Below are 288,358 nucleotides of genomic sequence, written 5' to 3'. Positions count from 1 at the left end.
TAGTCCTTTATATTGACCCTGTGAATGGATAATGAATGTGAAACATTAAATATGAAACCAGTTTTGTATCCTTGGACATTTTTAAAGTAATTCTACAGGATCCTTACAGTTAAGGAGAAAATTACCATTCTTAAACATGTAGATGCAGAGGTAATAATGCATTAAATCATACCAGAATTATCACATGCCTTGATTCAATCCACTGACAGCACGTCAACCCCTGTATACCACATCGCTCCAATTCACTCTATTCCTTGCCCTCCTTTCACCCTCCTGCATGTTCAGGCCCCGATCACACAAAATCCTTTTCACTCCATCTTTCCACCTCCAATTTGGTCTCCCTCTTCTCCTCGTTCCCTCCACCTCCGACACATATATCCTCTTGGTCAATCTTTCCTCACTCATTCTCTCCATGTGCCCAAACCATTTCAAAACACCCTCTTCTGCTCTCTCAACCACGCTCTTTTTATTTCCACACATCTCTCTTACCCTTACGTTACTTACTCGATCAAACCACCTCACACCACACATTGTCCTCAAACATCTCATTTCCAGCACATCCATCCTCCTGCGCACAACTCTATCCATAGCCCACGCCTCGCAACCATACAACATTGTTGGAACTACTATTCCTTCAAACATACCCATTTTTGCTTTCCGGGATAATGTTCTCGACTTCCACACACTTTATATATGTAGTGAAAATTGCAAATGTAGTACTTCAAGAACATCAGAAGGAAGACATAATCACTTACAGGCTAACAGACAGAAACACACTTCCTATAATCGTAGTAATGGATGAATGAAATTAACTAGATGTTGAAATTGTAAGTACTGACAATATACACTTAAAATGATTGGTGTTAGGGGAAATTCAGGAGATGGGGTCTCATAAGTATAGGAATTCCTCCCAGTAGTGTACTACTTAATTGGGTAATTACACCAAATTACACCCAAGTATTTTCCTCCAATGATTTGACTTTCTAACAGACTTAGCAGCCCTTTCCCCTCCTTTATGCTGAATTTGTTAGGGTTTACTGTGTTTACTTAGTCCTGTTATGGTTTTCTAGTACATGAGGTAATATGGCATCTTTCACATGGTCAGTCTCACTGCACAGTTTAAGTAGTATAGAGGAATTATTCCTTGTAAAGTAGGTCTTGCACTCTTGTGTTATTCCCTTCACTTGTATGTGGAGAAATAACCATTGCTTTCTTATAGTTACCTGATTGGTACATCTTCGCTCTCGTTCATGTGGATGCCTTGCCATCCTCATTGCATTTGCCTTCGGAATATAGTATACTTTTTTTTCAAAGTCCTGGACCTGTTGTATATATAATCATTCATTGTCTACCCATTTTGAGAACTTACAGTCTCCTACCATCATGGCATCCATCCTTAATTAGATACTCAATTTCCACTAAGAATATTTTTTTACATTTGTGAATCTGAGCATGAACATGTTTTTCCCCTTCATTTTTTTTTTTTTTTTTTTTTTTGATATTTCTGCCATTTATAATGTTATTTGATGAGAGACAGAGTTCAGTTTTTTATGTATACCATTAACTTGAACAATGAGTCCCTTACCCAATTAGAATATACTCAGGCTGGACTCTTTTCATTTTTATTGTGGAGTAGATCACTGACAGTGCCCTCCTTTTACTATATGTGAGGATAATGTGTTTTTGATTCAGGTTTTTATGTACTTATTCCACTATTTGTATCCCTCTTTCTACATGGTCAGTTACAGATATATCACAGGGTTTTGTAAAACATTTGTAACTTCCCTTATGCCAGAAGGAAAACTATTTTGGTACTGTAGTGCACACTAACCAACAGTTGCAGTAGGGAAGTGAGGGGTGATCTAAATAAACACCACTACCCATCCTTACTTGGTATATTGAGAAGAAAATGGGTAATCCAGAATGTACTTTGGGAGATAATACCAATGTACAAAGAACTTGTACATGTATACCTGATTCTCATATATGTAACACCTTTCGAGGTTAGGGATATTGTTGTTGCAGACACATGCTGTTGAAGAAGGAAACTTATATATTTATTACCCAAAAACAGAATGATCACATTCAAAATACTCTCACAAAGCATTTTAGAATGATGTAGAGACAATGATATTAGGAATATTGATGTTTGATTATATCTTGGTTTAGATCAGCATATTACCCAACACACTTAGATTTTATGGAAGTATACATCCCTGATAAAGTAGATTAACCTTATACTGTATTAATTCAGTAGGGATCGTCTCTATCTGTGAGTGAATCAGCTAAATTTCAATACAAGTTATATTTTCAAAATTACCGTCTTTATTACTGAAAGTGCGGAAAAGGTAAGGTATCATTTTTTCCTAAAGATTATTCAGTATTTACAAAACAACCTCTAGCAGTTTGATATCATATCATTTATGTTAGTTTCATTTCATTATCAGTACAGCTATGTATATGATAATATTTGCAAAGCATGTAAGCCAGATAATCTACACTGGCTTTGGGGAGTTTAAGAGCTACTTGGTTTTCCTAATAAGGATACAGTTAATCTTGATAGGAGAGAAATATTTCTGGTGATCTTCAAGAAATTCCTTATATTTCCCTAATGGGTATTTTGTTTTTTCAGGGAAGAGATATATTCAATTCACCTGTAGGAAATTATTTTCCTGTATGATGTTAAAGATACATCATGAAATTGAGTATTTCTTTCCCTCTTCCTCTACCTGTAAACTCTCCAATACCATTTATTAATTCTTTTTTACATTCTCATGATTTATTTAAACTGAATGCATTATGTAGTATTATCACTTTTTTCCCCTTTAGGTTCAAACGGTTCAACAATAAATACCTGACACCATTCCTGGTTCGTGATAACAATGTCATAGAGCCAAAACTCTTAGAAACCTACAGCCAGATCAAGATGCAAGAGGCTCTCGATTTCATGGCAACTAATGGCAACTCACCCAGCAACATTGAGTCATTTACCAATTTACTGCGCAATGCAGCCACTCATCCTATGTAAGTTCCATATTATATCCTAGGACTGTTGCTTTTATTTCTTGTAGTGTTGGGAAGTAGCTGTTTTTTTTTTTCGTGCTTAAAAGCCTTAATCAAGCCTGGCCAAAAGTGATGTTTCACTCTGCTAGAGCCCTGCCAAAGGTGACCTTTCACTTGTGGTGTAACATCAAGCAGGCATAGTCCATTAGCATCTTTCAGATAGATATTTACTTATATTTACATACTTAAGTACAATACATACTGTGTGTGTGTGTAGAGATTCATTTTATTAGGCTTGGCACAAGTTCTTGTCAATGGGTGTTCCATTACTGGCATAACTCTAAGTTTTTATGTTCAGGGTACCATTAGCCCTATGCACATGTGTCATGTAGAACTAATGAGTACCTTATGTTGTTGTAGTCTATCAAACACCCAAGGGGAGTGGAACTTAGATGTTGGAGAGCTGGACTACAATCCAACTATGAGGGACATTGATGATGCCAAGTTCCACCACCTCCTTTCCAGCGATTACAAACCTATTAAGCGGGTGAGTGAAAACAGTTAACAAGCAATGTATGTTTAAAGAAGACTTTCTTCTCAGTATGCTTCATTATTTATATTTCATGCAGAACCATCTGAGAGAAAGCTTATAATCGTAATTATTCAGTATCTTTTCAGAAATTGAACACTAAATTTCAAGTGCCAGAACATAACTTTGTTTTCATTTTTCATAATGATTAGATACTGATCATAAACTGCCTTTAACAGCACCGTGGATCAACATATAAACGACATGCGGTTAAGGATGATGATGTGCTGACACAGACGGATGTTAATCACCACAACATGTATCTTCACACACGTCAGTTTGTCAGCAATATCAGGAAGCAAAACAAAAAAGACAAAAAGCCTGTGAGTTCAGTCTGACAAATTCTTGTATTTATAAGTACCAGTCATAATTATGTTTGAAATATAGTTTATGATGGTTCAGGTGATTAAAGTATTCCTTAATTTAGATATGAACAAGGTCACTGGAATGAATGGTATTGCAGATGAATTTCCCAAAAAAGAGGATGACTGTGATGTTGATTGGTTAGTTGGGATTTTCAGTGTATGTTTAGATTACAGTGGGGCACCTTAAGTGTGGCAGTGTGTGCATAATGCTGTTGAATAAAGGCAAATGGGACAAAGGTGAATGTTCAAATTGCAAAGGTATGAGCTTGTCGAGTGTAACTAGTAAGTTGCATGGAAGAGTGGTGATTAAGAGGGTGGTGGTATGCTCAGAACATCAGACTGGGAAGGACAGTATGGTTTCATGATCTGTAGAATATGTGTGGATCAGGTGTTTGCTTTGAAGAATGTATGTGAGAAATACTTATAGAAACAGCAGGATTTGTCCGTTACGTTTATAGATCTGGAGAAAGCATATGATAGCATTGATAGAGATGCTTTGTGGAAGGTGTTACAAATATATTGAGTGGAAGGGAAAGGAATTTTTAAGAGTAAGGCACATGTGCAAGTAAACAGAGAAGATAAGTGGTACCAGATGAAGATGGGTCTGCAGTATGATATCACCATAGCCCTTTGATTTCCTTGAGGATGAGGTGGTGAGGGAGGTAAATGCAAGGGTTTTGAATGCAGTCTGTAGGGGAGGACAGGGCCTGGAAAAGGAATAGATTGTTTGTTGATGACATGGCACTGAAGTTGTTGTCTAAGTTTGGGAGTGTGTGAATGGAGACATTTAAGTGTAAAAGAGAACAAAGTAAAGTTATTAGGTTTAGCAGTGCAAAGAGACAAGGTATTTGGGGTTTGAGATTGAATGGAGAAAATTTGAATTTTCAGTTCCTGGGACTGAACATTGCAGTGAATGGAACCATGGAAACAGAGGCAAGTCATATGGTTGGTGAGGGGAAGTTTGTGGGAGCATTGAGGAATGTTTGGAAAGAGAGGTCACTGTCTGGGAGGGTCAAAATGGATGTGTTTAAAGGCATAGTAGTCCCAACAATGTTGTTTGTGTGCAAGGCATGGGCTACATATGAGAATATATGGAAGAGGATGAATGTTTTGGAAATGAAATGTCTGAGGACAGTATGTGGTGTGAGGAGAGTTGATACAGTAAAAATGATAGGGTAAGAGAACTGAAGAGGGTGTGCTGAAATGGTTTAGACAAACAAATAGAATGAAGGAGGAGATCTAAGAGGATATATGTGTTACAAGTGGAGAGGACAAGGATAAGGGGGAGACCAAATTAGATATGTACTTGGGGCTGGAACATGCAGGAGAGTGGATGTTATGCATGGGATAGAGTGATGTTACATACAGGGTTAACATATTGTCCTTTGGACTGAACCAAAGCTCGTGAAGCAGTGAGGGAAACCACAAGAAGTGTGTGGGCCCTGGCTATAAGTAGGGGGCTGTGGTTTCTGTGTATTACACATGACTGATAGAAGATAGATGTGATGAATTAGTCCTGTTCATCATCTGTTCCTGCCACTACCTCTAATGCAGGAAATAGTGAGTAAGTATGAAGTATGGAAAATCACTACCTCACTAATGCAGGAAATAGTGAGTAATTATGAAGTATGAAAAATCATGTCATTGCTGAATATATGAATAGAGTAGCATAGTACAATTGCTTTGAGGAAAATCATACCAGGAACCAAGTATTATTACTCTCAATAGGATATTTTAATCAAAAGCATATCCATTGATGGACTCTTTATTGATTTAATTGAAATCTAATGACCAATGATGATTTAGGAATATGCCGGAGGTCCAATCAGCCCCGAGCATCTACCAGCTGTTCGATTCTCTCAAATCGTACAGATTGTTGACAATGTGGCACAGGAAACCCTTGTCCAGGTAACCTTTGTGGGAACAGTGTGGACAAGGATGCTGCCTCTTGAAATAGTTATCAGTATTATCATGTTGCATAGATTAAAAATATGCAACTGTAAGCATCCATTGTTTTGCAAAACTAATAAGAATACTGGCATCCTTATCCACTGACCCTTATTGTGCTGTGCATTAAGTCTGTGTGATGATTCTGTATCACCAGAATCTCTGCTTACAGAAACACAATGTGTTTTTATTTTTTGCTTTATTAATTGACTTATAACAGTGCAGTATGGCAATATTTACATCAGTTTCTGCAGCAGGATACAAATCATAGACTGAAAACATCTGCATGATAGCCCATGAATGTGTGTTACATGTGTTTTCTTCATCCATATGTGAAAAGAATGCAGTATTCCTAAAAAGTTATGAAACATGCAGATTAGGAAAGAAGTTTTAGAAAATGCTTTGACATGAAACTTACTGTGATTTAGAGAGTATCTCTCATTTTTGGAAGAAGGATGTCACTTTGTTGCTGATTTTGTCATATTTTTGATAGACATCTGAGCTGATATATTGAGCATGGTTGGACATTCCTTCAGAATAATATTTACTACATATGAATATTTACTACATATGATTGCATAAATATGCATGATGTTATGGATATATAGAATAGAATTTGAATATTAAAAGTCACATCAGCCAGCCTAATACTCTTGGAGCATGCAAGTTTTTTTCCTGGTTTCATGAGTATCATAATATGATGGTGCATGGTACAATTAGTTTATCTAGTGGAAACTGGCAGCAGTAGCTGGTGGTTAATTGATTCTTCTCAATAACTTCACAGATAGTGTTATTATTGTGGCATAACATGATATATGTATTATTATTATTCTGCTGTTATTCTTCATAGTTTCAAGATTTTCAAAGTAACCCTCCTAGCTTCTCATCTGTCTTAGAAACCCCTTACCCTCATTTCATCTGGCACTTTTAGTGGCCTATGACATTTTCATATTATTGTAGATTACCATAGTTCATTCACAAATATTTTAACAGAAATTTCTTTGAATTCTTAAAGAATTCTTATAATGTTTTTTTTTTTTTTTTTTTTTTTTTTTTTTGTCGCTGTCTCCCGCGTTTGTGAGGTAGCGCAAGGAAACAGACGAAAGAAATGGCCCAACCCACCCCCATACACATGTATATACATACGTCCACACACGCAAATATACATACCTACACAGCTTTCCATGGTTTACCCCAGACGCTTCACGTGCCCTGATTCAATCCACTGACAGCACGTCAACCCCGGTATACCACATCGCTCCAATTCACTCTATTCCTTGCCCTCCTTTCACCCTCCTGCATGTTCAGGCCCCTGATCACACAAAATCTTTTTCACTCCATCTTATAATGTATTTGTTGTATTTATGATCTTATAAGGGAAAAAAGAACATTCTGCAAGTCCAGGTAAAAGTCATCTGTACTTTTATGTTTTACTGCTTATTCGTATAACTCTGTAAAGATAGATATAATTAACATATACTGCTCTTCTAAAGTGTTGAAGACATACACTGATGGTGGGGTACAGACATATTCTAAAACTCAGAGATGGAAATATCAAGTCATGTCTTTGGAATGTAATTTGTCCAATGCCTCTACTTGTAGTATTTCTAGTGTTTTGAAAAAGAAAATCTTATTAACAGTGGAAAGCTTCATCTCATTACCAAGCAGTAATTTTTGTCTTTCAGAGTCATCTTTTCTTTCAATAAAGGTTGAAAGTAGCATGAAGAGGGAAGTAGACTGTACATAATCCAACCTCGTCTAAGGTGGATGTCTTAAGTATTAAGTAATTTCTGAGAGTTGAATACGATTCTAAACAGATGATTCCAGTGAAGTTTAGAAAATGCAGAATTTTTACTTTAGTATTACATTCAACAGACAGAGAATGGTATGGTGATGCAGGACAAGGATCTAGATGACTCCCATTCATCTTTCCAAAAGAATGGATCAGCCATTACCCTTAAGAGTGGTAAGTTTTAATACAGGCACTTCATAAAAATGTCACTTGCTTCAAGCTACACCATGCATGCCAAATACTTTCTCACAGTTTGATAAATCCATAATCTTATAGCTGCTTAGGGCAAATGAAAAAGCATCTTGTTAACTATAAAAACACCAGTAGTTTTTACATGTACACAGTAATGCCAGCTTAAGGTTCAGAACCATAGTAATGGCTGTGAGAGGTAAATTCAGCATATATTTGATATTTTTGTAATCATAGTGATTAATAGGTGGTCATATCTCATAAAGAACTTTGAGACTTGCAGTCTTTACACAGCCACAGCCTTTTAGTTTTGCAGGTAATTCATATGACTTTCACTCATTAGCAAGCTAATGATGATTACAGTGCACAGCGCTGCCTTTGCAGCTGACTGTTATTTTTGTTATAATGAATCCATTTACCCATCAAGTACAGTTATTCATGTACATGATAGATTTACCCTAACAGTGCTGTCTTTTTATGTTGAAACTTTTCATATAACCTCTACTATCTGACATCTGTACTACAGTGTCTCTGTAATGTCTTTTAGATATATTCTTCAGTGACATTTGCTCTATGTAAAAATTATATTACATTTTCATTGTACATAATACCTCTTTCATATCCATAACAAAAAGTCACTGAATGATTGATGTGTCTGCATGAATGCACACTCTTTATGTTTTTTGGCCTCACTTTTGCCTTTGTTTTATGTAATGAAGGAAAGGATGTTATTTTTGCATGCTTGTACATGTGAATGTGTTACTTCTGGCAGACTACATGGCACATGTTCTGCGAGACAACCCTGCCTATGAAGATGATGAGAATGTCATGTTCAGCACACCTAATACAGGTAAGATACAACCATTTTATTCCAGAATTCCATCATAGAAATCGGACCTGTGGTAATTATGAATGACTGAATATATATATTATCCCTAGGGATAGGGGAGAAAGAATGGATGAAGGCAAGCATGTATTGATATGTACATGTGTATGTATGTAATGTCTGCATAAGTGCGTGTATATGTATGAGTATGTTGATATGTATACGTGCTAATGTGGGTGTTTATGTATATATGTGTGTATATGAGTGGATGGGTCATCCTTCATTTGTTTCATAGTGTAAGGCTAGAAAACAAATGGGAACATCAGTGAAGGGGGCTAATGGGGAGGTAATAGCGAGTAGTGAAGTGAGAAAGAGATGGAGTGAGTATTTTGAAGGTTTGTTGAATATGTTTGATGATGCAGTGGGAGATATAGGGTTTTTGGTCGAGGTGGTGTGTGAAGTGAGAGGGTCAGGGAGAATGGTTTGGTTAACAGAGAAGAGGTATTGAAAGCTTTGCGGAAGATGAAAGCTGACAAGGTGGCGGCTTTGGATGGTATTGCAGTGGAATTTATAAGAAAAGGGGGTGACTTGTGTTGTTGATTGGTTGATGAGGATATTCATTGTATATATGGTTCATGGTGAAGTGCCTGAGGATTGGCGGAATGCATACATAGTGCCATTGTATGAAGGCAAAGGAGATAAAGATGAGTGTTCAAGTTACAGAGGTATAAGTTTGCTGAGTATTCCTGGAAAATTATATGGAAGGGTATTAATTGAGAGGGTGAAGGCATGTACAGAGTATCAGATTGGGGAAGAGCAGAGTGGTTTCAGAAGTGGTAGAGGATGTGTGGATCAGGTGTTTGCTTTAAAGAGTGTATGTGAGAAGTACTTAGAAAAACAAATGGATTTGTATGTAGCATTTATGGATCTGGAGAAGGCATATGATAGGGTTGATAGAGATGCTCTGTGGAAGGTATTAAGAGTATATTGTGTAGGAGGTAAGTTGCTAGAAGTAGTGAAAAGTTTTTTGAGGATATAAGGCATGTGTACGAGTAGGAAGAGAGGAAAGTGATTGGTTCCCAGTTAATGTCGATTTTCAGCAGGATTGCGTGATGTCTCCATGGTTGTTTAATTTGTTTATGGATGGGGTTGTTAGGGAGGTGAATGCAAGAGTTTTAGAGAGAGGGGCAAGTATGCAGTCTGTTGTGGATGAGGGGCTTGGGAAATGAGCCAATTGTTGTTCGCTGAGTATTCGTTGAGTGTTCGTTGAGTATTCCTGGGAAATCATATGGGAGGGTATTGGTTGAGAGGGTGAAGGTATGTACAGAGCATCTGATTGGGGAAGAGCAGTGTGGTTTCAGAAGTGGCAGAAGATGTGTGGATCAAGCGTACGCTTTGAAGAATTATTTATATTTATTTATTTTGCTTTGTCGCTGTCTCCCGCGTTAGCGAGGTAGCACAAGGAAACAGACGAAAGAATGGCCCAACCCACCCACATACACATGTATATACATACACGTCCACACACGCAAATATACATACCTATACATCTCAATGTATTTTATTTTTTTATTATTTTGCTTTGTCGCTTTCTCCCGCGTATGCGAGGTAGCGCAAGGAAACAGACGAAAGAAATGGCCCAACCCACCCCCATACACATGTATATACACACACTTCCACACATGCAAATATACATGCCTATACATCTTAATATACACATATATATTACACACACAGACACATACATATATACCCATGCACACAATTCACACTGTCTGCCTTTATTCATTCCCACCGCCACCTCGCCACACATGGAATACCATCCCCCTCCCCCCTCATGTGTGCGGGGTAGCGCTAGGAAAAGACAACAAAGGCCTCATTCGTTCACACTCAGTCCCTAGCTGTCATGCAATAATGCCCGAAACCACAGCTCCCTTTCCACATCCAGGCCCCACACAGCTTGTGTATACATATATATATACACTCACAGACATATACATATATACACATATACATAATTCATACTGTCTGCCTTTGTTTATTCCCATCGCCACTTTGCCACACATGGAATAACAACCCTCTCCCCCCTCATGTGTGCGAGGTAGTGCTAGGAAAAGACAACAAAGGCCCCATTTGTTCACACTCAGTCTCTAGCTGTCATGTAATAATGCACCGAAACCACAGCTCCCTTTCCATATCCAGGCCCCACAGAACTTTCCATGTTTTACCCCAGACGCTTCACATGCCCTGGTTCAATTCATTGACAGCACATCAACCCCAGGTATACCACATCGTTCCAATTTACTCTATTCCTTGCACGCCTTTCACCCTCCTGCATGTTCAGGCCCCGATCACTCAAAATCTTTTTCACTCCATCTTTCCACCTCCAATTTGGTCTCCCACTTCTCCTCGTTCCCTCCACCTCTGACACATATATCCTCCTCTTGGTCAATCTTTCCTCACTCATTCTCTCCATGTGACCAAACCATTTCAAAACACCCTCTTCTGCTCTCTCAACCACACTCTTTTTATTTCCACACATCTCTCTTACCCTTACATTACTTACTCGATCAAACCACCTCACACCACATATTGTCCTCAAACATCTCATTTCCAGCACATCCACCCTCCTGCACTCAACTCTATCCATAGCCCACGCCTCACAACCATACAACATTGTTGGAACCACTATTCCTTCAAGCATACCCATTTTTGCTTTCCGAGATAATGTTCTCGACTTCCAACCATTCTTCAAGGCTCCCAGAATTTTTGCCCCCTCCCCCACCCTATGACTCACTTCCGCTTCCATGGTTCCATCTGCTGCCAAATCCACTCCCAGATATCTAAAACACTTTACTTCCTCCAGTTTTTCTCCCTATATTTATGTGTGTGTGTGTTTGTGTATGTGAGTGGATGGACTTTTCTTTGTTTGTTTCCTGGTACTACCTCGCTAATGCAGGAAACAACGATTATGTTTGTTAGATAATGTATATTATGTATGAATAAACCAGGATCCCTTTCTTGAAAAGTTCTAGTGGTGTTTACTCCAAGACCCTTTTTCCAGGAACTCCTGCAGCTCCAAGGTTACACTGCTACAAGCATCAGGGAATTGATGAACTCTCTTGAAGTGAAAAGTTCTTTGACAAGAATGTACTCCCTTTCATCAACAGAATGTGATACACATATAACATAGTACAAGCTTGTAGAACTTCTTACTTATAAGGAGGCACAAGCTTGTAGAACTTCTTACTTATAAGGAGGCTATCCTTTCCTTGCTACTGACTGTATTGCTGCTGCAGGAGCCCCTGGAGAAGGAGTCTGTGGAATTATACAATAGTAGAATATGCAGTTTATCATACTTTACCTTCTTGTCTTAAGAATTCCTTCAATAGGGCCCCTGCAGCACTCAGTGAGTGACCATTTTAGGTTATGAGTTTGTCAGGTGATATTGTGTAAGCCTTTTTTTGTGTGAGGGTGGACATACAAGTAGAAATACTATTCTTTCATAGCAGCTGGAGGAAGTGTATAAAGAGATTGATCTAAAAGCATTCTAATGCAGTATTGTGGAAGACTATAAAATGTAGCACACTAAATGAAAAGTAAGGATAGTTTTGAATGAGCAGAAAGACTGATTGCATTTCATCCACCTCATGTAATAAAAGTGAAAGTAAAGATTATAGATAGATATTAGAATTAAGAGAAAGTCTTAATCATCATTTTAGTCTCTTACTCTCTGCATTCATCCCCCACTTACAGGGGATACACTGATCACCACGAAGCGCATGTCAACTCGAGGCCCCACAATGGCAGAGACAGCACTGCCTTGGAAGAGATACTCAGATGGTAGGTTGACATGGTATTTTTTTTTTTAGCCTGCATGATATACTTTAATTAGAGAGGTGATGGGAAGGCTATTTTGTAAGTATATCTGTGTCAGATTGTTGAGGCAGACTAGTGCAGTGGCTGATTAGTGGGGATTCGCAAATACCTTGAACCCATTGTGTAAATTTTAACCTCCTCAAACAACATTAAATCCATCACATTGAATCTTAATCAGTGCTGTCTTGTGTTAAGGAACCAAACATATATGACCAGTCAGTGTAGAGGATGTACCTTGTCATGCAAAATTGTAATTTGTTTAAACATAAAGACTGATAGAAATTTGAATGTGATTGTGATTCCTTTCTTCTTTCCTGTGGATTTAACCAGTCTGTTTAGAGGATATATCTTGTAATGCAAAATTGCATTTTGTGTGTACAGAGTGACTAATAGAAGTTTGAATGCGATTTTGTTTTTTTTTTCCTGTGGATTGCTCTGTATATGAAAAATCAACTTGTTCAGCAGTTCTTCAGAAGTCATGTGTACATGATTAGAATGCTTTACCTCTGAAATTTTCCTAGATATAGTTGAGTGAGACCATCCTTTGCCAGTGTTATTATTGAGTGTTATTATTGGCCGTTGGATGATATTGTGTGTGTGTTTGCTTTTGACAGCAAAAATGGTAACTGCACCCTTTTCCATGCACCCCCAACAAGTCTTTGTAAGGCAGTTAACATAGCTACTATAGAAGCATCCAAATAAGACTTGGTTAAAGTTTGGTCACATCCTCGCTGATATTAAAGAAATTATGTGTACCGCACTTCTCTCCCAATCATTTCTATCACCCTGCTCTTTTGTGCTATACTTTTCCTCAGTATCAGTCATAAGTTTTTAATCACTCTTCTCTTTTTCACTTTCGTTTTTAAAAAGTCTAGTCATTTTTAAATCCTTGCATAGAATACCCTGGGACCCTGGGTTTTGCCTATGCCTAGAGTCTTCATTTATAAAATTTGTCCATATCTTTTTGTGGGGTGGAGATACATGGCAGCTGCCACTGATATTAAGTCCATTGATAATTGTTGATAGGTGTTGTTCACTTTCAGCTCAATAGTTGTAATGTCTGAGGGTCTTATACTGTGAGACCTAATGTGAGCAACTAGTCAATGAAGTTTTTGTTGAAGCTGTTGCACCATGTTCTTTGTGCCTCCCCACCCCTTACAATTATGTTTGTGTGTGATGCAAATAGTCCAAAAAAATAAGCCATGCTTGGTTGGGGACAAGCTTATTGATGATTTTTGTTGAGTTTATTCAACACCTCTCTAGGAAGGGTGTGTTTTTGTCTCCACATAAAAACATCACTGGAAAGGGACACAAGGAGACATAGGTAGAAGAGGCTGCACACTGATTGGCACAAAATATCAACTGCCTTGTTATTAGAATTTCTTCATGTTTACAGATGATGTTCCTACTTCAGCTCGGAAGATACAACGGTCTCTGAGCATTGCCCCTGATGATGGTAAGTAAAATAAATAATTTAGTACTCTGTTGTCTTCAAGCAATGTTTCATACTAATGTAGTATTTGAGGCAACACTGGTTCTTCCTATGTGCTTAGCATAAAACTCTTTAAGGAAACAGTCAAAACAGCTGAGACTTTACTTGCAAATAAAATGGAAACAAGAATACTAGTCATTCAGTAATGACCCACAGTTAGATTAGTAAAGTTCAAGATATCTTTTTCTGTTGTTTTAGTATAAGTATAATAATAACTTTTTTTTCATACATATGCCATTTCCCGTATTAGTGAGGTAGCATTAAGAACAGAGGACTGAGCCTTTGAGGGAATCTCCTCACTTGGCCCCCTCCTCTGTTCCTTCATTAGGAAAACTAAAAACGAGAGGGAAGGATTTCCAGCCCCCCCCAGCTCCCTTCTCTTTTAGTCACCTTCTATAACACGCAGGGAATACGTGGGAAGTATTCTTTCTCCCCTATCGCCAGGGAAAATATATATATATATATATATATATATTTTTTTTTTTTTTTTTTTTCAAACTATTTGCCATTTCCCGCATTAGCGAGGTAGCATTAAGAACAGAGGACTGGGCCTTTTTCGGAATATCCTCACCTGGCCCCCTCTGTTCCTTCTTTTGGAAAATTAAAAAAAAACGAGAGGGGAGGATTTCCAGCCCCCCGCTCCCTCCCCTTTTAGTCGCCTTCTACGACACGCAGGGAATACGTGGGAAGTATTCTTAATCCCCTATCCCCAGGGATAATATATATATATATATATATATATATATATATATATATATATATATATATACAGCGCTGGTGGCTGATTCATGTGAGAAACTGCAGAAGCTGGTGACTGAGTTTGGTAAAGTGTGTGGAAGAAGAAAGTTGAGAGTAAATGTGAATAAGAGCAAGGTTATTAGGTACAGTAGGGGTGAGGGTCAAGTCAATTGGGAGGTGAGTTTGAATGGAGAAAAACTGGAGGAAGTGAAGTGTTTTAGATATCTGGGAGTGGATCTGTCAGCGGATGGAACCATGGAAGCGGAAGTGGATCATAGGGTGGGGGAGGGGGCGAAAATTTTGGGAGCCTTGAAAAATGTGTGGAAGTCGAGAACATTATCTCGGAAAGCAAAAATGGGTATGTTTGAGGGAATAGTGGTTCCAACAATGCTGTATGGTTGCGAGGCGTGGGCTATGGATAGAGATGTGCGCAGGAGGATGGATGTGCTGGAAATGAGATGTTTGAGGACAATGTGTGGTGTGAGGTGGTTTGATCGAGTAAGTAACGTAAGGGTAAGAGAGATGTGTGGAAATAAAAAGAGCGTGGTCGAGAGAGCAGAAGAGGGTGTTTTGAAATGGTTTGGGCACATGGAGAGAATGAGTGAGGAGAGATTGACCAAGAGGATATATGTGTCGGAGGTGGAGGGAACGAGGAGAAGAGGGAGACCAAATTGGAGGTGGAAAGATGGAGTGAAAAAGATTTTGTGTGATCGGGGCCTGAACATGCAGGAGGGTGAAAGGAGGGCAAGAAATAGAGTGAATTGGAGTCATGTGGTATACAGGGGTTGACGTGCTGTCAGTGGATTGAAGCAAGGCATGTGAAGCGTCTGGGGTAAACCATGGAAAGCTGTGTAGGTATGTATATTTGCGTGTGTGGACGTGTGTATGTACATGTGTATGGGGGGGGGGCCATTTCTTTCGTCTGTTTCCTTGCGCTACCTCGCAAACGCGGGAGACAGCGACAAAGTATAAAAAAAAAAAAAAAAAAAAATATATATATATATATATATATATATATATATATATATATATATATATTTTTTTTTTTTTTGCCGGTCTCCATAATATATATATATATATATATATATATATATATATATATATATTTTTTTTTTTTTTTTTTTTTTTTTTTTTTTTTTTCCGGTCTCCCGCATCTGCGAGGTAGCGCAAGGAAACAGACGAAAGAAATGGCCCAACCCACCCCCATACACATGTATATACACACGTCCACACACGCAAATATACATACCTACACAGCTTTCCATGGTTTACCCCAGACGCCTCACATGCCCCGATTCAATCCACTGACAGCACGTCAACCCCGGTATACCACATCGCTCCAATTCACTCTATTCCTTTGCCCTCCTTTCACCCTCCTGCATGTTCAGGCCCCGATCTCACAAAATCTTTTTCACTCCATCTTTCCACCTCCAATTTGGTCTCCCTCTTCTCCTCGTTCCCTCCACCTCCGACACATATATCCTCTTGGTCAATCTTTCCTCACTCATTCTCTCCATGTGCCCAAACCATTTCAAAACACCCTCTTCTGCTCTCTCAACCACGCTCTTTTTATTTCCACACATCTCTCTTACCCTTACGTTACTTACTCGATCAAACCACCTCACACCACACATTGTCCTCAAACATCTCATTACCAGCACATCCATCCTCCTGCGCACAACTCTATCCATAGCCCACGCCTCGCAACCATACAACATTGTTGGAACCACTATTCCTTCAAACATACCCATTTTTGCTTTCCGAGATAATGTTCTCGACTTCCACACATTCTTCAAGGCTCCCAGAATTTTCGCCCCCTCCCCCACCCTATGATCCACTTCCGCTTCCATGGTTCCATCCGCTGCCAGATCCACTCCCAGATATCTAAAACACTTCACTTCCTCCAGTTTTTCTCCATTCAAACTCACCTCCCAATTGACTTGACCCTCAACCCTACTGTACCTAATAACCTTGCTCTTATTCACATTTACACTTAACTTTCTTCTTTCACACACTTTACCAAACTCAGTCACCAGCTTCTGCAGTTTCTCACATGAATCAGCCACCAGCGCTGTATCATATATATATATATATTTTTCATTCAATTCATTCAAACTATTCGCCATTTCCCGCGTTAGCGAGGTAGCATTAAGAACAGAGTCCTCTGTTTTTAACGCTACCTCGCCAACGAAGGATATGGCAAATAGTATGAGAGAAAAAGAAAGAAGAAAGATATATATATCCCTCAGTACATGATCACTGTTTCATGCATTGGTGAGGTACTGCCAGAAGCAAACAAATAAATGGCCTCCTTTGCTCACCTCCACCCCCTGGCTGTCATGTACCCTGTTTGGTAACCAGTCTTTAGGGGAGAATGAATGGTTGGGTTGATTGCAAACCAGCTGCCATGGCCAAGTTTTGAATTTATGCAGTCTTAAACCCCAGCTGACCTGTGAATGAAATACATTCAGTAATGATACCTGCTACACCAAGTAGGTCCATTTTTTATTCCTTTTTCTTTCATTTCATTGTTGTAATCCTCATGTTGTTCTTACTTATATCAAGGTTTTGTTGCAGCTGAGAACGCCACACCTACAATGGCTGAGGTCACATTGCCCTGGAAGCGACCAGAGGATGAGGAGATCTGTGACCGGCCACTTCGACAATCAGAATTCCCTGCTTGGGCTTCTAATAAAGAATATGTTTGTTACTACTCTCCTTCTAATACTTTCCTTGGTAAGTATTGATAAGTGTATACAACATATCTGTCTGTCTTTTATTGCATTTATTTGCTTCTCATGCTTTAGCAAGGTAGCATCGGCATCATTCAAACAATTGCCTCATTTGCACACATCCATTTTTCACCACTCATTATAATGTACCAAAACCAGCACCTACCATCCACATTGAAGCCCCACAAACTCCTCTGTGGTTTACCGTAACTGTTCCATATTCCCTGGTTCGACCCATTGACAGTACTTTACTTCCCATATACCACATTGATTCATTTCATTCTGTCCTGTGCATGACTCACTCAGCTGAAAAGTCAGGATTTAATACCACAAAGCGTCTTTTACTCTATCCTTCCATCTTTTGAGTTCCCCCTCTTATTTGCTCCATCCACTTCTTACATGGAGATACACTTAGTATTCCTTCACTCTTCCTCTCCACATGCTAGACCATTTCATCACACCCTGGCCCTCCCTCTGAGTCAGACTGCACTTACTATAACCCCTCTGTCTTACACTGTCATTCCTTACATGATTAACTTACCTCACCCTACATACCTTCATCCTCAGACATTGATTTGCAACATGTTCACCTTCTTTTCATCTTCTGCATTTATGGCCCAAAAAGTGCTGATTACCTTCAATTTTACCTCTTAGTATCAGGGAACCAGCCTGGAAAAATGAGAGGGCACTCATCATACTAAAGCATAGAAGCAAGAAGGGGATCTTTTTCTTTTGTGTCAGAGTAATAGATTCTTGGAATGTTGTGAGAGCATTGCCATCAAAAGCAAATATTTTAGATACGGAATTAGTGAGCTAGAATAGGTAGCTCTTGTGAGTCCTAAACTCCCCAACCTTGTGCTAACTCATAAGGTTACCCCTAATGTCCTCACATTTTCTGTCTTCCTTATGTCCAGTTTTTTCTTTTTTTCTGACCTCGGTTTCAGGTCCTTACGTCAGAGTTGGGACATGTAATAGTGCACACTCTATTCCCTGATTCATTTTGATCTCCAGAGATTTGTGTGATCTTCAATTTCTCTCCCTTGTCAGACTTAATGCTTTTCCTATGTTTTTTTCTGCTACCTTCCATGCAGAACTTCACTATCTAGCCCATAAATTCATCCCCAGCTTTCAGTTCTTCACTGTTCACCCATATATTGTGCTATGTCATCCCATCTCTTTCCAGAATCAGAATCTTTCTTTTATTAACTATACTTAATTGTCATCCTCCATCACACATAGCCGAGGCAACCATACCTTTCTCTGCAATGCCACTGATTCAGTTAGCTGAATCATCTGCACACAAGAATTGTGGAAACTTCCATTTTGTTGTGCCATAAATCAGCAGTGTGCCACTGTCCGTATGCTCCATTGATAAAAACATTTAGCAACCGTGGTGACATTTCAGAACCTTGGGACATATTCTCCTTATTTCAAACCACTCACTCTTACCAAAGTTTGCACTTACATGTTATCATGATTATAAAAGCTCAAAACATCATTCAGAACTACTCCATGCACACAATATAAAGTCAGAAAATCCAAGAAAACTAACACATTAACTTCATATTCCTTTTATAGAAGTATGAATTTTAATTACAGTTTGCTCAGTTTCATCTAGAACTACATCTGCTGAAATGCAAAGATGTGGTTTACACACCCTTTTCTCTTCCTAAATCTGCCTTTTTATTTATTTACATGTTTTTACACAATTTACACTGTTACAGTCCTACCATACACTGTACTTATTTTTGCCAAGTGGACCTATCCTTCTGTAATTCTCACAGTCTATTTTCAACCATTTACTTTATACAGTGGAACAGTTACTGCCTGCTTTCATTCATCAGGCACAGAACAACTTTTCTGCACCTCTATACACACTTTCAAAATCCAGTCACCAGCATTCAACTGTCCATTCTTCACCATCTCTTTATCTACTCCATCTGTATCCCTAGATATTCCATTTACCTGTTTTGTAAAGTCTTCTTCTTGCCAATGACTATTGTACAAAGATGATAAGTGAAATTTGTCTTTGAATATTAAATGAAACTATGACTTTTTTCTTTATTAGGTGGTTTAGGGAATCACCAGACATATCCCAACATCCGTGAAATATTTGGAAGACGCAGTAGTAGCAGTGCATCCTTAACTTCCCGTCGTGAATCTTTGAAGGACAATCCAAAGTTCCTCAAAGACAGGTCTCCTTCACATAGTTCTCTAATGGAGTCTCCGTCTCACACTTCACCCATACATCAGCAAGATGTATCCATACATATGCGTCGAAGATCTTCCACAGGTGACAGCTCCCTTCTAAACACCACTATTGCAGAAGAGGAAGGACGGCGTTGTGACACAGTTGTTGAGATGAACCCTGAAGAAGAAGAAAAAGAGCAGACACGCATGTAGCCCTCACAGTTTGATAGTAATAGAAATACTGTATTTTAATATCGCATAAACTCAGAATTCGAAATAGGGTGTTATGTAATGCATTAATTGGTTATATGATAACTGTTGAGTGAAAGTTTATTTGGTTTGTTTGATGACATGAAATGAAAACATTGTCATTCCGTGGAAGGTACCTACTCCTATTGCAAATATTCAGTGCATCAACGGAGTTTATGGTTATCATTTGTATAACCTGAAAAGTGATTCTGATGAGAGATTATGTAGATATTGTTGAAACCTGAACATGTATAAAAACCTTATTTTAAACTGTAAACCTTTGCTGTACTAGCTACAACTAGTACCTGTGGTTCAGGGACATTTATCAAATATTTCCTTGAACAGTGTGGTTGATCAACATTGTAAGGTATGTTGCTGTATACTTTACATAGCTACATAGACCCTACCTTTTAATGTGCATGTATATAGCAGGAACATCACACAAATTAATGATTTCCTGATTACATTTGTTATAGTGCGATTGAAGTATGTCTGAAAATGTTGCTGTGGTGCTGATGTATAGCGTTTCAAGTACATATAGCGTGACATAGAATGTTACTGGTTAGCAATAAAAATGCCATGCGTTGCATTTATAACTGTTACTCATGGTCTCTTATAAAATTAAGAATTGCTTTATATTCATATATATATATATATATATGTATATATTATATATATATATATATATATATATATATATATATATATATATATATATATATATATATATATATTATCCCTGGGGATAGGGGAGAAAGAATACTTCCCACGTATTCCCTGCGTGTTGTAGAAGGCGACTAAAAGGGGAGGGAGCGGGTGGCTGGAAATCCTCCCCTCTCGTTTTTTTTTTTTTTTTTAATTTTCCAAAAGAAGGAACAGAGAAGGGGGCCAGGTGAGGATTTTCCCTCTAAGGCCCAGTCCTCTGTTCTTGACGCTACCTCGCAAATGCGGGAAATGGCGAATCGTATGAAAAAAAAAAAAAATATATATATATATATATATATATATATATATAAAATTGTTTTCTGTTAACTAGTAAAACATTTTTTTATGCTGTTAAGTATTTTAGTGTTTTACTGCAGATATCTTGACATGTACAGAATATTTTTCATTCCATTGAATTTTATGATGGTTATTTCTAACGACAGATTCCACAGTTTGGCTGAGGCAGTTATGTAGACAGTATAAAGGAAACACATAACGAATAACTTTATTTTTTCATTTGGAAGTGACACTGGATTGCAATGTGTTAGATGAAATTATTTGCCGATTTACAGGTAAGACACCAAAAGCTTGGAATATGCTATTAATTACTTTATGGAGAATGATGTGAGAGAATTCAGTTTTGTGTGTAGAATGATAACCTTGTTAACATGCTGTGCTGTTTGACTTTTTAAGCAAAAGTTTGCCTGTCCTGTGGAGAAGTCATATATTTGTCTAGAAATCCTTCCACACTGTAATATTTACTTATTCATCATTACACATGCATTGAAGAGAAGGGAAGACAGTCAGTATGCTAGGAGGGGAAAGTGAGGGAATGCAGTGGGAAGATGACCCAAAAAGTATGAGAGAGATGGAGTGTGCTTGGGTAGTGTGTTTTTATAGGGCATAGACAATTCTGCCATAGACATCATCCCAGATGTGAGCTTCTGGGGGTGGGGGGAAGGCAGTGGTGGTATAAAATTATAGATAATTAGATACATATATTGATGAATAGATTCTAGAAACTCATCATATTATATCTCACAGACAATGATAGTCACTTGCAAGGATTTTTAAAGAAATTTAAGAAGTTTTTCTTATTACTTTATCTTGAAAACTTTAAGTCCATGTTGTTGATACTCGCAAACAAGGATACAGAAAGATATTTAGGTTTATCTTCACTGTTTTAGAGCTTATTGCTAGTTTTAAACAAAACTCAGGAGGGCAACATACATGCGTATTCCATTAGACCCAGGTAGATTAGAAATCTTGTAATCCTGTCATTAGTATTGTACACCAGCAGTATATATACAGTGTCTTAAGAGTCAGAGAATGTCTGGACTGCGGAGACATATACTTAAATTTGATTGGGCATTCTAAAGAAATTTAATTTCTCTTTCTTGTATTCTTTATGTACTGTACAATTTTATCAAGTGGTCCATGCAACATCCTTGTGCATTAATCTTTTAATGAGATTTCCAGCTTCTGGTATTGTAATATATCTGTGGTAATTATTCATACCTAGCAAGAGTGAAGTAGATGGCACCTCAATGCCTTACTCTGTTTAGATTCCCTGTGGTTCTGAGTTGCAGGGAAACTGACTTACATTGATAGTATTTTGTTATTCATATATTGCTGCATATCCCATATTTCCTGTGTCCTTATAGGCAACTTAAGAAGTGTGGGAGTGGGTGTCTGGAAATCCTCCCTTCTTGTATTACTTTCCAAAAGCAGTAACAGAGCAGGGAGTCTAGTGAGGATTTTCCCCTCTAAGGCGTAATCGTCTGTTCTTGATGCTACCTTGCTCACGAGGGAAATGATGAGCATGTATGGCAGGGTAGCGACAGGAATGGATGAAGGAAAGCAATTATGAGTATGTACAGGTGTATATATGTATATGTCTGTTTATGTATATGTATATATATGTTGATATGTATATGTATGTATATGGGCGTTTATGTATATATATATATATATATATGTGTGTGTGTGTATATGAGTGGATGGGCCATTCTTCATCTCTTTCCTGGTGCTACCTCGCTGACACAGGAAACAGCGATCTCATGAAACTTTAGGTAAGCTCCATTGTCTTAGGAGGTTTGTAACATGAGAGGCTATCATTTATCATCTGTTTCAAAGACCATTATTAATCAATACTTTTTCTTTTTTCCTAACACGGTGTGATAACATCACAACAGTTATTGGAGACAGAAAATAACAGTTCAGTATATCTTTCTTAACATTACATAAGCCTGTTTTTTTAATACAGTTACAGTTGATTGTTGAGGTTCATGTATGGAGCAATTTTTTATTTGTTTGGTAAATTAATTTTTTACACATTAATATTGTAAATCCAAAACACAATTTAGTAATGTGTGTTTGTAGAGTTGCTTAAAGAGAATGTCCAATGCAAACTGTTACAGTAATTTTGCATTTAATGAATCATAACTTAGGTTTCCTACTGTTTGTGTGTGGTAATTACTGTCTCAAATTCATGTTTTGTAGCTTTGTGTAAAGTAACAACTACCTTGGTAATTATGAATCAGCTAGTCGTGGGTAACTGAGATGCAATATACCGTGTTGATTGTTTAGTGATTTTATATTTAGGATGCATTAGTGAGTTTTCAGTGTCTTTATGTACTCTTATGATTGATACTAAGTGCCTAACAATTACTGATATGTGGGCTGCCTTTAGTTAGTCATTCCATAATTGAAGGTCCTTTGTCTCAGTGGCCATAATAATTTTAGACCTGTTATTTATATTCATTTTACTGGATATTGAATTAAATTTTTGTATATTATTGTTGAATATTTAAGATAGTATTGGAGTTTACTGGTTATGGACAGGCATCAGTGATATAGATATAATTGCTTTTATTAAGTAAGTGTACCTTTGATGAAGATATATGAACACTTTCATATGGATATCTTACTGTGCATCTTCCAAAATACTTCTGCTGGTGTACTTTGGATGCAGTGTGCATTGTATATGTCTCTAAATATCCATTTCAAGATCTATTAGGCACATGTTATAATTACCTGTTTGTACTGTATGGGAAGAGGTTTTACAATCATGGGGGCCCCATCTCTTACATATTCTCTCCTCTCATTCAGCCTCTTCAAGTTATAAATGCTGTCTGCAGTAACCCATTAAGGCAGGTGATGTTTTTTTATACATCCATGTAAGGCGGCATATTTTAGGAATGATAAAGTATCAAGGAATAAGCCAGTATATCCCTGGGGATAGGGGATTAAGAATACTTCCCACGTTTTCCCTGCGTGTCGTAGAAGGCGACTAAAAGGGGAGGGAGCGGGGGGCTGGAAATCCTCCCTTCTCTTTTTTTTTAAATTTTCCAAAAGAAGGAACAGAGGGGGCCAGGTGAGGATATTCCAAAAAAGGCCCAGTCCTCTGTTCCTAACGCTACCTCGCTACCGCGGGAAATGGCGAATAGTTTAAAAAAAAAAAAAAAAAATACATAGAAAGATAAAATTGGATGAGATATGAAGGTAAGAGGTGTTACTTATGCAATATTGCATCATAGCTGGCTGTGGAAGGAGGGGATAAGTAGTGGGGGTTGGGCAGCTTATCAGGCACACTGTCGTTAGGGGAATCTGCAATCACTTTTGTTTAACACTAGATTTATCAATTATGCATTTATTTACAACTACTGTGTACATTTATTTACATGTCAGAGATGCCACATCACCCAATTTCACCATACAATTACTAGATAAAAGGGCCCAACGTTATGTAGCGTTGCCTGCCTACTACTGCATGAACGTTAGATAAAAGCTAATACTGGTGTTGACCATGAATGGGTGAGCAAGGGTAGCTGTTTACAGGAATGGGTAGACAGAGTTCATGATAGTAGATGACAGTGATGCCACATTGCCAAAATTCAAAAAAACAATTATTACAAAATAGCCCAATGTTACATAATGTTGCTCAGCTTCTTCCATACAAACATTGGGTAACATTGCCTGCCTTTATTGGGTTAAACATGTCCTCAGTCATTATTTTCCATTCTTCCACCACTTTTATACTATAAAGATATTTCCATACATCCTTTTTATCAATAGATTTCATATGTCATCAGGTTATTCCATCCCATGTTTCACAAAGAATTGATCATCGTCCACATCTTTTAAAAACTTAATGGTTGTGATCAGGCCAACCTTCACTCTTCTCTCTTTCAGTATGGGTAAATATAAAGTTTCCAGCCTTTCCATATTACTTTGCTCTTCATTCTGGTACCATCTTTGTTGCCTTTGCTGGACCTTCTTTCTTAGCTCTTTGTGCCTCTTAAGGTGAAGTGACCAAACCTGAGAGGCATATTCTAGTTTTGGCCTTATTTTAGCTTTCTAATTATTTCTTCATCCATATACTCTAAAGATATTCTGATACTTGCCACCAGACAGTTTATTTCCTCACCTGGAAACCTGAAGCTTATACACTTCTAGGTGATAATTATATTGCAGCTGTCTTTCACTTTGTCCCATCTGCATCGCTCTGCATTTGATCAGGTTCAATTTCATCATCCATGTTTTAGACAAACTTTGGAGTCTGTTTAGGTCCCCTTGTAAGCTGATGAATCCTCGTGACTTTATACTTCCTTTATGACCTTTGTATAACCTGCAAACATATTCAAGTAGGATTCCATACCTTAAAGCAAGTCATTTGCATATTTATCTCCTGCTTCCCACCACATGAACATTTGCTACAATTTATTTTTGTTGCAATACAAATATTGCAAGAACCCTGTACCAACTGTATGTAAACACAGGACTATAACAGTCACATATATTTCAAATAACATAAAGAATAAGGTAAATGTCAGGATGTTGAGGAAGAGAAAGCTTAGAAAAGTTTTGTTTATTTCTACAAACTTTTCTCCTAAACTTTACACTGTTTAACCAAACGTTTTTTCCAAATTTTTCATAGTCAGAGGATAAGAAAAAAGTATAACAGAAGATAGCACTTACAAATCTGATTCTATTCTCAGATTGGTAATATGATATTACAAAACTTTATAATTTTCCAGTCTACAGTAAATTCCTGCACCTTTAAATTCATTGATTATTGGATAAATTCTTCAAAATAGTCTAATCTGTCAGGCATGGCTACATTTTGATTAATTCATGATGAATGTCAAAAATAGCCAGAACTGTTTGTTGCTCACAAGACACAATACTACTGAGGAAAGTACATTAGCTAACATGTTGTTATACCCTAGGTATTTGTGATGGATATCTTTTTGATGGACAGTATCATTATTGGGAATAATAGTGATTTAAGCCATTCAATACATGATCACCTCTTCATTGTCATATAAATGTAATGTTTCTCTATAAAAATTTCCTTTATGATGTTGTCGTTCATTTCTTGATCCTGATCCCCTTCGAATTATCTGTAACCAAATTGTAATGATTTTTTCTTTGTCATTTTGCCAATGAAACTTTAATCCAGCCACAGCCATTTCTGTGTGAGAATCAAAGATGGTTAGACATAATGCCAGCCATTTTGATTCATTATGTATCTGTGGGCTAAAAAAGTGGAGTGCTATTATTATGCCATCTTGGTTATGGATTGCAGTTTTGGGATCTGTGATTAAGAATATTATAATTTCTGCAAGTTTTAAGTTTAACTTTTTGACATGCATGATGACATAGGAATGGACTTAGTTAACTAACATATGACTTTTGTGTTGTCTTTGTCAGTTATCATTAACTTTATTCCCATTATATAGGATGTACCATTTGCTTGCAGGGGTTCAACCTTCTTGGAAATCAGTCAGTGGAGGGTAGTCTTTAGTCCCTGCCTCATAGGGCGCAAGTGAGCAAGGACTTCCAACTACTAGGGTAGCCTTGCATTTTATTTCACTCACAGTAACCAGCAATTACAAAAAGTATGTTGAATTTCTTCATGCTTTTAGTTCTCGGAGTTTACCTGTGGTTTTAGTTTTATATCACTGAAAAGGCTAACTTGCATATATAACTCAGTACCAGTAGTAAAATCATGGAACAAGGTATATTGCTCATAATATGGCTTGTACAGTTGTATTCATCCCAGGATCTTGAAATTGGCTAACTCTTCTTGGCAAGGAAGATGCTATACCATAATAGTTGAAAATGAAGTAAAGAAACTGGATTTTATTGCAAGTAAAAAACAAAATTGATGATATTCCTGCAAACAGGTACACACAGTTAAAGAGGAATCTTACCACTTGTCGTGCGAAAGTGTGACACTATGGATGAACAATTTTGAGAAATGCCCATTGTTTGGCCTTACATTGGTAATGATGATATTGACTACAAGGGACATTTCTTGTCATTTGTCATAATGAATGCTGTATTTTAATGGAAATAACTCTGAAGTTGGGCTGCCCATAATTATTTTGAAATTTGTTGTTCACTAACCCTACTGAGAGAATACAAGTCATATTGATCATTTTAAAATTTGTAGGACCTGTCTGGAAAGATACATTTTTACCATGTATGTAATACTGATACTGTTTCAAACATCACTAATGGCATCCATAGTAAAATATGTGATGTAAAGAACATTGATTGCTAGCATTTGTATGATCCTTGACATCTTAGCATTTTTCATTATCAACAAATAAACTGTACAAGTGTGTCTGGGTAATATGTTTAGTCCAATCAGATTTACTTTGGACTGTACTGACTCGGACAGAGATCCAATAAGCTATTAAGCTATTTCATTAATTTTCTTTAACTAGCTTAGAGATTTTTACTGTAGTACTATTCCAAAGCTTCATGCCAATGTGTAGAAGCTTCAGTGCCTTTCATAGTGAATCTCTGGAACATGTTTTACCCAGTGTGAATTTAGTGGCTGTAAAGTGGATTTTAGTCTGAGGATGATGAACATAGTTATGCAGATTAAGTGTACATTTGCCTTGAATACTAAAGCCCTCCAGTCAGTGTAATGTATATTTTATATATGGAATTATGTACATATGTGGAAAAAATATAAAGCTGTAATGAAACGTTCTTGAAACTTGATTCACATGCACACACTATATATATATTCAAGTAAGCAGGTAGAAAATTTTCTTTAAATACACTGTCTGTTAAAAACCATATATACACATGTACATATTCCTGCTTGCTGCCTTCATCCATTCCCGTAAACCACCCTGCCACACATGAAATAGCATCCCCTCCAGTGAGGTAGCACCAGGAAAAGAGAGAAAGGTGGGTGTTAATGAACTTTGACTGCAATTGGTTATGCAGTAAGCAAAAAAGTCACCTTTTGTAAGTCCGTATTATCATTAATGGACAGGTAGAAAAGCAGTTTTGATAAGGGCCTTCTTGTTCCCAGTGCAGTCGCTCATATCCCTGCTGCATCATTGAGTGCAACCTTGACACTACAGGAGCCCCAAAAAATGTGTCCTGAGGTACATGATAATGATGATTATAGTGAACTGATACATGTGTGTATGCAAAAAAAAAAAAAAAATCGTAATAATAAACTAAGTTTGCTTGACAGTATACAGAAACAGTTGCCATACTCCAACTCATTAATAGGTATGAATATTGTATACTTAGAGCAATAGAATTTTATTTGTAATATAAGAAAATTAAATATAGTTAGGGAGCCAAAGGCTGTTTTGTAAATAATCTGAAGGGGTAATATTTGTCTCAAGGCTTTATGTGTTAAATATTAACAGCAGTGGACATCAGTATTACAGTAATTTCTAAAGATTTTACCTTTCAGTTTAAGATATTTGAGATTCATACTAAAGTAGTCCTTACTGTTCAATTATATTGTTTTTTAGACTGACCAGAGTCTTTACTTGCTTACTGTACTGAACTCATGTGACCAGTAGAATAATTGTAATATGTGATGCTTTCTTGACTTAGTTTGATGATACCTTCCTATTAAGCTCATAACTATGCACATGAGTCATCAAAAGGAATTTGGCAAAACACCTTGGCAGTACGGGTTAATTAATCAAGAGGGCTGGGGTGCTGTCACCCTTCCCCTTCTTTCCCAGCATTAACCCAGCTTCCATTTTTTTATTCAATTTTTTTAGTATATATCCCAGCTCCTATTACTGTACCCAGATCTTGTTTTACCTCACCTTCACCCAGTTTTATTGCTTTCTCCCACCATTTTGCCTCACTCCTATATTATCCTAGTTTACTCATGCTACCCCAGCCCATACATAATTTATGTGATAATATTGCCACACTGCATTATGGGAGTCTATTTTTATATGACTGTAAATAGTAAATAAGTATTAAGGAACATGATCTTTTTTTACTATCCTCTCAGTGTGTAATTATTCAATATGAAATTCTGATGAACCTTTTCAAAACAATATCAGTAGTTACATAAAGTCCCTTCAGGGAATTTATAGGCTTCAGTCTCTGACCCTACTCTCCAATCCTCACACATCCAACTCAAACCCTTTAAAAAAAATTTTCTTCACTCAGTCATTATGAAATAAGGCTTAGTTTTGTCAGTTTTTTCTTTTCATATAGGAGGTATTTAAAACTGTTGTATCACTAAGGGTACTGTAAAAGGCAGGCCTAATATGCTTGTGTGTGGTATGCAGACAAGACTCAATCTTGAGGAATTACCATAGGGGAAGTAAAGGCATTAAAGGGTGAATGGTTAGACAGTGAACTAAAGTAAATCAGAGCTTTCTGTTGAAGATAAGGTTTTGATTCCTAGTCATACAAAACTTGTGGATACATAAGTACATAGATTGTAAAGACAAGTAGATTCAGTGCTTGTGTGCGTAAGTTAACAGAAGAGATGGGGTTAGCACCTAAACTTTAAACATTTATGCTTGACAGGTTAAATCTGTAGGGGAATTTATGCTGTTCTGGTGTAAATTCCTATATCTTCATTTTGATATAGTTAATCCATGTTTATCCACATCCAACCTTTCAACCAAACCAGATCATTCTTTAATCAGGTACTTAAAGTCACCATTTCAGTGTATCTGATCTGTGTAATAGGAACTGATAAGTAAAACAAAAATAATCATATTCAGACAATTAAAAATAGATCATAATTGCAGTCTTTAAGGAAACCAGACATATCTAACCATGTCATAAGGACAATAGTGATTCTGTCATTGTGAGGATTTGTCTTTACAAGTTGTTCCAAATCATTTGCAAAACTAGTGTTGTTTTGTAGGACAACAGTTTCTATTTCTTCAGTCTAAATCATGTCAAGTAGGCTTTTTAATTAGCATGTAAAATCAAAAACGACATAGTAAAACCAATATATGTTAGCAAAGAAAGCAGAATTATATTTCATAGCAAGATATCAGTTAGATATAGCGGTAAATAATTCAGGATATCTGGTGATTAAAAGTTGTACGTATATAGTTGATGTAAACGTCAAGATATCCGAGGCTCGTTCAGTACGTGCTTTCCTCTGAAATGATAACACTCATACATTCAAGGGATGAATGTACATTAAGCATCTGTTGTTTCTCCTTGTATTCAAAATTACCAAGCATGAGTAATACAACTAAGAAATGTGCACAATGAATCTACAGTACTATTTAATTTAATGCTTTCATCTGAAAGTGATAAACATCGACAAAATGTGGACCCATAATGACTATGATGAAATTCCTACATTATCAGCAGCATAATTGAAGATAAAGCATCATTGTAGCTACTAGTGTATATGGAAGTTGTGCAATTGGGATAACGTTTAACCACAATTAGGGTAAGGGGTACACCACCTAAAGTATGAGAGAACTCCAGTCTTTAACCATAAATCCAGCCATCATGCAGTCTCAGCTCAGCCTCTAGCAGTACATCCTCAAGTGGAAAAGCACCTATCCAAAGTTAGTCCTACATAAATGCATGTTAAGGAAACCAAAGAGAGAAAACTTCCCACAGAAGGATTTACATATGTATGAAATTAAAGACATGCTGCAGAAGTGTCAAGTTATTTCACTCATCTCTTACAGTTTACTGAAATTCAATTCTTTACTATCTCTATAATATCTTAGTTCTTCCTTACATTTTACAGGTGATAGATCATCCTCTAAGTATACATTCCTTTGAATGGGTAGAATGTAACTTGATCACCGAGCTTTTGTCAAATATGTCAAGGTTTTCAGTCCACCTCTACCCACTTCCTGTCATGTTTTTCTAAGCTATGCTACTCCAGGTTTAGTTAGTGGTACAAACATAACAATGTAACTCCACCTTAACCTAGGAAAACGTGTGTGTGTGTGGGGGGGGGGGGATTTTAAGATAGTCCCGCAAATGTAGGCAACGCATATTGAGCACTTGAAGCTGCATTCCGGATGAAATATATGAACCGGATCTTAGAAGAAATTATACACATAAATCTCAAGTGAGAACTTGTGTGCTAAGCAGCAATGCAGTCATATTCATCATCATGTCAGTGGTCATCACAAGCAGCATCACCTGACCATAATTCTACAGACGAGGTTGTATCGTTGTCTGTTGACTAAAGGCCGTATAATGATTTGGTCGATAAATTCAAGCCAAAAGAGTCCATCGTTACTCTGGCGCTGTAAGCAGCGCAGCTTTGAAGCTGCAACAGCCCCTTCGGTGAAAGTGGTCCTGAAATAATTTCACAAAATTTGAGACTGGTTGCTGCACTGTATATCTTAATATGAATACACATGATCTAAAATGCAGTCACCAACAGTAAAACAAAGTATACGGTTGGCCTACTCAGTTCTACATTCAAACTGTACATAAATTTTTGTAAATGGGGCCTGGGACATCTATGATTGAGAGAATAGATATATGCATAATACGTTCGCAACTGCTGTCTGATTTTATTTTCTACATAGTGTACTGCAAAGTCCTTCCTCAAAACAGGGGTTCTTAACATTTGTGGAGCTGTTCCCCCCCTGATCCCCGAGAACAAGAATTTTTCAACAGTTCCAGTTTAACAGTTTCTAATATCTTTCTGAATTGGATACATGAGAAACAAAGACGTAGAAAATTATAGATATGTATGACAATTCAAAAGTTTATACAAAAAAAAAAGTATTTGTAAATTACCTATTTATTTCGAAAGGGAGTGTATATATATATATATATATATATATATATATATATATATATATATATATATATATATGTGTGTGTGTTAGATACGTTAACCAATTTGTCCCCTCCCCCACTCGGGAAATCCACAATTCCTTCCTCCCCCACGGTAAAAAGAACCACTGCCTACTGCTGTAGCCCACTTTCTTGAGTGAAAAAATTGATTGAAATTATGATTTCTTATGGTCGCTAGTAATGTTTTTGTAAACGTTTCCATTACATTCCTTTCAGCAGGATTTGAATCATGTGATCTTAAGTATCTGTAGCTATCCAGTGAGCGCTCCACAAAGTGTCAGTCACTTTAATGAAGACGCCTTGACTTGGTGGCAGGCCACGGCGTGTGACTTCACATGATCAACTAATTCCTAAAGAAATGAGCTTAGAGTCCCAACCTAAGGGTGCACCACGACATATTCTCAAATGTATATGGTCTAAATTCTTCCTTCGTAATGTGAATGGTGTATACCGCTTCATCGTTTCGAACATCATCTCATTGTATTTAGCTTTAAAAAAATAATAAATGGATGATGATCAGTTGCTTGGGTTCTAGGCCTGTCAAATGCAAGATTCATTACAGGTTGTGCTACGCACTTTTTGTGTCAGTTTTCTTATTTGTCGCCGTTTTTCCATAAATTTGCATTAATTTCTTCGCAGCCGATCGAGCAGTTCGAAACGGTTCATCGTGTTCTTTTCTTAGTCAAATTACGATCTATAATTGTAAGTGCATATTTTTCCCTAAATAAAGTAAATATTAATAGAAAATAATGTATTTAATATTTGTACATGCTTCTTTTTACATGTTCTATAAAGTTTTGATAATTCAAATTTATTATTTTAATCGTAAAATTGTAAATACTTCTCATTTGTATGGTTTACATATATGATTGGTTTATCAACGGGTGTGTGGACAAGACGGTACAAAGTGATCATTTTTAATACATACGGTTTAGCCTGCTTATTTATGTCGACGAACACAAAATAACTGACTTATTGGTTCTAGTGTGACATAGAACGAGATTAAATGGTGGAAATCAGGAAAGTGATGTAAAAAGTGCTATTGTGACACCGCCTGAATAAGCAAGCTGTCAACATGCAGACATGTTTATCAAAGGTTCAAGCGGAATATTCATAATACATCAGGTAAGACCACTTACAGTTGATGCGTGTGGCCCTTTCTGTAATAGAGATGTCCCTTAGGTATATAAGCTGTTGTTAGCTGATGGTTGCAGTACCCATGTCAAGGGATTTGACGAAGCTAATGCAGAAAAGTCAAATTACTTAGATCTTTTTCCTGCCATCCTATGCTGGTTGTGTCTGTTGCTGGTTCTGAATTTTGAATTGTTCATAGTCTGAGAATGAGTACATGATTACACCATTGTACAAACATCAATTCTAAAGAAATATCGGTTCTTATGGATGCCATATCATCCGAATCTTTAACAAAAAATAAAGCCCTTTTTCGCAACTTTGGTTGGAAAACTACCGCCACATCAGAAAATAGCTCTTACCAAGAAAGGCATTCTGGGTGCAAAATTGTTTGGAATTACGAGTTTGTCAATACAAATCGTATGGGAATGTAGTATAAATTTATGTACATTTATGAGGAAGGGCTACATATAACGGGCGTTATTTAAAAAAAAGTTGTTTTATAAATGCTCAAAGGCACCAAATATAAGATTTCAACTCGACGTCTTTAAACCTGGAGCATAGGTGTCCAAAAAATTGACATTTTTCTTCATTTGGAATAATTTGAAACTTGCCCACTAAAGAACCGCCCTTCAGAATATGCTTAATAACGTAGTTCGTAAAAAAAAAAAAAAAAAAATCAGGACATCAAGGAGCTTATAAAGCAAAATGCATGTAGTGTATTATATAACGCTGAGTGATGACGATAGTTTTCATCTTAAGTACGAGATAGGATTAAATTGGATTCTGTCCCCCCACTTCCCCACACAGTGGGCTTGGCTTTACTACTGATTTTCTTTTGAACGATTATTCTTGTCAAAATGTGCATTATTCTTGTTTGCCTAAGAAAATAGAGGTTATTCAAAATGTGGAAAGGAAAATAAACTTTCCATTAATAAATGCCAGTTTGTATTGTTTCAATTGGAGGAGTCAACAGACTGCCTTTACATAAAAAAATGGTATAAAAACTAAAGATTGTCAGGTTGCTTGAAAACTATGTATCAGAAAAGCGAGAACATAGCTCTGGCCACAGTAATCGTGAATCCCGTCATTGCTATACATGTATAGATATCCCAAATGTGCCATATTCTGTATCATCCTGTAATTATGACGTTTGTTTCTCCCTCTTGTCGACGGCCTCCAGCACAGTGGTGCACCCTTTCCTTGCCCGTTGTAAAAGCTCGTCTGCCGCCGACAGGAATTTGGCTTTGGAAGACACGTCGTCGATGTTTTCCAGGTTGATAAGGACGTTGTAGTAAGCGCCCCATGCCCCGGCCTCCAGGCATCGTGCCCCAACCTGCAAAGAAAAGTAGTTGGTCAGAAAGTCATACCTCTTAAATTATTATTTTTACTTTAAGCAGTATCTCATTCAAATTTGAGGCAGGAAAGAGTTTCTCTTTAAAGATAAAGTGAACAAATGCAATACAACGTCTAGTACAAAAACTTCCTCGGTATGAAATAATAAGTATCTGAGGGTACTATACCTGAAGGTCGGATCTGCAGTTGATGTTGCCAATCTTTGCCATCTCAGCAAGCGCATCCCAAACGTCATTGACCTTCCTTATCAGCGTGAGCGGCACCTGAATGATTTCGTCCGTAGCCGTTTTCATCGCTGTCTCACGAATGATCCGCTCCTGTTGTGTCTTTTGCGGCATTTTCATGGCTGCCTAAGAAAATAGTGTACAGAACTTAGCAACTTTGATTATAATTCTCGATTTGCATGACACTTAAGTGTACTCTTGTAGCCGACAGGTTAACCTAGCTTAAACTCGCTTTTTCCATCTTAGAAAATTGGTATGTTAAGTTATAGAACCTTCTGAATGCTAAGGCATAAGGGCCCTTTGATATTTAAGGAAAATCTAATTTTCAGCACCCCACCCGTAATACACCATCGTATATGTGATTCTTACCATGTACTTATTGAAGGCAGCAGTGTCTGCATCAATAGCGGGTATGAGGGAAATAGCAGTGTGGTGGAGGGTTGGAATGAGGCGCCTCATATCAGCGTCCAGATGTTCCCACTGACGCTTCCCGTAGGTCATTTGTCCCACCATGGCTCCCAGAGCTGCTCCCTGTGAAAGGTCATAATTGTCAATTTTTCCTATGTATTTCATACTTACCAGACCATCAGCCAAATAAATTATCGTAAACTATCATTGCAAGGGTAAAATACTTTAAAAGAATGTCATAAATTTTGAATGAAACATGCGATCACAGGTTAAGAAGCGAATTTAATAACATTAGTGTTGGTCCAAGAAGTTCGATAAGTGGAACTTGTTTGCTTTGCTTATACCATAAGGACATTGGACTTACGGACAGTTTGTTTTCTTGTGGTTTTAAAGCAAAGCGATATTGGTTCAGAAATTATTCCAACGAATCAACTGTTTAGGGAACATCAAAGTATCCTTACGATGACTCAAACCACAGCGGGTATCGGACACCACCTGCCTAATCAGAACTTGTCGCATGTGGGGTAACATGCATGTATGTGGCTTGCCTTAAATCCATGACAAGAGTAATTTCTGTGAGAAACTGCTGTTTGTGACTTTGAAGGGTATGTACATCCTGAAAACTCGCCGCTGATGTAAAGATTCATTACAAAAATTGATAGAACTGAAAATTTGTCTTGAGATTCCTAGTTTAGGGTCGAGCTGATGTGTCGCTGCCCCAAGCCTTGTCTATCCTAAATCAAATTTACCCATAAATTTCTGCTCAAAATTTTACAACCCTGGTTAACAACACATTTTCTTATAGGTAATTCTTTATTTTAGTATCTAGTGTATGTTATTGTTTGTGCAGTTAGTGTTTCCTTGTCCTATTTGGAAAAATAAGAAGACTTGCTCCAACACCTTATAAAGGTGTATCATGCAGCACTTATTAATTTTGGGTTTAGAGGATAATGAATGTTTCGAACTTTAAAGTCTTACCATAGCGGCAACAGTAGCGGCGACCGATCCTCCGCCTGGCGCAGGGGTACGAGCGGCCACGTTCCTAATGAACTGGTCCACTCTGCTTTGTGCTAGCTTCTGTTCGCTGTCTTTCTCTAGGCAGTATTCAATAATTCTCTCCCTTACAGAGAAAAGTAATTAAAAAGAATGCAAGGGTACCATTTTAGTCAATATCAATAAAGTTGGGCAGTACCAGTAACTGGGAATGTTTTGATTTTCCACTTTATAATATATGAATGAAGTATATATACTTTTTTCATAAGATACTTGTTTACTTTTTCATGTGTATTTTGCTTTGGTACTGTGGGGACTTTATTGTGAATGTTAGGCTTTAAAAAAAAATTATAGTATCTAGAGTGACTGAAGGGAAACACAAGGCCCCATAGACATCTAATACGGATGTTATGCTGAACGTTAATATATAACAATACACTCACTTTGGATTGAAGGATGAGATGGTGTTGAGGCCAAGGCGGTTGATAGCGAGATGAACCTTCTGGCTTTCTTCCAGGATGAAGAGGTTCTCCTTCTGGATATAGTAGTCTGCTGCCTGCAGGATGGCCGCCAGCGGCACTAGACCCACAATCTCAGAACCCGTTACCGCCAAGCTCAGCTCTTCTGCGTCCTTCTTCGCCTGCAGATAGAGATTAGGTGAGTGTACTGGGTGCCTGGATTGCGCTTTATGTGGGCGTAAGTAACGATAGCTTTTTTTTTTTTTGAACAGATAAGAAATAGTTACTTAAGATGTTTCCAGTGTATGTTTTCTAATTCCTTCAACGATCCAAGGTTATCAGGGTTAAGGAACTTGCAATTATACTTCAGAAAATTATACTATGGTGACTGCCTTTGATTTGTGAAATTTGCGGTGCTAGTCAACTTGATTGTCATTCAGCCCTTTCAAATAAGAGTAAAAAAGATTAAAACTTTACATAGAATAATGTATTTTACTTTTTTTTTTAATATATCTTAAACTCCATGATTTTGGAACTATCGAAACCTACTAACCTCCTCGTAGGCCTTATGTATGGGGGTAACATCGAAGTCAGTGAGGTTGATGCTGATCTGGGCGATGTTCTGCTCCTCTAGGTACCAGCCAATGGCTTGGCAACACCGGAGGCGTCCGGGCTGCTCGGGGCTTCGTCCTTGCTCGCGCAGGTTCAGTGCAATCCTGTTGGACCCACCGTCACCATGGTTACTGACATACTTGGTAAGATCACTGGTTGCTTATAAGTTAAAAATCAAAATAACAATTAATTTCGAGAGTGATTCTTACGTTATGATATTTACTTGAATAATTATAGTGAATGGTTCTTGTACGAGAAGTGGTTTTACTTCTCTCAAAAAGCATGTCTGTAAATCAGTACCAGAATATCAAGGACAGGTTAGAAGTGTTGATGACAACCTTCATAATAGTCAGGTAACGGGTATCTGAATATCACCGGCTGATTGTTTTGTCGAATGGGCGATAGGTTTAACCAACTTCGTCGTGGGGGCAGAAATTTACATATTATATATTTGGTTCCTCTACTTATATTATTCTAGCAGTAAACAGTACTTTAGCATGTCAGGGATTAATTATATAGACTGGGTACTTTGTCTTAGAATGTTGCATTTAATGATTTACTCCTGAAGTCAGTTATTTATCAACTTATCAACACATATGCTGGTTATATGACTGGTATTGTCACCTGTGAGCCTGTTCCTTGGTGGCCAGCATGTTGACGTTGTAGGCGATGAGGAACTTGCGCACGCCCGTCACCGTAGCGCCCCACCGAGGAACAAACTCCCTTCTCCCGAAGTCCGGTTCCCATTCCGGCTTCTGAAGCTAAGGAGCCATGGGAGAATAATGGTTTATCATTTTCTTGATACATTGTTGGAAAAAAAAACTGATGATGGTGTAGGATTAAAGATGATGGCGTCATTAGAAAACGTTTACATTTAGATAATATATTAACTGAGATGGTGTTCAAATCAGATGAGTTAACGTCGTTTACACTAACAATATATATATATATATATATATATATATATATATATATATATATATATATATATATATATATATTACTAATAGTTATGATTTAATGCCAACATTTCTTAGTGAAATTGTTGTAAATTATTACAAAATCAGGTAAGACCAAAGCAAATTACCTTCTCCCTCATACCCTCGTACTCTCCAGCGCGGATCTGAGGCATGGTCTTTCGGTAGTCCCTAGTGGAGGCGGCGCCGTAGAGGAAGACGGGCACGCCCAGGTCCTCGGCCAGGCGCGCGCCGAAAGTCTTGGCCACGGCCACGCACTCTTCCACACTCACCCCCTGCACTGGGATGAACGGGCACACGTCCAGCGACCCCATGCGAGGGTGTTCCCCTGTGTGGTGGAGCAGAATGTTTTTCCTTGCTGAACGCTTTCAGGTGAGGCATTTATGTATTTATTATATTTCAAAAAGTAATTTATAGTTTACTATTCAAATGTATCAAGTAATTTGATAATACAGTTCAGTTCACTGAATTAGCTATTTCTCCTTTCAGTAAAAATGATAATCTATCTGTTATTACAGGTCTAGTCCATTTAGTTCATGGAAAAGAGAAATTAATATAAACTCAGTTTACTTAGATCTAAAGCCTATGTTCAATGTCCCAAATTTATCGCCAGTCGTATCACTCAGTATAATTCTGATATATTATAAACTTTAGTGTCACTGAATCATCATAGTTGGTTCGGTAACGAAGGTTATCTAAGGTACACGCACACTGTAACCTTATCCTAGAGCACTTCAGACCTCCAGGATCACTTTCGGCTGCCTACTGATCTTCCCACTTCACATCCTTCTTTTTATCTTCACCTTATTTGTTTACAGTCTTAATCATCATTATTCTTCACTGTGCATAAAGCATCTTAGGCTACGTTCTTTACATTTACAAGCAAGGTTTATTTCCTTTCCGTACTTTGTTAATATCCTCACCCCTCCTCTCTTACCTTTGCCACAACCCAGTCGTCATAAAATCTCTACAACTCGTACCACTTATTTTTGCAATGGAACCACGTTTGTAACCTGTACATTAAACTGCAAATTTTACAGCCAGTCATCATTGTCACCCGTTCTCATGACTGAGGGTATGGATCGATACACATGGGGAGAAAGGCTAGAGAGTTAAAAGGAATTTAATATGTGGGAGGAACATAACATAGCTGTGATAAGAACGTCAGCCGTACTTGAATTTATGACGTAATCGAAGGGAACATAATGTGAAATTCACAAGGGTTATATAGGTCCGTGGGACTAGACTGAAATAAGCACACGGAACACCGTTTGGGTTACGTAAACATTAAGCAAAGCTGTAGGAGGCTTGACCGCCAGGGTGAGAATGCTTGTCTGACACAGCTGACGGATGTTGATATACCTACCTCTCGTGATCAACGACATGCCTCCAAATAAAGGGTTTCATATTCATATAATTTCTCAACTCGTCTTTTAACAGGAACACGTTGATACGACCATTGGGTATGCTGGCCTGACCTGATCTTAATCTCAAGGGTCAGGTCAAAGGTCAGGCCAATTTATTATACTTAGGTGTGTATCGTCTTACCAAAAGGAGGTTTTAACTGGCAACTCGGCTATATCCCCCAAGACGTTATTCTAGTCTTTACGGCCCCGATTTAAATGAGTTTCTGATATTACTGTGACAAGATATGGTGCAACAACCATGTCTCGGATACATCTGAGAGTGTAGGGGACAGACCACTCCTGTTAAAAGTTCGAAGGCAACATGCTGAATGTCTTCGCCCTGAACCCACAACAGGAAGGTCATGTGGAGAGAGGTGTGAGGCGTTGGTGATACCCAAAAGTCTGCGAATGAGTGACGAGTATCTGAAACTTATGGATGTTGAACTGAATGTCATGATTGTTTTTGAATCGGACTAGTGAAAAATGCGGTCATTTAATTAGCACTAGGATCGAATTTATGCTAGCGACGAGTTTGGGCTAGACTAGAACTTGGGTACACACCAGTACGTGACGTAACGCATTGTTGCCCATTAGTAGGGCAGAACATTACTGACAACCGAACACTGGGTATTTAAAACGCGATCTTTGGATATACTGGAAATGAAAATTCTTTAATTAATTATTTTCGATATGGCTGTACTTGTTTTTACGTAACTGTCATTCGTGGAAAAAGATCATCAAGAAATCTAGAAATACTGTTTTAGGCTGTAATGATGGAGAGGGCGTTTCTGTGGATTATATAGACTATACCTGGTTACTAAGGCAGGGCGACAGGTCGGGACACCACTGGGTGGGAATGTGGAAGGGCAGGGCCGCGCGGGGGGTCGGTGGAGGGGGGGTGGGGATGGAGTAGGTTGCGCCGTACATGGGATTGGAGGTCGTGTAACTGATTATAAGGTGTATATTAATATGGACTATATATATTCGTCCACTAGAGCGCTCAATACGATGGAAGTTTCTGAAGAAGTTGAAAATCTTCCTAAAATTTTCAGCATAGATGTTTTTACGTGTGCTGAATAAGAATCTGTTGTCAAAACCTTAAAATTCGTGTAATTAGTATATCAATATAATTATAATTAATTTTCAGTACGTAATCAAGCGCTTAATTTTATGAAATGCAGTATTTTGAGTCGATATCCTTAATCATCATATAGAATACGACATATTCCCAGATTTTTATTAAAATCTAAAGAAGTTGAAAATCTGAGCAAAATATCCAAGGCTATAGCCTAGGATTTTTCTTGATTTTTTTAATATAGATTTTCCTAAAATTTTCATCATACATGTGCTAAATACGTGTGCTAAATAAGAATCTGCTGTCAAAACCTTAAAATTCGTATAATTACTCGAGTAATATCAATATAATTATGATTAATGTTCAGTACGTAATTAAGCGCTTAATTTTATGAAATGCAGTATTTTGACTCGATATCCTTAATCACCATAAAGAATACGACATATTCCCAAATTTTTATTAAAATATGAAGTTGAAAATCTGAGCAAAATGTTATCCAAGCCTTGGATTTTTCTTGATTTTTTTGAAAAAATAGATTTTTCTGAAATTGTCAGCATAGATGTTTTTACGTGTGCTGAATAAGAATCTGTGGTCAAAACCTTAAAATTCATGTAATTAGTCGAGTAATTAGCATATTAATGTAATCATAATTAAGTATGTAATTAAGCGTTTAATTTTACGGAATGCAGTTTTTTGACACGATATCCTTAATCACAAAAAGGAGTTCCACATATTCCCAGATTTTCATTAAAATCTGAAGAAGCTGAAAACCTGAGCAAAATATTATCCAAGGGTATAGCCTTGGATTTTTCTTGATTTTTTGATAAAATAGATTTTCCTAAAATTTTCAGCATAGATGTTTTTACGTGTGCTGAATAAGAATCTGTTGTCAAAATCTTAAAATTCGTGTAATTAGTCGAGTAATTAGTACATCAATATAATTATATTTAATTTTCAGTACGTATTAAAGCGCTTAATTTTATGAAATGCAGTATTTTGAGTCGATATCCTTAATCACCATATAGAATACGACATATTCCCAGATTTTTATTAAAATATGAAGAAGTTGAAAATCTGAGCAAAATATTATCCAAGGCTATAGCCTTGGATTTTTCTTGATTTTTTTGAAAAAATAGATTTTTCTGAAACTTTTAGCACACATATGTTTACATCTTCTGAATAATAATCTGTGGTAAAAACCTAAAAATTCGTGTAATTAGCCGAGTAATTAGCACATTAATATAATCATAATAAGTATGTAATTAAGCGTTTAATTTTACGAAATGCAGTTTTTTGACACGATATTCTTAATCACAATAAAGAATTCCACATATTCCCAGATTTTCATTAAAATCTGAAGAAGTTGAAAATCTGAGCAAAATATTATCCAAGTCGATTAATTAGCATATTAATATAATCATAATTAAGTATGTAATTAGGCGTTTCATTTTACAGAATGCAGTTTTTTGACACGATATCCTTAATCACCATAAAGAATTAAACATTCACAGATTTGTATCAAAATCTGAAGAAGTTGAAAATCTGAGCAAAATATTATCCTTGAATTTTTCTTGATTTTTTTGATAAAATAGATTTTCCTAAAATTTTCAGCATAGATATTTTTACGTGTGCTGAATAAGAATCTGTGGTCAAAACCTTAAAATTCATGTAATTAGTCGAGTAATTAGCATATTAATATAATCATAATAAATTTTAAGTATATAATTAAGCGCTTAATTTTCCGAAATGCAGTATTTTGACACGATATCCTTAATCACCATATAGAATACGACATATTCCCAAATCTTTATTAAAATATGAAGAAGTTGAAAATCTGAGCAAAATATTATCCAAGGGTATAGCCTTGGATTTTTCGTGATTTTTTTGAAAAAATAGATTTTTCTGAAATTTTCAGCATAGATGTTTTTACGTGTGCTGAATAAGAATCTGTGGTCAAAATCTAAAAATTCGTGTAATTAGTCGAGTAATTAGCATATTAATGTAATCATAATTAAGTATGTAATTAAGCGTTTAATTTTACGAAATGCAGTTTTTTGACACGATATCGTTAATCACCTTAAAGAATTAAACATATTCACAGATTTTTATTAAAATCTGAAGAAGTTGAAAATTTGAGCAAAATATTATCCAAGTCGATTAATTAGCATATTGATATAATCATAATTAAGTATGTAATTAAGCGTTTCATATTACAGAATGCAGTTTTTTGACACGATATCCTTAATCACCACAAAGAATTAAACATTCACAGATTTGTATCAAAATCTGAAGAAGTTGAAAATCTGAGCAAAATATTATCCTTGAATTTTTCTTGATTTTTTTGATAAAATAGATTTTCCTAAAATTTTCAGCATAGATATTTTTACGTGTGCTGAATAAGAATCTGTGGTCAAAACCTTAAAATTCATGTAATTAGTCGAGTAATTAGTATATCAATATAATTATATTTAATTTTCAGTACGTATTAAAGCGCTTAATTTTATGAAATGCAGTATTTTGAGTCGATATCCTTAATCACCATATAGAATACGACATATTCCCAGATTTTTATTAAAATATGAAGAAGTTGAAAATCTGAGCAAAATATTATCCAAGGCTATAGCCTTGGATTTTTCTTGATTTTTTTGAAAAAATAGATTTTTCTAAAATTTTAGCACACATATTTTTACATCTTCTGAATAATAATCTGTGGTAAAAACCTAAAAATTCGTGTAATTAGCCGAGTAATTAGCACATTAATATAATCATAATTAAGTATGTAATTAAGCGTTTAATTTTACGAAATGCAGTTTTTTGACACGATATCCTTAATCACAATAAAGAATTCCACATATTCCCAGATTTTCATTAAAATCTGAAGAAGTTGAAAATCTGAGCAAAATATTATCCAAGCCTTGGATTTTTTTTGGATTTTTTTGACAATAGATTTTTGTGAAATTTTCAGCATAGACATTTTTACGTCTTCTGAATAAGAATCTGTGGTCAAAACCTAAAAATTCGTGTAATTACTCGAGTAATTAGCATATTAATATACTCATAATTAAGTATGTAATTAAGCGTTTAATTTTACGAAATGCAGTTTTTTGACACGATATCCTTAATCACAATAAAGAATTCCACATATTCCCAGATTTTCATTAAAATCTGAAGAAGTTGAAAATCTGAGCAAAATATTATCCAAGTCGATTAATTAGCATATTAATATAATCATAAGTATGTAATTAAGCGTTTCATTTTACAGAATGCAGTTTTTTGACACGATATCCTTAATCACCATAAAGAATTAAACATTCACAGATTTGTATCAAAATCTGAAGAAGTTGAAAATCTGAGCAAAATATTATCCTTGAATTTTTCTTGATTTTTTTGATAAAATAGATTTTCCTAAAATTTTCATCATAGATATTTTTACGTGAGCTGAATAAGAATCTGTGGTCAAAACCTTAAAATTCATGTAATTAGTCGAGTAATTAGCATATTAATATAATCATAATAAATTTTAAGTATATAATTAAGCGCTTGATTTTCCGAAATGCAGTATTTTGACACGATATCCTTAATCACCATATAGAATACGACATATTCCCAAATCTTTATTAATATATGAAAAAGTTGAAAATCTGAGCAAAATATTATCCAAAATATTGGATTTTTCGTGATTTTTTTCAAAAAATAGATTTTTCTGAAATTTTCAGCATAGATGTTTTTACATGTGCTGAATAAGAATCTGTTGTCAAAACCTTAAAATTCGTGTAATTAGTATATCAATATAATTATAATTAATTTTCAGTACGTAATCAAGCGCTTAATTTTATGAAATGCAGTATTTTGAGTCGATATCCTTAATCATCATATAGAATACGACATATTCCCAGATTTTTATTAAAATCTAAAGAAGTTGAAAATCTGAGCAAAATATTATCCAAGCCTTGGATTTTTTTTGGATTTTTTTGACAATAGATTTTTGTGAAATTTTCAGCATAGACATTTTTACGTCTTCTGTATAAGAATCTGTGGTCAAAACCTAAAAATTCGTGTAATTACTCGAGTAATTAGCATATTAATATAATAATTAAGTATGTAATTAAGCGTTTAATTTTACGAAATGCAGTTTTTTGACACGATATCCTTAATCACAATAAAGAATTCCACATATTCCCAGATTTTCATTAAAATCTGAAGAAGTTGAAAATCTGAGCAAAATATTATCCAAGTCGATTAATTAGCATATTAATATAATCATAAGTATGTAATTAAGCGTTTCATTTTACAGAATGCAGTTTTTTGACACGATATCCTTAATCACCATAAAGAATTAAACATTCACAGATTTGTATCAAAATCTGAAGAAGTTGAAAATCTGAGCAAAATATTATCCTTGAATTTTTCTTGATTTTTTTGATAAAATAGATTTTCCTAAAATTTTCAGCATAGATATTTTTACGTGTGCTGAATAAGAATCTGTGGTCAAAACCTTAAAATTCATGTAATTAGTCGAGTAATTAGCATATTAATATAATCATAATAAATTTTAAGTATATAATTAAGCGCTTCATTTTCCGAAATGCAGTATTTTGACACGATATCCTTAATCACCATATAGAATACGACATATTCCCAAATCTTTATTAAAATATGAAGAAGTTGAAAATCTGAGCAAAATATTATCCAAGGGTATAGCCTTGGATTTTTCGTGATTTTTTTGAAAAAATAGATTTTTCTGAAATTTTCAGCATAGATGTTTTTACATGTGCTGAATAAGAATCTGTGGTCAAAATCTAAAAATTCGTGTAATTAGTCGAGTAATTAGCATATTAATGTAATCATAATTAAGTATGTAATTAAGCGTTTAATTTTACGAAATGCAGTTTTTTGACACGATATCGTTAATCACCATAAAGAATTAAACATATTCACAGATTTTTATTAAAATCTGAAGAAGTTGAAAATTTGAGCAAAATATTATCCAAGTCGATTAATTAGCATATTAATATAATCATAATTAAGTATGTAATTAAGCGTTTCATTTTACAGAATGCAGTTTTTTGACACGATATCCTTAATCACCACAAAGAATTAAACATTCACAGATTTGTATCAAAATCTGAAGAAGTTGAAAATCTGAGCAAAATATTATCCTTGAATTTTTCTTGATTTTTTTGATAAAATAGATTTTCCTAAAATTTTCAGCATAGATATTTTTACGTGTGCTGAATAAGAATCTGTGGTCAAAACCTTAAAATTCATGTAATTAGTCGAGTAATTAGTATATCAATATAATTATATTTAATTTTCAGTACGTATTAAAGCGCTTAATTTTATGAAATGCAGTATTTTGAGTCGATATCCTTAATCACCATATAGAATACGACATATTCCCAGATTTTTATTAAAATATGAAGAAGTTGAAAATCTGAGCAAAATATTATCCAAGGCTATAGCCTTGGATTTTTCTTGATTTTTTTGAAAAAATAGATTTTTCTGAAATTTTTAGCACACATATTTTTACATCTTCTGAATAATAATCTGTGGTAAAAACCTAAAAATTCGTGTAATTAGCCGAGTAATTAGCACATTAATATAATCATAATTAAGTATGTAATTAAGCGTTTAATTTTACGAAATGCAGTTTTTTGACACGATATCCTTAATCACAATAAAGAATTCCACATATTCCCAGATTTTCATTAAAATCTGAAGAAGTTGAAAATCTGAGCAAAATATTATCCAAGCCTTGGATTTTTTTGGATTTTTTTGACAATAGATTTTTGTGAAATTTTCAGCATAGACATTTTTACGTCTTCTGAATAAGAATCTGTGGTCAAAACCTAAAAATTCGTGTAATTACTCGAGTAATTAGCATATTAATATAATCATAATTAAGTATGTAATTAAGCGTTTAATTTTACGAAATGCAGTTTTTTGACACGATATCCTTAATCACAATAAAGAATTCCACATATTCCCAGATTTTCATTAAAATCTGAAGTTGAAAATCTGAGCAAAATATTATCCAAGTCGATTAATTAGCATATTAATATAATCATAATTAAGTATGTAATTAAGCGTTTCATTTTACAGAATGCAGTTTTTTGACACGATATCCTTAATCACCATAAAGAATTAAACATTCACAGATTTGTATCAAAATCTGAAGAAGTTGAAAATCTGAGCAAAATATTATCCTTGAATTTTTCTTGATTTTTTTGATAAAATAGATTTTCCTAAAATTTTCAGCATAGATATTTTTACGTGTGCTGAATAAGAATCTGTGGTCAAAACCTTAAAATTCATGTAATTAGTCGAGTAATTAGCATATTAATATAATCATAATAAATTTTAAGTATATAATTAAGCGCTTAATTTTCCGAAATGCAGTATTTTGACACGATATCCTTAATCACCATATAGAATACGACATATTCCCAAATCTTTATTAAAATATGAAGAAGTTGAAAATCTGAGCAAAATATTATCCAAGGGTATAGCCTTGGATTTTTCGTGATTTTTTGAAAAAATAGATTTTCCTGAAATTTTCAGCATAGATGTTTTCACATGTGCTGAATAAGAATCTGTGGTCAAAATATAAAAATTCGTGTAATTAGTCGAGTAATTAGCATATTAATGTAATCATAATTAAGTATGTGATTAAGCGTTTAATTTTACGAAATGCAGTTTTTTGACACGATATCGTTAATCACCATAAAGAATTAAACATATTCACAGATTTTTATTAAAATCTGAAGAAGTTGAAAATTTGAGCAAAATATTATCCAAGTCGATTAATTAGCATATTAATATAATCATAATTAAGTATGTAATTAAGCGTTTCATTTTACAGAATGCAGTTTTTTGACACGATATCCTTAATCACAAAGAATTAAACATTCACAGATTTGTATCAAAATCTGAAGAAGTTGAAAATCTGAGCAAAATATTATCCTTGAATTTTTCTTGATTTTTTTGATAAAATAGATTTTCCTAAAATTTTCAGCATAGATATTTTCACGTGTGCTGAATAAGAATCTGTGGTCAAAACCTTAAAATTCATGTAATTAGTCGAGTAATTAGTATATCAATATAATTATATTTAATTTTCAGTACGTATTAAAGCGCTTAATTTTATGAAATGCAGTATTTTGAGTCGATATCCTTAATCACCATATAGAATACGACATATTCCCAGATTTTTATTAAAATATGAAGAAGTTGAAAATCTGAGCAAAATATTATCCAAGGCTATAGCCTTGGATTTTTCTTGATTTTTTTGAAAAAATAGATTTTTCTGAAATTTTTAGCACACATATTTTTACATCTTCTGAATAATAATCTGTGGTAAAAACCTAAAAATTCTTGTAATTAGCCGAGTAATTAGCACATTAATATAATCATAATTAAGTATGTAATTAAGCGTTTAATTTTACGAAATGCAGTTTTTTGACACGATATCCTTAATCACCATATAGAATACGACATATTCACAGATTTTATTAAAATCTGAAGAAGTTGAAAATCTGAGCAAAATATTATCCAAGGCTTGGATTTTTCTTGATTTTTTGAAAAAATAGATTTCCTGAAATTTTCAGCATAGATTTTTTACGTGTGCTGAATAAGAATCTGTGGTCAAAACCTTAAAATTCGTGTAATTAGTCGAGTAATTAGCATACTAATATAATCATAATTAATGTTAAGTATGTAATCTAAGCGCTTAATTTTACGAAATGCAGTATTTTGACTCGATATCCTTAATCACCATAAAGAATTACACATATTCACAGAATTTTCATTAAAATATGAAGAAGTGGAAAATCTGAGCAAAATATTATCCAAGGCTTGGATTTTTCTTGATTTTTTGAAAAAATAGATTTTCCTAAAGTTTCAGCATACGATTTTTTACGTGCTGCTGAATAAGAATCTGTGGTCAAAACCTAAAAATTCGTGTAATTACTCGAGTAATTAGCACATTAATAAAATCATAATTATGTAATTAAGCGTTTAATTTTACGAAATGCAGTATTTTGACACGATATCCTTAATCACCATATAGAATACGACATATTCCCAAATTTTTATTAAAATATGAAGAAGTTGAAAATCTGACCTAGATATTATCCTTGGATTTTTCGTGATTTTTTTGCAAAAATAGATTTTTCTAAAGTTTTCAGCATAGATGTTTTTACGTGTGCTGAATAAGAATTTGTGGTCAAAACTTAAAAATTCGTGTAATTAGTCGAGTAATTAGCATATTAATATAATCATAATTAAGTATGTAATTAAGCGTTTAATTTTACGAAATGCAGTTTTCTGACACGATATCCTTAATCACAAAAAGGAGTTCCGCATATTTCCAGATTTTCATTAAAATCTGAATTAGTTGAAAATCTGAGCAAAATTTTTCTTGATGTCTTTGAAAAATACATTTTCCTAAAATTTTCATCATAAATGTTTCTACGTGTGCTGAATAAGAATCTGTGGTCAAAACCTTAAAATTCGTGTAATTTGTCGAGTAATTAGCATATTAATATAATAATAATAATAATAATAATAATAATAATAATAATATATTCGTCCACCAGAGCGCTCAATACGATGGAAGTTTCGAAGTTCGGTGCAGGGATGAAAGAGCTAACGCCGGTTATGCTTTCATTCATCACCTGTGTGACCGGTACAAGGAGGTGGGAAGAGGCAATGCGGGAATGTGGCCAGCGTAAACAGGTTATCAGCCGAGGAGATCTCTCCTCCACCTCACCGGTAACGCCCCAGTAACGATGTCTGTGTTCCCCTAGCTTACCTTTGTGCTTCGTCATATCAATTAACTTGTAGGCGACGCGGGAGGCGTTGAGGGCGGCTTCCACGACATCGCTGGGGTTGCCGACGAAGGTGTAGACGGTGCGGTTGGTGGAGTGTCCGGGGTCCACGTCCAGCAGCGTCACCCCGGGAGTCTCGCGGACCGCGTCAGCTATCGCCTCGATCACCTGCCGGGGGGGGGAGGGATAAGAGCAAAGGTTGGAAGGGAAGACGCTAGAGGTAGGAGGGATTTGAGCCCCAAGGGAACTAGTACGGGAGTCATGACTGCCTGCTGTAGTAGGTTACCATGTGACGGGGGTTGTGATGACGGGAGTTTGTCGGAGAGGAAACGTGGACTCAATATGCGTAGGAGGAGAGGTTATGAGAGTTTTGTTTGATGAGTGGTGGTGAGCATGAGAAAGAGGAGTGGTAATGGTGACAAGAGGGGTGGTGGTGAAATGAGAAAATGAGGAGAACGGGATAATGTAGACAGTCGCGAGACGAGGACTGTGTGTGAGGAGGTGGTGAGTTATTGCGTCCAGAGCATAGTAAGGGCGAGTGTTGTGATGCTCTTGAGAGGAGAGGCTATGCCGGGGCAGGTCGGGAGCCCTGAGGCAATGGGGGGGGGGGGGGGATGGCTTCAGTGTGTGCGTATGTGAAGTGTTTATTTATCTATTGTATTTATGTGCCTGTTTTTGTTTTCATGTTTGCCTATCCTCATGCGGATTTATACGGAGGGAAACACGCCATTGTTTGGACGCATGTGCACCCATCCTTCAACATTCATGGATGTGATCACGCTTATCCCAGTGTGTGTACACCGTGTTACAGCCGGTCCTGTTCCCTCATCACAACGCCCACTTCACAGAGTCTCCTATGACTCGGCTCGTACGCTGCCACTCCTTATATAATGGCACGCTCGGTGTGCTTTATATACGTCAAGGCTTCGCTTACTGATTAAAGTCCGTTGGGATCTCACCATAAACGAGAGAGAGAGAGAGAGAGAGAGAGAGAGAGAGAGAGAGAGAGAGAGAGAGAGAGAGAGACGGAGATGAAAAGGAAAAAAAAAAAACCCTGAAATTTGCTGTTTAAAATAGGCCAGATTGTAAATAACCCCATGGCTAAGCTGTGTAGGAAAACGTTACAGTGCCACACAGTTATGACATAGATCTCCAAGTACCACGTAATCCACACAGTGGCGTTGTCTCGCGAGTAACAAATTCTCTGGGGCAGAAACCGGAGTAACATCAGCAATACTAGAGAGAACAAACCAACATAATCAGCGGAAGGCAAGAGGGTTAAGTGCTAAGGTCAGACTTGGGGAGAGTTGTTAAGCCGGACTAATTTCGACTCGTCTCCGTCAAGTATAAACAACCAGAATCCTCTCCAGATGTAAAAGCTCTTAATTCACAAGGACGAATCAGTCCTTCGTATAATCGGAGGAACTGCTCAAAGAGAGAGAGAGAGAGAGAGAGAGAGAGAGAGAGAGAGAGAGAGAGAGAGAGAGAGAGAGAGAGAGAGAGAGAGAAACTTACCATCTGAACAACCCTGCAAGTTTCTTAGGTTAGATGTTCCGTTGATCTGTATATTGTGTTCAGCTGTCGGGAAAACAGAGCGGTCAGAAGAGGTGGGAAAGTGCTGAGGAGGAGTTTTAGAAAGGGAAATAATAAGAAAAGGGGGGTTTCAAGAAGCGTTACTATTGACTAAGTTAAACGTCTGGTCTGCAGGGAAATCCGTGTTTATAAAGTGACGAGACGCAGATCGAACAAAGGCAAGACAGAGCGGATCTTGAAGTGCACGAATGTAGCGTTGCGTCCTCAGTGTATGTGTGTATTCACTTATCTGCTGATGACAGGAAATCGCTGACAAAGATGAAAAGTGTATGAAGCCGGACAGAACCCTGACTAACACCGCTGTTGATGGGGAAAGTATGGGGAAGTTTGATACATGAACAAATATGGAGAAAGACACACGATTGTGGGTGACGGGAAAGCCAAAGGAGGGGTGTTACTGGGATGCTACACCATATAAAGCTTTCAGGATATCAAGGGGGTACAACCCCTGGATATAATCTTTCAGAGAGGACCAGACACTGATAATGTAGCAATGCATATATCACATACGGATCTCCCGTTGCGAAAGCCATTACTCGTGGTCAAATAGAAGTTTCTGAGATCCAAAATGGGGGCTAGAGATGCAGAGTGGTAGGAACAGTAGAAGTTGGAGCAATAGGGAGGTGGTTAGAGCGGTTATAAAGGTAATATCTATATTTTTTTTTAACAAGTAAAACAAATAAGTTAAAAAGCTAATTAAATCAAAGTTTTCAGGAAGTATGCCATCTGGAAGCTCTTTCTGGACCGGATGACAAGAGATTATAGGGAGGGTCAGAGGACTAGCAGAAAGGGGGCGAGGGGATGTTAGTTAAGGTGAAGAAAATGGAACAGTAAAGTCGATATAACGTCGTGGAAAAAGTCAAGCGAAGGACCGGGGAGTACGACATAATTTTTGCCTATGACCATAAGGAAGAGGTTGTCACGCTTCTTTTGTAAATGGGAACACCTCGTCTCATGAATTGATGAACCCTGAATACTAGTGGGGAGTAAGGGATATATATTTTTTCTTTCACTGTTTCGGGAGTAAGGGATATTTTTTTTCTTTCACTGTCATATATGTCGGTTCTCATGTCCGGATGCCGTCTTCAGCTACAGTTGTCTTCAATAAGAGAGATCAACTACAGTTGTCTTCAATAAGAGAGGATACGCGCATGTATTATATGGGCTCTAAGGACATACCCGCACCTGACACACCTCAGCCAGACATCAACTAGCACCCGTTCTGGAGACCATAGTGACACTTTTAAAGACCTCGTAACTTAGCCATAATTCCGAGGAGCAAGGCAGTATCGGGAGTGATACTCAAGCAAATAATATATATTTGGTAATGTAGCCTCTACGCATGGCTGAAGGGGGTCTGATCGCCACGGTAAAAATCCTAGCCAGACACGTTTGAAGGGCGCTTATACGCTTACCTACCTCCTGTCATCAACGACACATTTCTTAATGACGGCTTTCAGACTCACGGTATTCCAGTTTTAATAACTGTCACAGTTCTCAGTCTTTATAATTATTGAATTTGAAGATGATAAATCTATGAATATTCATAATCGAACATGAACTCTAAAACCTACTCACCGATTTATCCCGACCTTCCGAGAAGTTTGGTACACACTCAATAATCTTAGACATTCTCTTTTTTTGTGTGTGTTGGTTCTCCTGGACTGATGATTTTCGACACAGTCTCTTCTGCGTTTCCGCACCAGACGATGCTGCTGGGTACACTACACTGTTGCCAGCTGCTTGGAAATGTTCAGACACACATCCGCGCAGCCGGGGTCTGGAGTTGCTACCCACGTCCCGCTCCGTTGGTGCCCGGCCATCAGTCGTGATAACTTAGTGTAAATGTTTATCGAATCGCAATCGAAACATTTGAGCAAGACAGTCGTGAACGAGGAAGTAGAAAGTTTAAATTTCTTACGTGTTTTTTTTTTTTGTAATTAACCTTATGAGTTAGGTATGAGGATAGAAAAGCCAAGATCATAGCGTTCGAACGTAGCTCAAGGTCAAAACTTCCTTTAGTGGGCGTAATGTTCCGTTCGTTTTGATGCGTGTATTAACAAAAACACATTTTCAATTTCGTGTCGATACCGTTTTCAAGTTTGGTAGGTAACGTTCAATAAGATCTTTAGTTTCAAAGGGATTTCGTAATATTAATACAGCTAATAGTAAATTATCATTTTTTATTAATATAAACTACTTCATATACCAAGCTTTAAAACTACTTCAGAGGCCGTTAACAGACTTATTCTTGTTTGTCAGACTAAAGTTAAGACAGGATTTAGAAACGTTGCTTAAAGCTTAGGCTATCTGTCCTTAAAGAGCGCCTAAAATATGCAGTATATGATGGCGATGAAAAAAAAAAGTAACGGTATAAAACTGCGCAGAAGCAATCTTACCATACCATTTAAAGAAATATATCAGCAGATCTACACAAAGTCATTCATTGTAAAAGGATTCTTTACGTCACTGAACTTGCTTTTACTAGCAGTAAATTATTGGATCACCTAAGATTCGATCGACTTTTAGGCTAGGTCAACTTGGATTTGCACCGTAACTTAGCCTATCCTAGAAAATGTTAGGAGTGGGGGTTCAGGTAATCTAATTTTTGTAATGGAGTTTCCTTAGGATTCCCTAATCAAATACGTGTATGTCGATTCTCTATCTCGTGAGAAGTACACCGAAATCACACCCGTCCCACTCCATCTACAACTAGGTCTCACGAACCTTTTCATGGTGTTCCCGGCTGCTTCGTAGACCCTTGTTCGGTCCATAGACAGCATGTACCCCACTGTACAACACATTACAGCAGTTCACTCTCATCCTTGCACACCTTCCATCTTCTGCATGTTCAAACCACAAAACCTCTCACCCCCATGTCCAGTGTGGTCTTTTCCGTCCACTTCAAACATAAACTTGACATAAATAACTTTTAACAGCTCACTTAATCTCACATTATTTGCAGTGAACTCTTTTTGAAGATTCCTATTAGAAATAAAATTCTTCCTAAAGCATGCCCATTACTAGGCAATTTAGTATCACCGGAATAATCTCCACCGCAACGCTTTTCTAGGGTTAAATTGTTTGATTGGGTAACATTCTACGTACAAAGCTAAGGAAATGGTTGGATGGAGATCATTCAGGTGATTCGTAATTTAAAATAAGTTTGTAAAGCATATGTAGATTCCAAAACCTTTCTTTCCATTAAAGGAATGTGAGAGCACATCCCATATTAAATGTTTTCATAACAGTTTGACATCAACTCTTGTTTGTACTGTAACTTTTTGAGAGTAATGCAGTGTTCACAGTTATGCAATTCATTACACTACAGGAGTGATAATAAAACTTAACATCTATATTTAGTCAAAGCACCCATTGCAGCTGTAGGATGCAGTGCACAATGCTAGAACGGTTCAAAGTACATCTTAAATTTTTTGGCGGCACTAATTCGTTTACGGGAGTAATTTCAAAATTCAGCATCATACAGAATTTCCTTCTTATATTTACCCAGATGTCTACATTGTATCAAAATGATAATGCAATATAAATTTCACATTCATTGCACTTCATATATATATATATATATATATATATATATATATATATATATATATATATATATATTTTTTTTTTGTCGCTGTCTCCCGCGTTTGCGAGGTAGCGCATGGAAACAGACGAAAGAAATGGCCCAACCCACCCCCATACACATGTATATACGTACGTCCACACACGCAAATATACATACCTACACAGCTTTCCATGGTCTACCCCAGACGCTTCACATGCCTTGATTCAATCTACTGACAGCACGTCAACCCCGGTATACCACATCGCTCCAATTCACTCTATTCCTTGCACGCCTTTCACCCTCCTGCATGTTCAGGCCCCGATCACTCAAAATCTTTTTCACTCCATCTTTCCACCTCCAATTTGGTCTCCCACTTCTCCTCATTCCCTCCACCTCTGATACATATATCCTCTTGGTCAATCTTTCCCCACTCATTCTCTCCATGTGACCAAACCATTTCAAAACACCCTCTTCTGCTCTCTCAACCACATTCTTTTTATTTCCACACATCTCTTTCATCCTTACATTACTTACTCGATCAAACCACCTCACACCACATATTGTCCTCAAACATCTCATTTCCAGCACATCCACCCTCCTGCGCACAACTCTATCCATACCCTACGCCTCGCAACCATACAACATTGTTGGAACCACTATTCCTTCAAACATACCCATTTTTGCTTTCCGAGATAAAGTTCTCGACTTCCACACATTCTTCAAGGCTCCCAAAATTTTCGCCCCCTCCCCCACCCTATGATCCACTTCCGCTTCCATGGTTCCATCCGCTGCCAGATCCACTCCCAGATATCTAAAACACTTCACTTCCTCCAGCTTTTCTCCATTCAAACTTACCTCCCAACTGACTTGACCCTCAACCCTAATGTACCTAATAGCCTTGCTCTTATTCACATTTACTCTTAACTTTCTTCTTTAACACACTTTACCAAACTCAGTCACCAGCTTCTGCAGTTTCTTACATGAATCAGCCACCAGCGCTGTATCATCAGCAAACAACAACTGACTCACTTCCCAAGCTCTCTCATCCACAACAGACTGCATACTTGCCCCTCTTTCCAAAACTCTTGCATTCACCTCCCTAACAACCCCATCCATAAACAAATTAAACAACCATGGAGACATCACACACCCCTGCCGCAAACCTACATTCTCTGAGAACCAATCACTTTCCTCTCTTCCTACACATACACATGCCTTACATCCTCGATAAAAACTTTTCACTGCTTCTAACAACTTGCCTCCCATACCATATATTCTTAAAACCTTCGACAGAGCATCTCTATCAACTCTATCATATGCCTTCTCCAGATCCATAAATGCTACATACAAATCCATTTGTTTTTCTAAGTATTTCTCGCATACATTCTTCAAAGCAAACACCTGATCCACACATCCTCTACCACTTCTGAAACCACACTGCTCTTCCCCAATCTGATGCTCTGTACATGCCTTCACCCTCTCAATCAATACCCTCCCATATAATTTACCAGGAATACTCAACAAACTTATACCTCTGTAATTTGAGCACTCACTCTTATCCCCTTTGCCTTTGTACAATGGCACTATGCAAGCATTCCGCCAATCCTCAGGCACCTCACCATGAGTCATACATACATTAAATAACCTTACCAACCAGTCAACAATACAGTCACCCCTTTTTTAATAAATTCCACTGCAATACCATCCAAACCTGCTGCTTTGCCGGCTTTCATCTTCCGTAAAGCTTTTACTACCTCTTCTTTATTTACCAAATCATTTTCCCTAACCCTCTCACTTTGCACACCACCTCAACCAAGACACCCCACATCTGCCACTCTATCATCAAACACATTCAACAAACCTTCAAAAGACTCTCTCCCTCTCACATCACCACTACTTGTTATCACCTCCCCATTAGCCCCCTTCACTGAAGTTCCCATTTGCTCCCTTGTCTTATGCACTTTATTTACCTCCTTCCAAAACATCTTTTTATTTTCCCTGAAATTTAATGATACTCACTCATCCCAACTCTCATTTGCCCTCTTTTACACCTCTTGCACCTTTCTCTTGACCTCCTGCCTCTTTCTTTTATACCTCTCCCACTCATTTGCATTTTTTCCCTGCAAAAATTGTTCATATGCCTCTCTCTTCTCTTTCACTAATAATCTTACTTCTTCATTCCACCACTCACTACCTTTTCTAATCAACCCACCTCCCACGCTTCTCATGCCACAAGCATCTTTTGCGCAAGTCATCACTGCTTCCCTAAATACATCCCATTCCTCCCCCAACTTCCTTTGTTCTCACCTTTTTCCATTCTGTACTCAGTCTATCCTGGGACTTCCTCACACAAGTCTCCTTCCCAAGCTCACTTACTCTCATCACTCTCTTCACCCCAACATTCTCTCTTCTTTTCTGAAAACCCCCACAAATCTTCACCTTCGCTTCCACAAGATAATGATCAGACATCCCTCCAGTTGCACCTCTCAGCACATTAACATCCAAAAGTCTCTCTTTCGTGCGTCTGTCAATTAACATGTAATCCAATAACGCTCTCTGGCCATCTCTCCTACTTACATACGTATACTTATGTATATCTCGCTTTTTAAACCGGGTATTCCCAATCACCAGTCCTTTTTCAGCACATAAATCTACAAGCTCTTCACCATTTCCATTTACAACACTGAACACTCCATGTATACCAATTATTCCCTCAACTGCCACATTACTCACCTATGCATTCAAATCACCCATCACTATAACCCAGTCTTGTGCATCAAAACCACTAACACACTCATTCAGCTGCTCCCAAAACACTTGCCTCATGATCTTTCTTCTCATGCCCAGGTGCATATGCACCAATAATCACCCATCTCTCTCCATCAACTTTCAGTTTTACCCATATCAATCTAGAATTTACTTTCTTACACTCTATCACATACTCCCACAACTCCTGATTCAGGAGTAGTGCTACTCCTTCCCTCGCTCTTGTCCTCTCACTAACCCGACTTTACTCCCAAGACATTCCCAAACCACTCTTCCCCTTTACCCTTTAGCTTCGTTTCACTCAGAGCCAAAATATGCAGGTTCCTTTCCTCAAACATACTACCTATCTCTCCTTTTTTCTCATCTTGGTTACATCCACACACATTTAGACACCCCAGTCTGAGCCTTTGAGGAGAATGAGCACTCCTTGCGTAACTCCTTCTTCTGTTTCCCCTTTTACAAAGTTAAAATACAAGGAGGGGAGGGTTTCTGGCCCCCCGCTCCCGTCCCCTTTAGTCGCCTTCTACGACTGGATGTGGAAAGGGAGCTGTGGTTTTGGGCATTATTGCATGACAGCTAGAGACTGAGTGTGAACGAATGGGGCCTTTGTTGTCTTTTCCTAGCGCTACCTCGCACACATGAGGGGGGAGGGGGATGTTATTCCATGTGTGGCGAGGTGGCGATGGGAATGAATAAAGGCAGACAGTGTGAATTGTGTGCATGTGTATATATGTATGTGTCTGTGTGTGTATATATATGTGTACATTGAGATGTATGGGTATGTATATTTGCATGTGTGGACGTGTATGTATATACATGTGTATGGGGTGGGTTGGGCCATTTCTTTCGTCTGTTTCCCTGCGCTACCTCGCAAACGCGGGAGACAGCAACAAAGCAAAATAAATAAACAATAAATATATATATGGTGTGGGAGGAAAGTTGTTAGAAGCAGTGAAAAGTTTTTATCGAGGATGTAAGGCATGTGTACGTGTAGGAAGAGAGGAAAGTGATTGGTTCTCAGTGAATGTAGGTTTGCGGCAGGGGTGTGTGATGTCTCCATGGTTGTTTAATTTGTTTATGGATGGGGTTGTTAGGGAGGTAAATGCAAGAGTTTTGGAAAGAGGGGCAAGTATGAAGTCTGTTGGGGATGAGAGAGCTTGGGAAGTGAGTCAGTTGTTGTTCACTGATGATACAGCACTGGTGGCTGATTCATGTGAGAAACTGCAGAAGCTGGTGACTGAGTTTGGTAAAGTGTGTGGAAGAAAGTTAAGAGTAAATGTGAATAAGAGCAAGGTTATTAGGTATAGTAGGGTTGAGGGTCAAGTCAATTGGGAGGTGAGTTTGAATGGAGAAAAACTGGAGGAAGTGAAGTGTTTTAGATATCTGGGAGTGGATCTGGCAGCGGATGGAACCATGGAAGCGGAAGTGGATCATAGGGTGGGGGAGGGGGCGAAAATTCTGGGGGCCTTGAAGAATGTGTGGAAGTCGAGAACATTATCTCGGAAAGCAAAAATGGGTATGTTTGAAGGAATAGTGGTTCCAGCAATGTTGTATGGTTGCGAGGCGTGGGCTATGGATAGAGTTGTGAGCAGGAGGGTGGATGTGCTGGAAATGAGATGTTTGAGGACAATGTGTGGTGTGAGGTGGTTTGATCGAGTGAGTAATGTAAGGGTGAGAGAGATGTGTGGAAATAAAAAGAGCGTGGTTGAGAGAGCAGAAGAGGGTGTTTTGAAGTGGTTTGGGCACATGGAGAGAATGAGTGAGGAAAGATTGACCAAGAGGATATATGTGTCGGAGGTGGAGGGAACGAGGAGAAGAGGGAGACCAAATTGGAGGTGGAAAGATGGAGTGAAAAAGATTTTGTGTGATCGGGGCCTGAACATGCAGGAGGGTGAAAGGAGGGCAAGGAATAGAGTAAATTGGAGCGATGTGGTATACCATGGTTGACGTGCTGTCAGTGGATTGAATCAAGGCATGTGAAGCGTCTGGGGTAAACCATGGAAAGCTGTGTAGGTGTGTATATTTGCGTGTGTGGACGTATGTATATACATGTGTATGGGGGGGGGTTGGGCCATTTCTTTCGTCTGTTTCCTTGCGCTACCTCGCAAATGCGGGAGACAGCAACAAAGTATAATAATAATAATAATAATAATAATAATAATAATAATAATATATATATATATATATATATATATATATATATATATATATAGCTGTCATGTGTAATGCTCCGAAACCACAGCTCCCTATCCAAGCCCTATAGACTTTTCCATGGTTTATCCCCGATGTTTCACATACCGTGGTTCAGCCCATTGACAGCACGTCGACCCTTGTATACCACATCATTCCAATTCACTCTATTCCTTGCACGCCTCTCACACTCCTGTCTGTTTAGGCTCTGATCACTCAAACTCTTTTTCACTTCATCCACCCACCTCCAATTTGGTCCCTCACATCTCCTTGTTCCCTCCACTTCCAACACATGTATCCTCTTTGTCAGTCTTTCCTCACTCATTTTCTCCATATGTCCTAACCATTTCAACACACCCTCTTCTGCTCTCTCAACCATACTCTTTTTATTTCCACACATCTCTCACCATTTCATTAATTACTTGATCACAAAAAGTACATTTATAGTTTTCTTGCCTTTTACAGATGTGTTTGTCAGGATGTTGCTGAGCCGACTGGCAACCCAAGAACTGCATATCACATTTAATCTTCTGACTGACATCAAGTTTGAGAAGTGGTTGAAAAGGAAATGTATCATGTTGAATCACATTTTTTCATTTGTGTAGGACTCTAACATATGGCTAAACTGCATCTAAGTTTACATAAACTACTTTTAGATGATACATACATGATAATACCAAAGGATGCAGAAGGTGAAGACTGTCTGTTGCAGTTGAACACCATTTCATGTATGGGATAATTTAACTTTTATGTTATTAGTTATGTTATTAGTGCAGTATGTTAAACATGATGTGCACATTGATTAATTATCATCTTACTGTATTGCATTACACTGATATATCTTGTATATCCCTGGGAAGGGGAAAAAGAATTCTACCTCCATGATCCCTCCACATAATAAAAGGCGACTAAGAGGGGCGGGAACATGAGGCTGACCCCCCAACACACACACGCACCTTTTATTTCAATTACTAAAAAATGGAACAGAAGAAAGAGCCAAGCAAGAAGTACTTATCCTCTCTGAAGGCTCAGGTTTCAATGTAACCAAGATGAGAAGAAAGGAGTGATAGGTAATGTGTTAGAGGAAAGGATCGTGGATGCTCTGATTGTAACAGTTCAAGGGTAAAGAGGAAACATGGTTTGGTGTTTTATGATAAAAGTCAGGGGTTGGTGTGAGAGGCAAAAGCTTTGAAAGGGGTAGCACTACTATTGAAGAAAGTATTGTGGGAATGTGTGAAGGAGTATAAGGAAGTGAGCTCCAGACTGATTTCGGAAAAAATGGAAGTGGATTGTTTGTGCTTTTGCATTTTGCCACAAGAAGAAAGACGATAAGGCAAGTGTTCTGAGAGTAGATGTGTAAGAGATCGAGTATTAGTGATGACTGATTTAGATGGAGTGAGTAATGTAGCAGTTAAGGGTATAACTGGGGGATATTGGGTATCTAGTGAGGTGAATAAGAATGGTGAACAGCTTGTGAAGTTGTTTACTGAAAAAACAGCTGGTAATTGAGTTACCTGACATGGGAAATGGTGATGAAGTATAATAAATATAAATATATATATATTCTTTCATGCTATTCACCATTTCCCACATTGGCGGGGTAGCTTCAAGAACAGAGGACTGGGCCTTTGAGGGAATATCCTCACCTGGCCCCCTTCTCTGTTTCTTCTTCTGGAAAATTAAAAAAAACGAGAGGGGAGGATTTCCAGCCACCCACTCCCTCCCCTTTTAGTCGCCTCCTACAACACGCAGGGAATACGTGGGAAGTATTCTTTCTCCCCTATCCCCAGGGATAATATATATATATTTTTCCCATACATGTTCTGCATTTCCCGCATTAGTGAGGTAGTATTAAGAACAGAGGACTGAGCATTAGAGGGAATATCCTCACTTGGCCCCCTTCTCTGTTTCTTTTGGAAAAAGTAAAATGGGAGGGGAGGATTTCCAGCCCCCCACTCCCTCCCCTATTAGTCGTCTTCTACAACACGCAGGGAATACGTGGGAAGTATTCTTTCTCCCCTATCCCCAGGGATAGGGAAGAATATATATATATATATATATATATATATATATATATATATATATATATATATATATATTTTTTCCTTTGTCGCTGTCTCCTGCGTTAGCGAGGTAGCGCAAGGAAACAGACGAAAGAATGGCCCAACCCACCCACATAAACATGTATATACATACACGTCCACACAAGCACATATATATACCCATGTACTTAATTCATACTGTCTGCCTTTATTCATTCCCATCGCCACCCTGCCACACATGGAATAACAACCCCCTCCCCCCTCGTGTGCGAGGTAGCGCTAAGAAAAAACAAGGGCCCCATTCATTCACACTCAGTCTCTAGCTGTCATGTAATAATGCACTGAAACCACAGCTCCCTTTCCACATCCAGGCCCCACAGAACTTTCCATGGTTTACCCCAGACGCTTCACATGCCCTGGTTCAATCCATTGACAGCCAGCACGTCGACCCAAGTATACCACATCGTTCCAATTCACTCTATTCCTTGCACGCCTTTCAGCCTCCTGCATGTTCAGGCCCTGATCACTCAAAATCTTTTTCACTCCATCTTTCCACCTCCAATTTGGTCTCCCACTTCTCGTTCCCTCCACCTCTGACACATATGTCCTCTTGGTCAATCTTTCCTAACTCATTCTCTCCATGTGACCAAACCATTTCAAAACACCCTCTTCTGCTCTCTCAACCACACTCTTTTTATTACCACACATCTCTCTTACCCTTTCATTACTTAATCAAACCACCTCACACCACATATTGTCCTCAAACATCTCATTTCCAGCACATCCACCCTCCTCCGCACAACTCTAACCTATAGCCCATGCCTCGCAACCATATAACATTGTTGGAACCACTATTCCTTCAGACATACCCATTTTTGCTTTCTAAGATAATGTTCTCGACTTCCACACATTTTTCAATGCTCCCAGAAATTTCGCCCCCTCCCCCACCCTATATTCCTATGTCCACGGAGAAAATTAAACAGGATAAGTTCCCAAGTGCACTTTCGTGTAATAATCAGTCAGTTGATATACAACGAAGACGTAGCTAGGACGCCATTTGGTAAACGTGATTGTCAGTTCTTCATCTGTTTTCTGGCAATACCTTTCTGACGCTGGAAATGACGATCAAGTATAATAAATATATATATTCATTCTTTTTTTATTATACTTGATCGCTGTCTCCCGTGTCAGCGAAGTAGTGCCAGGAAACAGACAAAGAATGGCTCATCCACTCATATACACACACACATATATTTATATATATTATATTATACCTTGTCTATTTCCCGCGTTAGCGAGGTAGCCAAAGGAAACAGACGAAAGAATGGCCCAACCCACCCACACACACGTGTATACATAAATGCCCACACACACACACATATACATATCTCTAAATTTCAACGAATACATATATATATATACATACACAGACATATACCTATATACACATGTACATATTCATACATGCCGCCTTCATCCATTCCTGCCGTCACCCTGCCACACATGAAATGGTACCCCTCCTCCCCCTGTGTTGCGCGTGAGGTAATGCTAGGAAAAGACAATAAAGGCCACATTCGTTCACACTCAGTCTCTAGCTGTCATGTGTAATGCTCCGAAACCACAGCTCCCTTTCCACATCCAGGCCTCACAAAACTTTCTATGGTTTACCCCAGACACTTCACATGCCCTGGTTCAATCCATTGATAGCACGTCGACCCCTGGTATACCACATCGTTCCAATTCACTCTATTTCTTGCACACCTTTCACCCTTTTGTATGTTCAGGCCCATATCACTCGAAATCTTCTTTACTCCTTCCTTCCACCTCCAATTTGGTCTCCTACTTCTCCTCATTCCCTCCCCTCTGACACATATATCCTCTTTGTCAATCTTTTCTCTCATCCTCTCCATGTGACCAAACCACTTCAATACACCCTTTCTGCTCTCTCAACCACACTCTTTTTATTCCCACACATCTCTCTTACTCTTTCATTACTTACTCGATCAAACCACCGCACACCACATATTGTCTATCGTCCATGCTTCATTGTTGGAACCACTATTCCTTCAAACATTCCCATTTTTGCTCTCTGAGATAAAGTTCTTGCCTTCCACACATTCTTCAATGTTCCCAGAACCTTTGACCCCTCCCCCACCCTATGACTCACTTCTGCTGCTAAATCCACTCCCAGATATCTAAACACTTCACTTGCTCCATTCAAACTTACCTCCCAATAGACTTGTCCCACAATCCTACTGAACCGAATAACCTTGATCTTTCTTATTCATAATTACTCTCAGCTTTCTTCTTTCACACACTTTACCAAACTCAGTCACCAACCTCTGCAGTTTCTCACCCGAATCAGCCACCAACACTGTATCATCAGCGAACAACAATTGACTCACTTCCCAAGCCCTCTCATCTGTAACAGACTGCATACTTGCCCCTCTTTCCAAAACTCTTGCATTCACCTCATCCATAAACAAATTAAACAGCCATGGGGACATCACATACCCCTACCGCAAACCGACATTCGCTGGGAACCAGTCTCTCTTCCTACTCGTACACATGCCTTACATTCTCGATAAAAACTTTTCACTGCTTCTAGCAACTTTTTCCACACCATATACTCTTAATACCTTCCACAGAGCATCTCTATCATATGCCTTCTCCAGATCCATAAATGCTACATACAAATCCATTTGTTTTTCTAAGTATTTCTCACATACATTCTTCAAAACAAACACCTGATCCACACATCCTCTACCTCTTCTGAAACCATACTGGTCCTCCCCAATCTGATGCTTTGACCCTCTTGATCAATACCATCCCATCCCATATAATTTCCCAGTAATACTCAACAAATTTATGTGCTACTTTGCTAACACGGAAGACAATGTCAAAGTATAATAGAATAATAATAATAAAATATATTTATTAATTTTATCATACTTTTTCGCTGTTTCCCGCGCAAGCAAGGTAGCGCAAGGAAACAGACGAAAATGGCCAAACCCGCCCACCTATACATTTCAGTGTATACATACATATACATACAGACAAATATATATATACACATATTCATACTTGCTTGCCTTCATCCATTACTGGCACTACCCTGCCCTACAGGAAACAGCATCGCTGTCCCCTGCTTCAGCAAGGAAGCTCCAGGAAAACAGACAAAAAGGGCCACATTTGCTCAAACTCAGTCTCCATCTGTCATGTGTAATGCATTCTGAGGATAGGAGAGAAAGAATACTTTCCATGTATTCCCTGTGTGTCGTAGAAAGTGACTAAAAGGGAAGGGAGCTGGATCTTCCCTTCCTGTTTTTTTACTTTACAAAAAAAAAAGAGAGAAGGGGGCCACAGGAAACAGCATCGTCATCCCCTGCTTCAATGAGGTAGCACCAGGAAAATAGACAGAAAGAGGCCACATATATTCACACTCGGTCTCTAGCTGTCAGGTGTGATGCACTGAAAGCAGAGCTCCCTATCCACATCCAGGTCCTCAAACTTTCTCTTCCTTGCAGTTATAGCTATTTATAAAGAAGTTATCAAGTGGATGGAGAAAACTGTGGAGATGAATAACACCAGGCATCATCCTTAAGACCTTTCAAATGAAGGATGATACCTATTTATAATATTTTCCAGCAGAATATTGCATTTTTTTTTTATATGGTACTATGAATGACTTGTCTGATCCAATATTGATTTTATACATGCAGCAGATGGAATGCACTGTTGGTCACTTTTCACAGTTCTGAAACCTGATTATTCAAACAGTTTCTCATTAAATATAATAGCTTCATGAAAAATGTGGTGATTTATTAATTAGGAGTTTGTCACCAGTTTTGCAGAAGTTATCATCAGGGAGAAGTGCACACTACAGTAACCTTCAGATTCATTGGATTATACATAATTGGTATGAATTTTCTTTTGGGGAGCTGGTAAGTCGTATTCATTTGTAATAAAAAAAAAAAAAGCATACCTTTGTGTTGATAAAATAATTATTCATAAAAAAAGGATTTCAGTGAAATAAAAGCATTCTAATGTTAAACTCCTACCATAAAAATGGAGCAACTTGCCACCTGTAATAACCTGAATCATACATGGAAGCCACTGCCACCAGGTCCTAGCTAAGTGTTAACTGAGACTTGTAAACTGCTACCTAATATTCTCTTACCATCAATGCTAAGGCAGGCTGATGATACATCCAGTAACTTTATAATTACGTGTGTGTAATGATATGATTGAAAAAAATAAAGCTTATGTCTATGCTGGCCACTTTGAAGGGCAAATCTGTAAAATAATTTAAAACATTTGTAAGCATATTTTGATGTATACTGGTACAATAATGCATATATGGCTATATAATACCTTAAAAAATTTACAAACATGGAAAAAAACTCTTGAACATTTGCTTAATTACCAAATTTTCAAAATAATGACAGTTGATTTTCAATTTTTACCATTCATGTGAAGGGAGATAAATCTGTAATATGGCAGACAAATACAAGACCTCTATATAAAACTTATTCTAGAATATCTAGAATTTTAATGAGCCTGCACTTTAGTAAATTTTGAAGCAATTTTGTTCTTGAAAATATATATTAACATTTACAATGAATCTAAATGTACTGCATTACTCTCTGTATATATTACAATAATTCTACTAAAATAAAATATAATACAAAACCAAATTTTGGAATGACTGAATAACTGACTAGTTCACTGAACTTTCCACAGAATTTATGGGGAAAATTACGGTTACTATTTACCTAATAGTTTCATATATTAATATTCATTTTTATTTACTCCTAAGAGTTACTGGCAGTGTAAATTTACAAGTCTTATACTTGAATGATCTAAAGTAAAATACAGTGGTTAACAACGGAATACTATATATATATATTGGAAAGGATCACAATTTCATGCGTGATCAAGTTATTCCTACGAGTCCACGGGGAAAATGAAACACGATAAGTTCCCTAGTGCACTTTCGTGTAATAATCACATCATCAGGGGAGACACGAGAGAAATATGTCACTTGATATACATCGAAGAGACGAAGCCATTTGGTAAACATGAGCATGTCTTGGACAATCGCATGTTTACCAAATGGCGTCCTAGCTTCGTCTCTTCGATGTATATCAACTGACTTATATTTCTCTCATGTCTCCCCTGATGATGTGATTATTACACAAAAGTGCAATTGGGAACTTATCGTGTTTCATTTTCCCTGTGGACTCATAGGAATATATATATATATATATATATATATATATATATATATATATATATATATATTTGAGGACAATCTGTGGTGTGAGGAAGGTTGATTGGGTAAGAGATATGTTAAGAAGAATATGCATGAGAGAGTTGAAGAGGATATGTTGAAATGATCTGTACATGTGGATAGAATGAGGGAGAAGAGGCTGACAAATATGATGTATGTGTCAGAAGGGGGGAAACCAATTGGAGATGAAAGGATGGAGTAAAATGATTCCGAGTGCTCGAATCCTGAAGATGCATGAGAGTGAAAGGCATGCATGGGATAGAGTGAACTGGAGTGACATGCTGTAAATGGACTGAACCAGGGCAAATGAGGGAGCCAGGAGAAACCATGGAAATGTCTGTGGGGTCTGGTTGTTGATAGGGAGCTGTGGTTTTGGTGCATTATTCAAAATAGTTAAAGAATGGTTGTAAGCAAATGAGGCCTTTTCTTTCTCTGATCCTAACACTACCTTACTAATCTGGGAAATGTTAAACATATATGAAATGTGTGTTACTGAACTCTGCTTTCATGTGGTTACACCATGAGTGAATGAAAAGTACACCATTTGCAAGGCTGTATCACTGTCATGAAAAGTAGTAGTTTCGTTGAGGAACTTTTGCTCCAAAGGAGTCCATCATTTTGCCTGGTCATGGAGTCATGTATAGTAATATAATGTAGACATATATAGGTTCTTTATCCAAGTACACAATACTGATGTATCTTTTGTTAACCCTGAGCACCATAAAAAAAGACCACTTATTTACCCTAATAAAAACAACTTTTTTCCTCCAATTAAGCACTCCAAATGGATTTTTGCACCATATTAATATGACAAAGATCTCAAATCACAAGTGATTAAACAGCCTTTAAAGAGCCTTATGTTTCCAGTGTCATGTCTAAACACTTATCACTATCCAACTTTCAACTGGCTTCTTCATTTTCAGATTCTCCACTTAGTCCAGTGTTCTCTCCAGTGACCCTGCACCGGTGCAAGATTGCTTTTTCGTATGCTTTCTTCACTGCCTTTCTCTCAGCTGGCTTTCTAGACTCCACCAGCTTAGCTTTATCCAAAGCAGAATCCACACCCAATGGTTCCAATTTGAAACGTGGTAACCACTGCCTGAAATGTGATAATTTTATTTAAAATGCTTCATTTCAGCTGTAACCTATTTCCACTTTTTCAAGTGTCATTTCAAATACAATTTTAATATATCTGTTGAAAATTTAAATATAAATTTGCCTATTAAAATATATAACATTTTCTGTTGACTAATATACTTAAGAACTCAGAATTACCAAGGTTATTAAAAATTCTATGAAAAATAAATTACAATTAGGTTCACTGCCTTTCTCCTCTATCAATACATGTATCCAATTTGCTTTTTCCTGTACCTGAAAGCACAGGATTTTATTCCACAGCCCTTTCCAGTTAGTTATACACAGCTACATATTAGTATCAATAATCAAGCTGAAAAAAGCTTCCATACAGATTCTTAGTTAATGTGAAGCACTTCATTTTTGCCTTAGCAAAAATGTGAACAAGGAGGTGGGATCATCATGTGAGATGAGATGTACTAACAAAGCAAGGGGAAATTATTTGAGACAGAATTAAACAGGAAGGCTGTGTAGCTAACTAGTTACTCACCAAGTTCGTTTATTATCAAAGAAGAGAACTAGATACATTGGTGATGGGTAATTGTTAGCCAAAGCCAGTACCTCATCAGGAGGGACAGGAATGGGCACACCATTATGGAAGTATCCAGTCTTCGGCATCTTGGGATTTATAATCTGCAAGATTTAAAAAGGACATCATGGTCTTATCTCAAAACAGACAAAAACCCTTAAACTTTGCAAGCTGCTGCATCACATGATTACTGTGTGTCCCCCCTAGCAACTTAGGGGTGGGCTCTTTTGATAACTGTTTCAAATCCTACACCTCTTTGCTTTGGAGCTATACTCTCTCGTGTCAATTCCAATAATTATGACCTGGCACACTTCAGTCACCTTCTACAGCACATGGAAAAAGTGGCAGTATTCTTTCTCCCCTATCACTGGAGATAATATATATATATACTTAATCACTGTTTCCCATGTCAGAGGTGGCGCAAGGAAGCAGACGAAGAATGGCCCAACCACCCACATACACACATATATATACATAAATGCCCATACATGCATATATAAACTTGAAATTTCTTATAACTTACTCGTAAACATATTTTGTGTTCATTCACCCTTTGACTATGGCATGTCCTAATATCCACAGTACACTCTCTGTGTGGGGTATTCTCAAATATTCTAAATAAATATCTCCATAAGTCTGTCATTAATATTAACAATAACATACATATAATTTCAAAAAGAAGAGTGGCAGGTAAAGAGCATCAGACTGGGGAGGGATAATGTAGTTTCAGGAATGGAAGAGGATGTGTGGATCAGGTGTTTGCTTTGAAGTGTGTGGGAATAATACTTAGAGAAACAAGATCTGTATTTGGCATTTATGGATCTGGAGAAAGCATATGACAGGGTTGGGGCAAGATGCTTTGCAGAAGGTATAAAAATATATGTTGTAGGAGGAAAGCTAGTAAAAGCAGTGAGAAGGTTTTATCAAGAGAGTAATCATGTGTGTAAGTAGAGAAATGGTGACAGATGGATATGAGTCTGTTATGTCACCACTGCTGTTCAATTTCTTGAAGAATGGGTCAAAGAGGGAGGTAAATGCAAGGGTTCAGGAAAGAGGGGCAGGAATGCAGTCTGTGGGGGGTCTGGGAAGTGAGACAGATGTCTGCTGATGACACTGTACAGGCGGCAAATTTGAGTGAGAAAGAGCAGTTGGTGTCTGAGTTTGGGAATGTGTGTGAAAGAAGAGTTGAGAGTAAATGTGAATAAGAGCAAAGTTATTAGGTTTACCAATGCAAAAGATAGGTTAGTTGAAGTCTGAGTTTGAATGGAGAAAAATTGGAGGAAGTGAAGTGTTTTAGATACCTGGGAGTGGACATGGCAGCGAATGGAACTGTGGAAGTGGAGACGAGTCATAGGATGGGTGAGAGGGTGAAGGTTCTGGGAACACCGAGAAATCTGTGGAAAGAGAGGTCACTATATGGAAGGCAGAAAATGGGTATGTTTATAGATACAGTAATCCCAACGATTCTGTATGGATTTCAGGCATGGGCTTAAAGATGAAAATGTATGGAAGAGGGTGGATATGCTGGAAATGAAATGTATGAGGACAATATGTGGTATGAGGATGGTTGATGGAGTAAGTAACAAAAGGGTAAGACAGACCTGTAGAGTGTGGTTGAGAGAGCTGAAGAGGGTGAGCTGATATGGTTTAGATGCAAGCATAGAATGAGTAAAGAGAGGCTGACACATTAGAAGCAAAGGGATCAAAGAAAAAAAAAAGGGGGGTGGGGGGAGAGAGATATCAAATTGGACATGGAAGGATGGAGTGAAAAAGACTTTGAAATCTTTGGGCCTGAAGATGCTGGAGGGTGAAAGGTATGAATTGGAGCAATGTGTTATTCAGGACTGAACCATGGCATATGCTGGGCCTGACATGTTTTAGAGCATAACACATGACAGCTAGAGAAAGGGTGTGAGCTTATGTGGCTTTTCTTCATCTGTTCCTTTGACTACCTTGCTAATGCAGGAAATGGCGAACGCGTACGAAGTAAAAAAAAGAATGTTTCTAAAAAAGATAATATTAGGAACAACATGGTGAAACATTGTTTATGTGTGCTTTAACGTATGCTGTTCCATCAAAGGTACATAAGGTATGCCAGGAGTACTGTCTGGCATGTGTGGTATTTTTTGGAGGTGTTTTTGTCGCAATTAAGTATGATTAAGGTTTATCATCAATATTATTTCATCCCTGGGATTGTGATGAAACAATGTTACCCACGTATCTCCTACATGTCACAGAAGATGAGTGTGGGGGGGCAAGAAATCTTCCCCTAGTCTATTACTTTTAAAAAGAAAGAACAGAGGAAAGAGACAAATGATGATCTTTAACCTCTAAGGCTTAGTCATCTGTTCAGTCAGTATACACTCACGCAGGAAATATGAACATGTATAAAAAAAATCAATAATATCTACTCATTTCTACATGTCACAACTTCTATCTGTCTATATCTCTAATGAGTTGCAACTGGAACTCCCTCAAAGGGGTGGCCATGGCAACAGTCTCCATAACTAAAAAAGTCCAATGTCACTTCTTAGCCTTTAGTGCCTCACCCTTAACATGCCACTGGCAGAGGGAAAGTCTAGCATAGTGTTTGCAGAGGTTTCAACCTAATGTTCCTAATAACTACTTCTATCTCATGGTCCTATCTACTACTTTTACCTAATGTTTCAACCTAATGCTCCTATCTTAATGTTCTTACCTACTGTACATCTAACCTACTGAACATCACAGCTTAGCCTAGCCTACCTTAAACATTCTCAGAACACTTATATTAGTCTACAGTTGGACAAAATCATCTAACACAATGCCTATTTTATAATAAAGTTGAAAAATCATAAGTCAAACCACCAAAAGTCGGGGGTCATCTGCACTTCTATCTACCATTTTGCCAGAAGGCAGGGCTAGTGCATAGTCCTCACCGCAGGAAAATTTAATAACAAAAAATGAGCTGCATAAGTTAACACAGGAGACAGCGACAAAGCAAAATAAATAAAAATGAAATAAATATGTATATGTATGTATGTATGTATCTCTACATATACATTATATTTTTATTATACTTTGTCGCTGTCTCCCGCGTTTGCGAGGTAGCGCAAGGAAACAGACGAAAGAAATGGCCCAACCCCCCCCCCATACACATGTATATACATACGTCCACACACGCAAATATACATACCTACACAGCTTTCCATGGTTTACCCCAGACGCTTCACATGCTTTGATTCAATCCACTGACAGCACGTCAACCCCAGTATACCACATCGCTCCAATTCACTCTATTCCTTGCCCTCCTTTCACCCTCCTGCATGTTCAGGCCCCGATCACACAAAATCTTTTTCACTCCATCCTTCCACCTCCAATTTGGTCTCCCTCTTCTCCTCGTTCCCTCCACCTCCGACACATATATCCTCTTGGTCAATCTTTCCTCACTCATTCTCTCCATGTGCCCAAACCACTTCAAAACACCCTCTTCTGCTCTCTCAACCACGCTCTTTTAATTTCCACACATCTCTCTTACCCTTACGTTACTCACTCGATCAAACCACCTCACACGACACATTGTCCTCAAACATCTCATTTCCAGCACATCCATCCTCCTGCGCACAACTCTATCCATAGCCCACGCCTCGCAACCATACAACATTGTTGGAACCACTATTCCTTCAAACATACCCATTTTTGCTTTCCGAGATAATGTTCTCGACTTCCACACATTCTTCAAGGCCCCCAGAATTTTCGCCCCCTCCCCCACCCTATGATCCACTTCCGCTTCCATGGTTCCATCCGCTGCCAGATCCACTCCCAGATATCTAAAATACTTCACTTCCTCCAGTTTTTCTCCATTCAAACTCACCTCCCAATTGACTTGACCCTATGACTCTACATATACATATATATATATATATATATATATATATATATATATATATATATATATATATATATATATGGGGATGGGGGAGAAAGAATACTTCCCACGTATTCCCTGCGTGTCGTAGAAGGCGACTAAAAGGGAAGGGAGTGGGGGGCTGGAAATCTTCCCCCCTCATTTTTTTTTTAGTTTTCCAAAGGAAGGTACAGAGAAGGGGGCCGGGTGAGGATGTTTCCTCAGAGGCCCAGTCCTCTGTTCTTAACGCTACCTCGCTGAGGCGGGAAATGGCGAATAGTATGAAAGAAAAAGAAATATATATATATGAGTGGATGGGTCTTTCTTCGTCTGTTTCCTGGTACTACCTTGCTAACGCAGGAAACGGAAATCAAGTATAATAAATAAATAAATAAATTTTGCTGTACAATTTACAGTGCTTTATACTATTTCATGAAAATATCCTGTCTGTGATGCTATAATTATGCTCTTGTGATACACTTGTCCAGTTCTTAAGGTGTTTTGTCACATTTTTAATACTGTTTATTGATAGTGAATTGTTATATTTTTCATACTTCTAAAGGAATAGTAGTACTTTTCACCATCCAATATTGTGTTCATCGAATTTGAGTGTCATATATCAAAACTTCATAGAAAAAAGGCAAAATAATATTTCCATTTCTTATGTAAAAATGACATCACTTAGGAACTACATATGGTATCAAAACACAATTATAAACAAATACTTTGGCATTTATGTGTAATCAGTGCACTTAAACCCTTTGGTTCTGTGTTTTGATGCCAGAGTATTTCCATAATATTAAACGCAAACTATAACATGCATATGCTCACCAGTGCTGGATACCATGGGTAACCACGACACTTGGCCCACACCAAATCAAGAGGCTCCAGGGGTATTTGGTCCCCAGTGTGACCAGAGTTCTGGGACTCCTCAACACTTGAGTCACTTCCACTTCCTCCTCCCTCTGTATCAGTCTCAGATGCAGTATCATCATCTGTGTCAGTCAAGCTAGAGTTTGATTCTGAGTGGGTCTCTTCATCTGTTTCTGCTGGGATTTCTGGGAAAGTAAAAATTATACTTAACAAGAAATGCAAGGGAAGAATCCACAGAAAAGCATTTTATATAATTCCTCAAGCAACTTTTTTTTATTGTACTTATCTGTAAATATTTTACAATGCAAGGACAGTTGATGAGGCAATAAAGGATAAAACTGGGGACTTTAGGTCCCTGGTGTAAATATGTGGGGAAAATGTTGTCATGCGGGAGGAATAGCAACTAGGAATTCTTGGCTTAAGAAAAAGTGCATGCATAAAGATATGTACGTAAGTGGAGTTGGGAGTCAAATCTTATTTTTTTCCACCCAAAGATGGAGAAGATATGCAAAGACAGACTGACTAAAAGGATATATATATATATATATATATATATATATATATATATATATATATATATATATATATATATATATATATCGAAAGTGGAAGGACAAGGGGGAAGGGGACACTGAAAAGGAGATGGAAGGTTGGAGTGAAAGAGATTATGAGTTACCAGGGCCTGAACATTCAAGAGTGTGAGAACTTCATCTACTCTTTCTTTGCTTTCTTCTACCAGCCTACTAACATTCTGCTTAATTATCTCATATTCTTGCCTCTTCCTTTGCTGAACTGACAGTGGTACATAACCTTCAAGCAATATACCATGTGCCTTTTTCTTCTCTTCCACAGCATTTCTAATCTCATAATTCTACCATGCATTTTTGCTTTTATTCTTGTACCTCACAACCCTGCATTCAACTACTAATGATACAACCTTTAACAGTCTTTCTCAAAACCTCTTAAACATTCCATTCACACATGACTGCATCTCTACATTTACTGCACTTTGATCTTACCTTTCTGTCACCCTTCTTTCATACTCCTTGTATATGTCTCCCTTTCTTTTACATTCAGTATTTGTACAATAAATCCTATACTATTACTGTTCTCCACTAATGTGAAAGAACTGAATTTCATCATGGAAACCTGATGAAACAAGATTCTACTGTACAAACATCATATTTACATTTTATACTGCTTGTGCAATTTAAATACATTGTGTATGAATTTGCCTCTCATGAATGTCACAAATGGGGGTTGGCAAGGGAATGGGAGAGCTCTGTGCATATAAAAATACATAAAAACTACAATTATGTCAAAAAATGCATTGTGTAAATGCACATTATACAAAGGTTGACTGTTTGTATCCAAATTTCTCACTTTCAAGAAAAAGAAATCCTAAATAGAAAAAAGAAATCACAAATGGGGGTTGGGAAGGGAATGGGAGAGCTCTGTGCATAATATGAAAATAATGCCTGGACCATACAAAGGGGTTACTACATAAAAACTACAATTATGTCAAAAAACGCATTGTGTAAATGCACATTATACAAAGGTTGACTGTTTGTATCCAAATTTCACACTTTCAAGAAAAAGAATTCCTAAATAGGTTATTCCACAAAAGAATAAAACTGAATATGCCTGTAGAGCTCAGGTACCAACATTATCACAGTGCACATTCATTAGTTGTCTTAAATTGTTATTTATATTCCACAGTCCTTCCCTGTTCATAGTGGCCTCTTATCCTTTAAATGTTTTCAAGCAAACCACAAAAGACTTGTACCATGAAATTTTACATGCAGTACTATAAATCCCAGAACACTAGTTTGTGTTTATTTCATTTAATCTTTCATGGAAGGAAAAAAAATCTTTCATTACTCTTAATGCCAATAAACATAGTGATGAGAAACTTGCAGTTCAAGCAATGTGAATATATTGCAATAAATACCCATATTTATGCCAGTAACATTTTTTTGTAATTTGTAATGTATATATCTATATGATGAGATCCTCTATCCCATTAAAGTCACACTTTGCCTCAATAAATATTTCAAATTTTTACACTTAAAGAAACCCATTCATTGTTATTAAGTATTAATCAAAGTCTTCATGTTCCAATCTCTAAAAACATATATGATTTACCTCCTCAACATACATTCTGAATTTATTTACAATACTTTTCATTATGCTCAATTAATTAACACCCACCTCCTCCTTGTCGATACATTTTGAAAGAATCTTTAGCTGGTGGAGTTCCACTGTCTGACAGATCTAAAATAGAGATGCTCTCCGGGAAAGACAAGGTTTCAGTCTTGGTGTTCTGTTGAAAAGACACAAATAAGTACCATTAATGATAATGGATTACACTCCAATATGGACTCAAATAAACAAATGTATGAAAATCAGTCAGTCATAAAAAGATTCACAAGGAAAAGATAAGAGGTTCAGATGAAAGAGGAACTACTGAGAATAAGTTTTTGGAAACATGGGAATTGTTAAAAAGCAAGAGCAGAAGTTAACACAACTAGAGGATGAGTTATAGAACTAAATAATCAATTCAAGGATAATCAAGGATGCTATGAGGGAAACTGGGATCTATGAAATACAGTCACAGAGTATAAAAAAAATTCAATTTAATGGAAAGGATTCTGGAGGTACAAAATCAGGGGAAAGTATGTAAATTCATTAAAAAAACAAATAAGAACTGGATAAGTCTTTTCTTAAAGGCAGCTCAGTTAAAAGAAAGAACTAAATTATATACAGAATCTTTCGACAATAGTGAGCAAGGAGGTGAAAAAAATAGCAATATCAGCAGGTGTTTAGCAGAAAGGACTAAAACACAAACAAATTCTCTTAACAAGAGAGCAGGGAGGTGCAGAAGGAACAACTTCAGCAGCTGACCAAAAGACACAGAGCAAGAAGAGGTCATACAATTCTTTATCATACATGCTTGCTATTTACCGCAGGAGGGAGACAGCATCAAATACAGATAAATGAGCCTTAAGGGAAAAATCCTCACATGGCTCCTTTCTGTCTCTTATTTGGAAAGTAATAAAGTAAGGGAGGATCTTCTGCCATCCATTCCCACCCCTTTTTGTCGCCATCTATGACAAGCAGGGAATATGTGGACAATATTCTTTCTCCCCTATCCCCAGGGATACAAAGAGAGGTATTAAGAAATTAAAATCTGGGAAACCTACTAATAATAAGAAATAATGGAATCTTCTATTCATTAACATTTACTGTGATGCTAAATAGACTCACCGCATTATATGTAATATTATTCATAGCACTATAATTACTCAGATTACTGTACTGGTAGTGTAGAAGGTAACCACTTTGATCTGGTATGGTAATGGAATGACTGACATAAATGTACATATGTAAAAATATATGGCACACTACCAGAAAGAGTGTGATAAGTCAAGATGCTCTACAAACAATAGTATTTGGTGCAAATAATAATAATAATAATACTAATAATAATAATAATAATAAAAAGATCTATCATATATGAAAAAAACATAAGTAAAAAGAAGATGAACCACCAAAATGCTAGTGTCAACAAAATGGTACCCACTCCAACCACTTTCATTCTAGGCTGTAATTCACCAGGTCAGTCTAAGCTGTGCTTTATATTCAAGTCCTTTCATGCAATGTGACAGAATTAATGTTCCTTTGCAAACAATTGTGCTTGAAACATAAAAATTGGAAAGTATCTTGTCACCTACTTAAAAGAGACAAATGTATAATAAATGATTATCTTATAATTAAATCTAATTCTTTCATAAGTAGATCCAAAAGTCCATAAAGAATTACCACTGATGAGCCCTTCTTCTTGCGAATGCTTTTGGAGTCCTCTGGTGACTGGCTTTCAGCATCACTATTAGTTCCCTGTGTTTCTTCTGAAGCCCGACGTTGGCGAGACATCCGCTTCTGTGGGGAGGAGTTGTCAGGTTTCTGAAAAAGGTTACTGAAGATTACCAAGCAATAGCCTGAATCTAATTACAATAGGCCTAAACATAACAAATATCTTGCTTTTTAACTAAATGAGGTATGCAATTCCCTAAGGCACAGCAGTTTTGTATCATTTCCCCAAAACATATAATGCTTATCTCCAAACCTTCAAGTGCTTATGACCCTTGAACAATGCTTAAACTACTTTGTAAGTGACTCTACATCTAGGTAATATGAGTAACGAGGGCATTTTCACTGGGTGTATGAAACATGTAAATAAAAAAGTTTAAGCATCATAAACAGCATTTTCCATTTTCATAAAGCTTTAGTTCTAGTACCTTAGTACAAAGACAGACAAGTATTATGTATCATTTCTACACTATGATTTCGACATAGAACTTGATCTACATCTTGTACACTTTTTCCCAATGTGAGGCACTCAGTATGAGTCACAAATCCACCATGGATCTAAAACCTTGTTTTATATGATATCAGAATTATCTGACCTTTCTCTATCATACTGCTATGCATTCATATGGCTGGCTTATCAGTGTTACGCTGAAATTTCTCTGTTTTCAGAACCGGTGATTGACCATAGGCTCAGGTTAAGAAAATACAGAAAATGACCTTCCCAAAGAAAGGAGCCAGTAAGTGTTATGACAGAAGGCTTGTGACTCTCTCAGTCAATGAGTCTCAAGCCAAGACTCCCAGACCAGTCTTATACCCTGGGCTCCCGTTTACTCAAGTGTACTGTGCCTGAGCATGCTATTTTTGCATATAATTCTGTAGTAACTGTATGCAAAATGAGTTCATCTGATAGTGAAATATACCCTAATGTATCAGGCAACTTTCAGAAGAGAAAGAGGAATGCAAAGCAATGAAAAAGTTTGGAATCGAAGCAAAATACTTGTGTACTAGTTGGATCACACTATCCTTTTTCCTTTATCAGTTCCATACCTCGTGACAAAATATCTTCAAAATTATATCACTCATGAAAATCTATCAATTCTAGTTGATGTACAGCTATTTACTTTCCTAAAACTCTGATGCTTGTTTTCTTGACATTCAAATTTGGCAAGACTGTCACTGTCATTCTTAACATCTAATAAATGAAAGATGGCACCTGCAGATCTGCCTGACAATGTTGGCAATATATCCTTGTAGCAAAGTATTACATTAATCTACTGTAATTCTCCCATTCATATAAGGATCATGGGAGTACAGGCATGTGCTGGAAATGAGATGTTTGAGGACAATATGTGGTGTGAGGTAGTTTGATCGAGTAAGAAATGTAAGGGTAAGAGAGATGTGTGGAAATAAAAAGAGCGTGGTTGAGAGAGCAGAAGAGGGTGTTTTGAAATGGTTTGGGCACATGGAAAGAATGAGTGAGGAAAGATTGACCAAGAGGATATATGTGTCAGAGGTGGAAGGAACGAGGAGAAGTGGGAGACCAAATTGGAGGTGGAAAGATGGAGTGAAAAAGATTTTGAGTGATCGGGGCCTGAACATGCAGGAGGGTGAAAGGTGGGCAAGGAATAGAGTGAATTGGATTGATGTGGTATACCGGGATCGACGTGCTGTCAATGGATTGAAATCAGGGCATGTGAAGCATCTGGGGTAAACCATGGAAAGTTCTGTGGGGCCTGGATGTGGAAAGGGAGCTGTGGTTTCGGGCATTATTACATGACAGCTAGAGACTGAGTGTGAACGAATGGGGCCTTTGTTGTCTTTTCCTAGCGCTACCTCGCACACATGAGGGGGGAGGGGGATGTTATTCCATGCGTGGCGAGGTGGCGATGGGAATAAATAAAGGCAGACAGTACGAATTATGTACATGTGTATGTATGTATATGTCTGTGTGTGTATATATATATATATATATACATGTGTACATTGAGATGTATAGGTATGTATATTTGCGTGTGTGGACGTGTATGTATATACATGTGTATGGGGGTGGGTTGGGCCATTTCTTTCATCTGTTTCCTTGCGCTACCTCGCAAATGCGGGAGACAGCGACTAAGCAAAATAATATATAAAAATATATATATTTGCTTTCTTTCACACTTGATAATCATTTTCTGTGGTAGCAAGGCACTGCCAAGAACAGACAAAGAAAGGCCACATCTTCTCACATCTATCCTCAAGCTGTCAGGCATAACGCACTAAAACCACAGCTCCCTATTTTCATCTAGCCCAATGAAAGCATATCATCCCCTGTAAACTACAGTGATCCAATTCATTCTATGCCATGTATGCCTCTAAACATCATGAATGTAAAGTCAAAGTCAATGATACTTCTGAGTCTTTTACACTACATCCTACCATCTCCCTGGACTCCCTATCCCTTTTGCTCCCTACAATTTTGACAAGCAGATTCCTTTGGTTACCCTCCCCATGTGTCCAATCCAATTCAGTACTCTAGTCAGTTCTCTCAAAAGAAGCACATTCTACGACACTTCTTCAATATACTTAGAAACCTTTGAGATGTCTATTAATGCAAAATCACTGGCTCCACAGTAAACTGACCTTAAACAGGGCTCCGGCTTTCTTAGTAAAAAGAACTGAAGTACGACGATTGACACCAGATGGTGAGCTGGGTACAGATGGTGGTTCCTCTTCAGGGCCATCTTCACTGCTCTCCTTTGTGGGAGTTGCTGATTCTACCGATTCACTCTCCACTGTTGACAAGAAATCACACATAAATTTTTTTCCATTCTTGTTTGTCTTTTCCCCCATTAGCATGGTAGTCCCAGGAATAGAAGAAAGGCTGCATTTAATAACATTAATCTTGAGCAACAAGAATATTAACTTTCAATATCATAATCATCAACAGATGGGTAAAATGCAAACATGACTGGTGTGTGCAAAAGTCCATAATGTCTATATTGATTTGGACAATATGAGGGAATTTTACACTTGAAAGGCCTATATCTTTAATTTTGTTTTCTATTACTCTACTTTTTTAATTACTGTACACTGTCTGCAATCACAGGTTCATCAAATAGCTTATTCCATTCACCATTAACTATCATACTGTAAATGTGCTTTTCTAACATTTTCTGCGAATTTTTTTAATGACCTTGGGTTGCTTTGTGCATCTTCATAAAAACTGCTAACACTGTCAAAATGATTTCTAAACTTGAAGGTTGTAGTCAAGTCATCTCTTATTCTTTTCCCTTCCAAGGCAGTCAAATTCATTGCCTCAAATCTCTCCTTGTAAGTCATCTTCCTTATCTTAAGTATATGAAAATCACAAATCCAGAATGCTTGGGAGTTCCATGGAGGGTGTTCCTGGAGCAATGTACATGATTTGTTTCATTTTCCATACTATACTTGTTTGCTGTTTCCTGTATTAGTGAAGAAGCCGAAGCAAGAGGTGAGGAATGGGTTATTTGCTCACATCCACCCTCTACCCATGATGTATAGTGGACCAAAATCAGAAGAGCCCTGTATTCTCCGACAAACCCTGCATACCTGTCTCGTTTCCCTTAACTGTTTCGTATGTTCTATTTCAGCCCATCAACAGCACGTAACCTATTTCACTCCCATCTATTCTCCAGTTGTCATATGTAATGCACCAAAAATATTGATCCCTATCCAAAACCAAGGCCCACACACCTTTCTGTGGTTTCCCCCAGTTGCTTCATATGCCTTGATTTAGTTCACTGACAACACGTCAACTCTTGTAGACGACATCACTCCAATTCACTGTATCCCATGCACACCTTTCACCCTCCTGCATGTTAAGGCCCCAAGCACTTAAAATCTTTTTCATTCCATCCTTCCATCTCCAATTTGGTCTCCCCCATCTCCTTGTCCCCTTCACTTCAGACAAACATTCTTTCTGTCAACCTCCCATAACTCAATCTCTCTATACATCCAAATAATTTTAGGACACCCTCTTCAGCTCTCTCTACTACACTCTTTTTATCACCACACCTCTGATCAAACCAGCTCACACCACATATTGTCCTCAACATTTCATTTCCAACACACCCACCCTCCTCTACACATCCTCAAGGATATCTTGCACCCATAAAATAATCTTGCAGCTGCTATACCTTCAAACATACCCATTTTTACTCTCCCAGATATAGACCTCTCTTTCTACACATTCTTCAATGCTCCCATAACTTTTGCCCTATAAGTGCCATATATATACCATTCCCTTTGTTTCTCACATTCATCCTCTCCAGTCTAATGCTCCCTGTATTCCATCACCTCAATTACCACTCTCATACAGCTTACCAGTTACTCAACAACCTCATATCTCTTTAAGTCAAACATTCACTTTTGTTCCGCTTGCCTTAAAACAATGGCACAATACAGGCATTCCATCAATTCTCAGGCACCTCTCTTTGTCAAACAAACAATGAAAATCTAAACTACGCAATCAACAACATAGCCCCCCACCCACACACACCCTTACACAATCAAACATACATTTTTTAGCTGGCGGGCTCACAGATGGTCCAGACAGTGTGCGAGGTCGTTTTGGCGGTCTTCCTGGTCCACGCTTCTTTGGTGTCTCCTGGGCAGAATCTGTTAAAATAACATTAACAGTATGAAATGTCATTCATATATCTTATCATACTATCTAATAACTATGGTAAAATGATACAAGAATTCTAAATCAAGAACATTCTTCCCTTTTCAACTAGTTTCTACATGAGTGTCTGGGTATCTTGGGATGGCATGATTAGAGCACACAAATTTTATAGAAGACATTACAGAAGTAAGTACTGTGGCAAGCATTACATCTAGATCACTTCTGTTCATTTCATAATCATATGGATCACGCAAACATAATGGGAGAGTGAACTGGGGTACACCTACTGAAGTAGGAATGAGAAAGACTCAAACGTACAACCTTAATATACTCACACAGCTATTTAACAATCTATGTCACCTAATCATGAATGCAACTGCTTAAAAGCAATGTAAATGTTAACAGTTCCACATGTAAAGAAGGTAGCTTTAAATGCATTGCTACACACACAATGATAATTCATTTGATTCTTTACAATTTGCAGAGCTAGCTAATGGTTATGCAGAGCTTTTTTAGCACAAAAAAGTATCTATATGCTTCAAACTGTTAACACAGAATTACATATTTCAGCATCTTACAGTTTCAAAATGTAAAAAAAAAAAAAAATTCAAAATAAATGATATAAAATCAGGCACTAAGAATGATTAAAGGGGTAAACTGTTAGTGCTTAACTGGTTATTTAAGTGTACATTTGTTTTGTCAGAGTTCAACTTGTTGAAGGTGAAGGAAACAATAAGTAGTTGTTATGGAACAATTACTGAGAGAGAGAGAGAGAGAGAGAGAGAGAGAGAGAGAGAGAGAGAGAGAGAGAGAGAGAGGGGGGGGGGGGGCCTACAATAAGATTTAGCCATATCAGCAGGGAAGTGTGAAGCGCTCGCTGCACGAGATGAAGAGAACTAGGCTGCATCATCATCCTTCTAAAATGTTAAATACATAGTGCCCCTGAAAGTCTTTATGGATGAATCCGAACTAAGTAAAAGAAACAATTTCCTATATATCAATGGATTTAACTAACCTTCCTTTTCTGGCTTGGTTGCTTTGGATTCATCAGCAATAGCAGCAGCGGGGTCTTGTTGCTCGGTCAACGTCCTATGTTGTGCTTTGGTTATCCGGTTGAAATAGGAGTCAATGCTCCTGTGTTTACTGTCATCCTTTGTGATACAGATATAAGATGTGAGAATACCATATAAAGAAGGAACTATAAACAGATTAATAAAATCATTTCTAAAGTGGCTTTCCACATGATATTGAAAAATTAACATATATATACATACATCTCCCACATATACCAGGCAACTGATGGGAGTGGAAGCTGGGGGCTGGAAACCCTCCCTTACCTGTATTTCAATTCCTAAAAGAGAAACCAGATGAAGGAGTCAAGAGGGGAGTGCTCATCCTCCTTGAAGGCTCAGACTGGGGGTGTCTGAATGTGTGTGGATGTAAATAAGATGAGAAGAAAGGAGAGATAGGTAGTATGTTTGAGGAAAGAAACCTGGATGTTCTGGCTCTGAGTGAAACAAAACTCAAGGGTAAAGGGGAAGAATGGTTTGGCAATGCCTTGGAGGAGTACAGTCAGGGGTTGGTGAGAGACAAGAGCTAAGGATGAAGTAGCACTACCCCAGAAACAGGAGCTGTGGGAGTGTCTGATAGAGTGTAAGAAAGTAAATTCTAGACCGATGTGGGTAAAACTGAAAGTGCATGGCAAGAGATGAGTGATCATTGGTGCTTGTACACCTGGTCATGAGAAGAAAGACCCTCATGATCAGCAGATTTTCATGGGACATGAAAAATTTTATTAATAAAATATCAACAATAATATCCCTGGGGATTGGAGAAAAAGAATACTTTCCACGTATTCCCTTCGTGTCATAAAAGGTAACTAAAAGGGGAGAGAGTGGGGGGGCAGAAATCCTCCCTTCCAGTTTTTACTTTTCCAAAAGAAGGAACAGAGAAGGGGGCCAAGTTAGGACTTCCCCTCTTAAGCTCACTCCTCTGTTCGTAATGCTACCTCATTAATGTGGGAAATGGTGAATATGTATGAAAAAAAATCAACAATAATGATAATACACTGAATCTACCTTGGATGCTCCTTTAAAGCTAGTTCTTCGCTGCTGGCGATTCCGCTGTGATGTAGACATCAATGATGTTGATAAAGACACAGAATGAACTCTGCTTGAGGATGAGCTTAAACTTGTATGGGTAAGATGTGAGCCAACTAACTGTGGCGGGAGAGATGGTGGAGTACTGGGACGACTTGGTTCACCTGGCTCTGCTTCATCATCAATCACAGAGCTGTCATCGACATCTGTAATACAGATAAAAATAAAACTAAAAACTACACTACAATCAACAACATAATACCTTCCCTTTCACCAAACTCTTTAAAATTCACCCTCAAAAGAATAAAGGAAAAATCCAACTCACTAAAACAACATGGCCATAGACCCAATCAGTAACTCACTAAAACAACATGGCCATAGACCCAATCAGTACACTACCACACACAACCCCATACAACTCCCTCCTGCACAGTACTAGTGGCAATAGACATCAACAAAGCACATGACACTGTCCCTCACCACATTCTCATGCAAAATGACTGAATATACAATTAATGGTTGGAAAGATGAAAGTTCCAATGAGTATGTAGTTTTCATTGATACAGTCTTGAAATGGATTCTGAGGGCAACAAACAAGTGGCTTGATTTTATCTGATTCAGTGGAATTTGTAAAATGCTGGAATCTAATGGTTATTCAGTGCTTTTTAGCATGCAAAAATGTATCTAAAAACTATAAACTATTTCCATAGCATTACATATCTTGGCTTCCTGTTAAAGATGTCTGTAAAGATTTTTTTCTTCATACTATTCACTATTTCCCACATCAGCAAGGTAGCGTTAAGAATAAAGGACTACGCCTTTGAGGGAATATCCTCACCTGGCCCCCTTCTCTGTTCCTTCTTTTGGAAAATTAAAAATGAGAGGGGAGGATTTTCAGCCCCCTGCTCCCTCCCCTTTTAGTCGCCTTCTACGACACGCAGGGAATATGTGGGAAGTATTCTTTCTCCCCTATCCCCAGGGATATAAAGATATTCACATAAAATCAAACATTTTGGCCTCCTTCAAAAAAATTATCATTCTGGAGGAAGTAAAGTGTTTTAGATATCTGGGAGTGGATCTGGCAGCGGATGGAACCATGGAAGCGGAAGTGAATCATAGGGTAGGGGAGGGGGCGAAAATCCTGGGAGCCTTGAAGAATGTGTGGAAGTCGAGAACATTATCTCGGAAAGCAAAAATGGGTATGTTTGAAGGAATAGCGGTTCCAACAATGTTGTATGGTTGTGAGGCGTGGGCTATGGATAGAGTTGTGCGCAGGAGGGTGGATGTGCTGGAAATGAGATGTTTGAGGACAATGTGTGGTGTGAGGTGGTTTGATCGAGTAAGTAATGTAAGGGTAAGAGAGATGTGTGGAAATAAAAAGAGCATGGTTGAGAGAGCAGAAGAGGGTGTTTTGAAATGGTTTGGGCACATGGAGAGAATGAGTGAGGAAAGATTGACCAAGAGGATATATGTGTCGGAGGTGGAGGGAACGAGGAGAAGTGGGAGACCAAATTGGAGGTGGAAAGATGGAGTGAAAAAGATTTTGAGTGATCAGGGCCTGAACATGCAGGAGGGTGAAAGGCGGGCAAGGAATAGAGTGAATTGGATCGATGTGGTATACCGGGGTTGATGTGCTGTCAATGGATTGAATCAGGGCATGTGAAGCGTCTGGGGTAAACCATGGAAAGTTCTGTGGGGCCTGGATGTGGAAAGGGAGCTGTGGTTTGGGCATTATTACATGACAGCTAGAGACTGATGTGAACGAATGGGGCCTTTGTTGTCTTTTCCTAGCGCTACCTCGCACCATGAGGGGGGGGGGGGGATTTTAAATTTCCATGCGTGGCGAGGTGGCGATGGGAATAAATAAGGCAGACAGTACGAATTATGTACATGTGTATGTATGTATATGTCTGTGTGTGTATATATATATATATATATATACATGTGTACATTGGATGTATAGGTATGTATATTTGGTGTGTGGACGTGTATGTATATACATGTGTAATGGGGGTGGGTTGGGCCCATTTCTTTCATCTGTTTCCTTGCGCTACCTCGCAAATGCGGGAGACAGCGACTAAGCAAAAAAAATATAAAAAAAATTATATATATTTGCTTTCTTTCACACTTGATAATCATTTTCTGTGGTAGCAAGGCACTGCCAAGAACAGACAAAGAAAGGGCCCAACATCTTCTCACATCTATCCTCAAGCTGTCAGGCATAACGCACTAAAACCACAGCTCCCTATTTTCATCTAGCCAATGAAAGCATATCATCCCCTGTAAACTACAGTGATCCAATTCATTCTATGCCATGTATGCCTCTAACTCATGAATGTAAAGTCAAAGTCAATGATACTTCTGAGTCTTTTACATTTAAATCCTACCATCTCCCGGACTCCCTATCCCTTTTGTCCCTACAATTTTGACAAGCGATTCCTTTGGTTACCCTCCCCATGTGTCCAATCCAATTCAGTACTTAGTCAGTTCTCTCAAAAGAAGCACATTCTACGACACTTCTTCAATATACTTAGAAACCTTTGAGATGTCTATTAATGCAAAATCACTGGCTCCCAGTAAACTGACCTTAAAAAGGGCCCCGGCTTTCTTAGTAAAAAGAACTGAGTCCCGACGATTGACACCAGATGGTGAGCGGGGTACAGATGGTGGCCCTCTTCAGGGCCCATCTTCACTGCTTTATTTGTGGAGTTGCTGATTTTACCGATTCACTCTCCACTGTTGACAAGAAATCACACATAAATTTTTTTCCATTCTTGTTTGTCTTTTCCCCCATTAGCATGGTAGTCCCAGGAATAGAAGAAAGGCTGCATTTAATAACATTAATCTTGAGCAACAAGAATATTAACTTTCAATATCATAATCATCAACAGAAGGGTAAAATGCAAACATGACTGGTGGTGCAAAAGTCCATAATGTCTATATTGATTTGGACAATATGAGGGAATTTTACACTTGAAAGGCCTATATCTTTAATTTTGTTTTCTATTACTCTACTTTTTTAATTACTGTACACTGTCTGCAATCACAGGTTCATCAAATAGCTTATTCCATTCACCCATTAACTATCATACTGTAAATGTGCTTTTCAACATTTTCTGCGAATTTTTTTTTAATTGAAACCCTTGGTTGCTTTGTGCATCTTCAAAAAACTGCTAACACTGTCAAAATGATTTCTAAACTTGAAGGTTGTAGTCAAGTCATCTCTTGTTTTTTTTCCCTTCCAAGGCGTCAAATTCATTGCCTCAAATCTCTCCTTGTAAGTATCTTCCTTATCTTAAGTATATGAAAATCACAAATCCAGAATGCTTGGGAGTCCATGGAGGGTGTTTTCCCGGAGCAATGTACATGATTTTGTTTCATTTTCCATATATACTTGTTTGCTGTTTCCTGTATTAGTGAAGAAGCCGAAGCAAGAGGTGAGGAATGGGTTATTTGCTCACATCCACCCTCTACCCCTGATGTATAGTGGACCAAAATCAGAAGAGCCCTGTATTTCCGACAAACCCTGCATACCTGTCTCGTTTCCCTTAACTGTTTCGTATGTTCTATTTAGCCCATAAAAGCCGTAAACCATTTCACTCCCATCCCATTCTCCAGTTGTCATATGTAATGCACCAAAAATATTGATCCCTATCCAAAACCAAGGCCCACACACCTTTCTGTGGTTTCCCCCAGTTGCTTTATATGCCCTTTATTTAGTTCATTGACAAAAACGTCAACTCTTGTAGACGACATCACTCCAAATTTACTGTATCCCATGCACACCTTTCACCTCCTGCATGTTAAGGCCCAAGCACTTAAATCTTTTTCATTCCATCCTTCCATCTCCAATTTGGTCTCCCCATCTCCTTGCCTCACTTCCCGACAACATTCTTTCTGTCAACCTCCCATAACTCAATCTCTCTATACATCCAAATATTTTAGGACACCCTCTTCGCTCTCTCTACTACACTCTTTTTATCACCACACCTCTGATCAAACCAGCTCACACCACATATTGTCCCCAACATTTCATTTCCAACACACCCACCCTCCTCTACACATCCTCAAGGATATCTTGCACCATAAAATAATCTTGCAGCTGCTATACCTTCAAACATACCCATTTTTACTCTCCCAGATATAGACCTCTCTTTCTAACATTTTCAAAGCTCCCATAACTTTTGCCCTATAAGTGCCATATAATACCATTCCCTTTGTTTCTCACATTCATCCTCCCCAGTCTAATGCTCCTGTATTCCATCACCTCAATTACCACTCTTTTACAGCTTACAGTTACTCAACAACTATATCTCTTTAAGTAAATATTCACTTTTGTTCCGCTTCCCTTAAAACAATGGCACAATACAGGCTTCCATCAATTCTCAGGCACCTCTCTTTGTCAAACAAACAATGAAAATCTAAACTACGCAATCAACAACATAGCCCCCCACCCACACACACCCTTACACAATCAAACTACATTTTTTAGCTGGGGGCTCACAGATGGTCCAGACAGTGTGCGAGGTCTTTTGGGGGGTCTCTGGTCCACGCTTCTTTGGTGTCTCCTGGGCAGAATCTGTTAAAATAACTTTAACAGTATGAAATGTCATTCATATATCTTATCATACTATCTAATAACTATGGTAAAATGATACAAAAATTCTAAATCAAGAACATTTTTCCCCTTTTTTCAACTAGTTTCTACATGAGTGTCTGGGTATCTTGGGATGGGCATGTTTAGAGCACACAAATTTTATGAAGACATTACAGAAGTAAGTACTGTGGCAAGCATTACATCAAAGATCACTTCTGTTCATTTTCATAATCATATGGATCACGCAAACATAATGGGAGAGTGAACTGGGGTACACCTACTGAAGTAGGAATGAGAAAGACTCAAACGTAACAACCTTAATATACTCACCAGCTATTTAACAATCTATGTCACCTAATCATGAATGCAACTGCTTAAAAGCAATGTAAATGTAACAGTTCCACATGTAAAGAAGGTAGCTTTAAATGCATTGCTACACACACAATGATAATTCATTTGATTCTTTACAATTTGCAGAGCAAAGCAAAATGGTTATGCAGAGCTTTTTTAGCACAAAAAAGTATCTATATGCTTCAAACTGTTAACACAGAATTACATATTTCGCATCTTACAGTTTCAAAATGTAAAAAAAAAAAAAAAATTCAAAATAAATGATAAAAAAATCAGGCACTAAAAGATTTAAAAGGGGTAAAAATGTTATGCTTAACTGGTTATTTAAGTGTACATTTGTTTTGTCAGAGTTAACTTTTTGAAGGGGAAAGGGAAAAAAATAAGTGTTGTTATGGGAAAAATTCTAGAGGAGAGAGAGAAAAGAGAGAGAAGGAGAGGAGAGAGAGGAGAGGAGGAGAAGGGAGGGGGAGAGAGAGGGAAGGAGAGGAGAGAGAGGAGAGGAGGAGAGAGGGAGAGATGGAGGAGAGAGAGAGAGAGGAGAGGGAGGATAAGAGGAGAGAGAGAGAGAGAGAGAGAGAGAGAGAGAGGAGAGAGAGAGAGAGAGGAGAGAGAGAGAGAGAAGAGAGAGAGAAGTGAGAGAGGAGAGAGGAGAGAGAGAGAGGAGAGAGAGAGAGAAGAGAGAGAGAGAGAGAGAGAGAGAGAGAGAGAGAGAGGGGAGAGAGAGAGGAGAGAGAGAGAGAGAGAGAGAGAGAGAGAGAGAGAGAGAGAGGGGAGAGAGAGAGAGAGGGAGAGAGAGAGAGAGAGGGAGAGAAAAGAGAGAGAGAGGAGAGAGAGAGAGAGAGAGAGAGAGAGAGGGGGAGAAGAGAGAGAGAGAGGGGAGAGAGAGGGGGAGAGAGAGAGAGAGGGGAGAGAGAGAGATGAGAGAGAGAGAGAGGGGAGAGGAGAGAGAGAGAGAGAGAGGAGAGAGAGAGAGAGAGAGAGGAAGAGAAGAGAGAGAGAGAGAGAGAGAGAGGGAGAGAGAGAGAGGAGAGGAGAGAGGGAAGAGAGAGAGAGAGAGTGAGAGAAGAGAGAGGAGAGAGGAGGAGAGAGAGAGGAAGGGGAGAGAGAGTGAGAGAGAGAAGATGGGGGGAGAAGAGAGAGGAGAGGAGGAGAGGAGAGAGAGAGAGGAGGGAGGAGGGGGGGGGGCCTCAATAAGATTAAAACCATATCAGCAGGAAGTGTGAAGCGCTCGCTGCACGAGATGAAGAGAACTAGGCCATCATCATCCTTCTAAAATGTTAAATACATAGTGCCCCTGAAAGTCTTTATGGATGAATCCGAACTAAGTAAAAGAAACAATTTCCTATATATCAAGGATTTAACTAACCTTCCTTTTCTGGCTTGGTTGCTTTGGATTCATCAGCAATTAGCAGCAGCGGGGTCTTGTTGCTCGGTCAACGTCCTATGTTGTGCTTGGTTATCCGGTTGAAATAGGAGTCAATGCTCCTGTGTTTACTGTCATCCTTTGTGATACAGATATAAGATGTGAGAATACCATATAAAGAAGGAACTATAAACAGATTAATAAAATCATTTCTAAAGTGGCTTTCCACATGATATTGAAAAATTAACATATATATACATACATCTCCCACATATACCAGGCAACTGATGGGAGTGGAAGCTGGGGGCTGGAAACCCTTTCCCTTACCTGTATTTCAATTCCTAAAAGAGAAACCAGATGAAGGAGTCAAGAGGGGAGTGCTCATCCTCCCTTGAAGGCTCAGACTGGGGGTGTCTGAATGTGTGTGGATGTAAATAAGATGAGAAGAAAGGAGAGATAGGTAGTATGTTTGAGGAAAGAACCTGGATGTTCTGGCTCTGATGTGAGAAACAAAACTCAAGGGGGTAAAGGGGAAGAATGGTTTGGCAATGCCTTGGAGGAGTACAGTCAGGGGTTGGTGAGAGACAAGAGCTAAGGATGAAGTAGCACTACCCCAGAAACAGGAGCTGTGGGAGTGTCTGATAGAGTGTAAGAAAGTAAATTCTAGACCGATGTGGGTAAAACTGAAAGTGCATGGCAAGAGATGAGTGATCATTGGTGCTTGTACACCTGGTCATGAGAAGAAAGACCCTCATGATCAGCAGATTTTCATGGGACATGAAAAATTTTATTAATAAAATATCAACAATAATATCCTGGGGATTGGAGAAAAAGAATACTTTCCACGTATTCCCTTCGTGTCATAAAAGGTAACTAAAAGGGGAGAGAGTGGGGGGGCAGAAATCCTCCCTTCCAGTTTTTACTTTTCCAAAAGAAGGAACAGAGAAGGGGGCCAAGTTAGGACTTCCCCTCTTAAGCTCACTCCTCTGTTCGTAATGCTACCTCATTAATGTGGGAAATGGTGAATATGTATGAAAAAAAATCAACAATAATGATAATACACTGAATCTACCTTGGATGCTCCTTTAAAGCTAGTTCTTCGCTGCTGGCGATTCCGCTGTGATGTAGACATCAATGATGTTGATAAAGACACAGAATGAACTCTGCTTGAGGATGAGCTTAAACTTGTATGGGTAAGATGTGAGCCAACTAACTGTGGCGGGAGAGATGGTGGAGTACTGGGACGACTTGGTTCACCTGGCTCTGCTTCATCATCAATCACAGAGCTGTCATCGACATCTGAAATACAGATAAAAATAAAACTAAAAACTACACTACAATCAACAACATAATACCTTCCCTTTCACCAAACTCTTTAAAATTCACCCTCAAAAGAATAAAGGAAAAATCCAACTCACTAAAACAACATGGCCATAGACCCAATCAGTAACTCACTAAAACAACATGGCCATAGACCCAATCAGTACACTACCACACACAACCCCATACAACTCCCTCCTGCACAGTACTAGTGGCAATAGACATCAACAAAGCACATGACACTGTCCCTCACCACATTCTCATGCAAAATGACTGAATATACAATTAATGGTTGGAAAGATGAAAGTTCCAATGAGTATGTAGTTTTCATTGATACAGTCTTGAAATGGATTCTGAGGGCAACAAACAAGTGGCTTGATTTTATCTGATTCAGTGGAATTTGTAAAATGCTGGAATCTAATGGTTATTCAGTGCTTTTTAGCATGCAAAAATGTATCTAAAAACTATAAACTATTTCCATAGCATTACATATCTTGGCTTCCTGTTAAAGATGTCTGTAAAGATTTTTTTCTTCATACTATTCACTATTTCCCACATCAGCAAGGTAGCGTTAAGAATAAAGGACTACGCCTTTGAGGGAATATCCTCACCTGGCCCCCTTCTCTGTTCCTTCTTTTGGAAAATTAAAAATGAGAGGGGAGGATTTTCAGCCCCCTGCTCCCTCCCCTTTTAGTCGCCTTCTACGACACGCAGGGAATATGTGGGAAGTATTCTTTCTCCCCTATCCCCAGGGATATAAAGATATTCACATAAAATCAAACATTTTGGCCTCCTTCAAAAAAATTATCATTCTGGAGGAAGTAAAGTGTTTTAGATATCTGGGAGTGGATCTGGCAGCGGATGGAACCATGGAAGCGGAAGTGAATCATAGGGTAGGGGAGGGGGCGAAAATCCTGGGAGCCTTGAAGAATGTGTGGAAGTCGAGAACATTATCTCGGAAAGCAAAAATGGGTATGTTTGAAGGAATAGCGGGTTCCAACAATGTTGTATGGTTGTGAGGCGTGGGCTATGGATAGAGTTGTGCGCAGGAGGGTGGATGTGCTGGAAATGAGATGTTTGAGGACAATGTGTGGTGTGAGGTGGTTTGATCGAGTAAGTAATGTAAGGGTAAGAGAGATGTGTGGAAATAAAAAGAGCATGGTTGAGAGAGCAGAAGAGGGTGTTTTGAAATGGTTTGGGCACATGGAGAGAATGAGTGAGGAAAGATTGACCAAGAGGATATATGTGTCGGAGGTGGAGGGAACGAGGAGAAGTGGGAGACCAAATTGGAGGTGGAAAGATGGAGTGAAAAAGATTTTGAGTGATCAGGGCCTGAACATGCAGGAGGGTGAAAGGCGGGCAAGGAATAGAGTGAATTGGATCGATGTGGTATACCGGGGTTGATGTGCTGTCAATGGATTGAATCAGGGCATGTGAAGCGTCTGGGGTAAACCATGGAAAGTTGTGTGGGGCCTGGATGTGGAAAGGGAGCTGTGGTTTCGGGCATTATTGCATGACAGCTAGAGACTGAGTGTGAACGAATGGGGCCTTTGTTGTCTTTTCCTAGCGCTACCTCGCACACATGAGGGGGGAGGGGGATGGTATTCCATGTGTGGCGAGGTGGAGATGGGAATGAATAAAGGCAGACTGTGTGAATTGTGTGCATGGGTATATATAGGCAGACTGTGTGAATTGTGTGCATGGGTATATATGTATGTGTCTGGGTGTGTATATATATGTGTACATTGAAATGTATAGGTATGTATATTTGCCTGTGTGGACGTGTATGTATATACATGTGTATGGGGGTGGGTTGGGCCATTTCTTTTGTCTGTTTCCTTGCGCTACCTCGCAAACGCGGGAGACAGCGACAAAGCAAAATAAATAAATAAAATATAACTTATAGATATCTGACACTCTCACATACAGTAATCTGTCCAAGGATAAGGGCTTCACCTACATCATGGTGTGGTCTACCAGTAAAGACTGGTAAACATTTTTCAAACTTTAGGAGAACAGCTGTCACACAGATCTCAACCCCTCAAAAATATTACTCGCATAAAAGTTGACCTCCCTGCTTTCTTCCTTAAAATCTGGTCAAACATCTTAACCCAAGTTTCCAAGGTAATCAGTTTTCTGATGACTCATTTGTTATAAACTTGAAATGAAACCTAATTATGCTTTGTTTTAACAATACCCATGAAAGAACTCTGATAATTGCATGCAAATGGTGATGTATGATATGAGCAATCATAAAGTATCAATGATGTCTATGACAGTATGTTCATGACTCCTCTGCGTTTGAATAACACGAAAATAAAAATCTTAAACAGAACCAACTTACCAGAATCTTCTTTATCAGATTCATCTTCAGTGTCATAGTACACTGTACTGGACTTGTGATTTAGACTTCCTGATTGGTTTAAGGCCAACTTCCTGCGTAAAATGCCAATCTCTCGCCTGAGTAAGAAAGTACAAACACTGTCAAGAAGGTTGAACCATACAAATATGCATTATTATCTAAAAATACCCTTCAAAGTATAAAAAGATGTACACATTTCCAATAAGCTATGTTTGTGCAGACAGATTTATTGGCTTTGATCTTCAGTACAAGAACAATGGCTGTTCTTTACCACATTCACAGTTAAAACAGTGTAAATGTCTCTGATAATTTTCAAAAACTATTCTGTAATATTGATTACTGTCTACATTGGTAACTGCCAAAAACTTTACTGATCCCATACATTTTCTAAATCCAAAACTGTTTTGAGAAACTAAGCTCACTTCCATATTTTCACTGCTTTCCTGTGTATTTGTTCTTCACATTTTATATCCATTTTTCTGATTCTCTTTTCTTCCATTACCATTTCTGCATACATTATGTGCATTATGGCATTCACATTCTATAAGAACTTGCTTCTTCTGTTGGTCAAGAAGACGCACAGCTTGCATAATTTTGGAGGTCAGACCGAAAACCATCTTCCCTCACCTTCATCTTCACTACACCCTAACAGTATACTATATCTTCACTATATCCTTACATTCACTACACACCTTGACACCACCCATTTCCCTTTGATATGAACCCTATGGATCAGATTAAAGACCATATCCACTGAACTCTTATCTTCACTACATCCTCATCTTCATCCTGTCCTTAGTTCCATTCACATTTGACTTGGTCCTTCTCCAGTCCTTAGTTCGATTCACATTTGCTTTGGTCCTTCTAAGTCAGGAAAAGGGCCATTTTTACAGCAACAAAATCTTCATTACTTCTGAATACAACTAGCCTAAAGATGCATTTTGCGTTGAATGAATTAAACAAGCTGAAAGCTGATGAACAACCCAAACAAAATGTTTGAACACAAGCTCACTGCATTCTACATGTTCACCGATGCTCATCTTATCATCAATGTCTTCCTCAGGATGAATGTAACAGTGGCAGCTGGTGCTTTTTTTCATTATTTATTTCTTAACCAAAAATAAGAGGATATCGATGAGAATGAGGTTAACACAACCCATTATCCGACTATAAAAATATGTTACAAAGAAAGAAATGGACCATGGGGATTTGAAAAACTTAATGCAAGTGACATCAGAGGATTTTGAAATATCAATTAACCTTGAAAGACCCAGAATTATGAAGAGGGATTAAAAAATTTTTAAGTCCCACATCAGTTAACAATTGTCTAGCAGTAACTCTTACTCTTTTTAGCCTCAAGGGACTTATATAGCAGCCTGCAGTATCTAGTCAAGATATCCAAGCAATGCATCAGTGATAATTACATAAACATGCTATGCTTTGATTGAAGCACTGAGGGATTACATAAAGAAAATAATCAACCAATAATATAGTAGTATTGATATGATAAAATATAACACACTGAATAACTGGAACAATACAAACATCCATCCTGATTGTGTCCTAATGAGTAACTGAATCCCTTTGAGCAAGTGCTATATACCAATAAGCGATGGAAAAAGTTTGATGTGTATGGCACAGCTAATAGACACATCCTTATAAGCTGAATTCTGCTCTTTCCGACTAAACTGCTCAATTCAAGACAAGTTAGTGGGGCACTACACCCTCACCTCTGTTACATCCTCAACTTCTGATCTTTTTATGTCTGCCCTGACCCATATGGGTCATTTTCACTACATCCTCAATGCAAATGGCCATTCACCTGAATCTTAAAGTTCAGGTCAAAGGCCATATATATCTATATCTCTGACACTCGTTCCTTCCAGGAGCTCCCAACAAAGGGTGGCCACAGCAAAAGTCTCCACTTATCTCTGTCCTTACATGCCTCCCTCACATACACCATTCCACTCATTCTTCCATTATTTCTCTCCCTCCAGTATTCCTCCACTCTATATGCCCATGTCACAGGTGGTCTTCCACTCACACCAACCCCTATAATTGTACTATCATACACTCTCCTTGCTCTTGCATTCTTTCCACATGCCCAAACCACTTCAAAGTTATGTTTCACCCATTCTACCACTCTACAATTCATTCCCTTTGCATTCCCTGCCACACCACATCTCTCATACACTCCTTCATTTCTTTCTTCATTCTATCTAGTGCACCATATGCTCTTCTCAAATAGCTCATTTCCACAGCCTGGATTCTTGACCTTTGTGACTCATTCCATGTCCATGTTTCGGCAGCATAGGTCAGGGTTGGGAGGATTATGCTGTCCCTTAATCCTCTCCTCACTTCCATATTTACACCTCTGCCCTTCGTTATTCTATCAAGGGACCCAATGACTCTCCTAATCTGTACTGCTCTCTTCCTTATCTCTCCATATCACCACACTTACCCAAGACTGCCCCTAGACACTTAAATTCTCTCATCTTCCAGCACCCCCCCCCCCCCCCAAAAAAAAATGTACATATATATATACATATATATATATATTTATTTATATTATTTTTTTTTTTATTATACTTTGTCGCTGTCTCCCGCGTTTGCGAGGTAGCGCAAGGAAACAGACGAAAGGAATGGCCCAACCCCCCCCATACACATGTATATACATACGTCCACACACGCAAATATACATACCTACACAGCTTTCCATGGTTTACCCCAGACGCTTCACATGCCTTGCTTCAATCCACTGACAGCACGTCAACCCCGGTATACCACATCACTCCAATTCACTCTATTCCTTGCCCTCCTTTCACCCTCCTGCATGTTCAGGCCCCGATCACACAAAATCTTTTTCACTCCATCTTTCCACCTCCAATTTGGTCTCCCTCTTCTCCTTGTTCCCTCCACCTCCGACACATATATCCTCTTGGTCAATCTTTCCTCACTCATCCTCTCCATGTGCCCAAACCACTTCAAAACACCCTCTTCTGCTCTCTCAACCACGCTCTTTTTATTTCCACACATCTCTCTTACCCTTACATTACTCACTCGATCAAACCACCTCACACCACACATTGTCCTCAAACATCTCATTTCCAGCACATCCATCCTCCTGCGCACAACTCTATCCATAGCCCACGCCTCGCAACCATACAACATTGTTGGAACCACTATTCCTTCAAACATACCCATTTTTGCTTTCCGAGATAATGTTCTCGACTTCCACACATTCTTCAAGGCCCCCAGGATTTTCGCCCCCTCCCCCACCCTATGATCCACTTCCGCTTCCATGGTTCCATCCGCTGCCAGATCCACTCCCAGATATCTAAAACACTTCACTTCCTCCAGTTTTTCTCCATTCAAACTCACCTCCCAATTGACTTGACCCTCAACCCTACTGTACCTAATAACCTTGCTCTTATTCACATTTAATCTTAACTTTCTTCTTCCACACACTTTTCCAAACTCAGTCCCAGCTTCTGCAGTTTCTCACATGAATCAGCCACCAGCGCTGTATCATCAGCGAACAACAACTGACTCACTTCCCAAGCTCTCTCATCCCCAACAGACTTCATACTTGCCCCTCTTTCCAAAACTCTTGCATTTACCTCCCTAACAACCCCATCCATAAACAAATTAAACAACCATGGAGACATCACACACCCCTGCCGCAAACCTACATTCACTGAGAACCAATCACTTTCCTCTCTTCCTACACGCACACATGCCTTACATCCTCGATAAAAACTTTTCACTGCTTCTAACAACTTTCCTCCAACACCATATATTCTTAATACCTTCCACAGAGCATCTCTATCAACTCTATCATATGCCTTCTCCAGATCCATAAATGCTACATACAAATCCATTTGCTTTTCTAAGTATTTCTCACATACATTCTTCAAAGCAAACACCTGATCCACACATCCTCTACCACTTCTGAAACCGCACTGCTCTTCCCCAATCTGATGCTCTGTACATGCCTTCACCCTCTCAATCAATACCCTCCCATATAATTTACCAGGAATACTCAACAAACTTATACCTCTGTAATTTGAGCACTCACTCTTATCCCCTTTGCCTTTGTACAATGGCACTATGCACGCATTCCGCCAATCCTCAGGCACCTCACCATGAGTCATACATACATTAAATAACCTTACCAACCAGTCAACAATACAGTCACCCCCTTTTTTAATAAATTCCACTGCAATACCATCCAAACCTGCTGCCTTGCCGGCTTTCATCTTCCGCAAAGCTTTCACTACCTCTTCTCTGTTTACCAAATCATTTTCCCTAACCCTCTCACTTTGCACACCACCTCGACCAAAACACCCTATATCTGCCACTCTATCATCAAACACATTCAACAAACCTTCAAAATACTCACTCCATCTCCTTCTCACATCACCACTACTTGTTATCACCTCCCCATTTGCGCCCTTCACTGAAGTTCCCATTTGCTCCCTTGTCTTACGCACTTTATTTACCTCCTTCCAGAACATCTTTTTATTCTCCCTAAAATTTAATGATACTCTCTCACCCCAACTCTCATTTGCCCTTTTTTTCACCTCTTGCACCTTTCTCTTGACCTCCTGTCTCTTTCTTTTATACATCTCCCACTCAATTGCATTTTTTCCCTGCAAAAATCATCCAAATGCCTCTCTCTTCTCTTTCACTAATACTCTTACTTCTTCATCCCACCACTCACTACCCTTTCTAATCAACCCACCTCCCACTCTTCTCATGCCACAAGCATCTTTTGCGCAATCCATCACTGATTCCCTAAATACATCCCATTCCTCCCCCACTCCCCTTACTTCCATTGTTCTCACCTTTTTCCATTCTGTACTCAGTCTCTCCTGGTACTTCCTCACACAGGTCTCCTTCTCAAGCTCACTTACTCTCACCACCCTCTTCACCCCAACATTCACTCTTCTTTTCTGAAAACCCATACAAATCTTCACCTTAGCCTCCACAAGATAATGATCAGACATCCCTCCAGTTGCACCTCTCAGCACGTTAACATCCAAAAGTCTCTCTTTCGCACGCCTGTCAATCAACACGTAATCCAATAACGCTCTCTGGCCATCTCTCCTACTTACATAAGTATACTTATGTATATCTCGCTTTTTAAACCAGGTATTCCCAATCATCAGTCCTTTTTCAGCATATATTTATTTATTTTATATATATATATATATATATATATATATATATATATATATATATATATATATATATATATATATATATATATATATTTTTTTTTTATTAAATATATATATATATATATATATATATATATATTTTTTTTGCTTTGTCGCTGTCTCCCGCATTTGCGAGGTAGCGCAAGGAAACAGACGAAACAAATGGCCCAACCCACCCCCATAAACATGTATATACATACGTCCACACACGCAAATATACATACCTACACAGCTTTCCATGGTTTACCCCAGACGCTTCACATGCCCTGATTCAGTCCACAGACAGCACGTCAACCCCGGTATACCACATCGATCCAATTCACTCTATTCCTTGCCCTCCTTTCACCCTCCTGCATGTTCAAGCCCTGATCACACAAAATCTTTTTCACTCCATCTTTCCACCTCCAATTTGGTCTCCCACTTCTCCTCGTTCCCTCCACCTCCGACACATATATCCTCTTGGTCAATCTTTCCTCACTCATTCTCTCCATGTGCCCAAACCATTTCAAAACACCCTCTTCTGCTCTCTCAACCACGCTCTTTTTATTTCCACACATCTCTCTTACCCTTACGTTACTTACTCGATCAAACCACCTCACACCACACATTGTCCTCAAACATCTCATTTCCAGCACATCCATCCTCCTGCGCACAACTCTATCCATAGCCCACACCTCGCAACCATACAACATTGTTGGAACCACTATTCCTTCAAACATACCCATTTTTGCTTTCCGAGATAATGTTCTCGACTTCCACACATTCTTTAAGGCTCCCAGGATTTTCGCCCCCTCCCCCACCCTATGATCCACTTCCGCTTCCATGGTTCCATCCGTTGCCAGATCCACTCCCAGATATCTAAAACACTTTACTTCCTCCAGTTTTTCTCCATTCAAACTTACCTCCCAACTGACTTGACCCTCAACCCTACTGTACCTAATTACCTTGCTCTTATTCACATTTACTTCTTAACTTTCTTCTTTCACACACTTTACCAAACTCAGTCAACAGCATCTGCAGTTTCTCACATGAATCAGCCACCAGCGCTGTATCATCAGCAAACAACAACTGACTCACTTCCCAAGCTCTCTCATCCACAATAGACTTCATACTTGCCCCTCTTTCCAAAACTCTTGCATTCACTTCCCTAACAACCCAATCCATAAACAAATTAAACAACCATGGAGACATCACACACCCCTGCCGCAAACCTACATTCACTGAGAACCAATCACTTTCCTCTCTTCCTACACGTACACATGCCTTACATCCTCGATAAAAACTTTTCACTGCTTCTAACAACTTGCCTCCCACACCATATATTCTTAATACCTTCCACAGAGCATCTCTATCAACTCTATCATATGCCTTCTCCAGATCCATAAATGCTACATACAAATCCATTTGCTTTTCTAAGTATTTCTCACATACATTCTTCAAAGCAAACACCTGATCCACACATCCTCTACCACTTCTGAAACCACACTGCTCTTCCCCAATCTGATGCTCTGTACATGCCTTCACCCTCTCAATCAATACCCTCCCATATAATTTACCAAGAATACTCAACAAACTTATACCTCTGTAATTTGAGCACTCACTCTTATCCCCTTTTCCTTTGTACAATGGCACTATGCACGCATTCCGCCAATCCTCAGGCACCTCACCATGAGTCATACATACATTAAATAACCTTACCAACCAGTCAATAATACAGGCACCCCCTTTTTTAATAAATTCCACTGCAATACCATCCAAACCTGCTGCCTTGCCGGCTTTCATCTTCCGCAAAGCTTTTACTACCTCTTCTCTGTTTACCAAATCATTTTCCCTAACCCTCTCACTTTGCACACCACCTCGACCAAAACACCCTATATCTGCCACTCTATCATCAAACACATTCAACAAACCTTCAAAATACTCACTCCATCTCCTTCTCACATCACCATTACTTGTTATCACCTCCCCATTTGCGCCCTTCACTGAAGTTCCCATTTGCTCCCTTGTCTTACGCACTTTATTTACCTCCTTCCAGAACATCTTTTTAGTCTCCCTAAAATTTAATGATACTCTCTCACCCCAACTCTCATTTGCCCTCTTTTTCACCTCATGCACCTTTCTCTTGACCTCCTGTCTCTTTCTTTTATACATCTCCCACTCAATTGCATTTTTTCCCTGCAAAAATCGTCCAAATGCCTCTCTCTTCTCTTTCACTAATAATCTTACTTCTTCATCCCACCACTCACTACCCTTTCTAATCAACCCACCTCCCACTCTTCTCATGCCACAAGCATCTTTTGTGCAATCCATCACTGATTCCCTAAATACATCCCATTCCTCCCCCACTCCCCTTACTTCCATTGTTCTCACCTTTTTCCATTTTGTACTCAGTCTCTCCTGGTACTTCCTCACACAAGTCTCCTTCCCAAGCTCACTTACTCTCACCACCCTCTTCACCCCAACATTCACTCTTCTTTTCTGAAAACCCATACAAATCTTCACCTTAGCCTCCACAAGATAATGATCAGACATCCCTCCAGTTGCACCTCTCAGCACATTAACATCCAAAAGTCTCTCTTTCGCGCGCCTGTCAATTAACACGTAATCCAATAACGCTCTCTGGCCATCTCTCCTACTTACATACGTATACTTATGTATATCTCGCTTTTTAAACCAGGTATTCCCAATCACCAGTCCTTTTTCAGCACATAAATCTACAAGCTCTTCACCATTTCCATTTACAACACTGAACACCCCATGTATACCAATTATTCCCTCAACTGCCACATTACTCACCTTTGCATTCAAATCACCCATCACTATAACCCGGTCTCGTGCATCAAAACCACTAACACACTCATTCAGCTGCTCCCAAAACAATTGCCTCTCATGATCTTTCTTCTCATGCCCAGGTGCATATGCACCAATAATCACCCATCTCTCTCCATCAACTTTCAGTTTTACCCATATTAATCGAGAATTTACTTTCTTACATTCTATCACATACTCCCACAACTCCTGTTTCAGGAGTACTGCTACTCCTTCCCTTGCTCTTGCCCTCTCACTAACCCCTGACATTACTCCCAAGACATTCCCAAACCACTCTTCCCCTTTACCCTTGAGCTTCGTTTCACTCAGAGCCAAAACATCCAGGTTCCTTTCCTCAAACATACTACCTATCTCTCCTTTTTTCACCTCTTGGTTACATCCACACACATTTAGACACCCCAGTCTGAGCCTTCGAGGAGGATGAGCACTCCCCGCATGACTCCTTCTTCTGTTTCCCATTTTAGAAAGTTAAAAAATACAAGGAGGGGAGGATTTCTGGCCCCCCGCTCCCGTCCCCTCTAGTCGCCTTCTACGACACGCGAGGAATGCGTGGGAAGTATTCTTTCACCCCTATCCCCAGGGATAATATGTATATATATACATATATATATATACATACACATACACACGCACATATACACACACACACAAATATACATATATATACATATGAAAAAGTAAGAAATAATTCAGAAAACTGAAACTTCTAGCTTGAAACGAAATGAGAAAATGAATGTCACATAATGGTTCATATATATATATGAAAAAAAAAAAAAAAAAATATATATATATATATATATATTTTTTTTTTTTTTTTTATACTTTGTCGCTGTCTCCCGCGTTTGCGAGGTAGCGCAAGGAAACAGACGAAAGAAATGGCCCAACCCCCCCCATACACATGTACATACACACGTCCACACACGCAAATATACATACCTACACAGCTTTCCTTGGTTTACCCCGGACGCTTCACATGCCTTGATTCAATCCACTGACAGCACGTCAACCCCTGTATACCACATCGCTCCAATTCACTCTATTCCTTGCCCTCCTTTCACCCTCCTGCATGTTCAGGCCCCGATCACACAAAATCCTTTTCACTCCATCTTTCCACCTCCAATTTGGTCTCCCTCTTCTCCTCGTTCCCTCCACCTCCGACACATATATCCTCTTGGTCAATCTTTCCTCACTCATTCTCTCCATGTGCCCAAACCACTTCAAAACACCCTCTTCTGCTCTCTCAACCACGCTCTTTTTATTTCCACACATCTCTCTTACCCTTACGTTACTCACTCGATCAAACCACCTCACACCACACATTGTCCTCAAACATCTCATTTCCAGCACATCCATCCTCCTGCGCACAACTCTATCCATAGCCCACGCCTCGCAACCATACAACATTGTTGGAACTACTATTCCTTCAAACATACCCATTTTTGCTTTCCGAGATAATGTTCTCGACTTCCACACATTCTTCAAGGCTCCCAGAATTTTCGCCCCCTCCCCCACCCTATGATCCACTTCCGCTTCCATGGTTCCATCCGCTGCCAGATCCACTTCCAGATATCTAAAACACTTTACTTCCTCCAGTTTTTCTCCATTCAGACTCACCTCCCAATTGACTTGACCCTCAACCCTACTGTACCTAATAACCTTGCTCTTATTCACATTTACTCTTAACTTTCTTCTTCCACACACTTTACCAAACTCAGTCACCAGCTTCTGCAATTTCTCACATGAATCAGCCACCAGCGCTGTATCATCAGCAAACAACAACTGACTCACTTCCCAAGCTCTCTCATCCCCAACAGACTTCATAATATATATATTTATCTATTATTTATTTATCTTATTTTGCTTTGTCACTGTCTCCCGCGTTAGCGAGGTAGCGCAAGGAAACAGACGAAAGAATGGCCCAACCCGCCCACATACACATGTATATACATACACGTCCACACACGCAAATATACATACCTATACATCTCAATGTACACATATATATACACACACAGACATATACATATATACACATGCACACAATTCATAATGTCCGCCCCCACTCATTATATATATATATATATATATATATATATATATATATATATATATATATATATATATATATATATATATATATTTCTTTTTTTTTTTAAACTATTCGCCATTTCCCGCGTTAGCGAGGTAGCGTTAAGAACAGAGGACTGGGCCTATTTTGGAATATCTTCACCTGGCCCCCTCTGTTCCTTCTTTTGGAAAATCAAAAAAAAAACGAGAGGGGAGGATTTCCAGCCCCCCGCTCCCTCCCCTTTTAGTCGCCTTCTACGACACGCAGGGAATACATGGGAAGTATTCTTAATCCCCTATCCCCAGGGATATATATATATATATATATATATATATATATATATATATATATATATATATATATATATATATATATATATATGTATATATATATATATATATATTTTTTTTTTTCTTTTTTTTTGCTTTGTCGCTGTCTCCCGCGTTTGCGAGGTAGCGCAAGGAAACAGACGAAACAAATGGCCCACCCACCCCCATACACATGCCTTGATTCAATCCACTGACAGCACGTCAACCCCGGTATACCACATCGCTCCAATTCACTCTATTCTTTGCCCTCCTTTCACCCTCCTGCATGTTCAGGCCCCGATCACACAAAATCTTTTTTACTCCATCTTTCCACCTCCAATTTGGTCTCCCTCTTCTCCTCGTTCCCTTCACCTCCGACACATATATCCTCTTGGTAAATCTTTCCTCACTCATTCTCTCCATGTGACCAAACCATTTCAAAACACCCTCTTCTGCTCTCTCAACCACGCTCTTTTTATTTCCACACATCTCTCTTACCCTTACGTTACTTACTCGATCAAACCACCTCACACCACACATTGTCCTCAAACATCTCATTTCCAGCACATCCATCCTCCTGCGCACAACTCTATCCATAGTCCACGCCTCGCAACCATACAACATTGTTGGAACCACTATTCCTTCAAACATACCCATTTTTGCTTTCCGAGATAATGTTCTCGACTTCCACACATTCTTCAAGGCTCCCAGAATTTTCGCCCCCTCCCCCACCCTATGATCCACTTCTGCTTCCATGGTTCCATCTGCTGCCAGATCCACTCCCAGATATCTAAAACACTTCACTTCCTCCAGTTTTTCTCCATTCAAACTCACCTACCAATTGAATTGACCCTCAACCCTACTGTACCTAATAACCTTGCTCTTATTCACATTTACTCTTAACTATATACACACACAAGCCAATCATTTAATACTCTCAACATTCTCAGTGCAGTTCTAGCAGTATCATTATTTCATACTCTCTATTCCCATTTATGAGTTTATCATTATTTTATACTCTCCATTCCCATTTATGGAGTTCAACACAGCCACAGTATGACTTCATTTAAAGGACTCTAACTGCCACTTCCTATAGGTATATGCCATCTTAACATTGAAATAGGTATAAATATTTTAGTTCAAAATTGAAAATTTACCTGATGAGCTTGACCCGTTTAATACGTGCCACATGGTGTCGAAGCATGAGAGCTCTATCTAGCAGCTCCAATAGAGCCTTCTCTCTCTCTTCTAAACTCATGGATTCATCAACTTCAGCTGCAAGGGCTTCATCAACTGTGAAGTAAGGAAACGTGATTGATATGGATTGCTATCTTATCAATATGCAGTTTCTGCAGAGGAACTGGCTATAAACAAACTGTCTTTCTGCCTCAAAGCAACAAGTTACACTATATAATAATATATATCAATATCTCGGATGCCCATTCCCTTTGGGAATTCCCTCAAGGGGGTGGCCACATCAAAAGACTCCATAATGGTGAACTCCAAAGCTGCTTCTTAGCCCTTAGTGCCTAACCTGTAACAGGCCACTAGCAAAGGGCAACTCTAATGTAGTTTCCAGAGGCTCCTACCTAAAGTTCAAACTACTTCTATCTAATGTATCTGCTTCATGCTTCTAAGTTATCATTCCAGCCAACAACTTCTACCTAATGCTCCCACCTAATCACTCAGGTAGTTTTCTATCTTCACCAACACTCAGGTAGTTTTCTATTTTCACCAACAGATATTTGACTTATATAAAAATGAAATGTGTGGGAGGCAAGTTGTTAGAAGCAGTAAAAAGTTTTTATCGAGGATGTAAGGCATGTGTACGTGTAGGAAGAGAGGAAAGTGATTGGTTCTCAGTGAATGTAGGTTTGCGGCAGGGGTGTGTGATGTCTCCATGGTTGTTTAATTTGTTTATGGATGGGGTTGTTAGGGAGGTAAATGCAGGAGCTTTGGAAAGAGGGGCAAGTATGAAGTCTGTTGTGGATGAGAGAGCTTGGGAAGTGAGTCAGTTGTTGTTCGCTGATGATACAGCGCTGGTGGCTGATTCATGTGAGAAACTGCAGAAGCTGGTGACTGAGTTTGGTAAAGTGTGTGAAAGAAGAAAGTTAAGAGTAAATGTGAATAAGAGCAAGGTTATTAGGTACAGTAGGGCTGAGGGTCAAGTCAATTGGGAGGTAAGTTTGAATGGAGCAAAACTGGAGGAAGTAAAGTGTTTTAGATATCTGGGAGTGGATCTGGCAGCGGATGGAACCATGGAAGCGGAAGTAAATCATTGGGTGGGGGAGGGGGCGAAAATCCTGGGAGCCTTGAAGAATGTGTGGAAGTCGAGAACATTATCTCGGAAAGCAAAAATGGGTATGTTTGAAGGAATAGTGGTTCCAACAATGTTGTATGGTTGCGAGGCATGGACTATGGATAGAGTTGTGCGCAGGAGGATGGATGTGCTGGAAATGAGATGTTTGAGGACAATGTGTGGTGTGAGGTGGTTTGATCGAGTAAGTAACGTAAGGGTAAGAGAGATGTGTGGAAATAAAAAGAGCGTGGTTGAGAGAGCAGAAGAGGGTGTTTTGAAATGGTTTGGGCACATGGAGAGAATGAGTGAGGAAAGATTGACCAAGAGGATATATGTGTCGGAGGTGGAGGGAACGAGGAGAAGTGGGAGACCAAATTGGAGGTGGAAAGATGGAGTGAAAAAGATTTTGTGTGATCGGGGCCTGAACATGCAGGAGGGTGAAAGGAGGGCAACGAATAGAGTGAATTGGATCGATGTGGTATACCAGGGTTGACGTGCTATCAGTGGATTAAATCAGGGCATGTGAAGCGTCTGGGGTAAACCATGGAAAGCTGTGTAGGTATGTATATTTGCGTGTGTGGATGTATGTATATACATGTGTATGGGGGTGGGTTGGGCCATTTCTTTCGTCTGTTTCCTTGTGTTACCTCGCAAACGCGGGAGGCAGCGGCAAAAAAAAAAAAAAAAAAAAAAAAAAAAAAAAAAAAAAAAATGAACCCACTAAATAATGTCTGCAAAACCAGAGATATATCTTTTTTCTCGTGGAACCTTATGAAAACCTGGACACCAGAAAAGTTTCAAAATTTCTTGGTTCTAGAAAAACTAGCAGTCTGAGTATCCAGGTTTGGGAAGATATATTGCAATTCTAATTTGTTAGTAACTTCTTTCTGTTTTTTTTCTGGGGTGTCTAAAATGTATCTAACTACTACAAGGGGAGCTCTCACATCCACAGGAAACCCTATACTGTTGACCTACAGTTGCATAATCAGCCCAAATAGGCATGGAAAATGCAAATTACTTAGGTTAACTCATTGGTACAAAAAAGCCTTCTTAAGCATGGAAGGAAACTCACTGGTACATAAAACCATCCCAAAAAAACTACATATCTGATCAGCTTATAGAGGTTCAGGTTTTTATTCAAAATAAGTCAATGCATCTTACCTTCTTTGATTATTTTGTTGTCTGAGAACTCTGGAAGAGGCTTTGGACGGTGTGATAAGAGGAGACCTGTCTCCATGTCGAATCCAATATTCTCAACATTTCTTCTCAACTGACGAATTATAGCACCACCCTGAATGAGTATAAAACCAAATAGGATGAAACTATCAATACACAAAGATTACTGTAGAAGTCTATTCATATTTGTCTATTCAACTATCTAAATATCTATTTTAGCTGCTTCATGACCCCTTTCTATGAAAGGGTCCTGGTTATTATCCAGAAACTCCTTTCCTGAGGCACCTGCAGCCCAAGGTTATGCTCCTTCTACTACTTCCTGTAGTAGCAAAATTAATGATTCTTTTGGAATGAGTTCTTTGACAAGACTGTACTCCCATTGATACAGCTTTGCCAAAAGTGACTTTACTTACAGTGTAACCTCACACAGGCAGAGTCCAGTGACACCATTTCCTGAGTTATATATGGGTATACTACTACCACTCTGTACAAATGGCACCATTTCTGATAATCATGAAGAGTAGATAAAGTGGTCTCCATACAAATTGATCCTTGCATACCTTATACTTCATCATTTCTGGACACCCCATAGTCCTTTTCTATCATAACCTTTCACACTTATTGTTTGAGACTAGACCTTCTCTACAATGTCCCCTCTGGTGAAATGATGAGACTGGTTATGTATATTCTACTCTGGATTTACTATATGCAATAAATATTTTTCTAGACATTCTATGCATGTACTTGAAGGCAACTTTGATACTGACCCACTAACAATTCACCTCCTAAATAATCTTTTTGATATTGTGTTCTGATGATAGACCCATTGTTCTGTCAATCACTATGAGCTATCTAGGATACCTTCATATTGTGATTCCAGTAATTTCTCATCCAAGATGAAGAAAAGAAATCAATTTTCTATCAAATCTAAATGTGTTTTCCTTTGTTTAAATACATATCTACTGACCATATCATTCAAGTATCTGTCTAATCTTACTTTGAAGGTATTGATATTCTTCACTATAACATCTGGCGGCATTTACTTCAATGTTCTGCAACTCTAATTCTGAAAAAAGTTTTGCATATGTTGCTAATAACTCTTTCCTTTTACAAAATTTCATTCTGCTATTCCTGGTCACTGAATCTTTATCCGTGAAGAAATTTTAACATCATTTTCTCAATATTCTTTAATATTTTGAAAACTTTTATCAGATTTCCTTGGAATCTGTTTTTTCAGAGAGAGAGAGAGAGAGAGAGAGAGAATAACTTTACATCTCTGAGTCAATCTTCATGTGACTTATTTCTGAGCAATGGAATTAGTTTTGTTGTACTTAATCTAGGCTTTCTTTGTCTTTAACCAAGTCTGGTGATAAGTGAAGAGCATATTCCAAATCAGGTCCAACCAGTGCACTGTAAAGTGTGAATAATGGAAACCCCTGATTAATATCATCAGTGCATTTCTGAAAAAGGAATTCCATGTCAAAATGGGTTTGCCAACACATGCAACAATAAAAACTGGATTGTGTTCTGGACAACAGACTGGAAAAATATTTTGCACACAAACAGCAAAAACAATAACTCAGTACAACAAAAACAAATGTAAACATTTCTATATGGTTTACGGTACATGAATGGTAATCCAACTCTGGGGAATTTCTGGGTTGGAGTTTCAATTGGAACACACATGGTTTACCACAGACCTATTAACATTACCAATGAAGACTAAACAATAAACTACAGGATAAAACAAGAACAATCTTGTCTTTGCAATGTATCATCATCAATATTACAAAAAAATTCTCACTCCAAAGGTAAAAGAGCCCCATAAAATGGGTCCTGAGGGTGCATGAAGAAACTAATCATAAAACGAATTTCACACTCAGCCCTTTCAGAAATCTTTATATAATGCTTACAATACATATTCACTATATGTCGAACACAAATGTCATAAACCCCACTCATGCAACTTCACAAAGTGTTTTCACCATGTGACAATCCAATTTCTACCATTCCCCCACCTACAAGAAGAATTTACAATTATGCGACCAGTATTAGCACCCTATGCAGTTCCTGTGCATCAGGCTTTGCAGGAGTATGAGTGAGTGTCCAAAAAAGGTAGTCTGCATCCTCACTCACTGTGTAATTTTTCTACTGCGCATGGGCCTACGTTAATCATTTTCATCTTATAAAGAAGTATGTAAGTCTGTCATTACTGCTGACTTTGGCACATTACCATCTAATGTCACACTGTGGGTAGATTCTTACTACTCATTCCCAAATAATCATCACTGTGGGTAGATTCTTACTACTCATTCCCAAATAATCATTTAGATATTAAAAAAATCTGACGGAAAATGGAAGTCCTATCTAGCACACAAATGTTAGCCTCTGTTGCAAAACCTTCAACGTATACTACACTCAGTAAATATTAGGGTAAATACATATTTATCAATGCTAGATATCATGATTACAAAGTCAGGATAAAGTTTTTCATGGGGCACTCAAAAAAAATTTCTTTGTTGGTCAAGATTCCATTTGCAGTGTCTTTGAACTTTCTTTTGGTTAAAAATTCAGCTTTCATTTGTCAAATAGCCCTTCTACTTCCATATCTTCAATTGTCCAAGCTGCTCACTTTTCGTCCAAAATTAAAAAACTCCATCAACAAAGTAAGCGCTCTTTAGGTCCTTTTAATGTTACACTTCCCTTTTCACAGTGAATATAGGAAGACATCCTATGTGATTAACTGATACATCTAGTCACCAACATCAACCAAATACGAAGGCATTAAAACAAAAGCTGACTTACTTGATCTCGCAACTTGACTGCTGTTCTGTAAAAGATAGTGTCCTTGGCATTATACGTGAGGCAGTTGTCAATCATAAGTTCAAAGTCACTTGCAAACTGGTCAACATCCCTATACTGATGAGTCTGAGCTTTCTGTCTCATTGTGGACAAGTCCATGGGATGTTTTACCACATCTAAGTAATCATGTACCTGAAACAATGGAAAAAATAATCAACAATGATAAACTTACCACAAAGGATACTTTGGCATGATTTCTTTCATTTCAATCTCTTCTAGTTAAACAAACATCTTTGTTGTCATCTTATGTTTAACTTACCACTAAACTAAACCATACTTTCAAATACAATACCTAATTAAATACAACATACACTCTTACCTCCCAAACTTCTATCCTTTAAAACACCACCATCCATTTCTTGTTTTTCACCAAATTTCACGTTTTGCAACCTTTAATTCTGTAAAATCTTTCTCTTGGCCCAACTTCAATCCTGTATTATTTTTCTTTTGACTCGATATAACTCATTTTTCTTTTTCATTCCCTTATACCACTTTCCTTGCATTCCTGTGTCACTTTGCCTGAATATCACATGTCATACAATGAGGTGGTGTGCAAAGTGAGAGGGTTAGGGAGAATGATTTGGTAAACAGAGAAGAGGTAGTAAAAGCTTTGCGGAAGATGAAAGCCAGCAAGGCAGCAGGTTTGAATGGTATTGCAGTGGAATTTATTAAAAAAGGGGGTGACTGTGTTGTTCACTGGTTGGTAAGGATACTTAATGTATGTATGACTCATGGTGAGGTGCCTGAGGATTGGGGGAATGCATGCATAGTGCCGTTGTACAAAGGCAAAGGGGATAAAGGTGAGTGCTCAAATTACAGAGGTATAAGTTTGTTCAGTATTCCTGGGAAATTATATGGGAGGGTATTAACTGAGAGGGTGAAAGCATGTACAGAGCATCAGATTGGGGAAGAGCAGTGTGGTTTCAGAAGTGGTAGATGTGTGGATCAGGTGTTTGCTTTGAAGAATGTACGTGAGAAATACTCAGAAAAGCAAATGGATTTGTATGTAGCATTTATGGGTCTGGAGAAGGCATATGATAGAGTTGACAGAGATGCTCTGTGGAAGGTATTAAGAATATATGGTGTGGGAGGAAAGTTGTTAGAAGCAGTGAAAGGTTTTTATTGAGGATGTACGGCATGTGTGCGAGTGGGAAGAGAGGAAAGTGATTGGTTTTCAGTGAATGTTGGTTTGTGGCAGGGGTGCATGATGTCCCCAAGGTTGTTTAATTTGTTTATGGATGGGGTTGTTAGGGAGGTGAATGCAAGAGTTTTGGAGAGAGGGGCAAGTATGCACTCTGTTGTGGATGAGAGAGCTTGGGAAGTGAGTCAATTGTTGTTCGCTGATGATACAGCGCTGGTGGCTGATTCAGGTGAGAAACTGCAGAAGCTGGTGACTGAGTTTGGTAAAGTGTGTGAAAGAAGAAAGTTAAGAGTAAATGTGAATAAGAGCAAGGTTATTAGGTACAGTAGGGTTGAGGGACAAGTCAATTGGGAGGTAAGTTTGAATGGTGAAAAACTGGAGGAAGTGAAGTGTTTTAGATATCTGGGAGTGGAATTGGCAGCAGATGGAACCATGGAAGCGGAAGTGAGTCACAGGGTGGGGGAGGGGGCGAAAGTTCTGGGAGCGTTGGAAAATGTGTGGAAGGCAAGAACATTATCTCTGAAAGCAAAAATGGGTATGTTTGAAGGAATAGAGGTTCTTACAATGTTATATGGTTGTGAGGCGTGGGCTATAGATAGAGTTGTGCGGAGGAGGGTGGATATGTTGGAAATGAGATATCTGAGGACAATATGTGGTGAGAGGTGGTTTGATTGAGTAAGTAATGAGAGGGTAAGAGATGTGTAGTAATAAAATGAGTGTTGTTGAGAGAGCAGAAGAGGATGTTTTGAAATGATTTGGTCACATGAAGAGAATGAGAGAGGAAAGATTGACAAAGAGGATACATGTCAGAGGTGGAGGGAACGAGGAGAAGTGGGAAACCAAATTGGAGGTGGAAAGATGGAGTGAAAAAGATTTTGAGCGATCGGGGCCTGAACATGCAGGAAGGTGAAAGGCATGCAAGGAACAGAGTGAATTGGAACGATGAGGTATACCAGGGTTGACGTGCTGTCATTGGATTGAACCAGGGCATGTGAAGCGTCTGGCGTAAACCATGGAAAGTTTTGTGGGGCCTGGATGTGGAAAGGGAGCTGTGGTTTTGGTGCATTATACATGACAGCTAGAGACTGAGTGTGAAAGAATGGGGCCTTTGTTGTCTTTTCCTAGCACTACCTCGAGCGCATGCGGGGAGAGGGGGATGTTATTTCATGTATGGCGGGGTGGCGGCGGAATGAATAAAGGCAGAAAGTATGAATTATGTACATGTGAATATGTGTATATGTCTGTGTATGTATATATATGCATACGTTGAAATGTTTAGGTATGTATATATGCATGTGTGGATGTGTATGTATGTACATGTGTTTTTTTTTCCCTCCCATACATATTCGTCATTTCCCATATTAGTGAGGTGGCATCAAGAACAGTGGACAGAGCATTTGAGAGAAAATCCTCATTCGGCCCCCTTATCTGTTCCTTCTTTTGGATAAATATAAACTGGAGGGGAGAATTTTCAGCCCCCTACTCCCACCCCTTTTAGTTGCCTTCTTCAACACACAGATGTAGGGTGTTTTGGTCAGGGTGGTGTGTGAAGTGAGTGTCAGGGAGAGTGGGTTGGTGAAGAGAGAAGTGGTAAGAGCCTTGTGGAAGATGAAATCCAGCAAGGTGGCAGGTTTGGATGGTACTGCAGTTGAATTTATGAAAAAAGGGGGAGACTGTGTTGTTGATTGGTTGGTAGGGATATTCTATGTATATATGAATCATGGTGAAGTGCCCGAAGACTAAGGACTGGCAGAATGCATGTATAGAGCTACTGCACAAAGGCAAAGGGAATAGAGGTAAGTTTTCAAACGACAGAGGCAAAAGTGTGCAGAGCATTCCTGGAAAATTGTATGGGAGGATATTGATTGAGAGGGTGAAGACATACAGAGCATCAGATTGGGGAAGAGCAGTGTGGTTTCAGAAATGGTAGAGGATGTGTGGATTAGGTGTCTTTTTTTTTGAAGAATGTGTGTGAGAAATACTTAGAAAAATGGATGGATTTGTATGTAGCATTTATGGAGCTGGAGAAGGAATATGATAGGGTTGATAGAGATGTTTTGCGGAGTATACAGTGTGGGAATAAGCTGCTAGAAGCAGTGAGAAGTTTTTACCAAGGGTGTAAAGTATACTTCAGTACCTTAGGCTCTTTTTTATACAAAATATCAATCTAAAATAAGTAAACTAAATTTACAATGAGTGATTGTATCATATCAACTAACCTCAACCAAGTCAACAGGTTCTGCAAATATCATCTGCTGATCCTTTTCCTGGATACTGTCTATCGTCTGTAACAATAAGTGTACAAATGGTGCCAACTGGACTCTTCTTTCCTCAGCTTTCCTGTAAAAAAAAACAAAAAAAAACATAGCACTTAATGCTATTGCTAGAAATATAATGTAACATGATCAGCTTATCAAAAACTCTACAAGTATAGTGAACACTCCCTTTCCTGCCTGAGGATTGGCAGAATGTGTGCATAGTGCCATTGTATATATATATATATATATATATATATATATATATATATATATATATATATATATATATATATATATATATAGTATGAAGTCTGTTGGGGATGAGAGAGCTTGGGAAGTGAGTCAGTTGTTGTTCGCTGATGATACAGCGCTGGTGGCTGATTCATGTGAGAAACTGCAGAAGCTGGTGACTGAGTTTGGTAAAGTGTGTGGAAGAAGAAAGTTAAGAGTAAATGTGAATAAGAGCAAGGTTATTAGGTACAGTAGGGTTGAGGGTCAAGTCAATTGGGAGGTGAGTTTGAATGGAGAAAAACTGGAGGAAGTGAAGTGTTTTAGATATCTGGGAGTGGATCTGGCAGCGAATGGAACCATGGAAGCGGAAGTGGATCATAGGGTGGGGGAGGGGGCGAAAATTCTGGGGGCCTTGAAGAATGTGTGGAAGTCGAGAACATTATCTCGGAAAGCAAAAATGGGTATGTTTGAAGGAATAGTGGTTCCAACAATGTTGTATGGTTGCGAGGCGTGGGCTATGGATAGAGTTGTGCGCAGGAGGATGGATGTGCTGGAAATGAGATGTTTGAGGACAATGTGTGGTGTGAGGTGGTTTGATCGAGTGAGTAACGTAAGGGTAAGAGAGATGTGTGGAAATAAAAAGAGCATGGTTGAGAGAGCAGAAGAGGGTATTTTGAAGTGGTTTGGGCACATGGAGAGAATGAGTGAGGAAAGATTGACCAAGAGGATATATGTGTTGAAGGTGGAGGGAACGAGGAGAAGTGGGAGACCAAATTGGAGGTGGAAAGATGGAGTGAAAAAGATTTTGTGTGATCGGGGCCAGAACATGCAGGAGGGTGAAAGGAGGGCAAGGAATAGAGTGAATTGGATCGATGTGGTATACCGGGGTTGACGTGCTGTCAGTGGATTGAATCAGGGCATGTGAAGCGTCTGGGGTAAACCATGGAAAGCTGTGTAGGTATGTATATTTGCGTGTGTGGACGTATGTATATACATGTGTATGGGGGGGGGGGCCATTTCTTTCGTCTGTTTCCTTGCGCTACCTCGCAAACGCGGGAGACAGCGACAAAGTATAATAAAAAAAAAATATAATATATATATATATTTTTTTTTTGCTTTGTCGCTGTCTCCCGCATTTGCGAGGTAGCGCAAGGAAACAGACGAAAGAAATGGCCCAACCCACCCCCATACACATGTATATACATACGTCCACACACGCAAATATACATACCTACACAGCTTTCCATAGTTTACCCCAGACGCTTCACATGCCTTGATTCAATCCACTGACAGCACGTCAACCCCGGTATACCACATCGATCCAATTCACTCTATTCCTTGCCCTCCTTTCACCCTCCTGCATGTTCAGGCCCCGATCACACAAAATCTTTTTCACTCCATCTTTCCACCTCCAATTTGGTCTCCCTCTTCTCCTCGTTCCCTCCACCTTCGACACATATATCCTCTTGGTCAATCTTTCCTCACTCATTCTCTCCATGTGCCCAAACCACTTCAAAACACCCTCTTCTGCTCTCTCAACCACGCTCTTTTTATTTCCACACATCTCTCTTACCCTTACGTTACTCACTCGATCAAACCACCTCACACCACACATTGTCCTCAAACATCTCATTTCCAGCACATCCATCCTCCTGCGCACAACTCTATCCATAGCCCACGCCTCGCAACCACACAACATTGTTGGAACCACTATTCCTTCAAACATACCCATTTTTGCTTTCCGAGATAATGTTCTCGACTTCCACACATTCTTCAAGGCCCCCAGAATTTTCGCCCCCTCCCCCACCCTATGATCCACTTCCGCTTCCATGGTTCCATCCGCTGCCAGATCCACTCCCAGATATCTAAAACACTTCACTTCCTCCAGTTTTTCTCCATTCAAACTCACCTCCCAATTGACTTGACCCTCAACCCTACTGTACCTAATAACCTTGCTCTTATTCACATTTACTCTTAACTTTCTTCTTCCACACACTTTACCAAACTCAGTCACCAGCTTCTGCACTTTCTCACATGAATCAGCCACCAGCGCTGTATCATCAGCGAACAACAACTGACTCACTTCCCAAGCTCTCTCATCCCCAACAGACTTCATACTTGCCCCTCTTTCCAAAACTCTTGCATTTACCTCCCTAACAACCCCATCCATAAACAAGTTAAACAACCATGGAGACATCACACACCCCTGCTGCAAACCTACATTCACTGAGAACCAATCACTTTCCTCTCTTCCTACACGTACACATGCCTTACATCCTCGATAAAAACTTTTCACTGCTTCTAACAACTTTCCTCCCACACCATATATTCTTAATACCTTCCACAGAGCTTTTCTATCAACTCTATCATATGCCTTCTCCAGATCCATAAATGCTACATACAAATCCATTTGCTTTTCTAAGTATTTCTCACATACATTCTTCAAAGCAAACACCTGATCCACACATCCTCTACCACTTCTGAAACCACACTGCTCTTCCCCGATCTGATGCTCTGTACATGCCTTCACCCTCTCAATCAATACCCTCCCATATAATTTACCAGGAATACTCAACAAACTTATACCTCTGTAATTTGAGCACTCACTCTTATCCCCTTTGCCTTTGTACAATGGCACTATGCACGCATTCCGCCAATCCTCAGGCACCTCACCATGAGTCATACATACATTAAATAACCTTACCAACCAGTCCACAATACAGTCACCCCCTTTTTTAATAAATTCCACGGCAATACCATCCAAACCTGCTGCCTTGCCGGCTTTCATCTTCCGCAAAGCTTTCACTACCTCTTCTCTGTTTACCAAATCATTTTCCCTGACCCTCTCACTTTGCACACCACCTCGACCAAAACACCCTATATCTGCCACTCTATCATCAAACACATTCAACAAACCTTCAAAATACTCACTCCATCTCCTTCTCACATCACCACTACTTGTTATCACCTCCCCATTTGCGCCCTTCACTGAAGTTCCCATTTGCTCCCTTGTCTTACGCACTTTATTTACCTCCTTCCAGAACATCTTTTTATTCTCTCTAAAATTTAATGATACTCTCTCACCCCAACTCTCATTTGCCCTTTTTTTCACCTCTTGCACCTTTCTCTTGACCTCCTGTCTCTTTCTTTTATACATCTCCCACTCAATTGCATTTTTTCCCTGCAAAAATCGTCCAAATGCCTCTCTCTTCTCTTTCACTAATCCTCTTATATATATATATATATATATATATATATATATATATATATATATATAATACTTCCCACGTATTCCCTGCGTGTCGTAGAAGGCGACTAAAAGGGGAGGGAGCGGGGGGCTGGAAATCCTGCCCTCTCGTTTTTTTTTTTTTTTTTTTTTTTTTTTAATTTTCCAAAAGAAGGAACAGAGGGGGCCAGTTGAGGATATTCCAAAAAAGGCCCAGTCCTCTGTTCTTAGCGCTACCTCGCTAACGCGGGAAATGGCGAATAGTTTAAAAGAAAAGAAAAAGATATATATATACATTGCAAGAGGTCACAGTGGTACGCGTGATCTAGTGTATAGATATAACCACAAGGAAAATGAAACTTGATAAGTTCCCAAGTGCACTTACATGTAATGATCATATCGTAAGGGGAGACCCAAGAATGAGATGGAAGATGTAGAACAGTCGATTGATATACAAGTATGAGACATAGCTAAGACACCATTTGTAAACAAGTGTTACCATCCGATAATACTTGTTTACCAATGAAGTCTTAGCTTCATCTCTTCCTTATACATCCCATTCTTGTATCTTCCCTGACAATGTGATCATTACACCAACGTGCATTTGGAAACATCGTGTTTCATTTCCTTGTGGTTATCAGCAAATACTAGATCACGCGCACCACTGTGAACTCTTGCAATATATATAAATACATGTGAATTTTAGATACTATACTTACGCTCTGACTAACTCTCTCTTTGTCTTCTCTCTCTTTCTTATAAGTTCACAGAGCAGCCGGGCTCTTTCTAAGTCTTGTCGTAACCTCTGCCAATATTTTATTTCCTCTCGCAACCCATCAGCCTCCTGTTGTAAATGATTATATAATTAGTAAAAACTGAAACACGATCAAAAAGCAAGAAATGCTGAAGTCTATGTTTTCCACTCATTCTCCTTGCAGAAATGTCATTTCTGAATCTCTTTTATAACTAACTGCCTTCCCTACCTTAGCAAGGTAATACTGTACAAAATATACAGCATTATAATAAGTTATTTCTATTATGTTACTAGGTTATAGGTGCGATGACAAGTGTAAGGATGGAGAGGTAAGTGATTAATCAATAAAGATGAAGGTATGGCAGTCCTGCCGGTGGTGTATGGATGTCTGCAAGTCCTGTATGACTGAAAAAGCTTAGCAGGGGTAATCAAATGGTTTAGACATATGAAGAGAATGAGCACAGAAATGCTAAGAGGATCTACATGTAACAGGGGAAGGAGGAAGAGAGAGGCAGAGATACAGATAAAACTGGAAGGATGGAATGAAATAGGCTTTGGAGTACTTAGGCCTGAACATTCTGGAGGGTGTGAGATGTGCATGGAATTGATTGACAAGGATTAATAAAGTATGAGGGAAACGAAAAGCAAGCAATGTCAAATGAGGCAGTCAAATGACTGACTGATTTGTGGAATCTGTAGAGCACTAGACTCTAATGGTTAATCAGCACTTTTTACCACAAAAAAATATCTAAAAAATTAATACTATCAAAGAATTATATATATGGGCTCTCTTTTTAAAATGTCTCCAAATTCAAAACTATTTATATGAAATAAATTTTGACTTCTTTTGAAAAAATTTCTACACAATAATTTCTCCAAAACTTTGATTTTTTTTCATTATTATAAATTCAGATTTGACTCTAAGAAACCTATATTTCTGGCATTCTATCACTCCACAGGAATGTTACAATTGCAAGTACCACATATTGCAAGTATTCTCCCCATAGTTTGACCTATCCTCAGCCAATAAAGAATTGGTTCAAAATGGCAGTTCCTAATGAAAGTGGAAAGCCATACTTCAACTCCCTTCTTTATCCTTTATAGTTTGTTGTTCTTTGGGCTTCCGTGTCCCATCTATTTTGACAGTTACATTTGACTATATTCATTCTACCCACAAAATCATTGAGGTATAATTTTCATATATGGATTGCTAGATATATCCATCTTAGCCTCAGCATCTGCTATTTACTTAACGTATCAGTATGTCCTAGAAACCAGCAAAATTCAATACTTTTATGCTCTGAGTGAAATTTTACAATCCAATGTAAAACTTTTACAACATAGTGCCACATTGTTAAGAGTGCAATCCAGGAATTAGATTAGATTGTACACCTTTTTGGAATTGCTAAATTAATTCTTGTGTATTCAAAATCCATACTGCCTATTGTTCAAACCTACCACTTCATAATGTTCCCTGCTAATGCTCTCATCCACGACTACTTCCTAATGTTTCTACCTATTACTCCCGTCTAATGTTCCTATGGTACGCAATACATAATGATTATGAGGAAACTAACCCCATCATAATTCACTATAGGATAAGGTTCTTGTAACTGCATCTGTACAAATCAAGAATGGGTAACACTTGAAAAAAAGTTACATAAAACAACTAGAAGAGTTGGAAAAGATGAAATAAAAATGGTTTCTGATGTTCTCATTTGTGCTGATGTACAACAAAATCATGAAAGATACTCAATCTGGAGAGTATAAATGAAATAATTACAAATACAAATCAGTAATAACTACAAGATGAGTAGAATCAGGGAAAATCAAATAAATTCTGAAACTCTCTTGTTTGTAACTGGTAGCATATCTATTCCACATCTCAGAAACTTTATATGCTACTTAAAATACACAGAATAATTTTCTTTCAATAATATGAAATTTCCAATTTCAAAATCATATAAGTAAAACTTACACTAATAACTCTTTCTTTGTCTTTCATACTAGAAGTTTTGTCCTCCACAGGGCGGTTGTTGCGGCGCGAATGTGATGTGGTGAGGCGCCGTAAAAGTGGGACTCCATTCCTTGACTGTCGTTTCAGAGTCCAATAGGCTAAGAGGCGGTGCATAAATTGGGACCGCTTCTGCATGTTAACCAGGGATGCCAATTTCTGAATACTGATAGAATGATTAAATGATAGTCTGAGGACTTTTGGCTAATCATATTAAATGACAAATATACATGTGCGCTACCTCGCAAACGCGGGAGACAGCGACAAAGTATAAAAAAAAAGAAAAAAAAAATATATATATATATATATATATATATATATATATATTATTTTATTTTTTTTTATTATACTTTGTCCCTGTCTCCCGCGTTTGCGAGGTAGCGCAAGGAAACAGACGAAAGAAATGGCCCTACCCCCCCCATACACATGTATATACATACGTCCACACACACAAATATACATACCTACACAGCTTTCCATGGTTTACCCCAGACGCTTCACATGCCCTGATTCAATCCACTGACAGCACGTCAACCCCGGTATACCACATCGCTCCAATTCACTCTATTCTTTGCCCTCCTTTCACCCTCCTGCATGTTCAGGCCCCGATCACGCAAAATCTTCATCTTTCCACCTCCATCTCCAATTTGGTCTCCCTCTTCTCCTCGTTCCCTCCACCTCCGACACATATATCCTCTTGGTCAATCTTTCCTCACTCATTCTCTCCATGTGCCCAAACCACTTCAAAACACCCTCTTCTGCTCTCTCAACCACGCTCTTTTTATTTCCACATCTCTCTTACCCTTACGTTACTCACTCGATCAAACCACCTCACACCACACATTGTCCTCAAACATCTCATTTCCAGCACATCCATCCTCCTGCGCACAACTCTATCCATAGCCCATGCCTCGCAACCATACAACATTGTTGGAACCACTATTCCTTCAAACATACCCATTTTTGCTTTCCGAGATAATGTTCTCGACTTCCACACATTCTTCAAGGCCCCCAGAATTTTCGCCCCCTCCCCCACCCTATGATCCACTTCCGCTTCCATGGTTCCATCCGCTGCCAGATCCACTCCCAGATATCTAAAACACTTCACTTCCTCCAGTTTTTCTCCATTCAAACTCACCTCCCAATTGACTTGACCCTCAACCCTACTGTACCTAATAACCTTGCTCTTATTCACATTTACTCTTAACTTTCTTCTTCCACACACTTTACCAAACTCAGTCACCAGCTTCTGCACTTTCTCACATGAATCAGCCACCAGAGCTGTATCATCAGCGAACAACAACTGACTCACTTCCCAAGCTCTCTCATCCCCAACAGACTTCATACTTGCCCCTCTTTCCAAAACTCTTGCATTCACCTCCCTAACAACCCCATCCATAAACAAATCAAACAACCATGAAGACATCACACACCCCTGCTGCAAACCTACATTCACTGAGAACCAATCACTTTCCTCTCTTCCTACACGTACACATGCCTTACATCCTTGATAAAAACTTTTCACTACTTCTAACAACTTGCCTCCCACACCATATATTCTTAATACCTTCCACAGAGCATCTCTATCAACTCTCTCTCTCTCTCTCTCTCTCTCTCTCTATATATATATATTTTTTTTTTTATACTTTGTCGCTGTCTCCCGCGTTTGCGAGGTAGCGCAAGGAAACAGACGAAAGAAATGGCCCAACCCCCCCCACACACATGTATATACATACGTCCACACACGCAAATTACATACCTACACAGCTTTCCATGGTTTACCCCAGACGCTTCACATGCCTTGATTCAATCCACTGACAGCACGTCAACCCCGGTATACCACATCGCTCCAATTCACTCTATTCCTTGCCCTCCTTTCACCCTCCTGCATGTTCAGGCCCCGATCACACAAAATCTTTTTCACTCCATCTTTCCACCTCCAATTTGGTCTCCCTCTTCTCCTCGTTCCCTCCACCTCGACACATATATCCTCTTGGTCAATCTTTCCTCACTCATTCTCTCCATGTGCCCAAACCACTTCAAAACACCCTCTTCTGCTCTCTCAACCACGCTCTTTTTATTTCCACACATCTCTCTTACCCTTACGTTACTTACTCGATCAAACCACCTCACACCACACATTGTCCTCAAACATCTCATTTCCAGCACATCCATCCTCCTGCGCACAACTCTATCCATAGCCCACGCCTCACAACCATACAACATTGTTGGAACCACTATTCCTTCAAACATACCCATTTTTGCTTTCCGAGATAATGTTCTCGACTTCCACACATTCTTCAAGGCCCCCAGAATTTTCGCCCCCTCCCCCACCCTATGATCCACTTCCGCTTCCATGGTTCCATCCGCTGCCAGATCCACTCCCAGATATCTAAAACACTCCACTTCCTCCAGTTTTTCTCCATTCAAACTCACCTCCCAACTGACTTGACCCTCAACCCTACTGTACCTAATAACCTTGCTCTTATTCACATTTACTCTTAACTTTCTTCTTCCACACACTTTACCAAACTCAGTCACCAGCTTCTGCAGTTTCTCACATGAATCAGCCACCAGCGCTGTATCATCAGCGAACAACAACTGACTCACTTCCCAAGCTCTCTCATCCCCAACAGACTTCATACTTGCCCCTCTTTCCAAAACTCTTGCATTTACCTCCCTAACAACCCCATCCATAAACAAATTAAACAACCATGGAGACATCACACACCCCTGCCGCAAACCTACATTCACTGAGAACCAATCACTTTCCTCTCTTCCTACACGTACACATGCCTTACATCCTCGATAAAAACTTTTCACTGCTTCTAACAACTTTCCTCCCACACCATATATTCTTAATACCTTCCACAGAGCATCTCTATCAACTCTATCATATGCCTTCTCCAGATCCATAAATGCTACATACAAATCCATTTGCTTTTCTAAGTATTTCTCACATACATTCTTCAAAGCAAACACCTGATCCACACATCCTCTACCACTTCTGAAACCACACTGCTCTTCCCCAATCTGATGCTCTGTACATGCCTTCACCCTCTCAATCAATACCCTCCCATATAATTTACCTCCCATATATATATATATATATATATTTTTTATTCATTTTGCTTTGTCGCTGTCTCCCGCGTTTGCGAGGTAGCGCAAGGAAACAGACGAGAGAAATGGCCCAACACACCCCCATACACAATGTATACACACACACGTCCACACACGCAAATATATATACCTATACATCTCAATGTACACATATATATACATACACAGACACATACATATATACCCATGCACACAATTCACACTGTCTGCCCCCATTCACTCCCATTGCCACCTTGCCACACATGGAATACCATCCCCCTCCCCCCTCATGTGTGCGAGGTAGCACTAGGAAAAGACAACAAAGGCCCCATTCGTTCACACTCAGTCTCTAGCTGCCACGCAATAATGCCCGAAACCACAGCTCCCTTTCCACATCCAGGCCCCACACAACTTTCCATGGTTTACCCCAGACGCTTCACATGCCTTGATTCAATCCACTGACAGCACGTCAACCCCAGTATACCACATCGATCCAATTCACTCTATTCCTTGCCCTCCTTTCACCCTCCTGCATGTTCAGGCCCCGATCACACAGAATCTTTTTCACTCCATCTTTCCACCTCCAATTTGGTCTCCCACTTCTCCTCGTTCCCTCCACCTCCGACACATATATCCTCTTGGTCAATCTTTCCTCACTCATTCTCTCCATGTGCCCAAACCATTTCAAAACACCCTCTTCTGCTCTCTCAACCACGCTCTTTTTATTTCCACACATCTCTCTTAAACTTACGTTACTTACTCGATCAAACCACCTCACACCACACATTGTCCTCAAACATCTCATTTCCAGCACATCCATCCTCCTGCGCAAAACTCTATTCATAGCCCATGCCTCGCAACCATACAACATTGTTGGAACCACTATTCCTTCAAACATACCCATTTTTGCTTTCCGAGATAATGTTCTCGACTTCCACACATTCTTCAAGGCTCCCAGGATTTTCGCCCCCTCCCCCACCCTATGATCCACTTCCGCTTCCATGGTTCCATCCACTGCCATATCCACTCCCAGATATCTAAAACACTTCACTTCCTCCAGTTTTTCTACATTCATACTTACCTCCCAATTGACTTGACCCTCAACCCTACTGTACCTAATAACCTTGCTCTTATTCACATTTACTCTTAACTTTCTTCTTCCACACACTTTACCAAACTCAGTCACCAGCTTCTGCAGTTTCTCACATGAATCAGCCACCAGTGCTGTATCATCAGCAAACAACAACTGACTCACTTCCCAAGCTCTCTCATCCCCAACAGACTTCATACTTACCCCTCTTTCCAAAACTCTTGCATTCACCTCCCTAACAACCCCATCCATAAACAAATTAAACAACCATGGAGACATCACACACCCCTCCCGCAAACCTACATTCACTGAGAACCAATCACTCTCCTCTCTTTCTACACGTACACATGCCTTACATCCTCGATAAAAACTTTTCACTGCTTCTAACAACTTGCCTCCCACACCATATATTCTTAATACCTTCCACAGAGCATCTCTATCAACTCTATCATATGCCTTCTCCAGATCCATAAATGCTACATACAAATCCATTTGCTTTTCTAAGTATTTCTCACATACATATAGATATAGTGATATAGTGATTACCCCAAGACCAGTTTCAATGAAAAATCCTGGTGTTACCCAGGACCTTTCTAAATGCTGCTCTACTTCCAGTAACAACAAAATAGTTAGGTAAAGGGCCTGTAGTAATGTGGTTTCCAGGGAATGATGTACCATCAATGGGCTGAACAATGGCATGTGACAAGGTTAGGGGAAACCACAGACAGGTTCGGGGGGCCTGATTGTGGAAATGGAGCTCTGGCTTCAGTGCATTATACATCACAGCTAGGGATTGGATGTAAATGAGGACATTTCTTTGACTGTTCCTGGTGCTCCCTCACTCACAGGGGAAATGACAAACATGAATATATATACATTTTTTTCTATGCTTAATTGCTGTTTCCCATATCAGCGAGGTAACACCAGGAAGCAGATGAAGAATGGCAATCCACTCATTCTATTCTATCTATCATACTTTGTTGCTGTCTCCCACTTTAGCGAGGTAGCACAAGGAAACAGACGAAAGAATGGCCCAACCCACCCCCATAAACATGTATATACATACAAGTCCACACACGCACATATACATACCTATAAATTTCAATGTACACATATACATACATAGACATATACATATATACACAAGTACATAATTCATACTTGCTGCTTTTATTAATTCCCGTCGCCATCCACTCATGTACACATACATATACATAAATATACATATCAACATATACACATATACATACACATGTACATATTCATACTTGCTTGCCTTCATCAATTCCTGGCACTACCCTTGCCCCCACAGGAAACAGTATCGCTACCCCCTGCTTCAGCAAGGTAATATATTTCTATCTCTAGGGATAGGATGGAAAGAATACTTCCCACGTATTCCCTGCATTAGTGAGGTAGTGCAAGGAAACAGACAAAAGAATGGCCAAACCCACCCATATACACATGTATATACATAAATGCCCACACACGCACATATACATACACAGATATACACCTGTACATATTCATACTTGCTGCCTTCTTCCATTCCCACCACCACCCTGCCACACATGAAATAGCACCCCCTCCCCCACGTGCACGCGAGGTAGCGCTAGGAAAGACAACAAAGGCCACATTTGTTCACACTCAGTCTCTAGCTGTTATGTGTAATGCACCAAAACTACAGCTCTCTTTCCACATCCAGGCCCAACAAAACTTTCCATGGTTTACCCGACGCTTCACGCGCCCTGGTTCAATCCACTGACAGCATGTCAACCCCGGTATACCACATTGTTCCAATTCACTCTATTCCTTGCAGGCCTTTCACCCTACTGTAAGTTCAGGCCCTGATTGCTCAAAATCTTTTTCACTCTATCCTTCCATCTCCAATTTGGTTTCCCTCTTCTCCTCGTCCCCTCTACCTCTGACACACATATATCCTCTTTGTCAATCTTTCCTCACTCATTCTCTCCATGTGACCAAACCATTTCAACACACCCTCTTCTGCTCTCTCAACCACGCTCATTTTATTCCCACACATCTCTCTTTCCCGTCCATTACTTACTTGATCAAACCGCCTCACACCACATATTGTCCTTGAACATTTAGTTTCCAACACATCCACCCTCCTCGGCACAACCCTATCTACAGCCCATGTCTTGCAACCACATAACATTGTTGGAACCACTATTCCTTCAAACATACCTATTTTTGCTCTCCGAGATGACATTCTCACCTTCCACACATTCTCCAATGCTCCCAGAATCTGCGACCCCTCCCCTACCCCGTGACTCACTTCCGCTTCCACGGTTCCATCCACTGCTAAATCCACTACGAGATATCTAAAACACTTCACTTCCTCCAGTTTTTCTCCATTCAAACTTATATTTATTTATTTTGCTTTGTCGCTGTCTCCCGCATTAGCGAGGTAGCGCAAGGAAACAGACGAAAGAATGGCCCAACCCACCCACATACACATGTATATACATACACGTCCACACACGCAAATATACATACCTATACATCTCAACGTATACATATATACACACACACACATATACATATATACACATGTACATAATTCATAGTCTGCCTTTATTCATTCCCATCGCTACACATGAAATAACAACCCCCTTCCCCCTCATGTGTGTGAGGTAGCGCTAGGAAAAGACAACAAAGGCCCCATTCGTTCACACTCAGTCTCTAGCTGTCATGTAATAATGCAATTAACTTGTCCCTCGACCCTACTGAACCTAATAACCTTGCTCTTATTCACATTTACTTTCAGGTTTCTTCTTTCACACACTTTACCATACTCAGTCACCAACTTATGCAGTTTGTCACCTGAATATTCAAAAGCTCACTCTATCATTGAAATTTAAGAGGCTTATTACAAATGAAAACCTATATAATTTCTCCTCTGTAGAAAGTCATGCAGTCTTCCAATTAACTTTTCCAGTACCTCAAAGACCACACTTGTCAAGGAGACTGGTATGTATCTCAGCGCCTCCTCCCAGTCCCCTTTCTCATAGATGGGTATGACGTTCCTTTTCCACTCACTCCTTAGCAATCTCCCCTGTCACCCTGAATAGTATTTCAAGAGGTCTGTCTACAATGTCTGCACACATCTTCAGCACATTAGGTGAAATTTCACAGAGACCATGAGCCTTGTATGGGTCAAGATCTTTAAGTGCTTTGTTACTGTCTTTTCTCAATGCTTTCTAAAACCTCATACCCATCCCATCTCACTAGTGATGTGGCAACTGTGTCTTTCACTGTGAAAAAAATTCTGAACATGCATTCAGTTCCTCACATATCCTTACATCATTGTCTACTATTTTTCCTTCTGAATCCCTTAATCTGATCTGCTCTTTAATGGTGTGTGTGTGTGTGTGTCTGGGGTAAACCATGGAAAGGTTTGTGCAGCCTGGATGTGGATAGAGAGCTGTGGTTTCGGTGCATTACACATGACAGCTAGAGACTGAGTGTGAGAGAATGTGGCCTTTTTTGTCTGTTTTCTGGTGCTACCTCGCAGAAGCAGGGGATAGCGATGCTGTTTTCTTGTGGGCCGGGAAGCACTAGGAATAGATGAAGGCAAGCAAGTATGAATATGTACATGCGTATGTATGTAATTGTTTGTGTATGTATATGTAAGTATATGTTGATATGTATATGTATGAAGGAGGGGAATTCATGTATACAAGTATGTATTTATGAGTGGATGGGCCATTCTTCGTCTGTTTCCTGGTGCTACCTCACTGATGTGGGGAACAGTGATTATGTATAATAAACAAATAAAATACATGTATGTGTAAGAGGTGGAGGGAACAAGGAGAAGTGGGAAACCAAATTGGAGGTGGAAAGATGGAGTGAAAAAGATTTTGAGTGATTGGGGCCTGAACATGCAGGAGGGTGAAAGGCGTGCAAGGAACAGAGTAAATTGGAATGATGTGGTAAACCGGGGTCAACATGCTGTCAATGGATTGAACCAGGGAATGTGAAGCATCTGGGGTAAACCATGGAAAGTTCTGTGGGACCTGGATGTGAAAAGGGAGCTGTGGTTTCGGTGCATTATACATGACAGCTACAGACTGACTGTGAAAGAATGGGGCCTTTGTTGTCTTTTCCTAGTGCTACCTCGCACACATGAGGGGGGGAGGGGGATGGTATTCCATGTGTGGTGAGGTGGCGGTGGGAATGAATAAAGGCAGACAGTGTGAATTGTGTGCATGGGTATATATGTATGTGGCTGTGTGTGTATATATATGTGTACATTGAGATGTATAGGTATGTATATTTGCGTGTGTGGACGTGTATGTATATACATTGTGTATGGGGGTGGGTTGGGCCATTTCTCTCGTCTGTTTCCTTGCGTTACCTCGCAAACGCGGGAGACAGCGACAAAGCAAAATAAATATATGTATATATATATATATATATATATATATATATATATATATATATATATATATATATATATATATATATTATTTTTATTATTATACTTTGTCGCTGTCTCCCACGTTTGCGAGGTAGCGCAAGGAAACAGACGAAAGAAATGGCCCAACCCCCCCCCATACACATGTATATACATACGTCCACACACGCAAATATACATACCTACACAGCTTTCCATGGTTTACCCCAGACGCTTCACATGCCCTGATTTAATCCACTGACAGCACGTCAACCCCGGTATACCACATCGATCCAATTCACTCTATTCCTTGCCCTCCTTTCACTCTCTTGCATGTTCAGGCCCCGATCACACAAAATCTTTTTCACTCCATCTTTCCACCTCCAATTTGGTCTCCTACTTCTCCTCGTTCCCTCCACCTCCGACACATATATCCTCTTGGTCAATCTTTCCTCACTCATTCTCTCCATGTGCCCAAACCATTTCAAAACACCCTCTTCTGCTCTCTCAACCACGCTCTTTTTATTTCCACACATCTCTCTTACCCTTACGTTACTTACTCGATCAAACCACCTCACACCACACATTGTCCTCAAACATCTCATTTCCAGCACATCCATCCTCCTGCGCACAAATATATATATATATATATATATATATATATATATATATATATATATATATATATATATATATATAGCATTACAAAAAAGTGAGGATAGAAAATTATGTCCATTCAATATAATAAAAATCTAATTCTATATATTCAAGATCATCATACTATTTTATCATTTCATATTGTCAACAAATATATCTTTTCTACATACATACTAAATCCCACTTTTAAAGCAGGGTGGAGTTGACAATCTTCCCTACCAAAACTGCAGTTACCATGAATCTTAAAATTTCAGACTCAATATCCTCAAAAATCTTTTAAGTCTGCCACGAAAATCTCTGTTAACATTGCTATTTTTACAGAATATAGGAGCAATTGCCAACTTCTTGCATTAGCAAAATTAAGAATTTACGAAATAAAAAGTGATGGTTGTTTCAACAGGTGGAGCAATCAAAATCAAAATTCTTATGATGGTGTGGCAGATACTTATAAATCATCAAAATAGAAAATATATTAGTAATCAAACTACATCAGTAAGGAAATTCTTAACTGAGATAGGCAAACTACATGTCAAATCAATTCAGTGTTACATTTTACTAAATTAGTAAATGCTAAGCATGCTCCTGAATCTTATATGTTACATCACTAAATCAGTTATAATACAATACTCAAAAGTGCTACAGACAACCAGCATAATCCAACATTACAATTAATGTGACACCTTATTCTAAGCTTATTACCAAACCTCTCAACTACTATTAAAAGTGATGAAAAAATATGTATATAAGAATCAGAATTTTTCTGCAGTTCATTTCTCATCCTAATGCTTATATAGTTCCTTAATACATCAAATATACAAGAAATTACCCTTGAATAAACTAAAAGTAAGTGGAACAGTAATATGCTCCAACATATTTTTGCTATGAACTAAACCTTCATGACAAAGTTGTTTTTCTTCCTATTACAAATTCTTAGTAATTTTGAAAAAAGTAAAATATATCAATAAACATATAAATTAGCTGGTTTAGAATAATGAAAAACCATCTCTCTACCATATCTAAAGCACCAGGAGCAATATGCTGGTCTGGTATGATTAACCCCAAATTGTGGGGCCACATTGTTTTCTTCAGAGCAGCTTCCCCACTCCTACTTTGAAAATTATCAAATCACTTGTATCAAAGAAGTGCTAAATAATGGGGACGACTCAACCTATCAATGACACTCTTGTCTATGGCATCACTGTGTCAGTCACCGAAGTGGTGCCAGCTGCTGGTGCTCATTCAGATTTTGCTGACTGATGGCACCTGCCCTGTGCATGTCACGGACAGAATCAAGGAATAATTTTCCAAAAAGGATGGATGGGAAGGAAGGGAAGACAAGAAGAAAAATGGCCCTCATGGCTCCACATACAACGAAGATACATTTTTTGTCAAAATCTCGGGTTCTCACCTTCTGGAATCTCGTAATCACATCAAGGACAGACCCACATGAAAGTGGGATTAGAGAAAAACCTATACAACCTAAAAGAATCAAAATAAGGAGGAACATCAAGCAGTTAGAAATAGGGTGATACCCAGGTCAGGTTGAAAAATAAAGGAAAAAGAAGCAAAATATGGAGGTCTGCAATGTTTGGCAATGAAATGAAAAAAGACCCAGCCTCAGCCTTGTCAAGGACTCTTTAGTAAGACGGATGGAGTTTTATGGTAAGCACTGAAAAAGTTATTTCAAGAAAGTAAATATATGAGAAAAAATATGCAAAATCTAAATGAAACCACCACCACTAACCTCCATCACCACCACCCACCACCAACACCTTCACCAACCAACCAGTAATAATATCAATGGCGAGCAGGGTGTGAATGATACATATGATTGTAAGAACATACAATGCAAGGACTAGTTAGTTACTCCTCCTAGTCCTCTCACAAGCCTATGGCTAGTTACATTCTGAGCCTCATGCAGACCAGCTCCTAAGCTCCAACACCAGACACTCCACACTGGCTTACCCACTGTATATATTTGCTAACCATTTTAAGGCTCTACTTTTGGAATAATGCTGTTTCTATCAACACTCTAAGCAACAGGGGCATTCTACAAATCTTGGTGGCAGCAATCAAGATACTTCCAGCATACCTGTGACTGTTATTCAATGTACCCAAAGCAACTTAAGCCTGGTATTCCTAGAAAACAAATGGCATCACCACTCATACCAGGAGAACAGCAAACATAACTGCTGACTTCACTTAAGAGAATTGACATCAGTGCTTGTTTTGAAGAGCACCTACATTGCTAAAGGCTCTATTTGGAGAAAGGAAAATCACTGCCTGCTCTGATAGGAGTAATGGCATCATTTCACCATAAGGATGCACAGTCAATACATCTGTTAAACCACAGGCAACACCCATGCTCTCATCCTTGAAGCTGGACTGCCATTTTACATTTTTGAGTGACCATTTGAGAACCAAGTCAATGGGCCATCTGGCAGGATATCACCAAGCTTGAGGCACAGATGACAGTCAGCTAAGAGCTGCCATCTTTGCTTTGGGTCTAGCCTTTATGGAACAAGGGACAGAACCCAAGAGCATGACACTCACCATCTGCTATCACCAATTAAAAGCTAAGTAGGCCTACTTATAATACTGACTCCTATCAGTGAAAATAACAATACTTTCTGCAATAAAACCTCATGTGAAATAATACTAGTGCTAGACAGTATATGGACCATGGTGACTTTGTGCAAGAAATTAAAACACTGCAAAACCGAAAGATGCTCTGTGTTATTCCTATGCATGATATCCCTCGACAGCACGTCTAAAACTACTGGCCTTGCTCAAGGTCAACTCTAGTGCTCCCTATATCATCCTTAACCCTACACATTTAGTTCCCAGTCAATCTGCCTCACACACTAACTCAAAACCTTACTACAAATACCAAAAAGTGCATTTTTATAGCACAAAGGCTTAAAATAAGGTAATGAACACATAACATACTGCCTTCTCACTTTTCTCATCCTTCACACTCAGTTCATCAGCAAATTCATGGAGGATCTGTTAAGGCTTCTGAACAACTCTACTTAAACATTGGTGCACAGTCAAATTGTCATGAACAGCCTTCTCCCATTACAGGTAATATTAATAGTAACTACCTGGCTCTGTATGACTCTCCTAACCTGTGTAACCTTGCATTCTGTGTCAATAAAACTGAGGGGAATAATGGACCCATTTCCTAAGGTCTAATCACTTAAATTCCAGCTACAGTTCTTCAATGACACAAGGCACCATGGTTAACCTAATCAGAAAGACACTTTTGCATTGTTCATCGAGAAGCACTGTTCACTGGATTATCCCTCATGGGTTGCTAAAAATAGGAGGGGTTACTGTAGCTTGCTTGACTCTTATGGGTTGGGAAGAAGTCACTGTTAATGTTGCTGAATTGTCATTTAATTTAAGGAGTTACATTGTCTCCTAAGGATAGTTGGGCAACTGAGCCACAGCAAAGAATGAGATATTCTATATCCCGTGTGCATATCTTTCTTTTTTTTCTTTTAAACTATTCGCCATTTCCCGCGCTAGCGAGGTAGCATTAAGTACAGAGGACTGGGCCTTTTTTGGAATATCCTCACCTGGCCCCCTCTGTTCCTCCTTTTGGAAAAAAAAAAAAATGAGAGGGGAGGATTTCCAGCCCCCCGCTCCCTCCCCTTTCAGTCGCCTTCTACGACACGCAGGGAATACGTGGGAAGTATTCTTAATCCCCCGTGTGCATATGTAACAGGAAATTCCCCGTCCATTAACTGTAAAGTATTAGTTGTCCCAATTACAATACATTTCCTGACTTGTCCTAGCTCCAAGGATGCTCTACCTACACACCAAGCTAGGAAATCCCTTACTAGATCAAACCTGCAAGCATACCATTCACCAATGCAAAATGACACCTTTAAATCACTTTACCTCACCTGACCCATATCTTTTTAAAACTATGTTCCTGCTCAGGTAACATGTGATGTGACTCCTTGTTAGTCATATTACTACATTAGATTTAGCTCTCCATCCTACCATGTTCGATAACTGCATATGCAGCCTAGACCTGCATGGAGAGGCTAGTACAAGGGAGACTTAGCATCTCATCATACCAGAAAAGGTGCAAGCAAGAGGCATATTCACTGAGCCAACTATTCATGACACTAGAGATGGATCTATGACTGTTTATGTGGCCAGAAGTTTCTCAATTTCTAACATCCAGCATCCAAAGGGAATGCTCCAGATGAACTTCTCCCTTTTCAAAGCATGCACAAACAAAATGGACGAAATTATTAAAGTCCAATTATGCTCAACCATTATTCCTACTTCTGACCCAGTGCCAACTTACCACCCATTTCAAACCATATATCTTATGCTGAACTTCCTGAGCATGTGCATGACTTAAGAGGACTACTCAATCAGTACCAAGCCACTGTATCCTTGAAAGGGGAGCCTTAAAGACAGACCAAACTTATCTTACACTCTATACATCTACAGCCAGATACCTAACTCATTTATATCCCTGCATACCATTTGCCTCACTCACAGGGAGCAGCCACAGATGAGTGTGTAAAAGATATGTCGCAGCAAGGAGTTATTCAGCCATTCATGTTCCAATGTAATGCCCCTCTCTTTCTCATCCCTAAAAAGGAATCAATGTAGCAGCATGTGATAAATTACTAAGCACTTAATCGTATCACCATATCATCATCCCTTAATCAGTCTGTTTAACAATAAAAAAACCCATTCAGCAAGCCAGCTTATAGGTCGCAGACAGTTCGAGACTTTAACCCCACTCTCAAGAAGGTCCCTGGTAAACATAATGCTATGGCTGATGCTTTGTCTCGAAACACTCTGGACTCTCTACAAAATGAGAAACCTACTTTAATTGTAAAACCACCAAGTGCTATCTGTGCAAAGCAAGATAAGAACAAGTATGAAAAAACAAAACGAGAGGGTGTTGCTTAGTGTTTGTCAGGTCACTTTACATGTGGTAGAGGTGAGGCCTGTAAGTAGATGTTACTGAAGTGTAAGGCACAAGAAGACTTTCTATTTTTACATGGTGTGGGTGCAAAGCTACTAAAAGCAAGGAGGAGTTTTCATCTTTTACTTTCTGCCTCAACTACATGTGAACCTCTGGGATTCTACTCGCAAACATACAGTCTCTCCTTGTCATACATAACACTTGACAACACTTAACTCACACAAGTCATTCTTCATAACTCTAGACTTTCTTCTGGCAAGTGCTATGTTCTAGCCCTGCCTATAGGCAAAATGTTTGAAGCAATGGATAGAAACAGCAAGTAAGAACATTAGGCAGAAGTGGCACACAGGAGCGTTAGGCAGAAGCATCAGGTAGTGGTAGTAGTTGTAGGTTGGAACATTAAGCCGACATATTAGGTAGTAGTAGTCAGTAGTAGGGCCTGGTTGTGCATAGGGAGTTCTGGTTTCTGTGCATAACACACGACAGTTAGAAAATGAATGCGAGAGGACACAACCTTTCTTTGTCTGTTCTTGGCGCCACTTCACTAATGCAGGAAATGGTGATCAAGTATAGAAAAAAGTATGGTTTGTCAACTATGCTCACTCTCATAAAGTGTAAAAGTCTCAGGTATGTTGCAGCACAATGCACTATAAAGTGCAGGAGTAAAGTCTGAGTGTCAAGTGCATGTTTTATCTTTTATTCTACCTATACCTAGAAATTGATTACTTATTATCATTATGTTTCTTTACATGATAAACATTTTCAGGTTATAATCAGTGTGATTCATTGACAACTTATTCATACCAGCAAAATCATAAGTTTGTAAAATTACCCGCCACACCAGTCAGACATCCTGTTAAGGTTACGCAGGTGCGGGCAACACTGCCTCTACCCTTGCAAGAAATACCTTCTCCTGGCTTATCTTGGTCAACTTTCAATGCAGGTACAGTCAGTGTCCAGAAAATCACCATCCACACAATCTACAGATTGATAGACATCATGTAATTCAAGCCCCCTAAACCTAGCTAAAAATCACTTAATTTCCATCATAGAAAACTCAAGAAAAAGTACTGTCACTTGTATGATTGTAAAATTATTATCAAAAAAGTAATCGCATACTGCCACTTCAGCCACACTCCAGGATTAGTGTGTAGCTGTGAATTAAAGATACATAACTTGGGGCATTAACTTACATGTAGAGTTGTCCATGCATAAATACACATCTGAAGTGGGTAAGGAAGAGAAGAGGTACAAAATAAAAAAAAAAGATATATTCTTTTATCATTAATCCTACCTTTACAATCCCAAGAACACTTAGGCTGAGCTTTAGGGGTAATTATAATCCTAAAATAACTCATGTGGGGTTCCTGATACATTTTCTATCATTCCCAGCAAACAAGAGCATAGCAGGTGTCATTTCTCTCAATAGATGGCACTTAAAGCACTTATTCCCATTTACAGACAGCAGGACAGCATGAAGTCGCTTACAGGTGTAAGCATCTGCCTTATTTGCACTCACTTTTCCACTATTTTTCACCCAATTATGCTGAGTGATGATAAATATGATAATGATGACCATGTAAACTTACAAATGAAGATAAAAACCTCTTCTAATGAGGATAAAAGCTCCGACTCAGGTAGCCAAGCAGATGAAATCAAAGAGAAGCATCTCTCACAAGAGGTGCAATTGTATGGTTTATTTCTACCTTTCCACTATTTTTGCACCCTCACTACTGTGAGCAATGACGAAGATGAGAATGATGACTATTAAGACACAAACTAATGATAATACTTCATCGTTTTAAAAGCTCTAATTGATATTCCAGCTCAGGCTAAGGAGCGGACCACAGTATTATATCTTTACTCTTATTGTATGTCCCCCAACCATCTGCTTTTCCTGGAACAAGTTGAGCATCCCTTATCTGAAAATCCAAAATCTGAAACTTTTTGATGTTACAAGTGGAAAATTCCACACCTAAGCATATTATTTTTTCACTATATCAATGGCATTTCATATTTTTCTACTGTTAAGTAATTTTGTGTGAATAAGTGTATGAAAATGATTGCTTATCAGTAGCATATAAATTCAGAATCAGATATGAAGGTGATGCCAAAAAACCACAGACTGTCCACATGGGCAGATGAGGGTGTGACATCTTAGCATTCTGATGGTTCAGTGTTATACAAACTTTGTTTCATGGACAAAATTATTAAAAACATTGTATGAATTACCTTCAAGCTATAAGGTGTATATAAAACAAATTTTGTGATTAGACTTGGTTCCCATCCCCAAGATATCTAATCAAGTAAATGCAAATATTCCAAAATCAGAAACACTTCTGGTCCCAGGCATTTCGGATAAGGGATACTCAACCTGTGATAACAATGTCAGTTATACAAATAATGAAGGTTCCAATATGTAACTGTACTTCAGAAGTTTCTTGGATACTGTAAAGTACTTGCTGACATGACAATTGAAAGGACAAGCATATATATAAAGAAATGTTTGATGGCAGTGTCACGGGATAACGGAAGTACTAAGTGGTACCCATACCCATCAAAATAAATCAAATGATAGGATTCATCATTTCTTCAATAAACTCTTTTATCATCTTTCTAATGTCTTCAACAATTTAAAGTTCATGACGTTATATTTCATACTCATTTATTTATCTATTATACTTAATCGCTGTTTCCTGCATCAGTGAGGTAGCGCCAGGAAACAGACGAAGAATGGCCCATCCACTCACATAACTTGGGCTTGTAACACCCACATATTTCAATATGTAATATTTTATAAAATATACCCATTTCAAATAAAATATTTTTTGTGTTGCTTTTTCTGTCTGTATACATCACAAAACTGCATTAGAAAAAATCAAGGATTTCCGGAACATACTTTGTAAAAAAGGAGTAAGAAAAGGGGTTAAAGATATACATGTAGAAATACGAAAAACAAACAAAAAATATCCTTATCGATTACTGTTTTGCTGTGATGCAGTGCTTAAGTTTATGAATTCTATACTTAGGATGAAATTTAAAACAGCAGTAAGGAAATTTTTTCTCACATGATGTACTGTATGTTGCAAATTGATGAGTAACATACAAATCATGTGTATTGCAGTTTAAGAGTTAACTCACACATCTTTTTTCACTCATAACTTCATTCCCTTCTTTCTGATCACCAATACAGCTTTTGTAGTGAGACTAATGGTGATACTGTCCTTTGGTAAATCTTAAGTGGCTCTCAACAACTCTAAATCATACAACAGGATATGGCACAAATATTTGTTTAGTGTATTTTCTTACTTCAGCTTTTCTGCTTCTTTCTCTTTTCTTTTCAGTTTTTCCACTGCAATCTGCTTATGGAGAAACACCTCCCACTTACCCTCTCAAAAGTAGTCTTCCACAGAGTTCTATTCTATCACTTACCTTCTTTCTTCTCCCCATGAATGAGCTTCTTCAAATTCTAACCCTATTCACTGTTATGCAGATGATTCTACTCCTTAGATGTCCCTTCCCTCTTGACTTTGATAACTATCCTTTTTCTTGCACTGAAAATATTTGTCCTGAGTTTGATGTGACAAACTGCAGAATGGGGAAGCAGTAACCTGGTTAAACTAAACAGTGCTAAAAATACATTATCTGCCTCTGTCTCTTTCTAACCTCACTCAATCAATACTAATGATTTTTGGAACATTACAAGTCTGCAATACCATAAATTTGGGCGTTACCACAGCTAGCAATTTGAGAACCCTATATACTGAATTTTATAAAATCTATTTCCCAAAAGCTGAATGGTATTGTGTAGGTGCTTCAATAATATTTCCTCTGAAAAGCTATTCTATATTTTGAGGGACCTCATTAACCCCTGCAAGCTGCACTGCTTGCATATCTGGGTTGATTATTCTTCCACCTCTCTCTTACCCAGAGTGAAATCATAAGCCCTCAATCATTTTAACTTTTTTGCTTTGGCTATCTTCAAACATACACCAATCCATTGTGATATTGCTTCCCCTCTGAACAAGTGCTTTCTTGAGTTGTGTACCTAAGTTTCTGCCCCTAGGAACTGGACACACGGCAAGCATCTTCTTACTTTCTAAAGCTTACAAGTAAAGACCAGCCACAATAGCAGTGATCATCATGAAATGTCTTTCTTCATACAGTGAAGCATTGGAGTTCATTTCATATTTTATACTTTCCGATTCCTGCAATTTTCCCATCTTCAAAATGAACTCTTTCCTCTTCTACCTGTTAACTCACCTTTCATCCAATGTGGCCATGACTGTTTATGATTTTGCCTGGCCCTGTTGGCTACTTAAATAAAGCTATACTTTGCCAGTTTATCTATCTATCTACCTATATCTCTGATGCCTGCTCCCACCTAGAACTCCCTGAAGAGGGTGGCCAAAGCAAGTTTCTATAACTAGTAAACTCCAGCACTGGAATTACCAGTTGCTAGTTCCAATTAATAATTACTATGGTAAATTGATTCTTAAATAAGTCAGACACCCAATAATGTGGGAGCATAGACATTAGCAGAAAATACTCATTTACAATAATGAATATCAAAAAGCATAAAAGTATCATCTACAGCATTTGTTCAAAAATATCTAAAACAGTACTGTGAATAATGAGGTAGTCAGCTTTAATATACACATATATACTTGATAGTTAGTTGATGCAGATGAAGTATACAGCAAAAAGAAACAAAAGATCAAGCAGGGGAACCCAATAACTTAAAAACACCAGAAGCTAATAAACAAGAGGATGGATGTTAGCCATGATCTTGACAAAAGACAATGGGTGCCAAAATGCACAATATAAAAAATGTTGGATACCATGAAAAGGACCACTTCAGTAAATATGCATAATAGACTCAACAGCCCATGCTTCTAATTCTGAAAACATATAAAAAAGAAATTTTACATCTCTCAAGTATGTAACACAAGAGAAACTGATCACAATGCATCATAAGGTGACTGAGAACATCCATCCTATTTCAGCCTCAATAGATTAACCATCATTGTGGGAGAGATTGAGTACATGCATAAACCCACAGACTACTACATGATATCTCAATCAGATAAAATATGGCATACATTTGTGAAAGTGAAACTAAACAGCTCTTGTCTTAGTGATATTAAGCATTACTTTTATATCAATACCTTTTTATTCACTTTAGTAACTCTATGCATGCATGACAAATACTGTGACTTAAAATTTTTCATAATTATCCAAATATGTGCGAAAATCAATAAAAAATTCAGTGTCTTATGATAAATACCCAGTATGAAGCAGAGCTATGGGGGAATACAATGAATGTCATTTCTGGATGGTGAAAAGACTGGTACAGGAACTTTGTCAGATATTTTTGAATATCAAATGCAACTTAGACTTCCTGTACTGTAACATCTAATAATCATTCAATATAATTAACAATCTATTTCTGAACTTGAGAGCACACAATACCTGCTAGCAAATCTCTCATCCAGTTTTACATATATGTACATGGAGATAAACTGAGGAGTCACAGTATTTGTCGTTACCCAAGGGTATACATGGCAATTCCCAATGGTAAGATAAATTATCTTACCCAGAGGAATAGGTTACCACTCACTTACTTTTCACAGGGTATGACGGGCACAGAGTTGACAACACCAGAATAGAAGGGGAGGATTGGACTATGAGACGCAACACGGGACAGAAGGGGGTGTGGGAGGAGACAAAATAAGAGGTTAATGCTGAACGATGCTACCTTTACAAACATGTAAGGACACCGTTGTTTTCAGATTTAACAAAATGAAGCATTTAGGTAATTTAAAAGAAAATAAAGGTACAGTATTTACAATGAGTAACAGAACATTTATTGGTGAAAGGAAAATGAAACACAAAACCAGTGTAGCAAAGCTGCACCTCATGCATGTGACTGGGTTAAAACACATACATGCTTAGTGAACAGGCTATGCAAGCAGAACACTGTCATCAGTTTACTGAATTCTAATGATCAGATTATGATTTCTATTCTATGATGAATAAGGGCAAGGGCTAGGAAAGTTACTCAACTCCTCATAACCAGTAAACATCTCTTAGTCAAATTAACACTGAAATGACCACACATACTTTGCATCACTTTCAGTATATATCATAAAAGAATATTTGCATTAATCATTATCTTTAATATGTTCTGTAACTGATCCTTGGAAGCCATCCACAGGTGTTCAATCACTGGCACACTTATATCATTATATTCATAATAAAATGCCATATATGGACTGTCAAGTCCAAGAACAAAATTTGTTAACTACAAAAACTAATAGCAATTTAGATCAGCACAATTTCTTTCATGTTCCCTTTGAAAAACAATTCTTGCTAATTCATAAATCAAATCAACATGTATGACATAGGGAATAGGATCTAACTGTTTTTCTAGGGAAAAACATTAGAATAGTAGTATATCTTATACCACTTATGATACAGATAATTGGATCATATTTTCCTAGAAAATGACCCATGGATCAGCCAAGTTTCAAATATGACAGGTTTTGAGGAGTGTAACAGATTACTATTAAGTAAATTAAGCACATTAGTATCTATCTATCTATCAGTCTATCTATCTATCTACCTATCTGCTGGTCTGTATCTAACCAGCCATATCCCAGGTACAAAAGTAGATGGCCCAAAATTATCACAATATATATGTGTACATAATCATTAATATGTAGTTCATACTACCACGTTCTTTAGTTAAAGTAATATATTCAACATCAATGGCTATAACACATAAAAAATATCATAAGCTGTCAAAGATACCATTCAAGTAATTAATGAATGTCCTACTAACAATTAAACACATTTCCTAAAACTTTTTCTTAATGATAACTGAACCATTAGCATGATAACCTTCATACTTACCAAGCAAGCTTTGGGAGGACGACCAAAACATGAAAGCCTAGAATTAAAACAAGAAAATGTTTTTGTACAACACTTATGCCAACTGCATATGGTTCTGTAACCCCAAATAAATTTCATCACATGACCTTGAACTTTGGTACTAACTTCAAAACTCAACCAGATGGAAAATCTTTTACATGGTCCACGTATGGTCATTATCGAATTATCAAGTCTTAAGATACTGTGTACAAAAGCAGTTACTAGTATTTAATTACACATGACTTTGACCCTTGCCCTGACCTTCAAAATCAGTCACATGAATCATTTTTGTATGAAGTACCTGAGGTGCAAGTTTCATCAACATCCATACATCTAAATACGATATATTGTGTGCACAAGCAATTAGTAGCAATTTAGTTCACATGAACTTAAATGTACTTTAATATAAAAGTCCTTATGACTTTTGACCCATTGATCTCTATAACTTAGTCATGCTATAACTTAGTCAGAACTCTGTTTGCAGTATCTGTGGATACAAAACTAATCTAAATCCAATCACACAGTCATGATATGTCATGTTCACCAACAAAATAGTCGCCTTTTAGTATGCTCGACCTTGTGACCTTGATCTTTATCCTCAGAAACTTAATCAGATGTAGAAGTCTGTTGCAGCATCTGTAGGACAAGTTTCAATCACATTCAATTACCTAATAATGAGAAAACATGTACACAATACTGGAATGCACAGATGCACAAATACATAGGAGCAAATCAAAGTCCCTCTGTGCTTTGCAGTATAGGATATAACAAGAGGGGCAGCCAATCCCCTAACAAACTTTCCTCAAACCACTCAGCTTCAGCCATTCAACCTTATAACAATCAATATATTCACCATCCATCCCTCCCAGCCTGGCAAGAACTACAGATGGGATTCCGCAAATGCAGCTGTACCCATCCCCTTTGATATGTATTCCATACTAAGGGGGAAAATTAACCAGTAGGATGGTAATTCTTACTACATCTAGTCTTCTAAATCAACTCTGTTTTTCCATTCTGTTAACAGGCAGAAAGTACTATTAGCCACAAAATGAAACTTGAAGTTACCTGTTTTTTTTCTCATTTATGTTCATTTCTTGCATTAGCTAGGTAACATCAGGAACACATGAAGAAATGGCCTCATTCACTTACATCCACTCTCTCGCTGTCATGTATACTGCACCTAAACCGGAGACCCCTATCAGTCAACCATGCCCCACATAGTTTGCCATGGTTTACCCCAACCACTTCCTATGCTCTACTTCAGCCCAATGACATCATCTGTAAAACTCATAACTGCAATACACTCTATCCCTTTAATATTCAGGCCTCAAGCCTTCAAAACACCTTTCACTTCATCTTCCCATTTCCTACTTGGTTTCCCCCTTTCTCTTGTTCCCTCCACTTCTAACATGCAAACTATTAGCCATCCTTTCCTCACTCATCCTCTCAATATGTCCAAACCATTTCAGCACACTCTCTTCAGCTCTCTCATACATACTCCTCTTACTGCTGCAACTCTCTCTTATCTAATCATTTCTCATTTGATTGATCCTCCTCAACAACACATAATGTCCTTCAACACTTGATTTCAAACACATACATCCTATTCTTTATAATTTTGTCTATAACCCATGTCTTGCATCCATATGGCACCAACACGACTACCATATCATCAAACATACCCGTCTTTGCCTTATAGACAGAGACCTCTGTTTCCACACATTCCTCAATGTGTCCATGACCTTTGCCCCTTCACCCACCCTATGACTCATTTCATACCCTATGGTTCCATTTGTTCCCATATCCACACCAAAGTACCTGAAACACTCTACTTCCTCCAAATTAACTCAATTCAAACTCATACCTCAAAAAACCTGGCTCTTTGCACTGCTGAACTTAATAACTTTGCTTTTATCAACACTGACTCTCAACACTCCTTTCACACACTCTCCAAAACTCAGACACCAGCTTCTGCAGTTACTCGCTCAAATCTGTCACCAGTGCCATATCACCAGCAAACAACAGTTGACTCGCCTCCTAGACACCCCGATCTCCTACCCCAAAAAGACTGCTTAATTGCTCCTCTCTCCAAGACACCTGCATTTATCTATTGCACCACCCTATCCATAAATAGCCTAAGCAGCCATGATGACATTACACACCCTGCTACAGACCCACCTTCACCTGGAACCATTCACCTCCCTCTCTAACTACTTGCTTACACGCCTCACACTCTTGATAAAAACTCTTTACTGCTTCTAATAGCTTTCATCCTATACCATATCTTCATAGGATCTTCCACACATCATCTCTATCAACCTTTTCATATGCTTGTGTAAGATCCATAAAAGCCACAGACAAATCCTTCTGTTTCTCTAAGTATTTCTCAAACATATTTCTCCACAGTAAGCAACTGATCCACACATCCTCTTGCACTCCAAAACCACACCATAGTGAGGATCTCTTCAACAACTACAAGGTTTCTGATGAGAGGGAGATTTAGGAATTGCTTTATGGACATAAATAATTTTTGAAGATAAATAAATTAACTTGGATATATTTCAAACATTACACTGGGAAAGCCATAAAACTGGTGATTAACTCCATTCCCTTTTAATCCAGGGTAGATCTAGTGTACACATACCCTTATTTCCACATTCTATAACAGTGGAACAAAAAAATTACTAGCATTAACTCAATGAATTAATACTAATTTAAACAATAAGAGATTGTGCTGCTTAATTTCCCAACATGAGTTAGATATAAAGAAATATATAAAGAATTTTGTAATTTATGATGTACTGAATGAAAAACTCTTTCTCTCCAGGGGAGTGTCCTACAGGCCATGGGAGAATCCACAGGATCTTTGGGGATTATGAATTGGAATAATGTCAATTGGAACAATGTGCTATACCGGAGTCAATGTGCTGTCAATGGACTGAACCAAGGAATGTGAAGCGTCCGGGGTAAACCATGGAAATATCTGTGGGGCCTAGCTGTGGAATGGGATCTGTGGTTTTGGTGCACTACATATGACAGCTAGAGAATGGATATAAGTGGGTATGAGCGAATGTGTGTGTGTGTGTGTGTGTGTGTGTGTGTGTGTGTGTGTGTGGTTTCAGTGCATCTATGTTTAGCTAACCACTAGAGGTATGTGCCTCATTCAGGGTATTTATGTTTAGCTAACCACAAGAGGTATGTGCCTCATTCACCTCGGGGGTACCAGGAGGGATCACTCCACATGCACAAGTGTTAATTTTTTCTATTTTCCAACTATCTTCAACTTCAATCTAAGTTACAAAGGGGTGAATGAAGCACAAAGAACCTAACAGCAATGCTTCTTACTGGAGGTAAGAGGTCTATGTATGAGACTAATTCATCTTCAACAGGAACAATTATTTCTGGCATTATGGTTCCCCACCTCCTCCTGCATCTTTTAGAAGAATTTTATATGTTGGACATGGAGACATGTTCCCAAATGAACTCTTTCTGGAATGGAAAAACACATATGCTGTCATACCTGGCCCCAATAATACTTACACTATAATGAGCAAACCAACTTATTTAAAATTCTACAGATCTGGAAACTGAAAATTTTTAAATCTAGCTTACCGGTCAGCAGGTATAGTTGGAACAGAAACAATTGGCGCGGCAGATCGTTTTTCAGCTAATATTTTACGAGCCTTCTTCATTTTCTGACGTGACGCAGCCTTTGCAGCAGCTTTCTTGGCAGAATCCATGATCTCATCAAGCTGAGGACGCTGTAAAGTGAAAACAGACTGGCCTTTCAACCACAAACGTTCAACACAGCAAAAGCAGAAGCAAGCACGGGATGACCGTCACACGGCAGACGTGCCTGACTGTACATGCTAGTCTATATTGTAATTTTCATAAGTTTATACTGTCCAGTTATAATTTAAGCCTTATATATACATAAATTGTTGAAATAATGAAAATGAAATATAGATACTCTTTCCATATTTGAAAACAGGTAATAGATCACGTGTGTTACTAAATTTAGAAACAAATGGAGCAGTAACAAGTACCAATGAAACAAAATTCTGAAAAATTTTTCATGACTGTGACATTTAATCTTTTGTAACTTTCATATCATTGACTTCTTTACTAACATATCCAGTCTAGCACTTATATTTTAATGGCAGCGATGCTTGGGCTGCAGGCAAGCTGTGAAAGCCTAACTTGTAGACTATGGTGCTGGTACATTCATGGAAGATGTAATGAACCTAAATTAGGGTATTTCTGTAGTTAGTAATCTTCAAATTGGATGGAACACTAAATGTATATATATTTTTTCATACTTGATTGCCATTTCCCGCATTAGCGAGGTAGCATCACAAAGCAATAAAAAAAAAAAAAGGCCACATTTGCTCATAACTGTTCTCCAGCTGTCATGTGCAATGTACCGAAACCACAACCCAGTATCCACAAATGGTCCCCGAAAACCTTTCCATGGCTTTCCCCAGCTGCTTCACATGCCCTGCTTAAGTCCACTGACAGCATATTGACCCCTGTAAACCATATCATTCCTATTCACTCTACCCCATGCATGCCTTTTGCCCCTCCAGCAAGTTCAGGGCCCAATCATTGAAGACCTTATGTACTCCATTATTTCATCCCTAATTTGGTCTGCCCCTTCTTTATGTCCCCTCCACTTCTGAGACACATACACACATACACACACACACATATATATTATTTTTTTTTTTTTTTGCTTTGTCGCTGTCTCCCGCGTTTGCGAGGTAGCGCAAGGAAACAGACGAAAGAAATGGCCCAACCCACCCCCATACACATGTATATACATACATCCACACACGCAAATATACATACCTACACAGCTTTCCATGGTTTACCCCAGACGCTTCACATGCCCTGATTCAATCCACTGACAGCACGTCAACCCCGGTATACCACATCGCTCCAATTCACTCTATTCCTTGCCCTCCTTTCACCCTCCTGCATGTTCAGGCCCCGATCACACAAAATCTTTTTCACTCCATCTTTCCACCTCCAATTTGGTCTCCCTCTTCTCCTCGTTCCCTCCACCTCCAACACATATATCCTCTTGGTCAATCTTTCCTCACTCATTCTCTCCATGTGACCAAACCATTTCAAAACACCCTCTTCTGCTCTCTCAACCACACTCTTTTTATTTCCACACATCTCTCTTACCCTTACGTTACTTACTCGATCAAACCACCTCACACCACACATTGTCCCCAAACACCTCACCTCCAGCACACCCATCCCCCCGCACACAACTCCATCCACAGCCCACGCCCCGCAACCACACAACATTGCTGGAACCACCATTCCCCCAAACACACCCATCTCCGCTCTCCGAGACAATGCTCTCAACCTCCACACGTTTGCTGTCTCCCACGTTTGCGAGGTAGCGCAAGGAAACAGATGAAAGAAATGGCCCAACCCACCCCCATACACATGTATATACATACACGTCCACACACTCAAAAATACATACCTATAAATCTCAATGTACACTCATATATACACACACACAGACATATACATATACACACATGTACATAATTCATACTGTTTGCCTTTATTTATTCCCATCGCCACCTCGCCACACATGGAATAACAACCCCCTCCCTCTCATGTGTGCGAGGTAGCGCTAGGAAAAGACAACAAAGGCCCCATTCGTTCACACTCAGTCTCTAGCTGTCATGTAATAATGCACCCAAACCACAGCTCCCTTTCCACATCTAGGCCCCACAGAACTTTCCATGGTTTACCCCAGATGCTTCACATGCCCTAGCTCAATCCATTGACAGCACATCGACCCCGGTATACCACATCGTTCCAATTCACTCTATTCCTTGCATGCCTTTCACCCTCCTGCATGCTCAGGCCCCGATCACTCAAAATCTTTTTCACTCCATCTTTCCACCTCCAATTTGGTCTCTCACTTCTTCTCGTTCCCTCCACCTCTAAAACATATATCCTCTTGGTCAATCTTTCCTCACTCATTCTCTCCATGTGACCAAACCATTTCAAAACACCCTCTTCTGCTCTCACAACCACACTCTTTTCATTTCCACACATCTCTCTTACCCTTACATTACTTACTAGATCAAACCACCTCACACCACATACTGTCCTCAAACATCTCATTTCCAGCACATCCACCCTCCTGCGCACAACTCTATCCATAGCCCACGCCTCGCAACCATACAACATTGTTGGAACCACTATTCCTTCAAACATACCCATTTTTGCTTTCCGAGATAATGTTCTCGACTTCCAAACATTCTTCACAGCTCCCAAAATTTTCGCCCCCTCCCCCACCCTATGATTCACTTCCGCTTCCATGGTTCCATCAGCTGCCAGATCCACTCCCAGATATCTAAAACACTTTACTTCCTCCAGTTTTTCTACATTCAAACTTTCCTCCCAGTTGACTTGACTCTCAACCCTACTGTACCTAATAACCTTGCTCTTATTCACATTTACTCTTAACTTTCTTCTTTCATACACTTCACCGAACTCAGCCACCAGCTTCTGCAGTTTCTCACATGAATCAGCCACCAGCGCTGTATCATCAGCAAACAACAACTGACTCACTTCCCAAGCTCTCTCATCCACAACAGACTGCATACTTGCCCCTCTTTCTAAAACTCTTGCATTCACCTCCCTAACAATGCCATCCATAAACAAATTAAACAACCATGGAGACATCACACACCCCTGCCGCAAACCTACATTCACTTGGAACCAATCACTTTCCTCTCTTCCTACACGTACACATGCCTTACATCCTCCTATCCCTGGGGATAGGGAAGAAAGAATACTTCTCACGTATTCCCTGCATGTCGTAGAAGGCGACTAAAAGGGAAGGGAGCGGGGGGCTGGAAATCCTCTCCTCTTGTTTTTAATTTTCCAAAAGAAGAATCAGAGAAGGGGGCCAAGTGAGGATATTCCCTCAAAGGCTCAGTCCTCTGTTCTTAACGCTATCTCGCTAACGCGGGAAATGGCGAATAGTATGAAATATATATATATATATATATATATATATATATATATATATATATATATATATATTTTTTTTTTTCTTTTTTTTTTATACTTTGTCGCTGTCTCCCGCATTTGTGAGGTAGCGCAAGGAAACAGACGAAAGAAATGGCCCAACCCCCCCCCCCATACACATGTATATACATACGTCCACACACGCAAATATACATACCTACACAGCTTTCCATGGTTTACCCCAGACGCTTCACATGCCTTGATTCAATCCACTGACAGCACGTCAACCCCGGTATACCACATCGCTCCAATTCACTCTATTCCTTGCCCTCCTTTCACCCTCCTGCATGTTCAGGCCCCGATCACACAAAATCTTTTTCACTCCATCTTTCCACCTCCAATTTGGTCTCCCTCTTCTCCTTGCTCCCTCCACCTCCGACACATATATCCTCTTGGTCAATCTTTCCTCACTCATCCTCTCCATGTGCCCAAACCACTTCAAAACACCCTCTTCTGCTCTCTCAACCACGCTCTTTTTATTTCCACACATCTCTCTTACCCTTACGTTACTCACTCGATCAAACCACCTCACACCACACATTGTCCTCAAACATCTCATTTCCAGCACATCCATCCTCCTGCGCACAACTCTATCCATAGCCCACGCCTCGCAACCATACAACATTGTTGGAACCACTATTCCTTCAAACATACCCATTTTTGCTTTCCGAGATAATGTTCTCGACTTCCACACATTCTTCAAGGCCCCCAGAATTTTCGCCCCCTCCCCCACCCTATGATCCACTTCCGCTTCCATGGTTCCATCCGCTGCCAGATCCACTCCCAGATATCTAAAACACTTCACTTCCTCCAGTTTTTCTCCATTCAAACTCACCTCCCAATTGACTTGACCCTCAACCCTACTGTACCTAATAACCTTGCTCTTATTCACATTTACTCTTAACTTTCTTCTTCCACACACTTTACCAAACTCAGTCCTCTTTGTTAACCACTTCTCACTCATTCTCCTCATATGTCCACACCTTTTAGCACACCCTCTTCATTATACATGCATGTATGTATAACATTCAGTACTCTCCAACAGCAGGATGTGAACTGCCACCACTTGTGAGGAGGTCCCTCACCATCAACATGCATTGTTACTGAAAGGCCCCATGGTTGGCAAAACCATGGTTGGCAAGGTACATGGCATGTAGAAAATAGCGGTTTGAGGGAATGCCTTTTGAGATACATACTCAAGTCCTTCACGGTAAAAAGCAAGTATATCATACTTCAAAAACAAAATGTTAAATTTATAAAAGTAAAAAGAAATGATGTACGATGTACAAAGCTTCTTTCTTTTTCTTTCATGCTTGTTCACTATTTACTGCATTAGCAAGGAAGTGCAAGAAGCACAAAAACAAAAAGGTCTCACTCACTTACACCCATTCTCTAGCTGTCATGTGTAATGCACTAAACCATAGCCACAGTCCACAACTAGGTTCCAGAGACCTTTCCATGGTTTCCCAGCTACTTCATATTCCTGGTTCACTCCACTGACATCACACTGCATACCACATCGCCCCATTCCACTCTATCCGTCACCTTGCTGCATGTTCTGGCCTGAAGCACTAAAAATCTTTTTCACTCCACCCCTCCATCTCCAATTAGGTCTCACTCTTGTCCTTGTCCCCTCCACTTCTGACACATGCATACTCTTTGTCAACCTCTCCTTGCGTATTCTTTCCATATGTCCATACCATTTCAGCACACCCTCAACAGTTCTCTCAAGCATACTCTTCTTATTACCACATCCCTCTCTTACCTTATCATTATTTATTTGATCAACCCTCCTCTATACAACGTCACTGGGACTACTACACCTTCAAACATACCCACTTTTATCCTTCCAGATAGCAACCTCTGTTTCTACACATTCTTCAATGCTCCCAGAACCTTCAATCCACATCCACCCTATGGCTCATCTGCTTCCATTCACTGCCATGTCCACTCTAAGGTATCTAAAACACGTCACTTCCTCTAAATTTCTACATTCAAATTCAGACCTTAACAAACCTGCCTCTTTGCAATGCTAAATCTAATAACCTTGCTTTTATCCACATTTACGCTCAACTTTCTCCCAAATTACTTATGCAGTTTCTCACTCAAATCTGCCACAAGTGCCATGTCATCAACAAACAAGTGACTCCCAGCCCCCTCACCCCCTACAGACTGCATACCTCCCTCACCACTTCTCCATAAACAAAAACAGCCATGGTAACATCATACACTCCCACCACAGACCCACCTTCACCTGGAACTACTCGCCCTCCTCTCTACCTACTCACCCCTTACTCTCAATAAAACTCCTCACTGCTTCTAATAGCTTTTCTCCAAAACCATATATTCATAACACTTTCCACAAAGCATTCCTAAGAATTGCATCATATGCTTTCTCTAGATCTTTAATAGCCAGGTACAAATCCATCTGCTTCTCTAAGTATTTCTCGCATACATCCTCTACCACTCCTGAAGCCAAACTGTTCCACCTCTGACGCTCTGAACATGCCACCATCCTCATAATCACCACTCTTCCATACAACTTAACAAATCTACATTTCCCCTTTGAAAATCCTAACAAACCAATCAACAACACAGTAATCCCCTTTTTTTCCTAAAGAAACTCGTCTGTGCGGTAATAATATGATAGCAGTGTGTTACCAAATACTGCATCTCCATACTCCCTCAAAACTCTCAGCCAGCTATGCCACACCAAAAGCTTCCTTGACATTCACCCAAGCAACACTACCTGGTCGTGAGATTCTAGCCCCTCCCAAGAAATGAGGTCTGCTAGGCTAGGCTACAATCAGCCTATGGCCATGTGACACTCATCCTACTCATGGAAGAAATTTTGATGCTGTGGAAAACTGTGGTTGGTAAACTAGTAAATATCATCTTGAAAATGTATACTCATATTTGCTGTAGGAAAGAGACCTCTGTACTAGGCTAAAATAAAGAAATGACTATTCCATTACAAGAAATCAAACACCCTTTGCCTTATAAACAATGTAGTCTACGGTGATTACTTTTCATCATGCTCGCAGTAAACAGTAGTTAAACATTTTACTAAAACTGCTGTCACACACAGAGGTAAAAGAACAAACAGAGTGCAATGAATGCATGCTTCATCAGAACATACAATATCTTCCAACAGCAGGATCTGAATTGCTGCAACCTGTGTAGAAAATGGGGATGTGAATTGCTAGACTATGGACCCTAGTTATTTCACTGTCACGAGCTCCATAATTTGTTCTTGACATCCAGTTTCTACTAAAGTGGTAGAAGTTCAGATCCTGCTCTTGGAGGATATTGTATGTTTTGATGAAGTATGCATTCATTGCTCTATATTTGTTGTTCACAGAACCTAGAAAGTTTGCTGTTATGGGATCCATAGCTGAGAGGTTTCTATCCACAGCTACCAAAAGCAGGTTCCACAACCTAGCTATTAATATCCCTTGCTTTCACAGAAGTGACAGCAGATTGAATCCTGCTGTTGGAGGACATATGTTCTGTGGAAGTGCATGTTCACTGGACTGGATTTGTTGTTAATAAAAATGACAAGCAATATTAGACAGGAGCAGTAGGTAGAAACATTAGGTAGAATTAGTGGGTAGGAACATAAGGTGGGAGCATTAGGTAGAATTAGGAGGTTAGAACATTATGCAGGAGCCTCACACAACTCTGTGCAAGAGTTGCCCTTTGTCAGTCTCATATTAAAGAAGAGGCACAAAAAGGCTAAGAAACAGCAATGGAGATTATCAGTTATCTAGAATCTTTTACCATGGATACCCACTTGAGGGCATTCCTGAAGGGAACGGGTGTCAGTGACATGTGAGTGAAAACAATTTCCGTAAAATGCTAACTACCAGTTCCTGTGAGCCTGATGGGATACATCCAATGGAGACTCCATTCATAACCTAGTGGTTAACACCCTCAATTTCCCCACAAGTGGTTGCAGTCTGACTCATGCAATAGAAGTATATTGCAATTTAGAAAACAGTTACATGGCATTCATTGCACTATATTCTTTATATACATTATCACCTATCTGTAATGTAAAGGAAAGGAGTATTACATTCACTGGACTCTATCTAATAAACATTTTCGACCATCATAAAACTCCTTAAATTTTTTTTGCTGTCTATATTAACCCTGTCCTCAGTCATTCTATACCATTCATTCACCATTCTTATACTATAAAAGAGCCTCTTTATATATTTTTCAATATGTTTTTGTTTTACTTCATATCACATCCTCAGGTTGCTCTATCCCTATATCCCTCAAGAAGTGTTCACTGTCCATGCCATCGTTCTTAAAGGCTGTGATAATGTCACCTCTCACTCTTCTCATTTTCATGGTGGGCAATCGTAAAGCCTCTAGCCTTTCCCTGTAAGTCTGCTCACTTTATTCTGTATCAACACAAGCATGTGTAATTACCTAGCTGTTCTATAAAAGGATGTAGTTTTAAACTTGCAATGCCCCATCTACTGAACTTCTCTACCATCATACAGTTTCTTAAATTTAAGTATGCTGTCTGCTATAATCACGTCTTCAGTCATCTTATTCCATTCCTCCACTACTCCACTTCTTTACATCTTTTTCAACTAGTTTCTTGCTTCATTTCATGTCCTCTGGTTGCCCTATCCCTACATCTCTTGAAGACTGTTCATTGTCTACACCATCAATCTGTTTTAAGGACTTAAAGGTTATGATCAGATAACTCCTCACTTTTCTATCTTCCAAAGTGGACAATTTCAAAGCCTCATGCCTTTCCCTGTAACCCAGCTATCTTAAATTCTGTACCGTCTCTGTTGCCCTCCTCTGGATCTTGCGCACATGTTTTTTTACCTACAGTATTTGTACTGTACAGCAAGGGAGTTTTACATTCATGGGGCCCCATCTCTTGAACATTCTCTACTATCATACATCTTAAATCTATGTATGCTGTCTGCATAAGCCATGTTCTCAGTCACTGTATTGCAGCTATCCACTCCTCATACTATAAAAGTATTTCTTTAATCTTTTAAAAAGATTTTTGCTTAATTTCACACTACGTCTTCTGGTTGTTCTATCCTTACATCTCTTGAAGAATTGCTCTGTCTACATCAATCTGTCATAAAAAAGTACAGGTAATGATGAAGTCATCCCTTACTCTTCTCTCTTCCATGGGCAAGTCTAAAGCATTCATATGGTTTTCATAACATTATTCTTTAATATACTTTAATTAATATCGATGTACACCATGTTTTTCCATCACAAAAACAGAATTAAGAAAATAATAAAAAAAGTACTTCCTGTGGTAATCATACAATAAATGCTAAACTTTTTCGAATTACCTATATAAGCAAACATTGTGGTGTTCACATAACATTCGCTTGTCCAAGCATCCAGGTTTTACAAAAATACATATCAATGGCATGGTTGTACTCCCACACTCTCCATCTCACCTGGAGTTCTGACTTAAAACTGGGTATGTTAATGCAATAGTACATGAAGTTCTAGCAACAAGCTGAGGTAATCTATTCATTCAAGACGACACTTTCCAATGTATTTACGCCACATGGACAACAGCAGGTGTGAGAACATATGTTCAAAAATTTTCTCAGGAATAAGTCTACGGTAAAGTTCGTTTCGGTTAAAGTAGCTTCACTTACAGTAACACTTTTCAGAAACACATATACTGTAATATGTTTATCAAGGAGCTACCATACATTTTTGTGTATGGCAAAAAATAATTTTGTTGTCCTGTTTTAAATACAGAAGAAATACTGTTTTTCTGCATTTTCCAATAGTTTTTATTCTCTCACATTCAGAAAAATTCTTTAACTGTTACCATCAAGTCCAAAGGGGTACCATTTAGTGGGGAAACTACTGTAGTACAAAATGATATCTGTACAAACAAACATCCATGTACTTTAACTATGTTGCTTCCATCAGTGAATGAGGTTATTCTACTGGCTGGAAAAAATTAATTTCACAACTTGATAAACTTTACAATTACTGCAAACTTCTGCCGACACAAGATGTACTAACTATATTTCTTCCACCCATTTAAAGCATTACTAGCTGCATTTCAGACAATTATAAAAACATTCCTTTTGTATAACGCTCTAAAATCAGCAAATTAAGATGCATAAATAACAGCAGCAGCTTTGGCACAGGCAAAACAAAACAGTGAAGGACTCATATAATCACAACACTCCACTGTCTTCAAGATACTGTATGGTTAAAATAAAAAAGTTATCTACAGTGCTGTTAAGATAAAACAAAATGGTTATAAGATTACGAAACAAACTGTAATAATTCTGGAGGTGGCAAACTTATTCATAACAAACTGTAATAATTCTGGAGGTGGTAAATTTATTCATAAGCTCAAAATGTTTCTTCAACAGTTTTACAAGGATAAGTGGTCTAAGCTCTGGCTGTCTGGGTACTTAGACAACAAAATCATTATATTTCTAAACCTTTCAACACATATGCACTTATACATAAATATTTTGAGCTTAAGATACGACAGTATTTGGTAAATCCCCATCACATTTAACATAACGTACCGCATCAGAGTCAGCTGGAGTATGCATATCACAATATGCAGCCTTCCTCACAGTTACTGATGTCCCACTGACACTAGTCTCTCTCACAGCATCTATCTTCATATGTAGTCCAGCTTGTTGAGCACATGTGACATGAAAAGCTGTAGAAAAAAAAGAACAGATTTTCAATACCTTGAAACCAATCTTACTCATGATGGTAACACAACTTTCTTTCGAGCTTACAAACAGCTTAAGATAGGAACCCACCTGTTAAATATACAAAGGTCTTTCATAGAAACCTGAAAGTAGCCATAATTATTCCTCGATTGACATTTTTGGCTACTTCAGTACATCGAAATTTGTTTTTCCTTGTTTTGTTTATAAATCATTATTGCCCTTTACAAATCATGAACTTTCAAAAAAGTCATACATCTGATACTTCATCACACTATATCTGTGGTAGACTAGGTTCACACCTCAGTGCACCTGGCACTATATTCTTAAATGTATTTCAAGCCATCTCAACATTCAATGAATCAGACTCTTTCCAAAGTTTATTTGAAAATTATACACACTGAGACGTATAAGATTTGGAAAATAAAGCAATACCATAAACTATCATAATGAGGGTAACAAATTTTGTTTTTAAAAAACTATATGATAATCAAACAAAATTAGCATCAATAAAAAAAAATCTCAACTCAAAATTATTTGCAAAGCTTTTGACAGCTGGTTAATGAGTCCACAATCTCCAAAGATTGGACAAGTAGTCTCATGGGCTGTTTAACACAATATGGCATCTGATTTATACTTAATCTATTCATCTACTTATCAATTTTTCTCATCAATCAAATTCAAACAGTGTGACTACATATTTGGTATATACATGTACAACTGTGTAATAAAATATTTGTGCTCTAAACCCAAGTTAAATTTTGTTTCCCACCTTTTCTCAGTGACAAAAGCTATGATGTCACAGATATGATGTTGCATGTCCTGGGCCTGTGACCTAAATATGCAAGTCACTATTCCTGAGTATGCCAGAATGAGTCAGAATGTTTCATTTTCTGATCTAGCAGCAGTATCCACGACAGAAGCATAAAATGGGTGGTCTATGGATTATTCCTGCTTTCCAAACAACAGTCAGAGTACACATCAAATACCTACCAGTGTAGCAGTTAACCTTGTTGCACTGGATACAGGCACCAACACCTCTCTGCTTGCAGATATAACATGTGAGTTTCCAACGTGCAGGAGGAATATTACTTATGCTGTCAATAGGCTCCAGGAAGACCTACAAAAGTCATTCAATAAATATGAAAATCATTTGCAACACAAGTTCAGATTTCTAAAATCTAAAATATATTTTCAATCCTACATATAAATTTCTTATGAGTGAGAACAATCTTATTTAACTGTATCAACTTGTTTCCTACTTCAGCATGGTAACATAAAAAAAATCTTACTCAAACTAACGTAAAAAAAGTACGTTATTTTCACTAAATGAGCATTTTTATATCAAAGCATCTGTTCCAATATGTGTAATAAACCACATACTATTCTACCATCTAAGTTGTTTTCCCATTTTCTATTAATGAGAATACAACCTATTCTTCAAGAGCATTTTCAAATCATAATGAAATTTTCATAACTCCAAGAATGTTCACTAAGGTGTAATCTCTAAATAGAAAATAATAAGGAAAGGCACAATCAATTACTTACAGTATTAGCAAAGCACACTTCTGGAATCCACATGGCACATACAACATGAGCCCAGCGGTTATCATCTGTTTGCTTGAAAGCTCCCCCTTTATTAGGACAGAGGGCACAGTCAACTGCTCGTGATGGAGACTGAAGACAACGACGACACAACCACTGACCTTCAGGAATGTAAGGGACTCCGTAGCACTCCTGAATATACATTCAAAATTAAAATTCTTGTAACATGGATTTCATGAAACCATGACTAATTCATAACAAAAAGTCTCATCAACAGCAAAAATTCATAAAGAAACTAATGAAGAATACAGTTTTATTTTCATCTAAACACTGCTGCTTCCAGTATAGCATTAACATTTAATATCTAGGGATTGATGAGGAGCCAGAACGCACAAGTAAATCCTATGAACCGTATTTGATGTCCTAACCTTCTATGCCCAAGGTACCAACTATTGTAAATTCATCCAAAAAACAGAAAGAAAATTATTCTTATGCTGTACCCATCACCATAAAAACACCAAACTTTATTCTGCTATGAACTGCCTGTGATCAAAATTGCACATCATATATATTTCAAGACAACAATATACCAATCTGATTTGATTTTTTTTTCAATCTGTAAAGAGCAAGAACCTAATGATTATTCAGCACTTCTTAGCAAGAAAAAGATATCTAAAACTTAAAACTACTGACAGAATTATATATCTTGGCTTTGTTTCCAAGATATTTAAAACCTCATATATTTAGGCTTCCTTTAAACAATTCATCAGTTTATTTACATTACGGAGTAAATCATAATTCACATATGACTCTGAGACTACTCACATCTGGCATTCCATCAGTATGTTTCAAAGTAACATTAAAACATGCAGTGTCAAATACTGAGACAGATCTTTCTATTAAGTGAAGATGAGTCAATATTGTATGGCCAATCTCAAGTTGACAGAGAACTGTCTTAAAGAGACAATTTCTGCTGAAAGAGGAATTTTTTTTTTTTTTTTTTGCTTTGTCGTTGTCTCCCGCGTTTGCGAGGTAGCGCAAGGAAAAAGACGAAAGAAATGGCCCAACCCACCCCCATACACATGTATATACATACGTCCACACACGCAAATATACATACCTACACAGCTTTCCATGGTTTACCCCAGACGCTTCACATGCCTTGATTCAATCCACTGACAGCACGTCAACCCCGGTATACCACATCGCTCCAATTCACTCTATTCCTTGCCCTCCTTTCACCCTCCTGCATGTTCAGGCCCCGATCACACAAAATCTTTTTCACTCCATCTTTCCACCTCCAATTTGGTCTCCCTCTTCTCCTCGTTCCCTCCACCTCCGACACATATATCCTCTTGGTCAATCTTTCCTCACTCATTCTCTCCATGTGACCAAACCATTTCAAAACACCCTCTTCTGCTCTCTCAACCACGCTCTTTTTATTTCCACACATCTCTCTTACCCTTACGTTACTTACTCGATCAAACCACCTCACACCACACACTGTCCTCAAACATCTCATTTCCAGCACATCCATCCTCCTGCGCACAACTCTATCCATAGTCCACGCCTCGCAACCATACAACATTGTTGGAACCACTATTCCTTCAAACATACCCATTTTTGCTTTCCGAGATAATGTTCTCGACTTCCACACATTCTTCAAGGCTCCCAGAATTTTTGCCCCCTCCCCCACCCTATGATCCACTTCCGCTTCCATGGTTCCATCTGCTGCCAGATCCACTCCCAGATATCTAAAACACTTCACTTCCTCCAGTTTTTCTCCATTCAAACTCACCTCCCAATTGACTTGACCCTCAACCCTACTGTACCTAATAACCTTGCTCTTATTCACATTTACTCTTAACTTTCTTCTTTCACACACTTTACCAAACTCAGTCACCAGCTTCTGTAGTTTCTCACATGAATCAGCCACCAGCGCTGTATCATCAGCGAACAACAACTGACTCACTTCCCAAGCTCTCTCATCCCCAACAGAAAGAGGAATGCCATATTTTAAAATCTTCCTTTATCCTCAGCCATGTGACATTCTTTTGGACTTCCAAGCGCCACATAGTTGCCATTTACATATAATTATTCATGTTCAAAAACCAATGCAAGGTATAACTCTAGCATATATATTACTGGGTATAGCTGCTCTATCATCAGCATCTGCTGCTTCATTACCACTCAGTAAACCAAAAACACTAGCAGAATTCTATATTGTTATGTTTTGAACTGATTCTTAAAGTTCAAGTCTTGAACTTTCTTTACTTGGGAAAGCACTAGATATGGTTGGTTGCATTCTGCAGTAAAAATGGAAGATTCTCTTTGTACTTTTCTTATAAGAGAGTCTTCTTCAACAACTACAGCAAAGCAAACACCATCACATTTTAAACCATAAGTATATAACATTATCCTGTTTGCATGATTAGTATGAGAACAGAAACAATGTTGCTTATACGTGTTTCCAACTAGTCACAGCAAAGGTTAGTCTCACAAACCTTCCAGGGAGGGAGCCAAGCATAACCTACTCCTTGAGTAGGCTAATTATTAACTGGTGCATGCTTCTTAATTACTTACTAAAATTCTACACACTCAATTGTCTGAACAGAAACACCTGTAATTTCAATCAGAAAACTGAAAAAACGTTTTGCATCAACTCTGAAAGTGCTATTTTGACTATTGTTCACAGTGGTAAAGTGAACTTAAGGAAACTGAAGAGTAAAATGCAGGTTATACAAAATAATGTAATAAGATATATAATTAATGCTCCTCCCAGTACCCACATCGCTTTTGATCAATTTAGTATGGCAAAGACAGGAATAAGTGGGGACTCTTTTACCGTGGCTACCTCCTTGATGGGAGTTCCCGGAGGGACCAGGCATCAGAGATACAGACTGATACATACACACATGCATATACCTCCCTCACCACCCTATCCATACACATAATACGCAGCCAATGTGACATCACACACCTCTGACATCAACCCACCTTCAACTTGAACCATTCATCCTACTTTCTACCTAATTGCATGCATGCCTTACTCTCTTCATAAAAACTTCTCATTGCTTCAAACAGCTTTCCTCCCACACCATATATTCATAGCACCTTCTATAGAGCATCTCTATCAACCTTATTTTACACTTTCTCCAAATCTATAGTCACATACAAATCATTGTGATTCTCTATGTATTTCTCACACATTTTTCAAAGCAAACAACTGATCCACACATCTTCGACCACTCTCGAAACCAAATTGTTCTTCCCCACACTCTGAAGCTCTGTGCATACTACCACCCTCAAAATCTCCACTCTTCCATAGACCCTACCAAGACAACTACAGGTTTAAGTCATTTTAGCAACCAATACTCCTTATACCCCTTACAAATCATGCTTTCCCTTAAAACATATGGTTTTGGTAATTCTACCTTAGACAGAAAAGATTACACCAAAGTTCAGATAGTATATGAAATCTTGGGAATTCAAGATATACCTCCAGCCCATCCTGTGCCACTTCAGTCAGCACTTGAAACATTTCACAATGGTAAGTTGACATGTTAACAGAGGTAAGGTACACAAATGCTATAACTTAATGAAAAGTACATTTACATCTAGATCTTTTATAACTAGCTTTGCCCAGTTTTCTAATGGTCTGACTACTGCCAAGCTTTAATTTTTCAAATTATAATTTTGTCAATAAAAAAGTGTCATGTCTCCAAAACTACCATTCTACCACAGTGTCCTGTTGCCTCTGATTTCAACTTAAAAAACACTTAACTAACCTGATGAACTGCCAAGTTGCACATATCACAAAAGAGTATTACATTGCTATTCTGGCATTCTCCATCCATACAAATGCAGCAAACAGCATCTTCATCAATAGGCACTCCAGAATCTCTACCAGAACACTGCGCCTGCAAACAAACAATCAATAATATTACACAAGCTTAAAATCTAGCTATCCATGACAGGTCAAGTTTCTATATAATATTCTCAAACATGCCAAATTTTGTATTCTCATACTTTGATGGAAACCAAAACCATCACGTAAGATAACTTACACCACAAAAACAATAATCACAAGTCCAATATTCAATACCAACAAAAATACAAAAATATGCCTGCTTGCTATCTAAATAAGGACCAGATACAGACTCTTCTGATCCTAAAACTTTTTGTCCTGTTCCTTCTCCCACCATAACAAAGTAACATCAGAGAAAAAACAAAAAACAGCATTTACACACATCCCCAACTTTAGTCTACCATCCTCAGATAAGCTTCACAGACCATTCTATGGTTTACCCTGACCACTTCAAATGTCTTGGTTCAGTACACTGACTGCACGTCTCCTAACTTATAGGTGGATCCCATACAATGTAACACTGGCTAACAATGCTTTAACACCCTCTAACAACTAGGGAACACATTTACTCCTTTATAATGCAAAGTTCTGCCTCTGATGCATCTTCACTGTGAAGGTGTAATATTTTAAGATTTATAGTTGTGATCCCCAAATCATGGACTAAAAACAAACAGCAAAGAACAAGAGTGAGCTTTGCACTACAAAGCTATCAGGAAAAAACATTCCATTAAATGAGGAAGCATACAAATGGATTCTTTTTTTTTTTTTTTTTTTATACTTTGTCGCTGTCTCCCGCGTTTGCGAGGTAGCGCAAGGAAACAGACGAAAGAAATGGCCCAACCCCCCCCCCCCCATACACATGTACATACACACGTCCACACACGCAAATATACATACCTACACAGCTTTCCATGGTTTACCCCAGACGCTTCACATGCCTTGCTTCAATCCACTGACAGCACATCAACCCCGGTATACCACATGACTCCAATTCACTCTATTTCTTGCCCTCCTTTCACCCTCCTGCATGTTCAGGCCCCGATCACACAAAATCTTTTTCACTCCATCTTTCCACCTCCAATTTGGTCTCCCTCTTCTCCTCGTTCCCTCCACCTCCGACACATATATCCTCTTGGTCAATCTCTCCTCACTCATTCTCTCCATGTGCCCAAACCATTTCAAAACACCCTCTTCTGCTCTCTCAACCACGCTCTTTTTATTTCCACACATCTCTCTTACCCTTACGTTACTTACTCGATCAAACCACCTCACACCACACATTGTCCTCAAACATCTCATTTCCAGCACATCCATCCTCCTGCGCACATCTCTATCCATAGCCCACGCCTCGCAACCATACAACATTGTTGGAACCACTATTCCCTCAAACATACCCATTTTTGCTTTCCGAGATAATGTTCTCGACTTCCACACATTTTTCAAGGCTCCCAAAATTTTCGCCCCCTCCCCCACCCTATGATCCACTTCCGCTTCCATGGTTCCATCCGCTGACAGATCCACTCCCAGATATCTAAAACACTTCACTTCCTCCAGTTTTTCTCCATTCAAACTCACCTCCCAATTGACTTGACCCTCACCCCTACTGTACCTAATAACCTTGCAAATGGATTCTATAATACCAAATTGGAATGGTAACATGGACTGAAAATGACTGGATGGTTCCTGGGGTCCCCTTGACCAACACCAAGTGACTGGGACACACCAAATTTCTTTTGACATAGCTCCTAAACCTGGTCTTTGTCTTGATCTCGCCTTCACTCCAGAACCCTCTATATGTTCCATTACCTACTAACCTTATCTCACATAAAATTAACAAGTTTCAATTATGCTAATTCCTTTCTTTCTTTCATACATGTTTGTCATTTCTCACAGCAGCATGGTAGCACAAGGAAGAAATGAAGAAAATGCTTCATTCATGCACATCCATTCTCTAACTGTCACATGTAATGCACCAAAACCACAAACCCCTATCCACAACCAGGCCACACAGACCTTTACATATTTTCCTACAAATGCTTCATATGCCCTGGTTCAGTCCACATTGTTCCAATTCATTCTATCTTGTGCATGCCTCTCATCCTCCAACATGTCCAGGCCCAGAGTATTTTAAATCTAAATAATTCCATCCCTCCATCTCCAATTTGGTTTTCCCCTTTTTTTTTTTGTCCTCTCCACTTCTGATAAATGTACTCTATACATCAACCTCTCCTCACTCATTCTCTCTAAAATAAACAATTCACTTCCAAATCATTAACATTGCAACCAATGGCCATCAAAGAATAATTCATGACTGGTAAAAGAACACTTCAGAATTCTACACCATAGAGGAACAGCCTTCCTGACTGTCAACATCAGATGTGAGCAATACCTGGAAGAACGATTCCTTTTCTAGCCTGTCCATGAGCAGTTCAAAAGTCTCCATCTCGACAGGCGGAAGCTCATCTACAGCCCTCTTCTCATTCATCAACTGCAACCAAGCACGATCCTCTTCATCCATGTCATATTCCACTTCCTCATCTAATTCTTCCAGACTCTTCTCAATAAATCTGCAAGTAATTATAACAACCATCTTTAATCAATTTTCCTTCACATATACGCAAATAAAAGTATGCAGTGCAATAGAGCTGAGAAGGAAAAAATGAAGCTCTTGGAACAAGACCTCAAGAAGTTACATTGATTTCAACTTTTAAGACATAAAACACTTTATAATTAGGATACGATGTACTGTCTTATGATGCTTTTTCTCTTAAGACATATAGGCAAAGCAAAATTTTACCTTTACATTTTGCATTCTAAAAGAATATCTTCTTTTCATAACAAAGAATATAAAAATCTAAGGTACTTGTGTTTCTATATTGCACATCTTAATCATGTCACAGCAAATCTTTTTCTCCACATATCTATTTTCTTGAACTAGGCCAAAACAGCAGCACACTAAAAACTGCCTGTTTTCAAAAAATAGCATAAATGAAACTTAATGAAAACAATATCATGAAATAACTTCAAGAGCAAAAAAATTAACTTACACAGACTATAACAAACTTCTTGCATACACAGTGCTCATAATTTTTCCCAATTTACAGGTGCTTTCAGGGCACCCATTATTGGCAATTTTAGGTAACTTGGAGAAAAGTTAGGTAAGGATGATAATGGGAACGGTGAAATAGAAAGTAGTCATGTTAGAAAAATTATTGATTGAGAGGGTGAAGGCATGTACAGAACATCAGATTGGGGAAGAGCAGCGTGGTTTCAGAAGCGGTAGAGGTTGTGTGGATCAGGTGTTTGCTTTGAAGAATATATGTGAGAAATACTTAGAAAAGCATATGGATTTGTATGTAGCATTTATGGATCTGGAGAAGGCATATGATAGAGTTGATCAAGATGCCTCTGTACAATGGCACTATGCAAGCATTCCGCCAATTCTCAGGCACCTCACCATGAGTCATACATACATTAAATAACCTTACCAACCAGTCAACAATACAGTCACCCCCTTTTTTAATAAATTCCACTGCAATACCATCCAAACCTGCTGCCTTGCTGGCTTTCATCTTCCGCAAAGCTTTTACTACCTCTTTTCTGTTTACAAATCATTTCCCCTAACCCTCTCACTTTGCACACCACCTCGACCAAAACACCCTATATCTGCCACTCTATCATCAAACACATTCAACAAACCTTCAAAATACTCACTCCATCTCCTTCTCACATCACCACTACTTGTTATCACCTTCCCACTTGCCCCCTTCACTGAAGTTCCCATTTGTTCCCTTGTCTTACGCACTTTATTTACCTCCTTCCAAAACATCTTTTTATTCTCTGTGGAAGGTATTAAGAATATATGGTGTGGGAGGTAAGTTGTTAGAAGCAGTGAAAAGTTTTTATTGAGGATGTAAGGCATGTGTACGTGTAAGAAGAAAGGAAAGTGATTGGTTCTCAGTGAATGTAGGTTTGTGGCAGGGGTGTGTGATGTCTCCATGGTTGTTTAACTTGTTTGTGGATGAGGTTAGGGAGGTGAATGCAAGAGTTTTGGAAAGAGGGGCAAGTATGTGGTCTGTTGTGGATGAGAGAGCTTGGGAAGTGAGTCAGTTGTTATTTATTTTGCTTTGTCGCTGTCTCCCACGTTAGCGAGGTAGCGCAAGGAAACAGACGAAGGAAAGGCCCAACCCACCCACATACACATGTATATACATACACGTCCACACACACAAATATACATATCTATACATCTCAATGTATACATATATATACACACACAGACATATACATATATACACATGTACATAATTCATACTGTCTGCCTTTATTCATTCCCACTGCCACCCGCCACACATGAAATAACAACCCCCTCCCCTCTCATGTGTGTGAGGTAGCGCTAGGAAGACAACAACGGCTACATTCGTTCACACTCAGTCTCTAGCTGTCATGTAATAATGCACCAAAACCACAGCTCCCTTTCCACATCCAGGCCCCACACAACTTTCCATGGTTTACCAAAGATGCTTCACATGCCCTGGCACGTCAATCCCGGTATACCACAATGTTCCAATTCACTCTATTCCTCGCACGCCTTTCACCCTCCTGCATGTTCAGGCCCCGATCACTCAAAATCTTTTTCACTCCATCTTTCCACCTCCAATTTGGTCTCCCACTTCTCCTCGTTCCCTCCACCTCTGACACATATATCCTCTTGGTCAATCTTTCCTCACTCATTCTCTCCATGAGACCAAACCATTTCAAAACACCCTCTTCTGCTCTCTTAACCACACTCTTTTTATTACCACACATCTCTGTTACCCTATTATCACTTACTCGATCAAACCACCTCACACCACATATTGTCCTCAAACATCTCATTTCCAGCACATCCACCCTCCTCCGCACAATTCCATTCATAGCCCATGCCTTGCAACCATACAACATTATTGGAACCACTATTCCTTCAAACATACCCATTTTTGCTTTCCGAGATAATGTTCTCGACTTCCAAACATTCTTCAAGGCTCCCAAAATTTTCGCCCCCTCCCCCACCCTATGATTCACGTCCACTTCCATGGTTCCATCTGCTGCCAAATCCACTCCCAGATATCTAAAACACTTCACTTCCTCCAGTTTTTCTCCACTCAAACTTACCTCCCAATTGACTTGACCCTCAACCCTACTGTACCTAATAACCTTGCTCTTATTCACATTTACTCTCAGCTTTCTTTCACACACTTTGCCAAACTCAGTCACCAGCTTCTGCAGTTTCTCACCTGAATCACCCACCAGCGCTGTATCATCAGCAAACAACAATTGACTCACTTCCCAAGCTCTCTCATCCACAACAGACTGCATACTTGCCCCTCTTTTCAAAACTCTTGCATTCACCTCCCTAACAACCCCATCCATAAACAAATTAAACAACCATGGAGACATCACACACCCTGGGGATAGGGGAGAAAGGGGAGAAAGAATACTTCCCACGTATACCCTGTGTGTCGTAGAAGGCAACTAAAAGGGAAGGGAGCGGGGGGCTGGAAATCCTCCCCTCTCCTTTTCTTTTTATTTTCCAAAAGAAGGAACAGAGAAGGGGGCCAGGTGAGGATATTCCCTCAAAGGCCTAGTCCTCTGCTCTTAACGCTATCTCGCTAATGCGGGAAATGGCATTATCCCTGGGGATAGGGGAGAAAGAATACTTCCCACGTATTCCCTGCGTGTCGTAGAAGGCCACTAAAAGGGGAGGGAGCGGGTGGCTGGAAATCCTCCCCTCTCTTGTTTTTTTTTAGCTGTTACTCGTTCTTTATTAATTCTCTAACGAGACCTCACATAACTCTACAATGCCTGGTAAGGGGATCTCAAGTAGAGCTACAAAAGCTTTCATGCTAACAATCAAATCTCAGCTCATCTATAATAGTGGCACAAGATGCCTAGGCCCTCCTTATACAAAAACTACACAAGTTCTTCTGTTACCCTTCAGAAGGCATGCACAGAATGTGACAGCAGAGTGCTGATTAAAGATGAAATCAAGCAGTATTTGGTTAATAGAGACAGGAGTCTGGCAATCAAGATAATAATCTATTTGAGGATGAGAAAAAGAATTAAGTGCACCAAAGTACTATTCAAATAAAGTGGTTACAGTTGAGAAATGTCATCACTAGCTAGGCTGTGCTGCACATGGCTCTATCTCAACAATATGATACCACCAGAAGTATCTATTTCTCTAAGAAAAAGTTGATGCCTATTTCACTTGTTTCTTTGTTGTTCTCTTACTGTTATATAATGTTCTTTCATTTCAAGAGAAAAATTTTTTCCATTTACTTGAAAAACATCTATTTTTCAGAAGCAAGAGGAAATTCATGTAATTGCTGAGGAGGTTAAGTACAGAACTGTAGAAATGCCTTGGAAACTGACCTGTAATAGTTAGAGGGCTGTGGAGGAGCATCTGGAAGGTTCTTGTAGTAATCTTCAATTATCCTATAAGATGCTTCAGGAAGCTTGTTAGTCTTTTTCTCTTCAATGGTGTAGCGCTGAACATCCACTCCTCGATCCTTGTCACCTGTCCGTGCCTGTTTTGAATTCTACTGTCAAACTTAACGTACTACATCTCCCTTAAAGTGATACTATCACAATCATCAACTCTACACCATGAAGCAACTGCTAGATTAGCTATTAATCTATTCGGGCATTCCCTCAAAGGGGTGACCACGGCAAAATAATTTCTATAACTCCAGGTTATTTAATGTATGTATGACTCATGGTGAGGTGCCTGAGGATTGGCGGAATGCGTGCATAGTGCCATTGTACAAAGGCAAAGGGGATAAGAGTGAGTGCTCAAATTACAGAGGTATAAGTTTGTTGAGTATTCCTGGTAAATTATATGGGAGGGTATTGATTGAGAGGGTGAAGGCATGTACAGAGCATCAGATTGGGGAAGAGCAGTGTGGTTTCAGAAGTGGTAGAGGATGTGTGGATCAGGTGTTTGCTTTGAAGAATGTATGTGAGAAATACTTAGAAAAGCAAATGGATTTGTATGTAGCATTTATGGATCTGGAGAAGGCATATGATAGAGTTGATAGAGATGCTCTGTGGAAGGTATTAAGAATATATGGTGTGGGAGGAAAGTTATTAGAAGCAGTGAAAAGTTTTTATCGAGGACGTAAGGCATGTGTACGTGTAGGAAGAGAGGAAAGTGATTGGTTCTCAGTGAATGTAGGTTTGCGGCAGGGGTGTGTGATGTCTCCATGGTTGTTTAATTTGTTTATGGATGGGGTTGTTAGGGAGGTAAATGCAAGAGTTTTGGAAAGAGGGGCAAGTATGAAGTCTGTTGGGGATGAGAGAGCTTGGGAAGTGAGTCAGTTGTTGTTCGCTGATGATACAGCGCTGGTGGCTGATTCATGTGAGAAGCTGCAGAAGCTGGTGACTGAGTTTGGTAAAGTGTGTGGAAGAAGAAAGTTAAGAGTAAATGTGAATAAGAGCAAGGTTATTAGGTACAGTACGGTTGAGGGTCAAGTCAATTGGGAGGTGAGTTTGAATGGAGAAAAACTGGAGGAAGTGAAGTGTTTTAGATATCTGGGAGTGGATCTGGCAGCGGATGGAACCATGGAAGCGGAAGTGGATCATAGGGTGGGGGAGGGGGCGAAAATTCTGGGGGCCTTGAAGAATGTGTGGAAGTCGAGAATATTATCTCGGAGAGCAAAAATGGGTATGTTTGAAGGAATAGTGGTTCCAACAATGTTGTATGGTTGCGAGGCGTGGGCTATGGATAGAGTTGTGCGCAGGAGGATGGATGTGCTGGAAATGAGATGTTTGAGGACAATGTGTGGTGTGAGGTGGTTTGATCGAGTAAGTAACGTAAGGGTAAGAGAGATGTGTGGAAATAAAAAGAGCGTGGTTGAGAGAGCAGAAGAGGGTGTTTTGAAGTGGTTTGGGCACATGGAGAGAATGAGTGAGGAAAGATTGACCAAGAGGATATGTGTCGGAGGTGGAGGGAACGAGGAGAAGAGGGAGACCAAATTGGAGGTGGAAAGATGGAGTGAAAAAGATTTTGTGTGATCGGGGCCTGAACATGCAGGAGGGTGAAAGGAGGGCAAGGAATAGAGTGAATTGGAGCGATGTGGTATACCGGGGTTGACGTGCTGTCAGTGGATTGAATCAAGGCATGTGAAGCGTCTGGGGTAAACCATGGAAAGCTGTGTAGGTATGTATATTTGCGTGTGTGGTCGTATGTATATACATGTGTATGGGGGGGGGTTGGGCCATTTCTTTCGTCTGTTTCCTTGCGCTACCTCGCAAACGCGGGAGACAGTGACCAAGTATAATAAAATAAAAAAATAACTCCAGTGCCACTTATTAGCCTTTAATGCCTCACTATTAACATGCCAAAGCAGAAGGCAACTCCAGCACAATGTTTTCAAAAGCTCCATCCTCCTACTTTTCCCTATTCCTGCCTAATTTTCCAATCTACAACTTTTACCTAGCACTCCTACCCACTACTTCTACAGAATGTTTCAACCTAATGTTCCTGTCTAATTTCATATCTACAACTTCTATCTACTGCTCCTATCATTTTTCCAGAAGGCAAGGCTAGTGCACAGTGCTCACCCAAGGATAATCTAGAGTTATGAAGAATGACCTGTGTGAGTTAAGTGTTGTCAAGTGTTATGCATCATGAGGAAAGATTGTACATTTGTGGATAGAATGCCAGCAGTCCTTGTGTGCGTGAGGCAGAAAGAAAAGACAGCTATCTGAGTCAAAGGCGTGCAACTTGAGGACCACTGAAGTGCTAGTTCACTATGCAGCCGTCAATTCCCAATACCCAAGCAGGTAGTTCTGGTAACATACCTCCCTGGTCACAATCAGAAAAGATATAAAAAAACAATGACTCATCTGAGAATTTCATATAACAGGTGTGAACAAAGGTAAATATAACAAGAATGACTTTTGAATTATGAAAAAAAATTATCTAAAAAATTTCAGTAGATTTCACATCTAACCATTTTTATGAATTGCTGAGTCAAAGGCACTTTGAATATATGGTTTGGAGAAAAAGTTACTGAAAGCAGTGAGAGACTTCTTTCAAGAAAGTAAGGCCTATATGCAGTTAGCACAAAAGGATTGTAAGTGGTTCCAGGTGAAGGTGGGTTTGCATCAAGGGTGTGTGATGTTACCATGGCTGTCTAATCTGTGTATGGATGAGGTGGTGAGGGAGGTATACGCAAGGGGTCTGTTCCTGGTAGAAAAGTGCAGGTCTGCATTATGCAGCTGGTGTTGGTTGTGTGGGGGGTATTACCACATTAATTTTTATGGATGAAACAACCTTGGTGGTAGACTTGAGTAACTAACAGCAGAGGCTGGTGAATGATTTTGGAAGTGTGTGAAAAGTTGGAAGTTTTAATGAGAATACAAGCTGGGTTATGAAGTTTTGCAAGGGGGAATGGGAACAGGCTGATTTAAGTGATAGTCTGAATTAAGAGAACCTGAAGGAAGTGGTGTGTTTTAGATACCTGGTGGTAGAAATTGCAAAACATAAAACTGCATGCTGAAGTGAGTCATGGGATGGGCGAGAGGGTAAAGGTCCTGGGTGCAATGAATTCAGTATATATGGAAAAAGGTCAATGTCTGTGAAGGCAAAGATGGATTTGTTCGACGGTAAAGCAATCAAGACAGTGCTGTATGCCCATAGGTATAAGTCATGGGCCCTAAATATAAAAAGAACTGGAGAGAGGATGTGTTGGATATGAAATGCTGAAGGACAATATGTGGGGCAAGGAAGGTAAACCATGTATGGTAAGACAGTGTAAAAAGAGGTGTGGTAGTAACTTGAGTAAGACTGAGAGCTAAATGGTATATGCTGAAGTGGACTGGACATATGAATAAAATAAATGAAGAGAGACTAAGAGGATATATATGTGTCTGAAGTGGAGGGAACAAGGAGTAGGGGGAAATAAAGAAATGAGAGGATGGAGTGAAAAATGCTTTAACTTGCCAGGGTATGAACATGCAGGATGGTGAGAAGTGTGTAAGGGATAGAGCATATTGGAACAGTGGATGCATAGGGTGGCATGCTGTCAGTGGGCTGAGCTGGGGCATATGAGTGGTCAGGGGAACCAAGAGAAAGGTCTGTGGGATTCGGGTTTTGGTACATTATACATGACAGTAAGAGAAAGGATGTGAGCATATGAAGACATTTTCATCTCTTCTTGGCACTCTTCATCAAGTAGAGAAATGGCAAAATAATATAAAATGTAGAAGGACAGGCAAGTGCATGCTTGGGTAAAGATGAATATGTCTGAAGACACAAGTCCCGACAGTGTTGTATGGATATGATTCTTGGGTCATGAAACTAACCATGCACCACAGACCTCTCCACGGCTTACCCCAGATGCTTCGCATGCCCTAGTTCAGTCCATTGAAAGCACATTGACCCCTGTATGCCACTATGCATTCCTCATAAATATGCCTCTATATACCACCTTAAATCCCACCTTTTATTTCATACTATTTATCTCCAATCTCCACACTTTCTGACCTTAATGAATGAACTTTTCCAACAAGTTTTACGTCTATCTTGTCTAAGCACTCCAACCTAAATATACCTTTGGTGTCTTCTGTTGGGGTGTCTTAGGTAGTGGAGTAGTGGGTACATTGGTCTTCGATGATGGAGCCTTAGACGTTGGAGTCTTGGGCAAGGGCTTGATGGAAGGTGTTCGTGCTTGCTCTTGTGGGGGAGGCTCCTCTACAATAGGGGGCATTGATGCTTCATAATCCTCCTGCAAAGATGGATGAGCTTTTATATTTGTTTAGCTATCATCCATAATTTCAGTAAATAAAGAGAGAAAGCATAGTTTGATATGATTTCTCGTACTTCTTACAGAAAAATATCTAAGACATTTCCCATAATTCACTTTAGTGAAATGTTTCATCACTCTTCACTAAACCCTCTCATGTAAACAAATAACCATGTTCTTCATAATATCTATAAAATACTTTATACCAATTTCTTCAGAGGAAGCTTTAAGTAAACTTAACTAAAAATACAATTTCATTATGAAAATGTTAGTGCCTTAATTCAATAATTTTCATCTTTCACAAATCAAAGCATTAATTTTACAGAGAAAAAAGTAAATCTGTTCTACATAGCTAATTTGTTACATCCTGAACACTGATATCCGTGGTTCATAAAAGCTACAAGTGAATAAAATCCATTTCTGCTATAAACCACCTATCTACATCATAAACTTCAGAACATATATCATCACAACACACCTTAGACAGTATTTCTATAGGGTCGTAAACAGACAGCCGTGTCAGTTTCCCATCCACCTCGAACTCTACAGCTTTCATATCATGAGAGTAAGGTATTGATGGTGGTTCTGGCTCCTGGTTTGCAAGTGGGGATGGTGGCCGCTTCATATTTTTCTTCCGAGCTATACAATAAAAAAATTCAATCTTATCATAGCTCATTTCAAAATATCTATTTAACACATTACATACAGACATCAAGTAGATACCCTCACTCATATCTGTTTACAACAGATCCCATAAAAAAATTTCCAACTTACAAATTTCATATCCCACATTCAAAGTTCAAAGAAACCTTAAGAAACTTTCCAAAAATCTTCAATACACATCAGACACTCAAGTGTCAATGACCCTACAAAAATTCTATCGCTCACTGACGAATTCTCTATATTATTTTGACTTAAACAAGAGTACAAAAAAAGTCATGCTGAAACTGAAAAGAATAAGAAATGCATGCTTAGAAATAAAAGTTGTGGGAAACGACAGGTTTCTGCACTCTGGGAGGAGAGTCCAGTCCAGCCCAGTCTATTCAGCTTTACTCAGATATATGCTCAGCTACCCTAACAATTATCAAGTACTCTGAACAAGTATCTTCCAATGATTTTCAACCCACAATAAATATAAAATAAGCCTGAAAAACAGTTACAAAAACTTGAAAGGAATATCATCAAAATAGCATTCGGAGCACCTCCTTAGCAACAGGTTTGAAAAGAAACATTTTCCACTTGCGACAATTAAAAATTAAGGTACAAGTTCAGATAACAACATGTAATACCTTGTTGTTGTTGTGACAGATCTAGAAAAAAAGATACTTCATATTCTTATGTATAAAATATTCTTTTTCTTTAGTAAAAAAAATATTTCAGGATAATTTAAAGTATTTCATTTCTCATTTGTGGGCAGTAGTTGGAAATCAGCCACTAACCAGGCAGGTATGTCACTGGTTCTATCTCCCAGGGTATCGAGAATACTGCACATATATTCCTGCATGAGGTAGGAGACTGAAAGAGGTGAAGGGGGGGGGGGGGAGCCTCCCTTGTGTTTTATTTTTCCAAAAGAATGAATAGAGAAGGGGGGGAGGGGGGGGCAACAGAGGATTTTTCCCTCTTTGACTTGGTCATCTGTTCTTGATGCTACCATGCAAATGTGGAAAATGGCATGTATGAAACTTTTTTACCTTTCTTCCCTTAACAAAGTAGCATCAAGAACAGGAGACTGAGCCTTAAGAAAAATATTCTCCTATAGAACTTCTTTTATGAAAAAAAGGCTAAAATCATAAAGCAAGAAAATAATGAACAATTACAAAGACTGGGGACTAAAAAAGATAAATAGAAGGTGTGACAGTAAAGTTATTACAAAAAATCTGAGAATATCTTTTTAGTTAACTTATTTTCTCTACAAAGCTTTCTTACACATCAAACCTATGAGTCACTGTTTTGTCACTACATCTTTTTACTTTACTTGTTACCTTCATTCACTTCCCATATCTACTGCTGTAAAGACATTTAAATCTGGTACATATAAAAACCAAGATGACAGTTTTTCCAGGTCTTACAAAACTAACCTTCAAAAAATCAGCCTTTTCAATTACTGTAATGGAACATATGAAGAAAAGTTAAAAGAAAAATCAGCTAAACTTACTTTATCTGTCACTGTACAAACATTTAAGTTTGGCACGCTGTACACACTCAGTTTTTCACATGTTAGCTGATTTTTGATGACTCAACCATCTTTGTCTCGTTCCTGACATCACCAATAGATAACCGATACGTGAGGATCATTATCAAGAAAAATTAGTGCACCAAAGACTAACACTTTATATGTCATGGGAAGAACATAGATCCCTGGTGATCACTCTCAACTTTCAAAATGCAGACCCCCAGTAACCACTGTTAATAGGTTACTACTAACCATTCATGCCTGTTTTGTATTCCACAGGTTTTTTCTAAAATAAAACAAAATGTTAAAACAATGTAAAAGACATGGATGCTACAACTAATGAAATGATTTACAACTCGCCTGACTTTGGAGTAACAACATTCGGAGGAGGATTTTCATGGTCATACGTTGTCATGTGATGCTGGATCCCTGCCAAACTGCGGTAAACCCTGCCACATGAGGCATGGGGGCACTCATATGGAGGTTTGGTCATGCGACAGTGGTCCAGGAACTGGTCCATATCATAGCCAAGGCCTAGCCGAGGCATGATGATTGTATTTCAATCTGAAAAGAACCACATTCTGATATACTATTGATTTTGCTGGTTGGAGAACTGAATTCATATCTAAACTTTCTTAAATGTATTTCATACAGTACACATAATGTCCAAAAGTACTGAATGATAAAAAAGAAAAAATATATAGTTTTTCAGTCATAAACTATACAGTATATATAAAAACAATTTTGAAATGTCCAAAAGTACTTAATGTTAAAAAAATAAACAGTATTTCATTCATATACCTACAACTTTTTTTTATAAAAAGAAACATACAACAAGCAGCAAAATAATAGGCTTTGAAAAATCCTACCTAACCAAACAACACATTTACCCCCTTTCATAAGAAATTCAACTGAAATACAATCCACTACAGCCATGTGCCACACTTCATCTCAAGCAAGGCTTTCATTACCTCTTCTCTTTTCATCAAAACATTTGCCATGACTCTCACTTCACATACCTCCCCAACACACACATCCTATAACTGCCATCCTATTATCAAACACACTCAACAATACTTCAAAGTATCTACTCCACCTCCTCTTCACCTCATCAATGCCTGTTATCACTTCCCCATTTGCCCCTTCATCAATATTCCCATCTGTTCTCTTGTTTTTCCCACACTATTGACCTCCATCTGAAATATCTTCCTAATCTCCCTGAAGTTTGCTGATACTCACTCACCCAAACTCTCAATTGACCTCTTTTTCATCCCCAGAACTTTACTCGACCTCCTGCTGTTTTCTCTTGAACATCTCCCAATCATACAAACTACTACCCTGTAAGTACTAACTGTGCACCTCTCTTTTCTCTTTCAGCAGCAGCTTTCATTTCATCAAACCACCACTCTGCTCTCTAACCTATCCATCTCCAACCACCTGCATACCACACTCTTCTCTTGCACATGCCAGCACTGCTTCCATAAATACCTCCCATTCCCCACCTACTCTCCTAACTTTGTTCCCTCTCACATTTTGCCATACTCCAATCAATTTCTTACTGCTCTCTATCCCAGCCATCTCCCACCTCCAGCATACCACAATCATCTCTGGCACATACCAGTAATGCTTCCATAAGTACCTACCAATTCTCACCAAATCCCCTAACTTTGTTTACTCTGAAATTTTGCCATTCTCCAGTCAATCTCTCCTGGTATTTCTTCACACAATTCTCTTTTCCAAGCTCATTTACTTGAACCATCCTCTTCTCACCTATATCTTCCTCTTTTCCGAGACTCTAATTTCCTCAACCAAGTAACAATCAGATGTCCCACCAACTGCCCCTCTCAGCACATAAAACATCCCGGAGTCTCTCTTGTGCACACCTATCAATTAATATGTCATCCAATGGTGTCCTCTGACCATTTATCCAACTCATCCATGTATGCTTGTGTATATCCTTCTTTTCAAACCTACCATTCCCAAGCATTAGTTTACCTTTTCCATTCACCTTACCATAAACCTTATGTTCCTGAGTTATGCCTTCAACTGCCACATTAGTCACTTTCACATTTAAATCATCTACCACTTACACCCAGTCTCTTGCATCAAAACTGCTGACACAGTCGCTCAGCTGCTAAAACATTCATCTCTCATCATCTGCTTGTGGGCTGTGCATAAACATTAATGATCACTCATCCGTCAAAATCCACTTTCACATTTAACAATATCACTCCGAAGCTCACTTCCTTACAATTTTTCGCACATTCCCACAACCCCTTCTGCAGAGGCGCTACCTCTTCCGTTATTCTCACCCTTATACCAACTCCTGACTTTACCCCCATGACATTCCTAAACAATTCTTTCCCCTTAACCATAAGCTTTGTTTCACTTCGAGCTGGAACACCAAAGTGTTCCCTGTGTGTCGTAGAAGGCGACTAAAGGGGGGGGCTGGAAATCCTCCCCTTCCTTTTTTTCAATTTTCCAAAATAAGGAACAGAGAAGGGGGCCACGTGAGGATATTCCCTCTAAGGCTCAGTCCTCTGTTCTTAACGCTACCTCACTAACACAGGATAAGGCGAATATGTATGAAAAGAAAGAAACGCTACCTCGCTAACGCGGGAAATATATATATATATATATATATATATATATATATATATATATATATATATATATATATATATATATATATATATATATATATATATCGCATCCTCCTCTACTTTATAAGTAGTTTTCATGAATATTGTAAAATCAAGACACGCGCGTTCGATAATTAGATTACATTCCCTTCAGAGATATAATGAAATACCTAATTCATCTTCATTAGTATTCTAAAAGTCTTTCAACACAAACATCTACATTCACTAAGACAACATACTTCACTAACACCCACAGTGGATACGCGTCAAATGACATCAAAGTTCAAAAGCCTAAGGGGAAAAAATATGTGATAACTGTTGAATATCATAAAACGAGATGAAAGAGAGAGATCTGGGACGCTCTAAGTTTATGAATAAATGTTGCTCGATGAAGCCATCTCTTAGAGCTATCTCTGAGAAAACCAGAGAGGCTCTCTCTCTCTCTCTCTCTCTCTCTCTCTCTCTCTCTCTATATATATATATATATATATATATATATATACATACACACATATTATTTTTTCAAAACAACCTATCAAGAGGGGTCAGTTTTTGTGAATGTTACTTTTGAGAGGTTTACTGTATCTATGCAACAGATAAACCAATTACTGCTGTTAAAAGACTGCTAAAAAATGCAGAAACTACCAAAACCCAACCACTGCAACAGTTATGGTAATTCATCTGAAAATGAATATGTGTTCTTTAATTCAAATATTCTGACAAAAGTCGTACCAGTGGAAGGCCTATGGCATCTTAATCTTTTAATATCCTCACATTATGTGCAAAGACACTCACACATGAAAAGTTACTGTCCCACAGATAACTGAAATACACTGATGCTTTTGTTAAGATTCTTTGGAGCATAATTTGAAACTGCCATATGTGTCCTATCACAAAAGAAATTGAAGATTCTATCTAATCCAACTCCTTAACTCCTTAAGATGGATATTTATGTGAGCTGAGTAATGCCTCTAGAAAGATTATGCATAAGGTTTGAAGCCTAAATTTCAAGTCATTAAACCATCAGCAAAGTTCCAAAATGGTCGTCACAACCTTGGTAAACCTCACCCACAAAGAGAAGCTAAAAAGACACCAAAAACAGCCTTCATCTATTATGGAATTCAATATCAATAGACAAAAAATCAATAATCAATGGAAAGTCATTTTTTTCCCACTTTTTCCCTAATCCTAATGTAAGACACATCTTTTACTACTACCATAGAGAACATCAGTACAAACCTCAGTAACTATTGGACTACAAGCATAAATGGACCTCACACACTTCTCACAGCAAAAAATGTATGATTTGGTTTATTTTACAGCTTTCAGAAGTAGTTATGCATTACAAGGATACCTTATTTACCAATATCATTTAGCTCAACATTTTCTTTATCCTCCATAACCCTACCACGAATGAATTTATATTGAAAAGATAGGTTTTCAGGTTAAAACAAAAAATCCTATTCTCAAATCATCCTTTACAGTAACAACAATGACTCCATAAAAGAAAAACAGAGATCATATACCTATATATGCATCCACCTTAAGATATATAACCAACTGTTCTTCCATGAAACAAGGCTAAATATTCAGTAGTAAATGTACAAGTTTTTTCAGTATTATCAATGTACTAAAAAAAAAAGAGAAAACTAATTTGCAAAAGACTGTTTATTTACGTTCATCTTACCTTATGGTTTCCCTCACCTTATATGCCATGCCCTCCTTTCTCAAGTTTTCAAGTATCAAAATAGAACTATCATATATATTCCCTAAGATAATTCATTTGTATAACAACAAACATAAAAAAATCTTTAAAAACACTGCACCAATATTATCAATTATCACTATCATGGAAAACACAGTTCGGAGGTTTCTTTTAGCTTGTCTCTCTATCTGGACAAGATCAGGCACATGAAATTTTCACAAACTACAGAATTAATTATACATTCAGTACTATAATACACTAAATTCTAATAAAAAAACAGAAAAAGTCTACTATTTCCTCGTACAGAAATCAATTGTTTTTAATCACTTTATAACTTTCACCCCTACCAGTGACAAGAACTAGTTATACTTGGCCTCCTTAACAAAAATTTCAAATTTCCAAATCTTTCCTCAAAATTTCTTGGTAGGAATTCATTACCGTAGCCATATAAAAACACTGATCTTAACTGCGTACTTCACCAAGTTTGATAAGCTATCTCAAGGCAAGCAAGTCCGTGAATCTGTCTCTTTATTCATCTCAAGAAACCCATGTAGGAGATGCCAAGGATTTGATCATTTTGAGAAAACCCACTCTACCGAGATATATTCAAATTCACAGGGACAATCAGTCGGGAAACCTTGTTGAATTCTATAAGATAAGCATACAGAATGCCTCAACAAAGCCCTACATCCCTACCACTGACAGCTGGAAATGAAAATGTTGGGCGACTCCGATAGCTTTGGCGGTGGCTCCCGACAACCTGACACTCCACGGCCAGGCTTGGTCGCCTTATCTCGCCCACTTCTCTTACAACACCAAATTTCAAACACAACCAACGAACTAAAACACATCTCTTACCTCTACAGAACAACGTGCACAAGTAATGGCCTCACCTAATTCCGTAATAAAGGAAAATAAACGGGTTTTATAAGGGAGGATCGATTCTACGGCCGCGTCAAGTCAGCCATTGTTCACCAAAACAACTTTTCTGAGGAGCGGGCATCCAATCAGCGACCAGCCTCACTGCAGCGGGAAATACAAACCTCCTCCTCCCTCTATGACAGATGGTAATCCTTTCTCTCTCTCTCTCGTGATCTCGGGAAGGCACGCCCTCGCTAGTAACTCAGAAGCCCAGCTCTGTATTCATCTTTAAGTTCGAGCAATCACGATAAGCTCCGTGTCCATCCAGAAGAGATACCATGCAGACAAATAGGAAAAATAATGAAATGTGGAAATCTCTTTCTCCGTTCCGTGGCGAGGTTGTTTTGTTTTCATCTCCACAGAAACACCACATATAAATGCGAAATATCCTCTGCAAGTGAAACGTAACTCAAAATTATATTAACTAATATGAAAAAAAGACTTAGCAGTGAAAGTAACTGGCAATCAGGGAAAAAGCATACGGGGACCATTATTGATTCCTGTCTCATCTCCAGTGCATAGAAACCTGATGATCCTTGCACAGTGCACATGACCCCGTACTCCTTTTTCCTATCATCATGCATGATTGAAATTAATATAATGAAAAAAAATTATAAATTAACGTTTCTACTGAAGCAGCGGCCGATTTTTGCTTGCAAGGCTGGTGTACGACAAAAGCATGAGACTGCTCCCGTTGCAACAGCATAGGGGGGGAAAAAGGGACCCCTTCCTCGCTCCCCTCCGTTTCCCCGCCCCCTTATCTACTAACCCCAGCATCCGGCAGCTTAACCATTACTGAAATCCCATAAATCAATAACTTTGAAATGCAGGGGAAGATAAAGAACAAAGAACGGGACGAAACTCCTGACAGAGGTACAGTAGCTGAGAATTAGCCACAGGAATGAAAAGTAAATGAGAAGTAGACGTCGTAGACTAAGAAGAATGTGCTGCAAAAGAAGTAGCAATTAGAGATGAAAAGCCAAATGTTTAAGACGTCTTATAAGATGATACAAAGAGATAGAACTCGTCAAGGAGTGGTACCACCAAAGGGGGCTTTAATGAGGGCCGAAAATTTTACAGAAAAGGCAAAAGAAAATAGGAGGGAAGGAAATGTAATAAAACTGCTGTAGAACAAGGAAAGTAGCTAAGGCCAAAATATGACAGATGAAAGAAAAACGGAATACTGCCAGTAAATAATGAGATGCAAGAGCACATGGAGCGCCTGATAAAAGAGTACTCGCTGTGCGGGATAAAGAGGGACAGGAGAGGAGAGAGAGGGAACAAGGGGGTATGGAAACACCATATCCCCCACCCCCCCCCAAGTCCCACCGGCTTTGAGAGTAACCAAGGCAACCGTTGTAGTTATCACGCTATCGACAGATGGCGCTCAGAACAGTTTGTTTTGATATAGTAAGATGAATGGGGGGCTATATATATATATATATATATATATATATATATATATATATATATATATATATATATATATATATATATATATGTGTGTATATGAAATAGCCACTAGAAATATAACCACGATAAATCAGCAGTTTCTCATAGATTGTCAATGTATTCTCATTTGCATAGACTTAAAGATGGAGATCTACTTCATGTGTGACTATTACTATGCGACACTGATCGCATAGTATTATTCCTACTGACCCTAGCAACAAGCTGTCACCTTGACCTTACTGAGTCGACGGTGTTGGTCGATCGAGGGACCCCTATATGTGCAATGCAGTGTGCAGTATTGATCAGTTTCGGGAACATGCCTGGGATGCTATATGTGCAAAGGGGGGAGTTTTTTTTTTTAAGTTGCAACCTGCCCGTATTCCCTTGCAGAGAGAAGCTGGTTTTACGAGCTCAGCTGCACTGGCGTAGATTTTATTATTCTAATAGAATATCGAAGGTTGGGGGATTTCTAATATTTACTTTTAATATTCTCTGAGCACCAAAGGCGCGCGTAAATGTGACCACTTTTTTTATGGCTTAAATATCAAATAGAAATGAAGACTAAGTAAAATCGCCAAGCCCAAAAGACAGAACCATTGGCTATAATGGGTTTCTGAAAGTGTTCATTTTACTGGTTTGGAGGTAATTCTTATAAAGAACGATAGTTAAAATTATACATTTCCTAGAAGGTGGACAAGATTTCTGCTGTCGATATCCTGTAATATTGAAATAAAATATTTTTTCTACAAATTACGTAAGTTGGATAGGGTGGTGATTAATCATAAAGGACATTCACAATTCCCTCCAACTCGATTGCGGGAGGGGAAAGTGCTTCCTTAGTCCCATGAAATTGGGTTATTTACATGAAGTGGTATTTGCATATCATTTGCTGCAGACAGCCTAGACAAATCTAACACTCTTTGGTGATGCTCCTATTGACCGCTATTGAAGTATACTATTTTTCCAATAGCTACATTTTCATATAGGCGCAAGAATTACTGTACCACATATTCATGGACTTATACAAGCATGATAAGAGCTTAGGATTGTCTTTTTTTTTTTTTTTTAGAGAGAGAGAATGCAATCATCCTAATTACAGCGTTGGGCGCTTCCTCCCCCCGGGCGGTTGGGGTTGTGAGGGTTCCAAGCGGCTTTCACCCGGGCAGGCGTGGAGGAAATACAGACATCGAAGGGATGATTTTAGAGAAAGAAGTTTTACAAGGGAAAGTTAAGAAATGTCTTTATGTTAATGGTTTCCAAAAATGAATACTACAAAGGAGATATTTGAAGAAGAATGAGCCAAATCGAGTAAAACCATCCTATCCATGGATTATTTTCCGTATGAAAGACCTTGCATGAAATGCGCTCAATCCGACCAAGTTCATATGCTTGTGAACAAGAAATCTTGAACTTCCAACATAAGACTGAATTTAATTTATTCTTCACGTTATGAATTAACCTTCCATTGCATGACATCTTGAAATTATTGCCTTACAACCTCGCCACTCAGCTGAAGTGGTGAAGACACAGAAAATGTACAAAATGTGTGTGGCAAAACTCAGCCGCCGTAGAGTGCTTTACAGACCTGCTCACAGTGTTGCCATGTCGATGTAGGGTTAAAACTACGGATCATAATTATCGCTCGTATCACCGGTATATTGCATCACGTAGACTATACGGACAGCTAGTGGTGATGTCCACTGTAAAGGCAGCCACAGTGGTAGTGTTCACTGTGTACCAGTTACTCTGGAAGGGGACTCGATCTGATAGACTCGACGATAATATTACTCTCCATGGATGCCATGCGTGTAATTGGCGTTAGCCTTAGTAGTAATGGACCTTTAAGTGCTTTCCTCCACTTGAGCCCTTCTAATATGTCAGCTTTCTAGGATTTACGTTGTCTTGGATCCTCCTCACTAAACAACCCTACTCAGAGGAGTCAGAGGCATGGTAGCGGTCGGTTACGCGTTCTGTAGGGGAGTGTGGGGTCTATTTTCACTCAGCCGACAGAACCAGCGTCTACTGCGGCAGATGGCCTTGACGGTGCATGCCTAAAAGAAAAATAGACCTAGTCGGTGCATCTGTCAGATGCGTAAAATTATGGCTCGAGAGAACGATGGATTCGCAAATGACAGGGTCAGCAAGATTATAATACATTTATTTATCAATTTAAAAGGAGCATGTTTATAAGTATGAATTACAGTCTCGCTAAATATATATGTTCTAAAATCATATATAGAAATAATTTTGTGTTAAAGTGATCAATGCGTGTCAAAACAATGATATTTAGTTGAAAAAAATGGAGGAGTCTTGGCAGAATTGATGGAATTGAACCTAATAGAATTAGTTATGTAATAAGGATGTAAGGCTAGTTTAGAGGTCGCCCACTAGATGGTAGAACAGGCAGGGTGCTGCAAAGGTAGGATGCTACTGTGCCTAGGTACTATAATTCGTAAGTTATTTTACCTACGGACAACCCGCGCATATTTTTCTTGATACTTTACGGATTTGGTTGTTACAAGTCTTGATTATCATTTGTATTCCATCTTAAGATCATTGGGATATAGATATTGGGATAATTTCAATAAAGTTCACATTGTCGATTTGCGTAACGCATGATACCCGTTATCTTTTTTTTTTTTTTTTTAACTAATGATGTGATAATCTAGTAATTGGGAAAATCTCAGAGAAATAGAGTGGTGGCGCAGAGAGATGTATAAGAACAAGGACAGCAGATGGGGAGGGGTGAAGAGGGATGTACTGTATTAAGTAGACAACATTGAACGATCCCATCGCCCATGAGTATGACACACCCAACCCGGGGAAAAATAAAATAGGTGTTGCAAAGTGACCGAGAGATATTTAACTGATGTATATGGGGATGAGCTGGGCATGACTTAGTTGAACAGCGGCAAATTATGGCATTCTAAATTATGTCATTGCCAGGAAAGACGAGTTGATTGACTTGCAAGATATTTGCTTGCCATCAGAGTGTGGACCTGTTATATACTTACTCCTGTGCGGATTACTGCTTCCTTCTAAGTTCTTGTTACAATCTTTGGTTTATACGGAAAACTTCCTGTCTCAAAATTAGTTTTTTTTTTTACCTAGCGTGGGTTTATATGAATGAGTTTTGTTAGAATTATTTGTTTTCAGTATTATGTGATGATGGTTATTTGATTATATATATATATATATATATATATATATATATATATATATATATATATATATATATAACAAAACTCATTCATATAAACCCACGCTAGGTAAAAAAAAACTAATTTTGAGACAGGAAGTTTTCCGTATAAACCAAAGATATATATATATATATATATATATATATATATATATATATATATATATATATATATATATATATATATATATATATATATATATATATATATAACAAAACTCATTCATATAAACCCACGCTAGGTAAAAAAAAACTAACTTTGAGACAGGAAGTTTTCCGTATAAACCAAAGATATATACATATATATATATATATATATATATATATATATATATATATATATATATATAATGTATATATTGTTACGAACACATGTGTTTGTGTCCACATGGTTCGTATATGTGTCTTGGTATATCTCTGTGTATGACGTGTCTTGGTGTAGGGAGCGGCTTCTATCGGCCCGGATCTCACCTTCCCTGACCGTGTTGATTGCCTTAGTAATTATGTCTTGACCCAGACCTTGACCAGTCGTGTAGCACCTAAACGTCAGGTCGACGGCGTCAGGTCCAACCATGGGAACTGCTACGGTATGTCGTCACATTCGCTCGCTGCCGGCGTGGGCAAAGGAACAGAGGAGTCTGGATGCACGCCACATGTGTAGGCCGGACCTTAGGCCTCCTTCAGCCAATCACGCCGAGAAGAGGGCGTGTCATTGTGACCTATAGTAGAACTAAGTGGCGGGTCGCGGCGTGGCCAGCTGTTCCTGCCTTGCTGGTCATTCAGATAAAAGCTCAGACGATCGTCTGAGACCTTGATTCCTTCACCAGTAGCGAGCCCAGCAAGGTAATGTAGGCTTTCCCTGTCTCGAACCCCGTAGCCACCGCTGTCCTAGGTTGTAAGATGTTACTGTGTCCCGTCAAGTTTACCTAGGTTGTAAGATGTTTACTGTGTCATGCCAAGCTTAACTAAGCCTAACGACGATGTTTACTGTGTCACGCCAAGCTTAACTAAGTGTAATGATATGTTACTGTGTCAAGTCAAGCTTAACTAAGTGTAACAATGATGTTACTGTGTTGCGTCAGGTTAGCTAAGTGCAACGATTGTTTATGTGTCACGTCAGAATCTAACTAAATGTAATGCTATCGAACAAAGTGTCAACGGAAAGAGATTTCCTGGTTTGAAATCTTATCTGGAATGTTAACTCGTGTTCAATGTCAAACTCATGTTCAGTGTTAACGTAAATGATTCGTGCCTGATTTGTGTGTTCACCTTGTACATTTGAATTCTTTTCATTATAAGTAATTCTAACCTTGGTGTTTGTTTTAACCCTATAACGTTAAGATAGCGTTATCCTGAGTTGTGCTATATTACAAATCTACCGTCCTTGCAAAGACGAGGACCAGTAGAGTATTTGTAACATATATATGTTACTGGCGACCTTGCTATAATAAGTACTGAGTTCGTAACAATATATATATATATATATATATATATATATATATATATATATATATATATATATATATATATATATATATATATATATATATTCTGATAACCACGACATACAAGTACCTCCCCTGACTGAGTGGAGAGTGCACTTGGGACTTATCGTGTTTCATTATTTTTATCAGTGATCACTAGATGACGCGCAATACAGTAAATGTACTTCAGAAATAAGAAGCTCAGTTTCTGTGATTATTACCCGTTCGATATATATTGTCTCCGCAGAAAGTAATCGTTTAAGAGGGAGTGTGTTGTGTATATTTTATCAATAACTTCTTACGCTATCAAAAAAGTAGGTAGTGGTAGTGTATGAGGGAGAGGGATAATATAGGGTTAGAGAATAATAAATAATAATAATAAATACAAAGGAAAGCAAACTTGTCTGAACGCTACACAGCATGTCTAGTGCCAGCCGATCCTTTTCGTGCATAATGAGATAGAACGTATGCTGGACGGCGCACTTGCATCTTATCTCGGAATATATCAGAGACTGACTCTGTGTGGGATAGATCCACATCATGCAGTACTTCGGTGGCACCTGCATCCAGTGCAGTTTCATCAATAGTGTGGAAAACCAGCCTTTTCAAGACCACCACAGGCAAGTCTTCGTCTACTATTACACTACCATTTGACTTTTAGATTTACTTACAAATAAGGTTCAGTAGAAATCCTAGAGCATAGACGAAACTTGCTTTCCTTGGGTTGAATGTAGGATCAGTGCCGACAGATAGAGCCTGATCTTGTCATTGCCCGGCTATTATTCGCGTGTCACCTTTATAGACATTGTTAACAGTACTTACAGTTCGGTACACAGAAAATAGCACGTTCTCGTATTACTGGGCAATGTACCAAACATCCGGCAACCATAGTATCTTTGGTATTTACCAGTAACTCAAAATAACTGTTCGACGAGAGTCCTATTTATGCTAATAGGGAGGCGCATTACCTTACCCATCTACCTCAGTTTTTCCCCCTTGACAGAAGAATGTTTTTTACACCGCGCGTGAAAAGTCATCTTTCGTGATGTCGTTTGGATACAGATTCGTTAAAGACCTCTTCACTCAAAAAGGTGTATACATTTCTCCACTAATGGAAGTAGCCTACTCTTGGGCTGCAGGAGCATTTAGAAATTGGTCCTGAAATCATATATATATATATATATATATATATATATATATATATATATATATATATATATTTTTTTTTTTTTTTTTTTTTATACTTTGTCGCTGTCTCCCGCGTTTGCGAGGTAGCGCAAGGAAACAGACGAAAGAAATGCCCCCCCCCCCCCCCATACACATGTACATACACACGTCCACACACGCAAATATACATACCTACACAGCCTTCCATGGTTTACCCCAGACGCTTCACATGCCTTGCTTCAATCCACTGACAGCACGTCAACCCCTGTATACCACATGACTCCAATTCACTCTATTTCTTGCCCTCCTTTCACCCTCCTGCATGTTCAGGCCCCGATCACACAAAATCCTTTTCACTCCATCTTTCCACCTCCAATTTGGTCTCCCTCTTCTCCTCGTTCCCTCCACCTCCGACACATATATCCTCTTGGTCAATCTCTCCTCACTCATTCTCTCCATGTGCCCAAACCATTTCAAAACACCCTCTTCTGCTCTCTCAACCACGCTCTTTTTATTTCCACACATCTCTCTTACCCTTACGTTACTTACTCGATCAAACCACCTCACACCACACATTGTCCTCAAACATCTCATTTCCAGCACATCCATCCTCCTGCGCACATCTCTATCCATAGCCCACGCCTCGCAACCATACAACATTGTTGGAACCACTATTCCCTCAAACATACCCATTTTTGCTTTCCGAGATAATGTTCTCGACTTCCACACATTTTTCAAGGCTCCCAAAATTTTCGCCCCCTCCCCCACCCTATGATCCACTTCCGCTTCCATGGTTCCATCCGCTGACAGATCCACTCCCAGATATCTAAAACACTTCACTTCCTCCAGTTTTTCTCCATTCAAACTCACCTCTCAATTGACTTGACCCTCACCCCTACTGTACCTAATAACCTTGCTCTTATTCACATTTACTCTCAACTTTCTTCTTCCACACACTTTACCAAACTCAGTCACCAGCTTCTGCAGTTTCTCACATGAATCAGCCACCAGCGCTGTATCATCAGCGAACAACAACTGACTCACTTCCCAAGCTCTCTCATCCCCAACAGACTTCATACTTGCCCCTCTTTCCAGGACTCTTGCATTTACCTCCCTTACAACCCCATCCATAAACAAATTAAACAACCATGGAGACATCACACACCCCTGCCGCAAACCTACATTCACTGAGAACCAATCACTTTCCTCTCTTCCTACACGTACACATGCCTTACATCCTCGATAAAAACTTTTCACTGCTTCTAACAACTTGCCTCCCACACCATATATTCTTAATACCTTCCACAGAGCATCTCTATCAACTCTATCATATGCCTTCTCCAGATCCATAAATGCTACATACAAATCCATTTGCTTTTCTAAGTATTTCTCACATACATTCTTCAAAGCAAACACCTGGTCCACACATCCTCTACCACTTCTGAAACCGCACTGCTCTTCCCCAATCTGATGCTCTGTACATGCCTTCACCCTCTCAATCAATACCCTCCCATATAATTTACCAGGAATACTCAACAAACTTATACCTCTGTAATTTGAGCACTCACTCTTATCCCCTTTGCCTTTGTACAATGGCACTACGCACGCATTCCGCCAATCCTCAGGCACCTCACCATGAGTCATACATACATTAAATAACCTCACCAACCAGTCAACAATACAGTCACCCCCTTTCTTAATAAATTCCACTGCAATACCATCCAAACCTGCTGCCTTGCCGGCTTTCATATATATATATATATATATATATATATATATATATATATATATATATATATATATATATATATATATAGCGCGCTATATTTCCCGCATGGGCGAGGTAGTGTAAAAAACAAACCACAGTGTCATACATGTGGGGAGGATTTCCAATTTCCAATCTCCCGACGCTCTCTTTCTCCCGCCTTTTAAGACACACAGGAGGTACATCTGCCGCATTCTTTCCCCCTTATCCTCAGGGTGAACATTGGTCTGGATTGATGTTTCCAACAGTGCCCCTTTGGCCCCCGAAGTTGTTTCTGAGGCGGCCGTTTTCTGTACAGCACTCGGACGCCTTACCTCAAGGACGAGACAGATATATCGCTGCTGATCCTGAACCCGCATACATTGCTACGTTAGGGCTGCTTATAATATCCCCTATTTTTCTTTATAATATTTTCAGAATTATCAGGATTTTATAATATATCCATTTATCAACTGTATAGATTTTCTTTCTTATTTGAAATTTTCCCCTTAGTAACGGTGTTTGTTGAGGTGGTATCCTGGATTTAAAAAAAGGGTCGTGATGGAGAGGACTTTCCCCTACAAGATAGAACCTCTGGAGGAGGAGTTGATGAAAGAAATAGAGCAGAAGTTCTTGGCGTACAGCTGCCAGGGCCTGGTGAGAGTGGAGGGGAGTGGCTATGTTTTCCCCTCAACCTACGCCAAATATGCCAGCACTTATTACAATTACCAGTAAGTAATGTGAAGCGTATAGATTAAACTACTGGGAAGGTCTATGGGGCCTGGTTGTGGAGTGGAAGCTGTGATTTCGTTGCCTTACACATGAGAGCTAGAGAATGGATGTGAGTGGGTGTGGCCTTTCTTCTTGTTTCTAACGCTATCTCGCTAATGCGGGAAGCGGCAATCAAGTTTGAAAATTAAGAAAGTAAAGAGAATTAACAGTAGTGTCTAGAAGTGAAGAAAGAATGAAACAACCTATTGTAAAAGTGTGGCTACTGTGTTTAGTTCTCATGAAATTCGTGAAGCACAAGAACCTAATGGTTATTCAGTGATATTTAGCATGATATAGATATCTACATACTTTAAACTATTTATTCCATAATTGTATTTCCCGTGTTTGTGATGTTGTGCCAGGAAGAGACAAACAGTGGCCACAATCGCTCACATCTACTGTAGAACTGTCATGAGTAATGTACGGGATATGGCAGTGTTCACATAGCCAAATGAGGAAATGTGTAAAGATGAATGAAAAAGGCACCTGTGCAAGGATGCTGTCTTTACTTATCACATAATTTTCATTACTTTTGAAGGTATTGGACATTTACCTCTAATACCATCAACCCCACCGATCAAATTGTTTTTCATGACTCCGTTATTTGTAATCTGATAAACTCCTGTGCCATCCAAACCGCTCAGACTATTATCCACACCTCTCAATGTCATTTTTCTCTCTCATACCATGATCTTTACCTTCCAAACCGCTGCCTTCATTCTCTGTAGATTCAAGCCTGATGATGTATTGGTGATGACCCATCCAAGGTGTGGCACCACTTGGACACAAGAGATTGTGTGGACCATGAGGAATGGTGGGCAACTGGACAGTTCAACCGAACTCGGGGTTAGGTCCCCCTTTTTTGAGTAAGTCTCCATTTCATGTATGCCATACAAAATAGATTATCTTTTTACAGGTGTGTCTTATGGAGTTCAAAATGAACACTGTTGACTCTGGGTAGGGTTGGTAAGCATTAGTAAGGGACGTATTTCTTAATCATCATGAAAGATGCTCTCTAGTAATTTCTCTCAAAATTAAGAATAAATAATGCATTATAACCGTTTGAAAACGATATACCCTACATTGTATTATATGTATTTTGAAACTTGAGAAATATATAGAAGGAAAACAGGTCTATGAGTGTGAGGCAAGACCTTAGAGCATTTGTCAAAACTCGTTGTGTGTTGTCATATTGTCTAACAATTGCATGGATAGTATTTTTGTTGTGTACATAATCAATTAAGGAAATGTAAAAATCTTATATTTGAGCTTTTAAGTGAGCAACTTGGAAATTATTCCTTAAGAATCTGTATAATTGAAGAAAAAAAAATTGAGCTTACATAAATATACCTATTGATACATTTGCTTCTTTCCCAGCATACCACTCAAAGTAAAAAAGATATCTTTCACATAGTTCACTTGCCACTTAAATTTCATATATTACTGCAAACGGAGATTATTGTTTCGTGTCAGCAGTCATCAAAAGATTCTTGAAACTGGATTTTTTTAAGTATTCAACAGTACTGATAGGCTAATTTGCATAAAAGCATCCAATTTGTACATTGAATATACTACCAGTTAACATTGAAAAGACAAATAATTCCTCGTTTTATTGTATATTTATGCAACATCCTCATTCTCAACTTTTCCATTGTTTACTGATTGTCAATGACACTACAAACTATAATTACCACAGTGGCACTCCTTTAGATTATGTACTAGTATATTTACTTTATCTGTTGTGTTGTAGCATGTATAAAATTCTCTAGCTCTCTCGTAGGCTGCATCAGCTTTGTTTATCACTCAAAATTACAGTTTACTGATCATTCTATTTTAGATTATGGAAAACCCTTAAAGGCATTCATAAAATTGATGGTTCTACCAGTATTATAACATGATCTAAGAGGAGAACACCCTGTTTAGATTAAACATGCTTATATTTTTTCTTTTTAGTGCACAGTCCTCAAGTGTCATTATGGGGTTTGATTTGTTAGTATTGTACAAAAAGGATGAATATGAAATTCTCTTAACCCCCTGCTTTTTCATAGATTTGACTCACTTGAACGTTATGAACTCAAGCCCATGAGGGAGTGGATGGAAAAACATGAGGACCCCATTAAGGAAGGATTTTACTTGAACTTAATGAACAGTGTTTCTTCACCCCGCACCATCAAAACTCATCTCCCCTTCTCACTCCTCAACCCTACACTTCTTGATACTTCTAAGGTGAAGTCCACATTATCAAGCTGCCTATTTGTATATCTCTTTCCATCTCTCTGTTCATCTGTTTGTATAAGATGCACAGTCTTAAATTTTGTTATTCTTTTTAATGCTATGGATAATACTATTTTTAGATATATATATCTGGTTGGTATTAGGTTCTTGACACCTGGGGTGGTACTACCATCCTGACTGAGGAGCATTAAAGTGGTGCTCAGAACTCTCTTACACCCTCCACATTATGATTGCTGATCTCACCAAAATGGGACTACTGGACTAGTCGTGCCATCTTACAAGCACCATACACCTACTTAAACCTCACTCATCTTTTTCAGAGAAGTTCTCTTGCCATTTCCTGTGTGCACAGTCATTTTTTTAAATGTAATTTTGACAGAGTCCAGCCAATCTTATGGTTCCTAGTGGATGTATGCTTTCTTCACCTCGCTAACATGGGAAATGGCTATCAGTTTAAATGTATGCCCTTAACCACAGAGGTCCAGAGGTTATACAGTAAGCTGCTAAACAGTATTTTTATGTTCTTGGTAACGATATCCATTATGGATTTCAAGGAATCATAGTGCCATATATAGAAAATCCACTTCCTTTAGATATTGAAAAGTAACAGAAAAGTCAAATTATTAATTTTTTTAGTATTATTGACACTTCAGGACATCTCCTCTGTAATAAAGAAATAAAAATGCAGGCAAAGGGTTCAAGCTGGTTTTCATTTATTCTTAATTTTTAAGTTACATAACACAGATGAATACCTTTTTAATTTTCCTTGTGCAAAAGATAATACTGTTCAAACATGCAGCTAAGAAAATGAAAAAAACATTAAGGGACCTAACTGAATTAACACTTTTAATACTATTAGTGGATGGAAGAATGTAGCCAAAGACAACTGCATGGTAAGAGCAAACTGTTTCTAGGATTCTTGTACCCATTAAAAATTTTGGGGCTGTATTTTAGGGACCCTCTGTCGACATCATATAAAAAGGTAATCATCTTATATGTATATGTATTCAAGAAATAGCTGTTTTATATAGTTTATCACTATGTACCTTCATAACATAGAATAACTGAAGTACCCAACATTTCTTTTAGTCCTAGTTCCAACCTCTTTGTTACTAGCCATGAGGTTATTTCCTTCATCCTTCTAGCTAGTAGTATGATACACCAGGTCCCTTTTTCATAAAAATGAAATATGTCCTACATGCAGGTGATTTATGTGGCCAGGAACCCAAAGGACACATGCGTCTCCTATTACCATCAACAAAGGCTTGTGAAAGTGTCAGATTTTCAAGGAAGCTTCCCAGAATTCCTTGATTACTTTTGTAGAGATCTTAGTAAGTGGTCTATCCTTAGGTTTTCTCTACAGGTGTAAAGTTGTGGATGTAGTATAATCATTGCCACATTTTGTGATTTTTCATGCAAATAATACCCTTACTGATACAAAGTAAATGATCATCAGATGATACATGGACTAACATGTATTCTCTTCCTTTAGTTACATTAGGACCTTTCTGGCAACATATTGCTGAGGGCTGGGAAAAGAAAGACCACCCTAGTGTCCTCTTCCTTTTTTATGAAGATATGAAAGAAGATATCATAAGGGAGTTACGGCGCATTAATAAATTCCTAGGTACGGGGCTTACTGACAAACAGCTCCAAGATGTGGCTGAACATACCAAATTCTCCAACATGAAAGCACGACCTACAACCAACCCAACAAAGGCCTGTGTTGAGATTGGTCGGTTCAGAGAAGGGGAACAAGACTTTGTCAGGAAAGGTACATTTTCTATAAGAAACTCTCTACTGATATAACATTTTCACTGAATCTGACATTATGACAATTGATTTTACTGTTGCCATGCTTTATTGCTTATTCGTCTATAATAATATTTTGTCATATATTTCCACTCCTGGATAGTATTGTTTCCTCTCGGTAAAACCACACCATTCATCCACAGGTATTACTGGTGACTGGTCCAACTACTTCACCCCAGCCCTTGAGGAAAAGTTCCAATGCTGGATGGAAAAGTGGAAGGATATGTCACAAAACATTCCTTTCAAGTACAACTTTGAGACAGTTGCTTAGATTTTACACAGATTTATCTTAACCAATACGATATTTACCATTACTTATTTGTATATGGCCCTCTTATGATACTGGGCCAACTTTACTATCATTTTCTATTTTCAGTGCATTACACATGACAGCTTCAGAATAGATATGAGCTGATGTGGCCTTTTGTTTGTTCCTGTTGCTATCTTGCTAACATGGGGAAAGGTTATCAAAAATTAAAAAAAAGTACTGATCATATCAAAAGTCTTTTCCAGACATATAAATGTTCCATTATTAAATGGTCGTTTTATTTTCCCTTGTGTTTTGTGTGTTTGTGTACGTATTTCCTGTTACTAATCAATGTAAAATATATTAACTTTTGTTTTTTAACTAATCAGGAATTGTATCGTAGAAACTTAAAAGTTTACTCCTGCACTCAAGTTGTTTTGAAGTTGCACTCCTTAGACCCAAGTAGCTGTCTTTTCTTTTTGCCTCTCACTTGTGGACTTTTGGCATTCTGTCCACAATGATACAATCTCTCCTTGTCACACATAACACTTGACAACACTTAACAAAGTTCATTCTTTGTAACTCTAGATTTTTCCTACAGTAAGCACTGTGCTTGCCCTGCATTTGGCAAAATGGTAGGTTTTCACCATGTCATCTCTCCTTACCAAACTGTTCTCCATAACTCTCTCACTTCACATACCACCCCAATCCAAACACCCTACATCTGCCACACTATCGTTAAAGACATTCAACAATCCATCAAAATACTCCATCTCCTAAACACTTCATTCCTACCTGTTATCACTTCCCCCTATCACCCCTCTACAGTGTTCCTATTTTTTGTTCTCTCATTTTTTTATCACTTTCCAAAACATCTTATTCTCCCTAAAGTTCTTTGATACTTGTTCACCCCAACTCTCATTTGCCCTTTTTTCAACCGCTGCACCTTCCTAACGACCTCCCACCAATTTTTGTTATACATTCCCCAATTATTGCACTCTTTCCCTGCAAGTACTGCCCAAACACCTCCCTTTTATCTTTCACTAGCAAATTTACTGCTTCCACCTACCATTGACTATAGTTTCTAATCTGCCCTTCTCTTGCCTTTTGCATGCCACATACATCTCTTGCACATCCTAGCACTACTTTCCTAAAAATGCTATTTTTTGGCAGCCTCCCTAGTGATTGCTTTAATGCCATTTCCTCTTCATCTGGTACCTTACAAGCATTATTTAATTTTTACCTTTTTGTGGATTAAGATACTCTGATATGTTGGATACTAGGGTATCCACTTTTGGGACAAATGATTTGATGAGTTAAATCATTGAAAAAAATTTCATCACTTCAGATGAAATAGCATATTCACTTTGAATTTCAACTAAAATTGGATGCAAGATTAAAATTATGCAAGATTAGTTTCATCACTGAATATGCCCTACAAAACTCATGCTGTGTAACCTTTTCATGTACCCTAACAATTTCATACTGTGTCTTTAAATCAAGCCATCTAGTGAAACAGTTAATAGTAATCTTTAATGGATTCTTTCCATCATTCATAATCTCATAAAAAGATTTTTCAAGAAGTTGGCAAACTGTTGTAAGTGTAAATCACTTACAAGTTTCAGCAATAAGAAATTCTCAGCTTGAGAAAGTTTCTGATGGGACAGTCACTGCTAACTGGAGGGAATGGCAAGTACATCTTACTGATATTAAAGAAGGTACGTGAACTTTCAGTGTCTTGAAGACTCCATTATCAGGGCCAACCATAACACTGGCATTATCTGTTCCATTGGTTTCAAGATATTCAATCTGTATATCTATGTATATCTCTGATGCCTGTACCCTCTATGAACTTCCTCAAGGGGTTGGCCATGGCAAAAGTCTCGATAACAGGTGAACTCCAGTGCCACTTCATAGCATCTAGCACCTCACCCTCAACAGGCCACTGGCAGAGGGCAACTCTAGCACAGTGTCTCTAGAGGGTCCTACCTAATGTTCCTACTGACACAATAGGTAGAAATATCTACTTATTGTGTTTACTCAATATTCCTATTGTGTTTACCCCATATTCCTGCCTAATGTTTCTTCCTACTACTTCAACCTTATGTTTCTGCCTGATGCTCCTGTCTAATGTTCCTGCCTACTACATCAAACTATTGCTCCTACCATTTTGCCATATGGCAGGGCTTGTGCTTATCACAGGAAAATGTAGCGTTATGAAGAATGAGTTGTGGGAGTTAAAGTGTTTTCAAGTGCTTTGTGTGACAATGCCAGCAGCAGTAAGAAAAGCATACTTCATGCCCCCCAGTTATACCCTCAACTGATATTAGCCATTCTTGCATTCAAATTGCTCATCACTAATACTTGATCCCTTTCACCACAGCTGCTAACACAATCACTAAGCTTCTCCCAAAGCACTTGCCTCTCTTTTTAAGTCCTCTCATCTCCAGGTGCTTAATCACTAATAATCATCCACTGCTCACAGTCAACTTTTTTTTTTAAACATCAGTCTGGGGCTCACTTCCATACACTCTCACACATTCCCAAAACTCTTATTTCTCTAGCAGTGTTACCTATTCCTTTGGTCTCGCCCTCACACAAACTCCTGACTTTACCTAAAGACATATCCAAACCATTCTTCCACTTAAGCATTGTTTTACCAAGAGTTAGAACACCTAGGTTCCTCTCCTTAAACATACTACCCATCTCGCCCTTCTTTGCATCTCTGTTACATCCACACGCTAAGACAACCCAGCCTGAGTCTTAGAAGAGGATGAGCACTCCTTGCTCAGCTCTTTCTGTTCCAACTTTAAGAAATTAAATATATATGGAAGGGAGAGTTTCCAGCCCCCATTCTCCCACCCCTTTAGTTGCCTTCTACAACGCATAGAATACATGGGATGTATTCTTTCTTTCCTACATATTTTTCTTTTCTTTTAAACTATTCGCCATTTCCCGCGTTAGCGAGGTAGCGTTAAGAACAGAGGACTGGGCCTTTTTTGAATATCCTCACCTGGCCCCCTCTGTTCCTTCTTTTGGAAAATGAAAAAAAATGAGAGGGGAGGATTTCCAGCCCCCCTACATATATCTTGAATAAATCTGCTTTTAATAAAAAATGCACATACTTATCCACTGTTTCCATAGGTCCCAAATCTTGGTTAGTTCTTACGAAATAGCTTTTCATTATTTCTACACATTATAAATGAGAAGTAATTCATGAGGAAATAATTAGCTCCAAAGAAAGTAAATTTTAAAATATTTATTATGATATATGCATATGACAAATTGACATGGCAAAATGTATGCAGATAAATTTATTATATACATTTTTTGAAGTGTTAATTACATATATAATTTGTTATAGAGATAGGAAATATGTTAAAGGCTTGAGACTGGCAGAAAAATGATTAGATATTGCCAGTTACCAAAGACTGTTAATTTTAATATAAATATTCTTTACCTTACAATGCTATACATGGCATACCTACCAAAGTTGAGCATAAGTAATAGAGATGTGTTAAATGTAACACATAAAAGTACAATCTAAATGGAAACTTGAATTTGCTGAAGACTAGTGTGATTTTACTTAATTTTGGTCTAATAATTTCATTCTGATTTTAGAATTATATCCCACCGGTTAAGAATTCCATTTATAGATTAAGATCTTACAAGAAATGCTGCTACAGGACTGTGGTACAACTGGACCAACATCGCACTGTGCTGCTTCCCAAAAGAAAAATGTAAATACTGTCCCTATAAACATCTCAAACAATGAAGCTAATACCCTGTGATTCTGAGGTCATGTAATGGTGGCTTATGTTGATAATACTGTTTCATAAATTTTCTGAAATAACTCGCACTTTCCTTAATTACAATACTTCATCTAGACCAAAAAATTATCCTCATCTGTGAAACTATGTGGGACGCCATAGACATTCTCGTTATTTACCAAAACAACAAAGAAAGAACTGAACACTGCAAAAGCAGCCTTAATCCAGGAAATCATTTTTGTTTTGATTTACTGAAGTGGATATTCCACATTCAGCTGTGGTAAGAGTTATACTTGTCCACATTTCTACCAAGATTATAATGTGACTAGCTTGCCTAACAACATTGGTAAATTCACTGCCATGAAAGATCTACTCCTCGGTATTCTTACGAGCTGAGCTGAGCAGTCATTGTAGGTGTAGATAAATTCATCATATTACAGTGCCACAAAAAAGAGAAAAATTTTGTCTTCCCAATATTATTTAATCAACTGCATTCCCCATACCTTCTTTATATTGTTGCCAAATTACTGTTATTCTATTTCAAAAAAGATGAGAAAGGTCTGGCTAAACACTGCTCAAAGTCAAGTAAGAAAAGTCAGTGATTACATGCTGTACCTGGTCTAACACTGCTCAAAGTACAAAAAGTAAAGGATAATATGCTGCATCAAGCCTACTCCATATGGGACTTATATTTAATTCTATGTTACTTTAAGGATATCATGCTTTGCCCTGATGACTGCAATCAGTATATTTCTTAAGCAGTCACATCTAGGTGAAGTTACTTCAAGGATATTTAGATTCAAAACTGAGATTCAAGTTGTAAAGTATGATAAATACCATAATGTTTAGTTTGATCTTCTTGTCCTTCAATTGAAATATGAAGTAGTTACAAAACTGGCTTCTTAATAACAAGGTGTGCTTGAACCAATACTATTCTTGTTGTACCGGCAGATTCTTGTCTGGTTAATGTAAATGAAGATATCATATAAAAACCGACAAGGACTCCTTGATTCCTTAGGGAAAAAGACCACTTACAAGGTAAATGATCTTTATCTGGCTCCATTACTGACAACATGATTTTATGAAAAACAGAGAATTGAGGTTCTGATTTTTTTTTTACTGACGATCACAGCAAAGCTTTTCCTATGCCCCAATTATCATACTTTATACCAGACACTTGCTCGATGACAAATTCATGTTATGGGAAAGAAAATAATTAATACACCTCAATATCCAGGTTCAATTTATCCATAATAACCTATGTGACTCTACTGTATCATGATTCCATAATCAAAGCGCTACTGTATCCTGTATGATTCAGAATAAACTTTTTTGTTGCTATTTTCATAATACTTAGTATTTTCACAGTTCGCACAGCATAGTGTACGGGTTTTGTTACAGATTTATTCAAACACAATTCCTCTAATATCTATTAATTTCCTTGACTGATTATCAAAAAATCTAACATTATGCTATTTCATCATTCTGTAGGTTGAAAACTACTTAGGTGGTCAACTTTCTCTCAAGACTGATATGATAGTGATCTGCCCTATACAAACAGCCAATATAGCTCGTCACTCGGTATGGTACCCATTAACTTTCTAAATGGTGAAATTTTCTTTAACTTTATTACTGGAAATTTCCTAACCCTATATTCAATAGAATGATTTTTACCCTTATGCATGGAGTTTATAAAACCTTTAAAAGAAGGCTATCTCACTGGTGCTTTTTCATTTCAGAGTGTATGTACCGGTACTGATCATGCTTTAATTTTACAATACTCGTGCTAATTTACAAGCTACCCATGCATGATGTGGAACTTTAGCCAAATCTTTGTGACTAAGTATGTGACTTGGCAGAGGATTAAGCCTAGTTCTCCAATCCTAGAGACATACACAATGCACTTCATTCCAAATCAAGGTGTTAAGGTATGATTCCTATTATCTGCACCAAAAGTTCTTGCTATACTTATGCTGTTACCTTGCATAAAGTGGGATCGCCCATACTAAAGCTCCCCTGCATGCTATATTTTTTACACATTTCTGTAGTCTTTACTCATGAAAACTGCTCTTGTAATTCTTCCATCTGTATTTCACCAGCTTCAGGTTTCCTTTAAAAGTATTCAAAATCAGCTCATTTCTTGTTTTTCTTCCTTTCTTCAATATTCACTTCACATGTACATGCTATCACATTATTTGTATCTCATCTTCTCAATGGTTCCCTTCACAGTAATGTAATTCCCCCTAACCTCCACACTGCTTTCTATTCACTCTCCACACTTATTCACTTCTCCAATACACTGTATGTCTTATACTAAAGTGAATTTCTGCTAGTATAGACTGATATGTCACCACATAAAATGGCAAGGGATGCACATCTCATCAAATTAATTGCACCTTAATTCTCATTATTTTTTCTTTAAATAATTTCCCTAAACCTCAATCAATATTCAAGCTTATCATTACTGAGATCTCAGCCTCTTTTCATCTATATTTCACACCAACTTCACTTCTTATGTTGTTAATGGTATAAAATAACCAGTCTTCTATACTTACTCACCCACCTTGTTACCTTTACAAAAACTGGTAACCTTGGGTGTAAAGAATCACAGTCTCTCCTGTCAATGACAGCTTATTCTTAGGTGTACCTTTGCTGGCACAGGTTGGGTGTGTGCTCGTGGTAACATTACTGTCGCAGGGTAGCCCATGTGTAACTATAATGTCGTAAGCTCTTCATTGGATATGTGTGTTGTGTAAAATGTGATGAACTGCTTCAATCAAATAAATCAAATTCATGCACTGGTAACCATTGCTGGTTCTGCTACTGTGTAATCTACAATTAGCAACTTCAGTTCTAAGTAACAAACCTTTCTACAAAGTTCACATCTTATTCATCCTTTTGCTATTCTGTATTAACTCTTTTAATGTCACATCATTGTAAAACAATCATTTCATCAGAGAGCTCCCTTAGCTTGTTAAATATTCATCTTTAAACCAGGCTCTCTATTTGCTTACTTTTAACATATACTTACTGTATTCTCTTAACGTCACGTATTTGAAAATATGTCCCAAATCATGAGCAACTTCAGAAATATACTTCTGATTTCATTCTACTGCAGGCCAATATGTATAGCTAGTCTGTGTGAGTATTATGTTCACAAATATGAATATACACTACAAAGACAAGTTCTCATACTTTACAAGCCCCACTTTCCTGATGAACCTCCATAATTAGGATGGAGGGAGGAAGCAGGAACTTGCAATACATAAACTACTGGAAAGTTTAAGCCTCTAACAAATGTGTCTACAGAAATGTGCTAAAACTAAGGTGCTTAGCTAAGAATGTACTTGCAACATCTCTGAATTTAAGATGTAGCTTACTGATGTATGTTTCACAATATGCATGGGCAGAAATAGTCTATAGGCATCTAGCATTCAACTAAAGGAACCTATTTCACACATATAATCAATAACTTCTGAAATTGACTATGTGACAGTACAATAGACATTTAAAAACTAACCTCTTGTGAACTTAAAATCATACTAATAATATTCATAGAACTATTAAAATGTTCTTATTTTATCAAATGTTTTTATATTAACCATGAAGAAATATGAATTCCGAAATGTATTAAAAAATTTTTTTGGAGCAGCATCCATGTGTTAGACCAGGAATCTAAAATTTCAAATTAACTACATCACCAAGTGCTTGAATTCACTAACTGAAAGGTTCAACAGTATATTTTGCCAGACATTTTAAAATAAATACCTGTTACTTCAGAAATACATCAATAGAAATTACACATTGGGTATGACTTTGAGATGATGTAAAATATGTGCTTCTATCTCAAATAGCCCTAAATACTTGGCAGTGGTACTAATAAAAAGATCAATGCCAAAATAGTTTGCTTCATAATTCTTTTCAAATTGCAAACTAATGTTGTAAATGCACTTTACTTTGTAAAATAAGTGTGAAGCAGACATTCAGACATGGAAAGAGTACAAAGACCCCATTTATTATCTCTAAAAATACTGTACACCTGTAATTGTAAGCATTTTATCTTATCTGAGAACTACACTACAATTAAGCCACTAATGAGCCTTATGCTATGTTTCTATAAGCCTAATTTTTCTATCCACATCAATGAGAAAATTACCCAAATTCAACACATAGTTAAGACTCATCATAACTAATCTTGCAGTATATCAGATGTGAGGTAGGGACTAAAGATATGGCTCTGTCCAGTATTTGTATCCTCCAGTGGAGCTTGGCATTTCCTCTAAAGTTGAGAGTGTTGTGAAGGCTGCACGTAACTTATTACGGTGTTTGATGTCTCTAGGCTTTAACACTGACCTGGGGAATATAACCATATTAAAAGAGAATTATTATTTATTTTATTTTATTATACTTTGTCGCTGTCTCCCTGTGTTAGCAAGGTAGCGCCAGGAAACAAACAAAAGAATAACCTAACCCACCCACATACACATGTATATACATACACGTCCACACATGCACATATACATACCTATCCATCTCAATGTATACATATATATATACACACTCAGACATATACATATATACACATGTACATGTCTGCCCTTATTCATTCCCGTCGCCACCCCGCCACACATGAAATGACAGCCCCCTCCCCTGCATGTGCACGAGGTAGCACTAGGAAAAGACAACAAAGGCCACATTCGTTCACACTCAGTCTCTAGCTGTCATGTATAATGCACCGAAACAACAGCTCCCTTTCCCCATCCAGGCCCCACAAAACTTTCCATGATTTACCCCAGACGCTTCACATGCCCTGGTTCAATTCATTGACAGCACGTTGACCCTGGTATACCACATCGTTCCAATTCACTCTATTCCTCGCATGCCTTCCTCCTGCATGTTCAGGCCCCGATCGCTCAAAATCTTTTTCACTCCATCTTTCCACCTCCAATTTGGTCTCCCACTTCTCCTCGTTCCCTCAACCTCTGACACCACTTGGTCAATCTTTCCTCACTCATTCTCTCCATGTGACCAAACCATTTCAAAACACCCTCTTCTGCTCTTTCAACCACACTCTTTTTATTACCACACATCTCTCTTACCCTATTATTACTTACTCGATCAAACCACCTCACACCACATATTGTCCTCAAACATCTCATTTCCAGCACATCCACCCCTCCTGCACACAACTCTATCCATAGCCCACGCCTTGCAACCATACAACATTGTTGGAACCACTATTCCTTCAAACATACCGTTTTTGCTTTCCGAGACAATGTTCTTGACTTCCACATATTCTTCAAGGCTCCCAGAATTTTCACCCCCTCCCCCACCCTATGATTCACTTACATACATATACTTATGTATATCTCTCTTTTTAAACCAGGTATTCCCAATCACCAGTCCTTTTTCAGCACATAAATCTACAAGCTCTTTACCATTTCCATTTACAACACTGAACACCCCATGTACACCAATTATTCCCTTAACTGCCACATAACCCAACTTCGCATTCAAATCACCCATCACTATAATCCGGTGCATCAAAACTACTAACACACTCACTCAGCTGCTCCCAAAACACTTGCCTCTCATGATCTTTCTTCTCATGCCCAGGTGCATATGCACCAATAATCACCCATCTCTCTCCATCCACTTTCAGTTTTACCCATATCAATCTAGAGTTTACTCTCTTACACTCTTTCACATACTCCCACCACTCCTGTTTCAGTAGTAGTGCTACTCCTTCCCTTGCTCTTGTCCTCTCACTAACCCCTGACTTTACTCCCAAGACATTCCCAAACCACTCTTCCCCTTTACCATTGAGCTTCGTTTCACTCAGAGCCAAAACATCCAGGTTCCTTTCCTCAAACATACTACCTATCTCTCCTTTTTTCTCATCTTGGTTACATCCACACACATTTAGACACCCCAATCTGAGCCTTCGAGGAGGATGAGCACTCCCCGTGTGACTCCTTCTGTTTCCCCTTTTAGAAAGTTAAAAGAGAATTATTCATTAATAAAGATTCTGGCTGTAGCTGATGAATCTCATACATCAGCCCTTTTGTTGCAGCAGACAAAGTCAGCTTAACTTTTAGTACTGCTAACTGCATAAATAGATTATTTTTCCATAGCCAAAAAAACATTTCCCTTCACTGCTACAATCAATTGCTTAACCCAGGTCTTAAAATGTCCACCTGACATCATTGTGAGGTGCTACCTGAAAGCTAATTCAAGAAACATAAATGTAAACATTATGTAACATGTAAGCAAGGGTAACTCATGTACAGATAAATCTTGTAAGTATTTTGCTGAAAATTTCTTAATTCTTTTTTAGCATTTCCTTAAACTGCAAAAGTAAATTTAAAAACTATAACTGTCTTGCTTTTTCTCACAGAATATGAAGCCAGATGATGCAAAACATTTTTACTGAATGTGGGATTTTCACACATATTTGCCATTTCCTGCGTTAGCGAATTAGCATCAAGAATAAACAACCGAGATTTTGAGGGAAAAATCCTCATTTAGCCCCCTTCCCTGTTCCTTCTTTTGGAAAAGTAAAAACTGGAGAAAAGGACTTCCAGCCCCCAAATCCCACCCCTTTTAGTCACCTTCTACGACATGCAGGGAACACACGGGAAGTATTCCTCAAAAAAAACACTGTCCATCCCCCAATACATTTTCAAAGATGATACACGGCTAAGGTTTATTGTGGGTACAAGCATATGACACTCTCAGTGTGAAATCATTGCACCTCTGGTCACTGAAACTAGTGTATCTATTGGTGTGAGCACCAGCAACCCTCCTCAGTTGCCTTAAGCTATCTTAAAGGAGGGAAAAACTTTCTTTACTCTTCCTGGCTGCCCCTTTATTTTGGGAATTTCACTTCTCAGTGCTGTATTTCTTCCACTTGTGTTTCATGATTGGTTGGCTCTTGCCTTTCTAAGGAGGATAAAGCCTGAATTCTCGCCTGGAAGCAAGAAAATCTGGGTACATGTGAGATTTCTAGGTAAAATGAGCACTCAGAATGCACGATCAGGTGGCTGTATCCTGTTACAATGCTTCAGTGCCTTGCTTCATATAGAAGTTCAAGACCCTATGGACCCAAAACATAGACCTACTAGAGTAATTTAGAAACCTTGTCAATTACATGAATGAGTGAGTTAGGAGAAGTGGGAGACTGAATTAGAGGTGAAAGGATGGAGTGAAAAAAGTTCTCCCGAGTGCGTGAGGCCTGAAAATGCAGGAGAGTTTAAGGCATGCATGGGACAAAGTGAATTGGATCAATGTAGAACTGTCACCTGTTACCTTGGTACAACTGTACATCACTGGACATATGAGTGTACTTCATCAAGAAAACATTACAGATTCTATCTAAATGAATTCCATTCATGTCTTTTTTCAGCTGTCAACCACAAATGAGAACCATGAATATCGATAATGTATACAATAACCTTACCGATGGTTGGAGAACATGCGTGTTGGAGTTAAAATGGACTTCTGACTTAGTCCAGTTGCCTCTAAAAACTTCTCATACTGTCCAGTGGCCATCATTGAGGCAGTGACACCTCCAGTATTTCCACAGGAGCTGGGTTTACCTTCTTCACTTATCTTGTTATCCAGCTGAAAAAAAGAAGAAGGATTTTCCCATTAAGGAGTATTGATCCTCAAACATCTGAAATAAGAAAAGTCATGCTGTAAACATATGCTTGAAACTCTCATTAAAGAAAAATCAAATGAGAAGTTCACAAGCCCATTGTATACTGCAACTGCAAATAAGTAGTATTTAACTTTTAATTTAGGTAATCAAATCCCCACCATTTTTCAAAGAGCTCATCAGTGTGACAGTCCTTCTTGAGGTCCTCTCTGCCCAGGAAACATGTAACATATATCCAGGCTTGGTAAACCAAAAGACAGAAAGAGTGGCAAATGTGTTTTTGGCTCTATGTTTAAATTCATGAAAGATCTTCAAACTAGTACTTATTTTCTGAGCTTGGCCAAGAGTAAAGTTATAAGAAAAACATGCTCATTCTTAAAATGGCTAATTAATCTTTCTGTATGGTACTGATCTGGTCAATACCTTTACAAATGGTAAAATGGACATGAATGATATTTCTGCATAGCCAGCTAGCACACTGCAAGATTATTTAGAAGGGTTACAATTAATCTGTCATTTGTAAACAGCCTACGAAACCAATGTAAAAGACATCACCTGGACAAAAGTTCATGCTAATCATATGGTTTCATTTAATAAAAGCAGAAAGGAGTGTTTTTCATGGAGCAGAGAGGATGAGGAAAGGGTTATCACCGACTTTGAAGATGACAGAGAAAAATTATTTTGCACATAGGTTGGCGACTGACATTAAATGGTGAGTGGTTATTGTGGTAACACTATAATATGGCTTTCTAGAAATATTGAAATAAATTGAAATATTGAAAAATATTGAAATACTGATAAATATTGAAAAAAATAAACATTTCAAATGAATTTGGCTAATTACAGCAGAAATACCAACCACTTTATAAAAACCACCGTACAAACTGGTAAAAAAAAGCACAAAGCATCAAAACATCCTGATAACCTTTATATAGTATACTATACACAGGATGATGAAAATTATTTATGAAATTAATACTCAACAATAACTGGTACCTTTGTTTCTGCTCCATCTCCACACCTTCTCTGTTCTGAGACTGGCAAGTTTTCTTTGCCCCTTCCACCCTCATCCTCCTCTCGATCTTCCTCTAATTCCAAAGAGTCGAGTGTAAATTCCTCAAAGTTCTCAGTCATGTGATCTCCATCCGTTTCCATGATGAGATTGATGTTGTGCCGTGATCGAGGTACATTCATTGCTGCTCTTAAGCTCTCTGACAACTAAAATGATATATAATGACATCTCATATTGTGTTGTGTTATTTCATTGTGTTAGTTTATTTCAATGTGTATGTGTTTTGTTTGGGTTGTATTTGCTGGGGATACGGTGATCTGTGAGCAGAGGCTACTGATGTGTGAGACAGGGATAAGCTTTTTATTTCTACTTGGGGGATGGTAGTCATTTATGGAGTAGTATGCGCAAGATCTAGCTAGTGCTGTTGCAAAGAGCTGAGTTCTAGCATGTTGAGATGAGACTGTATTGGGAGGATCTTTGTTTCATTGTGAAGGTGACGAGTGTTTATGGTTGCTAGGCAGCCATTTTGAGTAGTTTGCTGCTCTGTTGTATTGGTTTTTGAGAGGGGTGGAAGACCAGACAGGTGAGGCATAGTTTAAATGAAGTAGATGATTTGTTTGCATAGGATGTGGAGGAATCTAGTCCAAATCTAATGCCAGATAGTGTTCTGAGGGTATTTAGTTAGTGTGTTGCTTTTGTGTTGATGTTATTGGTGTAGGGGAGTGAATGTTGTGTTTTATGAGGTATCTGGTATTGGTGTAGGGGAGTGAATGCTGTGTTTTATGAGGTATCTGGAACAGTATTTCGTTCAGTGGGAGAGTGTCCCTTCAAGATGGCTGGAGGGTATGAGCTGGATTTGTGCCTTTTTGGTGTTGAAAGAGTGATTAAAGACTTGTCAAGATGAAGACATTCTCCTCTTGGTGAGCTGTTGTTCTAATTATGTTATGTAGTGCTATATGTTCGATGATGCTACTGCTGTATTAAGGAGTAGTGATGTCATCTGCATACGGAAGGACCTTCATGTTGAGGTTTATCTGAGGTAATGGGAGGTTGTGTACTGCAGAGAGAGAAATGTTCCTTGGGGAACTATAGTGTAGAGTTTAAGTGTTTCAGAAGTGAAGCCACTGTGAGTGACTCTGGCATGACAGATAGCTATGAAGTTGGACAACCACTTCTTGTCAATGTTGTGGAGGGTGGTGTCAAATTCTTTTTGTGTGAGGACGTCAGGGAACTAATATCAAATGCTTAGTTGATGCCTTTTGCCACAAATACTGTGCAGGCATTGTAGTTGGTTGAATCCATTCAGGATATGCTGTGTGAAACCAGTATGTAGTGTGGTGGTATAGTGTTTCGCTCTGAAGCCAAGCTGTGTGGGTAAGTGGGATGTTATGCTTGATTCTGCTGTGGATTATTTTGTGGAGTTCAGATACTCAGGACAGATGTGATATAGTAAATGTACATATCATGGGTTTAAAGTATATGTGCATATTGTAGTAATTATAACAATGAAAGCAAAACAATAGTCATTTCATTAATACATAAAGTAAAGGTACAGGTGGCAATGCTGATAATCATATATTTATACTACTGGTGATATAACAACAAATCTACTGACTTTGCATAGCTAAATTTACTCATGTTTACATTTTTCTTAAAAAAAAAAAGGGGGGGGGGGTCATGCAGGCGTGAAAAGAAAACTCCATTGAGAGGTTAAAGCAGGGACTGAAATTTGCAAGTACAGTGATAAGTCTGAATTTTCAACATACCAGATTATCATCAGTAGCAGATGTGTCTAAAGTATCAAGGTTAGTTTCTAACACCTTTATTTCCCCACTGCAAACACTGCTCTTTGATGCTCGTTCTGACTCTTCATTTTCTTCAAGCTCATCTGTAGAATCTTCTCTTTCCTCTTCATCTAACTCCTTGACTGACAAGCCAGAAGCAAATTCCACATTAGAGTAGATGTGCTGATCTTCAGGGATGTCAACCTAAAATATAAAACAATTCACTTTGGTGTTACATAAGAATCACTGTACATACTTTGGTGCACTTCACAGCAATGTGAATCATTACCAATCAGTTTTAAAAACTTTATGATTTCTTCAATCATGAAAACTCTTTTCATCAGATCCATCACAATATGACAACACAGATGTCTGTTGTGAAAAAGAATTCTGAATCATTAACAAAAACTTTACGTAGTTTTTCAAAGGCAAGGAACAATGTTTTGTTTCTGAAACATATGACTTACCCAACTGTCAGCATCAGCATTTTCTTTCACCGCTCTCAAAATGACATAGTTATCTTCTTCTTCTTCCTCCTCTTTCCCAACCTCATGCTTCACATATTTAGAAGGACCATCACTACTTCCCCGAGTCAACACACGAATATTTTCATATTCATGATCACTGATGGCATCACTGTTATACCCACTTGTTACCTGAAAATTTTAACTATGAAGATTTCTTGACCAATGCAGTATACAAAAATGTGATGTTACAATATATTACATAGGTGTTTAACAGGTGTCTCCGTGTTATGCCATGCAAGTATTGTCACTTCAAGAAAGTCAAATTTGATGGAAGGATTAACAATTACAACTTTGTCGTGGTCTTTCTGAGCCTAAAGCAGCTCACCCTCCTGTGTGGTCTCCACAGCCTCGAAACTACAGAAGCCCCATGAAAAGGGTCCCAGTAGTGCATTACTAATGAAGTGTATAACAAACAGAAATACAGTATTTACTATTGCAATTATATTTTATGATTATGTAATGTAAACAAACACTAAACTACACTACTGACACTGCAATGACTTTATGAAAACAATTTTGCTAAACTATTTTCATTTATATAATTTAAGCAAAGTGTGCACCAAGTTGCTGCCAATTTTCTGCCTCTGTGAAAGAACAGACACAATATTTCTACATGGAGGAAGGGAAAGGGAAGCATTGTAGGTGCTTGGCAGTGGATAGGGTCGCTAATGGAACCATGGGAGCTGAAGTGGGCCATAGGGTGGAAAGGGAGCAAAGGCCTTGAGTACATTGAAATATGTACGAAAAAAGAGGTCATCCACTGTCTTTAAGAGCAAAGATGGTATGTATGAAGGTATAGTAGTCCCATCATTGTTGTAGGGATGTGACCTGTGGGCCTAAGAAAATATGAAAATATGAATGGGTTGGAAATGAAATGACGAAGGACAACATGTGGTGTAAAGAGGATTGATCAAACAATGATAGGGTAAGAAAGAGGTGTGAGAGTAAAAGTTTGCATGGCACAGCTGAAGAGGGTGTGCTGAAATGTTCTGAACATTTTGAGAGGATGAGTTAGGAAAGGTTGACGAATAGGATAACATGTAAGAAGAGGAGGGAACAAGGAAAAGGGAGAAACGAAGGAGGGAGTGGAATTATGGAGTGAAAGATGCTTTGAAGGCTCAGAGCCTGAACATACAGGAGTGTGTGAGGCATGCAGGGGATATACTGAATTGGAGTGCTGTGGGTTGCACAGGGCAACATTGTGCCAATAGGCTAAACCAGGGCATATGAAGCAGTTGGGAGAAATCACAGAGAGGTCTTTGGGGCTTGATTGTGGATAGGGTCCCCTGGTTTCAGTGAATTATACAAGACAGATAATGTGAGCAAATGAGGCCACTTTGCCTTTCCCTGGCACTACCTCAACAATGTGGGAAATGGCAAATATGTATGCAAGAGGGAAAAACTTCTACATGTGTCCAATATCAACATGTATGAAACAGGCCAATCTTAACACTAAAACTCACTTCATATTCGTCCATAATGTATGACTTTGAGCTTCGATCATCTTGTCCTTGTCTTGCCAACTCGGGAGAGGTGTTACTTGAGACATGATTAGCATGACGAGCCAGATTTTGGGAATTGAGGCCTTCTTCAAACTTCCTTGCTAAGCGTATGACCCTTGGAGTAACTGGTTTAAGTGTGGCTTCAGGGGATGAGGGTTCACTACTACCAGAGCTGCCTGTTGTAGTCGCATCAGATTCTTCCTCTAACAGGCGGCTGATAGTAGACACAATGGTGCACTGCTTACCACCATAACTTCTGACTAAATGTTGACTTTTCTGGTTGTTCAGCTGCCCTCTCATCACACGACTGGCAACCCGGGGCTTTTCAGCAATGGGTGGTTTATGAAATACGCGGTCTGTTGTAGCTCTGACAGAGGCTACATTTGGATTAACCGTTTCTGTAGGTTGGCTACTACTGCTACGGACACTCATATGATGCAACGATTGTTGAGGTTTCAAAAAGCATGTGTTGTTATTACAGTTTATCAGCTCTGAGACACTAGTAGCGACACGGATCATACCAGAGGAAGACTTATGAGTGGGAGGGGATCTTGCAAGAGACTGGCTGTGCCCTTTATTGTTTATTAATATACTGTCTTCCGAAGAGTCCACTCGGCTGACCTTCAATTTTGGTTCCACTTGTTCCATTTCTCTAGTTTCCATACAAACCTCACTAAACTTTTTCAATTTATTTATCAACCGTCTATTATCCCTTCTGAGGCGATCAATCTCCTGTCTTTGGGCTGATATGACATGATCCCTTTGTGCTAGCTGCCCAACAATCCCCTTTTGTTCTCTTCGAAGATGTGCCTCTAGTAACAGCAACTGACTTACCACAGCTTGTAATTGGGCATCCTTTTGCTCTTTTAATTTTGAAATTATCCTTTTACTGTCCCGGACCTACAAATAAGAAAAATACACGTAAAAAAATGCACAGCTGCGAAAAAAGGATAATCAATAACTAAAGATTTTGAGAATGTTAAGTGCAACAGTTTTATCGTATTCATATGAACATATACTGCTAAATAAGGCTGTACCTCTATACATAAATCATTAAAGTTTCTTTGCAATTACAGAAATATTATGGTCATGGAAATAAATTGCAGCAACGGTGTACAAAAATGCTCACACACATACCGCCTCTCAGTTTCAGTATCATAAAATAATACCACATCCTACATGATATCCAATGACACCAGCCATGGATGTCTCCCTTTTCTCATCCCCTCGCCCCCCCCCCTTTTTTTTCTTTTTTTAAGTTGGCTAGGACAGCAAGGGCAACTGAATGCCCTAATCTTGGCCGACTCATATATGCATGTAGTATATATATATATATATATATATATATATATATATATATATATATATATATATATATATATATATATATCGCATAATGCCCTCCAGCAGCTTATAATTAGAACTTCTACATTTGTGTAGGTACGCTAACTTCTAGGCTATGGAGCAGATACCTAGCTCCAACCCATGGTAGCGGATAGCATCTTTGCTACACTGGAGGGCATTATGTGTTCCATGAAATTGCGAGCTCTTTGCACTATTTTAGCATGTATGTATATATATATATATATATATATATATATATATATATATATATATATATATATATATATATATAGAGAGAGAGAGAGAGAGAGAGAGAGAGAGAGAATGTAACATAATATGATACGGTAGTAGTAACTACCGCGTACCATTGTATCTACAAAATGGGCTTACGATACGTTCAGAACACCATCAAGCTGCTGGGCTTCCTTTAGTAAGCCTGTGCGTATGTGTGCAACGACTGCGGGTGAGCGTACCTTGTTTTGGTACACAGCCAGCAAGTGGACCATTCTGCTGTAGGTCATCTGCTCCACGCGAGAGTGTTGATGCTGCTGCTGCTGCTCCTGATGTTGTTGCCCCTCTTCCTCATGGCTACTGTGGTCACCCAATGTATCAGTCTCCTCCATCGTTGTTTCTGTAACTGGTGATGCTGCAGTGGCTATTGCTGTAGCCTGCTTCCGGTCCTGTTCTGGCTCTTCCACTGTCATCATCGTCATCTAGAAAAGTGTTCAAGATACACTTAAAAATTATGGCACAGTGACATTGTTTAAAGATAATAATTGCTTGCAATAATCTGGTAACGATATGGACCCTGCCATCAACAAAGATGCAAAATCAAAACTCAAAACTTGTTCTGCTACATTTCTCTGATAAGATCTTAATATTACATTCCAACTTTTACACTTTCAAAGTATAATACACTCGTGCGACTCATCAAAATACATCACACTGAAAGTGGACTATAAGTATAATTTTTTTTTTTTCTGTACATCGAAGGACTAAAAACAAAAATGAGAGTGGACTATCAGAATGCCGAGCTAAGGCTAGCCTCGCCCAGTAATTTACAACGGGTCTGGATGGTTTATTTTACAGCACGGGCCACCCAACCCCTATTTGGCCAACGGACCATCGCCCTGATCTACATTAGTTGTCGTAGAGAGAATGCAAGTCGGATAAGTTTTTAGCTATAATGCAAAAGAAACTTTCCCGTCGACAATGTTCTGCCCCCCTACTCCCTTCACTGAGGAACAGCACTGTCCCAAGCTCTTTGCCACGCGTTAAGCTGTGACGGGAACAGCATACATGACCTTAATGAAGTCTCTCCGGTCATCTCAACTATTAGGTGGTGAAACTACAGATAACAGATGAATACCAGAAAATCTGTTCGTTGTTTTGTCTTTCAAAATGAATGGTAAGAATTTGGATTATAAGGTGCCATAAAATGCTAAGTCTACCCATTGCGCACATAAATGGAAGGGAAGAATACCAATTCATGTGGCCTAATGATCGTAAGGTTACCTATCCTGCAAATGTATGAGGCTGCCAGTGCGACGCTGCATATTACATTACATAACCACACGTGTCTGTGAGGCTACGGTAACATACTGCCATATAAGGCGACCTGCAGCACTAACAGTATCACACAAGCATAATAAGTGATATAGAGTTTCTTAGAAGAAAAAAAAAGTCTTGTTTACTGAAGATTTGACATTCTGGTGCACAAATCATATATCATTCAATGTTTTCGCAGAACTTGAGCCTCACACATAATTTACTTAAAGCAAATAAATTCGTAAAAATAACCGTAAGCACAGTAACAATACCCTGTAATTAGAGTCAATAAATACTCCGGAAACGGCTTGCCCTCCAAGATATTTCGAGTTACCCTTAATGGCAAAATCTTGTATTCCACTACGGCATAAAGCCACAAACACAAAGTAGTTTTCTGCATCAGTTCGAAGTCATCCTAATTACAGAACCACCCAATCTCCATGATATAAAAGCCAATGTCAATAAAAACCAACCTTGGCAACTGTAAGCCACCTCAATTCAGAATCTTTATGGCAATGCACTAGCTACCTCAACAACAGACTCTATCCTTCAAATCGATACGAAATGCCGCCGTTACGGACGTCCTTCCAGACAACAGGAAGGAGCTTTTCAAACAGAACCATCCTCCGTAACAACATAAAGCCACCTCAATCCACAATCATCGCCCATGACAACAGAAAGGCAGCTCATCCTCCATAACGATAAATAGCCATTTCAATTCACCCATTCCTCCATAGCACTATAAAGCTGCCCTCAATACACAAGTATCCTCCATAAAGTAAATCCTTTCTCATCTAACAAGTTCAGGAGATCCTTGTATTATTCACCAGGAACATAACTCTGTTCACTGACGAAGATTCCAAAGTTCTATATTTACATCAATTCCTTCTAGAGGCCAGAACCCATTGCTCGTACATAGTCCTCTAGGGTCGCCATATCGCATTCATGGGGTTAAAAATGGGTCAACCAATATATACTAAGTGGAATCATTAATCCAAAATGCCACATACCAAAAAAATCAATATTCTGAGTTAATGAAATGAAGTAAAAACACGACTCAATTGCATACTCACGGGCTAGTCCAGTGCGAGTATATTTCTCTATTTATAAACACCATCTTTATTTTCCATATTAATGATGTTTCAGACCAACAAATGTTACGGAATACAATGATGACGGTGTTAAAATACATCATTATGCTATTTTCATCATCTTTTTATGCATCTAGCATCGTGGAAAACAATAATCTATGTAACTACAAATCACTTCCATAAAAAAGTGCCACAGCGCTTTATGTAGGATACAATACGGAGAAAAGGTTAGAACCCTGACCTTCACATTCCTCAACAAGTTAACTGGCGTGCCTAACTCAGGCATCCCATGTATGTTGTCAGTCACTCAGCCGTGCTCATACCACTCGCTAGGTGCAGCCACCAACGCTTGCTCATGGCATGCCCCACTTCGACCAAGAAACCATTCTCCAGCTCATTTAATTCGTCAACGACAACCAGCTATTTTGTCTTCAGTCCTGAGTTGGTTTGGCGTAGAGTTGGGCTCTGTCAATTCTGCAGTAATCACATCCAGCTGTGAGTTAAGTCATCAAGCCTCCATTGCTAGCGAAGCAAACCAAGAACATCAGCGATGAACGTGAACTGTGGAGCATTTCAATAGCATCAAATCACTTCATGTGACCGTGCATATCCGAGCAATAAAACAGTACAAGACGAACGTGCGAGGGCAGTAATTGCGGACGGAACGTCACGATCGATGTGGCTCAGACGAATTCTGAAGGGGTGGAAGATGACGGAGTAGAAACTGGAGAGGCAAAAAGTAGCAGGGAAAGAGGATGGTTTCATGAAAAATCGAGAAACTTAGGAAATACCACTTCACAACCGTTTATCTGGGTATGAAATTAAGAACATCAATTTTCTTATAAAACTCCTTTAAAGTTTCTCATGTACTTAATTACCTCTATCATCTCTCATTTACCACTTATCCTACCATCGCTCGTCATATCAAACTCGTAATACCATCTACTTCAACTCTCTCTCTCTCTCTCTCTCTCTCTCTCTCTCTCTCTCTCTCTCTCTCTCTCTCTCTCTCTCTCTCGGATACTAAGCTTCCATGTTGGTTTTACTACCTTTTCATACCCATAAGTTTCGACATGTTGGCCATTCGTCAAGTATTTACGAGAGTTTGTCCGGGCTTGCCAACTACTCGAGAACATTTTACCTGACACTGATCTAAGGCGTGGTTTATCAAATACACTTCCAGGTCACCCAGGTCTGAGGGACCCTGCCTTTGCCGGTCTCATGTAGAATATTTTACGAGGCTCCTCACTTAGTCCATGAGTAATAGTTGCCTATTTCCCGGCCACAGAGAGACCATACTAAGAATTCTGGCATGTTCCCCACCTAGGATTTCACAGATCCACTGACACGAAATCTTTTGCCACAGCCTGGGCGAAGCCGGGAGCATTTCCTCCCCTCGTGCACATCCGTGAGCCGAACCGTTAGCAGTGGTCACGCATTTCGCGGCTGCTCAGATGCTTTTCAACACTTTGGAGTAATTTTTCATTTCCATATTTTTTCTCTTTGATACTTTAATATTTTTACTCTGGTGTAAAAGGCTGACAAACGTGGTTTCTAAAAGAGTTACGACTGTAACGTGCGAGAAATAAGGTGCAGGTGGCAAGGAAGCAAGCGACTGAAGAGTGTAGTTGCAAAGGATGAAGGTGACTGAAGGAGTAGGTAGTTTGAGGGTGTGTAGGTGGCTAAGGATGAAGGTAGCACGAGTGTAGGTAGTTAAGGGTAAAGGTTGCAGGGGTTGGAAGGACGGAGGTGCTTGAGTCTGGATACCACAAGGTGTGGTCGTGGTGTTCCGAATGGTGATCGGAAGTCTGGTATGCACGTGCTCGTCACCGCCTGACACGCACGCATGTTTGGACGCGTGTGTGTGTGTGTGTGTGTTCCCGCCACACTTCCTGGTGCTTGCGATGGTTCCTCCCGCCACCACAAGCACGGCTACAAACATATGCAGATGTTACTTGACACAACTGTTAATTCATCACAAGAAAAACATCTATATACCTACATATATAAATAGTTAACGCATGTTTTACATGAAATAATCATAAATGTAAACTGACGGGCAGCCATCAGTTTTCAAAACGGTAGAGAAAATCATACACAATTTGTCTTTTTAGGATTTTGATCTTCAACACGAGAGCCAAAGGTGACTAGAATGTCATCCAATACCCAATACTACTGGTTCCCCCAAAATGTATACAATCCACCTGACTGAAACCGCTCTCACAGCCGCCAGCACTAGCCTCTAATTTTACGAATTAACCCACATCTTATGACCTCTTCTTAAATCTTAAAATCAACCCCAAACAAAATTGCAACCTCGTGGGTGAAAAAAAAGAAACAAAAGCGTTGCGTCACTTCATAATGAGGGTGTAGAGGCTCCACGTTCTCATGACCCCAGCCCAGCCCAGCCTCCTCCCTTCCCCAGATGCTCGCCCTACACATCCCGGCGACTGCTGCTGGCTTACGAACTTGAGCCTCTCTCTTCACACTTGAATTATCTTTTTAACCATTATCCTAATGAACCTCCTCCGCCCACTCCTCCCACCAACCTCCCATTACCGTCCCCCGAAGTGGCGTAGGAATGAATTTTGCTTTCAAAACGCAGAAAAAATCGTGGAAGGTATGGAATTCAATCTAGTCAAGAATCATTCCCAGTCAGAATGGCGAACGGCAGACATGGAGGACTGTAGAACAGCAGCATCCAACTATGTGCGATGAAAAAAAAAAGCATAAAAATTTCTTGAGCCCCAAAGAAATTGTTCTAATCATTACCTGCAAGCGCGAGAAACAATATGACCCACAATCAGTTCCATCGCCTGCGGGTTGTGGCCCTTAAACAGCCTGGGTGAACGAAACACAATCATTGCATAGTCCATCCGAATCACGTGTTTATATGTAGGCGTATACGGGTGATGCTAAGTCTTGAATCCAGCACGAGGTGTGAGAGGTTAGCAACAGATAAGGGATCGCTACCCAACCCTAACCTTAACCGCAGCCTAGTCTCTTCCAACTGGGCCAGCGAATCGAGCCCCGTAGTCAGCTGACACATACCAGACGCTAAGGGTATCTACCTTTAAATATTTCAAGATCTTCAGTACTTTTACGTTTTCCGATAATCTTGAATAAAATCGTAACAACGTAATTTGCAAATATTGCGTTACGGCACGCTTGAGTAAATAAATAATTTTTAATACTACAGCGACATTCTGGGTCGATGCTTCTGTTCTACAGTTCTCGAGACACGCAGAACACAACACATGAGCCCCCGAGGAGCAAGAAAATTCAAACAATGTGGCCTCGCGAGTTCATCTTTTTATGTGACAAACATGTACCGCAAGAATTCAGACTTATCTACAACGGCAGGCCGAGTACCCCAGTCCTCATGAGCAGAATACAAAGCGCTGTATTTTTGGATGCACGTTACGATACCCCGGACGTGGGAAAGTTATTGGCTGCTTTGACGTTGGGACTCCGGGCAGTAAACACGAAGTGTGGCAGCGCTGCAAGTCCGTGGGAATCCGACTGAGGCCGTCCCGAGGGTAGTGGGTCAGCACGACACGTACCGCCACGCACCCTCCCTCCCTCCCTCACACCGCACGTTTTACAACCAGCCCTGGAAACGCACGAAAGTCAAGACCAGCTCCTCCATCTGTGGTGCAGAATTCCCTCCATTTATAGAGGGCTAACATTAACCATATAAGGTCATGTACTACGATTAAAGGGAACTTGCGCCACAGATAATGGACAATTCTTAGCAACTACAATAAATCTTGATTTACCATCAGAAGGTCGTCGTTTTCTACGAGTGAATGTAAATATACACCAGTCACCGGATGAAATAAAAATCGAACGTTTGATCGTAACAGAGGAATTCATAAATTCATAAATCCTAAAATTAACCTCCATCAATAATGTCGAAGCGAACTCGGGCAAAATGAAAAGCCAGGTGATCACATGTGTGTGGTAGGGTATATGAAACAGAACAATGCGTGTAAAAATGATGTTCCATAAAAATACATGTCTACGAGAACGAGAAGAGCTCAGAGAACAATATTCCCTGACAATCTGTGAAGATTTTTTCATTAACAAAGTAAAAAAAATCTCATAAAACTCTAAAGCTAATGTACAGTACACCGGCACAAGACGGACGAACACACACACACACACACACACACACACACACACACACAAAACGAATTATACCTAAAGAACAAAACGAATGTCTAAAAGTATTCACGTCTAATAATAATTATGAAGGCAAGCGAACCTTTCAGCAAATTCGTAACTGTCATGTTACACTTCGTGCAATTCACTTTACAGCCGACTTAACACAACGAGAACTTGAAACGGTCAAATCTATACATCTCTTTACTGTTACAAGAGACATGTTACGAAAGAACAGGTAATCGGATGTCGAAGACAAGGCCTAATACATCCTCACACATCCTGGATCAACGGAAAGATTAACAATTTCAAAGGCATCACATCTATCAGATAAGAAACTACAAATTAAAAATGGCTTCTCATTTTACAAAATTATATTACACCTTATCTCAAGAATGGACATAACTGAATTTCAAGAGTAACATCTTTCTGTGAGAAAGTCTCACAAACGCTGACATGCCAAATCACACTCAAAAGGTAAATATATGCCCGCAACAAACCAAAGTGCCTTCGGGTGCAATGTTCAATAATCAGTCTCCAGCTGTCTGTCCAGAGGCGTTATCATACCTTCCTAAGTTTCACCTTTGCCCTTACATATATATCATCCTGACATTGTAAATTACATAACTCTACCAACTCGCGCATCATCGTAATAATGGCCGAACTCTCTCAAGACAGGTGTAAATTCCAATCATACTCCGTACAACAAACTGTGGAAACGTAAAAAAAAAATATTCGATATTCTATTAAATTCTTTAAACTCCAATGAAAGTTCCAATCACACTCGGCAGAACAAACTGTTGGAAGGTAAATGAATATCAAATATTCCACTAATTTTTCAAACTCTGCTTAAGCAGTACCATTACTTTTTACTCACCTGATCGTGCGCACCCCGAGCGTGCCTTAAATTTGAGTATATACCCGACGGCAAATGTCAGAGGTCGCCCTCCATCCCCCGCCAGTCAGTGTGTGACAAAGTTTCCAGGTAAGTACAATATGGGTCAGGCTGCTGGATGGTACGGTACTTGCCTTCGAGTACGCGGCCCAGCCTGTCTGGTCGGCTGCACGGCGCTTTCCTTGATTTCTCAAGTCGTAATATTTCCCCCATGACCTTCACAACACTTGTCAGGAGGAGGCCAAGCAGCTGTGAAACCACAATATTTTCCCTAATTCTTCCCACGGCTGTACCACTGCTTTTCCTGTGGTTGCTGCGGCCGCATTATATAACGAACTAATGAAGGAAGAAAAGACCAGGAAGTATGAGATGATGTTTTTGTGGCCAGATGGAAAGCGGTGGAGAACACTTCGACAGTATAGCATAGTCACGCTGACGAGGCAGCCTTGTTAACACCAACCCATCTGAATGAAACACAGTAGTAAACACTGTCGGGTTTTTAGGTACAAGCTACCTGGTCTTCTGTTCATGTCAGAACTTACCTTTTATCTTTTTTTTTTTCTTACCTTCGCTTACACTACTTGTACACCGATCACCAGTAGTGTACATGATCCATCCGGGGCCGCGGTCCTCAGGTGCAGTAGCAGGGAGCTATCTTCCCGACACAAAAAAAGAGAGTGCTAGGCACTCACACGTCGTCTGCTGTACTGTCGCGGTATTAGTGTCTGGGAACCTGGTGCGTGCCTCACTGTACCATGCGCTCACACCACTGGTGTCTGGGAGCCTGGTGCGTGCCTCACTGTACCATGTGCTCACACCACTGGTGTCTGGGAGCCTGGTGCGTGCCTCACTGTACCATGCGCTCACACCACTGGTGTCTGGGAGCCTGGTGCGTGCCTCACTGTACCATGCGCTCACACCACTGGTGCCTGGGACCTGGTGTGAACTCCCACAACGGCAGGTATAGTGCTTATTTTCACCATCTTTTTTTCCCCCCGCCTGCGACACCACTGTCTTCTCTTCACCATCATCCCGTCTTGGTCGTTCGTAACAAAAAGCCCTTCCAATCATCTGTCAGTCACAGATTTCTCGATACACTGTCGAGTTCACCAGCCACTACTACCTTAACTATGACTACTTTCCTAACTACTACCACAATACTCACTACTACCACTTTTCCCTTGCATCACCACAATACTCACTACCACCATCCTCCCCTTCCATCACCACAATTACCACCACTTATCGTTAACCTTCACCGCTGACTCCAACCACCACCGCCCGCCCCTCTGCACCTATCCCCTTTAATTGCCACCCTCCAGAACTTCCAGTAACTATCACCTCTCTACCAACCTTCTCTCCTCAACATACCACAACAATGACTACTAATTACCAAGCTCCAGGGGTCCTGGGACTTCCCCGCCTACCACCGCCACCAAACACATGTTGGATGTGGAGGAGGGAGAGACGCCAGTCACGGATCACTCGCTCAGCAGCGTTGAGATCACCCCATCGCCCGGGATCTCTTCCACACACCGCGACACACACATTTTATGAGGCTCTATAAAACCCGGTGCAAAAGACCTCCTCACATCAAGTGTGTTAGCATTTTTCATGGAGGGGTTATCGACGCTTTCTCTAGTTTTAACGTTACACTATCTCACGATCACCACCTTCCGGTGGAATCAAGGGAATCCGGATATGAAAGTATGTTTGTAAACAAAAGTTCATGATTTGGTAACCTTGCTGGGAACCGCGCGCGTAAACTCTTCTGTCACTTTTAAGTACAAATATTTAGATTGTCACAGGGAGTCAACATTAAATACGGTAAAATAAAAAAAAAAAAACCACTTGTTTTCTTATTTCGTGGCTTCAGTATCAGAACTATCATTACTTCGTACTAGGACGGAAAAGAATAATGCCAATCTCTTAATTAATAACGGTGGTATTCCCCCGAGACCAGACGAGAAATTGTACTAATGCTGACACTGCAACACTAACCAGGAGGTTGAGGTTGGGAAGGTACCGTGAGTACGAGACCTTTGGTGTGTTGTCAGTACCAACAGACGTGGGTGTGAACACCCCTTGCAAAGGGTACGATTCAACTCCATCTTCAGACGTGAATCAGTTTGCAAGCCTAAGTTTCACGTAAAAGTTGACAGATACGAAACATAAGGAAACATCTAAGACTTTCTTTTGTATCAAATATTCTGAAGGGGAAAAAAAATCCGACTTTCTATAAATCAGAAGCGGTGGCAAGTCGAAGTTCTGAAGCATCATGAGAGCAAGCCCGAGTGGCTGGCTGTACGAGCAGGAGAGACGTCTTGCCAAGTGTGGTGTGTTTATAGACTGAACCCATCGTCCAGCGTCAGGTTGTGCCCCAGCCAGGGGAGGGAGTCGGGCAAGCTCTAACCACCATGAGTCAATGATCTCAGCCATCGTCCTTCACACGGACACACACACACACGCACGCAAACACATCTGACTTCCCCACAATCACTGCTTTTCAACAAACGAGACACTAACCTTACGCTTGCACCACCACCTGCCCCTCAAGCAAGCAAAATATAGCTCCCACCACTAAGGAAATTCTCCCCAGGAAGATGAATTGTTATCAAGAGTCGGTGGTCGGTATTTCCTGGCAACTCATCCAAACAGGTTCTGTTGTCTCCTCGCGTATGGATGCCCTGCCCCCTGTCCCGACGTGTGCCCTTGGCCCTGGCTACCGATACAAACCTAAGAAGTGTTTTTCATGGGTTCGGGTGGACGAGTTACGTAACGAGAGAAGCGAAGATAAAAGTGGTAACCTACAGATGGACGGTGAGTTTACACTCTTCTATTTGGGGAGATCCGCGATGACTCCGGACGTTACCACCCTCCCTCACGCCTCAAGGTGCGGGAAGTTCAGATAAGGAACGCGGAATCAGGAAGTCATGTGATGGTACCACCGTCCACAATGTTCCAACCCCACCCACCCCCCGCAAGCATAATGACGAACGCTAAATACATACACAGTCTCCGTACACACCCGGGCGACTCATTGCTCTCTACTTACCTTGGGCGACTTCCTTTACAAAAAGATGCCATTCAGTTTCTGAAAGATAAAAAAAAAATATATATCAATCGTCAAATTATACATCTCGACACAAATAAGAATATGAAGCTACAAGAGGTATATGAAAAGCATATCTTTAAACTGTAAAATATTACCTCATGAAGGAAGGCAATACACACAACATACACCCATACATATACATACACAAGTGAGTACCATATGTATTCTATGTACATAAACAAACCAATGTAGAACTCGTGTCATAATTCTGTGCACAGGAGGCACGCCTCACAGGCTAGAGTACCACGAATGAAATCAAATAACAGGGATAATGATTTTTTTTTTTTTGCTTTGTCGCTGTCTCCCGCGTTTGCGAGGTAGCGCAAGGAAACAGACGAAAGAAATGGCCCAACCCCCCCCCCCATACACATGTATATGCATACGTCCACACACGCAAATATACATACCTACACAGCTTTCCATGGTTTACCTCAGACGCTTCACATGCCTTGATTCAATCCACTGACAGCACGTCAACCCCGGTATACCACATCGCTCCAATTCACTCTATTCCTTGCCCTCCTTTCACCCTCCTGCATGTTCAGGCCCCGATCATACAAAATCACACAATAATGATACCGAACATTATAATTACTGGATCCTAATATCACGATAATACCCAGGTTGCGATGGGTGTATTGGGTAGCAACTGTGGGCGAGGGAACAGTCGTACCAAAGACGTGATAACAAGTAGCGGTGGCGGTCACTGTCATAATTTGGTCGTGGTTGTGGTAATGTTATTGGTGGTGGGGGGTTGTTGGTGGTGGGGGGGGGGGTTGTTGGTAGTGCTGGCGAGGCTTGGGGGGGTGGTGGTAAACGCGACCCATGGACAGAGCCGCACTGTGATCTACCTTGACCTCCTCCTCCTCCTCCTCCTCCCCCGACTTTACTACCCTTTCCAAGCTCTGAGAGAGAGAGAGAGAGAGAGAGAGAGAGAGAGAGAGAGAGAGAGAGAGAGAGAGAGAGAGAGAGAGACCTTTAACAGACATAATCCAGTCCTGAGCTCAACAGATCCGTACAGGAGACAGTGCTGGAGGAATCATGGCGCTCTCTGGCCGAATGGCGGAAGCAACTTGGTCAGGTCTTGCCAGCTGCATCTCGACGGGCCCGTGTGTGCCGCGGCCGCTATGGTGGCGCGTGGGCTGCAGCAGAGACGCTCAGGAACTCCAGCCCCACGCTGCGAGACTTGACCAGAGGAACCCTTCAAGTTATCAAATAACAACCCAGTGGTAAACTTCATCGTATCTAAAATAAAATCACCCAACATCAATTCACTATAAACTTATTACACCAAAATAATAAAATAAAGTTTACGATAAGAATGAAATTTAAATATATTTTCTACGCAGAGAAACCTGTAATATACGAATAGTAAACCCGTGTTCGAAAATCTATACAAAGTCTGCTTCATAATTCCCCGAGGCCAAGACTTGGAGAGGTATGTGTAAGGTTAGGCCAGGTCAATGACCTGCACGCTCACCCTTACACTCAGGTCAGGGCGCTCAACACATGCTGGCAGAGCAATATATCAGTCTGAACGTGGACATAGGGGTAATACACTGGTGTAAGTGGTTGTATGGGTAATACACTGGTGTGAGAGTGGTTGTAGGGATATTGCACTGGTGTGAGAAGGGTTGTGGGGGTAACATGGTGTGAAAGGGGTTGTAGGGATATTACACTGGTGTGAGAAGGGTTGTGGGGGTAACATGGTGTGAAAGTGGTAGTACGGATATTACACTGGTGTGAGAGGGGTTGTAGGAGTATTACATGGTGTGAGCGTGGATGAGATCATACACTTGGTAAGCGAAGTTGCATGGGGGTAATACACTAGCGTGTACAGTTAATACATCGGTGCGAGAGTGGATGAATGGGTAATGCGCTGGTATGACGTGGTTGTGGAGAAAACACACCGGTATGTGAAGTTATAGGAGGAACAAGCAAGAGGGAGGGAGGGAAAACGGAAGGCGGGGACCCTTCTTAAGGACGAAGGTAAGATCCTTGAGCAAGACAATATGACCTAAAGGGTCATGTTGGTCTGGCCTTCGACCTGACCCATAAGGATCATGTCAAGGGTCATGCCATCACACCGTGCATGCATCTGGCCGTATCATTAAAACCGCTACATCATTCATTCATTAAATTCTAGAAAACCAAACTTTATAGTCCCATGATTAAACAAATTCTTAAATTTCTCCTTCCACAAGTGGCAACACCGAGCGGGATACGTCATTAGCCAAACAACATCTCGCGTACGAGTGATTTCACTTCCCAAACCAGCCAGTCACCGCCTACCTTACACACGCGAACTAACACATGAATGACGCGCTTAAACCACTTATGTAATCTCCCGTCAAATACACCCTCAATACATAACATCTTTCAGTTCTTTCCATTCAACACGTCCTACTGAAATTTTGGGTAAAGAGAAAAATAAACCATCAATAAAAGAGTGAAATAAAACAAAGGAGGTACGATTATGATAAAATATATGGAGGCCTCAACTGCGTCGTAGGAATGTAAGGTTGGGTGACTGTACTAGGCGAGGTTACAAGGAATACAAGGCGCGGTGGGTTACTGCACAAGGTTGGGTTACAAGCGGCGGGTAAGAGGGTGTGAAGGGGAAGCGCGTAGGGACGGGAAGGGTGGGGTGGGGGAGGTCCCTGGAAGGAGAGGAAAGGCTTAAGAACGGAAAGATGAGATGATGAAAAAAAAAAAAAGAAAGACAGAATAGGAATACATCTATACTGGCTCGCCAGGTCACAACGATGGCGTTAATCTACAGAGAGAGAGAGAGAAAGAGAGAGAGAGAGAGAGAGAGAGAGAGAGAGAGAGAGAGAGAGAGAGAGAGAGAGAGAGAGAGAGAGAGAGAGAGAGAGAGAGAGAGAGAGAGAGAGAAGAAAGCGGCGGCTGGCGTGGATCAGGTGCTGCCATCCAGCCCAAAAGAATCTTTCAACTCTCCAGGTCCCTAAATCATCCTGCGTTGAAGGTCATTACCAAACATAACCCCGTTTTTTTTTTTTTCTTCTCGTTACGAGATGTCACGTCTTAAGAAAAATAACCAAAGTATCCGCGGGAAGCCCACGCTCAGGTAAACACAAGCTCATACGTGGGCAACACCGCCAGAGAAAGCTGAAATATGAATTGCGTCTTCGGCCGGCAAAATTCATATAATTAAAACCTTTTAACGATTTAGCGTTTACTGTCTCGCTTTCTTCCTGCTCTCTCTCTCTCTCTTCTGCCTCTATAGCGAGCCCCTCCCTGCATTACATAATAACTTATACAGCTGTAGAAAAAAAATATTTCTCTTTTCTAACTCCCCCGCTCCCGTCCCTGACCGATCCAAATTTCTCTCCTGTCAAGGCTTCTCTATTTCTTCCCATTTCTTAATGTTTTCCTCCACTCTCAAGTCCTCCAGGCAACGTGGAACGCATGGCCAGGTGCCCATGCGTTAAAGCACCAAAAACTATGAGTAGAATTGTTAATATAAGTCTTGGTATGCATGACATAGATATGGTTTTACGGTTTTCAGTGATTTGCACGTTAACCTGTCTCTCCCTCCCGTCCGTCTTCTCGTCTTCTGTCTACTGGCTAGCTTAACAGATTGGCTCCCGTCCGTAGTGATGCCCGTGTGTCTTCGAGTGGCTTTATCCCTGTCTACCTGCGTGGCCAGATTACCTCCCTATTATTCATCTTGTTACTCATACACCCACTATTCTCAGCTGCCACTCTCACACTCCCCATCCTACCCATCTCTCGCCAGCTAACCTAACTCTCTCGCACACCATCAGACCTGCGTGCGTGCACACCTACCCACTTACTCCCTCCTCCCCTATCGATCTACCTACCTACCAAACTACCCACACGGACCCATCCCCCCGCGCATCGACCCGCTTCCCGACCCACTCACGCACTTCCACCATATACCGACCCGCCAAACCCACCTGTCCATCAACCCACACACCTACTCCGTTACCTAACAAGCTATTCCTTACCCACCTGACGTCTTCCTCTTTACCATCACGTTTTCATCTTCCAGACTTATTTTCATGGCCTCCCTTACGTATACCTTCCGGGGTCTTGTCTTCAACCCCGCAGCAGGTCGAGTCACCCAGCAAGCTTCCCTGGTGGGGGCCTGGCCAGCCACCACAGCCATGGGCATGACCCATATAAGGAGGGAAGCAGCTGCCACAACATCGCTGTTCATGAGCAGCCGGGCGATGGGACAGGAGTGACACGCTGCATGATCCTTCCACACACAAAGGTCTATACATACATATACATTACATAAGCCAATATATATATATATATATATATATATATATATATATATATATATATATATATATATATATATATATACTTCCGTCTTCGGGTATGCTGCCGTGATCTTCCATTGCACCATCAGGCTATAGGAGGCCTACGTAACCACGACGCCCTGGCTGGTCTGAATAGTACCCATTAGGTATTCACTCTTTTGAAAACGAGACGCGAAGTGTGAAAAATCAAGTCGGCGGGACGCGCGAAGGCTCACAATGTGAGACTATATAAAAAAAGGCGTCACAACCCGAGGGTCCAAGAGTAAAAACCAGACTCGGGAAATCAGACGGAAGATTGTGGTCTTGTTAATGAATTCACTATCATAAACAATCGCTCCCTTGACGTGTATTCGCCACCGTGGTTGTAGACAAGAGTCTACAGTACAATTCCTCCTGAGTCGTATGTTTGACCTCCTACTCCTCCCACGCAAAGCTCTCTTTATGTATCCCTACCTCCTCTACTGTCGCAAACATCCTTAAAAGGACATAGCGATCCTGTTTATCTTCGCCCAAAATATCTAGTCCAAAAACACATCGTCCTCAAATGATCTCATCAATACACGGAAGGAGGTTCGTGGAGTGTATCTTATCTTACGAGTTATCAATATTTTCCCCCTTTTTCCTTCGCACTTACGGGGATGAATCACTTAACTCGAAGGATACAATCATCCTAACTGGTAGAATCGTACTCGCAAGGTAATTATGGTCCTCCAGTAGTTAATACACAGCAGTTTCTCTGCTTAACAAGAAGCATCAGGGGTCGTTAATGCAATCTAAAAGCTTCATCGTGTTTAAGGGGTTAGGCCACAAATATAAAGAGGATTCAATCACCGTGCTTACCACGTTAAGTCGTACTCGATACGCTAACTCATCGTAGTCTTGAGTTAAAGATCTGTTAGGAGTGAGTCAGTTTAAGATGGTCATTACAGTGTAAAACCGACTAACGCCGTCACAGAACAATTAGAATTCGAGGATTTTTTTTTCTTGACCATAGAATGCTTTTTTTTTCCTCTAAGAAAGACTATATAAAAAAGGCATTCACAGACTCAAAACGCGTCTTGCAGGCTGAGTCCCACGCCCACCACGTGACTGACACACTTCACGTTTTGCACCACACTCACACGGTTTCACAACCACACATAAAGAGCACGATCTTAACTTTTTAAAAAGCTTTTCATAAAACTCACACAAAGTTCATGGGAAGGCTATTTCAACCATCAGATTCTGACATTTCCATCACAGACGAAGGGGCGAGCGGGCGGATGGACACTCCTTAATCACGTTCATGTTGGTTAACATGATGGAGACAGTGAGAAGCTAAGGCACAGCAGGGTTGGTGCGAGTTAATGCACTTGATTACATACATTCGGAGGGCGCTGATGTCAAAATCACACTTCAGATGGATTACCGAAAGATCAGCAGATGCTGGAGGGTTGAGACGTATCTGCAGGCGATGAAAGACGCAAGACAAAGAGACAAACGTACCAGAAGACGCAAGACAGACACGCACCAGCAGTCGCAAGTCACCGAGACAGACTCACCAGCAGAAACAAGACAAAGAGACACAGGCGTAGAGCAAGAAACTGAGACAAGACGGTCTGAAAGGAGGAACCTAACAACGCTGGGGCAGACGCCTCGGTGAAGGCAGGAGGCCGAGCCGCCCCGAGCCACTACACTTCTGGGGTTCACACCATGACCTCAATCATCAGGCCACAGTCACTAGGCCTTCCTGGTGAACCTGGACACCTGGATGATTAAATCACGGCGTCAGTCGACCCTACTGGAGCGTCCTGGTGAACCTGGAGGCCTCAGTCATCAAGCCACAAGTTACTAGGCCTTCCTGGTGAACCATGGGCACCTGGATGAGTCAATCACATTCAAGGGATCCTACCAGAAACGTCTTGGGGAACCCTGAGACCACAATCACCGAGCCACGGTCACTGGTCTTTTACTGTAAACCAAATCCAAGAAACTGGCGACTCCAGTCGAACACATTCCATGAGAAGTCCCCAAGCTACTGTCATCATGCCGATAATGTGCCTCCGAGATTCTTATCACATAAAAAGGAACCTCAGATTACCAGCCTAGAGAGTCATTAGTTCAGACAGTCGAAGCTGGGTGTCCCCAGTGACCAGCGGACATTCCTCCCTACTTGATAAACGTCAGGACCTCAGTGATCCACCGTCAGTCAGGTCTACAGCCCTGCTGGTGTGTTCTGGTTCAGGATGGCTGACCTCATATCATCGACCGTGTCACAGTACACACGGGAAAACAGTTAATAACATCGTTGCAATGCTGCTCATAAATTCTCAGATATAGCTTAAAACTTTTAGGCACTTTCTGTGGCTCTAGCTCCGTTCCGAGGAAATTACATATTCTAAACAAAACATCGAAATGGGAGAATGATTTCTGAGTAAAATAAGAAACATTAAAGTAAAACAATTTCCTAGGCTACGTAGACAATTGCTGATTCAAGTCTGGAAGCTGACAAAACATACGTACATAAAAGATATAAACTCATTGACATCAACACTTTGCTGCTTTTACTATTGCACAACTCACGATCATTCTCCTTCTTTTTGATCACATGAGGATATCCCTTCCCTGAAAATATGAAGGCTAGGTTAGGATGAGTTAGGTAAGGTTAGCTTAGGTTAGGATGAGTTAGGTTAAGTTAGGTTAGCTTAGGTTAGGATGAGTTAAGGTTAGCTTAGGTTAGGATGACTTAGGTTAGGTTAGGATGAGTTAGGTTAAGCTAGGTTAGGTTTGTACTCGAGCCTAAACAAACTAACTTACCCTAAAAAAAAAAAAAACGTTGGGGGAAGGGGAATCTGCAAGTGGTTCCCTTTACCTTCGTCAAGTAAGCACGTCTCAAGCCCCACACAGCCGGGACTGCTGCGTTGCTTCCTCGCTTATCACTTCGTTTGCTGCAAAAGACTCGAGGCCAGAGACGCTGCTCCCTGCACGACCGTCAGGTATGTGCTGGAGGAAACTGTCTGGTTTCCTCCAGAATGCACTAAGCAGCTGCCTTACGGCCACTCCCACACGCCGGCAGCAACGACAGGTCTCCGTCCTCGGGACCTTTGTATAATGCCTCTGGTGGATTGTTGTTGTTTTTGTATTGAGCAGGTTCCCTGGCTGGTAGGGGCCCTAGTCACACACACACACACACACACACACACACACACACCACTCCTAGGTACAGCTAACATTCTCAAGAATCTAGCCTTTTCTTTCTTCCATGACTGGTATATCTATGCTTGGGAGAAATCCTAACAGAACCTTTGTGCATGTGTATAGAACAATGAATGTCTCACGTCTCCCATCTGTTGAATCACAGAGTCTGAACGTTTCTCGCTCGTAAAAACCAACCCCGTTGCGGCGCTAGACCCTGCGCCTGATGCGAGACACTCTTCCACCTAAGCCGATCACCCATGTTCCCGTCGGAGTGGAAGGAGCGCACACGCCAGCAGTGAGGGAGAGATTCAACAAGTGCCAGAACGGCTGGCAGCACGACAACACGACGGACGCCCAGCTTAAGCCAGAGTACACGCCTCAGTCATACAACACCTGAGAGCTCCGACAAGAGCAGCGCTCGGGAACGCGCCAGTGAACAACTACAGTAACCGCAAGCAAGCAAGCGCTGCCGCAGGCCGGGCGAAGATCGCCTCGTCATGCGAAACTCTGTTTAATTATCCGGAGGAATGCCGACGACATGAGATAATACGTACTGGAAAAAAAAAATACACCGCCATTCTATTTTCAGAAGCACTGAAAAAAATCTAAAGTAAATACAAATACAGAATGAACGTTGTGTGTGTGTGTGTGTGTGTGTGTGTGTGCTGACTGTGTCATTAGGTCAGTGTAATGATTACTGAACAACCGAGACCAGAAACAGATAACATTCAGGTGAACTACAGGTTGCGAGACTGTACGAGGCACTAACGTGCAGGTAGTCAGAAGACACATTCATCAACCAGTAAGTCACACACTTAAATTCTTGAGTATAAAGATAAGGATAAACAAGTAATGTTCAAACAGACGTCGCAGGGGAGTCAGGATAGAGAGAGAGAGAGAGAGAGAGAGAGAGAGAGAGAGAGAGAGAGAGAGAGAGAGAGAGAGAGAGAGAGAGAGAGAGAGAGAGAACCATTACTGGAACGAGTACATACATGCAGCGGGGCCTGGCCTAGCTGAGGGTGCGGCGGCGGGTGGCGAGGGAGGCGCAGATCTGGAAAGTCACCCACAAACCCGGCCAGTCCTCGGAAATGCCATCACCTGACACACCTCCGCGCCCGCCGGTCAGGTCCAGCCTCACCCCACACCTCTGGCACCATACACCATCCCCTACCCGGACACATACACACACTCGTCCACTATTTTCGCACTGAGTGGATGAGCCGCCCCTTGGTTAGGGCGCACCTTCGACAGGTAATGTCGAGTGTAGGGCACACCCAGGGAGACACTGGACGAGGTATCACTGTTGTTCACCTTCGTCCTCTGACACAAGACCCAGGAAGCTGTACCTACCCACACTAGATTATTGCCACGTCAGGTCTTATACTCCCCTAATCATTCCGGGAGCAGACTGGTGCTTTGCACATTTTCTCTCCACTTATTTGATTAATAGCAAAACACTTCATCACACAAATGACGTTTATAGTCACATATCTTTTGCGTTAACATTACGAAATCCGTTCCACAGTAGTGAACTACTGTCACTAACGAAATACGTCATTTCTGAGAAGAGTGAATGACGGCGTTGCCAGGGCGGGAGGTATGTCCGAGAGTGTCACCTGAGCTGCCCAGGCTTAAAAGACCCGATTCCCAGGTATCAGGTCACAGGTCAAACCTCTCCTGCTTGCAGACCACGTGGGTCCTTCCCACCCACCACCACCACCAGCTGACCTCTCACCACGTGCTAAAGACACGTCCACAGTGTCCCGTGATAATAACAAGGGACATCGGGACTGTTCATCCCACTTGTAGCTCATCATGCAGCTATTATTTGTGTAATTCTAGTCTCGCAATGCTTGTTTACATATAATGGGGGGTGGGGGTATAGGACGAGTAAACACAAACACAACACACACACACACACACACATACACAAGCGCGCACACGCAGTTCATTTGAAGCCAAAAGCGCGACAAGCAACCGTAGACAGATAAATGAATTGGGAAACCATGTTAAACGTCTGACAAATAATCACCGCTGAAACGGAGCGTTGTTAAAGAAGTCCACTGGAAAGAAGGACGAGATCTCAAAGCACTGGAACACGAGAGGTCTTCCATTGTATCACGCGCATCAAAAAAAACCCGTAAATCATGTCGAAACAAAGGGATAACGCCCCGACCGACCCGGGTCACAGGCTAAGTTCCAACCGGTACCAGGAGTCCTGGGTTATTAAAGCCAGGCCAGGCATTTTCCTGGATTGTGATGTGTTCCATAGCCTTCAAGAGGCGAGTGAACCCTGGCTCTATCGAGACAAAAAAAAAAAAGATTTTCTTTTTTGCCAGACTCCTGTTGAGTTTGCCTTGCGACCAGCATCAATCTAACACCGTCCAAATAACCCAGTTTTGGTGACGTTCCTTCGACAACGTCTACAGAGAGATGGTGCACATCCTACACAGGCGTGGCAGACTAGGCAAGACACGTGGGAGAGCTGGGTTGTAGGTTACAGATCGACTTGTATCATACAGACGACCGAGACTTCCTCGGACAAAACTGTGGACGTATTAGTGACCGAGGCAGAACACACTTGGCCATTGTATTAATCTCAAAGCCACCACAGACGCAGCACTTCGCCAGAACAATTAAACTAAACGATAAAAGACTGTGTAAACGACCCAGGCAGGTGCCTCTTAAACCTCAGACCGGTAGTTCCAGAGATACAAGAGGACATGAAAACATTTTTTTTCTTGGTCCCGAAAGAATGCGACAAAACCAAACAAGTTAAGGAATCCACGTCCCTCGGACATACTTCACACGAAGGAAATACTAAACGAGGTAATGTGTCCACGAAACATTCTTTTTTTTTTTTCTTAACCCTTGTGCACGACGGGACGACCTATGGCCTCTCTCGCCTAACCCTAAAGGGACAGGATAAAAAAGGCCAGGCCATTTCACGCAAAGGTCTTCATGTCGTGCTCAAGGTGTCAACATACGTAACCACCAACACAACCCAGAGGGACAGCACACGTAACGAGGAGCCCCCTGGGTGTGCTGAAGCACGAACTCTGTAGCTGTCCAGAAGCGGAACCCGATGAGGGGAAGCTGTGGCGGCTGCGTCAGTCGCCAGGACTGTTGTCTTCCAGTAGCCTTCCAAAACAACTGCCAGCGATCACTGCCAACAGCGACAGCCTCACGGATCAAGGGCGTCACAACACCTATTCACACCCACCTCCGGGCTGGGGCTGCATGTGGTGGTGACACCCAGTGGCTATAGCGGTAGTAAAGACAATGGTAGTGACAGTAGGGATTCTACTGCTGGTGACAGTGATGGTGGCAGTGGGAGGTAAAGGTGGTGAAGGTGGCAGTGGGAGGTAAAGGTGGTAATGGTGGCAGTGGGAGGTAAAGGTGGTGATGGTGGCAGCGGGAGGTAAAGGTGGTGATGGTGGCACTGGGAGATAAAGGTGGTGAAGGTGGCAGTGGGAGGTAAAGGTAGTGAAGGTGGCAGTGGGAGCTACAGGTGGTGATGGTGGCAGTGGGAGGTAAAGGTGGTGAAGGTGGCTGTGGGAGCTACAGGTGGTGATGGTGGCAGTGGGAGCTACAGGTGGTAATGGTGGCAGTGGGAGGTAAAGGTGGTGATGGTGGCAGTGGGAGGTAAAGGTGGTGCTGGTGGCAGTGGGAGGTAAAGGCGGTAATGGTGGCAGTGGGAGGTAAAGGTGGTGATGGTGGCAGTGGGAGGTAAAGGTAGTGAAGGTGGCAGTGGGAGGTAAAGGCGGTAATGGTGGCAGTGGGAGGTAAAGGTGGTGATGGTGGCAGTGGGAGGTAAAGGTGGTGATGGTGGCAGTGGGAGGTAAAGGTGGTGATGGTGGCAGTGGGAGGTAAAGGTGGTGAAGGTGGCTGTGGGAGCTACAGGTGGTGATGGTGGCTGTGGGAGCTACAGGTGGTAATGGTGGCAGTGGGAGCTACAGGTGGTGATGGTGGCAGTGGGAGCTACAGGTGGTGATGGTGGCAGTGGGAGGTAAAGGTGGTGATGGTGGCAGTGGGAGGTAAAGGTGGTGAAGGTGGCTGTGGGAGCTACAGGTGGTGATGGTGGCTGTGGGAGCTACAGGTGGTAATGGTGGCAGTGGGAGCTACAGGTGGTGATGGTGGCAGTGGGAGCTACAGGTGGTGATGGTGGCAGTGGGAGCTACAGGTGGTGATGGTGGCAGTGGGAGGTAAAGGTGGTAATGGTGGCAGTGGGAGGTAAAGGTGGTGATGGTGGCAGTGGGAGGTAAAGGTGGTGATGGTGGCAGTGGGAGGTAAAGGTGGTGCTGGTGGCAGTGGGAGGTAAAGGCGGTAATGGTGGCAGTGGGAGGTAAAGGTGGTGATGGTGGCAGTGGGAGGTAAAGGCGGTAATGGTGGCAGTGGGAGGTAAAGGTGGTGATGGTGGCAGTGGGAGGTATAGGTGGTGATGGTGGCAGTAGGAGGTAAAGGTGGTAATGGTGGCAGTGGGAGCTACAGGTGGTGACAGTGGCAGGGGTAAGTACGGGTGGTGATGGTGGCAGTGGGAGCTACAGGTGGTGATGGTGGCTGTGGGAGCTACAGGTGGTGATGGTGGCTGTGGGAGCTACAGGTGGTGATGGTGGCAGTGGGAGCTACAGGTGGTGATGGTGGCTGTGGGAGCTACAGGTGGTGATGGGAGCAGCGGCAGTACAAATGATGGTGGTCGTCCCAAGACTTGTCTCCTTGGAGGACCTCCTGGGCTTCGGTGACCGTGGTCGCTGACCTGATGGGCGTGCGTTGACCTGACTGATGGACCTGAGCGTGCAAACATCAGGTGCTGGTATGTGTGGGCGAATGTGGGGCTGGATATGAGCACAGGTGTGGGAGAGTAAGTGTGGGCACGTGATGGCGACTGGAGAGAAGTAAAAGTAGTGCGTGTGTGTGTGTGTGTGTGTGTGTGTACGCAGACTAGGCGTGAGAAAGCAGATGAACAACTGGTCCGTGGATGCAATTACAAAGCAAGACCACAGTAACTGTGGCACAGGGGAATGTGGATGCGAGTGTGTGAGCGAAGCAGGTAGGGATACATCACAATCCTCCCCCTAACTTGGGGCAATGGAGACGCGACACGTATCAAAACATACACTTGAACACTACTGGACGACCTGGTCCTGAGCCTACGGGGGATCTAACGGTGAGAAAAAAAGAAGGAACCATGAATGTATAAAACAAACCACTGTGGAGATCAGGGATGTCAAGAAGTATATAGAACACACAGTCAGGAGGTTCCACACTAGTGAACTCGTACCTAGCACAAGCAACACACACACACACACACACACACACACACACACAGCCAGTCGACGCGGTTCAAGAGAGAAAGGGATAGGCTAGCAGAGTGCACGTGATCAGCCAGGTTCTGGCGGACTTGCAGACAGGCCCCGAAGGCAACCCCACTACTCGTACCAAAGTCAGGCACACCGGCAGACGTGTCTATTCTCGGAGAGAGGTTGTGTTTTGTTTCCTACGCTCGCTATTGTCTCGAGGCTAAAGGTCCTTCACGTGTACACAGAGACACAATGCTGTATCATATGAGGCAAGTCGCGATACAGATCACATGAACGGGAACTGCATTTAGTTTTTCCCTTGTGAATGTTATTACCTGGTTTGTGTGACCTGCCATGCCAGTACTGAGCTCTTCTGTGATGCAGTGACATGAGAAAATTAGCCACTGATGAAGATCTCGGAACGGCAAAGGAATCGCTGGGATCTTTAATCATGCATCCCTCACCTTACCTGACACTGGTCTCGAGGGGGTGTTGGCCTCTACCTGGTCTCTTACAACAACAGGTTTACTGGTGCATAAGTTTTACTGTGATACGAGAAGTACAGTACACACATTGCTTCGTGCTTGGCTTACGATGGGTAAGGAAGTCTTCAACCCCAACAGCTCTTGTCTTGGACAACGTTACCGTGATGCCCCTTCGCTCAGTCGGGCTGTTGGAGTCCGCCGCCCGTAGGCCTACGTAACCGGGTTAGAGAGAACCACGAGTCGGCAGGAGTCAATGGGGCCACCAACCTAACATGGACGCCTCGAGTCCCCTAAGGTTAATAAGACCGAACGTAGATTTGGAATTCCTTCATCTCGTCTGGGGCCTGGGGCTATAACACGAACTGATCCATCATGCTGTGCTCCCCCCGTGGCGTTCCCTAAACCTTCGCATCTCTTGTTAAAATTGGGACGATCGATCAGGTACATCAACACAACGCACAATTTTTTTGTACTTAGTTCCTGGCGTCGAGGGTGTTACCCATGTATGGAAGTGGAGGCAACGCCAGGGAAGGCGAGGGCCTGGCGTGGAGACAGCAAGAACAGGTGTGACGGGGGCAGAGGCAGCGTAGCGTGGAAGGACAAGGACAACGCATGGGTCGCGCGGGGACACCACCCAGCTGAGGATGCGTATGTCAATGGAGGAGCCATGCGACCACCGCCACGTCCTTGACCGTGGCGGTGGTCACGGCTGACTGGCCCGCCCTGGCTACCTGCCATCACACACACACACACCACCAAACAATCTGGTGGATCATACTGGAAATAATGACGACGTGGATCAGCTGAGGCTGAGCAGGTTGGCGGGAACAGCAGACGTACCTGCAACAATATCATCATCAATTTTATCTACAGCGGCCTCCTGTACTGGGGCCATTATCGGCCACACACGCCCACACCGCTTCCACAGCCCACACCGCTTCCACAGCCCACACCATTCAAGGGCGCCCACAGTCTCCACCAATCCCACAGCTGCCAGCACTCCCGCAGCCCTCTAGCGATCCACGCATAACTAGGTTAACATATCCACGACCGCGTCCACACGTACTCACTACGAAAACAGAGTCCTCATCTCTACCTTACCCACCAGGTATATACACCACCAACAACCACGTTTATACACAAGATAGACCTCAACTGTGTACAGATACAAGATAGTGGTTAGCGCTGCTGACCATGATTCGCGCACGGACTCACCCAGGCTCGAATCCCGGGCGCTGTAGTCGGCCCGCAACCAGCCTTGGTGTTCATCCTGCCCTCAGAGCGCTTACGATAAATACGCATTTGGTTTAGCCTGGGGTGTGGGTGGGTGTGTATACAAATACAAGATATGGCACATTAATACAAGGCTACCTAAACTCTAGAACGTCCATATTTTACCACAAAGCGTACAACGCCTACACACTATCAACCAATTCTACCGCGCCCATACCCAACATCTACTTAACACACCCACACACTCATACGCCCACACAATACCATGTAACCCATACCCTCCTCCCCACGACTACTGCCACAGTTCCCGCGGCCCACACCAGACCACTAACCTCAGTTAAAGAACCCCGCCATTTCCAGTGGATCTTACCCTCCACACCCCGCCCCGTGCCCCTGGGTGGCACCGCCAGGGGCCGCGACGGAGCGATACCGGGGCGGGAGGGAGCAAAAAGCGCGGCGGGTGTCCATCTGGCAACCAAAACCGGTCTCGGGGCCGACTGACTGGCGCCGCTCTCATCTCCCGCGTCCTGCCATACACCTGCCCCCACACGCACGGGGCAGGGGAGGAGAGGCTTCACCTTCTCACACGCACGGGGCAGGGAAAGGGGGAAGGGGTCCTCTTAACGCGGACGGGGCAGTAGAGGGAGGAGGGGGGTTTCGTCTACTACTATATACAGGGCAGGGATAACACCTGGCCACACACACGGGGCAGCAGGGACACACCTGGTCACACTTACGGCACGGGGCAGGGTACATTTTGGACACATGTAAGTGGCTGAGGGGACATCTGGCCCACACGCACGGGGCAGGAGGAGACACTTGCCAACACGCATGGGGGCGGGGGTGATGCTCACGCGAGGACACTTAATCAAACACACGGGGTAGGGAAATGTGGGGGGTTCTTCCCCTGGCTACAGGCTCGGGCGCACTGTACCTTGTTTACCTGCCGACACCAAAGGTAAGGAGTGTGTCATGCGAGTCCCACACCATGTGGTCACTATTGGCCAACTCACTCTCGAACGTGGACCTTTCAAAAGCCTAACCATACATGCACCAGTAACCCAGGGTAATCATCTGCCCATACATACACCAGTAACCCAGGGTATTCATCTGCCCATACATACACCAGTAACCCAGGGTATTCATCTGCCCATACATACACCAGTAACCCAGGGTATTCATCTGCCCATACATACACCAGTAACCCAGGGCAATCATCTGCCCATTCATACACCAGTAACCCAGGGTAATCATCTGCCCATACATACACTGCCAATATGCAGTAATTAACACAACCAGTCATTCCTTGAAGTATCAACATCAGAGTACAGGGGCCCTACTTTTTCAATCACAGTGTACTCATGCTACTGGCAATGATGGTAAACTTGTACAGAAAACAAACCTCAGGGAAATATCAGATCCTCCTGGCGAGTCTGCTTCTACAAGCTAGCTGGCTGGCAGGTGACTGACCTCAGCCAGGGGTGTCCCAGTGAAGAGGCGAACCTCCTCCGGATCCTTAAGAAACGTGAGGCAACAAGGACGCAGTGTCTCACCACCGCCTCACACTACCCCTTCTTCCCTCACCCATACATAGGGTGGCAGTGGAATCTCCCGCCTCCCAAAACGCTTGGGCAATACAGACTGTCCTTCCATACGATAAGGGGGAGGCGGGAAAGAAGACTTCCTCCTCCGAAGAGGTGGGGAGGGAGCGCCGCCCCCTTCTGTGCCTTGGGTAAGAGGACCCAGCCGTGGACAGTTGCCTGGCTGGAGGAGGCGGGCACTTTACATCCTATACTTAGTCTTACGGTACTGCCGCTCTCCCTGGCACGTCTGTCGACCCTCTCCCTCTTTCCCTTTGTTCACACCAACCACATCCCAAAGCCTCTATCCTTCCTGCTCTTACATACCTTCCTTCTATTCCTCTGCCTCTAGGCCTTACCTTCTCCTCCCTCCCTCCCTCATCTCCTTCTTTCCATCCATCATTCCACCCTCTAACCTCTCCCTTGACCTTCTCACTCCCTCATTATGGAAGGTCTTCAGGATATAACTGTATCAAGGCTCGGGTCAGCCTCTTGAGCCCCCTGGTTACGGTATTGGTTATGAGCACATCCATACACACACACACACACACACATCAGAGTACACGTGGCCTCAGGGGGCGGTGTATACACGACCGTCTATACATATCAGATATATAGAATGCTAACCTGTAGTAACAGCCTCCCAGAGGAAGCAAATACACTCTGAGCGCGCGCGCACACACACACAAACACACATACACACAGTCTCTGCATATGACGATATATCTCCCTCAGTCCATCTTCCCTCCTACATCCCCAGCACACTCACCCCCTCCCAACCCAACTTCTACGACCTACCTACACTCACTCCCTCACTCTCTCCGTCCCCCCCACCTCCTCCTCACACCCTCACAAGTTGTAAACAACTCAGATATGGAAATCGGAGTTGGCATTGCCCACTAAATATGGATCCATCACAACCTCCCTGACGAGGAGAGAATTATGGCCACCAATCCCAAAGATGTCGCTCTCACATGCAAATGACCTGACCTCTGATATGCTCAAAGTCGATCCTGTAGGATCCTACCTCCCTCGCACAGCTTGACCCGGGACCAAGGCGCAACACTGCTCTCCTAGACCAACCTGGCTGTTTGCTGCCGCAGCCTGCAGACACACGTACCCACTGCGGCTCGTCTGATCAAGGACACTGTTGATGTTTCTCTCCATTTATATCTCTGTATCTACCATCTGGTTTGGTCTGCAGTGTTTCAACTGTTCACAAACGAAGCGTCGAACAGTGTCGGGTCCCATATGTCATCGTGTGTACAGTATTTGTTCTTATTACACTTAAGGAACCTCTCTATAGTTCCTGTGCCATATTTACCCAATCTCCTTTCATCTTCCCGTAACTATAGAGGTGTGAGGGATGCTAGGTTCTTCCCGGCGGGGTCTCGATTCTCGACGCCACCAGAGTGAGGAGGTGTCAAATGTCTTGGTACGTTTTCCCAAATCTGTAATTTTGCCCCGTGTAACAAGGTGACGCACGCAACAGCATACCAGCAGCGTCGTCGAGGATGTAAGCGCTTGTGAAGTGTCGTGTGTGTGTGTGTGTGTGTGTGTGTGTGTGTGTGTGTGTGTGTGTGTGTGTGTGTGTGTGTCGTTATGAAGGTCGGAGGCAGAATCCTAACCTGCCAATCACCGACGGTTGCTAAGGTATGTCCACCTAACGTGGTTGTTCTCGGGCTGTCGAGGTCCCCTCCGTCGTAACATGACGGTGTTCGTACGTTTCCTGTACCAGGTTCTGACTCTTAATAATTTCTCCTTTTAGCGAAGCCATTTCGATTCGTCCACTGATGATGAAAGGCGTTAACCGACGTCCAATGGAAAACTCGACGGAATCTCCGTCTCAAGTCTTCTGGAAATACAGTTTTCCTACTTCTGGCGCCACCTGCAGGCCATGACTGTCCGGATCTGTGGTCTGTGTCGGCATCTGCGTCAGACGTGGAGACAAATACCAGACGAGTCTGTCTGTCTGCACAGTGACTGGAGGTCAGACGGTGGCGCCACTGGCGACAATAGTCCCCAAAGTTGTATAAAAGTAACTGAAAAGTTTACATATAAATACATTCTTGTCTTGCAAGTGCCGGCACAGAGGAAGGGTCGTACACGGACGAGAAATACAATGAGTGGAACACTGGGGCAGCAGTACGAATCGATGATCAAAGCGAGCCAAAAAAACACCCTCGGGCTTGAGAACTGAACAGAATCATTCATGAAGGTCTGCCTTCACAATAGGACACACCAACCCACTCCTTCCATCACAGGTCGTCAAAGGCCACGAAGTCCTCTGCTTTTTTTTTTTTTTTTTTTTGAACATTCAACTTCCTGGAGGTGGAACTCTGTGTGAAAATACAGAGCAGAGCCAACCTGTCTGACGACCGACCATCCCTTGCTCTCCCTCCTGACGGCGAGACACCAGGGCAGACGGAGGGGCGCCCTGGCCCTGCGCAGCGTTGCGTGTCTACGTCCCATCAAGACTTGGGGGAGTTTCGAGCAATGATCTACGTACAGTCCCTGCCCTGGGACTCGCCCACGGCACTCCTCGAGGGAAACAACTCATCACTTTCTTGGGTTCTCGGCCTCAGTGCCCGAGAGTGAAATTTCTTCCACCGAAGCCCAGCCTGCTGCTCCTGCTGCTGCCGCCACCACCACCACACCTGTGGCAACGCCTCCAGTCTTCTCGCCGTTTCCCACGCGGCTCCACGTCCTACGCTGCTGTTTCATCAGTCACTCCCGGCCACACATAACATAGCCGAGCTGCCCAAAGCCAAATCTACCACTCGCTCGTTACAGCTCTGAGGTCTGTCTGTCCCCCCCACCAAACAAAATGCTCGTCTTTGTGAAGTGGAAATATTCATTGATCTCTTGTAATTAAATCCTTCAAATTAACCCATAAAGCCACCATTGAGCTGTCCACATTCCGTTCTTTAACTAACATTTAGAAGCATAGTACAAGACACAAAATATCATACTCGCCAGATGTATTTACGAGGACTTCTGAAAACAACGACAAATTGTGTATCACTCCGCAACTTGGCTGAGCAGCAGACATATGATCACAAAGAAAACAATCATCTCTACAGGTCACAAAGACACACACACACACACACACACACACACACACACACACACACACACACACACACACGCACGCGCGCGCGCGCCTAGCTCAATAAAATAATGAATATGAACTAACGAATGTAGAAAGTGATGGCCAAGAGCGGTGTTGGCAATGATGGTGAGGGGTGACGGTGCAGCACAGTATTGGTGAGGGTGAAGGTGCTGCAGCAGCAGTGGTGGTGGTGGTGGTGGTTGTGGTGGTGGTATTGGTGGGGGTGAAGGTGCAGCAGCAGCAGTAGTGGTGGTAGTTGTGGTGGTGGAGGGGGTGAAGGTGCAGCAGCAGCAGCAGTGGTGGTGGTTGTGGTGGTGGTGGGGGTGAAGGTGCAGCAGCAGCAGTGGTGGTGGTTGTGGTTGTGGTGGGGGTGAAGGTGCTGCAGCAGCAGTGGTGGTGGTTGTGGGGGTGAAGGTGCAGCAGCAGTATTAGTAGTGAGGGTGGAGGTGGTGGTGTGTGGTGGCTCGCCAACCTGAAGTACAGGTAAAAGCGATTTACAGTGTGGGTGCGGCAGTACCGCAAGCCGGACGCCTCCCGCCATGTTTTTCTCAAGGTTTCTGTGAAACTGAAAGCGCTAAGAGTGCGGCTGAAGCCGCTAATATTGCAGCAGAAGCCGCTAACCAAATATGCTGTGCGGTAATTAACACATAGGTCATTAATATGCACAAGCTATATCACGGTAATCAACATTCGGTTCAATGATGTGCGAAGCAAAGTCGCTCCAAAACAAATCCCCAAAACGGAAGTTAACATGAAGTGCTACGATTAGCACGGTCTACACACATATAAAAATGTAGTCACCATACATTATGTAGCGTGATGCCTCTGTCGCAATATTGTGCGCAGTTAAGAAATCCTTTTTCGAATGTGTTCCACGGTCGAACGACGCAAGGCTGAAAATTATCCATACTTAAATAACTAACTAACAGAGAGGGGGGAATGAAGACCACCAGTACACACACGACAACACAATTTTCACCGGCCAACACAGTCCCCAGGGTCGGGTTAGACACGGCCTGCGGTTTTACTTAATTATAATCTTTTAATTCTTTTTTTTTTGTGAGGGAATCGTGTCTTGAAGGAGACGACGTAGGGGGAAGAGAGAGAGAGAGAGAGAGACGGGAGGTTCAAGTTGACGGGTGGGGTCAGACACGGCCTTGGTGGGCGTAGGAGGGGTCATGTTCTGCCGTGGGCGGGCAGGCCCGGCCTCGCGATGAAGGCGGCCAAGGTACCTACCTGGTAGTGGTATACCTGGAGAGGGCCAGGCTATCAATGGGAAGAGAGGGAGGGGTTGGGTGTGAAAGTCCGGGGCGGGTGGTAACGTGCTCAGAGAGGAAGGGCAGAAGAACGGAGGTGAGGAAATTAGGGAGTCCATCTTATGCGATCAAGAGGACAGAGGGCGCCAATGGCGACTGACGGAAAGAGCAAAGTAAAAACATGAATATATCGCCGTCGAAGCCATCACACGGTGGGCAAAGCCTCCACTTGGTCCCCCAGCCCGGGACATCCCTCGCCCAACGGCAACTACAGAATGCTGAACACGCCCTCTTGCTTAACCCGACGCGCACGCCCCCACCAGGTCAAGGTAGGGAACACAGAGGGTGTCGGGGGGCTTACTGCTGGGGAGGGCGAGGCAACACACGAAGCAGCAGGACGGAAAGGGAGCCCAGCGTAAAAGAAAGAACGGATTCTTGAGGAGCAGATGTATACACAGCGAATGGGAGGAGGGGTTGGAATGGCTGTCAAGACCTAAAGTGTAAGAATTGCTGCGAGAGGCGGTAGAGTGGGGGACGAATGTGAAGGGCACGGGAGGAAGAACGGGTCTGAGGGCCTAGAAAGGGGGTGGGGGGGGGGGGGGGACGGTTGTGAAGGGCAAGGGTGGGAGAATGGTTGTGAAGGGCAAGGGTGGGGTGGGGTGGTCGGGTGTGAAGTAGAGAGGTCCGATCCAGGGTTCAGGAGCCCCACTTATGTTGTTCCTGCTGTCACTACTACTGGCTCACGTCCCACCTGGCTAACAACATACAGTGTAGCCTTCGATGCGTCTCCCAGCCCACGCAGGTCCGGCTAAGTCTAAGGCGCCGAGATTGGTCGTTGGTCGACTGAGATGTTGGAGATGGTGGTGGTGGTGGGCTGCCGCAGGCCAACGTGACCACCACAAAGGCTTGGCTGGTCTGGTACAATTTGTGTATGATCACCCACGGCCTTGTGAAACTTCTCCACCGTGCGAACCCACAAGTGTTTCTTACGGTTGCAGAGAGTGTGATGAAGTCATGGCCGAGGGTGCTCAAGGTGCTTTGCCTTTACGTGCTCATCTTTTTACAATTTTCCACGACTGTGTCGGGTCAGAGGGGAGTTATTCTTGAATGTGCATCTAGCAGGCCTCTGCTCCCTCACACCATCCTTGGCATCTACGCGTCGCATTCCCACTCCGATCACCACAGATGCCAACATATGAATACGTTAAGCCGCCGAGGAAGATCAAAAGTTAATGAGACGCGTCGGTACCTTGGTTAGTGGTCACTGTTCATACCCAACGCGACATCAGGACATATGAATACAACACACACACACACACACACACGAAGGAATCCAGTCGCACACATGTACCACCACAGCAGCCTGGCCCTCTTAGTCACTGGACATATAAACGGTTCTGAGAACAGTCGACTCCAAATGCAGGCCAAAAAACCCTCACAGCTGACAACAATGTTATTCAACACATCGAGCTAACACAACGGCCTGGGCTGCTGGGGTTAGAAGACCCCCACCCACTAAGACGTACCAGGTATTCCACTCATTAACACCCTCGCTAGAGAACACCATTCTTGAGCTTTCCAGGCAGGATCCCTCGTCTCGACCTCCGACCCTGGCTCATATAAGCCAGTCATCCTACGGCCCGTACCGATGACCCCACCCCAGCTCAGCGGGAATAACGCAGCTGCGCGTTAATACCAAGGATGATGCGTTTTCCACCCACCTCCCTCCACATCATATGTTTCATCCATCCCAAGGTCAACCTTGAGACTTCATCCAATAACAACTACGCAAATGACACCCACCCATGACCTACTGGAGTTATCTTGACCTCCGACCCGGCGAGATGATCCTCGCTCCAAGATGACCTTCCCAACCAGTCAGCCCGTTAGGCTCCGTTTTCACTGATATCTTTTAATATCCGGACGTCCGAACACAGACGCGGCGAGACCCTGGCGATACCGAGGTTCATCAACAACAGCTCGGACAGCTGGGTGGGTGTCTGGTGTCACTGTTGCCAAGTGCCACTCTCACCACACCCGCCACGTTGAGCCGAGCGTCGTGACCGTCGTTTAAAAGTAAGAACACGACGACCCCACAGAGCTGGCCACCGTGAGAGAAGGGCTCGTGCCACCCCCTCCAGCCAGCCAGTCTTGCAACAAAAACTAATTCCTCGTAATGTTTTCCCAGCTTTCGTTTGTCATTTCTTCAAGTAAAATGATTTCCTGTTAAACTAGTGTCATTTACCCTCCTTAGGCATCTAGTCTTCAGACTACACCCGTAAGAGGTCCAGTCCTCTGGAAATACTGAACACAGTGACGACAACTGTAAACACTGGTGAGGGATGGGATTCACCAGGGGGAAACTTACTTACTGTCGTGCTCAAGTCTCTGGTGACAGCAACCCGACCAGCAACTCGCATGACCCGCCACTCACCCATGTAATCTCAGGACGAGGATCTTAGTAACTAACTCGAACACTACGGTGTGTGTCTCGCTAGAGGGAAATGGATGAAATGAAATAGGCAAATACCTCGACAAGTCAAGCATGTGTCAACAACCTTCGTGTATGTTAATGAGGATGATAACCTGTTCCTTCACATATGGTGAACGACCTTGGGTTCCTTCACATCTGTCACACAACCGAGTTCCTTCACATCTGCCAGATGGTTCTGATCCGGTGGCGGTGGTGGCCATCTGGTGGCTGATGTCACAAGTCTTGGCCAAAAAGGTTTGGTAGGAAGTTCTTCCACAGCCCAAAACGATGATGTACGGATCACCTCAAACAATATTCTGTGTTTCGGAACAATCAGAATTTCATCAAATAACACAAGGTTGTGTCTCCATTTTTTCTCACACTCAATTCTTTGTCTTTGGGGCTTCCCCACCTGGGGCAGACTTCGGGGATCTCCTTAACCCCAACAGACACAGCTCAACCTAAATTTAGCTGCTGAGCTGGGAAGACGTTATCATGGCGCAATTCTCCTTTTAAGTAGTTGACTTGCCCGTCGTCTCCTCTTGACTAGGAATGACTTGGGGAGGAGGGGGAGGGAGGACACACCACCCTACCGATCCCTGACACTCCCGGGGAAGCCCACACACCTGCTGGGGTGAGGTCGGAGACCCACCACCACAAGGGACAGACGAGGCGAGGCAGAGGCGAGGCCTGGCGCGTCGCAGCTGGCGGCTTCAGGTCAGGCGGTACGGGCACGGTGCCAACCCCTGGGTCACCCGGGCACAGAACCTTACCTACATCCACCACCCCACCAGCGGAGGCTCCTGGCTCTTCTCTTACAACCACCTGCGGTCGGACGGACGGACGGACGGACGGTCAGAGTTCGTGAAGGAATCTTAAGCCACACATGGATATTGGCTTCGCTCGCGGGTGTTGTTAAACTTTAACTGGGCATTAGCCTGGCAGGAGCCGCTCTCCCTCGTCTGCAGACGGCCCGACCCCACTCGACCACGTCTGACCTGTAATTTGGCTCGCACGACGAACACAATGAGGCCACCCTTTAACATTTACACCAAGGGACTCGTGGAGTCATAATGGCAGTGAAAGAAAAAAAGCACAAGAACCTTCAACAATACACATCGCATGTCTACTGGCTTTCCTCACACCGTACAAGACGAAAAAAAAAAACATTCTAACCTGTAGAAAAGACACAATACACTTTAATATTCAGGACTAGCGTAAACCTTATCAGCAGCTCACAAAACTCTCACGAACTGCGTGAATAACAGTACAACACGAGAGTCCAACACGCAAAACCTGTCTTAGCTTCCAGGTCCCCACTGGAATGTAGATTCCAGCGTGACCGAAATCTATATCACTGAAAAAAAAAAAAAATGTTTGGCTACTCCCCTGACCGACCCATCAGGAGTTAAAACATCTCATAAAGGGTTCCTTGGCCATCCCCTCACCGGCCGCCCGGCAGCCACAGCAGGTGGAGGAGGGCGGGGCAAGGGTGTTGTAATGCGACGTCAGCAAGGGAGGACAAAGCTGAAGACCTCGACGCGACCCGTCGCTCTCCTGCCGCTCCAGTTGACCTTCAGCGCCTTCAGCTATAATAAGCAAGGAACTGTCCCAAGGCTCCCCCACCAGCTGATGTGGCTGATCACTGGCGTGACATGACCGGCGATGTCTTAAAAGCTCCATCACTGGAGGATGTGTACCTCGACGCCGGGGCCTCACGAGGAATTTCGAAGCCTAGAGGACCCATAGGCATACACGAGACCAGTCGCAAAATAATACCCACGAAGCGAGTACTCTAACCTCCAGCTTTCAACTGATCCAGTAGGACTGTTCCTGCTGAGGAAAGAGGTTCTGCTGCTGGTGCTGCTGCAGGCTACTTCTCCTGGGCTTCTGCTTCTAAGAAGTGCATGCTGCTTCTGCCCTTCAGGTCCTGCTACCGTGTCCTATAAAAGACGTGCTTCCTGTCATAATGTTTTTTCCATTCCAATCTACCACAGCAGCTGAGTGTTTCCAGTCTTCTCCAGACATAGACCCTTGTTTAATGTTACTTATGAGAGAAAACAACCCCCTGATACCATTACTAAAGGATACAAATGTCCCTCACCCCTGAGAACGAAACTTAAGGATGCAAGTAACCTCCTCATTACGACACTTCAGGAAGCAAATAACCCCTGATATCGACACTTCAGGAAGCAAATAACCCCTGATACCGACACTTCAGGAAGCAAATAACCCCTGATATCGACACTTCAGGAAGCAAATAACCCCTGATATCGACACTTCAGGAAGCACATAACCCCTGATATCGACACCCCAGGAAGCAAATAACCCCATATAACGACACTTCAGGAATCAAATAACCCAATGTAACGACATCTATGAAGCACACAATCCTACTTCAGAAACCGAGTAACCCCTGATAACGACACTTTAGGAAGCATCTACGCCTATTTCGACCACACAAGGTCAACACCACAAGAGAACCCGACCTAACCCTAATGGTCACTATTATGATCATATGACCTGTGATGATGTCACTCAAGGAATCATCTAACACCTTCAGCACGTTAGGACTAGATTTACCAACTCTTGTCCTGGTCTAATAGTTTCCTTCCCCAACACCTGCCCTAACCTTGCCTTGGTTTAACAGTTACCCCTCTCCAACACCTGCCCTAACCTTGCCTTGGTTTAACAGTTACCTTCCTCAACACCTGCCCTAACCTTGTCTTGGGATATCCCCTAAACACAACGTAGCAGGAACGTCTCCCATCTGTCTGCCATGCAACCCTCCTCCCCACTCCACTCGTTTCCCTTCCTGTCAGACTTCCATAATATCCAACATTATTTACCTGTTCTCCCTCCTGATGCCCCCTGCCACCTCCCTTCTCTTGGTGGCTTTAATCGCTCCCCCTCTCTGCTTCCCGCAAGTGAGCCCAGAATGAGGGAATAACCAAATGCAACCCACACGTGAGCAAGACGTTACATAAAACTTATTTCAAAGAACATCGAAGAAAGTCAACAACGCAAACATGTGCACCACGATAATTTGATCTCTTGTAGGCAGACGGTGTTAAATCAATATATGAATAATGAGATAAAAATGAAACTAAATGGCATCTAAAGCTCCCTCTCCAGACTCTAGATGGACGAGTATTTACAAGAATGACCAGCGTGTGTTTACTATCCTGCCTAGCGCGGGTGACTAGCAGGCGCTACTGTCTGGCCGCGGCTGCGCTCATGACGCCACCACACACCCCTCACTCACCTCAGGCCACCACCGTCACCCAGGAGCACTTCCCTCCCCGTGGGAGATGATCACACGTCAAAAGCTCCAACCTAAGTAGCCACGGTGCACTAGACACATGCACTGTACTGTGTATATCGTCTAGAGGCAGACACAGTCATGGAAAAACATTTTGATTTTTAGTATTAATTTAATTAAAAGCAACTTGTGGATTTCATTTGTTTCACTATATTCTTCTGCGTTTCACCTGCCAAGCTTAACACAAATCATACGTCGATAAATCTATACCATTAAAAGATGCAGAGGGGAGGCATCGGTTCCCTGTAGTGAGTGACGAACTGTTCCCTTACTGGAGCTGGCAACACAGCAGCTCCGGGAAGGCTGGCCCCCCAGGCGGTGCATTCGACCAGTCACACAGTGTCAAAGTAGCAGTGGTCTATCCGTGAGTTCCGCGAGATTAACTGAAGCATGAAATTAATGTGAGGGGACGCACACAATACCTCCTCTATCACTGAAATTATCATTAGCGGTGGTAGTGATATTAATAGCAACAATAATTACTGAGGATGTGATATATTATTATTTTTTTTTTTTTTTATACTTTGTCGCTGTCTCCCGCGTATTGCGAGGTAGCGCAAGGAAACAGACGAAAGAAATGGCCCAACCCCCCCCATACACATGTACATACACACGTCCACACACACAAATATCTATCTCTCCTTTTTTCACATCTTGGTTACATCCACACACATTTAGGCACCCCACTCTGAGCCTTCGAGGAGGATGAGCACTCCCCGCGTGACTCCTTCTTCTGTTTCCCATTTCAGAAAGTTAATACAAGGAGGGGAGGATTTCCGGCCCCCCGCTCCCGTCCCCTCTAGTCGCTTTCTACGACACGCGAGGAATACGTGGGAAGTATTCTTTCACCCCTATCCCCAGGGATAATATACATATGTATATACACACACACACACACACACACACACACACGCGCGCACACACACACACACACACACACATACATATATATACATATGAAAAATGTAAGACACAATTTAGAAAACAAACTTTTAGCTTGAAATGAATGAAAAAATGAACGTATCATTATTATTATTATTATTACGTCATACGTGGTCACAGCTTACCACAAGAGCGAGGCAGCGCCAGAAAAAGACGAATGAAATTAACAGGAAAATAATACAAGAAGGAAGGATTTCCAGGTTCATATCCCAAGGAATAAATCACTATTATTATTATCATTACTATCATTATTATTATTATAATTATCATCTATCATGGGGAATGGGGAGAATGACTCCTACCAACCCATCTCCTGCGTGACTAAGACGGTGGGAGAGGAAGCCTGAAAATCCTTCCCTCCTGTATCATTCCGGGGGTGAAAAATCCCTTAGGCCCACTTGTCTGTTCCAGGCGTTACCGTGCTCAGGCGGGAAACGGTCAAAAGGTATGACGGAAAAATATCATCATCAATGATCATTATCGCTACTCTTCCCTTTACTATCAGCAACAACAGCAGGTTTGTTGGTAACAGTGGTGGGGACTGATGCAAGTGATGGTACAGAGTAGCAGCACCATTATTCGTAGTGGTAGTGACTTCACCACGAGCCACTGTCACCACAGTGGCCCAGGAACAAACGTTTTCGTCACCACAGTGGCCGTTCCCCTCCTCCTACGGGATCACATGACGCAATACGACCGCCCACCGTAACTCCCACGCAAGCCACAATTTCTTTGTGGACATAATTATGAAGCACTGATTACGTCCACTGAACTATGGATTACGTCCACTGAACAATGTGGCAAGTCTGCGGCTATCGGGTCACAATCCTCACCCAGCTCCTGGGAGCAGTAGCACTGAGGGGTGAATAACGGATCGTTGTTTGCACACAAAGTTGATTGCAAGTTCCTTTGATACGTGAAAGAAAAAACTGTACATCATACGCAACCCCACGATCACAATGGTTTGAAGACAGCTCCCCTGCAGGCACGACAAGCACGTCTGAATAAAAATTATCATCGCTGCTTAATACACTGTCTGTTGCTACTGGAAATACTATGGACGTCTTAGCGGAGAATCTTACGAAAGGCATCAGAGAGACAATCCAGTGTGCGGTGGTTACATAGGCCACAGCATTCCAATAGCCTTGCTGATTCGAGGCAACACGACAGTTCGGTCTCAGGCCGACCTATGAGAGAATAGGACTTTTGAAACCAACGTCTTGACCAAGTTGATGAGGGCTGGAAACCTCAAGGACTCAAGAGGATCACCATAATCACTGCTGCTCCAAATACTGCTACTACTACTACTAATAATAATAATAATAATAATAATAATAATCTAGAACATTCATCAATTTGTTTCTAGACTTGTGTTCGAAAACACGTTTTCACAAACGAATTGAAATTACACTGAAAAAAAATGAATAAAGCCTTTCAGAAAATTACTGAGGTATATAATAAAAATTGATTACTTGAAAACTGCTCGAGCAGAAAACGAAAATAATCCACTTCAATAGAGTGTGCGAATATTGCTACCTCATTACTTTCCACTAATGTAGAGAGTTTCACAGCAGAGCTACAGGCGTTTTCCACATCTCTCTACAGAAGTACTGCGACATCGTCTACGCCTGTTACAACAACTACTAACAATATCATAAGGTAGTCCACAATTAACGATCATTGTGGCCTAAGGTAACCACGCTGTGGTAATGTCTTTTGCCAGAGCAGCAGCGAGCGATCGGTCCGGGAGTGTGGTCGCTGGCGATACTGGAGCCAGTGACTGTTTGGTTCGGTGAAAGCTGACACACACACACGCTGGTGACAGGCACGAGACAAAGGAAGGCAAATGAGACGCGAAAACAAAAGAGGGGCAACCAGAGGCAGCCGGAAGCATTCGAAAATTGAGGAAAAATGTAGAACACAACAAGACAAAACAGTAACAAATGTACTATGAAAGTGCAATGACGACAGAGAGAGAGAGAGAGAGAGAGAGAGAGAGAGAGAGAGAGAGAGAGAGAGAGAGAGAGAGAGAGAGAGAGAGAGAGAGAGCTGTTAAGACACAGCTAATGACAGAATGTCGCGATAATATGTACGGGACGGCAGGAGACGGTGGACTGTTACGAGCGAAGCAGCCGAGAGACAACACATTAGAACACACAACGGGTCGACGGTGAGAAGCTCCGAACATAAGGAGGCTTACAACCAGGTGCTCCTGCTCCTTTGAGAGATCACCAGGCATTCATAAGACTCACTAGGATAAGAGGTGACCATGGCAATTCATGTACAGGGGGAGTAATGAGCAGGTCTGAAATTGTCCAAGCTTGAGTCCACTTCACAATGGCTCCCTCCAGAGAGCATGATAGTCTGAGACGAACCGGTTTCATAAATGATTTCATTTTTAAAGTAACACTTAAGAATGTCACTATACATTCCTCTCTCACAGTTCTTAAAAAAAAAAAAATGCTCTCAAGCGTCATCCATATCAAAGAAAGAAAAAACCGCCTAAGGTTCGTTTTACATAAAACGAAACCCCCTCACACGAATGACACCAGATGAGAGGGGTATGCCAACACCACCGGGGCTTCACAACCCTGGCCTCAACTGGCCCACCTCAGGAACTCCGGGTTAAGCCCATCACTCTAGGGCTTTAAGACAGAATCGTTATCATGACTGACCATCCATGGCAGCTGGAACACCAGTGGGATGTACGTCATCGCCAATCTCGGGAGGAGCCAATAACCGCGTCCCAGTGCGTCAACGGACCCCACATACCGCTGGCGGAGATGATGACCTTCCTAAAACCGACCATCTATAAGGCACAAAATCAAATCAGGCGAAGATAGAAAAACAATATTGTATAAAAAAAATAAGCTAAAATAAATCATCCAAATATATAACATATTCTGACAATCTTTGAACACAGATAACTCAGTAAATATGAGCACTTGCAAGAAATCTTCCCGAGTTCATACAAACCGAGGGAGCGGCCTCGACCGTTACAAGGACAAACGTGGATGCTCCCGCGCCCATAGCAATCATGACCGACGGTGGCCTGTGTTTGATCGCTGCTGCTTCACCGTTTCTCTCAGCCGTTGAAGGAGAATCACCACATACGTTACATCAGACTGCCCTTCTTTCCATGAACAGCCTATATGTATATCTTGACAAGTTGGCAACATGCATGTAAAGAGAAACGAGTATGTCTGTTCGGTCATCGGAAAGCCTCACCACCAATCAGCGCCTCCGGTGAAAAAAACATCTTAATTGAATCCCTAAAAAAGCAGCGTCTACTGACCAGCCAAAGCCGACACCACGAAGAGAAATAGATCGATCTACCTCCACTGTAAGATTCAAACTTTCAAAGCTTGCGACATCAATCAATACGCTGGATCTGGGACTATGGGGACTTTTGTAACACAAAACACCGAAGTAAACTCTCGAAACGATTTGGGTCGGAGAGAAAACTGAACCGTTTTGCGGTTTAACGGTAATGTTGTCGAGGGGTCTCGTCACAAACACACCGAATTTAAAAGACACGAAACTACCGTATTTTCCAGTACCTGCGGTTCGGTTTATAACCCTTCGATCACATCATGCGAGGTCGCAAGGTTCTTTGTTCACAGGTCAAAACGAGAGGCAGTTACAACCAAGACGTATACTTCTGAGCAGTTACCCACGGGGGAAGAGAATACTTTACTATCATGGAGAACCGAAAACAGTGTCAATGATATAGCCTTAGCCCAAGTGGTATTTAGACAACGAACATAGCAGTTACAAAAACTCTGGATGACTCTGCAGATGGGTCGACTATACACATACGTAAGTCTCATAAGAAAGAGGCAGAAATAGGAACTCTACTTCCTTTGACTGAACTCGAAAACTATAATGACATAGTTTACTGGTAATCGATCTTCAGACACACTGTGATTAGCACGGTTCACCGCCGGAACAGTTGTACTCTGTGACGGTTGGCGGAACCCGGGTTCAAGCATCAGCAGGGCAGGAGGGAGTGGCCGTTCCACCTGAGCCTGAAAGTCGTATCTAACGTACACCGTCCATGGTGGGTCGCAGGTTGAAACACTGTCCATGATTTAGTGCTAATGTTATGCATTTAGGCTTTGGGGGGAATGAAATGGATAAACCTTAAACACACACACACACACACACACACACGAAGCAGAAGTCCTGGTGAATACCTGGCGAGGTCATCAAGGGTCTTCTAACCCCCACAACCCAGTCGAGGCCAAAAGGCTCTTGGGTTGGGTCGCTGGTCGACCCAGCTGTTAGAAGCCGCAGAATAAATGAAAAAAAAAAAAAAAAAAAGACTATGATTAACTCCCTCCTCCACGTTGGTACAGTACACTGGCATAAACAAGAATCTAAATTTTCAATTTTCACTGTCAAGGTCGAAGGTCGTCCTGAAGAAAAAACCACAGGAAGAACTCGCACTCATCATACCATGACCACGGCCGGAAATCCCATGACCTTGCTCAACCCCACAGGTACATATTTACATGCCGGGGTAACGTCATCTTTACACCAAAGTTCGTGATTCATCTGTGAACTTGAGACCAGAAACCCCATATCTTACATCTCAGCACACCATCGTCTCCATTCCCTATATTCTCTCTCTCTCTCTCTCTCTCTCTCTCTCTCTCTCTCTCTCTCTCTCTCTATGTGTGCAATTCGTTTGCCGGTCCTTTTGTAAAATATCAAGGTAATCATGCATTTATCATCTAAATTTCTGAGTTCCATTACGTACGTAATTGTAAAATTATTCAACTAACCCCCCCAAAAAAAAAGTTACAAATAGTGCAGAATGTATAACTTAATAACAAGTGTACAAACACTCGGAGTACTGAATTGTAATCATACGTCATTATGTAATACCGTGGAAGAGGGGTAGTGGTGTATGACTTTACTCACGATGTATGTCTGCACGCGTGACGTACAGGGCTTGCCAAGGTCTGATCAGTTCGCTTACCTGAAAGCAAAAAACATGTCGTTAGTTTTTCAGAAATAAAAAAAGACATAACCTGAAGACCTAATTAGGGATAACCCATAAAAGCAAGGATGAGTAAAACATAACGCAAGACATATACAATTCACATACAATAAACCCAAACTCAGTGCGTATACAAAACTATTTTCTTGCCCTTTTTAAAACCTGTTTTTAGAGCATATATATATATATATATATATATATATATATATATATATATATATATATATATATATTCAGAATAACTAATGTGAAGGAGAGGCAGAGCCTGAGAGCCAGTGAGGGTAAAAGCAAGGCCATGAGCACCGCAGTGGCGCACTAATGAGGTTCACACCATCTTTCCATCTTTGTTTCCCGCCACAAGGTGGAACTCGCGTCCCATTTGCCAAGGTCTCCAAGGCCACAGCATGTCGCTCACACACTTCTCCAAAACAAGTAGTATACGGTTTTTATCTCCCTGAGCACAACGGAACGACCCTTGGGTATAACTGCATATTCCCGAACCAGGTCATCATGCCTACGAATTGTGCCGTCGTGCTCAAGGATCGTACCGTCGTGCTCAAGGATCGTACGTCCGTGATCAAGGGTCGTGCCGTCGTGCTCAAGGATCGTACAGTCACTACACTCGATAATTTGAGTGGCTGTGTATGTCTAGAGACGATATAAAAACAACTCAGCACAATAGTAACAGTGTACCAACTCAACAGTAACCGAATCCCTGCCAACAACACCGCATCGAGTGTTTTATGTCAGGCAGATCAAAACTCGCGTCGACAGCACTCCACGTTAGACTTTTAACACCAAGAACGTTCCTATTTCTTTCTTATGTTAGAAGCAACTCTGCCGGAGTAACAGTGCCAGGAACGGATTCAATTACAATAAAAAAAAGAACACAGCAGTATCAAGGCTGAGCAATGGCAGGAAAAGCAAAGCACACGGCGTAGCAACATCAACGTAACACCAGACACCGAACCACAAGTGTAGCCTAGCCACCGCCGGACCCCCACCACCACCTCCCTCTCCCCATAACCACATTATCTCATGACCTCTAAACAACGGTAAACATTTCCTCTCTATACTGTCTCATCAGCACTTCTGATGAACACATACTACAAGAGCGACTTCGTAAATGACTTGCAAATTACCATGAAAGATACACTGCCCTTGGAATTAAACTACGGTCCTTGGACTGCACCATCACGACACCCTGTCTATTTAAGGACATCATATTAAACAGAGATAAATATCAAGAGCGAATAAAACTTACAGTATTCTCATATCTCTAAACAGCCCATATATCAAAACCTCCACGACAAAGTGTTCATTAATGATTAATAAACATTGTTTATTGCCTTTATAAGAACTTGCATGTTTGTGTTTACAGCTTCGTCACTCAGGCGCAGACAAAGATAGATAGGCTCCTTCGGGGCGGGAAGGACCTTGACGACTGCAGTTAAGTCCTTTCCGTCTGACGACTATGATACAGCCTCGTCGAAAGTGACTTCCAGGTCGCGATGTTACCTTGAATTTACTCCAGAGTCAACTTCGAAGGTCTTATGTCCCCTACAGCTCGGGCGGAGTCCAAACAAACAGTCGAGTTGCGTCGCTGGATAATGTTGGAGGTCGAGGCCCGTAGGCCCAAGTAACCACTACATCTCAACTGGTCTAGTATACGTTGTAAATGCCTCTCCGAGGTCTTCTTCTTATATATATATATATATATATATATATATATATATATATATATATATATATATATTTTTTTTTTTTTTTCTTTTTTTTTTCATACTATTCGCTATTTCCCGCGATAGCGAGGTAGCGTTAAGAACAGAGGACTGGGCCTTTGAGGGAATATCCTCACCTGGACCTCTTCTCTGTTCCTTCTTTTGGAAAAAAAAAAAAAAAAACGAGAGGGGAGGATTTCCAGCCCCCCGCTCCCTTCCCTTTCAGTCGCCTTCTACGACACGCAGGGAATACGTGGGAAGTATTCTTTCTCCCCTATCCCCAGGGAATATATATATATATATATATATATATATATATATATATATATATATATATATATATATATATATAACGGCCATGGTACCGGACTTCGACTCTGCCTGTGGTTACCCAGTAATACATCACCTTCGGCAAGGCTGTATCATCGTTTATTGACGAGAGGGAGGACTGGAGTCTAGTCCAAGACTTTCACACTGCAAAGGAAACCATTTCCTGCTGCTGGAAGTGGCTCAGCCTTGGAGCTGCAGGAGCTCCTAGGAAAAAGGGCTTTGGAAATACACCAGGACGACTCTCTCTCTCTGGGGGAATTACAAATTAGTAAATAAATATCGGCCTATACACGGTAGTCTTGCTTTTTCATACCAGCCCATAGCATTCCTAGCCCCAATTGGTGCACAGAAAAGTGATGTGGTCAGTTTCACAACCTCAGGTCTGGCCACCTGTGACCTTCCCAACTCTGGACGAAGATGGTTCCCATTTGCAGCAGAGTCGATCGACTTGAACCAGCGAGTTCTCAAAGCGACTTTGCCCCCACCGTCCTTACACAGACACGCAATATATACATATACGAAGACACACACACACACACACACACACACACACACACACACACTTACTTTTATAAAAATAACACGCCAAAATTGTAATAGCAACCCAAGATCCATTTCATTTACACCAGAAACTCGAGAAAATACACCAGAGGTACGATAACCACTGCCAAAGTGACACCCGTACCCTCACTGCGCACTAACCTGGCACGATCATCACCCCCTATGTTCCCGGGTAGTCAATAGTCATCTTTGGCTTGGGGTGAGAAATACCTACAAACCTAAGACCTACGATTACGTTTCTCCCTCCTCCCATAAACTCTTCGTCCTACATCCAACCACGGCCTTCCCTTCAGCCCCCGGGTCCGCCCTCACACAACTGTGGCGACCTACCCGGCGGTACGCCCCGAGGGGGGAAGCCGCTATACCACAACAAGACGTTACCACATTTCTCTTGCTCCTTCTTCCGCCGGCCACGACACCAAACTGTATAATGACCAATTACCTCCCCCAGTCAATGCTACGCGACGCACATACCTAACACTCTCTACCCAATCACTCCTCTCCCTCAAGGATGCCAGCTTAGTCTTTTAACATATGATTTTGAGATATAAAAACCTTTACCGCTAACCTAATTATAGCATTATTATCTCGTCATTCAAATTAACGTGTGATTATGTTTCTTTTAAATAATGCCCATCACATCCTTCACGAGGGCTGACTGACTCCTACCTTGCCTAAGCTATCTAAGGATTACCTTTATGCACGACTCTTCACAATCATTCTCCCACTTGCTGTTGATGTCTTAAAGGACAGTAATCCGGAAAATCTGAACTACGTTGTTAATCTAAATTTGCAAGACTTTCTGTGCACAAATTTACTTAAGACTTTGATGCCCCACTTCAAGTACACACACACACACACACAATATATATATATATATATATATATATATATATATATATATATATATATATATATACATATATATGATTAGACAATACAATTGTTAAACACGTTTTTTACTATCTGAAAAATGGATGTAGTCCCTCCTAAGGCGCCTTGTTCCACGACGACTAGTTCCTTCGTCTTCGGTTGGCTGACTCGTCTAGTTTGCGTCACATGATAAATCTATATGTCTGCCACAACATTAACTTTAGGCGACCACGAACTCATGGGAGCCTTGAACTAGCGATAGTTCCCATAATCATAAACACATGAAAAACATGGTAGCCTGGAATCCACGGAAACTCTGGAACCACAGGAATCCTGTGCCCACGACAGCACCTAGACCCATGATATAGCCTTCAGCACCCACCAACCCTGACGCCTGGGGGGTGGCAACGAATCCATCAAAACCTTGAAGCTAAAGGAACAAAGAACCCATGGCGCTTGACCACAAGAGTGCAGTGACTCCATACGAAAACTGAACCCTTGGAAACTGTCATCTAGAAGGAGCTTCCGTCTGAACCCGCGTCCACCAGAGAATGATAGGAGGGTAGGAAAACTCTGTGGATGCTGAGCACACAACGGTCAGAGCACACACGGGTAAGAAACCAGGTGCTGAAGAGGGTCGTGAGGCAGGTGCTGAGGAGGTCGTGACTCATCTGGGAGGTTGAGGTTGGGGTGGGGTAAGGGTGGTGGTGGTCACCTGTTTGTCGCTAGGTTCATTACCCTCTTCCTCTGCACCAGCCCAACCACCTGTCCGGGGTTCGCAATCCCTTGTCTCTGAGGCACACTACATCCTTCATCATTACTGCCAGAACGTGTAATGACGACGGCTGATTCTAATGGAGACGAGTGGGGCTTCCACATCACCATTTACGTCAGCGGGTATAGTGTAGGGTGGCGGAGGCGAGGGTTCTCAGCCAGGCGTGCACGACATGATCACCCACCTGGAGTGGGCATCACGACGCGCGTATATCACGAGGGATCACAAGCCTCCTGAGGAAGGCTTCGTTATCTCAATATCACCATAAAACCGTACGGCGTTTTCGCCCCCCCAGCGCACGGCACAGGTCACGCCCCTCGCCGCCAACGGGGTGATCGATGAGCAGGGGAGAGAGAGAGAGAGAGAGAGAGAGAGAGAGAGAGAGAGAGAGAGAGAGAGAGAGAGAGAGAGTCAAATTAGCCAGCTCTAACGGAGGGCAACAAAACAGTTAACACCACAAGAGGCCTGGGAGAGGACAACAGCAGACGTAGCAGTGAGCCAGCAGAGGAAACAGTGGTAATAACAAGAGAGCCAAGAACTTAACAGCAGCAGCAGTGTTAAGTCTATCCTTTGAGGCTAGTGTGCACGATACCAAAATAATAACTGTTTACGGGCGTCATCAGAATGTGATGCCCATACTTTGTGCGAACCCTTGACCTCCTCTAGTGGATCTTTCACCCTCTTCCTCTGTGATGTCAGTCAACGTCAAGGGTCCTAAACCAGTTATAAATTCCTGGATGTCCACCTCAGAAGCCAAGGGGGTGAGTGGAAACCATATATCTTCGTTGGGCTGATTTACCCTTCGAGACTCTCGCTTGAAAGACTTGCATGATATCTGGTCTTATAGCCTCTCGGTGTCCCCCTACAGTTCAGCTCCTCGTAATCAATCAGGTATCATGTGCAAACGACTTCGTGAACGTGCGTGGTGGTCTGCGGTTGCAATCTGATGATGCCAGATGGAAAATATTACGTTTCCCGAAGATGTGGAACACTCTACCCCGGGAGGCATAATATGTGGTTGGTTCATAACCCAAGAATCTGTGGGTCATGAAGTTCCAGGTATCTTTTCCAGCTTTAATTATGTTACCTATTTCACATACGCTGTTACAATATTTTGCAGTCCGTGTGCGTTGCATCAACACTGTTCACAAGAGCCTGCAATACTCCGCCGTATCACTCCAGAAGCCGAGTTGGACATGACCGTCCCGTTCTAAAGCTGGCGTTTGTTGCACTGGCTTACCCTTACCCTAATAATTTCACGTCGCGTAATTTTCTTGATTAAAAAAAAGAGTCATGCTGCTTGAAACCGACATCTCGCAACATTTTTAATGTTTAATGGCTGCAGCATTTGTTGGTAGCTTTTTTTTGGCTACTGTTTTCCTTCCTTTAAGGTGTCGATGTGACGCGAGAAAGATCTTCACATGCTGGGGTAACACCAAAGCTCTCTCTCTCTCTCTCTCTCTCTCTCTCTCTCTCTCTCTCTCTCTCTCTCTCTCTCTCTCTCTCGAGGTTCAGCATCCCCGCAGATGACGTTCTACAACTCTTTACGGAGAACATCACGACTCTAGCCCCCTAGGACGGTAAAAGTGGGAGCAGTTATTATTAGATACTGACCCTCTCGCAAGGCCGCTTGTGTGATGGGATTAGATACGTGGAACACGGCTGAAGTTCTTGGAAAGGCGGTGTTCCACAGACATATCACCGGGTCGCTACTCTCCCCCCGTGTTCCTTGGATAAATGGCTCGTCCTTCTCTCACAACACAGGCCTGCAAGGCGACTGTGAGGCAGGCGGTCCCACCACACACCAGCAGTAGGGAAGTGGTGGAGAGAGTTATGAGAAAGAGGACCAATGATGAGGATGTTACAACCAGCACGAACACCTACCACACACACACACACACACACACCACGTTATAACCACAGTCACACAACCATCACCCTAAATACATAGGCTACAACCTGCGGGACCACATGCTACCACCATCAACGTACCAGGGGCAGCACCATCTGCAGAGTCAGGCACACGAGGAACAACAGAGAGAGAGAGAGGGAGGCAGGCAGGCAGGCAGGCAGGAGCGAGAGGGGCATTAGTAGTTAGCCAGTGAGGGAGGGAGGGACCGTGGTCATAGCCCGGCCCGGCCACCAGGACAGCCCACACCACAACCTCCACGCTTGGCTGCTCTTCCCCTGACGCGCCCACCCGACACTGACCTTAGCAACACTCACTGCCCGCAACACTCCTCCTTGCCCACTACCTGCCTGCAACATTCCCTGCCCGCAATACTCCTTGCCCACTACCTGCACACAACACATGGGAAATTAGCACACCCTCTGCCCCCACTTCCTGTCCCAGCGCCTCTCCACAGAGCCTACGTACCACTACTGTAACTACCAGCGACGCTGGAACCAACACCACACACTCCCTTACCACGTCCATACTCAAGGGCTTGCTTTCATGTCCTATCACCTCCCGCCTCCCCAGGGCCATCCAATACCTATCCTATGCCCAAGGAGGACCTTCCGTCACTCGTCCATTCACCTCCCTACCCACACAAATGCTGTCCATCAACTCGCCCAGAGGATATGTGGTATACGTATCCCCCAATCCATCGGCTCAAAGCCTAAGACACACCAATGGAGCTTATCTACCCATACCCCGATCCGTGCGTTCCTCTAGCCAACAAAGCTTCCAACCATCTTCTAACTCTTGTCCTTGCAAAATCTCTCCCATAACCCCCATCTTCAGGCAACTCGCTCTAACATCCACTCGATAAAAAAGATCATTACGAATGCATTAACAACCAATCACATAGATAATAAATCTACACCACGACGTTCGTTATGTTGGCATGGGCTTTGACCAGACTCTTACGATTATTTACTTTTTCCATGCGATTTAACTTTGCATTTTTTTTTTTCACCTTTTCAAAGAAAAGCCGTTTCTTAACTGTCTGAATCGCAAAATCGGAATGCATGCATAGCTTACAGGACATACTGCCGACATATAATGGCCTCAAGAGAGTTAACTCAGAGTATCGCCACAATCATGGTTCGAACGTCCTGGTTCGTAGTTTAATCTCGTTTCTTCGCTCCAGTGCGCCACTGAAATTAAAATTCCCACACTTGATGTATCGCTCAGGTGTGTTAGGCACGAGTGCAATCAATCATTCCACTCGAATCACTCGAGCGAACTAAATCGTTTCATACGATTCGAATCACTCAAGACTATCCCCATCGCTTTATATGAATCGAACCACACAGCCAAGTTCAAATATCTTCACACGACTCGAAGCAAAAGAATCCTACCTTTTCCACCCCGGTCGAATCCCACGCTATGTTCATAAGAATGGAATCCCTGAATCCAGTTTAGTACATTCGTTCTTGTGGGACTCTGGCAACAGGTTAGGGATGAAGCCTACGGCCAAACTCTCTCACATACAGATCCCGGCAGCTTACTGCTTCTTAAATGAAATTCATATCGACGCCTTCTTTCACTGTGTCCCATCCTGATTACTATTTTACACTCAGTTGGGCTGAACTTCGGCAACCATGTACCAGACTAATTTTGGAGATTGTGAAAGTCCCCTTGTAGACTGATGCAATCCCATTCAAATACCTACACGACCTTAGTATCAACCGCAACCATATATAGCGTTGCTGTCTCATCCTTCTGGCAAGTCATCTAAAAACTTAAAAGAAAACCAGTGGTCCTGGAACAGACCCCTGCGGCACGCCACTGGCAACCTCAACCCATTTCGAGTACGCTCCCTTGACATGCGTCATTTGTCCCCTTCCACTACGAAGTGTTCCTCCCCAGAGTGTGTATGTGTGTGTGTGTGTGGTGGCGGTGGGGTCAAAGTATGGCTCAGGAGGTGAGAGGGGGGGTCGGCTGGCGGTGATGTATACTCTACCACACCACAAAGTGTAGCGGAGCGTGTAGAAGACGTGGTGCAGGCGCTGGGGGATGTTCAGCGTAGCCTGCCTTGGGCCAGCCCAACCTTAGCCGTACTGGTGTAAGCAACGCTTCCCTAACCCAACCCCCGACTCATCCCTACGTTAGCTAAGCCTGGCACGGTCTACTAGTCTAACGGCTCACCTACTTAACCGCGGAGAATGAGAATGGAATTTGCCACAGTTGTTGTATGCATATGACGCTGTGCTGTTAGCTACATCGGGGGAAGACCAAACAGTTCGTATCTACCGAGTGGATGATGGCCCTACATGGGTGGACACAGGGAGGGTTGTATTAAGAACTAGGGGTGGTACCACTGTCGTTACAGTGGTGATACCGGTGTAAGATCACCACTGGATAGGACTGTGGAGGGTACCACTGTTATCACAGTGGTGTGGTGGTGTTTTGCTGGTGCGAGAACAACAGTGCTTAGGGATGGTAGCATTTAGGTAGAACAGATCTGGGTTCACAGCAGCTGTTCTAGTGGCAAGTGACAACAGACCAGAAGGTCCTGGTGGTAACTGTGGTTACAACAGTAAACAGAACTGTGGTTACAACAGTAAACAGCTCTGGTAATGGTAACACTGGATACCAATGGGGCATCAGTAAAAGCAACAGTGAGCCGTTGTGATGGTGAAAGCAACAGTGACTGCATCAGCAGTGGGAACGACGACAACGGTGGTAAAAGTGGCAGTTCTGGTGGAGATGGTAGAAGATGCTGTGGTGGTGGACGGACACACTGGAGGTGGGAGTGGTGTTGATGGTCACAGAGGCAGCAGCATCAGTAGTAGGGGTGTGTGTGTGAGTGTGTGTGTTGAGGGAGGAGCTGGAGGTGAGCCAAGACCCAGTGCGGTGCGGTGACCACCCCTCTGGTGGAGGTGGTACAGTCGTTGACCCGGGCAGGCCGCAGTGACGTCACACACACACACACACAAACGCGCGCCCGCGCGAATATCTAATCCAGATAAGAATACGAATATATGTATACATTCATGAATGTATACAAATATAAGCATTCACACACACACACACACACACACACTCAAATTCGCTCTCCCTCCCGTCCCTATATATATCACCAGCAGTCATTCACTCCTCTTAATGAACCAGAGACCAACACCGCTCCTCCTGGCCCAGTACGGACAACGTTAATTCTCTCTCTCTCTCTCTCTCTCTCTCTCTCTCTCTCTCTCTCTCTCTCTCTCTCTCTCTCTCTCATCAATCGCAAATCAATCTTCATCGATCCCTCGACCTTGCCCCCCCCCCTTTTGACCCCTAACACCGCGTCCGTCTTCCCGTAATAATTAAACACGGGAGATTAAGACCCTACATCAGACTCGACGATTCTTACTACATGTCTATCGCTGCCTGACTCATAGGGTCCACACTACAGATATTCCTCCCACGACTTCCTGAATCCTCCCACTGGCTGGTGCATAATGGTGATAAATACTTATACGGAGAGAGAGAGAGAGAGAGAGAGAGAGAGAGAGAGAGAGAGAGAGAGAGAGAGAGAGAGAGAGAGAGAAATTTGGCATCTGGAAGTTAGCGCTTATCTCCACCAACTGTACTTGTGGCAACCATTCACTTCAATGGCCTTAATAAGATCCTCCAGCCTTGCCGAACTGAAAAAGGAAATGCCACCCCGAGTTTACGACGCGAACCAGACCGTCTCGATCTTCAGCGTGCAAACCATGATAGATTTCTTCCGTCTGCATGCTAAGATGAAGTCAGGTGACCTTACTAACGAGTTCCCAGTAGTTATGATGTTTGACAGAGTCAATGCGAACTCTAAAACATCTTTGAATATGCGTTTCCACTAATTATGATGTTTGACAGAGTCAATGCGAACTATAAAACATCTTTGAATCTGCCACATACAATTTCCCTTCCATTAAATGGTACTGTCAGCATACAGTAATATTCTAATCAGAGGAGTGGTGTAGATACATGTTTGAAAGAGAACCAATTTACCAGAATTTGCTCTTTTCGTCTGACGTTCTTTGCTCTTAAGGTCACCAAACCTGAAAAAAATACTCCAATGTCTTTAATATGTGTATTCCTTGTTATGTTCACGAGTGTGTCTTTTCTTCGTAATCTTTTTTTTCCTTCAAAATGATGCAGTTCAAAATCATCTCCAGGTGGAGATCTTCGATGGCCTTCAGGCACATCTCGGCTGGAGTCTGATTGCTGTCTCTCAGTGTCGCTATGTCGTCTCAACCATCCTGGCACCGTGTGTAAATGACGCTACAACAGACGTGGTACTGTTCCCATCTGCTTCAGACACGCGCATGAAACACATTTCAGGACGTACCAAGGGGATCAAATTTCATACTCGGTGTGTGCCGATCACGACGCCCGTGGGCCACATGTGTCAAAGGCATGTGCGACAACGGCTGAACGTGTGTCACATGAACGTTTTCACTCGTTGCCCAACGTTCTATTACGTTGATGGTAGTGATGAAGCGGCCGAGAGAGGCGTGATCTTATCCCTCGGCCATCCGGACGTGGCTTCCACACACCGATTCCGAGACGTGTCAAATGACACCTCATAACTCCAAAAAAAAAAAAAAAAAAAATCCAACGACCTGAGTAGCTAACTTTATGGTAGCGTCTCTCTCTCTCTCTCTCTCTCTCTCTCTCTCTCTCTCTCTCTCTCTCTCTCTCTCTCTCAGTGTGGACGAGCTATAGAAATCAGTCTTAGGACCGAGCGATCCCACCCCATTCTAGACCCCTCTCCACAGGATGGTAAGAGAGTCTTACATATGTTTATAGAGAGATATTGAGTGTAAAGTGCATAACAGAGGTGGACGTCCTCGAGCCTAGGGTGAGGAACAGCTGGCACAGTAATCTCACCAGGCTGGGTCGCAATCCACCACAAGTCAACAACACATCTAGTGACACGAGACGAAGGGTTCCGGACGGACGTTTACAAGGGACGTTGACACGCATGTGTCGTTCTGTTCCGTGTCCCACCTACAGATGGGGCGACTCATGGAGGCTCTCTGGTCTTTCGAGTTCCAGTTAACATCTTACGTGATCATTCATAACTGATCGGAAAGTAGAGACGCAGATACTGACGCAAGGGAGGGAGACAAGAGAGGACCTCGCCCACTCTCAAAATCTTCACTCGGGATCGTAGAGACGCAGATACTGACGCAAGGGAGGGAGACAAGAGAGGACCTCGCCCACTCCCAAAATCTTCACTCGGGATCGTAGAGACGCAGATACTGACGCAAGGGAGGGAGACAAGAGAGGACCTCGCCCACTCTCAAAATCTTCACTCGGGATCGATGAAACTGACAGGTTTACAATGTCTGATCACACTTCAACTCAGCTCAACAAATCGAGGCGGGATGGGATGAATAAGTCCGGGTTCAGGGGCGGAGCCGAACGAGCGGGGGTGGGTGGGTGCGACTTGCCTGTACGTCGGTATAAACACTCGGGATCAGCCATGCAAAAATTACCCGCCATGACGACCCGTGATTACCGAGATGTGGGGGTTGGAGCCGAGGGTCCATGACTGACGGCACAAGGTCGACACCCGGACAGTGGTGCCACATACTCCCCTTCCTCAAGACAGGGGGGAATACAAAATCAAACAAAGGTAACTTCCAGTGATAGGGCAAGGGGTAAGAAGGTTACAGTGGCGGAGTAATTAAGGTAATCGTGAGCACTGGAAGAGAGTTATCAGTCTGGTGGAGTGATTCTGGAGGAAGTTGATGTTTTGATCCATTGGATTCTGGGGTTGGGATGGTCTCTCAAGGTATAATGGAGTACACAGACGGTACCGGAGTGAGAAGCAGAACAAGTGGTGTGGTAAAGTGGTGAAGAAGTAATGTCAGGGGCTCTTTACGACAGTGCAGGGAGAGGGGAGGAGGGGGGATGAGATTTACGACAGTGCAGGGGGGATGGGACGTGAAGGTGCGGTTCCACAGGTTACCAGGATACTAGCCGGGGGGGAGTTGGGTTGGAGGAGGGGGGGAGGGGGAGAAATAGGGTAGTGGAGTGGTAGCGGTGGGAAGGGGAGGGGGAAGGGAACGGGCAGCGGGCCCGCCGCGTCCTTGGCTCAATGTCGCACACCCGCCGGCCCCTCGATCATCACCGGCCTGAGGTAACCCGCCCACCGCCGCTGACCCACCCGCCTCTCATCCAGACCTCACACTCCTCACTCACCTCCTCCTAACTCCCACCGTCCTTCATCTTCACCCGTCCTGCCAACTATCGCCTTAATTTCCCCCTTCCTATTCCCATTGTAGCTTTAGATACGAGGGAGGCCAATGCCCCCGTCCACCCTCTGCGACAGCGACATCGTAATCCGGGTTTACAACAAAGTCGACGGAGTTTACACCGATGGACACTGATCTGGAAGTCCTTACACGTACACACCAGAGAACTAAACATGTCAGGTGCAGACACAGCAGTCATGAAGGGCGAGCAATTCATTAAAGGGGGTAAAAAATGCGCGGAGATTAGCCATTAAGCAAGACAGAATATGATGAAGATAGTTAGCGAGGTGCCGAGGTACGCGGATGAGGACGACCAAACCCCCTTTCATTAGCCCTACACAGAGCCAAAGACGAAGGTACAGACACGGTCAGGCCGTCCGCAGGGCAAGCGGATGTGACCAGAGAATTAGCAGGGCGGCCAGCAGCAGCAGCAGCAGGGAGGGAGGGCGAAGCCTCGGGGTCTGCCCTGTTCTGCTGCTCACTTGTCGTACCACAAACCTACCACACAAACCTGTCTTCGCTTCTCGAGCACGGCGGCGGCACGACCCTTCGGCACGACGGCCTGGCCTATCACGTGACACTTAAGGGGTTAAGGGCCAAAGGGTCGTCCCGATGTGGCTCAAGGGTCGTATCACTGTGCTCAAAGAGGTTACTGAGGGCGTCCCGAGACTAACCACACGTCTCCTGGGGATAGAGAAAGACCACAGATCCGTAGAAATACACAGCGTTCCTCGCCACCAAAGCAGTGACTCAGCACTGTCGGCCATAGTAATCCACCCCCCTCCCAAGGTATGATATGCAAACCAGGGTAATCAATCAAGATTAAGGACTGCAAGTAGGCGGAATAAGTTCCAAGAAGAATCAGCCCCATAATCCAAGGTCCTTGGTATGAAAGTAATTACTGAAGACAGTATAATCAAGGCAACCCCTCTCCCTCTCTCTCTCTCTGCCCCTCACTCACACACCCACACACACACTTGGTCACCCTACGTCCTTAGAAATTCCAAGGTCGGTCCGCTTCCTTGGGTATCCTTTCGATCGCGAGAGGTCCTGCCAGCCTGGGCCCTAGATAAGAACAGTAGCCCCGCTCTCCGTCGCGGGGGAGGAATGTCCCAGCGGGCGTGATACATCACGGGAGGGATAGCCTATCGGTCGCCGAAGGATCTCAGAGGAGCTGGGTGCTGAGATGATAAAAACAGAAGGGGAGGATTTGAGATAAGCCTTCGACTGCCGACAAACAGCGGAAAAGAGGGAGGCGCATCCACGAGACAACCGAGAACCAGGACGCTCCCTGTGGACACGACAGGTTCTTGTAGGGCGAAGAATGCCTGGTGCACGATGGGGTTAGACACCACTGCTGGGATGTGTGTGTGTGTGTGTGTGTGTGTGTGTGTGTGCGATCTCGGTCGGTATCAGGAGTGGAGAGAGGGAGGGAGGGACCCAAGGTCACTATACGGACCCAGCAGGAACCCAGGCAGATGGGATAGAGATAAGACACTAATGAGCCAAATGCCTCATCCACAAAGCACTTCCCCCAAAAGCCAAGATCAATGTCTTTAAGTAACCAGTCATCACTGTCTGGTGCCTGGCGCTACAGAACTTTACCTAACAGCACCTGTAGGGCCGAGTACCCAAGCCGTGCGAGGCAATAACTTAATAAATTCCCTAAATGTCAACTATGGAGAAAAGACAAGATGTCCCGGGATTATTTTCGCCGGGATCATTTTCGTTTGAATTTCTCTCTTACGAGAGACCGCCCAGTCCGTCCGCATCTCCTCTTGCAAGTGGAAGGAGACGACTTCTCACCATCTCGTCAATGAGAGGAAAATAAAGCTTGATTGGACATCTCTAGCCCAGGCATCACGTCTGTCATCAATAAGTGTGACTAGCCCAGGCATCACGTCGGTCATCACTATGTGTGATCGAAAGGACTTTCATACTTCCTGGCATCACACACGAACGTCCCTGAACACTTCTACGCAAAGTCTATACAACCAGAACGTCTTTTATTCAGCAATAAACACACGTACTCAAAATGATCATCTGCGGTAAGCTCCCCAACACCACAAATACAACGTAGGGTCGACCTCTGACGTTGTTGGAAGGTTATTACCATCATAGTTATGTAATATACATAATTTTCTCCTATAGTTATGTATACATAATATTCTCCTATAGTTATGTATACATAATATTCTCCTATAGTTATGCATAGATAATATTCTCCTATAGTTATGTAATAAACATAATATTCTCCTATAGTTATGTAATACATTTACTATTTTCCAAGTTTCTTCTGTGGTTAAACACTCCCTAATCATATCAAGACCCGAAGTGGACGACTCCGAGTATTTGAACTACAATCTCTGAAGGTGAGAGATTACTCTATCACTTCCGGATACAAAACAGATACCCAACCCTCGGGTAAAGATGCATACTGTACGAGGGATGTATGCATGAGCAGCCCCGGTAATTCACCCACCCGGCCAGCATTCTTATGATCGCATCATGCAAATATCTGCCACAATGCGATAGTATACGATCAGCTTGACATCTGAGGACGTGAGGGGAGGGGAAGTGATGCAATGATTAAAGGTGAGGCTCGGATGACGTCACCCCTCTCTCTCTCGGGGTGGCACAGGTGGGTCGGTAGTGTATGTGTGTGGGGAGTGCCTGATGATGTCATCCGTGGGTCTGGCCAGCGATGACTCACAGGTTACCACTGAACATGCTAATGGCGCGTGGACCCCCGAGTGACGTGTCCCTCCTGTACATGACCACGTCCACACTGACCACGACCTTCGTATTCTTATCCTCCCTCTCTCTCTCTCTCTCTCCTTCCATGCCTGTTCTCTCTTCTGCTTCCTAATCTTCTCAATCCTCAATTCCAGTTCCCTCCTCTCCTGTCAGGTCCCCTCCTGCGCCTCACCGTCCGTGAGCGGCGTCACTGGCAGCCTACGACGCATCTCTGCCCGTCACATGTTTTCAGCCATGACTACTTTGTGACGCAACACCTGTGGCTAAAACACCTGTAATATCTGACTAATTTTTTGGTCCCAGCCATGATTATGTAACTGAATACGCACGGCAATAAAATACAAATACAATCAGTATTTACTAAAGAGAAAGTACAAACGAAAGTATGCTTACGTAAATGAAAAAAATACCACGTAAGAAATGAAGACAAAGGCGGTCGCGCGCACACACACACACACACACACACACACGCAAAGGTACAAACAAATGACTTATAAACAAAGACATATATTTACTCTATTAACAAAAACACACGTAACAAACCCAACATACACGGGTGCCGCCAAACCCTGTGGTAGGAATACACACGGACACCCGACCAACACCAAGGCCGCCAACACGTCTGAAACAGCCAACACTCAGTCATGGTGCGGAGACCTCACCTCCTGGGACACAATGCTATGATGACGCCACGGTGGAGGAGGAGGAGACGGCAGGATGTTGGTTAGGGATGAGGCGCGCGTCACGATACTGCTACGGAATGAGGAGGTGGAAGGAAGGTTGGAGAACCCATCACTGGTGTTGGTAGGCTACTGGTGGAACCACGGGACTGGGACGTTGTCATCGGTGTCTGGACGTAGATGAGGGAAGAGAGGATTTCAGCGTGAACCTAGACCGGACGGAGCACCGTGAACGGGGGGCCCTGTCGACTCGCGCCGCTGTTATAGAGCTCTCCCGCCGCTTGCGGTGATGCTCTACTGTTCTGCTGAGCGAGGTTTTAATCTGGCGACACCAAAGCCACTATCAATTCCTCTACTGCTGCGATGAACAACCCTCCCGCCGCTGGCTCGTGCTTGCCTCACACAGGGAGGAGTCAGGGAGTGTGACACACACACGATGTGCACACCAATATATTGTAGAAAGCGGGGAAAACAGCAGAGGCTGCCGTCGACATTGGTAAAGCCAGGCAGAGAGGTGCTGGATAGGCACCCCGGGTGACTGAAGGTTCTCTTCTAGTAGGTTCAACAGCTTCCTTCCCTATACTTCCCATCAGAACCTCTTCTTACTTCAAGGCTGAACTTATCAGCCTCTTTCTCATCTTAACCTACCTCTCTCTACTCAAGCATTTTGCCACCGTAACGTTCCTTGTTCATAAAAACGATGCCACTCTCTTCAGCCACTTGTTAACATTAGTCCTTCAACTCTACTTAAAAATACGTAGAAAAAATAAATAAATTTCAGCTCTAACCCACTTGTTTCTATACCACTCTGTTTATCCCTTACATATACATCAGTCAAGTAGAATTATGAAGAATATAATTAGCATGAAAACTCCTGGGAAATCACTCGTACAGTACAAAATGTCGAACATAAAGAAATTCCATTTTCACACGGGAAAATGTCCAGGGAACCACAGGAGGACAGTGCCGAGGGAGCGGGAGAAAATGTCATGTTCTCAGGGTAAAGATCGAGGTGACGAGAAACCGCTGAACTATGAGAAGACAAAATATCGTAGAGAGATGCGAACTATTCTCGAGCGTAAGAGAAGAAAATGCAGAAGAAACGTATTAGTCTCTGACCACTTCCACTTTTACAAACACTCTCGTCAGGACCTAATGGTCGGTTGCTGCCTGAATTCCTTTGTAAAGTGAGAAAATGATGGAACTTGAAGGTCATCGCAGGCACCAAGCAGGGGTCTTACCCGTCCGTCTCTCTCGTCCCCGCTAATGTAAACTGCCTACCTCGCTATCCCTCTGTCAATTCCCTGATCTCTCCATCCATTTATCCAATCATCTACATATTCCTCCACTCTAATACCTCTCTACGATGCCTCGATCTATCTATGAGTATCTACATACACACTCACCGACCTAAAGTCAACTACATTCCCAACAGCGTAGCGGCGCAGTCTTGCCCAATACCTATCCTTGCATAACCCTGCGCGCCATCACAACCGATGACCTCAAGACATGACGTATGCAAGCGAGTCTACAGCGCTTACATGATCTACGTAATCACACGTCGGTTATAAGAACGCGTACGTTGATAGCTGCAGGAAGTATGAAGGTTCAGAAAATGAAGCCAATTTGGGTAAAATGTTGGACATCATGTATACCAGGACAACGCGAAGGCCGGGAGGCTGGGAACGAGGGAGTACAAACGGACGGTCGCCTGACGTGGTTCTCACAATGAGGAGGACCAGGTCGTCCTCCGAGGCTCTCCAGGCATCCGACGAGGCAAATTACTAGCATCAAGTACGGGGCCGTAACGTCCGCTCCCACCCGACACGGGAGCACGAAAAGTGGCCGGAGGTCCCCTTGCGCGATAGAGGGTCCCCAGGAGGAATGAGGAAGTGATGGAGGGTGATGATGGACGGCGGTGATGTCACGACACCAGACCAATGACCACCGTCACCTCGCCATCTGCGATGTTTGTGCGCTCGCAACGCCGACAGGAGTATGCGAAAGAAACGCGAAGCGAGGCTGCACCGACAGACGGTCTTGAGTGGTACTTAGCGGTAATTTCACGGGGCCGAGAGCGAGAGCCGTGAGGCAACGGGCGTGTCATGCCGGCAGGATGCTCCCCAGCCATTTCCTACGGAGGCAACCGAGCCTTAAATCACGCCCGACCAACCACTGGAACCTCCCAGGCCTTGTCCATTCAACGACTCGTCTACACACATCTCCCTCCCTCATCATCTTTTCATCCCTCATTTTCGCTGTCCATCACCTTCTTCCGCTATTATACTACCAAGGATCACAATCTCATCCATCCTCCTCCTCCACCTCCTCCCATTTCCCCAGCGAGAGCGTCACAAACGTGGCTCTTTACGCCTCCCGTCCTTATCGGCTGAATAAGCAACTCTCCCCGCTCCCTCCCTGAGGTCCTACCGCCAGTTCCTTCCACCTATATTCTAATTTTCTTTTTCAACTGGTTGGTTAAGATGGGAGAGAAGACGGAACGAGACTGATACGGTAAGACATAATCAGAAGACAGAGTGTACAGATGTATGGCGCATGTTTTACTGAAGTGTTTGGATGGTTTGCTGGATGCGTATTTTTCTTGCCTTATCCATGTACCCCCGGCAGACTGGAGGTGTGTAGCGAAGGAAGGTGGCTAAGCTAAGCTAGAAATTGTTCATTGTGTATACTGATGGATGACTGGAGCCTCTCTCTCTCTCTCTCTCTGCTCTGAAGTTCCGTGGGAAACACATGTGGGCTATATTTGTGGTGAGAGAGAGAGAGAGAGAGAGAGAGAGAGAGAGAGAGAGAGAGAGAGAGAGACCTTGCATATGTCTAAAGTTTGCGTCTTCGTTGTTTTCGGAGTCCAGCCACATGTTTTCTACAGCTGCCTTTAAGCATGTACCAATTGGTCTTATCTTTAGTCCTTGATGATGTTTTCCGCTACTTTCGATGCTGGGGAACTTTTTATCACTTGTGACAAATCGTACAGCTTTATTTTTGTACCATCTGTAGTACTAGCGAGCGTGGCTAGTAGGCCAGGTGTGTGAATGTGTGTGGGTACTGGGGAGTAGGTCACCGTGGAAAGGAACACTGCCTTTTCCCCAGGTGTAATCTGCACCTCCCCGGCAGGCGTTAGACTGCGTACAGGCTGGTCGGGGCTGCTGTACCTTGTGCCGTTGTTTTCTCGTCATGTTATAATGTGTTGCCCAAGTGTCTTTACAAGCTCCTCCGGTGTGTTATCCTGTCACGCTCTGTGGACGTGTCGTTATGTCGCCCTACACCCCCCCCCCCCCATCCCTTACATCCTACCGTGTGCCTCTCACCGCCCTAACCCCCTGGGGCCGTACCGCCTGTCCTACCCCACCCTACAGCAAGCCTCTCCCCTATCACCTGCACCTCTCCGCCTTACACTCCCTCCCTCCCGCTCTCCGCTACTCCCTGAGGTCTTCCTCGCACCTCCCTCCCTTCATCTTGATAGACTTCCTCTACATTCCCTCTCTCGTACCATTTACCTCCCCTCGCCTCCTACTCTTCCTCCCACTGCTCAGTCCTGACCCTCTTCACCAACATATCCTCTGCTTCCTCCGTTTAGTCTCTCCTAGATCCCTATCTGGCATCTCCTTCTGTCTCGTCCTCCTCATCACCTCTCCTCCTCTCTGCCTCTCAAGCCTCACCACCACCTCACTCTACAAACCCTCCCTCCTTCCCTCTCGTAAGCTCCTCCTGCCTCTCCACCCCTGTATCCTACTAGCACCCATCCAGGCGTCTCCCTCGTCTTCCCTCTCAAGCTGCACTTATCTCCCCCTCTCCGTATCCTCTCCCGCCTCCGTACTCCACTGCCTCACCAACACCTACACTATACTCACTCTCCACCCACCCCATGCATCGTCTCGGGATTCTTCACAATCAGACTCTCGTGAGTCCTTTCATTTCCCAGACTGCAATCTACTGCAGGGGTGAACCTACTTCTGTGTGTACACATATGGGTCAATTCGTCCCTTAAAACTTCGTCTTTCAGGAAAAAATGGACCCATTCCACCCGAAGACAGCAGGCTTCTGACAAAAATCTCCCCAACCCCCACCCAAGGCATGTCCCTAAAAAGAGATCTGCTTCACTTTCTGATTTCCACAATATAAACCGTCACAGTCAGCGAGCCGTGCATCCATCTCATTCGTTTCGGTTACTGTCGAGTACGCCAGGCAGATGACACTGTGCCGGTGTGTCCGTGCTGGCATGTTTCCTTCCCCTGTGAAATATTAGATGACCACTAAAGCACGACCCGTGCGACCCTTGAGAACGACAGTACGATCCTTAAGCACGACGGTACGACCCTTGAGCACAGTAACGCGACCGTTAAGGTCGACGTTACGATCCTTGAGCACGGCGGCGCGACCACTGGGTATGATGCTCGGGCCTATGCCCTGACCTCTAAGGCTCAAGGTCAAAGGTCACACTATCATACCTGAGAGCAATACCGTCGTGCTCGAGAGGTTAATGTCTCGCCATGTGGACCAGTTCTCCCCTCCTCAGTACCGCCACCACCAAGACCCCCAACACAATGTCTCAGGAAGCAACTGGACGGGTGATGTGTCGCCTCGCCACACCACAACATAAGAGATCGAACTGTGTATACACACCAAGGGCCGGATTCGAACACTTGGGAGAGTGTGCGAATCAGGCCTGTGGTGTACATGCATTTGTCTTTCTATGACTGAGGTAATATCCACCCAGAACTCTTAGCCACAACACAGATTCGGCCCAGGGGTGAGCAAGGGACATCACTCACTACAGAGTGCAGTACAGAGGTTTCAGAGGAGGCTAACAGAAACCACAGACTAGAGAGAGCGAGCAAAGACGGTCTCAGGAGTGGTGAACAGACACTGCAGACTACCCAGTGCAGCACAGAGGGTGTCAGGCGAGGCTAGGAGACACCACATACTCTGCGAAGAGAGTATGTTCCCCCGCACTTGCCGCAAGCCACAAGATGCGAGTCTGGAGGTCACACTAGCCAGGGTCAGTACCACGGAGACCGAGCCAGACGGTCGTCCGGACCCTCCTGCAGGCCTGGAGTAGGACCTGCCCATCTGACGCGAGTCCACACACACACACACGCACACGCATCGGGAGGGAGAGGGAATAGAAGCAGCAGAGAAGCATCCACGGGCAGGCATAACAATGAGGCCATGACCAACCCGGAGCGGGTTTGTGGCAAGACTCCAGAACGTAGTTTCCATAATTCAACTGGAGTTTAATCATACCAGTATGAAAAAAATAAGTAAAAAAAATAATAAAATAATAAGTAAAAAGTGACAAGTAAAATATCTTTATCCAATAGATATGGCTTTAACCTGAACCTGTATGAAGTCTATCTGGTAGTCTGTTCGGTAGTGTGTAGCGCTGGTCTTGAGGGTGTAAACAATATCAGCTGATCTCGGGTCGCTCCAGGCGAGGTGTTATTACTTCAGGTAGCTGGACTGCCTCGCACGTATGCAGGGAGACCTTACCTTCCCTTCCTGTTCTCCCCAAATCCCCTCCTGCCTCCTCTGCGTTACCTGTCCCACACCATCGCTTCCTCTTACTCTCACCAACGCTTCCTCACCTCCTCCCCTTGATAATCGCCCCACTACCTTTTCATTTCCGAACCTTTCCCTCCCGCTGTCCTCTCCTCCCACGGCAACCCTCGTCCACAACCCAACCAAGACACCGCTGCACATCATGGCAACAAGGGAGCCGCAGCAGCGAGTACAGCATCAGACACCAGCACGCAACAGCGGAATTACCTACTCCAGTAACACAGTTTCCCCACTGGCTACTCCCCCGTAATGGCGCCTGGCCTCATCACAACAACCAGAGAGGCCTTCCTTCCCTCCCTCCTCCCGGATGTAACGATTCTGACCCCACGAGAAACCACAGCCAAGTCCGTAGAGCCACCTCAAGCGAGACGAAGGGTCCGTTGACACAATAAGTATCGTAAACAACACGACAAACCACAGGACCGAAGCGACAAACCACACCTGCCGTGGCAACCATAGCTAACAATTGTGGGTTAACTCGCGTGACGATTTTATGGGACGTGACTCCTCTTGGCTCTTCCAGCGGCGCGACGCCCGCCTCGCTCCGCTCCACCAGACACACGCGGGAATAAACATACCCTTACGTCACGTCGTGTGGCCAAAATGTACTGATCGAGTGTGTGGATGCTTAGGTGTATGGGCGTGGATGGCTGGTTGTATGTATAAACGGACGGATGGATAGGGGTTTGTCTGTAACTCTCTTCATACGACCAACGAATGATAACACTGCAAACTTGGCTACCATTTTCTTTTTCCTGTGGAGACTCACTGCACTTACAAACGATACGATATTTTCCCTAGGAGTGTATACACACACACACACACACACACACACACACACACACACACACACACACGGTAAAAAGTTACCGGAACTCGATAACGAAGAAAAACGGGAGGAAATCTGGCCAAATAAACATCTTGGCATTCATCTTGCCACGCATCTACTGCTGCTTAACGATATATCAAATTCTCGCCCACATGCATCATGCAACTTTTTCTATTTGTTCTTTTTGAATTTACTCGGTTTAAAGGAACGTTTTGTTCCTAAAGGTGACAAACTTTTCACAGGAATTTATTCCTAAACAGAAGTACTGACTCGTTTTCTTTTGGGTAATAAAGTAAGCAATTTAGTAACTTCAAAAAGCGAGTGTGCACCTGAGCTGCCGATAGCAATTTTGACAACACGCTAGTCTGATCTCGGTCATCGGTTTCCAAAAGCCAACCTTTTACAGATCACCGTGTAATTTGAAGTTGGTCAAGGATATCGCTTAAACAAAACAGCATTACCCACTGTTAATAATAATAATAATAATAATAATAATAATAATAATAATAATAACAATAATAATGATAATAATAATAATCCAAAAGGGTGGACCTGCATCCTATCTGCAGATACGCTTTAGTTGCCAAGCAAAAGGCGACTAACCCCATGCGCATCTGCCAATAATTTATCCATTTCCTTGGCAGGATGGAAATTACTATTTCAGCTGCTGAGGCGATACATTTTTGGGTAAGTATTCTGTTGTTGAGCGGGAAAGTTGTGCATGCAAAGTGAGAGGTATGAAGAGGGGAGAATGGAAGAGGTGAATGATTACACCAATGGACAATGCCATTCCGCCGTTTAGGGTATGGTGACCTGGAAGGAAGGGAGGGCGTGGTGGTGGTGAAGGACATTGTGATGGGTGTGGGAAAATGTAGTATCCCTCCGTAAGAGCGAGTATAAGTCCGAATTTGCCAGTAATAATGACAACCGCAGGCAGCAGCAGCTATACCAACACCAGCAGATAAGAGAGGGAAAAAATAACTAAAACTAACACGAAGAAACTGACAAGTAAAAGTCATCAGCGTGACACAACGTGTGGTGAGGAAGCGCGGTGGCATGGGCCACTGAGGCGTGTGTCTGTGTTGGGGAACCAGCAGTATATAGGGCGCTTCCTCTCATAATCTATGACCCTACCCTGTCAGTCAGTACATAAGGACGCCTGCATACACAGCACATACATCGAACGAGGAAAGCGTGTTTATTAGTAGTGCCTGGACGTTTTAGGACTTCCTACACAAGCTGGCCAGCTATTTCCACTGTAGGAAAATAGAGCGCCAAAATGAAACTGGAGAGAACGCTCTCTACAAGCGAGAGGAACAACGAGAAAAGCCCAGTGGCGAAGAGACAAGACCAGACGATCACGTCATCAATTAAGGATCGTGGGGAGGGGAACACTACACGCGTGACACACTATCATCAGAACCTGCTAATCACACTGGGTTATGAGGGACTGTATGGGAAAATCCAGCCCTAATTCTCGGCTTCCGCCCGACTTAAAAGCGAAACAACCAGGTCTTCACGTGCTTAAGGTGCATGCTAAGACGGCGGTCACCCCACATCTACTGCCGGAGCTTCGTTCTGGCGGAAATGATTGCCTGAGAACACGTCCCTCGTCCAACATCCAATCGAACATGTCTCGCAAAACAGAGAACTAAGTTGTGGTGGTGTGCCATGGCTCCCTCTCCCCTCCTGTCACAGTCCCAACCAATCCTAAAGACACTTAAAATCACGAAAGATAAAACTATCAATGACGTTCTTTACAACTCTAATGGCGTCCCGACTAAAACACGGCCGTGTCCTTCCTGGAAATCCCCTAAAAAACTGGTAAAAATCAAGGAACTAACCGGCGGGCAAAGATCTCTCACCACACGCATTACCTTAATCAAACATCCTAACCCCTGGGAACGCGTGGGACGAACCTCGCCTCTCCTGAACGAAGAGATGGAGAGTTACCACAAACTAGTCGCTGACGATATTAGATGGTTTCGTCCTTGATTTCTATGTGATCTTCCTTGCAGAGATGTGAGGCAGAGTCTGACGAACACGGAAAATACAAAGGCTATCCAAGACGGTCTCTGGCACAACCTGACAACAGTGCACACACGCGCCAGGCACCACATCATTCAGCCAACTCTCTCATGAATATGGAAATGTCATCGCATGTCCGCCGACGGAAGTCTTCACGTGGGAACTGGCTAGCTCCTTCACAGTGGGGCCAGGAAAGGGGGGAGGTAAAACATCCAGCCAAGACGAACACTTCAGGTTTGACCCAAGTAAAGTGGTGCGGGGCTGGAGAACTCCGTCCTGTATCTACTGATGTGACCAGTGACCGTGAACCAACCCTTGGCACTTCATTAAATACGGGTCACAATTCTACGTTGTTCTCTCTCCTTCAACTTACCGAGCCAAATGATACAAAAGTGAATTTCAGTCGTGCTGACACATCAACACGGATGAATATTGCTAGAATAATTACATATTCACGTACACGCTATCGAAAGATTCTTGGAATTGTTTCATATATTCAAACTCCTAAACGTGATTCGCATGACCAAAAACACCAGGCGTAAATAACGTGTATAATACCTGTGTTCGCCCGAGAGTCGAACCCGATACTTTTCACCTGTATACACTCTCCAATAAACTACCCCAACCTCCACTACTCATCTGTCATTACAACATTCTGCAACGCCCATAACACGTACCAGTCCCCTCTCCTTTACCCCCTCCCCACACACATACACACCCACACAAACATTCTACCCTCACCTGTACACTCCCTCTCTCCCCACACGTAACCTCATCTTTACCTCCCCTTGCCTCGCATGATCTACGCGCACGCACACCCCCCCCCCCCAACACAGTCTTTCCATGAACCGCCTCCTGTTTTACCTCGTCACCTCAATACCTACAATACCCCCAACCCCTCCCTCTCCCCGTCTTGCTGGTGCCGCCCTAGTTATCAACAAAGGGGGGCGTGGTGTGGGGGACGACGGTCTTCCGTCCCTCCTGACACTGACCGTTATCACACCCACACCGCCAACCGAGCCACCACACACCCTCCCTGCTCTTCCGCCCACCCGACGTTCCACCAATAGACCCACGAACGCTACATACAAAGGTAAACGTCACAACTTGATTGTAAGGGAGCTCAACACGATTCATACACCTTAAGAGAAAAATCGACCTCAAGGCTACAGAAAACTTAAAAAGACTTTTTGTACATCAAATGATAAAAGGGTCCCCACAAGGACTACTTAAATTACCGTACGTCCAGCGTCACCACAACTATTCAGATCTCTATCCCAAGGGACTACAGTTCGGTGCTGCTGAGGTCCACAATATCCTTTACCATTCTGATAACTCTAGTCTTTCACTATCACCAACACCTCCTCCTCCTCCTCCTCCTTATGACCATCTTCCCTCCTCTCCGCCTCCGGCGTGTTTCTCCAACCTACGCTAACAAGCTGTAGCAACTTTACCCTCCCTCTCTCTCCCATCCCCAACATGTACCGTGAGGCACGCCACACACGTAATACAGTCCATAACTCCAACTACTTCCTGCGGCGAGTTTGTGAAACCCTCACCTTCGATCTCCTCAACCAGTGGCGTAAGCTTTAAACGTAACTTCAATCATCCCCAGAGTCGTCAGCTCTGACAAAATCACCCGAGCGCTGGCCTCCGACTACAGTGGGCCTATGATATACACTCGTCACCTCTGACCTCTTGCGGAGGCGTCCGTTCCCTTAGGACGTACGTGTCGCCATCCTCCTCCACAGACGTGAACTCACGACGACGAGAGGTAATACTACCAACCTCTCGTAACACTGCGATCATCTTCTGACGCAAGAAGCATCTCTAAGCCTCCTCTTGCTGGTGTCAGCTTACGACACACGTCTCTCGTCTTCTAGTGCCAGCTTACGACACGTCTCTCGTCTTTTCCAGCGGCAGCTTACGACACACGTCTCTCGTCTTTTCCAGCCGGCCGTCAGCGTGCGTGAGACACATGTATACATACCATCAACCCTTCCAAATGGTATGAACTTAGGACACATGTAACTCCGACATCTGACAGAGGAATCATTACGTAGCACCTCCCATCCAGCAGTGGCCCGGAGCTCGAAATACATACGCTTCTTCCGGCGGTGCCAGTCAAGTCACGTCAAAATATGTATAGCCCACCTCGCAACCGTCCCGTATTCTCAACACGTGTGCTTAGCCAGGTCACGAAACGTGACTGAGGTGTGGGAGCTTTGTCGTGGCCGGAAGTCACATGACCACTGTGTTGATCACAGAGGAGGCTGTTGTATCCAGAGGTGGTTGTTTGGGCAGAGGGCGTCGTACCTACAGATGCTAATTGTATGGTCTCGCCTCAAGCACGTATCAATGTTTATGGTCGGTGGAATGTGTTAGTTGCATGCTCACGCACGGATAGCACACAATCGTGTTTAAATAGAGCGTCAGCCATCAAGTCTGGCCAAAGGGCGTCGGGTAAGGCGCCGGGGCTGTGATATAACTCTCTCGCAATCTCTCTCTCTCTCTCTCTCTCTCTCTCTCTCTCTCTCTCTGAAAAGCGCCCAACCACTTGGCATCTTCATCGTCCCTAACAATTACAACATAATTTCAGGATCGTCATCATCAAATGGAAACCTTTCTGTTGTTTTGCCAAGATGACAACAGAGTCGAGGGAACCCACGCTGTGAACCGCCTCTCTGCTGAATATAAAATGGACGATCCAGACCTAACTTCTCCAGTCCCTGTGTGGCCACCACAAGATGCCAGTCAGTTGCTTCACATAAATATCTGATGCACACCTGGAATTCGCTATATGGAGTCTTGAGCTCTCCATTCCTCCTACTCCACAATCCAGGCCGACCATATCCTCACTAAATTTAATGTGACATCCCCCCACCTAAGTCCTTCCCTCCTCCACATCCTACAAAATGCCACGTGTCTCGGTAGCTTCGAGTAACCTTACGATCCTACTTGGCATTCCTAGAGTCCAACTGAATACAGCAATAACCCTCCTGCGTCCTCAGAGGCGAAGGACATGACCCATTCCCTCCACCGCGGCAAACCCACCATCGCCAAACAGTCTTGAACAGGACACTGAGCGTAAGGGGCCGTCTTCCTTTAAGGGTACGAGTCAGGGATTGTGGCGCCTCCTCCCCCACGAGCTGCCCTGGGTGGTCCGTCCTCCTTCAGGAGGCTGGCTGCTGACTCACGGTGAGCTGGGTACGATGAATTTTTATTCACTGTAATGAGCTGGGGAAAAAGTATACGACTGCTGCTGCTGCTCTCTGTGTGTGTGTGTGTGTGTGTGTGTGTGTGTGTGTGTGTGTGTGTGTGTGTGTGTGTGTGTGTGGTGGCTGAATGGAAATACATCAAAAGACCTATGGTCAGTCGAAGAAGGTGGCACAACAACAGTAGGAGGGCGAGGGAGGTACGACATCCCAGAGGACAAGAAGCCGACATCTCTATCGCTCTACCCTTACCAACTCACCTTAACAGAAAAGTTTACAACGCCTTCACCTGCCAGCACCAACACTCACGATCCAGGCGAGCTAACCCTTACCTCTCATACGATCTCCTTACGTGTTTTCCACCGCACAGCCTTCAAGGACACGACGCAACTGACACCCGACATGCCTAAATACAATAAGGTTAGGTCCAGCGGAGGCCGGGGACCCGTCCACCCTGGTATCCGGTCAGTCTGGCCTTGGGGGTGTGGTGTTCCATCAGCAAAGGTTGGACCACAGCCCGCATGCTCATACATCCGGCACTACCCGTCTGGCTATAAGCCCCTTGAACATGATGGCGCGACCCTTGGGTATCCTGGCCTGGCCGTGGATCCGACCCCTTAATGGTCAGGTCTAAGGGGCTTAGTACACGACTGAGGATCATTTTAAGCCTCTCTCTCTCTCTCTCTCTCTCTCTCTCTCTCTCTCTCTCTCTCTCTCTCTCTCTCTCTCTCTCTCTCTCTAACATTCGTTGCTTCTTTTATCTGCCATACAGAGAATTCGCCACACACAGAGTGTTGTCGTAAAGAGAGGACAACAGTTGCTCTTGTGACTATTTATGTTTATGCTGTCAAACAGAATCACTTATAGGTTTTCCACGTTTAGTCGCGTATAAATACGGAGGCAGTCCACTTCAATCGAATATGGTCCCTCGATGCTGGTTCCAACATCGCTCCATATTTCCCAAGTGTCGATGTGGGTGATTTCTTCTACCCCTAACATTACAATCACCGGCAGTATAATATATGCATATGTATATTATATATGTATATATATACGATTTTCAAACTTTCATCCGTGAACGATGAAACGGAATAGCTAGCTATCGTCTAAGCTGACAATTATTTCAACCTTAATTCAGCTGAAGCGCAAGTTTACAGAGAACATCAAACCAAATCCAAAAAGCAATTGTGCCTAACACGGACTATACAAGACCTACGCACGGACCATACATACATAGCGCGGTGGTTTAAAAGAACATAAGCAAAATTGAAAAGCTATGTATAACGCGTAACAGATCTGCCCGCCAGCCCTCGCCTCACATCAACAGTCTACGCTCTACCTCGGGAGGGGAATTACTGATGCGTCCCGCGCATCGAAATTCCGCGGTCAATGTTACGGCGCATGACGTGCTCTGAGACACACACACACACACACACATACACACACACAGGAAGTCGCCGCTGCGCATGACATAAATAAGAGCTCCTCCAGCCATACTTTTGACCTTTTCCTAGCAGGGGAGCAATTTCTAAGAAAAACGTCAACTCAGGTCATCATTTCAAACAATGGTTGCTAAATTCAATTCATTATCAACTGACTATTTCTTATACAGTCTTTTACTTCTTGTACGAAAATGAATACCAAAGTTTGTTTAATCGGGTCTGATAAGAAAAAGGAAAATACGTTAACTCGATGATTCTTTAATACGACCATTTCCTATTTGCTCCTAATTTGCAAAGTCATCGCTTCATCCAAAAATAAATCGATAAGTAAAAAAAGGCCTTTGAACAACCTGGCTGTAGGGCCTGTGGTACTGCGGGCTGAGGCTTCCAACAGCAGCTTGGGTCGACCAACGTCCCAGCCTTAACACCCTGGACCCAGTCCGGGTCTGAGGACTTCATCAGGTATTCACCAGTAGAGATGTGACCATTTTCAAAACTGTTAATCCTCTCTGAAGATTTGACCGTCCTCACTAGCGAATCATTTTCTGAATAAACACCATAACCACAACTTCGTGAGATAAAATCCTACATCCTAATCGGAATTATAAGAACAAAAATCTTTAATAATAATAATAATAATAACATAATAATAATAATAATAATAACATAATAATAATAATAATAATAATAAAAATAATAAATCATAATAACAATAATGATAATAATAATAATAATAATAATAATAATAATAATAATAATAATAATAATGAAAACACGCTTACACTTCCTGATTAAATTATCATCCATTCTCTTACAACATTTCTCGTCGTAACAGACAATAAAGAGATTCATGAAATCTCGCTAATGGCAAAAACAGGATTTAACTGTCAAGCATTTCTTTCCACATATTTTCTCCAAGATTACAATGCTTTTTTAATTGTGTTTTGAGGTTAGCTCATTCCCACAGTCCTACCCCTAACTCCCGAGAGTTGCTCAAGCCATACAATTACCCTCTTTCCTGCTGTGGTTTCTCTCATGTTTACGTGGTATAGAAGTAAGGCAGTCTCCCGCCTGACGTCAGAGGGGTCATGCAGGAGTGACCTTTGAATCAAAGTCCCGTTGGAGGGCGCGGCTATTGAGCCACGCGCGGCCTGACCTTCCCTCGGGACTCTGGGTTACCGGGACGACCCAACTACCTGTGCCGACCTCCGCGGCAGAGGGTCATGTTTCTGCAGTTTTCCTTGGTCACTTTGGTGAAATCTACACTCGCCAGGTGAGGCGGGAGCAGAGCAGGTCAACTGTCCACTATGAAGAAGACATTATTCGGTAAACATTTTGCAGAGCTTGTGGATGCCGGCTTGCTAAAGAGTTCGCTCAAGCTTCGTGGCATTACCTTAGAAATGTTAGGAAAGGCTAGATTCACTAGAAAAAAGAAATGCTCCATGACGTGTGTCGTACGGAAAGTACTTGAAGCTTATAGTTTTGTAACACACAAGAATGTTCAAAACTTACAATAAACTGGTACAGCAATACTTGGCCAACATCATTCAACCTTCCAGCTTTATATCAAAATTAAGTTTAAGGAAATAAGAGCATCCTAACGCAAGTGGCAATATCGACAAAAAGTTAATCAGCAAAATGACACATGCATTTAATAAATAAACATGTAATAAAGCCTACTGCGGTCTACTACACAGCCTAGCTGAAACCTCACTGCTCCAAGAAATTTACTTGATCCCCCGAACTGACCTCACAGCTAACCTTGTAACTCTGGACACACTTGCTCCACATTTCTTCCAAGGAGACTAGGATACGGGCGAGACGGTAGCAAGGCGTGGAACGGTAGCAATAGCATAGAGGTGTGGCCAGCTACCTACGTAAAATTACCTTACAAATGCGCCCTACACTGTCTGTCCCCGCCCTTTACGGGAGACGTGCACCACCTTCAATAGTCAAACGTTGTTACGGATACATCACCTACGGCAAAGAGAAAACAATTAGTGCGCTAGTGTTTTTCTATCGTCATTCAAGACGATGTTTCTAAAAAAGGGCATTTCATAAACTTGCATGAGTACTTATATTAAAAACTTACACTGGATTATTATTATTTTTTTTTGATATGTGCATTCACCTATTTCATAACTAAAAAAAATCAGTGTGTGCAGATGAAGCCGGTGTTAAAGTTAACTGCACATGCACATCATAATAGTATAAATATCTTGATCAAACCTTATCAACTTGTTAGTCTGTCCTTCTCGAGCTGTAACATCCGTTTGGACAAAATATGAAACATCAGCTCTTCAATCATTTCCTCTATATTACGGTTTTTTAGTACAGACGAGAAAATAAAAATCAAATACATTTTTGCATTTTCTGAAGTCTTAAGAATTCATTTTACACTTCATAAAATTCAAGTAATGTAACAAATGCTATTCCAAAGTACTGGAAACAAAAGTTACATGACTAAATAAAAACTAGCGATGTTTTCTGTTTACAAGTAGGTCTATTCCGTATCTCATTGTCGTAACAGGAAGAAATCAGAAAATTCATCCCCTGCTGAACGTACCCCAGTAATAACTCAACCGACTGGGCCAACACAGTAAAAGCTAGAGCTGTCGCGGACAATGGCAGCTGCAGCGCCCTACACATTACCGGACAATGGAAGATTAACCGCTCACACAGTGGGTGACGACGCACCAGGTAACAAAAATGGCCAAGGGGAGACCTTGTGTTGAACTTAGTGGAGCGAGATTCTCCATTAACCTAAAAGATGTTTTGACGAAGTGCGCACTTTATGAAATTACCGGGCTGGATCTTCGGTGACAATACCGTGGCTTCGGGCAGGTAATTCCCATGGAGGATCGTGTCATTAAGCTCTTCCAGGGACACAACCTACCCTCACTCCGATATTCGAACGTAACAAATATGTTTCACTTCATACAATTCACAGGCGCATAAAGCCGATGTAAATTAATTTCACGGCGCGGCCACGAGAACCGAAGCCAGGCCACCGACAACAGTAGGCAGACAGCCTAGATTCAATTCTCGGGCGCCATAGTGAAATATATATATATATATATATATATATATATATATATATATATATATATATATATATATATATATATATATATATATAAACAGAATACGCAGGCTTTCGTATGATGAAAAATAAAACGAGGAAAATTAGTTCCAAGGTACAAAAGTAAAAGCAACGGGAGGAGAGGAATGTGTTGTAAATGACATCTGTATAGGTTGTTACGTGCATACTGACAAGCCGCACACGGCCTACCTCGGAAATAGGAGGCGTGTAGTCTTATCGGAGTGGGCAGGCAGCCAGGAGCACCTGATCAGCCTACAGCACTGGGGGGGGGGGAATAGAGCCGTGGGGGTGGAGACTTCTGACCCACTTGTAGCCTCCAGGTCAATCCCACCTCCTCCTCCTACTCTTCCCATGAGCCAGCCCGTGCGCCGGCAACCCCTCTCCACCAACATCACCAACAACAAACGCGCACACGTCTGCCTTCACTTCACCATCAGGATCTCAATCCTCCCCGGTACTTTTACACTATGACGTCACACATGAACCGGATTTGATGCCTGCTATGAATGAAAAGACAATGGGGGAATGGACGTACACAAAAGGCCGGAAGAGCTGGCTACCAGTGACGTCAACAAGCTTCATGAGGCCCGTCAGCACGTAGCTTTATGGAACACTGCTGTCCACCACTATCCACTACTGTACCGGCGAGCCATTCACTATCTTATCTACGTCTATATCTACGTCCTACGTATAATATCCCTTTAAAAAATAATACTAATTGGTAATCCCTGATCCAATCCTTAAACATTATGAACTGCACACACACACACACACACACACACACACACACACACACACACACACACAGGGTAATGCAAATCTTGAGGTAAAACATGACTTGATAAACCTGATCTTCCCGATGAATATTAAGGCCATGACTCATACAAAGAAAAGGAGATGGAGCTACCACCTACATAGGAGAATTATCCTTCCGTTCACCGAGTAGATGTTCAAATTTTTCCATCCGCCACTGGCGAGGCAAGCCTGCGCTCCTCAAGAGCTAGGCTTACACCCCTACGAGCCTTAAACTCGCCCTTCAGGAACTTGGTTGATAAACTGCTTACCTGTTCCGAGCCGCCAAGAGAGGATCACCTGCAAGTCGTGGTTACAATCTTAAGTCTGGGACGAACGCTACTCGAGCAATACGAATCAACACTTCCCACACGATACCGAAGAATTTTTGAACACGTCACTTGCCTAATATAACCTAGTACACTAACCTGACTTGCCCTTAGCGATCCCCGTTAGAGAGAGAGAGAGAGAGAGAGAGAGAGAGAGAGAGAGAGAGAGAGAGAGAGAGAGAGAGAGAGAGAGACGCCCAACCATAGCGCCGTGGTCCCTAACACCAACCACCGCCTCGGCCAGAGTTTCCGGTCGACCAGGCAAGTCTCCCGGGGTCACAGGCAACATCTTGATCATCGCAGCTCCGCTCGCCGTCTGGGGCGAGTCCGGTCTGTACCAGGTCTTGCTTCCTTGTATGGCGCTAGATTTTACTGGAGTGATTTACCAGATTTTTACTTCCTTGTACATTACTTTTTTTTTTCTTTTTTACTACTACACTCTGATAAGCTTCCGCTGCACCCTAACTACTTTCCCTCCCCCTTGTGGGAATGGACACATTTCTGACATTTGAATTCCACTATCACCTTTCTCATCCTGTATAAAAAGGCCCAGATGGCAAGACGTAACAATAAACAGGACAGGAAGATGGCGAAACATGCGTCGAAAAACAGACCCTAAACACGTCTTAACCTTCAAAACATCAAACAATGGACGGAGAAATCGGGAATAGCCCAAGTTAGTATTCAGTGGCGGAATTTCATGATAACACAGACTTTCCTGATGAATTTTCCTTTTCAATCATTATATATATATATATATATATATATATATATATATATATATATATGGGGATTCCCTCCGTGAAACATGTGTACTGTTAAAGTTTCGATAGAAATAACATCCATCTCCAATGTGGTCTCCCTGCTCTTGTTCCCCTCACTTTTGTCACATATATCCCCTCTGTCAATTAATTTTTCCTCACTCATTCTCTGCATATGTCTAAACGAATTCAGTAAACCCTCTCATGCACTCATTTTACTACAACACATCTCTCTCCCTCTCCCCTTTGGTTACTTACTTCATCAAATCACCTTACATTACATATTGTCCTTAAAAATTCCATTTCCACCACACTCAACCTCCTCCGCAGTCTTATATGCAGCTCATGCCTCTCATCCATATAAATAATGCTAGTACTACTGTAACGTCACACACACACACACACACACACACACACACTCAAGGAAAAGCAGAACCTCTATGTATATCAATCATTCACACAATATATTTGGGATACACAACCGCATCAGACACCAAAGCAAATTCAGATATTCCAAATCTAAAACTATATTCGTTTACCATGGTACCTCATCATCTGCTACTCTCATACGCTGGTATCTATAATTCATTCTTCTTACACGACGGCAGCAGAAATTCCGTGTCACTTAGGAAGACAGTTATTCATCGCATAATCTAACAGGTTTGAGGTAAAGGATGTGATTAGAAAAACGGGGAATTAATTATCAGAGGACTACGGCGATGTACCGCCCAAGGTGAGCGTTTAATTAGCAATTCCTGCCCCTGATCCTTGGCCGACCCCTGAGAGAGAGAGAGAGAGAGAGAGAGAGAGAGAGAGAGAGAGAGAGAGAGAGAGAGAGAGAGAGAGAGAGAGAGAGACTGTGTGGTCCCCCACCCACGGGGAATGCTAATATTCGTGCCGGGTCACCCGGGGTCGCCCACCACACAGTCTCCCCCCCCTCGCACATACCACAAACCACAATGGTGCTCCCGAGAGAGCTTCGGGGAC

At 41.1% G+C, this 288,358-nt stretch overlaps 5 protein-coding genes across 13 annotated transcripts in view; 2 read left to right on the top strand and 3 right to left on the bottom strand.

Annotated features, from left to right (window-relative positions):
• The window catches only part of LOC139765970 (Na(+)/H(+) exchanger protein 2-like), a 223,728-nt gene extending 203,074 nt beyond the window's left edge, over nucleotides 1-20,654 (top strand). The window contains exons 10-19 of one of the 2 annotated variants that reach the window (XM_071693995.1): nucleotides 2,830-3,024; nucleotides 3,424-3,550; nucleotides 3,772-3,915; nucleotides 5,764-5,865; nucleotides 7,780-7,870; nucleotides 8,658-8,735; nucleotides 12,468-12,554; nucleotides 13,987-14,046; nucleotides 17,398-17,556; nucleotides 19,621-20,654. In XM_071693995.1, the coding sequence (XP_071550096.1) occupies nucleotides 2,830-3,024; nucleotides 3,424-3,550; nucleotides 3,772-3,915; nucleotides 5,764-5,865; nucleotides 7,780-7,870; nucleotides 8,658-8,735; nucleotides 12,468-12,554; nucleotides 13,987-14,046; nucleotides 17,398-17,556; nucleotides 19,621-19,955 (1,378 nt within the window). In that variant the 3' untranslated portion in view covers nucleotides 19,956-20,654. The remainder of the gene's footprint in view (nucleotides 1-2,829; nucleotides 3,025-3,423; nucleotides 3,551-3,771; nucleotides 3,916-5,763; nucleotides 5,866-7,779; nucleotides 7,871-8,657; nucleotides 8,736-12,467; nucleotides 12,555-13,986; nucleotides 14,047-17,397; nucleotides 17,557-19,620) is intronic. The other variant, XM_071693996.1, reaches the window with a different exon arrangement.
• A 13,202-nt stretch (nucleotides 20,655-33,856) lies between these two features.
• On the bottom strand, nucleotides 33,857-52,617 carry LOC139765968 (formimidoyltransferase-cyclodeaminase-like). Its single transcript, XM_071693992.1, has 10 exons — nucleotides 52,430-52,617; nucleotides 49,243-49,426; nucleotides 38,060-38,277; nucleotides 37,597-37,733; nucleotides 36,914-37,076; nucleotides 36,346-36,542; nucleotides 35,888-36,029; nucleotides 34,871-35,032; nucleotides 34,445-34,627; nucleotides 33,857-34,257 (listed from the first exon to the last, which is right to left on the bottom strand). Exons 1-10 carry the CDS (start codon nucleotides 52,481-52,483, stop codon nucleotides 34,066-34,068), a joined length of 1,632 nt encoding a protein of 543 aa, XP_071550093.1. The 5' UTR covers nucleotides 52,484-52,617; the 3' UTR covers nucleotides 33,857-34,065.
• A 10,789-nt stretch (nucleotides 52,618-63,406) lies between these two features.
• Nucleotides 63,407-178,795, bottom strand: Br140 (bromodomain-containing protein 140). Its single transcript, XM_071693993.1, has 27 exons — nucleotides 178,669-178,795; nucleotides 173,789-173,992; nucleotides 171,734-171,894; nucleotides 171,064-171,237; nucleotides 166,880-167,034; nucleotides 162,855-163,032; nucleotides 160,386-160,517; nucleotides 156,601-156,789; nucleotides 156,046-156,172; nucleotides 154,900-155,039; nucleotides 144,890-145,038; nucleotides 120,089-120,290; nucleotides 118,076-118,200; nucleotides 113,861-113,981; nucleotides 110,444-110,632; nucleotides 107,624-107,753; nucleotides 105,321-105,456; nucleotides 93,719-93,834; nucleotides 91,127-91,353; nucleotides 82,660-82,795; nucleotides 81,539-81,637; nucleotides 79,622-79,773; nucleotides 76,955-77,095; nucleotides 75,344-75,455; nucleotides 73,091-73,317; nucleotides 68,335-68,477; nucleotides 63,407-67,809 (listed from the first exon to the last, which is right to left on the bottom strand). Exons 2-27 carry the CDS (start codon nucleotides 173,973-173,975, stop codon nucleotides 67,611-67,613), a joined length of 4,047 nt encoding a protein of 1,348 aa, XP_071550094.1. The 5' UTR covers nucleotides 173,976-173,992; nucleotides 178,669-178,795; the 3' UTR covers nucleotides 63,407-67,610.
• Nucleotides 178,796-182,523: 3,728 nt separating this feature from the next.
• LOC139765966 (sulfotransferase 1C4-like) lies at nucleotides 182,524-193,097 on the top strand. Of its 3 annotated transcripts, none has more exons than XM_071693990.1 (7): nucleotides 182,524-182,567; nucleotides 188,256-188,473; nucleotides 189,242-189,379; nucleotides 190,562-190,739; nucleotides 191,953-192,079; nucleotides 192,241-192,522; nucleotides 192,704-193,097. In XM_071693990.1, the coding sequence occupies exons 2-7, from the start codon at nucleotides 188,304-188,306 to the stop codon at nucleotides 192,829-192,831; spliced, it is 1,023 nt and encodes a 340-aa protein (XP_071550091.1). In that variant the 5' UTR covers nucleotides 182,524-182,567; nucleotides 188,256-188,303; the 3' UTR covers nucleotides 192,832-193,097. The 3 variants fall into 3 exon arrangements, with proteins under 3 accessions (XP_071550091.1, XP_071550092.1, XP_071550090.1); XM_071693991.1 differs by lacking the exon at nucleotides 182,524-182,567 and adding an exon at nucleotides 183,870-184,190; XM_071693989.1 differs by lacking the exon at nucleotides 182,524-182,567 and adding an exon at nucleotides 185,159-185,451.
• A 2,954-nt stretch (nucleotides 193,098-196,051) lies between these two features.
• LOC139765963 (uncharacterized) overlaps nucleotides 196,052-288,358 on the bottom strand; it is a 250,433-nt gene continuing 158,126 nt past the window's right edge. For 3 of the 6 annotated variants that reach the window (XM_071693981.1, XM_071693983.1, XM_071693979.1), the window contains exons 2-9: nucleotides 221,157-221,195; nucleotides 210,877-211,116; nucleotides 209,021-209,959; nucleotides 207,498-207,686; nucleotides 207,013-207,234; nucleotides 205,231-205,452; nucleotides 204,037-204,200; nucleotides 196,052-200,930 (exon numbers count right to left, since the gene is read on the bottom strand). In XM_071693981.1, the coding sequence (XP_071550082.1) occupies nucleotides 200,801-200,930; nucleotides 204,037-204,200; nucleotides 205,231-205,452; nucleotides 207,013-207,234; nucleotides 207,498-207,686; nucleotides 209,021-209,959; nucleotides 210,877-211,116 (2,106 nt within the window). In that variant the 5' untranslated portion in view covers nucleotides 221,157-221,195 and the 3' untranslated portion in view covers nucleotides 196,052-200,800. Of the gene's footprint in view, nucleotides 200,931-204,036; nucleotides 204,201-205,230; nucleotides 205,453-207,012; nucleotides 207,235-207,497; nucleotides 207,687-209,020; nucleotides 209,960-210,876; nucleotides 211,117-221,156; nucleotides 221,196-253,338; nucleotides 253,396-288,358 lie in introns of those variants that run through there. The other 3 variants (XM_071693978.1, XM_071693984.1, XM_071693982.1) reach the window with 2 other exon arrangements.

Source organism: Panulirus ornatus, chromosome 56 (genome assembly GCF_036320965.1).
Source record: "Panulirus ornatus isolate Po-2019 chromosome 56, ASM3632096v1, whole genome shotgun sequence".
NCBI classification, from domain to species: domain Eukaryota; kingdom Metazoa; phylum Arthropoda; class Malacostraca; order Decapoda; family Palinuridae; genus Panulirus; species Panulirus ornatus.
Note: the sequence above shows the minus strand (reverse complement) of the source record. Positions and strands in the feature narration are given on the sequence as shown.

What these genes read in the sequence shown, in the direction of transcription:
- LOC139765968 (XM_071693992.1), bottom strand. Translation starts at nt 52,483, where the DNA reads ATGTCTAAGATTATTGAGTGTGTACCAAACTTCTCGGAAGGTCGGGAT. An exon ending in CGGAAGGTCGGGATAAATCG is followed by an intron (nt 49,427 to 52,429) that starts GTGAGTAGGTTT and finishes CCCCCCCGGCAG; the next exon opens with GTGATCGAGGCGATAGCTGA. An exon ending in ACCAAGGAACAGGCTCACAG is followed by an intron (nt 37,077 to 37,596) that starts GTGACAATACCA and finishes TGGGTCCAACAG; the next exon opens with GATTGCACTGAACCTGCGCG.
- Br140 (XM_071693993.1), bottom strand. Translation starts at nt 173,975, where the DNA reads ATGCCTCGGCTAGGCCTTGGCTATGATATGGACCAGTTCCTGGACCAC. An exon ending in AAAAGGAATCGTTCTTCCAG is followed by an intron (nt 160,518 to 162,854) that starts GTATTGCTCACA and finishes GTTTGTTTGCAG; the next exon opens with GCGCAGTGTTCTGGTAGAGA. An exon ending in CTCCAGCTGACTCTGATGCG is followed by an intron (nt 145,039 to 154,899) that starts GTACGTTATGTT and finishes TTCACTTTACAG; the next exon opens with CGTCCTCAGCTTGATGAGAT.
- LOC139765966 (XM_071693990.1), top strand. Translation starts at nt 188,304, where the DNA reads ATGGAGAGGACTTTCCCCTACAAGATAGAACCTCTGGAGGAGGAGTTG. An exon ending in AGCACTTATTACAATTACCA is followed by an intron (nt 188,474 to 189,241) that starts GTAAGTAATGTG and finishes CATTCTCTGTAG; the next exon opens with ATTCAAGCCTGATGATGTAT. An exon ending in GTTAGGTCCCCCTTTTTTGA is followed by an intron (nt 189,380 to 190,561) that starts GTAAGTCTCCAT and finishes GCTTTTTCATAG; the next exon opens with ATTTGACTCACTTGAACGTT.